The sequence below is a fragment of the Apteryx mantelli genome, chromosome 1 (genome assembly GCF_036417845.1).
Source record: "Apteryx mantelli isolate bAptMan1 chromosome 1, bAptMan1.hap1, whole genome shotgun sequence".
Lineage (NCBI taxonomy): Eukaryota > Metazoa > Chordata > Aves > Apterygiformes > Apterygidae > Apteryx > Apteryx mantelli.
Genome location: NC_089978.1, coordinates 175,447,900 through 175,716,290, shown reverse-complemented (window position 1 = coordinate 175,716,290; position 268,391 = coordinate 175,447,900). Strand labels below are relative to the sequence as shown.

General features: G+C 36.2%; 3 protein-coding genes across 3 annotated transcripts; 2 read left to right on the top strand and 1 right to left on the bottom strand.

Annotated features, from left to right (window-relative positions):
• Positions 1-74,488: 74,488 nt before the first annotated feature.
• TSPAN19 (tetraspanin 19) lies at positions 74,489-83,383 on the bottom strand. Its single transcript, XM_067297191.1, has 8 exons — positions 83,312-83,383; positions 83,158-83,223; positions 82,612-82,627; positions 82,018-82,139; positions 80,592-80,666; positions 78,630-78,740; positions 76,004-76,147; positions 74,489-74,674 (listed from the first exon to the last, which is right to left on the bottom strand). The coding sequence occupies exons 1-8, from the start codon at positions 83,375-83,377 to the stop codon at positions 74,489-74,491; spliced, it is 786 nt and encodes a 261-aa protein (XP_067153292.1). The 5' UTR covers positions 83,378-83,383.
• Positions 83,384-87,506: 4,123 nt separating this feature from the next.
• Positions 87,507-213,053, top strand: LRRIQ1 (leucine rich repeats and IQ motif containing 1). Its single transcript, XM_067289916.1, has 27 exons — positions 87,507-87,629; positions 88,239-88,401; positions 89,671-89,782; positions 91,717-91,811; positions 93,033-93,147; positions 93,900-94,129; positions 95,863-95,937; positions 96,123-97,340; positions 98,214-98,366; positions 100,813-100,963; positions 106,039-106,232; positions 106,984-107,111; positions 113,362-113,435; positions 113,758-113,851; positions 121,535-121,711; positions 131,477-131,950; positions 134,146-134,284; positions 136,889-137,008; positions 157,730-157,819; positions 158,624-158,745; positions 159,357-159,452; positions 159,821-159,906; positions 167,877-167,978; positions 191,935-192,067; positions 193,519-193,579; positions 198,996-199,116; positions 212,914-213,053. The coding sequence occupies exons 2-27, from the start codon at positions 88,261-88,263 to the stop codon at positions 213,051-213,053; spliced, it is 4,641 nt and encodes a 1,546-aa protein (XP_067146017.1). The 5' UTR covers positions 87,507-87,629; positions 88,239-88,260.
• A 13,757-nt stretch (positions 213,054-226,810) lies between these two features.
• On the top strand, positions 226,811-246,401 carry ALX1 (ALX homeobox 1). The gene is made up of 4 exons (XM_013947385.1): positions 226,811-227,042; positions 229,295-229,599; positions 233,307-233,435; positions 245,942-246,401. Exons 1-4 carry the CDS (start codon positions 226,811-226,813, stop codon positions 246,260-246,262), a joined length of 987 nt encoding a protein of 328 aa, XP_013802839.1. The 3' UTR covers positions 246,263-246,401.
• The last annotated feature ends 21,990 nt before the right edge of the window (positions 246,402-268,391 follow it).

Sequence of the window (268,391 nt, the reverse complement as noted above, 5' to 3'; positions counted from 1 at the left end):
CACAGGCAGTGTTGTACACCGGTTCTGGATGAGACCCAAACAGTAGCTACAGACTTTCTATCTGTACTCCAGGTATTTTTAACTCTTGTGATCACATTTTCAAAATTACTACTATACTTGATTTTTTTTCTCTTCTTTCCAGCTGATAAGCATCCAAGATGGAGCAAAAAAATTCTTACTAGTTCTTACTAATTCTTACTTCTTACTAATGCATGACTTTTGCATTTTGAATTTTTAAATTTTGTTCTGTTATATTATTTTGTCCTTAAGATTGCCCCTTTCCTTTTGGGTGACATTTGAATCTGTTACTCTTACTTCAAAGCAACTAAATTTGTGCTAACAGCAATCTTCATGAGCAGCAAAGGACATTAATGAAACTGTCAAATAATGTAAAAGTACCTAGACTGATCCTTGAAGAAATTCCTTCGTAACTTGTAATGACAAAAGTTGTCTTTTCATTACAACTTCTCTTTCATCTTTCTTATAGCTATTTTTTACCTCACAAGTCATACAAATTTCCTGTTTCAGAATCAGCAGTGATTTTCTGTTTTATATCAAATGCTTAATACATTTCAGACAAAATTTACTATAGTAAAAAGAAAAAAATCTAGTTTCTCCAAGATAAATATGAAGCTGATATACATGAATTATCCTTATTAAATGCATATTGAATTTCTCTGATTTTTATTTCCCTAATTTAACTATTTTTTCTTTCAAATGTGGTTGAAAAATCTGTATACGATTTAAGTCAAATTAATAGGCTCACTATTTGTCCTTACCTAAATAAATGTATTTCCAGTCATATCTACACTCCTTTATTTGATACATTTATTTTTTAAAATTAATCAATAAATTAATAAAAACTAAAACATGTTTAATTTCATGCAGAGTACTTTCAGTATTCTTGGATGGAAATAATGTGGCTTTTTTCTCCCTGAACTGCCTCCAGCTATGTAGAAATTTAAGTTTTAATTTTGAGTTTTGCTCCATTTTAATCATTCTCATCAGCCAAGCTGCCTTTGCCACTGAGAGTTATACCATCAATTTTGTTGAAGACTTAAGCAAAATCTCATAGTTTTTGCATATTTTACTGAAATAAATTCTATGCTTCTTCATTGTGTAAGTCCACAAGTTTATCTAATAAGTTTCCCTAATTTCTTTGGTTCCTCTAAAATAGAAAACATTAGTCACAGACTTTCTTAACCATTCTGCTTATTCAGCTGAACTAGCTAACTAGTGATCACCTAATGTGATATTCCGTAACTCTTTCTTTAGCTGTTTTTTTCTTCCTGTAATGACTTCACTGCTTCCTAAAACAAGTTAATATAGCATCACCTATTTTTGCTTCACTAATTAGTTGTAAAAGAAATCTATCATATGTCTTGCTCAGGAATAATTGCTATGTTGTTTCTTCTCCAGATTTTCTGTAGCTTCTATCTGTATGACCCAGGCTTCAGTAGTATTTATCTTGCCAGTAACATTTTTTGTTGTTGTTGTTGTTCTTATCAATGTCTTATCCTGAGGGCTTAGAGTGGAACCATGACACTATCACAAAACCAAAAGCCCCTCCAAAGTCCCTTACTCATGCTGAATTCTTATTTAATTAAAGCTTTCAGCTGCAGGTTCCAGAGTACTACACATCATTTTTAACTTTGTCTTTGTTCCATACTCCTTACACCAGTAGTTTTAATTCTTTCATTTTACTGTCAGAGGCTTTTGCATTAATGAAAAGATATATTATTTATTTTCTCTGAGTTCATCCAATTTCCCAGCTGAATTAGGCAGTTTTCCTCTAACTGCCTCATATTCCTGATTTCTGCTCTTGTCTCTGTTCTGCTGTCATCACTGCTCATCTTTGCTTTTTTCCTAGAATACTATTCTTTATTTTCTTTACTCCTTACCACTCCATTTATCTAATTTTCTCTTCTTCTTTATTAACAGTAAGTAGAGAGATTATGTGATCAAAGGCCAGCTTTGATCTTGAATACCTGGGCTTACTTGCATGCTTAGGTAAAATAGACTCCATCTGTTGAGAAGAGTCCTTTTCCTGTAGATGCCTCCCAACAGCTGCACATCTCCCTTAAATCTTCTGTTGAGCCTTATTCTCTAGATCTGGATTTCCAAAAACCACTACTTGTGGGCTCCACTTCTGCAGGATTTATAACCCCAAATGCTAATCTAAATAATCTAAGTGAGGCTTGCTGTCTCTCTCTCAAAACTGCTCAAACCCTATTCGTGGTCAGACTCCTGCTATGGGAGCTGCTAGACTAGCAGAGCTCTTGTGTTCATTGACTTTCCACTTCAGTGAACATTACCCCCATCTGCTAGTTATTCATGTTTTTCAGTGGAAATTGAGGGGTCATTTAGCCAGACATGAAGAACAGTCAGTGATTTTTCTCTGCTTGAATCCTTTTCAGCCTACAGTCAATATCTTAAATCTTTATTATGTCAGAGTCTGCTTGATGGGCATGCCCCTTTATTCATTTTAACTTGGAGTTTCTAACCACAAAGACCTGATTCTTTTGATGTTATAGAGAATATCAGACTCTTTCCCATCTGTTCTATCCCCATCTAGATTGTTCTGTCTTGTAGTCTTTCTTGTGTTTCCTAATATATCATCCTGTTTTTGCTTCACATCTGTTTTCTGATTGTCTCTCCTCTTTCTTAATTTTTACTACTGAGACAAGCTTCCTTTTCTTTGCCATCTTCTCTTTCTTTGGTAGAAATGGGGATACATTACTGCTGTGGATCTGAAAAGCTACTTAGCAGTTTCCAGCAAATTCCCAGTTCTTCTAAGGCACTATTAAAAATTAAAAAATGTATGTTCGAACCCTTTTGTACTACCATTGACTTTATCACTTTTCTGTGAAGCCTATGAACAAGTATTTTAGTCTTTTTCTCTTTCAGTTTATCTGTGTTTCAAATAAGGTTAATAGCAATGGCCATTGTAAAACCACAACTCATAAAATACTACTTTGCATTTATAGTAATTAATCAAAAATTTTTGGATAATTAAAATCAAAACCAGTATATTTATCCGAAGGTTGGATTTTGATCTTTTTATATTTATTTCATTATTTTCATTGGCCTTCAAGAACAATATTGGAAATGAAGTTTGTTTTCAGGCAACTCTTCTCTAAATTCCTAGAAAGCTTGAAATAAGTTAGATACACACATATAGGTTCTGTATGTTGTATTTTATCTATTTAACTATTTTGTTATCAAGGAGTTATTCTCTAAATATTATTAAGTCATAATGCTGATTAATTTAGAAGTATTTACTCATGAAGCAAACCATAACACTACTTGATTACTCCTTTTTCCATTTAGAAAGGTTTTTGCTAAAGTGACACACAAGCTAAGGCTTATAGCACATAGTTTTAAAAGCCTATTTTATGCTTGTGTTTATTTATTTATTTATTTATTTATTTATTCTGAGAGACAGTACTTTATTCCTTTAACAGAAAGGTTAGCATCATGTTATCTCAAGTGAAAATATATAATCAGTAACACACTAGAAAGTGTTTTTTCCTAGTAAATAGATGCATTCATTTCAACTACTGACATGTGAGTAGAAGTTATAACACTGGAAAGTATGTTGCATTTATTTTTAAAATCTGCTGCTTTTAGGAATTTGCATTCCGTTTTGTGAGTTACAATAAATCACATCCAATAGTTAATCTTTTAAAATTAAATCTCTTCCTTAATATTTATTAGCATTTTTTAATTTTTAAAACAAATTCTATTTTGCAATGATGCCTTTAAGATCTAGTTTGGACTAACAACATTAAAAATAACGCTAGCCCACACTTGAAAATTGGATGCTTTTTTCAGTCTTTTAATACAGAAATTGTCTCAGGCACGGGTGTGTCACAATTACTTTAAAGGTAGGATTTATCTGCCATAGTGTCAACCATCCTAACATTATTGTAACTTGCATACCTCTTGTGGGATGGGATAAATTGCCTTGTCGATACCTGTTTTGTCCATCAGCTGAAAAGGAGACAGAAGTCTAGCTTAGTCCAGACACTTAACTTCTAGGTAGCTGAAAAAATTCCATTTCCACCCAGGCACCTTAAGGTATGGCTTCCAGATACCAAGTCCTTAAATTAGTCTCACTATCATGGAAGCATTTTGACATCACCTTGGGATTCAAGCTAAGTAGCTGTATGCTCTGACTAAATCCATTTTATAAGAATATATATATGAGAGCAAGCGTTAAAAAAATGATGAGGTTAGAATGATATCTTTTACTACAAGACTATGTACAAATGCTGATTTAAAAATATCAACAAATAGGCCATGGAAAAATTGGCTGGTAATTCTTTTGGATTCCATATATAGTTAGTCTGAATATTATATAAAGGCTTCAATTATTCAAGTTAGTCATAAACCTTGCTCAAAATATTTTTTTTCTGAATATATGTTTATAAATGTGAGAAAACAGTAACTAGTATTTACTTGAAAATACAATAAAAACTTTTCTATAATGTATACAGAAATGCAGTATTTACACCAAAAATTCTTGCAGGATTTTTTTTACAGAGCACTCTAATTTGGTTTCCCTTTACTTCTAGACAAATGATATCTCAAGAATTCTATGTTATTTCAATGAAACTCTTTCATAAAGTTATACCCAGGCTTTGAGGAATCATTCTAACGAGGCAGTTTAACAATAAAGCTTTAAAGTAATAGATACTCAGCTATACGGAGCTTGTGACTCAAAAGCAAACCTTAAAGGCAATTTGCACGGGTGTTGGTGTAGTTCGTAGATGTTGGTATGCAAGACGAGGGTTTGCGGTTCTGGGTTTGTTGGTTTTTTTCTTAGAGCTGGTGATTCACCTTGGACTCTACTGTATACCTGAGGGCACTGTGGAGGGTTACACGGTCAAACTGAAATCACTGGGGAATAGACTATGAGTTGAATCCTCTGTGTATAGTATTGCCTCTCTTACAAGGTTCTGGGCTACAAAAGTAGAGATCGATCATATGCTTATCGTGCATATGCATATGCGTGAAGTGAACGGGAAAATTTCCACGGTAAGTAACAGTTAAGAGCCTCCCCACCCTTGGCAATGGGTCTACGTGAACAAAAGCTCTAATTTGCTGCAGGTATAAACTAGCAGGAGATACTCCCCAGCGTAAAAGAAGCAGGCAGGAATGCGCACCGCAGGAACGGGCGCCTCGGGGCAGACCCTCGTGGTGCCCAGGAGTGCTGCCGCTTTACGCGTCACACTGGCTGGGGGCTAAAAGTGCCCCCAGTCACTAAGAAAATCAGTACACAGAACCAACCACATTTCAGACTTCAGGATCTAGCACCTCAGTTAGAGGCTGGGAAAGTTTGGCGAGCTTGATATGTTTGTTTAGGTAAAGTATATGAATTAACAAACAGAAAGCCTTGTACACAAATACACATTTTGTTCACAGAAAAATAGTATGTCTGAAGTAAAGAATCTATTGTATATACTCACAAAGAGATAATTAATGCTGGAATCAAATGAAAGCACCAGTTAGAAAGCCGTTCACGTAGCTGATTTTCCTTGTCTCTTATCTTTAAAATACAGTGGTCTTATATGGACATGACAAATGGGGACCGTAAAACCCTGCAAAACAAACCTTATCTACTTTGTAGTGCTGATACCATTGTTTAATTAATGAAAAGGATGGATTTTGTTATTAAAAAATGAAAACATATTGTTGATTTCCTAAAGGATCTCAGTGAGAAAGTATGCAAACTGTATCATCATTCTTGTACCTGTGAAAGCAAACAAATTGCACGCAACCAAACATTTTTCCTTAATTATGGAAACTGTTTATTCACATTGGCAGAGGGGTACGGATATTCAACCTTATCAAATAGAATTGATAACTGCTACTAAATTAATCTGAGTATTTTTCCAGCTGTTTTACAGAGATTTATGCATTTCCAAAAGCTTTTGATGAATTTGTGAAAAGCTGGCAAAAAATGAATAGAGAACAGAGCTCCTTGCTATAAAAATTATGCTCGTTAATGTGCTTCTATTTTTTTTTTTTTTTTTTTGCTACTGACTTCATGCTGGCAGCATATTTTTGTGTCATTTTGGCAGCCAGCGGAAGAATATACATATGAATGACAAGTATAGCACTCGCTGGAACATCAGTACAAATGATGGCTTACAGGGCTCAGTTCAGCATTTAGCAGAAGAGCGAAGAGCGGGCTGTGCTGAAAGAGGTGGTTTAGTTCGGAAAGTCTAGTTCTTCAAATACAGTGCATACATGTTTTCACACTGTTGTACAAATAGAAGGTCTTATGCTTCAGTTTTTTATTAAGTCAATAGAAATTATGTGGCTTTGGGGGTATTTTCACAAATTGAGTGAATCATCCAGTCATTTGAATTTCTCTAATCATTTTCCTTATCTCCAGCTACTTAGATAATGATAATGCTACATTAAGTCACACAATTACAGAAATTTAATACAAAAAAGAGACAACTGGTAAAAACAAAAATTTCAAGACAAAACTTTAAAAATCTTAGATTATTTGAGTATCTCTCATTATTTTAGCCTAATTACTTTCTGTATCTGTTGGCAGAAAATATTATGTCCTTAAAGAAGAATTCAACGTTTTATTTAAAAGTGTAAATGATCTGTCTCATAAATTCACTAGGACAGCTTCTTAGTTCATGCAGTTTGAATTTTACTAGAATTACAATATGGCATTTGAGGGTCTGGCCTTCTCAGTTAAAAACTAAAATGGGGGAAGAGGAAGGGAAGGTGGTTGCAGACTTGGTTTGTTTGTTTATTTAGAAAGTTAATGATAAAAAAACAGATGTTGTTATTTTCTACAGTGGTTTAGCAAATTTGATGTTTGATTTCTTCTTTAGAATTTTATCTTTTATATAAAGATATCTTCTTTTATATCTTTTTATATATATATATAATTCTACCTTTTATATGAAGATGTACACTGTAATCTTTTCTAATCCACCATCTTTGGTGTGAGAAACAGGATTATAAATCACAGAATTCCTGCAAACAGAATCTGTTAACTGCTTAGAAAAATTGTATAAATGAATATAGATGCACCACCATGAAATCCAAACTCAAAAAGTTTGTTTTCTAGGAAGAAAAAATAGATAGTTCTTCTTGCAACATACCAGCCAAAGGATGATACTTGTTATGAGCAGAAGTCCTAATGTGAAAAATGTAACTGTATTTTTTACACAAATTAGTAGGTAAAGGGAAAAAAAAATGGAAACTTAATAAATCTGAATTCATAATATGGGACCTGGTAAAAAAAAAAATTCTGAGAGCACATATAAAAGAAGGGTTATCATTCTGCAAATGCATTTAGAAATGTAATATCTTTGAAAATGATGAGCTATCTGTGATGAAATTAAGTCATTGAATAAATAGGGATTGTTGTGAAATGCTTCTGTATAAAATAAAATAAAATACCTATGACTCAAAAAATTCAAAGCTCACTGAAAACAAATGGGTTAGCAATCTAGCATGTAGAGTTTTAATTTAGCAAATGAACTTTGTTTGTTTTATGATGGCTGAAAGAGTATTACTGTACATTTGTGATACTTAAATGGATAGTGTTTATATTATTCATCATCTTACCACTTGTTTCTTATTCTTAATTGCAAGTCTGGCATTGATCAGATCAGTCATCCTCCTAATGATGGACTAACAAGAAAACAGTTAAACTTTTAAAAAGTTAACTATTGGTGGCTGTCAGGTATTCTTATCAGGTAACTTTTTTTTTTTTTTTTAACTGGAGCTAATGTATATCTTATCCATATAAAAATACTTGCATAAACATATATGGAGAGGTAGATGCGTATCTGTCTGTCAGGTCCACTGACATTCACAAGTCTCAGGACTACTGGTGTGTGAAGAATAAGCCTGGGTGTTTTAACAGAAACATGCTGTCACTAGGCACAATATGGGTTTGCTGTAGGAATCACCTGGTGAAATGCTGTGGTCAGGAGATCAGGCGGAGTTAATAGTGTGGTCAAAGGCAAGAGCAAGGCAGATGGTGGCGTCCACTCTGGAGGGCTGAATCTTCCTCTAGAAGATCCTCTTCCTGCCCATGACTACAGGGAGCCTGGAAAGACCATGCTGCCTAAAAAAGGCTGCAGAATGAGGTAGTGCCTCACTCATTTTGGACAGTAGAGATGTTATATGTTTTCCGTGTCAGTGTGAGTGTATTCTTGTGTGACTTAAAAGCAGGTCACAGTAGAGTGACAGTAAAACAGCATGAGAAAAATCTATTTAATTGATATATTTGCCTGCTTTTATTTGCCTGGCTTGACTGAGCAGTTAATGTCAGTTTCTAGGGCATATATTAGAAAACATTATGTCTGTTGTACATAATCAGAAACAATGATATCATGCCAGCTTCCCAGTTGTGAGTCATAAATGGTATGTCCTCTGGCTACACGAAACTCAAGTTTAAAATGTTGTCATAACTTGCAAGTATGCAGACTGATTTACTTCCTGCATCTTGTTAGACTGAGTATAATAATAAAATAATAAGTGATGAAGTTTAACTGGAGTTAATATTATTTCTTTTCCTGTGGAGTAGAAGAAAGTCTTCCTGAAAGCTGTTAGGGTTGAAGATCTGTGCCAAATGAATCTGAAATAAAACTGTCTGAAACAAGCAATGAAGTTGTACATTCCTCTGGCATATTTTGGTATATAGATTATAATCATTTCCCTTGGGATATAATCCTAGTCTCCTAACAATAGATATTTGCTCCTGGCTATAATTTTCAAAAGCATAAAACTTACTTCAAAGCATGTTTTTTATCAGTTTGAAATGAAGCAGTGCCTCTGAATCATGGAGATACTTTAAAATTGCTCTCCTTTCACTCCAGTAAAAGTACACTTAAATTCTTCAATATATGAGAACAAATTCATTTTTTATTTGAATCATTTATACATATGAGAAAATATGTCCATTTTTGATACTACACATTTCCTTGCTTTATTATTTAAGAAACAAACTTTTGGCTGATATATCATTTTCAAATGATAGCATAGAGAGTATTCCCACTCTTATCCCATAGGGGGGAAATAAGCTTTTTGTGATGTTTCAGACAAAACAGTGATGACACTAAAATGAAAATATTACTTAACCACATGTTTAAATGACTAAATTGTCCAATAACCTAAAAGCAGATGCATTCATTATTTAAAAATGGGACATTAAAAGGGGACCACAGAAATTTCTGAACTTGCTTTTAGTTTAAAGATTAATTTCAATAAAATATTCAGTATTTGGGGTGTGGGGAGTAGGACACATACGTCATCTAAAATATACTATTTTGTCCTAATACATAATTCAGTCAGCTTTTTCATTTTCTATTATTTGTAAGTTGACCATTGAGTTATGAAGGAGAAATACCTACTACCGCTAGTGTCTCTGGTGAAAATAGGCCATGAAGAACTGTCTTGGGGTTATAACTCTGTGGGATGGAGCAAAGCAATCCACAACAGGTTGGGTGGACCTTGGAATCAGAGACACTGGGCAAGGCAGGTTGTCTCACTGATGATTCTACATTTATTCCCCAACATACCAGATACTATCCAGAGCCCAGCCTTCTCTTTTTTGAGTGACAGTTTTGGAGGGTAGACAAGCACCATGAAATTGAATACGTTGTCCTTTAGACCTGAGATAACCAGAAGTGAGGTCCAGAACTTCATTTCAGATGCCATTTTCAAGGTCATGGGCAAGGGATATGGCTGGATACACCCTTTCTGCAGTAACACAATAACAAGTAAAAGGTCCCTTTCCTGGTACCAAGGAAGATAGTCATCTTCCTCGCCAAAGTCTGCTCACCAATGGCTCATAGCAATCATTAGGTGGGCAAATTAACAAGTGGTCTGGTCATAGTCTAGATATGTAAGAACATCCTCCAAATCCTTCATTTCCATAAAGTTCACATCTCTGGCACCCCAAAGTGGTTACCAGACTGACAACTATTCAGGATCTTCCTTTCTCTGGCCTTCTATTTCAAAAGTAGTCTACTAGATATGACTATATTCCCATTCAAAAGCTAAAGAGGTAATATAGTAATCAAGAAACAAAAATTATTATTCAGTGAAAATGAGCTGTGTTTCCATTTAACAAGTTTTTGAATTCTTTAACTACTGTAAATCATAATGCAATATGTGTGTCAGTTTTATAATATATTTAGTTATTGAGTCTAAAAGTCTCTTATCCCTCACTCTGCTTTTCAAATTGCAAATCATTTAGGGGAAGGACACATGTTTGCTTATGCAATGTGGAGCACAAAGGGCCTTCTATACTTCTGCTCCCAATTCATCTAAACATCACACAGTGACTTCTAAAATGAAACCTAGCTTTAGATTTGTTCTTACATTGTAAAATATGGGAGATAAATGTGAATGCTTGGAACTTTTTTCATTTTAAAAGTTTGCAAAATTTTAATTTCTGTTAATAGAGAAAAAAACAAAAGTTTGAAACCTTGAAAGTTACTGTGAAAAAGAATTTCCATCCTGTGCAGTCAAAAAAGTAGTTCATTCTTGGCTTAGATGATTTCAAACATACAGCTCTACTTCCTAATGACAAGAATGCCTGCAGATGAAAGATATATACTAAAAAATTGATTTGAAAATTCTAGCTACTCAGAATTTTCCACAAAATAATGTTTCTTTAAATAATGTCAATCCACAAGCACAAAAATTAAATCTATCAATTTCAAAGTGCATTTTTAGGATCTGGGGAGCTTACATTTCATTCGCAATTCCAAATTGTTTTATATCAGACCTAATTTAGCAAGAAACAGAATAAAAAAGCAATTATATGAATCAGAAATTGTTTCTTGGCCAAAATCTGGTCAAAATTTAAAAGCCTTTTTTTTTTTTTTGGCTCAAAAAACCTACTGGTATACAGACACATGCAGAGGCAGAGAAAATCTAGTATCTCATGGCTATGCATGCAGATAACAACACTGCTGATGTAGAGGTGATTGAAACCATTACCAGACAATCACTGCAGTAATGGAGGTGGCAGAATACAAGACATTTTCAGATATTAATAGGCATGGAGAGAAAGAGTATCTGCTAAAGAAAGAAGAGAGGAAGAAGCATCAGTAAAACATAAAAGGAGTAATGTGGGCTGAACACTTTTTTCCTGAACTTTTTTTTTTTGCTAAAATATGTATTTCATTAAAACTATAATTTAGTGAAATACTTCATATTAAGTCCAGAAATTTTAGCCTTTTGTGAAAAAGAGTGCATCAAAATGAATATTTCTTTTAGCTTTGGATTTATTATTCATTTTCTTCTGCTTTAGCTTCTTGTTAGGAATATTACATTATGTTCAAAGTTCAGGGCAACATCACATGTTGCCTTGTATGCTCTAGCCTGGCTGAAAGAGGTGTTTGTCTTCAGTTTTGTTTTGGTTTTTTTTTCCCCTTACAACTGATTCAGTTTAGCCATTTACTTCTCCTTGCCATAACTGAAAGTTTGTTTATGTTTGGTTGACACTGTGCATACTCTAGCAAGAGTAAACTGGTTTCTGATAGAGCTCAGTTAGTACTGACAGAAAACCACATGAAGGTCTTTTCCTGTTATCTCACCTTCCTCTCTTTCATTCTCTTTTCTCCATTTACTACACAATTGGTTTTTCAAATCATATCCTGATGTTCAGCTTCTTCTCCAGTTTGTTCTGTGTAATTTAATAGAAAGTCAAATCAAAATGGTCACTTACAGCATTTTCTGCTGACTGCAGAACATTAAAAATGTGTGTTTAGAAACAATGTCCAAATATTATTAGACTTGAATTTGCAGGCTGAAGGGGGCTAAAGAGAGGGAGGGATCTGAGCGCTGGGAAAAAAAAGTCATGTCATCTTGAAGTTTTGACGTTGTTTAATAGCATAGAATTTCTGCTTTTCAACTTGCTCTTCTGAGAATCAATATCTGAATATCGAGATATTAAATGCTAGATATACAATTGCTACATACATGCAGGTATAGGGTACTACGAAGTTTGACATTAGCAAGATGAGATTTGGAATCAAAAAATACGTTCATTAGACCTTCAAACATGTCAAGCATTGCAGAACAATGAAAAACAAATTATGACTGTGCTGTCTTTGCTGTTGTTATTATTGCTGGTAACTGTATTTCATTAACTTTATACGTCTTCACTGGAAGGAGGCTATATCATGTAAAAATACAGATAAATACAGATGCATTAGAGAACTTATAACCTAAACCCTTACCTTCTGCATATGCTAGGCTGTTATTCTTGGATCACACAAGAAGCTTCCTCCTAACCTTACACACATTTGCATATTGCACTGTGATTCATGGTGCACATAGGTCTGTATGAATATCAGCATGCCCACAGTTGCCCACTGCATGATACCTGCGGGTAATCGTACCAATAATGAGTGGAGTTTAGATCTGGAAAATATGAGCTCTTGTTGTGACTCACCTACCTTAAGCAATCAATGTGCTGTTGTGATACTTATAATCTGTTCTGTGTTTACACACATATTCATACACACACACATGCACACACTCACCCCTTTTCTTATTCTGAGAGATTTCCCTACCAGGATACAGCTAACTGATAGTAAGTAAAAAAACAAACATCAATATACAGCCTAGTGTGTGCCACTTCTAATCCATTTATAACATGCCAGTACTCACTCAGAGTAGTTTTACTTAATAGTGAAGGGAAACAATTGGAGAGAAACCTCAGAGAATAATTAAGAAACAACATGGGCTTTTTGTTTAATTTTGCTTCACATATTTTCTTACAAGTCTCCATTGAACTTTAATTAAATTTTGCCCTGAGCTCCTGAACCTGGAACACAGGATTTTTTTTTTTCTTGTAATACAATCTTTACTTTGCGGATAAAAAAATAAATAAATAAAGTTATAATCAGCAGATCATAGACTGAAAGGATTATGAGTTTTCTACTGGCTGAAAAATCTCTGAATTTAGTATCCATTTATGAGTTTAATGCACATGTGAAATATCAAATTAATAGGACCTTATTCCATTTACATTCAGTGTTAGAAGAGTCTTAAGCGAGAAAATGTAACATGTTAAATTTAAGAGCCCTTCAAACTAGCAGGATGTTGCAAAGTAATTTAGGACTAGGCCCAGAATACTAGACCAGCTCTAAAAGTTGAAATTAATATAGGCCATAGATGTTTGGGGTTTTAACATATACCTATATTTTACAAGATTACATTTAAGACTAACAAAATTCCACATAATATAAAATAACCTTTTGTAGTGCAGAAGTATATCATCTTCAAATTCATTGATATGTCACTGGCATGAGCACTATCACTTCCAATCTCTGCTTTCAATGTAAGATTAAAAAAAATAGACTATTGCTCATTGTACATTTCTGTGTAAGAGATGCAATGGAAACAGGTGAGGCAGACACCATCAAATGTAGAAGCAGTTATGCCTCTGAAACACTTAAGAGCAGGCAAAATATTATAAGGGCCACACTTTCTTGTATATTAAACAGGCAAAATGTTCTAATTTATGCTATATATATGCCTGTCAAGCATTTTAAAGAAAATGTACATAATAATGAAATATATCATTAAGCATGTACACAGGGGTTTTGTTTTATGAGAATCAGAACCAAAGGACTCCTTGTCCAAAGCATAATCTATTTTATATTCCTCTTTGAAAAGGTAAATAAGGGAATATTTCACTGGATATGATCAGAAACTCAAACTGATTTTATTCTTTCTGTATTCCAGGTATCAAAGTTAATAATTCTGTACTACTGATGACTTTTTCATTTAATTCCTAAGACACTTAATGTCACAGTAGCCTCCTATTACAAAAACAAAAATATACATGAGCAGATATTGAGCATGCCAAAAAACACAAAGCCAAACTATACCGAACAGTTGCTTGAAAGGGTGCAAAAATGTGTAAGTCAATGCTAATTTCAGAGAATAATCTGACACATTCAGAAGAATCTATTTTTATTTCTGTAACTGGAACTTATACTGTATACTCTAATAACTATAGTAAGAAAGGCAGAGGTAAATATTTTCACTAATTTGAGATCAAAGTTCATTTTTAGAACCATGCTCTGAAAGGTAGAATTCATAAGACCAAGAAATGAACACAACCTGAAACATCTGATTGTTGTGTGCTTGTATTTTTAGACTATATTACCACTTCAGTATCATTTTCTTTTCATGTTGGAATTCCTATGCCTATGACGGTAATTTTGTCAGAAATAATGACACTAACTTAGCTTCACGACCTTATGGTCTGTTGCTCATGACCTTAGTTTTATGCCCTACCATGCATGTTTCTCTTTCAGTGCAGCAAGTTCCTGCAGCTTCCTCTTTAACAGGAAAATATTGTCACACTATCTTAAAATAACTTATAATTTAGACCAAGAGCTTGTGCGGCAACAAAAGTGATTGGAAAAAAACGGCAAGTTCATAGGAACTGAGAAATCCCTTGGTAAAGCAGTGTTTTATCTGATCAACCAGATAGAGATTTCAGAATCTTGCTGACAGATTAAAGAGGCCTATTTTAATATGCATATATGACTACAGGCTATTTTTTGAACTGCTGTAATTATTTTATAGTTGAATTCAGCTGAATATTCAGCTATCACTATTTAATATTTTTCTCCATGAAGTTCAGTAATTGTGCTAGTGCTATCTCTGTTTAACAGTTAAAGTTGTCATCCTTTTCATTTACTCCTCCCATCTTTTTCAGTTTCCTTATGACTGTCAAAACTTGCTCCAGCCTGAGTGTTAGCCTAGAATAAGCCATGTTTTGAATAAGTGAAAAGCATTGTTTTCATCAGCACAAGGCAATGAGATTTTTATTTACTTTTCCCTGTTTGTATTTGTTACTTGAATATTTTCATTTTTAATGCAAGTTTAGAATCCATACTGTGAAGACTTTGCTTGAAGATATTCGCCTTTTAATTAAAATCTGCAGACACATTAGACTGAGGGAAAAATAATCCACTAACTTCCTCTTCATCGGTATGAATAAAACGCCCGTTAGCACATCTCTTTTTACAAGGTAATTTCTGATCCAGATATCAAAAGCCAACAACATCTCTAGCCACATTACGCTAATGTGCAAGTGCCAAGCAGACATTCTGAGGTAATAAATCAGCACTTTTTCACACACAGTTCTCCATCAGAGCACGTACCTCTTGACTTTCCTCTTTACTAATTCATGAAACACAACCATTCTCTGCCATGTGCTGTTTCACTCGGTGGGGAGGCAGCATGCAGCTGGGAAGCCACCAACATGCCTCTGAACAGGCTGGTGCCCTTCGTCAGGATGGAACAGGTCAGGTACATCAGGTCAGTGGATCACAGGAACCCCCAAACCTGTTCTGCTGGAGCAGGAGAAGGTTGCACGTGAGGAGGGAGTAAATTTCTTTGAGTCTTACATAAATTACAAGGCATCAGAGGCCTGGAGTCTGGGCCAGAAAATCTTGTCTCCCACAGGAGGAGCCGAGTCCTTCATTAGGGCCTGACTGAAGCTCAGCTGTAGCTACAGGGAACTTTACTATCTGGAGATCTGGGAACTCCTGGTGGGAAACAGATCTATAAAAGTTGTCACCAGTGTTTATCCCCAGGAGGTCTTTTCTCAGATTGAATGCAGCATAATGTTGAGATTTTGTTGCAGTGCTGCTGTTAGGATTCCATGAAGTTTGCAATCTTTTCATTGACTCATGCTTACAAAGATTTCCCATGACTCACTTGCTATAGCAGCCATTTGTAGAGGATATGAGGTAAAAGAAACCATAAATAATGTAATTTTGATTGCAAGTCATCTTACAGAAAATGCTGTGAGATTATTTTGAATAGAAATAATAGAGTTTTGACAAAATACATGAAGTAAGTAGCAACATAGTCATAAATTTAAAAATTGCCTGATACACAATCTATTCCTTTTGCTTTGTAACTGAAAATGCTAGTAGAAAATATGAGTAGCTAAGAACTTCATTTCGCTACCGTTCAATGGCTACATTTTCAACATAAGTAATCTGTTACAGATGCCTAATTTTTAAAAGTCCTGGAAAAACTGCCAGTTTGTCTGTTATTGCAAATCAGTTTTCCAGCACTGGGTGTTAATTAGCAATGGAAAAGAAAAGATGATGATGACTGGGAAGCAAAACTATAGAGCATTCATATATATATACCTACTAAAGAGCAGGGTATAAAACCTTAGACTTGGATAAAATGATACCGTCTTTTAAATAATTCACAGTATATTAAGAGGAAGTGTGATTCCCTGTAAGAAGGCACTAGGTTTGAAGAGATCTGGTTCTATTCTTGTCTCAGACACTGTCATACTGAATGGGCTTTAGCAAAATACTCCATTTTTTTCTGACTCCCTTCCCATCATTTGCAAGTCCTGCTTATTTAAAATGAAAGATCTCATAAGAAAAAGTCTCTTATTATTATATTCACTATATTCCAAACCAAATTTATAATAGCTACAGTAATGCAGACAGTAAGCAAGGCTATATTTAAATAAGTTAATCATGTGATTAAAGACTGGGATATAACATGCGAACAGAGGAGATGAGCTATGATGGTCTGAGAAACAAACTGGTATGTTTTGAGGCTTATGCTGCAAATAGAACCATATACTTATCAAATATAATAATATATTATGTAAATATATAAAATGTAACTGAATACACAAATAAAATTAAATTAAAATAACATCTACAAATATAATATATTTGGTGTGAATCTGTTTGATATCTTCATTTGAAATATTTCTTGATATACTTGAGTAATGAGTATTCACACATGTACTTCTCCATATCTATCCACATTTAAAACCATATCTATCCACATCTAAAATCATATCTATCCACACCATTGGGGGGATGGAATTAACACTGTCTCGAAGGAGGTGGATAATTCTCTGACACTGAATGATTTCAGAGCCATGTGTTGCTAACCAGGTTTTAGGGGTGGGAGTAGAGGAGGATAGAATAAAAAGAGATGTGCTAGAGATATAGCGACCCTGGAAGCTTCTGTGTTAATCCTCTTTTCATGTTTCCCATTGAGCAGACCTGCCAGAGCTGCAGGATGAGGGTTATTTCACTGATATACAGCTACAAAGGTTTTCTAGGTTCCACAGGCAGAAGAGGTCTTGGCTTCTCATTAAGATGCAAAGGATAAGCAAAAAGAAATATTTTTTACTGCACTTCATATGCCAGAATGTCATCTCCCAACCCTCCAAAATTGCTATTAGATTCTAGTTCGCAGCATTCCAGTATGAATTCACTGGCTCTGTAACCTTCAATTCTTAATTCAGGGTTTCCTGATTTATTGAATGACTCTCCATTTTTAAAAGTAATTTGCAAATACTATTCGCTGGGAACAGTATCACACATACAGCCTGTCAAAGCACTTCAGCCCACTTAAGTTTTCTCCTTTTCGCATGCAGGAAAACCATGCCTGGCACCTTTATCAGATAACTATTTCAAGTACATCCTGAAATACCGAGAACACCTCAGCATCTCACCTCTTATATCTGATAAGGAAAAGGCACAGAGTGAGATTTGTATTGCTAAAGCTGTGTTGTAAGAAAAGAGGATAGAATGCCTATATTTATCTCTTGTGTATAATCTATTTTACCCATCCTTACCACTTAGCTCAGTGTGTCTTTCCAGCTCCTCCCTTTCTGTCTGGCTCTGTTTTCACCTGAAGAGCTGCTGGGTCAAAACCCACTGAATCTCGCAGATTCCAGAACAGTATATATCCATATCAGCGTCTGAGGAAAGCCCGGCTCTGTTTCTGCTTCTTAGTGCATAGCCGTCGTTCCAAAGCGCAAACGACATAATCCTTGCGTTGGCTCAGTAACCCTGCCATCCTTACATTAAAGTGCTTTCCAGCTCACAACTTCCTCTCCAATATGTTGTAAATGTAATGCGTGTGTGTGAGAATGGAAATTCTGAGAAGCATGGTGATGAAAGTACTGCAGTAAAGCAGTATCCTGTTCAACAAAACAGCACAAGAGCATAAACTGTCGGACGTTTTATAAAATGGCAGCAGATTTTTATCTGGACTACACGGGCAAAAGTTTTTTAGTTTTTTTTTCCCCCAGCCATATAAAATTTATATTAATCATCTGAATGTGACATCAAACAATATACAGTAATAAGACTTTCTGCATGGAGATGAAGCAAAGGCGCTACCTTTTAAAATGTGCATTCAAGAAAAGAGAGCATAGGTTATTTTACTAACAGTCTCATACAAATTCTTGCCCTTTTAAAATATCTTTATTATTACTAATTGCTAATTGCTCTAAGTGAGAGGAAAACAATGGTTTCTCTGTTCACTTTTAGGCCTTTCTACACTGCCAAACTGCACATGAGCGAGCTTGTATTTTTTCAGCTAAGCAAGTACGAGGGATTCCACAGTCTTGATAATGTTAAAGATGCAAGAGAGACTGCAGATTTTTCCAGTTCTATGTGTTTTTGAAGGTTCTGGCTTCCCCTGTAAGAAATTTGTCCTGAAACATTTTACTTATTTTTATTTATAAATTTCACATAATACTAGCAACAGATTTGTATTCTTTTATGTATGGTCCAGCAGGCTGATATAACTTGATCTAGCAGTGCTTAGATTTCTCCACAAATACCTGAAAAACTTTTAAAATCAAAACAAATTTTGATTTGGCTAAAGAGAGAATGGAAATTCCATTCTGGAACTATAGATGTAACTTTAAAATAGAGAAAATTCAAAGTAATTAGGGAAGAAAACAAAAAAGTAGAAGGTACAACTCTTCTTGAACTTTGATTTCAGCCAACTCAGTGACTTTCTGAGGGACACAGCCTCTGCTCTGGTCCTTAGGAAGTCCCTTCTGACCACTCTGAAGTCTGTCTGCTCCCTGCTCCTCACTGCAGTCTCTTTAGACTCTATGTGAGACTAAGCCACTCTCTGCTGTCTTTTCCCCTCAGCGGCTTCTATAGGAAAGATGCAACCTCACTAGACATCGGCCATCTGATTTCATCTTGTAAAGTACAACCAAGTCCTCTCAAACCCAAGAATGAATGGCAAATGCTGTCCCTCACAGCAGGTCAGGAGTTCCCCTTCACTTTTTGGGGAGGCAGATGACAACAATCTGTGTCTGCATTCCAGCCTGCCAGATGGTGAGCCAGATCCACCGCTCTGTGGCTTCCAGGTCAGTGCAGGCTTGCACCTGACTTGCTCAAAGTCATGCAATGCTCTTTCAGGTCGGTTTCCAAAAGATCATGGAGATATACTCAAAAATAAACACTGGGCATGTTAGCAGACATCAAAAAAATGAACACAGGGCACTTGCAGAGCTCAGTCAAGTTTTACCTGGAGGTATGTAAATATATTAAGACAACCTGTAGTCACTACTGCTAAATTATTATCTATATTTACCATTCTTTTTTTGTTGTTGTTACCTCTTAAGAACAAGCCTGGGTTTCATTGTGCTAGACTCTGCATGAATGTAATTGATGAGAAAGTCTGTGTCCCTAAAAGTGTATAGTCTGAAGGATGAGACATAAATACTAGATGAAACAGTCAACTGGATGAACTTGGGGGAAAACACACTCAAAAAAAGAAATCTACAGTTTAATACGTTCTGCATCACAGTCAACTTTCCATCTGTTTCTGACTGATAGCAGCCTGAAAGGTACCACTTTCTCTGTTACTGCTTTATTTAGTGAAATGTTACGTTAAAAAAAATGTTGTCTTTCTGTGGGCATTAGTGGAATGAGTACAAAGGAATACAACTCTTTAGAGATTTTTGCCTTCAAACTATTTCCAAAGTAAGATAAATACAGTAAGGATCAAAGTGATTACCCACTGTCTTATATTGTCAATAAAACTGGTAGTTCTAATATAAGGCAAGTTAAGGAAACCAAGTACATTCCAGTCCTTTAACCTTTCTGTGTTTAATCCCACTAAAGCCAAGAAATGTGCAGTGTGAGTATGGACTGGATTGAGCCATAAGTATTGTATATTAAAGTTTCATTTCAGGAAATGAATGTAAATAAAACAAATCAAAGCAGAGAAAAGAGAGAGGTTTCTTCATTTAATTTTTCAGAGGCAGGAAAAAGTCTCCTATTAAAAAGATACTATCCAGCAAAAGTAAAACTAAGCAATTTTGTTTAAAATAGCTAAATGCCTATATATTCAGAATCCTTTTATCAATCTTTTAACATAGACCTGTAATAATTTCATTGGTGGAAGCCAACCATTTATTTCCATTGTAATTATGGCTCATTTTTACTGTGCTCTGTTGAAGAATTTAGTCAAAATCTTCAAGAGATAGCAAATTAATAGAAAAATTAAAGGCATAATTTCTGTGTTTATTTACACTAGAAAAACAAGTTGCATTTTAATGTATTTACTTATAAATTGTTATTAACACATGTTAAAGCACCCTTTAATATCTAATATGTAGAAGAAGCATTGCTGTTTTAAAATACTTTTTCCTTGTCATACTTCACTTTATTTCTATATATAGACAAACCTCATTTTTCTATGTCTAATATTTTTCGTGATTCATAAAAACCTTCCATCTAGCATCATCTTATCACATTTTAAGGGAGGGTAAATTTTGCTAGTCTAGATAATTTTCTACCTCAGATAAGTCTTAAAATTTAGGACTCTCTCTCCATATATATTGCAGAGGGCTTTACTTGTGTCTTGTTTAGCTTCATAGGCAATATTAAAGGCTCAGCTTCATTTATTAAACTAATTCCTCACTGATTTTTGCTTAAGCTGTGGAGCTTATTGGTTTATTTGTTCTACCAAAAATTCTCTGCCAGCTGTTTGATATGGCCAGCTGACTTTTTAAAACCATAATTAGGGAGCAAGCACTACATCCACGTGGGCTGTGGATGTGAGAACTTCTGGCAGAGAGAGAGCAATGCACCCCTGAGGTCACTGCTGTTTGAAAAGTGAGCATCTGTCCGTGGCCTAGTTGCACTGCGTTCCCTCCTGCTGTGACTAAACTACCTCCCTGCCCTCAGCCAGATCACGGAAAGGTAGTCTGAGCTCCGCTGGGCTACGTTGCATTCCATAACACCGCTTTCAATCCCAAAGCATTTTAATTCGGATTAAAACCCTGTCTTCTTGTCATCTACTTGGCAACGATTTGAAGTTGCAGGAACACAAAAATAAAATTCCAAACAAAAAAAACTAGCCAAAATTTTCAGTATGACTAGGATAAATGAAAAATTTCAAAATTCAGAATCTGGTGCGAGTGAACTACGAGGGATAGTAAATATGTTGATCGGTATCTATTATTGTTGAAATAACAGTTGCTGTAATGTATGATTTGATCAAATAACTTTTATTTTACAGAGTGTATTGAACTATATTTAGGTACACTAATTTATCTACATCTCAAAGGACTAGGTTGCTTTTGTTATCCTTTCATAGGTAACAGGAAATATGTACTCTCTTCTAGTAATTAATTTCAAAGCTAACATAAGTCTTCTGGCTGCATTTTGAAGTGTCTCCAGTTTTTCTTTTTTTTTTGTTTCTGATATCATCAATAGTTTGTATTTGTTAGTCAGGCCCTCTTCTACTGTAAATTTAGCAGCTTCCGGAAATAGAATTTTTCATCTGCAGTTTGTGTTTTAACACATTCCAAACATGATTTCCCAGGCAGCATGAAAGACAGTGTCATTCTCATCACTAGAAAAGAGAAAATTTCCAGCTATTCTCAAAATGATTTTCAAAGAATGGAAGTAGGCTGGCTATTAATAGTTTGACTGGCCTTTCTTTCTTTCTTTTTTTTTTTCCCCCCCCTGGAAGTCCCAAGGCTGATTAAGACTCATATTGTTGACACAAAGTCATTTTGAAAAATTGCTTTGAAGTGTTGTATTTCCTTAGTATTCTTTAACCTAAACTGTTTGCATACCAGATAATGTACTGAATAGTATGAGCTATAGTGACAGGCAAGATAAGAAAGAATGATGCTTTTGCCTTTATCTAGGTTTTTTTTTTCTGTTGAATACAGGCCTTCTGACATAGAGAAGACACAAAGATTTGTTATAGTATAGTTCATAAATGATCACAATCTTTGGAACTTTTTTTTTTTTAATATTTTGTTCCTCTTAGCAGAAAAACTGGAAACGAGTCATAAGCTAAGTAATTATCAGAAAATCTGACACCTCTATTATGACAATATAACAATATACCTCATAAATATATTCTTTTAATATTTTTACTATTCTTGGTATTTTAAACTAGTACATCTTTCCTTTCTGAGTTGTACTCAAATGTCACATCCGTTCTCAGACTCATACTTTATAGAAATTTGTAGACCAAAACTTAGTACCTCGTTAAAGTACAGCTGAAACAATATATGCCTGCTAGTATTTTATGAGAAAAGACATAATAATAGATACAAAAGGAATGGAAGGAAAGGAAAATAGGAACTATAAAGTAAGCTAAAATACTGAGAAAAAAGCCAATGATACAAGAATAAACTTGCCTATAATTTCTTCTCATTCTTGGCTTGGATTTTTATGGCAAAGACAGAAACTCAATTTTATATATTGTTCAAAATATAATTTTCATTTATTCATCTCAGATAACTGTCTCAACAGAAAATAACTGATCATATACCATTTCACACATCAAATAATTAATTTCCAATTCAATATTGACCTTAAAGATTTGAGCAGTTCACTAACCTTAACAGATCTTAAGTACAGATTCACATTTAAGCATACAATTAAATACTGTTGTCTGTTTTGTTTCAAATAAGCTCCTATTATTTCCTTAATTTTTTATTAGATTTCATTTTGTTACTAAATATGTTTTTATTTCACTGGTAAAATATGGATGTAGCCGTATATTAGTTTCAAATATATACATTTTAGTGAGGAACAAGCAAAACTATATTTTAATGGGCAATTTGTTGAAAAAATGGTCAACATTTGCATTTATACTTCTGCTATATGTCTTTATGGAACTCTAGTATTCTAGTTCAGATCTCATTCATGTTTATAAAATGCATCACACATTAAAGATAATAAGAGGAGAAGAGAACGTTATACAGTTTATCCAAACTCTAAATAGAGAGAAGTCTGAAGGGATGTTTTAAATACTTTACATTTTCTTCCAAGGCAAAGGAATGTAGAATTTTATTTGATACTAAATTGTTTTATAAAACCTTAATGGACCCTTTATTCCTGCTAGTAATCATAATCCTTTTTAAATGATATGGCACCACTGCATACAACAAATAACATCCCCTTCACTGCAATGTATACTAAAGCCAATAACAACAGTGCCTTACTGTGAAGCAAAGTTAATAGCTGTAACTGGCAGCAATATTTCAGCCTCTTGCCAGCTTATAGCCAATAAATTATTAATTCTTATGTCTGTCATAGAGTATTGCAACTGCTGAGCTACCACACTTACCAGACATTAACAACTACTAAATATTTCATCAAAAATGATATAGCAAATTGGTGCTATTATGTACTGGGGGTTTTTTTGTTTTTTTTTTTTAGTCATCACATGTCAATACTGCTTTTGGCTAATAACATACTTGCTTCTACTTGAGAAGCCAAGAAGTTCCATAGCAGCAGGGCATGTGCAACCACAGCACAGTACCCATGAGCCATGAGCCATGGTCATGGATGCACTGCAGGGATGAACGAGGCAGAGCCTTGGACCTTTTGAGTGGTGATCACAGTGATCACAAATCACAGTTTAACATGTTAAGGAAAACCCTTGATATGACAGGCTGTAAGCTGCGGCGGTTCTGGCTGAATCTGGGAGAGTTTTTGGGGGAAGAACATGCTCCTTTCGCCCTTCACCAGATACCCATTTTTGGCTACTACCGAAGGCAGGGTACTGAGATAGATGGATTTTGGATCCATATGGCTGTTCTTAAGTTTCTGTTACCTACTCTTCCAAATATGGCTATCGACCACAGCCCAAAATACTTTCAAAAGAGGAGCAGGACAGTGTTTCATCCAGGTAATTACACATACTGAAAGTCCAAGGTTATTAGCAGCACCAAACACAACTAAATTACTTTCAGGTTCTCTGGGAGTCCCTCAGATATTCTAGGCTGCTTTGCACCCTGTCTTCTTACATTGCACAAAACTGTCTTTTTTGTGGAATACTTTTCTATTCATTGTTTGTGTGCTTTTACTCTGCTTCTTTCTCTTTTTTTTTTTTTAATTTTTTTTTAGAAGTGTCTTTGCATTTGAGATTTTGGGATTGTCCTTTTCCAGGATTGAGTTCATACGCAAATTGAAAAATAAATCTATTCTCACTAAGTACTGCACACATAGGGTTAACATTAAGATTGATTTTTATGAGCTGAAAAATGTAAGAGAGAAGCATTTCAATGACGTGAAGATTTTGATGTTTTAAATAGATTCCTTCTAATTATTTTTCCCATTCTGAGTGACATGGGTCCCATACCTCCCTGATCTTTTTCTGTTTCTTTGCAGTTTGATATTCAGTCCCTGCTAACTCAGTTCTGCTTCTCTACATGCTGTCGTTTCTGCATACTAACTTAGATGATGCCAGTGGTTTTCATACAGTGATTGACTGAATTTGTTACTGAATGAAGACATCATCTTATTGTGTTATCTTTCATTTTACTCAAGCCTGCAACCTGCCCATTACAAAGAAAGGCTGCTGTGTTCAGTGAACTACCCAGATATTGCACACAGCTGTCTCTGAAAATATATTCAAGTACAACTGAATCTCTGAAGACCCTTTAACCTCCTACTTGATAATGATATATCTTTCAAATTAAGGTAGCTCTTCTTCTTTTTTTTGGAATCATTCTTGTGACAGCCTAAATTTCCCAAAGTGACCAGGCTTTTGCAAACCTAGTATTTTTGGTACCTTATTTTAAAGGATTCTGTTTATTAAAAAGTGCTGAGCAATTATCCTGTGAAAATCAGGTCCCTTTGAAAATTTAAATCCATCTGTATTATTTTCTTTTAATAGCTTAGCATCTTGAGAAGCCATGAGAAAAATAAGCATTCTTTGGCAAACACTGTGCAAAGTAACCATCCTTTTGGCAAAGATAAGCTTAGGCATGCATAATTTATGTGTTTCCTATCTGTTATATATGCCTTTTTCCACATTGAGGGTCACGATAATTACAGAGATCACTGTGTGCAGATAGCTGCATATCTTTTAAAACCTACCCTTTACCTTTTAAAAGCTATATTTGCTTATAGAATAGTTTGTAAAAAACAGTCTGACCCTATAGAGCTTCTTATTGAGGTACTTGATATTTGATTATTGTAAAAGCACTAATTCTGGCACAGATATCTTTCTTTTCTAGTTCATTTCTCTGATTAATCATTAAGTATTCAGAAGAGGATATATCCCTTGACAACCCACATATGATGCCAAGTGCATGTGACTTTGCTCTTATCCTGAAATAACTAGAAGGAAAGCTGTCCATGTCTATAGATTTGTATCAGTTGATAATGATATTCCTTTCCTGCACAGAAAAGCCTACATTTCAGCCATACTGAATGGCTAGTATAAGGATGATTTCATTTTGGAATACATCGCTCACTTCATAATGAAAATTGAAGCTAAGGTATTTCAACAAGCTTTTTTCTTCTTCATTGAATCAAAAGTGGTTCCTACCTGTTGAAAAAATAGTCAGCAATGCATAAATTCGATCTGGATTTACCATATCTATATTGACATTGTGCCATTTCCTAAAGAAATGTTCTAGGCATTTTATTTCTCTTTTCTGTCAGTTCATGATCGGTCAGTCTGTTAGAAAGGAAGTCCCTTCTGTGTAAAATCCAGGCTCATCCCATAGATATTAAATAAGTTGTTTCACAGTGTTGCCATTTTCTCAGGGATTTCCTGATTGTTATAGTTCATGTTATGAAAATATTAATCTGGGCTTTAAAGTTGCTGTATTACTTAGGAGACATCATCTGTAATTATTACATAGAAAAGGATTTGGGGCCCAGATCATCAGAATGCTCCAACTGCTTATTACTACAGAAGATGATGTGAAGAAGGTGGCATGTGCTACTGAAGATGGCCTTTGATCTTCCTTTCATTTTGTTCTTATAGTCATTAGGTGAAGTTAAAGCATATAAAATATTTTAGGTATGAACTACATTGATATAATACAGAATATTTTTTCAAGGGAATAAAAAGTAAGAAAAAATATTTAAATATTATTTTTGCTCAATAGCTGTGATGCCTGCATACACATGTAATCAATTGGATAATCCAGCATATCTTTTCTTTGTATATTTTTCAAGAATGTATATTATATTTTATATTTCAACAATTTAAATTAAATCTGTCAATATATATGCCATCAGAAGAGACAGTACCAGTAAAGTGTAACATGTCTAGATAAAAGATTTTTTATCCCAGATTTATAGATAAAGGACAAAGGCTTACAGAAAAGTTAAGTCTTATTCAGAATCCCATATAAATTTTCTAGCTTTCAGTGGTACAGAGAAAAACTTGAAAATATGACCTCTGTGTGTTGGAGAGACCAAAAAAAAGAAATTCAAATACTAAATTTTTAAATTCATTGCACTTTTTTGACTGGGTATTGGTTCATGATTTTCAAACATTTGTTGTTTTATCTTTTTTATAATTAAAATAATTCTGTGTATGGAAATGTAAACAACTGCTTGTGCATAACTTTGTAAAAATATGGAGGCAAATTATATATATACACAATGTGTATTATATTTGCATTTCTTTTTAACATATATAGCTAAACATTAACATAAGTACTATGCTGTATTTAATTTGAAATATGTGTTTTGTTTCTTAGCAACCAAATTTCAAGAAATGACTTGTTTCCACCACCTTCCTGACATACAGAACTGACCCCAACAGACCTTTTGGGAGCCTGCTCCTCCTGAGCAAAACTAACCTGTTCCTTTTATGCATCCCTCTGCTGAAATAATTTGTGAACTCGGAATAGAGCTTTCACTCTTGAAAAATGATAACGATGGAGCTTGGTGATGACTAGGATACCAAAAAAAAAACCCACTAGTGGGGTTCATCACAGCTGAATTTAGTTGGCTACAGCATAGACACTGACAGCCGATTAGTTCCTTTGGAATCAAATGAGAGAAACAGTCAATTTAGAGCAGAAGTTCCCTGCACTCCAGGGAGGTGAATGGTCCCCGTGATGTACTAGTTTCCCTCCATTGATTATGAGGGAAGTAGGGAGGACTAGAGCGGAGGTACCGTGTACATCTAGTGAGATGATTCCCACCCTTAGTGCCTATTTATTTAGCTATTACAATAGAGCTATTACAATAGACTATTGTAATAGTCTATTAGAACTATTACAGTAGACTATTTTTCAGCCCCTGCTTAATGAGAGCATAATAATGGCATTCTGCATGGGTCACTTAAACATCCACCAACACAGCTGATGCACTTTAGCTTGTGTCTTTAAGGCTTCTTGTTTCCTCAAAGAAACTGGAAGTCAATTTGTCCCCAGCATATCATGGGCTGACCTTAGAATTGCTCTCTGCTACAGTGTTTTTAACACCCCACGAGGATCAGTATACTAATTGGAGACATTTTCAGATATCTGCCCTGGGCAACCTTTAACTTGCTGTACAAGGCAGCTTTAGGGAACCTTCTATTAATGAAACAGAATTAAGAAATTTTAGGACTTGCACAATCTTTTTTGTATGAATGCCATGCCAAAAAGTGGCCAAGAAAGAGGTTAACCAAAGCCTCTATAAACATAAAATACAAAAGTACTTAAATCATTTATACTGAAAATATTGGGGAAAAAACAGCTGAAGATCTGAAATAGGTATCTTCAGGGAAAAAAAATGTAATTTTTCTTAAAAAATATGATGTACTAAAAATGTTCTTTTTCAAGAAATGAATTGAATTTAATGATCAATGTACATAGGCTAAACTGAAACATGATTAGGGTATTTTTCTGATCATTTTAACTGTTTCCTTTGGACTTCTAACTTCTATTTTGTCTGTTAGAAAAAGAATTTGTCTATTCCTTACCCTATTCTCCTATTCACAGGGTTTACTCATCTGTAGGTTCATACAAATGTTTGCTTGTGGACTGTGTATCACGCACAGTTCTTCTCCTGAGACAGAGGTGCATGTGTATCAAGACATCATTTGTTTCTAAGTTAAAAGTGTGCCTTAGCCTGAACAGGACACAAGAAATCATAATCCCAAACAGTTTTACTCATAAGATTAAAATTACCTTACACTCCTATTTGTATGCTAAGTATTGCCAATATTCATATGTAGGTGCCATTTTAAATTTCAGCTTGCATAAAATAAAAGTGTATATGAGTATTTTGAATTAGAACAAAATAAACATTGTCATCAGTCATCCATGAAATGCTTATTCCTTTGCTATGCCTCTATGACTCATGCTGAATTATGTATTAGCCTGCAGTAAGTCCTGCTGCAGCCTCTTTGGCTATCATAGAGAGAAGCAATTCGAAGACCCATAAAATATTTTGAAATACCTGCAGTCCTGGATCTCCTGAATTTCATACCAAAATGGGTCTGGTTTACAAGGTGTGCAGTAAAATGTCCTGGCAAGGGACAGATCAGTATGTAGAGTTACTTAGCTTTTCTAATAGTCCTTCTAGTGTTTCCAAGAGTTCATTCAGACAGGTATGTGAGTAGGTACATATATTTTTAAAACCTGGCAAGCTGTTCTGGTTTCCTTCTGCATTTTTAAGGATCACCTGAGTTTTTCCTCTACACCACAATTTAGAATTAATTGAGATGATTTCAATTTGATTTGCATTGAAGAACGAAGAAAATTTAATTCATTTTTCGGGAGATCTTTTGAACAAATATTCATGAGACCTCATCCAGATATTTGTTGCAGAAGTTGTCAGAACCACGAGGAAACTTTTCTTGTTCTAACAAGAAATCTTGATTTGTAATATGCACTTGACACATACTTGAGCCTATTCAGTAGACCTGCCATTACAGAGCACACCACTACAAAGCTACTAGCATTTTGTTTAGTTTTATTTTACATTTGGAAAAGATTTGCTTAGGGTTGTTGGCTTAGTGTTTTGATTTTTGTTTTAATTTTCCATTACTGGTCTGTAATACTTTTCAATATTGCTGTGGGCAGTATTTACATCATGAAGCAATTCTGAGAGCAACCTATTTTCATACCTACAAGTCATTTGCAAATTCAGGCACAGCTGGATACATTGTACAGCACACTGATATCTATTTTGCTTCAAGATAAATATCTGTTCTATTTCACTTGCCTTTTTTTTTTTCTCATCACCATTTTTCAAGGGTTTGCTGTTCTTACTCTTTTGTCTGGTGTAAGACTGTGAACCAAAATAGCAGGAATTGTTTTTTCCTACCCTACTCAGGTATGGAAACTTAAAGGTCCAAGCCAGGGAATGCTACTCTAGGGAAACAAAAGAAATGGCATGGAGCAGTGCTCTGGAAAGCTTGCTTTCTAGACTAGCGGAGAACAGCAATGCACAGCAGGGCATGCTAGAGGCAAGTTGTAACAGGCAGTGGAGTGATTTCAAAACCCGATTTAACTTAACCGGTCTGAATTCTTCACCATAATCCTGAGCTTGTTGAATTGTTTCTTTACTGACTCCACAGCAAGAACAGTTGTTCAGTGCCAGGGTATGTCACTGTGGCTGCATTTTCTCTGACTTTGTTACATTTTCCTTTTAGGAAATAATGTGTATGAAGTGGTATTCAGAAGTCACTCACTTAAAGTAGCAACTGTATGGTAAGTGACATCTCCATGTCATTTACACAGATCTGTGGACTAAAGTGTGTATTAAAGGTAGAAAAGATAATTGGGATTAATTACAATACATTACTGGTGCATGAAGCTACACGTTCAGGAAAATTTGCCTGCCAAAATAATTAAATACTTCTACTGTTGTGCATTTCTAATTGAATATAATTTTCAGCATCTTAACTCGTCTACAGCTCTTGACAAGTTGCAGCTGTACTTGTACGTATAATGTAGAAAAATATATGCTTTAAAACTAGCTCAGTGTTATGGTAGAAATTTCATTCCATTGTTTGATTCCTTGAGGTCAAGATGGCGAGCAGGTGTGCTTTTTTCGTTCATGACTTCTCTGAGTAACTAAAAAAAAAAAAAAATTATACATAAGACTCTCTCATCACACTTCCTCTTAAAAAAAATAAATCCACCCAAACTGCAAAACAAATAATACATTAGATAACCTAATCATCTCATTGCACACTTGTAAGTAATCCTCATTTTGTTTAGAGCCCTAAAAAGAATACCCAGCTTCCAAGGAAAGAGAAGTTCTCTATCACACTAACAATCCATTAACAAGTGTCCATTTTATTAGGCTCATTCTTTTTTCTTCCATTCAGAAACATCATGATACAGATGGCGTGTACTGTCTCAGGCTGTGTTTTTGACAGAAGCTTTGGCAGGAAAGTAAATGTTAGCTGTTATAACTTTTGGATTGTGGGATTTGATTGTTTGTTTGTTTGTTGCTACAGTTGCAAAAATCCAGTAGCAGTCAAGATTTAAGCAATCTTTCAATGGCCCAGCTTATTCTTTTGGGGAACTGTTATAACAATAGCAGTAAAAGTACAAGCCCAAATTGTACTAAGATGATTCACTGCAATGTGTACGAAGATCTTTGCTGCAATAGTTCAGCTCTTATGTCATCACAGTTTTCTAATGCATTGCACAGGTACAGAATGATAAATTTAAGAACAGGCACAGAGTACTCTCCCATTTAGGTTGTGTCAGTTAAGTGCTATTTTCCTCAAAGTTTTGGTGACTAGCCTCAAAGGGATGTGGGGATCTAGTGCACTGAACTACTTGTATTTATATACGCTAGATGGAGAAATATAAACCCTGTGAAGATTCATTGGAGGCAGGAGTCTTGCTAAACTGGACACTTCCTTGTTTCACTGAAGAAACCACTCTCTGTGGTAGGACCCTTTAGCTGCTTGAGATCTTGTTTGCTTTGTCCTATACTGAGGAAGGACTATAACTATGATTACTTTGTAGCTCAGTAGTCAGAAGTTAGACCACTTGCTTGCAAAGTGAGAGACCTGGCTTATAGGCCTCACTCAACCTAAAAATGAGTCAAACCACATCTTCCACCTGACAGATAATTCTTTGAAACAGTAACCCATAAGGTGTCTTCAGTACGGATACTCCCAGACACTTATCCTGAACTTGATCCACTGGGCAGCCAGGGATTCAAGGGTGATATGACCAGACTGAGTGACAACACGAGCAAGTTTCTCAGTACTGAATTCCAGCCCTAATTCCCAGACCTTTCAGTCATCATCTGCATAATAAAAAGAAATGACAACATATCTTCAATATACCTCTAATTATTCTCCCTTTTAATTCAAACTTGTTCAATCACTACTGAATGGCTAGCTAGCTAACTGGGGAAGTAACAACCCAGCACGTACTGAAAATCTCCTGAGAAGCAGAACGAATATCCAGCCCACACTGAGCTCTGCTCTAGTGTGGTTGCACTGCCAGCAGCACCTCAGCTGGCTAGTTTCAACTCTGGACAAGCTGCAGTTAGAGAAGTCCTCTCTGCTGTTTTAATCAAGGTCACATCTATATACCTCATTTGATCTTCAGTCACATAAGACCTGGCTTGTCTAGCACTCCTGCATCTTCACGCTTTGGGGAGTAAAAAAAAGGACCAAGTATTTATCTGTGTTGCCCATTTAAGAGCTAAGCAAATTTGGGTACCCTCAACAGTCGGATTTGTTTATTGGCTAGCGCTCATTCTCCCAGATCTGGTCTGATGCAAGGAGGTGTAAAGTGTCTTACAGAGTCTCTACATTGGAAGTAGAAATAATGGAACTTTTGTTTCAGAGGTGGCTTCCACAAAATTGGTGGTTTATTATCTCATCTGTCTATAGTCCTGATTGAGTGAGTCCACTTAATATAATTTAGAAGATTCCTATTTTTAAGGATAAATAGTGTAACTGGTTGAAACGAACTGATTGTCAAAAGTATGTGCATCTTTAAATAATTTGCAGAACTGAGCGTGTATTTACAGCATATGCTGTAAATTATGCTACAAAATATGTTTACAATAAATCTCTCTTTTTTATGGGACATTTCAAAGGCATCTATTACATCTTTTGATCATTTGGGGTCATAAGATGAACATAAAATGTTTCTTCTCAGTATTTTGAGTGGTATTTCTGTCATACTGTTCTTTCATATTTTTTCTTCCATTTTCCCTAGCAAGACAATTAAATAATCGTTCTCATACAGTTTGTGCACAGAAAGACATCGGTCTTGAGCAGAGTTTTTAAAATGTTCTCCTAAGGTCATCTTAATAATTCTTCATTTGCAGTGTGGATATTCACATGATGTTCAACATTCTTCTGAGAGACCACAATTTGAACTCTTTCATTTGTTCCTGTGAGCCCTTTTGAAGTATTTATCTTTTACAATCATACAGAAAGGTTGAACATATGAGATATTTTAGTAATCTCAGGAGAATGAATAACATAAAAATTATACTCTGCAGAACACATTTGGAAGATATAAAACTACAGTTTTTCAGTTAGTATCTTACTGTTTAATCCTCAGGAACGAGACTATTTGTATTTAAGATAAATGTAGAACTATGAACATTTTTAGTGTTTATGTTATTTGTAGGCGCAGCATAGCCACTTCCAGCATCACAAAGCACAAATAATGCAGCCATTAAACTGTCCACATCTAATTTTCTGATAGGTTTTGGTTTTTATACTTCTGCTAATCTTCATAGCTGAAAGTTATTCTTCTGTCTAAAGCCCACTGATGCAGTCATCATCCAGTGACACTGCCCAAGGAAGGCCACCCAACAGCAAAGCACAACTGCTCAGCCTAGTACAAGTTTTTAGGGTTGTATCCTGACAAAGTCATGACAGCCTCCATACTATGCAAGGGAGATAGCCTGTTTCTGTCACTGGTGATCAACTGCCATGTGAAAAAAACATTATAGAGGCATAACGTAAATAGTATAATAGTACCCACAATATGTAACTAGTCTTTTTTGTAACCAAAGGCCTCATCTTCTAAGAAATTTTAAACTGCCTCTTTTAAGAAGTGATTTTCAGTTAGTGAAAATTAAATCCATTTGTATTATAAGATTTACTCTTAATACTTAGGTAATATAAACTATTTCTGTCAGGTCTCCTTGTACAGCCTGAGCAGCTCAGACATAACCACAAAAAAATCCCTTTTGGAGACTAATTTATAATCTGGTCTGGTGTGTGCATATGCATCTGTCAAAGGATATTTGTCACCTAATTACCAGTTTTTAACTACAGATTAAGGTTTTCACTTCAGTCTTGAAAGTTCCAGATATGTTTATTTGTCAACATTATTTTACTAGAAAATTCCTAAATTTTGAAGCCAAAACCAGGGCAGATTTACAGCTTTTAAAAGGAAAGTGATCAAAAATCAAGTGATTACTACATCATAACTTTGGCAACACTAACAGATTCTCTAACTAAACAACCCCATAGAAATTTATGAAGCTTGAGTTGTCCCAAGGCTGCTCAGCAGTGTGGGCAAAACAGAACTTCATTGCCTTAAAAACGAGAGACACAGGCTTGACCAGGGGGAGGCTGCTCACATCATGGGAAGAAGAGGTAAAAGGAAAAGTGCCGGAGCAGGACTAGCCCTCGGGCAGCGTGGGAGATACTGCCATGGAAGCACTGGGAGCCAGGAGGGAATGGCCACTGGGAGACCCCTGCTCAGCTCCAGCAAGTGCCCTCAGCAGCATCACATCCCAGCTTCTCTTGTGATGGCAGTAGATGTGGGTTTCCAAGACATGTAGCATAAGCAACATGGTCAACAGTGCCACAGTGGTTTTCTTGCCCTTTGCAGTCTACTGTCTTAAGCAGCTGCTTATTATTATTATTTTATACATGAAGCCAGCCCTTCCTCATTTCTAAGATGTATTAAAACAGCTACCATAGCCACTTCTACCACAGCATTAACTGTCACAAAGTATCTCTGCTGAAGATGTGAGCTGATTACATAATCAGAATAGCTTTGCACAAAGGTTTAGGAGAGACAGTATTACACTTTCTGTCAGACAACTTCATGCAATGTGTGACAGTCTTTTTTCAGGACACAAAAGTTCTGTTCTACAAATAATAATAAATGTACTATGAAAAAGTAACAATTGAAGCACCTGTTAGCTCCACAAAAGCTTGCAGTCTCATGCCTAGGTATTTTTTCAAAATTGTCTTATTTTCCTAACAACTCCTAAAACTTCATACAACAGAAAAGTCATTGGGAATCAGTCTAAACTCTTATTTTCAAACACTCCTGTTAAAAAGAAGTGCATCCATTGTCAACTTCCATTTCTGACTTTTCCATTTGCAGCTCTCACTCCATTCCACACACTTGAGATTTAATTCCCATAAAATCTCCAGGCCTGACTGAACTCATATTCTGCTTGTGAAGGAAGTGAGCAAGACAACTATAGTCCCTTGCAGTATCCTCTTAGGTTCATAAAGGGGAGTATAACTTAGAGAAGAAGCTGGGCAACAACACAAACTTCTGCAGTAAATTTCCATATACTCTGTACTGTCACCTGGTCTAATCAGGAGCTGGGTGGATGAATGATCTTATTGCACTGCAGATGCACTTTGGTGTATCTGGAGAATCTTGTACAGGTCCAGCCAGGCATATGAACTCATCTCTGTCAAAGTACTACCTCGTCTGATATCAGAGTCAGTGCTGTGTGAATCAGAAACAAAACATGTTGGGGAAGAGAGAAAGAAACAAGGAGAGAAATAGGCAGCTCCGGCTATCCTGGAATTAGGTCAGAGGAGATCAGTCAGCAGCTACACTCATTTGACCAACGACATTTTTAAATTGAATCTCCATCAGCTAAAAGTTTGGAAACTATTGGTTTGGAGTCTAGTATCCCAGCTGTTGAACCTGATCATAGTATGTGGCTCTGTATGAAAAGTAGCAAGCCTGGAGCCAAAAGAGACAATTGTTTTCATGCAGCCAATAAACAAAATGAATATAAATGATCTCTGGATGGTCACTGGCACATGCCTGCTGGACTACATCTAATCTTGCATTCTGTGTCTTTCTAGAGCAATGAGCAGAGTATGATGAACAGAGAGACCCAGTAAAGTTAAAGTTGTTTTTGTGCCAGTTATAGTAAATGTTGGTCATGTGAAAAAGTCAAATCCCAAAGGCTATATGGGAAAACTAGTTAGGAAATCTACATTCTGAAGCATTCCCAGGGAATTATTAGATTATCTTTTGGTCCTGTCCCACTCCCACTGAACTCAAATGACAAAATTCCCACTGGCTTCATGGGAAACAGAACCAGAGTCTACTTTATGAGATGAGTGAGTGTGTTGTGTTGGAATTTCATGATTTTTTTTCAAATTTAACTTGAAATAATACTATTTCTGTCAGATTTTAAGGTTATTTAAACACTGCAAAAGTTAATAGCAAGGGACTATTGAAAAGATTTGGATATGAAGGCTAAGATAATTTAATGACCATATATCTATGCTCATAGGCTCAGGAGAAAACAAATGCATCAATGTTGTAATTATAAAAGTACACAGAGGACATACTAGATGCATCTTGTGCGTACAGCAAGGGTACAATAAAAGTTTGCTCTTTCTTCCCTCAGCAACATAATGAATTGATATCTGAAACAAAGAATGAATTCAGAGAACTTTCTACTAATAATGAAAGATCATTTGGACTTTTTACAGTATGAAGAGACCAGAGCGTCAGTGATTTTTTCTTCTTTTTCCCCCCCAGAATATGGTGAAAAAATCACCTTCATATGCACGGGCTTTCTATGAAACAAATATTTTACAAAATACCTGCCTTTTCCTAGCCTCAGCCAAACTGACCAATCATTTCGTTTATTTTTTCTGTTGCCTTTGAATACAGAGGATTTACACAAGAAATGAGAATACCAATGCTGAAGTTTATTTTATCTTACACTCCCCTACCAAAAACTGTATCTGAATAATTAGATTCAAAAATAAATAGGTGGTCTGGTTTTCAGAGCTTATTTTGAATTTGGGGAAACTCAAACATTTTTAAAAACAAACTGAGGCACTCAAAAATCTGTTTATGTCAGCTGAGCAAGGGTTAAGATTTTCTAATTTAGAGGAAAGGAATAAGAGTAGATTCCAAGAAATTCTCCTCGGTACATGTATTTGTCTTCTCATTTTGAAGGGTTTTTTATCCTTCAAGAGAGAGGAATGCAGCGGGTAATGGGTAAATGTGTATTCCTTATCCCTCTTTCTTTTATGGATTTGTGCTGGAGGGGCAGGGAGGGAGAGGAAGCTCTTTTTCTCCCTTTCTCTTGAAGCAAACAGTTCTTTTGTGTCTCTAAAGGACTGTATGTCTTCTAATGCAAATTACACTGGATTACATAAAAATATTTCAGCTGACTAACACCTATAGCTTGCTGCTCATTTATGCTGAAAGCAACAGCTCAAGAAAAGACCTGTTCTATCGCAAAACTCAACTATCAAATGAATGCACTTGAGTCAACAGGAAGTTTTTTTGTTTCGGCTATCTGAACTTGAAGCATACAGGCAAAATCTGATGGAATCTCATGCATTCACAAGGGACTTAAATTGTACTCTAAAATTTAAACCTATAGTGTTCAAATAGGTTAGAATTTAAGAAAAAATATGTTCTTCCATCCACTAGCTATAGGATTTTCTTAAGAATATCTTTGTCCTTTCTGTTAAAACATTCATAGGCAAGTCTCATTTCTCTTCTATAAGCAGAAATAGCAAAAGTAATAACGAATAATAATCTGATCAGGGTCTGCCAGCAGACTTGGACTGCATGAGCTTTTCATACAGAGATTAGGAGTTTTGACTCTTTCCTTTGATCTAGGGTCTTGCCCTTGGCAGTTGAAACATTGCCAAATGGACCCTGACACTTCATGTCCACTCTGTGCTCAGTGAGTGAGCTAGAAGCTCAGGCTTCTGTGAAACCACAGCATAATTAAAACTGTCTCTAGCAACAACTCTAAGAGATTTTCTTATGCTGTGAGGTGGGATGAAACATTTGTGGCTTGTGGTTCATCTATATAATGACCGCAGGTTGAAACCTGAAACCTCAAGACTTTACCTTCTCTTATTCATACAGAATCCCAGATTCACTATAAAGTGAAACAAAACAAAGAAGATATGAATCAATATGAAAACAGCCACAACAAATAAAAGAAATATATAAAAAATTAGGGAAAAATCTTGCCCTCGATAGAGTCAAAGACAAAACCTCCAGTGATTTCAGAATTGAGCTCCCCTTAATTAAAAATAATATTAGTGAAAAAGCATTTTGTAAGTCTGAACCTTTTTAAATTGTCTTTTTATTTTATTGGTGATGTTCGAGATGATTTTTCTTAGAATGAAAAAGCTGAACATGCTTCTCCATTTTCATTTTTACCAAAGAACACAGTTTTGTGGGCCTTTATTCAGTTTTTTTTTCTTGCACAAAATTTTCTACAGACTTACAAGAACAGGAAGTTGGTTGGGAAGTAACAAAAAATTTTTATAGAGCTGATAGGGCAGAGTGTTAGTTTTAATTTAGCACAGGTAATGTTTCATCTGTGTTCAGTTTCCCTATTTTCTTGAACCTTGTTTTACCAAAAAAAGTATTCATACTCCTGTAAGGTGGTATGTATGTTTATAGCTTCAACTTTGAACATAAAAACTCTTAGAGCTACAATGAACTCGCATTACTTTGGAATAGAGCAAAGTGTCCAGCACAGATCTCAAAATTAGGATTTTATGTAATCTGAGTAGAAAAATCTTAACTGTTTTTTCCCATGGACTGCCATTAAGGAGATACCACGTTCATGTGAAAATCTTCATCTCTTCCACATGATTGTCATCTCCAGACTACATTACCATACTCCGTTATTTCTCTGGCTCCAGGCTGGAGCAGGGCAGAGTTACAGCAGGGTGGAATGGGACACCAATAAGTCACTATGCCTTCCTTGTGGCTCTGATTCATCCATCAATTCATTATCACTTCCCATTCCCCATTCAAGAGCTTGTATTCCTTAGCTTCATAACAAATACAATAATATATCAAGACTGCGGCTCCAGAAATTACACTTTCAGTTCTGCAGAACATTAAGATTTCAGAATGGAATGAGACTTACTGATTTTTTTTGACGGGAGGGAGGCGGGACATGGGTAAAGAGTAAGAGAGTACTTTCTTCTCTCCCCATATAATAATCAATACTTTTTATAACACTTGCCTCGGCTGTGGAGGGCATGGGTTAAAATCCTGTTTTTCTTCATTCAGACTATGCAGTTTGTCTCTCAGTTTCTCAGTTGCATTGAGAAGGAGACGGGGTCTTAGGATGTAAGAAATACAGGTTCGTGTCCTTGCTTCAAATCATAAAATAGAGATTTAAACATGGGACTCCTCTTTCTTAGTTAAACACCTTTACTAGAAGGCTATGAGTTGTAGATTATGAGCATTTCATCAGTATTTTACAGTCAGGTCTAGACAGGACCCAGCTACATCAATGGCTACATCTTCCTCTATGATCCGTGAAGGCAAGAGGGAAATAGGGTCAACTACAATAAACACAGAACGAAGTACTTGTCACTTGGACAAATAGTTCTTATACTTCTGCTCATAAGATGTGGGAGTTTCCGCAGCACATTCAAATAATTAAATTCCCTAATAAGTCTTTTCTACAGTGCTTAAAAAATATATATCTTAAAGCTGCTAACTGCATATTCCAGCTTTTTAGAATCTCGGGGTAAAATCCAGGTACCTTCAGGAAGACCAGCTCATATTTGCTGTGCTAATTGGATATATCTTATGCACCATAGTGATAGGATCTACAGAAAACCCGTCAAGGAACAGATAAGTTCCCTTAGCAGATATCCTGGCTATTTGATTCTATGGAGAACATTCAACAGTGTCAGAGAATAAGTCTCAGTTCCTATAGTATTTTGGGTATTTCACCATAAATCTTACTTTCACATAAATTTTACAGCTCATTTCCCCACAATTGGTATTGGCAATGTGTGTAAAATGGTCTAGAACGAGAAGTAAATATCCTACTGAAATAAATACAATTTAGAACCTGCCATTTCTCCTTTCTCACCTAAAGCCTAAGTAATTTCTTTAACTGGGATTATAAAAGTTGCATTCCAAGTGCTTTTGTAAATATTAACCTAGGTTCTTCATCAACTGAGTATCTTGATAAGGAAATGTAAAAAGTTCTATAAAATCAAACATCAAAGAACTGCCAAAAAAAAAATGGACTTCTAAGAACACAAAGTTCATTGTGGGTGTTTAATTACGGACAGGGATTTACTTTCTACTTTGTGTTCTCTTTTATTGTAAATTTGCTGAGTGAATGTGAATCTAATAGAGAGAAATCACTTTCATGCGCCCTGGCATGTTGCAGGAATGATTAAAAAGACACAGACTTAACCCACAGAGTTCCTGTGTTTTGGAGAGAACAATGATTTTCATCAGCTGTTTCTTTTCAAATTTAGAGTTATGGCTTAATTGAGAGTCTCTGAAACTATTTAATATTTTCCCACATTTGTCCTGAAGTGAAAAAAAGACCATGCCTCTCTACATTTTTCCCTCTGGAAAAATATACATATCTTGTAGAGTTCAACTGTATACAGAAAGAATAGGACAGGTACATTTTTAAAATGTGTGAAATAAGATGACAGTAACATTTCAGTGTGAATAACAAGTCCTCTCTGATTTTCCTGCCATGGGCATACCATGTACAGTATGTCATGTACCTGTCTTGTATAGATTCAACTTCATACTGACATTTCAACCTGGGCATTTGTGAGAGAGGTTAATAATCTGGGATATAAGGGGCTATTTTGTGATAATTACTAGATTTGATGAATTGTGCTGAGCAGTTTAGCTGATTTAATAAGCATGATCTCTTGAAAAGTATGATTTCCCATTCAGAAGATGTTTACATTTCTCAGAATAAAATTTAAAAAAAAAAAGTCAAAAGCATGGAAAGATTTCTGGTTCCTGCATTCCTCTAAGGGTTTCCGGCATTCTGGAATATAGGTTTAGTCTCCTAATCAAGACACCACAACCTGGGTACCAGCAGCTCCTATGGTCACAAGTTCTGGCATAGACCCACAAGTCCTTTTTGTCCTAGGGAAGGAGAGCCAGACCTCCTGGGACCCCCATACCAGAAGTCACCTGACAGGAACTCTTTGAGATTTCCATCTTGCACTGAATTTGCTGAAAGTTTGTGAACCTGAAGATATTTTGAACAAAACATTTCAAGTGAACTGTCATTAACAGATGAAACAATAAGAATATATTTAATGGTATATCTGGTTGCTGCTTTTTACTTATGTGCATATGGCTTGGTATAGAAAGTAAGCACATAAATCGGAAAAACAGATTTTTTTTCAATGATATTCACCATAACTGCCGTGGTAGAAATAGAGGTTCGTTTTAGAACTGGGTCTTGCACTTCTGCCAATGCACAGCATGCTTGACTTGCAATAGCCTTGCTATTCCAGTCCTAAGCCTCCCCTGAGCAAACTCTGACAGTCATGCAAACTATGGCAATGTGGATATGTAGCCAGTTAACAGTAAAATAACACCAACAAATTTGTTTCCACTTGTGACCTGAAGCAATTCTCCAGAAAACATAGCTCAGAGAAGTAACACAGTACTCCCCAACTTATAACACCATTGCCTAATAACTGGTCTTTAGCTGCCTGTGATTCTGATGCGATTACTCCACAAACATAATTTCCTGATAAAACGAAATCTGAAATACCTTCAAAGCATGAATGATCAGGGTCAAAATAGGACAATATATTTTGTTTAGCTAGTTGTCCCTTTCTTATAGTAGAAAGTCAGACATGTGCTTTGATGCAGTTTTTAGGTAAGTCTATTATAGAAATAAGGAAGAAATAATTTTATTTCTGACTAGCGCTAGTACAATTCTTGGCAGATTGCGTGACCTGAACATCAGCTTAGGCAATGCAAGGAGCGTCCATCTAAAACCGTTGCACGTTGCAGCATGCCATGTGATGTACACGGACCAGCTCTCGGCCTCTGCACCGTTGCCCCTAGCAACAGAAAAGCATGTGATGGCTCTTATGTGTTATAGCCACCCAGAAACAGTGAGTGCACGGATTTAAATGAGATGGATGGAAATATTGATTTGGACAGTTGGAGTTTCCCAGTACATTGCAGTGATAATGCAGAATGATAATTCTGGTGGAAAAAAAGGACAGGTTTCAAAACCCCCCTGTGGGCAATACTGCCAATGGAATTAATTTTCTAAGATATGTTTCTAAGAATTGTATTTATAAAAAAATGAAGCAGGCACACTCCTATTAGCATTAAAAAGACTGCTTTTTTCATTTATGTCTGCTATGTCATAATATAGGAAAAAGGAGCAGCTAAAACAGTAACAGAGGCATTATCATACATTCAGTATAAAAATAAAGAATGAAGTAGAAAGTATAAAGATTTGACAGAAAAGGTAAGATTCATTCATTTTTCATAGTTCTTTTTATTTCTCTCTGGGAATTGAAATAATGATAAAAAAAGAACAAAGTCTGAGAAATAGTTCTCATAGGCGTCAAGTCTACATGTCCAGATATTAAATCTGAATGAGCCCACCATGTACAGGACATATTTCTGCAGTCATTCTGACAGAATGGCATGTTCTCACCATATCCCACAAACTCAAAACCAATGATTCTATCTTTCATTAATCCTAATTCCAGCAGATATCTAGAAGCATTTATGTCTATATCAAGTTAAAAATCTCCAAGTCAATATTGCTTTGTCAGAAAAGCAACACATTTTAGTTTGATGAGATATCATTTGTGAAAACACAATATAACGACTCAGAGTATTCTATTTCAATTTTTTTTCTCATCTTTGATTTTTTATTTCATTTTTAAATAATATTTTGGATAATATATAACCTTCAGTGTTGGTTCAAAACACTTTTTGGATGTTTGAATAACTCCAAAACAGAAATAATTTTGAAATTTCTTTTTGTGGAAGTTGTGAAATGTTGTGCTGTTGTTTTATTCTATTTTTTAAAGTGTATATCTGTTGGAGATACCTACACCCTAATATATATGGATACAGCTGATATATGTTAGATAATAACTTATAAGTTGTGTTCAAACAACAACAGCCATGAAAATCACTCAAAAGATGATCTGATGGATAAGGCATTAGAAATAAAATTCTCAAAAGCATTCAGATAACATGCCAACTTTTTTCTATTTGTCTGAGCCATATTTTTAATATGAATGACTTAATTGCTATACTTCAATTATTTTATCTTAAAATGGAAGTACTTTCCTACAGAAGTACTTTTCTCTCAAAATTCCTTTTTCAAGAACAGAATTACATACTAAGCATATAAACCCAAGCCAGCTGGTTACACATATGTCATCTGACCATCAGATTGCACGTATATTCAACAGCCTGATTTGATTCATAAGATCTTTCAATTAGATTTAATCAAGGACCTAAGAGGGATGTAGGCAGATCTGAGATGACTACATCAAAAAATCCCCTCTTATTCCCACTCAACTGATGTCTAAACCTGAAGGCTGTTAAGATCTGCTGGTTCCTCCCTGTTTGATTTTGAAGTTCTCTAAACTCCTAACATTTTGTTTCAGTGCGTGCCCAGGGCTTCCCCAGCCCCAGCAGCTCGATACTTATCTCCTGTCTAAGCCTGAGGAAGCTCCAGAAACCAGGCACTCCTCTGCCAGGCTCCTTCAGGCTCTGACAGGACCTCGCAAAAATGTTGCTGTGGCTGCTTGCTTTCCAACAGTGGCTGGCGGAGGAGGTAGTAGCCACAGAGATTCAAGCATTCAGCCAGGAAACAGGAGATCTGGATCGAGTCCTCTCCTTCACCTGAGGGATTCAAACCCACATTAACTACCTCCCAGGAGAATCATGTAACAACAAAACTGTAGGTTATTTGAGGGAACAGAAATAAAGCAGGAATGTGAAGGGGCGCTTTTTGCTTATACTGGCAGCATTTCACTGCTGTGAGGAAAAAAAAGAGGAGGCTCTTTGGGGAAGTCAGATGAGTTTTCTATTCTTAGTTGGGCATCCATCTGAGAACAGAGAGTCCTGCTCATCTGTTTGATTTAAAGCCCAGGAAATCCTCCAGCCGTGTTCATGTCCTGGCCACCAGTTTATGGCACCCAGACCTCGTTTACTTGCCTCATGAATTTCAATGCTGGCACAGCAGATGAACAAGGAAATGGGATATAACCACGCATAATATTCATTGTTCATTGAATGTGTGGCCTTGGTGCCATATAATGAGGAGAGGCTACCATCTAATGAGGAGAGTTTTACAGCTTTGAATCTTCTTACTGAGGAGAATTTTGAATCCAAGTGGGGAACAGTTTCTAGCTGAAGTATAAGAGACAAGTCACTACTACACCTCTTTCTCTTTTCTCCTCCCTCCCTTTTTTTTTTCAGAATAATAAGCCCCATTCAACCTTTTAAAAGAATGGTTAGAAGTGCCTGACATAGATTGTATATACTCACCTGGAGCTTTTGAAAGCAAAAGTGCCTTCCTGCAACCGTTGGTCAGGCTGTTCATTTGCACACGAGCATTTCAAAAGTACTGTCCTCAGTGTGCTGTGCAAACTGGTCCTTTGCCCAGTGTGCTGTCTTTTCTGGAATCCATTCTGAAATGCCTAATTTTCCTCTTTTTTTTTTGTAGGAAGCCTAAGTGCCTTAATCAGAACTCGGTTTCCACCAAGAAAAACTGCCTAAAAATTAAATTATTTTATTAAATCTAATTCCTCATTAAATGTAGAGATTCAAGAAATGGAAAGAACCTGGCTTAATACTCAAAGTGTGCAAAACAAGTAATTAGAAACAAAATAAAACAAAACATAGTTTTCTATCTAAGCTAAATATTTGCGATATGAAAAGCCTTATATTACATATTCTGAATTAGATAACTTTCTCATTAGACTTGCCTTCTTGGCGCTGTCATTACTGAAAAACATTTGTAGCAGAAATTTGGATGCTGCACATCCAGCTAGTTATGCTCAAAAGGCTGGCTGCACTGCAAGTGAGATGCAAATTTGAAATGGAATGATTATAGCCTTTTTGCTCCACATCCACCCAATCACCGTAATATTATGCAGTTTAATTCTGTGAATGTTTGAATCTCTTATATCAAGATTATTCTCTTGATTGTTTGAAGATCAGAGATTTCAGAGCAGCAAAGAGAGAATCTGAAGGAGTGTTTTGATTTACATATAGCATCGCCATTTTTGGTGAACTTTTCTCTGCTTCATGGTATCTTATAATTGTGAAAGTCATCAAAGGGGAAAAATAGCATATGATTGTAATAAGTCTAAGAGTTATAAAAGTTCTACGTAGTCCAGCACTGGGAGGCTGAATTAATTTCAGTGTATAATATTGTAATGGACTGATGTATATATGTATACATGTATATATGTATATGTGTATACACACACACACACACACACACATATACGTATGTAGGTATATGTATAGACACATAAGTATATATTCCATACAGAGAAATACAACAAAAGGATGGTGACAAATACACTTGCATTTTGTAGCTCCTTCACATATACAAATTTCTGTTCTAAGGCATTTTCTCTTTTTTCTTCATGTACTTCTTTTGCATCTTTTTCCTTTCTTATTTTTGTGCCTTTATATCCTTGAATGGTCTGAGCAGTTATTAGTGTTACACATAGACAACACTTTAGTCAGTCCCCAAAGTTATTTTTAATCTTAACTTCTGGCTTTCTGTATATTAGTTCCATTGCCCACCTTTGGATAGTTGTTTTTACTGAAAAATTATTACAATAAAATTTAAAATGAATTAACAATAATCAAAGGCATTTGAAGTGTCTATTGCTAGGCAGAATGGTATTGTTAAATTGTCTATTGTTGAGCTTGTTTTATTGGAAAATCTACAACTGAAATAATTTACAAGGAAAGAACCTGAATATTCCCTGACATGCATTCTGAATATATTTCTCATAGCTTAGGAATTTTAAATTGTGGGGAATTCTGGCCAAACAATATGACGTAATTTGTATTTATGTAGGCGAAGTGCAGGCTCATAAATTTGAAGACTATAATCATAATAGTTGTTATTTAGGAGCAATGCATGCCAAATGTATGGAGGAACTTAAAAACTGCAGCTACAGTACAGTATGGGTTAATAAATAAAAATAATAAAAAACCCACTACTTCCAAAATTCTGATTTCAATTCAGTATTTCTGCATCTTATCTAGATGTAGATCAGGATTAGGATCAAAATCTTGGTTTTGTTCCCAGTTCTACAAATTATTTGCAAATGGAAATAATGTTAGAAACAGTCAAAATGAAAAAATGGATTTTTCTATAAAAATGTTATGTTAAAGTTTCAGTGACCTCAGAATTCTACAAGGGGTTTCTTTAAGGTGCAGAAGAGTTCACAGACTGAGAAGAGTCAGTTAAGATGTCTTTAAATCAACTTTGTATTTTCCTGATCTTGGGCTGACCCAACAACATACTTGACAGGCAGTGCTGTGCAGATCAGCAATGGGTGAAACCTCTATACAGCCATATGCTCCAGCCTTGTCTCATACTCGTCCTCTATTCTCTCCTAATACATTATCTGTAACAGAACAAGTGAGTCCTCATGAGAAAGCCTTATGAACATCTCTTATGGTGCCAGCTGACAAGCAACATGGCATTGATGAAGTCCTTTCACCACCAAGAGGGCTATCAACTGCATAGGATGGTACAAAAACTGAAATTAGGGTAAGAAACCTAACTTTATTGTTTAAGGAAGGTTTTTTTTTTTTTTCTTTTTTGGTATGAGTATGTGTTCTCTTTATGACCAACCACCTATTGTGATATCATTAGTCCATCACTCCTAAGTAGTAAAGGTACTTCCCACATTTAGTCTGCATTAACTTTCTGATTTTGATATTGTATGCATGTTGCTCATCAGTGGAAGAAAAAAGGCAAAACAAAGAGGGCAAAGAGTGCCCTCTCATATTTGTATATTGTGGTTGTATTCTTTGGTGCCTAAGTAGGACTGAGAGCACACTTTGGGGAGAAATTCTTCTGTGCAGGCTGCTTATTTTCATAAAATTTGAATTTCTATGAATGTAACAGCTTTGAGGCTTCTGTCTCTCTTTCATATTTGATATCTACCAATGGATTAAAAAGTTAAAAAAGGGGAATGTGGATACATACACATGCGCACACACAAAGTATGACTGTATGGAACTCATTTCTTGACGATATCAAAATACAGTTCTCATTGTCTGGTGTGATGATAGAAGAAAAACACTTTTCTTTCAAATTTCATTGCTAAAATATATTCTATCATAAAACAGATAACTTTTTAAAATGGATTTTATCCCCAAATGTTGCCAGAAGTCAAATTCAAGTCATCAGAAAGGTGTTATGTCTGATTAGAAATGTGCACTACATAAGAACCTGATTTATTTAACTTTATGGATGACCTGAAGAGTTCACCTAGCGAGAATCGCTTCTCACCATGCGAGAGCTGCAAATTGTATTTGAAATGAATATTTCTGATTAAAATTGGCATTTCTGAGTCTCCTGCTGACTAACCCCAGTTTGCTTAAGAGTAACCTCATTTCAGTTAAGAGTGTCTTCAGCACAGTCGCTGTCAGTTCTGTACTCCGCTCCACTCTACTATTGCACGACAAATCCCAAACACTTATCCCAAACAGCTCTCTCTATGGAGATACCTTGACTATTTTCCCTGTCATTTTTGCAACTATTATGCTGAAACAGTAGGCAGTGCAGTAGCTGAAAATTTCCACTTTCATCTCAGTTGGTGTCTCTTATGTTTCTTCTGATCACCTGCAGTTCTACTACTGCCTTGTGATCACTGGCCATCTGGACTTCCCAGTGCCAGCCCTACTGTTTTATATTATGACATCATTCTGATACAGACTCTATATTGTCCTAGGTGAGTTTTAAGAAACAACAGCAGCCAAGCAAAGAGCTGGGTGGCATACTTCTCATTCTGTGGAAGTAAACACATTTCTACTCTAAATCGGGATGAATACTCAAAACATAAAAACAATAAAAAAGCCTAATGTTGAATCATGGAAGTATTTAATTTCAGTTTTGACTTTTTTAGAGTTTGTACTGCATTCACCTTCAGTTTTTAAATGATAATTTTTTTGTCTAGGAAAATTCACATTTTTCCTTTTGAAAAATTTTAAATGTTCCTTTGCAAAGTGCTTTGTATGCATTCAGAAAATAAAACATTTCTTCCTTTAAGTGAAGTAATCACTCCTTCAAAGTGAAGAACGTAGAAGAAATTCAGCAGAAATATGGTTCTGAAGTTTCCTTGTTCCACTCTTATTTTTTCAACTCTGTAATGTGTTTTGTTTCACCCTGAGCATTGTAGCTGACCTTATGCTACTTCATCTTCATAGTATCCTCTCAGAAAAGCTTCTAGCAATATCATTTTCTGACCTGACACAGAGCCAGAATTTTCATTGTGATTCTAAGGCAATATTGGTCTTTAATCAATATATTTGGGATTGTCTGGAAAAAAGGAGAAATAATATTGCTAAAAGCTTGCTAAGTGATTTAACAATGGATAACATTATTTGTTCTCCAAATGAACAGAACTTGGCTACAAAATGATACTTCAATAAGAGAAAAACATACTAGCTACACAGCAGCTGCTTCTACTACTTGAGTAGAGAGGTACAATTAAGTGGCATCATGAAACTTCTCATTTCTATGACTATTTTCCAAAAACCCTGTAGTAATAAGTTTCAACTAACTCTAGTAGCTCAGATGATGATTGATTTGCTTAAACAATACAACTATGCCAAGCCCAGGTGGAGTGAATTAGAAGTTTATTATGGTAGCTTCCTCTCAAGAATGACCTCAGAACATTTGGATTGAGAACACTGAGAACAATAAATAGTAAGTAAATAGAATAAATGATGCCTTCCATCCTTTTGTGTTTTGCAGCCAGAGAACAGTGCAAAGCTGCATCTCAATTTATGAATAAACTTTGTGCATCAAGCTTGACACAAGAACTGACTCTAAAGCTCATTTCTATTTACCACCTTACCTTTAGATTAAGCATATCCTCATCTACTTATCAAAAACTATATTTATTTATTATAATATTTTGCAATATCTTACAAAAATACCAGAAGCCATGCATAGATTTTGTAAAAATTTGCTCCCATTTTGTTTTCTTCTCTCTCCAGAGCCTAGCCTTGTTGTTCTTGAAAGTACACTGGTAATGCAACGTGCCACTAACTACTTTAACCAAGTCAAGGTCTTATTATATTTCAGACAAATAATCTTTCAGAATCTCTGGATCAGATCCAAACTATGCAAACCAGTTCCTGCAATACCTAAAATTTCTGTTCCTGTCCCAAGCATCATAGTCCAAACCATCAAAGCACCTACATCTTTACTAGGTGTCCTATTTTCTTGGGCCAGTGCTCTAATTGCTCTGTTGTTATGCAAAGGTTATGCAAAGGTGTTCATCTCCCCTGAGAGCCATGTTTTTGAATGAATTAGCATAATCGATTAGATGAATAATTTCCCCACTAACCGCAACTAAATTTTCAGGCTTCTCCACAGAAGAAAGCAGTATATTAGCAGCTCTTTGCTTGAATAGCAACAGAGATTCTTAGCTAGGAGATAGACACCCACACCTGCACTGTAGGATATTTTTGTTAGTTGTGTAGTTGACTCAAATTAGATGCCTAGGGAACTAGGAGGTCAGCTTAATGATTTTAAGAGCTTAGTGAGATGAATTTTTCTGGAGAAGAGGTGATGTGGACTACTGCAGTCTGGGACTTGGGTGACTGAAGTGTGGGATCTGGCCCTGTTTCCCACACAGCACAACAGCCCCAAAGGCTGCAGTTCTCTCCCAAACCAACTAGTCCAAGTGCCCTCCACGGCTGTGACAAGGATGCACACATTACTCCCAGGCAGGCTCTGAGAAAAGGCTAGCATTCATTATGTCTTTAATAAAGCAGTATATCACAGAATCACAGAATCGCTGAGGTTGGAAGGGACCTCTGGAGATCATCTAGTCCAACCCCCCTGCTCAAGCAGGGTCACCTAGAGCACATTGCACAGGATTGCATCCAGGCAGGTTTTGAATATCTCCAGAGAAGGAGAATCCACAACCTCTCTGGGCAACCTGTTCCAGTGCTCTGTCACCCTCACAGTGAAAAAGTTTTTCCTCATGTTCAGATGGAATTGTCTGTGTTTCAGTTTGTGCCCGTTGCCTCGCATCCTGTCACTGGGCACCACTGAAAAGAGTCTGGTCCCATCCTCTCGACACCCTCCCTTCAGATACTTGTACACATTGATAAGATCTCCTCTCAGCCTTCTCTTCTCCAAGCTAAACAGGCCCAGCTCTCTCAGTCTTTCCTCATAAGAGAGATGCTCCAGTCCCCTAATCATCTTTGTAGCCCTCTGCTGGACTCTCTCCAGTAGTGCCATGTCTCTCTTGTAGTGGGGAGCCCAGAACCAGACACAGTACTCCAGATGTGGCCTCACCAAGGCTGAGTAGAGGGGGAGAATCACCTCTCTCGACCTGCTGGCAACACTCTTCCTGATGCAACCCAGGATACCATTGGCCTTCTTGGCCACAAGGGCACATTGCTGCCTCATGCTTAACTTGGTGTCCACCAGCACTCCCAGGTCCTTCTCCGCAGGGCTGCTTTCCAGCAGGTCAACCCCCAACCTGTACCGGTTCCGGGGGTTATTCCTCCCTAGGCGCAGGACCCTGCACTTGCCTTTGTTGAACTTCATGAGGTTCCTCTCCGCCCACCTCTCCAGCCTGTCCAGGTCTCTCTGAATGGCAGCACAGCCTTCTGGTGTATTGGCCACTCCTCCCAGTTTTGTATCGTCAGCCAACTTGCTGAGGGTGCACTCTGTGCCTTCATCCAGGTCATTGATGAAGAAGTTGAACAAGACTGGACCCAGTACTGACCCCTGGGGTACACCGCTAGCTACAGGCCTCCAACTAGACTCTGTGGCACTGATCACAACTCTGAGCTCTGCCATTCAGCCAGTTCTCAATCCACCTCACTGTCCACTCATCCAGCCCACACTTCCTGAGCTTGTCTATGAGGATGTTATGGGAGACAGTGTCAAAAGCCTTGCTGAAGTCTAGGTAGACAACATCCACTGCTCTCCCCTCATCTACCCAGCCAGTCATTCCATCATAGAAGGCTATCAGATTGGTTAAGCATGATTTCCCCTTGGTGAAGCCGTGCTGACTACTCCTGATCACCTTCTTGTCCTCCACATGCTTGGAGATAGCCTCCAGGATGAGCTGCTCCATCACCTTTTCAGGGATGCAGGTGAGGCTGACTGGCCTGTAGTTCCCTGGGTCCTCCTTCTTGCCCTTTTTGAAGACTGGCGTGACATTGGCTTTCTTCCAGTCCTCAGGCACCTCTCCTGTTCTCCATGACCTTTCAAAGATGATGGAGAGGGGCTTAGCAATGACATCCGCCAGCTCCCTCAGCACTCGTGGGTGCATCTCATCAGGGCCCATGGATTTGTGGGTGTCAAGTTTGCTTAAATGATCTCTAACCCACTCCTCCTCCACCAAGGGAAAGTCTTCCTTTCTCCAGACTTTCTCTCTTGCCTCCAGGGTCTGGGGTTCCTGAGGGCTGGCCTGAGCAGTAAAGACTGAAGCAAAGAAGGCATTCAGTAACTCTGCCTTCTCTGCATCCTTCGTCACCAGGGCACCCACCCCATTCAGCAAAGGGCCCACGTTTTCCCTAGTCTTCCTCTTGCTGCTGATGTATTTGAAGAAGCCCTTCTTGCTGTCCTTGACATCCCTAGCCAGATTTAATTCCAAACGGGCCTTAGCCTTCCTCGTCACATCCCTGCATACTCTGACAATGTTCCTATATTCCTCCCAAGTGGCCTGTCCCCCTTTCCACTTTCTGTATACTTCCTTCTTCTGGTTGAGTTTTGCCAGGAGCTCCTTGCTCATCCATGCAGGTCTCCTACCTCCTTTGCTTGACTTCCTACTCATAGGGATGCACCGCTCTTGAGCCTGGAGGAAGTGATGTTTGAATATTAACCAGCTCTTTTGGACCCCCCTTCCTTCTAGGGCCCTAAGCCATGGGATTCCTCCAAGTAGGTCCCTGAAGAGGCCAAAGTTTGCTCTCCTGAACTCCAGGGTTGCGATCCTACTTGGTGCCCTGCTGCCTCCTTACAGGATCCTGAACTCCACGATCTCATGGTCACTGCAGCCAAGGCAGCCCCCGACCTTCACATCTTCCACCAGTCCTTCTTTGTTTGTTAGTACGAGGTCCAGCAGCACACCTCTCCGTGTTGGCTCCTCCACCACCTGTGTCAAGAAGTTGTCACCAATGCTCTGCAGGAACCTCCAGGACTGTTTGTGCCTAGCTGTGTTGTCTCTCCAGCAGATATCGGGGTGGTTGAAGTCCCCCATGAGAACCAGGGCCTGGGATCGTGAGGCTACTTCCAGCTGTCTGTAGAAGGCCTCATCGACTTCCTCTTCCTGATCAGGTGGCCTGTAGTAAACACCCACAACAGTGTCACCCATGCTAGCCTGCCCTTTGATCCTTACCCATAAGCTCTCAACTCGCTCTTCATCCACCCCTAGGCACAGCTCAATACATTCCAGTTGCTCTCTCACATCAAGAGCAACTCCACCACCTCGCTTGCCTGGCCTGTCTTTCCTAAAAAGCATGTAGCCATCCATGACAGCACTCCAGTCATGTGAGCTATCCCACCATGTCTCTGTAATGGCAATGAGATCATGGCCCTGCGACCGCACACAGATCTCTAGTTCTTCCTGTTTGTTCCCCATGCTGCGTGCATTGGTGTACAGGCATTTCAGGGAGGTGATCGAGCATGCAGGTTTCCCAGGAGGGATACCAGAGGATCCTCCATAGGCACATCCCATGCGCACTTCCCTGGCTGCATGCACCTGCTGGAGGCATCCTGACTTGAGCTGTCTTTTGCCAGCTATCCTGTCACTATAACTCTCCCCTTCCCCCATCTTTCCTAGTTTAAAGCCCTCCTTACCAGGTTGGCCAACCTGTTGACAAAGACCTGCGGTGCCCTGCCTCATGAGGTGGATCCCATCTCTCACCATCAGTTGTCGATCTTCAAACAGGGTCCCATGGTCATAGAAACCAAAACCCTGTTGCCAACACCAGCGGCACAGCCAGTCGTTAACTTGGAAAGTCCATCTCCTCCTCCTCTCATCCATCCCCCTCACTGGCAGGATTGAGGGGAAGATGACCTGGGCTCCCAGACCCTTGACCACCATCCCCAGAGCTCTGAAATCCTGCTTGATGGCCTCCAGTTTGCCCTTGGTGTCATTGGCGCCCACATGGAAGCGCAGCAGTGGGTAATAGTCCGAAGAATGGACGAGCCTAGGCAGTCTTTCCATGACATCTCTCACACGAGCCCCTGGCAGGCCACAAACCTCTCTAGACATGAGGTCAGGTCGACAGATAGATGCCTCCGTCCCCTGTAGCAGGGAGTCCCCCACAACAATCACCCACCGCTTCATCCGGGCGTTCCGGCAGGGCACAGGGTCTGTTGTCCCAGGTACTTCCCTGGCAGCCATGCCCATCTCCTCCTCATCCTGGAGGGCACTAAACCTGTTCTTCAGCTTCAGGTCTTCAGGAGGAGTAGGAGCCTTTCTCCTCCCACAAGCAGTGACCAGTTTCCAGCCTTCTTCTACGGTGTTATGAGGTACCGTTTCACACGGCACAGAGCCCTCCGGCAACTCCACTGCTGCAGGGGATTGGGACTCCCAAAGCCGCACAGTCTCCGAGAATACCCTGTCTACCTCTTGCTCCGCTTCCCGGATGCTGCGCAGCCTACTGACTTTCTCCCATAACTCCCTTACCTGACGACACAGCTTGTCAACAGCAGCACACCTCCTGCAGGAGAGCTGACTGCCAGCCCAGGCCTCCCGGAGAGGCCCCAAGCACTCCCTGCAGCCTGAGACCTGTAGAGCCGCATCTACTGTCAGAGGGTCAGTCTGGGTCCAAGCCTCTGACACAGCAACTCCAACAGCCACTGGGGAACGTGCTCTGCAGCGTGTCACAACCATACTTGAGGAAGCGTACACCACAGGGAACAGAAACGAAGGTTCTTTCACACAAACTGCTGCCTCTGTTCACTGCACTCTGGGAGCTGTGCTCTAGGCCTGGCTCTTATATAGGCCTCTCCCTAGCACTGACTCACAGGGTGCTTGACCTGCCCTAATCAAGGGCCACTGGGATCAAAGGCCCCAACTCCCTCTGGTCAGGGGCAACCAAGAGAGCTCGTTAGCAGCAGCCACTCCTAGCTAGAGCTTTTCCCACGAGCTTTTTCCCAGGAGAAGTCAAGGCCTCCTGCAGTTGTCCTTGCCTAGCTTCCCCTTTCCTGTTCACAGCAATCACCTGCTAGTTCCTCGGGGGTCCTCAGAAAGCCCACAACTTCCAACAAGATCCTCAGGTTCTAGTCAAAGCTCAAACACTGCTGCGCAAACTGCTGCGTCTATTCGCTGCCTCTGTTAGCTGCGCTCACACTAAAGAATTCAGCAAGCACAGGAGAATCTGATAGACATAGAGGAGCTGGCAAAAGCTCATAGGGAAGATACAATTATATGAGCAAAACTAGGCTTTTATTGTTCAGTTGTTTGGTTCATCGGGCCAATTTTAAAATATCAGTTCATTACAGAGAGGCACAGCATAGTACTCATTTGAACCAGTCTACTACATTTAGCAATACTGATTTCAAAGAATGCTAACTGTGCTATGAAAATGGGAGAAAAAGAAGGTAGTTCTAACTATTACTAAAAATTAGATTTAAGTTGTGTATGAAGTTTCTGTTGTTCTTGAGAAATGGAGTCTCAAAATTTCTTTGATAAATAAAAATGCTACATAAAATGTCTTTTATTCTCACCTGTATCTTTTAGAGAACAGTAAAGAGACAAAAAGGAAAAACATAGTCTGCACCAACTGAGATACAACTATAGAAACATATTGCAAGGCTAAGAAGTAAAAATGAATTGCAAAATTATTCTTATTGCCTGAAATCTCGTCACCCTTAAGAAACAGAATTCCATTGTAATTTCATTATCAACCAGCTTATGTTGTAGCAAGATAATCAAATTTTAGAAAAATTCAGAAACATTTCAGCAACTGTCTGACTGTTCTTAATTCAAACACCGCCTTTGGCACAGCTCTTCAACAATCACAGCTGGGTTCTGTCTAGCTTTATGAAAAACCGGCAGCTATTTATTTTTATATCAGTTCTTTCAGACCAATACCCATTTGGCACTTACATGTCAGAGGTCAATTCAATATGAAAGAAATATGTGTTTATTACAGTACTTGGGTTTTGTGTTAGTCAAAATATCACCCTACATCAGCAAGAAGATCAAAGGTTAACTTTGTTATCTTGACACCTTAGTTCAGAAGACAGAAATATCTGAAAATAATTTTTCAGAGGTTAAGCTACTCCATGCTGTCCCATGCAGGGAGAGTTCAATACTGGAAGATTTAAAATATACACATCTGTTGGGAGGGCCAAGAGTTTTTTTGTTTCAGAAAGTCTGAGTCTTTTTTGCTTCAGAGAGCAGGAGTGGATGACTCACCATAGGTGTGAATTCCCTCACCAAGGTGATCTCCCCCAAAAAGGTAAAGCTGGTTATTAATGTTCAGTCTCCAGGGCATGAGGGAAATGTAGAACATAAAACATTGTCAGAGTGAAGTGCACAGCAGCCAGACTCTGCTAGTTAATTGTCATCCATAGCTGTGTTACCCTGTGATTATATCTATCTACACTGTGGCAGGGACAGGGCAGGGAATCATTTTGTAGATGACTGGCAAGCTGAGTTCCTGTGGAAGAGTTATTTAATGATACATGGGCTGTTTTTATATTATTGGCTTGCTTTACACATTCCTTTCTTTTATTTAAGTCTCTATACAATGAAATATTAAACTATGACTGTGCTTCTATTGATACAAAGAGCAGAAAAGACTGAGAAAGAAGGATTTCTCTGACCGTTTGTGCAAGGATTTGAATCATAAGTCTCCAAAAGGGATAATGTTTTTCTTTATGAAATGAATCTCATATGAAATGTCATGCTTTATTTAGGCAGATAAAAATATGCAAGCAGTTCTCAGAGTAGATGGCTGGGTTATTACCAGGGGTTTCTTTAAGGGTTGGACAGTGGGAGTGAATCCATCCTGTTTCCATCCACTTGCTTTATTTGGATTTAATATAGAAGTTGGTTCTTAGGAGTTTTTTCCAATAAATATTAAATACAATTATGTATATTTATAAAGGTCAAACATACTAGAACATTTCCTGATCACCCTTTACTTTATAGAAAAATATTGACTCTGGATTTATATGTTCAAGTTTATTCTGTATTTGAAATGTCTTTGATTGTATTAATGTTATCCATGAAACAAAACCATGACTAAGACATAAGATATACAAATAACACTTTCCCCTGTAAAACTCTGAAGACCTCAGATTTCCTGAAAAATTGCTCAAACAAGAAATGTCTGGTTGTTTTACTTTTTCATACAGAGTTATGCATTCAATTAAATGGATCTTTAATAATATGTCATAATTGTTGTATCCTTTAATAATACTGCAAATTGCCTGAGGCATCTCTGCATAATGTTGCTTATCCTCTCTCAAGCTCTTCAAAATATCTTGACTGGATTTATTTTTTTCCTACTCTAACCGTTGAATCACAGAATAATTTAAGTTGGAAGGGATCACAGGAGGTTGATCGTGCCTCCCAAAGCAAGGGTACCACTGATGTTAGAGCAGGTTGTTCAGGATCTTGTCCAGCTGACTTTCGAAAATCTCCAGGGCCTGAGATTTCCCACTCTCTTGGCAAGTATTTGACCAAACTGGCTTTGTTTCACCATAAATGGCTTTGATTTTCTAACCTTTTTTGGTCAATCACTTTAAATATGTATCTCCGGTCAGTAAACATGATTAAGGCTCGGATTCAACCTAGTTCTGCAGTGTCTAACTTTAAAGACATAAGCAGTTATTCTGAATTGTCGGACTTCAAAGACAAAAGTAGTTTCATTGGCATTTCAGGGCCAAAATGCTATGCTAGTCTGTGTAACTGAAAAATCCAAGCCTGCATAGATTTGATAAAGGGTGAAAAGAAAAAGAGTGTAGGAAATTCAAGTCTAGCTTCTCTTAGTTCAGTTGTATTTTCAGGAATACCTTTTTTTTTTGAGGGGAAAAAAGTAACTCATGAAAAAAAAAAAGTGAGGGTACATTATATTTACCAGCTTAATTTTTTCCAAAACAAGCAAGAGCCATAAGTGGTTTGTTTTGGTTATTTAAAACATATTGTCAAAATACAAGTATAGCAGGGAAAAGGTTGGGATGTAGATTATAGAGAGATTTCTGCAACAATTTTCCAAACACAATAGTGAAAGCAAAGTATGTATTTAGTTTTAAAGTGGACTGGAAGATCTGTGGCTTCCTTCAATAGTAGACATGATGACACAGAACATATCTTATTAATATTCGGTTGCTCTTAGAAACATACTATGGCTGATTCATGAATAACAGAATAGAGAAAACATTGTTCATCCAGGAAATAAAGACAAACTTTAAGTAAATATATACATATAAACATATACATGTGTATGTGCATGTGTGTGTATTTATTGCCTCGAAGAAATATAGGTCAGGATCCTTACAGAAAATGTATTCCAATTGTTACTCTCTTAATCTTATTATTGACCAGGAATATATTTCCATGACATAACACACTGTAAAAATCTCCATACCAATTTAGAAAAGACCTTCTAAAAATATTATAAAACCTTTTAAAATTCATTATTGATTTTCTTTTGTTTTCTGTTTCCAAGGACCAGAACGGTTGTTGAAATATGTCTTCATTTAAGATATTCTTAAATTGATAAACTTCCAGGAAACCTAAATATTGGGAGAAGATTATTGTGCCAACAGAATGAATGACTACAGGAAATCAAATGGTGCAATCAGGGTAACTGACTAGTGCCTACACTGCTCTTGTGTTTTTTTATGATGCCTTTGTAGCTAAGTTGTATAAGGTTGCAGCTTCATCTGTTATGCATATGAAGAGTCTTAGATGAATGATCTGTTCATGTGAATCAGGAGACAAAGATTTAGCAAATTTTGTGAAGATCCTTGTAAAGATTGGGCTGACTGTCACTGTGTAAATATAAATCACTGCGCTAGATTAATGAACCAAAGAAATGGGTAATTTAGAAACTAGAAGGTCTGATCCTGAAGTATAGCAAGATATTTCTGCAAGACACCTATGCACCCTCAAATCTCGCTGAGCACAGTAATGATTAAGGATACTCAGTATCCTTAAGAATCCAGTTCAAAAATCACATTATATATTTGCAATCCGTAGACATCCAAACTTAAACCAGGCTCGAATAAAGTGTCATTTATATTAGTGATGCCATAATTAACTAGTCAAGCAAGCTCATCCTACCAGTAATTGGTACAAAGTAAATCAGCTGGTGTTGATGAACTCAGACATTTTCGAGGGTCATATTAGTTAAAAATTCAGATAATGTGTTGTAAATTATAATCCTGTCAGAGGAATAAGAACAACTCTTGGGAAAAAAAGACAGAGGGCTGGCAAAGAAACTGCTTTGTAGAAAGTGACTATTACATTTTGTGCAGGTTGAGGCTTTGAGAAGTCTTAATTGGTTCATAATCTGAACTACAGAAGCTCACAGTATAAATGCAAAATATGCAAAATTTTAAATGACCTTTTCACTGAATGTATAAAAGGCTGAAGTCCTAACACAGTGCCCAGGATTAACAAAATTATAATTCACTACTGATGGCTAAAACTGAAACACTAAAAATGAAATGCTTATTTCTTTAGAAAAATCACTGCAGATACAAATAACACAAGGCAGTCACAGTGTATGAAAACAAACATGGTGACACCTATCTCAGTTCATTTATTGATTTGTGTATTTACTGAAGACAATCAGTTAATCATATGTGAGAAACTACTGTTATACCTTCTTTTCCTTCCCTGTTACTTCACTCCATTGCTCCCACAGTTCTCCGAAGGCGCTTCTTATCTCTCAGTAAAGAGATGAAAGGGATTTCACTGGAAGAACAAGCCATGGGACAAAAGATAACGGCCCATGAAGTGCTCTCAAGAAAATACATGAAGAACAGTGCCCATGATCCATGCAGGGAATATTTCTTGAGACAGCATGAGACAAATTCAGGCCGAAGGGAGCCTCCATCCACAACAGTGGAGTAAGCGAGCTGCAGTTAGTTGGGAAGGGGTGCAAATGTCAAAAGATCTTTGGAGAAGAGGGAAAGATAAAGCAGTCTGAGAAATATGTGAAGGCACTCACCCAGTCCAAAGCAGTCCTAGAGGACAGACATAGCAAAAAAGATGGTGGTCCCACTGCCACCTACGTATTAGGAAGCTTACATCTGCTGAACCTAAAGGTAAGGAAGCTAAAGGTTTAGGAATTCAATCTTTCTTCTTCAATAAGATATTGTGTTTTTGTGATACAGTTCTTTTGTGATTTGTGTTACTGTGACACAGAATGGAGGTGCCTATTAACTCAGATATTTCTTCTCTTAATTTTAATCTATTTTGTAAGACAATAAAGTCACTATATTTTTCCAGTCATTATTACAGCCATTATTACATGAAATTAAGAAGATAATTGCAATATAGTTGTAATATTTTTTTCAGATCAGTCTTTTGAGCTTCTCCAAAACTTGAAGAGCTTTTAGATCCATGCTTCTAAATTCATAATATAAATTAGGTCAGTCTCTAATTTTGATGAAAGTTGCAAGTATAAACCTCTCCTAAGACAGAATTTGCTTCAAGACAAGGATTAATTTGAGATAACCTTCAGTTTAAGATAAATATTTCCTATTTTCTTCCTCACTCTTAACTAAACAAAAAGAAATGAAAACTTTTTTCCTTTTTCTTTTTTTAATTTTTTGAGTTTCAAGTCAGTCACATAATATTTTGGGACCTTACTCATGATTCTCACATTCTTGGAGCCAGTAAAATTAACCTCCCTTGCCACGCACCCACTTCCTGCCCAGCTGCATCTGCAGAACAAGGGAGAAGCAGGTATACTGCTGCTGTTACCTCTAGGACCCAGCAATATACAGGGCAAACATGCAGTTTAGCTTGTTTTCCTGTCCCAAGTGGACACAAATTTCTTAAGATGTAAACTACCCCTAAAACCTGAGCACAGACAGGTAAAAGAGTTTAGTAGGAGATTCTACTTCAAACTATTGAATATTACAACCTTCTGCTCTTTTATAGGAACAGCTCCTGCCTCAGAAAATATGCCTGTCACATTCTCACTATACTTTGTTAGTGAATAATAGCTCTCACCCAGACACACTCTACGGTTAAAAAAAAAATGGGACAAAGCTAAAATTTGTTCTTATAATTCAGAAATAATACATGAGGCTGAAATATAGAAGTCCAATAAATGTCAGGAGGGACTGAAAGGTTAAATCCTTACATTTGTCTCTGAAAAACATATAGGACCTCTTGAAAAGCACAACTTGAAAAGATCTGAATACCTCTGGCTTAGCATTATTTGCCAGAAAACAAAACTGCATACATACAAATGACAGATGACCAATAAGTAGTTTATAGGTGTTATTTTATTGCTTATTCCATTGATAGCCTCTGTACCCCAGGACAGATAACTTCCTCATTATTTTTTTTTTTAAGTCTTTCCCTGGGAATAGAAGTCATTATAAGCCTATAGCTTTAGATCAGCCTCACTGGTAATTTACAGAGTGGCAATAGCACCAGTTCCATAAAGAGAACAATTGTCTTGTGACCATTCAACAAGGAAGAAAAGAAATCCAAGCAATTACCTTAATGGCATGATTTAATTAAAATGGCACATTTCTGAATATGTAAAAACTGAAAAACTTCTAATGCTAGCTGTTTTTTGACCTGAATAACCTCACACACACTAAATTTTTTTTTAAGTAAAAAAAAAAAATATATATATATATAAAAAAGAAGTTCTCAGACATAAATGCATACTTCATTCTCACACATGCAGGGAAGGATGATGTGATTAAGGCAAAGTACTGGGAATTAAAAGATCCGTGGTTAAAACTGATATAAGCTGAAGTCAAGGAAAGTTTTACTACTGGCTTCTATGACTTAAGTTTTCACTCCAGAATGTATATGCTCTGCCAGAGCTTCCTGTGTTATTATTATGGGCAAATTACATATTGTCTTACTCAGAAAATATTTAAATATTTGCCTAACTTTAAACACATAAGTATTCTACTTGGGCTTTCTGAATCTCAGTTTTCCTTGTCTCTGTGACAATGTTAATAAGATTTTTTTGTCAAACACATGGGGATGACTTGAAGCAAAAGTAGATCTGCAATCTCTATATGGAAAGCAACTCTGAAGCACTAATTATTACTGCAGTGTGTATAAGGAATTCATTTTGGTGTCTTACAATAGCGGTCACAATAGTGTCATAGTAGAGACACCATGTCTGAGGCCACTTATTATTATGTGCATTTTTATCAGGCTTGTCTGACATGACTGAAGAATGAGTCAGCCTTGATCCAAACATGGGTTCAAGTTCCTCAGCCCAGTGCAGGGATACACTTCAGAGTCCCTCACAGTTGAATTCCCCGAAACACACTGAAAAGTGAGATGCCCAAAATCAGAAAGCTTGGTGGCTGTGTTATCACCCTATTTTACACTACCAGAAAGCACTGTCTTCCTCTTGGGAGACAGAGCACCGGAATCCTTTCCAAAAGATAGTTACCTATGTCCTTCTTCCAAAGGTGGAATAGAGATTGTTTGTTCCTCCTAAAAAGCCAGCTGTAGATGCTGATAATTCAGTGGTTAGAGCACTCACACTCACTTGCCTGAGGGTTGTATTATAACTTACCATTCCTACAGCTGTGTCTAAGGCCCTACCCACCACTCATTAAGTTTTCCAAGAGACAGTGCAAGAGGGAAGTCTTCACTTCGGCCTTTGAAACAGCAATCTTCTGAAAGAAAATAATGCCAGATTCAGTGGACCCACAGAGAGGTGACAAGTGCAAGCTTGACTGCCTCATCCAGTGACTGGGACACTCTTTCAGGAGTGGGGAAGTCTAGTCTGATCTCTACCCTCATGGCTTGCTTATATATTTCACATTAAACAGTCTTTGAAGGAGGTTCTAGCACCAGACTTGTCCCCTCAGATGCATGGCTGAGCTAGAGAGACTTGTCCATTCTTGCTTTTAGTCTGTCTTTCCAGTTAATCTTTGATTATTTTCCATGATATAAAGCAACTTTAATGAATAATGGAGATTGTTCTTCCTTTTTGTCTTCACAGGTGGCCTGATATTAGGGCACTGCTCTGAAGTTGAGAGGTGTAGATTTGTTCCCATCACAGTGGTAGCAGGATTTGAGTGTGGAAGATCTGTGCTTGAGCCAGTTCAAAATGGCTGTTAAAATCACAGCTCATTCTCAAACTGGCTGTCAAACCTACTTACTTACTTCCTCCTACTGCTGCATCTTATTCCAGAAGTGCTCACCACCTCTGTGTACTCAGTTCCATAGGAAACTTCTGCTGCTCTTCTCCTTTCTCTCATAATGATGAAATACTGTACAGCAAAATTAGCTGTTCAAGGTGTTGAAACTTCTTCAGCTGAAAATGAGATTATCCTTTTTATCCTTTCTTTCCCTTGTTTGAACTCTGTCATTCTTGGCTTGTATGTCCCTACCTCTTGAGTTTGATCTGGGACTATTCCTTCTCTTCCTCTTTTGGCCCCTACCCTGTCATGATAAGAGCAGTGGCAAAGTGGAGGAAGGAGAAAGTTTCATATTTGGCACAAAAAAATAAATCCATGACCCCACTATTTTTCCCTGTTCCATTATGCAGAGGTCTGCTTCCTGGTCCAGTCTCTACACTATCCAGTTTGCAAGCACCCATGGGTCTTCCACGTGCTGAGTGAACGTGCAGCTGCAAATGTGCTGCCAGAACCCCATAAGCTCTGAGGACACTAACTGGATTGAACTCCTCAAGGGACAAGAAATAGCTTGTGACTTCTGATCTTAGTTACAAGCAAGAATCTGAGCTCTGGTTGTGGAGATGAATGCACCTCACAACCTAGAGTTAAAAAAAAAAAAAATGAAAGTGAGAAAGATCCAAGGATTTTTCAGACCCATGGCTTGGGTTTTCCAAAGTGTTTATACCTGTTTCTTTTTTATGATCTCAGCTTCAGTTAAATGTAGATTATTTTATTTGTTTAAAATTTGGCTTATCATATTATTTGTCAACCTGAGGGCACTCAGCTGATCCTGTAAGTCTGGTTATTGTTTGATCTGCTCAGTAACAAGATTTTTCCTGTACTTACAAGTGTTTTGATTGTAAAATATTAAATGATATGTTGAACCATTGTGAAACTATGTGTCTCATGACACATCCGTCAGCGGGCATATAATAGTAAGTTTTTTTTAACTGCTTTGGTTTTTGTGTTTTTTTTTTAACAAAAAAATGTTTTTTTCCTACTTCTTTTTAGCTGAAACTATTTGAATGATAAATAAGCCTCATCAAGCTACCACAAGTATAGAAATGAACAACTGCATTGATAATAGGATAGAAAATGCACTTAGAAGATGTCCACTGTCATTCATTTGTTGAAGAACATGAATAAAATCTGTTACAAAAGCTTTAATCTCCTACTTTGACATTCCAGGAGTCAACCTGATATTTGTTTTGAACTCCAAAATCTATTGGAAATAAATTTGTGTAGGAATTTATGAAAGTCATGTAAGAAGGACAAGCTGATGATAGACATTTTCACAGTTTTCTTTTTAGTTTTACTCCTCATCTCAAAGGATTTTTTAGGTATTTCCTCTGTGAGACAGCATAATCTCTGCATTCTGACTTGTTTCAACTACTTTTTAAAAATGTAGCCTTGCTTAAATCAAACCCACAACTCTTAATTAGGGGCTGTGATTCCCCTCTCAGCTATTTATGACCTTGCTTTTCACTTTTTAGATAAGCAAAATTTTTTGGCTTTAAATCCTAGAAGACTGGAAAGTTCGTTGTTGACCCCTTATGGTGAATAAAGAGAAAGCCCCAGAGCTGCACAAGAACTTCAGCTGGACAGAAAGAGCTTAGGTGAGCAAGCTCTCTACAAACATCTGTTGATGAAAAAAAGGGAGCTAAAGAAATGAAACAGCTAAATGAGAGCTTGGCTTTGTTGTTACTTTTGTTTTTTAAACACCATTAATTTCTGTGTTAAAGTGAACAAACTGTTATCATCCCTGTTTGCTTGTGAATGAGCAAGACAGAATGTCAAATGTGTCTAATAGCAGGAAGGTACCTAACTGTAATAGCAGCTTATAGTGGTGTGATCTGAGGACTCATGGAAAGCAGAAAGAAAAACAAACAAACAAATAAACAAACACTTCTCTTTTAGTAGTCTTTCATTCTGGTAAATTGTTATTCTGCGTTCCTGTTGTCCAAAAGCAGTAGCTTAAGCGGGCATACTCCTGTGAGCTTTTCTTAACCAGCTCTGATTGCTCCATCTAGGTCACGTAGTAATGTCTTTTTCCTCTCCCTCCCCATGCTATAAGATCTTTAGAGGTAACATATCACCTGACATTTAACATCAGCTAAACCTGGACAACAGCTGATAGGTGAGAAAGGACTGTACTGGGCACCTTGCCAGCCATCTCCCCCCACCCCTCTCATTAGAGAAGGGCTGGGCCCAGGACTGCTGCGGAAGGTTTCAGAGCATAGTATGGTCCTTGCATGCTATGGATTTCCAGTGTCTGTTATAAACACACATTTTTTTCATAACTTCTTGGGCTCACTGGAGAAAACATAGCTTGTTATTCCAGTTTTCAGGGATTGTGGGGACTTGATGGTTTTCAGCGGCTATCCAGAGTTAACTGAAATTAACTGGTTTTATAGCTAAGCAATTCCTGGGAGAAGAATCACATTTACTATCAACAGATATTTCCATCAGTTATTTAAAAATGTCAGGATCCAAGGGCCTCCCTGCATCATGGGCTGAATATATCCTATAGTGTAGTTCAACAAAATATAGCAGATCCCCAAGCTTGTCTTCATGCACAGCACAACTATATGGCAAGTTCATTTCAAAGTAATTCCTAGAGAATCTTAAAATTATTAATGATGATTTTAATGGCAAGAAATCCAAAAGCACTATGACAAGACAGCCATGCGAAAAAGAATCATGCAGGAAGTCTATACCTCTACATTACTTAAAGTGGAGAAAGACTGTTTCCCATTTAGAAAAATGACTTGTATCTAGTGAGCAAATATTTCTTTAGATGCTTCTCTGTTAACTCAGTGAAGCCTGGGCTGAATTAGGCCTCATCTGTTACAGTGGAGTTGACCTTCTCATCTGAGAGTTTGAGTTTCTTTCTATAACTGCTGATGCAAGAAAATTGTTGGGAGCTGCTATTATTCAGCTGCCCTTAAGGCTAGTTGGTAATTATTGAAGACAATTACAAGATATGTTAAATTATTATGTGATGTTATTTGAACAGGTTGAAACTCATTAGAAACCACATAAAAACTTTTTTTATTATTGCCACGAAACAGTCCAGTACCTCATTTCTGTGTCATAGGCAAATTTCTCTGATGTTACAAACACACCCTCCTAGGCACAGTACTGCTGTACAACCACGATCAAGCAAATTAAATATAGATTCAAAATCATTAGATTTAGGTTCTAATTCCTTTTATTGCTGTTAGGGTATAGTTTGGGGAACAACTTCTTGGCAGTAGTGACGACCAAAACCTCTTTTGCTTCTGCGCCCTTCCTCCAAGCCTGCTTGTCCTCGCTGCCACGTGGCTCACTGTGCTGTGCCAGCTGCACAGACTCTTGTATGATGTGTACCTGTGGCCTGAGTGTCTGTGTGTGATCTTACAGAAATCATTTACGCTCTCTGAAAAACAGTTCAGAGGTCTGCAGAGTCCAGGGAAACTTTTGTTATTATGTCTATTTACAATTTATCTGCAAGATTGGTCTTAGCAGCTGACTATTGAGTGCTTAGCTGAGCTGACCTTCCACAACAACTCAATAAGCCATGCTGTTGCTGATGACTTTTCTCACATTTTAAAGTTTTATTTCATACGGATTTCACAGCTCTTTTCTTCCATTTTGCAGGAAGTAAAATTTTTGCGATTAAATACATATATTTATTCTGTGAAACAGCACGGTTAAGTGCACTTAAATGTCAGAAGACCAAAAGGAAATTATTATGTGTAAAAATTAAAAATTGATGTCTCCTTTTCTAAAATACTGGAATTAAAAAAAAAAAAAAAGCAATCATGCCATGAACTACTTTAAAGAACTTGAAACCACAGAGCTAGGAAATAGAATAGTAACACACCTTTGATTTGGGAAGTATTTGGCTGGCTGGATGTGCCAACTTTGAGCTAGGTTTTGCCTTTGATGGCACTCTCAAATGAATAAGGAAGGGAAGGAGTATGTGAGTAAGCTTACAGCCCTCCATAAGCTATGCAAGCCTTGAACCTGAGAATATAGCAATTAGCAGGTTCTAATTGTAAAATTTCAATGGGATTACAGCTCCTATGTGTCTTAGTTATACCTTGACTGCTTGCTTTGGCTCCACCTTGGATCAGACGAGCAGGAAGGAATAACGAATGGCTGCTGATTCCTACATGTTAACTGGCAGAGCTGAGCTGCAGTATTCAGTTTTCTTCAAGAAACAGAGGAATGATGGGGGGGGGACAGAAGAGTGCTGGTGTGAGGGTTTTTTTTGAGATCATTCTCTGGCGTGGTATTTCTCTGGCTGCGGAGAAGAATTCTGTTTAAGGATTAAGAAAAAAGCCCAGAAAACTTGAAAGATGGTGTCAAAGCCTTTCTGATTTGAACCAAATCTGACTGTATGAATGGACTCATCCTAATATGGTTAACCAATATCTAAAAGAGAATATTTCCCAGTTTGTCAGTGTTTACACTTCCAGAAGGAGTTCTCATTACTCAGGAGTTGTAAAAATTTGTAAACCTAATTAGCTGTGATGATCTTAAAAATCTGTATTTTGGACAACTTATCTGGCCTTTGAGGTGAGCTTAGCAGAGAATAATCATAATTTCTATGAAGCATAAAATCAGAATCTGACAAACTATGAACAGGCAGGGATTCAGATGTAGCCTTGAAATTCCCTCTCACTTGCCCTTATTGGATGTCAGACTTCGTAACAAGACTAAGAGATTATACATCATTTGATATATTGTATGGCAACTCTTTTATGAATTACAGACTATAAAAATTGTTGAGTCAGGCTTTCATCCTCATCATTGTTTCAGGGTTAAATTCAGTAAAAAAACAATTTGGTTTCCACCCAGCACAGGTAAGTTAGTTTAACATTCAAATGATCTAGTGAACCAGAATCCCTTATCCATATGTGTATATGGTTATCAATAATCTCTGTTCTTTAAAGGCACTTTTACATAACAAAATAAAAATACTAGAGATTCAAACCTGGTAATATAAATTAATCTAAAATTTACTCCACTGTATTATATGACTAGGTATTTTACAAGACTTTTGTTTTCTATATTTTCATAAATTCCTTGCTTTTCTCTGCCAGATACAAATAAAAGTGTTTGCAGGCATTTCATCTAACAATGCAGTACTAAAAATGCAGTTGGTAAAAATACCTTGGTAATATAAACAGAGATGCTATCCAAACTTGTGTCTTTTTAGACTGGATTTAATACTGATGGCATAATCTTTGTGCAAATCTGTGGATGAAGCTGTCTGGCCCATGTCTGGATTTAACTGGCTTCAACAAAAGATTTGAACACCTTTCTCACTGATAGAGAGCAAAAGCACTGATTGTTGCTAATAGGAGCAGACATAGCCTGCTGACGACTGGATTTTAAGCAGCTTCACTTGAATTTTATAAATAAGGTTTACTGTGGTCCTAGCATGTGAATTTTTACTTTAGCCCTTGGAGAACCAGATTCAAACATCATTAGTAAGAGTGGCATTATTACTTGTTGCAGTAGTGCCTAGTGACTCCCAACAAAAACACTAAACAAATATACAGAGTTAAAAAAGACGTCCTATAGCCAAAGGGCATAGCATTTAAAACAGAGAAGTCAGATGAATAAAAAAGGAAGTATTCTTATTCCATTTTATGAGGGGAAGGGATGATCAGAGATGAAAAAATTTGTCTACAATGACACAGTATGTTAGTGACAGAGAAGAAAAACAAATCAAGAATTTCTGAGTCTCTGTCTATCATCCCAAGTACAACCTTCCAAAACTGATTTCGACACTTTATTTCTCAATCAAGATCCAGCTAATGGTGGTCTCGAATAACTTTTTTTTGTCTTAAACCTCTCCTTTTTTCTATTTACATTTCTGGCAATCCTCACAATAGCTCATCCTATCTATATATACATAACCCATTCAGTATATTACACAATATATTGTGTAGAAAACACATTCTAAAGCTGTTCACATCCCATTTTGACACATGAACAAATATTCATCTATTGATATGAAGACAGCAAAGGAAACATATACCTTCATTTCATTATACATCCTTCTCCAAAAAGCTGGGGAAAGCGTCAGGGTTTGTAACCTGTGGTTCAGGCTCTATTCTCACTTGCACTGGTACTCATCTTGAGGAACACTACTAGAACTGGGGGAGTTATACCCACAAGAAATTGGTATGAAGGAAAGAAGAACGAGGTCTTTTTCTCTTCCTGAAAAATTTCTCTTTGGCTTTTATAGCTATATCATATATATATACATATATGTGTGTGTGTGTGTATATATATATACACACACACACACACACGGCACAGTGAAGTGCAATATAAAGAAGCCAATTACAGCACTATTTAAAAGATATATACTCATGATACTCTTAAAATAGGTTTAACTTTGAGGTGGAGGAAATTAGAAAAGATCATGAATGCATATAGAGAAATATTTCAGTGGCTTTTCTCCATTTGTGTTTGTAGAGCCTTGCCAACATTCTAAAGATGTTTACTTTTAGATTTTTCTTTTGTATTTATTGTTTTTTTTCAAAACATAATAAGCCTGTGTAGGAAAAATTTCACTAGCTGCAAGGATCACTAAGAAATTTGTGATCTTTAGCAGCATGATGACACAGCACTTTGGAAAGGGCTGATCACTGACTCTGCTATTTGCTTTGAAAATATTGCACCATCTCTGTTACTTTTAGTTTTCTCTAAAACATAACTACTTTCTTACATGTAGATCACACCCTTAGTGAGTGTGAATTCCTACAGATGATTGAACTTACTGGAGTTACACTGAGGACTTGAATAGTATCAGTGCATACAAACTATCCAAAAAGTAATGAGAAAGAACAATTTCCTTTTTAGTAAAGGAAAATATTATAATTAGTATTTTGAGCTATTTACACAGTCATACCCCAGTGTAACAAGTGTGGGAGATCAAGTCATGCAGGGCTATAGGGCACCAGATTTAGTAACTGTGCTAACAGTCTAACTCTTCAGCTGTGTTTCTTAAGAAAATGAGTCCTGAGCGCATAGCCATGCTGTGAAGATGCACACGGGTACAAGCATGTATGCAGGCATATGTAGACCCATCTTCGTTTGAGTGTCTGTCCATCATTCCTTCCCCATATCTTCTGCATCTGTTGGCCATTCTCAACCAAATTTGACAGATGAATAGAGGATTGAAAGCTTTCAGATTCCTACTGTAGCAATTAAAACAGATATCTGAGAAGAGGAGAGAGACCCTTAGAGGAAGGGCTGCTACAGGAACACATCCTTCATTGGAAATGTAAGATACCATGCAGAAAACAAATGGTCAGAATGCCTAAGCATGAGAAAAGCTTCAACTGGGGCTGACACGGAAGAAGCAAAACTCAGGCAAGATTGAGTCTAGTGACATTTAAATTACACTTTTTTCTGTCACACTCTATGGTGAAAATTGGGATGTTATCAAAAGAATTTTTATTCCAATCATTCCCATATCCATGTTAAAATTAGCTGGTGAAGCAACATAGTTTCACAGAAACATTTAAAGTATGTCTACCTCTGATCTACATATGCATATGTAGCATAGTTCAAAACTAGATAGAAAACCTGAGATACCTGTCATTTTGCTAATGATTAATAAGTGGAGTTACTTTTATATATGAGCATAATGAATGTGATATGAGAATCAGTACTAGCCCAGGGATACTGCAGGTGAAGGTAGTGTGTGTATCAGCCATGTCCATCCAATAATTCAGTGCAGAATCCTGGTTCAGATTCAAGAGGCGGTGGGAATTGCTTCATTTATATTCTGCAACAGTATTTTGTTTCCAAAAACCACAGCCATTATATGAAATGGCACTTTGCCAAACAGTGCAGCAGACTTTCAAGAACCACAATCCATTTCAGTGTAGCGCTTCAAAAATACGGATGTTACAATCCATAGTCAAACTAGAATGATGCTTTTCAAGATCATACACTCATAGTCAATTCATGTTGCTTGCAAGCAATACAGTATGTAAAAATGATGTGCTGTATTAGGATTTAATACTTTAGGTATTTGCAATCTATATTGAAATAGGACAGATAACCATATAGTAAACCTTTTGCTTTCCCTGCACTTGGGAAATGTGGAACTACAGGAAGAGGTCTAGGTAGGACTAGGTATCAAGAAACAGAAAAAACATCTACATTTATTTCATACAGTAGAGAAGATACGGGCTGCATTAGCCAGTCACTTGGGGCATCATTATATTCTTCATCCTATATTCAACAAAAAGGGGAGAGGTGGGAATTGACTCATGTTCCTTGCACTTCCCATACGCATCATAAATGTCTAATACTAGAAGTTTGCTCCTTGGAAGCTGTCATACTGTTTGCCTCCCCAGAGAGGCCCTTATGTTACCCGTACTCTTTATGCTCTCTGGGCACAATCCAGAATTGAATTTGGGTGGAATTATACATTCTGCATGACAATCGCAATACAGTGTTTACAGACAAAGGGACATGCATTACCATTGATCTATCTTGCAGCTTCCATTTTCATTCATTGCATTTGAACTTAGAGTTCATAGACAACAGAGACCTGCTAAGTGTTGCAATAATGAGTTGGATTATGCCTGCAAAACTTTCACATGCTTTTGGGACCCCTAACAGTAAAATAAATTTAAAACAACTGGAGCTAGACCAAATCCCAACAGTTGCAGTATTGCCAACTCCAACTGAGCCAAGTGCCCACAAGATATGGGATTTTATCAGTCTTTACAAGCTTTTTTAAAAAATACAGTCTATAACTATTCTCTTTCCCACCTTTTCCAAACCTATATGTCTCATTTTTTAAGCTTTTTTTTTCAGCCATGAAAGCTACAAATGAACTTTAATGAAGCTAGTACTTTAAGAAATAAATTAAATATCAGGACACTTTTGACAAAATCTTAAGAATCAGCAACACTCTAAGACTGTTCAAAGTCTTAATTAAAATAAAGCCGCAGTATAAAATGTGTTTACATAAAAAATAACACTTACTGTAAAATACCTTTACAGTTATTTTCCATTAGTTCAAGATTTTGAAAGTGTCAATTCATGTGAAAACTAGTTTTTATTTACAGATAAAAGTATTTCCAAAAATCATTTAATGATACCCCACTTCCAATAATTTACAGTAGAATTATCTATGTGTTTCTTTTAAAGATTTTGGAATGCTATATTCAGCCAATCTGGAACAGAACATTGATCCTTTTTCTTTGAAAGCTCTTCAGATAAGACAATACTAAATAAGTATGATTTACTATAAAAACAGTTTGGGCTGGGGAAAATTAAAATATAAACATCTATCATTTCCAAGGGAAAAAACATGATGGGAATCTAGCTGGTAAGCTTTGTTTCAAAAAAAATTAAATATACAGATCCTTCTAATCACCTTATTGCCATAAGGGATAAATTCCGTAAGATCTGTGATCAAAGCATTACACAGGACTGTCTGCATGTGTATTTAGCATAATTGAGGCTTAAGAATGTTCTTTAAAGAAAGGTCACCTTTCATTTTGAAATATCATTAGATCACTGGGATCATATGTTAATGTCATTACATCCGTTCAAGCAAATAGAAAACTATTTGTTGTACTCTTTTTGGAATGCTAAATAATTTTTGTAAGAATGGATAACAGTAACTTGGTTAGTGATTACTCACAGAGCTATCAACTCCAAATCACTCTAAAAAAAGCTGTTCATACCTTTTTCATTTACATTTCTGCGCTAGATGTTCCTTTTTTGCTTGTTGATGGATGATAGCATCATGAATACCAGTATTCTTCTATTAAAAGTGGTTTCCATTTTTCATTACAAAGAACTTTTCATTCTGGACAAATTATCTGTTTGTTCTGGCCTGTTCTTTTGAGCTTGGATCTTCAAATTCTTGGAGGTCATACCTGAAATTATCCCTTCTGTTCTAGCCCAAACTGAATATTTAAAATATGTGGACCTGTTCCCCATGACCTTTGTACTGGAGTAAGTTTGTTGATATCCAAAGCGCTATATTAGGCTCCCATTCAGAATTTAGAAAAGACATACACAAAAGAACTGACATTGATTTAAATTAGCTTTGGATAAGTACTGAACACAAATTACAAATGTCCGGTGGGAACCACAGATTCTATTCCCTCAGGAGCTGAGCAGTACATTGAAATAAGTAGAAACAAAATGACTATAATTTCTATTTCTTTCAGAATATAAACTAAATAACCAGTTGGCATTCATACCACTATTTTACTATGACTCCCTAGCCATGTAGGCACATAGTTCATTTATGTCTCTCTACCTTGCCCAAAAATTTTCTGGGAGCTCAACTTCAGCCACCGCATAATTTCAAAATGCCTGCTTCGTTGGAACCTGGCATCTAACTTGTGCCTGTACCTCCAACAAAATTCAAGTTTAAACTGAACACTGCAGGATTCATTCAAAGAGTCACCTGAGCTCTCCCTAAGTCCCCAGGAGAATTCCGAAAAGTTCCATGGTCAACACTATGACTAACTTTATCTGATGTAATACTGATAGTGATTCCTGCCCATTATTTTCATATAATGTGCTAATAGTTGGGCATCCATTAAGGAGGTAGGAAACCCAGGTTTTCAGTTTCACTGTCCTCAAAAGGTTGAACCCACAAATCTCATGACCTCATCCTAGTCCTCAGACCATGAGGTGTTGTGAGTGAGAGCATGCAACTGAAGCTGAACTGTTGCACGTCCAGGTGCGTAAAATGATGGGACAGATACAGAGAAAGCAAGAGGGAGCCTGATTTTTAGTAGAAGTGTTAGGACGTTACAGTCCAGAATGGGCAGAATTGAAATTCCAGCTCCTGAAATTTATATATATTTTACAGTGGACTAGTATTGCGGAAAAAAAAAAAAAAAGCCCTAAAAAGATCACTCTTTTTTTTTTTTTTGGCAGGATTTCTTTTCATACCAGTGAGGGCTCTGAACTGATTCCTCACAAAGCTGTATGAGTGCCATTGCCAGCAACCAGCAAGGGATGGAAGCAAGGCATAGAACCGGACCAGCTCTTTAGCAATAATGTGCTTTGGGGCCAGATAAAAGAGACTGTGTAACCATGACCTGTTTCCTTTCTCCAGTGATTAGTACAATTTATGCAGTTACAGTTCCCCCCTCCACTCCCACACCAATAATCCCCTTAGGGACAGCTCCTGATTTTGATGATGTAGCTTCTAAATTAGCTCCTGTACATGCTAACTGAACTGACTTTGCTCACTACCTTACTGAGTTTTAACACAATGAAAGCTGCAGTGAATTGTTTCTTGCAACAGAATCCTTCGAAGTGTGCTTCCCTGAACATCCTTTTCAATGAAAATGCAGTGTCCAAGGTCCACATGGCTCTCACTTCCTGACTTATTCAATATGTTTTAAAGTGTTGATTATGTGTAAGGTATGTCCATTATGGCATTCTGTGAATTTTTTGTTTATTTTTCTATGCCCTGTATAATCCTTTAGTTCCCTGTGTCCTCTAGTGTCTGTCTATCAACATTGCGCAAATTAACAGATTAAATGAAAACTTGTTTCTGTTTTCTGATCTCAAAGCACAAAAAGTTTTCTATAATTATTTAATTTATCCTATAGATTTTCTTCTGTATTTGTTCTTATTCCTTTTTTACTAAATATTACATTAATAATGTTAGTTTTATTATTTTTCTTGTTAAGCACTGACAACATCTGTGGCGGTATTGACAGCTACTTTATATATAATCTTCATACACACACACATACATCTATTATCTATTTATCTGTGCTTGCTGGGGATTTTAGCAGAAAATATATACATTTTATTGTGAATGTCAATGACATGACTTGGTAGAAATTGTGCAATATTTTATTACATAGTGAGGCAAATTCTTCTCTCACTCGTGCATGCCAAGCTGTCACCAAGGACAATAGGAGCAGCTTCTACTAATCCTGAACTCATATTTGGGCACAGACCACAGTACTTTGTTACAGAATTTGGACTTTAGCCTACTGTGGAAAGATAATGTACATTCACACATTGATGATTTTTTCTAAAGGTCCATTTGAACCTACATTGTTGTACGGTTCTATGATTGCATGTTTAAGTTTCCATGTTTGAGTATAGAATGCATGGAAAGAAGTAAGTGAAAAATGGTTGTCATAACCTGCTCTGAGCTATTCAATCTATTAGGCCTACTTCCACTGAAAAAGTAGCTTCTGCTACTTCACCAGATTGTTGGGATTTTTATGTGCAATGTTTTTCACAGTGAAGCTGAGTTATCTTTACATTTTAAAATGATATATATGAACTGAAATTCAGATTCTTGACCTTAATATTCTGAAGTAATCTTTAAATTCTAAACTTCATACATATGGAAAAGGCAAAACAGGTCATACTCTTAGTTCTCTGAGTAAAAATGAAATAATCTCATTTTCAACCCTACGATTTTAGTTATCCAAAGTTCCTCCTGCCTGCTTGATAGTATTCAGCTTTTGGGGTGTCTTTAGAGTGGAGAATCAGTTCCTGTTGCCATTATTCACCAGCTTTTGTTTTGAAAGCTTTATTCCTTTTCTCCCAATAAAAATTTCTCATAGGTAGGTGAGATTTTTTTCATGATTCTATATTGTTTGATTTAGCACATTTAGGGACTAAATTTTCTACAAACACAGGACAAACACCAGTCTTTTGCTCCAGAGACTTCACATTCTTTTTAACTGCTTCACACTCTTATACTGCAGTTTGCTTTCATGAGTCCAGTCAAACATTTTATTTAATAAACCTTCGACACCAACATCCCTGATGGTGCTTGAATATATGAGAGTTTGTTGGTAAACAGTGCTAGACCTTACTTCCAATTAAAATTGATGGAAGCTTTATAAAATTTCAGAGAGCATGCCAAAGCCAAACAGCACTGAATTGACCTTTATCCCCAACAGAATGTCAATGTTTGTTTTTTTCTTCAAAATTACTCTTACCTGTAAAATTAGCAGGCCAACATTAATTGCAGTTAAGATCAAAGCAGTGTTTTCAAACCATGTATCTAAATATTCTTCACATCCCTAAGCAAGTACAGATGAACAGATTTCAAGAAAAATCATTTTGACTTTAGAATTCAGATTGCATATTTATAACAAGAACATGCTGTTAAAAATATATAGAATAAAACTTTGTGTGATGTGTTCTGATATTTACTTGCCAGAAAGCAAACACAACAGTAACGTATACTGCAGAGAGTTAGCTGTAACACTTTAAAAATTATCTAAACTATGCAGATTGTTCTTAAGTAAATCTGATATTTTTGAAGTGAAACGTACCAGAGCTTGTGTCTTAATCAAGATGCAATTTGTTTTTGTAGGAGCATAGCTGAGAGATTACTTTACAAATAAATGCTTGAAAGAATATTTTTCAAGTTTTCCATGATTCTCATGCATTATGCATCCTGAAATGGATGTGCATTTTTTCCAGATTATAGTCTATGGTTATTATATTGCTTATGTTAAGAATTTATAAATCATTACATATCTTAAAATACCTATAAATAATAATATATTATAAATAAATGCTTTCTGTCCTTTCAAGTGATCTTTTAATAATAGCAAGAGTTTGTAGCAACAGCAACCAATTCCAAACTGATATGCAAAGAAAGAAAATGCCAGAGACAACATCCCTTCTATTACTTACTGTCTTGTCTTGTCAAAAGAGAACCCTTTACATTTTTTCCCATTGGCCAGTCCTATTATTCCAGTATTGGAGGGTTTTTACAAGAGAATGATGTTTATCTCTTTTTCTCTTGTTTTCTAATATCAAAAGGTGATAATATCTGATAATGCAGTGCAAACTGGTCCCCCTATACTAAGACTAGTAAATCCTGACATGAACTGTTCTCTGACAACACATCTTTTATTTTAATGCCTTGCTCATTCCTCTTACCCAGTGAAGTATGTGAAGATGATCTGGAAAAAGATAATACACATGAAAACATCATTCACATCCTATAAATAATGACTAGTAATTACAACTGGAAAAGATACTGTATACTTCTTATATACTGTTCCTTTCCTTTATCATCACTGTATTTCCACAGAATTGATTTTTGAATGCCAGGATGCTTACTACCTTGTAAACCATTAGTAAATGTCCCTGTGTTACTGATTCTGTGATATTTCCAACTCCTGTTATCTTGAAGTATCCTTTATTTAGAACTTTCTATGTGACTGACACCTAAGGAGTAAAGACCAAGTTTTCAGGGTGGCCAAAGACAAAACAATGAACATTATGTAGATTTTAGAATCTGTAAGGAAGTCTTGGTGGAAAATATGGTTTTTTTTTTTCCAAAGTCCATTTAGTGACAAAAGTTGCATTCTTTAAGACAAGTTTTTATTCCTTACCATATGGTATGTTGAATTCCTTGGGACGTCACAAAACCATTTCTTCAGACTAGATTTTGTGCATGAACATGGAACTTCAGTACTATTTCCTTTATTTTTATTCTTATCCCACTGCGTGATGTTGTATCTTCCGCAGCATTCCATCTAGAATAGAACTCCTGTAACTTGTAACATCAAAACCTATAAAGACTGACACTCAGAGGAATTTTCACCCCACCCAGTGTTAGCCATTTAATTTAATTGATTAAATTAGCCAGACAGTTCCCTTCTATATTCAATGGTGAGAGGTTTCTGCAAGGGATGAATTCATCCTTGTGTATGTATAATTTGCAATGATATGCACTGGATAGTACGGGTTTAAGAAGGGTATGAACTTAAAATATACTTTCAAAAGGAACTTTCTTTTAGACCCTGAAATGATTCTAAAACACACATAAATAGAAAAAGTCACTTTAAACTCAGATTAAAGCAAAATGTTTTAACTATCAACCTTAGCCTTCACAAACACTGCAATTTACAAAGTTAACAAATAATTTTGGTTTAAAAATTTTGTTAGCAGTAAGTTAAATTCAAGACCTACTCACTGTGAAGTTCACTAAAAAGCAGAAAGAAAACTACACATTATCAGAAAAAATTATGATGAATGAGTCTTTTTCTGTAATTGGACATGGCTTTTATAAAACACATTTTAATAAATAAAAATAAAAACAGACAACTTGATTTGGTCTGATTTAGGAACCTAAATACAGACCTGATTTTGAAAAGCATTTAGTTATTCCTTTGTCACTTCTAAGGTTATATTAGCAAAAGTTCTCAGCTCTTAACAAGAGGAGATCTTTAGAAAGACTTGCTATTCCAAACTACGTTTTAAGTAGGAAGAGATTTCTTGTGAAAATGTAGCTCAAAGACCTTAAGGACAAAGCAAATACTTAGCCCAGTTCAAATGGATTGTAAACTAGTCCTTCCCAAGAATCTATTTCAATACCAGTAATACCAAACCAAGCCATCAAACAGCTTGGAGGATGGAATTCTTATTGTGCAGGAAATTTCAGCAGTTCTTCATTACGATTCAGAATGAAACTTTAGAAATGTTTGATTTTTTATGAGACAAAAAGTCTGACATATTTTGGCTTAGAGACTGCTAAACAAAAACACCTCATTTTGGTATTCTGAAGTGCCAATCCAAAATATATTGCTTCTAAATTTTGAAAAATTAGATAATTTAGCCCAAAACTGTCATTTTTCTGCAAAAAATATTCAGTTTCAACAACCCTATAACTTCAGTTAAAAAAAAAATCACCAGTTTTAACCAGTACATTATATTTTACCAAAAATATATGAAAAATCTAGTTCTTATCTAATACCAGTCATGATCTTAGGCTTTTTATTTTTCTCATGACAGATGCTGATGATGGTGTAGAGAGATGGAAGCATGTAACACAAGACTTGGGGATGCCAGAATTTCATTTAAGAGTGTGATTACAGTTTGTCTTGGCAGGTTTTATATCATTTTATCTAGCTTAGATACCAACAACAAAATACCCACAGCACTCTGAGATCTGCTACAATTTAAACATGCCCACCCAGAATTCTGGGTACTGACAAGGACAGGCAGCTTTGCTGAACTCTGCTGCCATAGCAGTTCAATGAAACTGAGTTCAAGTATGCTAGCATATCCTCTAGTCGCACTATTGACATAATGAGGTCACCATTAATCACTAGAAAAATCAAACACATAATAAAAGAAGACTTGATTTTCGAAGAACAAATTTTAAATATACATTACAAATGCATTTATAATCTTATGTCTAGACATAAATGTTTTGTGAGTTATCTGGAATCACAAGTTGTCTGCAACATTTATCAAGAACTACATAACTCGCCTTCCACAAGAAGTCATATTAAGGGAAGCACAACTGGTCTATAGAAACATATTAAATCGTGTTAAACTGTAAAGCTGTAGCATTTGCAATGAAAAACTGATGATCCAGAGTAAATTTGAAGGGTGGGTATTGGCCACTGGTCAAAAAAATTGCTAACAACTTTCAAAATAATTGATCCCATATAAATCCTATTAAGGATTTCTGAAAAATAAATTACATGCTGCCATGCCACAGAAGTGATTATGAAGAACAGTTAAATGTGTATGCTAAAGTATTGATCTGCAAGCTCATTTGAGACTATAAGCATTATTTCTGAGAAAGGCTTACTACAATACCTATGTAAATGCTCTCACAGTAGGAGCTATGCTTTGACTTCATGCCAGCTTTACTTGTCCGTGGTCCAGGTTCAGTCTTCAGACCTAAGCAGACCTAGTATTTTATGGTATCTAGCACTTTCCCAAATATTAGGAAACTCATCCTTTTTTTCAGCTGCAGTTAACTTCAGCGACTAGAACTGTATCTGTTCCTACACACATTGACAAGAAGTTATTCAAACAGCTAATCTCATCCACAGCACTGTAAGAGCAAGCAATCTGCCCACCCACACCAAATATTAGCAGCACATCCTAAAGAATTAGTCCTTTACTTTAATAAATAAATCCTTTAGTAAGTTCTCACTGGTATGCACATTTTCTGGTTAATGAAATATTTTTGTGGTGATACTTTCTCATTTTTTTCCTTACATTGTGCTGCACTGCATTCAGAATGTTCCACATGGGTTCCTTCTCAGCCAGACTCTTATTCCCATATTCAGAAATAACTTCATCAATTCTGCTGTTCCATTGATTATGGACCTGTTCATAAATATTTATAACTTTTAGTATATGCATATTGATAAGAGTGTGGATGGACAGTGAAATAATCCGTGATGTTTTATTGACACTCAGCTTTCTTCAAGGGTCACTTGCAAGCAGCACCATGCTAATCAATTTGCGAAGTGTGATCTAAGACATGTCATAGCCATTGGACTAATGGGAAAATAGAAAGCAAAAGGGGAAGATAAACGAAGTGACCCAGAGTGCATATATAGCACAAGACACAGGGTGATTAACACAGGTGGAGACAGAAGAGCCAGGCAGCACAGTTTAAATATGCCTGATATGTCCTGAAACAGTAAATCCTACCTCTCAGAGTTATTGTTAATAAGCACAACACCGTATAATAATAAGCATGAAAACAACAAAATGGATTCTGCACCTAACATGATGCAAACTTCTGTGAACATCTTACAGTTTGTCCAGGATATGCAGGATATGTACTGCTTTGGACTAGGGGAGTCAGTGGTTCATGCTGGCCCTAGCTCAGGGATCTTTGCATAGATCTTTAATATATAACTTCAGTTGTAACTAAAGCAGACAAGCTGATCAGAGTGTTATTGAAGAGAGCATAACAGGGAATACATGCAGATGAGGATTATTTCACTATCAAAAGGTTTCATTACAAAACCAGAAAACATGAAGCTTCTCTAACTCATCCCAGTAGCCATAGTCATCCTAAAACCAAAATTCAAAAGCTTGCACTGTGAATGATAACACGTTACCATCATTTATTATACTCCAGCAGCACTTAATTAAGGTTGAAATCAAGTGAAATTACAGTTGTTATAAAATATATTTAACTGCAATCTTTCAACTAATTTTCTTAGTACAAATAGTTGATTCCAGAATGCATCATTCCTGAGAGTTTAAATCTTTCAATATGTTAAATCACCATATAAAACAAGGACTCCATCATCATTAATTAACATTTAATCAAGAAATTTTGATGATACAGATTTGCTGAGATGCAGTAAAACTAATCTATTTGTGTTGTACTCTGCCTGAATAGGAGCAGGGTTTGGAGAACCTTATGAACCTTATGAGACCAGTATCACAGACTCAAACCACAAATTTAGGAAATACGGAAAAGGGAAGAAGTAGGACTGGTATGGATTCAGCACAGATGACCTCTCATACAGTACTGTGAAGAGTGCTCAAGCAATTGGGGCTGCTATTTGTAGAAAAATTAGTGACTACATAAAGATTCAAAGCAGTACAGCTATTTGTGGCAATAGCTATGTACAGTACACTGGTATTTATTTTGTGTCCAGTTGTTAAAAACAAAGGCATGTAATAGAGTTCTTCTTGGATCTAAAACATAGACTCAAATGATAAAATTAATTCATTAGTATACTTTGCATGCCATGATACCAATGACTCCTACTATCATTTGCACTGTGGACTACAGCTATCATCCAGTAGGTATAAGCAGAAATAGGTTAGCAGCAGCTAACGGTATCCCCTATGTCTGCTGATGTCCAGGAAAGAGAAACTTGCTGGGTCATCCCTCAGAAAAGAATAGCTGCCCCCAACACTGGTGATTCCAGGTGCCTGAAGAGGAAAAGGGTGTTTTGTGGCAAATCAGCAGAAAAGAAATTGGAAATGTATTTCCCTGCACTCCCCTTTATGACTATTCAATCATGTTGAATTCCTCAAATTAAGTTTTCCATGTCCTCTGCTATGCCATAAGCAGCATATTCTGACTTGGTAGACATTCAAACAAATGGTGATACAGCATACAATGAGGACTGACTATTGGAATTTTTTTAACACATTGCAAGAAAGTATTTTGAAATTAACAACAGACCCATATAACAAATTACATACTTCTTCTTTCTTCACAAATGTCATCACTGATATTGCAAATTGGGTGCCAAACAGCAGGACTTGAAAACTCATATACTGAAAAAATGTATACAAATTATGTATAAACATAATATTGAACAAGAAGCAATATAATAAAAAATTCCAGAAACTCTAGAAATATTATCCTTCGTGACTATTATTTAGAGTCAATGCAGCAAAAGTAAGAAATATTTTCTCCTAGAAGCTCTCAGAAAGCTCAATACATCATTGTCACTGTATTTGTGACCAAGAATCAGGCATCAAATGAAAACTTGCTGTTTCAGGATTTAAGGACAAAGTCATAAAGTGAAAAACAAAAGCTATACCCCACTCAAAAAAAACCCCTTTTATTTTACTATTTCCTCTTTGAATTGTCAAGGTGCTTAAAAGCCTCATGCATAGTCAAAGACTCCTTGGAGATAGAAGATTTACAAACAGAACAAAAAGTTCACAATTTTGCTCATTTCCACTGAGACCAGATTTTCACCCATAGGGAAACTAGCTTTCAGACAACGCCACGGAAGCTGGAAATTAGACACTTACTTCTCTTTCATCATCTAATAAAAAATAAGATAAACATTAAATGACTAGGGTAGTAGCAGGAAGGAAGAAGGAACAGGAGTCCTGATAATAACACCTAAACTCCTCTCACTGCTGTACTTATTGATATTTGTAGTGTAACGAATTGATAGAATAGTTCTCTGTTTCAGTGTTCTTATAGTCTAAAAGAGATTATTCAAAAAAGGTGGCAATAAATAAAAGATGAGGAAATAAAAATGTAATCAAAGTGATCATATGAACATATAATGCAGTATAATTACAGATATAGCATATAATATAGCAATTATAATATATAATTGCATATATAATTACTGTATAATTTTAAAGAAAGCAAAGCGTTCTTCCCTTAAAAAGAAAGTATCGTATAAAAATATGGAGCACCCAAGTAGGTGTAGAGAGGTAAGAGCTGTCCCTATTTTGCTTAAATCTTGCTATTTAATCATACCCTCTCTTTCCACATTATAGCCATATTGTAGCTACTTGTGCTTTCAAACTGAGATACTTTGGGGCAGGTTTTCCTTTACTTCTTCAGCATATACTAACTCCACATACTTTCAGTTCAAAAATAAATTTTTACAACCCCTAAATTAATAAACACAGTGGTTAAAAATTTGTTTCACCAAACTGCAATAATTTTGTCATTGCAAACATTCATGCCATGAAATGGAAGGCTCTTCAATTTTTTCAGATTTCACTGGAAACAAGATTTTATTAAAATATCTTTCTGTCAGCAGATTTCTTAAGCACTGTATGTGAAAATCACAGCATCAGGCAGGATCACAGAGGCTTCATAGACACAAAACTCCCTGTCATTTCATTAGAAAGCTGGAATCTGATTTACACTTACTGTAACTAGTAGACATTTGATTTCCTTAACACTTCCAAGGAATCCTATGGCTGATGTAAAAGTTATAATAGATCCAGTTCCAAGTAACATACAAGAAATAAATGCTACTAGCCGATTGTCACCTGAAAAAAACTGTAATATAATGCATTCATACTGTCATTTTGTTTTATTTGAGACTTCCACTTACAAAAATTATACCATAAAAATAATTAAATCTTTGTAATGCCATTATTGAATAGATGGAAATAGTAGATTGGCAACAGGACATTATTATTACTTAAGCTATCTACAGTCACAGAAAGAAAAAGATATGTTTTCATAAATTCAGATGTGAGCAAAAACATATTTAATTGAACAACATGGATGACTCATAATGAAGTCAGAGAACAATTAAAATTTTACAGATTTTCTTTGTTCACCAAAAATTAGTAGCACATGTACAGCTCCTTCATGGACACAGATATAATTTTCATTAAATCCAGACTCGGATTCAACACTATCCTCCCTCCTTGTGACTGGCCAGTTTCCCCCTTCCACTTTAACCATTGTTGCATGGAAAGTACCTGGGGTTTTTACCACTTCCATCGCAAACACCTTGTCCCAGAATTACCTTACTGGCTGGGAGAACTGGCGCTCCTTGGCACAACTGCAGACAATTCTTTAAGAGTATGGCTGTTGTTATAATGACCCGAAACTTATTTCTCTGTGAAACAATTTCATAGACACCCAGGGAAAAGGGTGTATCTAAATGAAGAGGCAGAAGCTCTGTCTGTTGTTCATTCCACCCAAATATCTGCTTTAATGATCTATAATCATGCTGTAGGGCAAACGTATTCTGATAAATTATATAAAGAAAACAATAGAACTGTTTTACTTTTCAGTGGTTCATCTGTAAGCCATACACCAAGTGAATCATAAATATATAAATTATAGATATAATGATATGTGCTATATTTTTCCCTATTTTGATAATCATACTGTATAATGATGGAAAATATACACCATAAAAAAAATAACCTATGCATTTCAATCCAATACTGCCACCTTGTGAAACAAAATTCTATAGCTGTTTTGGTTTTGTTGGTGTATGCTGCAGTTATTCAAAACAAAATAAAAATTCTGCTTATACTCACATAACACACTGAATAAATTGTTTCTGTCACATAAAAGCCACAGGCCAAATTGCAAAAGCACAAGACCCAGAGCCTGGAAATAACAAGGATTATTGTTTCAATTCAAACAATTCAAAAATAATTCATAAGAAGTTGCTAAACAAAAAAATCAGGATTTTTACCAAGAAAATTCCATTGAAGATGTTTAAAAAGTATTTCTGTACTAATATTTTATCTCTTATATTCATTCTTCTGTTTTTCGCTTTTGAATCACAACTGAAAATAGAATCATATATTCAGTCAATATGAAACAGATAACTAAGCAATTACCACAGGATTTATTTACTTCAGATAAGAGGTAAATTTTTATATATTTAAACAGTCACCTGACAGACTGAGCAAAAAATGGTGGCATCACCAGAAGCATCAACATGGTGTCAAGTTCTGATCGTCTCTAATGTTGCATTGTGCACATGTATTATTTTTAGCTTTTTTTCTTAACTAGTAAAGACATTTAGGGGGAGGTTGTAAGAAGATCTATATTCAAGAGATGGCAAGCATTATACAGCCTGATGTACACTTGTCCCAAAATTCTTAACTACACTTAGTTTACTAATTTCTAATGATATCAGCTGAAATGGAGAGGAGAGAGATACATAGTAAAGATGTATCATGGCTTGTCACATGGCTTGATTTAAATTTTGTTGAAAGTAGCAGATACAGGCAAATGATTTCAATGAGATCTAGCATACAGTTCTAGCAAAGCAATGAGAACAGTCTAAAGGTATATCAACTGTAGTTTCCAAAGCTCAGGAGTACACTTTAGAAGTGAACCTCCCAGTCATCCCTACTTACCTTTTTTTTTAACTGCTTTTGTTGAATGTAACAGGATGTGTAAAACCTGAATTCCTTTCAAATGCAATTAAACCAAAAGATGTGCTTCATCTGTGATCAACAGCAAATGGGTGTTCAGTCAATGGAAGAAGTCTACAGCTAGTCCAAAGTAAAAACCTCTGAAATACAAAGAAAGTGTACATTAGAATCTCATTTCCAAATGCAACACTATTGATTATACTAGTGTGCTGCAACACTTGCAAACATAGACAGAACCTTTGTGAATTCATGCAGGCATTTTATGATTTGAGCATATTTTAGCATATTTCAGCAGGACAGATTTCCTGGCACTTTAAACTCTCTGATACAGAACTTTTTAAAAATTATTTTTATTATTGGATTCCATAGTATATTATAGACCTATGGAGATTCTTGATCTGAGAGTGAAACTCATACATTTGCCCCCCACCTCATGTTGCCTTTCACCTAGTCTTACGTCTTCTGTAAATATACTCCAGCATTCGTCTGCCTTGCTTTGTGATACAAACTGAGAGAAGTCAAAGAGCTGTGTTAGAAAATGATTTCTGCAACTACAGCCTACTGCAATTGCCCTATGCTTATCAACTTATCACTTATCACACACACACACAAATGTGCATGCACATGTGCACATAACCAGTATATGCATGCTCCTCAGAAAATATTTTCTAATATAAAGACATTTCAGCATGTAATGTTTGACAGAAAATTGTGTGGAATTGTATAAAGTTCTTGTCTTTTGTCAGAATTACCACAGATTGATTGCAAGAAGTTATGTCTTCTGTTATTCGTAAAAAAGAAGAAAGGGACAAAGATGAATCTTCTACAGTTAAAATATATCTCAGGTTAACAACTTACTTTACATAAGAAGTATATTATTAGACACACGCCAAATTTTTTGATTAGTAGAAAAGATTCAGCAAACACAAGCTTTTGCTTTCTTTTTCAAGATTCTCATTCTCTGGATTATAAAACTTTATCTGCTGAATCACAGACTGAAGAAAATTATAAGCGTCTCAAAACAGCTCCATAATGGATTTCGGTCTATGATGCACCATGTAAATTTTGAACCATATTAGATGATGGGTTTTGCACTTTCCCTGGGGAAGATCCAATACTTTTAAAATTAATTAAAACTCTTCAGAAACTTCAAATCCAGAATATATTAAAAAATTGACTTGATGGCTCATCCCAAGAAGAACCCCAAATGGTTAAGTACTTCACTTGAAAACTTGCATATGAAATAGTTATGTTCTTGGTGCAGTAATTATGCAGTTGCAATGATTTATTTTGAGGCATTTTAATAATAATTCAGTTTCTCTTAAATTATTTCTCTGAAAAATATAAATATGATCTTCATAAAAACATGTACATATAACATTAAATTAGTACTGCATAAGAAAATCCTTACCTGCTCTGAATATTTCCATCTTATCTTAACGAGCACAATCCTATAATGGTATGTTTCTTCCTTAAGTACATCTTAACCGCATATTTACTACACAAAAGTTTTCTTCTGTTGGTCATGTCTTACTTCCTGGTTACATGTCTACAGAAACATCTTTTTTCTTGGCTCAGTAAGTTGTCTGATAAATGCATTATACAGTATCTGTGGTTTTCAGTCACCACAATGATAGTGCAACTCACATTAGAAAACAAATATCAAGTGTACATTCATCTGTGTTTGAAATGTTTTTTTTTCTTAAAATGATCACACTTAGAAGTTTACTAGTTGCATGATTCTATAAATTATTAGACATCACAGGGTGGATTTCAGGTGGACAAGCTTTCACAGTTTTAAGATTTTAATGACTTACTGATACATAATACAGGTGAAAAAATGTTAACTAGTTGTCTTTGAATCCAGTATCTTGAGTTTGACTGATATAAATCTTTCAGAAAGGTACTCAGTTTATTTTAAAGACACTGTGAGATGGAAAAAAAATCCTACAATCCCTGACAGTTTGAGTAGCTGATGCCCCCAATGTTCACAAAAGTGCCCATCTTCTATTTAAAATGTGTCCATCTAACTTCTAGCTTTTATTTTTCTGTTACATGTGTCTTTACAGCTTTGCATTCCTAATCTGTTTTTTAAGATGTATTCTCCCTGTCCCAATTTATTTTTGCTAGACTAAGTTAAAATGGACTATTTAATTCTCTGGCCAAACAGTTTCTCGAGCTCTCAAATAATTTGCATGTGGTTTTTTTCGATCACCTTTTTTTACTATGAGAACATATTAAAACACTGAACTGTAAACTGTATCCAGTACTGACATTTCCAAAATAAAAAGACCAAATCACATAGCTACTCACTCTTCCCCTCATCTTACATGCAGGAATCACATTAAACCTTTTTTTCTGCAGTGTTTGCAGTAGAGTATGTTGTTGAGTTGCTGGTCTGCTATGGACTCTAAAAGCCTTTTCTGATTAATTAGTTCTAAAACAGAGTTTTCCAATTCCCTTGCATTTGGTAGTCCAAATTTCCCAGGTTAACAACAAATAACCCATATTTCCAGCCGACAATGGGATCCCAATGTGTCAAAACAGAAGAGATATCCGACTGGTTTTCAGCTTTATGCCTCTGGAATTTCTTTGTAAAAAGGAGGCATAAGCAAGGTATTTTAATCTACCTCTATTATACTTTTTGTCTTTGGTCTCCTTTTATTCTATTTTGCCTGTTAATTGCTGACTCCAGAGAAGCCAAATTATTACTGGGATAAGTGCTGTTGAGGACATGTAGGAACAGCAGTCTCACATTAATTAACCTTACTCCAAAGGAGCAGAAAGGAAACCAGGCGGTCACACATGTAACTAGTCACAAAAACTCTAAATATTTCTAACGCTGCAGGCTGGCAGGCCCTATGATTTTACTTCACATTTCAAAATATTGATGTGGTTACTTTGACATCCCTTCTGCTGCAAAATTCCCTCCTGAACGTTGACGACTGCAGAAGAATCACAGCATTAACGTATTTTCAAACCTGAGTTTCCTTGAGGCCCTTAAAAAAAACAAAAACACACGCTAAACCTGTTCCCAGCGGAGCCCAAACCGCCAGCTGCTCACTAGTTTGGCTCCTGCCGCCCGCCTTCCGCGCCGCTTGTTTCCCGTTGCCGTGGTTACCCGCCCGGTGTAGCACGGCCGCGGGATAGCGCTCGCTGTCTCCGCGAAGTGTCTAACGCGGGGCGGTTAGAGGCTGCGGGGTTTCAAGACGGAGAGGGGCGGGTGGTCTCCGGAGGCGGCTCGGAAGGCGGCGGCTCTGGTAGCGGCTTGGCTGAACGGGAAGTAGCTCCTGAGAGCAGGTCGCGGAACCCTGAGGGGCACTGGTACGCAGAGGGGGGCGGACTACAGCTCCCAGCATGCTGAGGGGCGGCGGCCTGCGAGCCCGCCAGCTTGGGGAGCGGCGAAGGGGGGGCGGTGTCCCGCGGTGCATTCTGGGAGTTGTAGTTCCGCGAGCGAGGAGCCGTTTCCCTTCGTCTTCGGCGGGAGCCGGGGAGGGACGGGGAGCTGCTCGGTGTCTCTAGAGGAGCGGGTCTGGGCTGCCTCCCCCGGGCCTCAGCTGAGGCTGGTGGTGGGGCGAGAAGAAAGGGGGGACAGCGGCGAGGGACCCCTTCCCCGCCCGCCTGCAGGTTAGGCCTGTTCTCACCTCCTTCTTGCGTTAGTGAAGCTTTTCTAGCCCGAAATTTTCCAGAAACTGGAGCTTTGCCTTAAAGCAGTGACATAGTTTTGCTTTGTGTGTTTTAAATGAGGGTTCATCAAGAGCTTTCTGGTTTCTGAGTCTTTATTATGTAACTATTATTATGAATTTATTGTTGAAAGATAAATACACATATACACACACACATATAAATATACATACATATATATATATATATATATTCAGTTCTCAGCAGCTATTATGCTCAGAAAAATTATGTGTGAGGCATAGGGTTTAGCACTGGTACCATCCACAAGGAATAAAGAGCAGGCAGAAGTTTTTAATATTACAGTTTGGTTACACTTGTAAAATTCAGAAGAGTAAACAATACTGTAGGGATTTTCTTACCACAAACTAATCTTTTTCTTATATTTTTCTTGTACATTTCTGTTACAGAGTGAAGTGTTGTTCAGAACAAACTTGTTTTCAGAACAAACTTCTGTCTGCTGTTGAATAAACTTACGTCTGAATAAACTTACACTAAATGAATGCCCTTTTTTTTGGTGTATGCAGTGCTGAAAGTTAATGTTTTTTTATGTAGCACTGAAAGCAAATAAGAAACTATGGAAAACAGAATGTCAGAAGATGTTGAAAGAATTGAAAAAGAAATAGAAATTGAATTGAGCAGAATCAGTGTTTCTTCCTTTGAAGCAGATGATCCTGACACAGATGTACCAGAAGAAGCTTTGAGTGACAGTGAGACAGTAAGTATTCAGTGGGCTAAACTTCCTTTACCTGCTCTTGAAAGCAGTATAGGCATTGGAAAACCTATCTGATGAATGAACTTTATCCTGATATATCTAAGAAGAGGATTCATTCTGAGAAATAGTCTAATTAGTGTTACTTCATGAAAACATAACCTCCAGTGGTGACAACACAATAAAATGGACGAGCATCAGCATTCTGCTCAAGTGAGAAAATCAGACTCTGGTAGACCATGGTTTATTTTAGAATTCTTTGAAACTGGAAGATTTTTTAAGTTAATGAGCTAGATTAAAATTTGGATAAAAAAGCCAATGCATCCTTGGTTTAAATATTGCAAAAGACTGTTTTATAATATGTTTGAAGACATCCTGATATTGATTTATTTTATATGAATTGGTGCTTAAAGTTCTCTCTCTTTTTTTTTTCCCCTCGATTTCTTATTTTGAGGAAAGATTTTTCTCTGAAGTCCACTCAGTTATTTGGGTCTTTTTCTGTTATTGTGATCTTTCAGACTTGTAGCCTATGGACTGCTCTGTAGGGTATCTGAACAGTTGATATTGCTTGTATGTGACCATGAACCATATATTTAACATAAAATCACGGTAGGCCAGGACATCACTGGTAATTATTTATGTACTTAGATGCTGAATGCCAGTAACGTTTACAGCAATTTACAGATCCTAGAGAAAGTCCATTTTCCCAAATCCCTGAAGTCAGAAAAAGACGATCTTTTGAATAGAGAGTATTTGTGTAGTAGAGTAAGTTGAAGTATCTGATTTACATCAATATTTTAAACACTTGTAATAATTTAAAAATACTTTGTTTTCTGGAACAGCTGTAGCATCTTTATGACAAAGACTCTGTGCACCGTATGTCTATATCTTTCTTGGTTAAATTTTATCTTAACCCTTTTCTTAATTTCTTGGTCCAAGCAAATTACGAAGGAAAAATATTAAATGAAACATGTTTCTGAAGACAGCAGAAGATAGCAGATATTAGAATATATTCTACTTAGAATTTAATTAGAATGTAACTAATAATTAGAATTATTAATTGTTCAGTGGGTGATGAGACAATAGTAAAAACAAAATGAGAAGTGTGTAGGAATTGGAAAAAATCTTAGTAGCAATAGCTACTAAAATTTACATTCTTAAGTACTGTGTAGGTGAAACTCAAATGGGTCTTTATTCTTGCGTGTTAAGTATTTACCTCTGGTTGTGGCTGTAAGATTAAAATGTAGAATTTATGTCAAATGATGTGTTTTCTAGATTTCAGATGACTTGCCAGAATCAGTTTTGTCCTATTTAAACTTTATAAAGAACACAAATCAAGATGCTGAAAAGCTTATACTGCAAGACTTAGAAGATGAAGAAACTACAAGTAAGCAGGGATCACACTTAAAATATATATGCACCTCATATTACCACTAGAACTAGCAACTGTCAGAAAAAACAATGTAAACTTTTGAGTACAGCAAGCCAGGAAAGCTATTGCATCCGTTTAAACTCATTTCCCGGTATTGTAACATCTTTGATCTTTGTTTTTTTTCAGCTTGCTCTAATTAAATGTAACTACATATCTTCTGGAGAGAGATGATCTTTTATAAACATTTTATGCAACACTTTTTATTCTGTAAAATAATTCATTTATGAAGGATTTGCTAATATAATGATTTTAAATGTGTGGGTAATAATTTATAACTGATTTAAAGGCATTGGCTTTTATTGTTTCAAAAATCCATTTTTGCTTTGGAGGAATCCATAAATAAGACAATCATTACTACAGCCTCTTGTTATCTTGAATTACCATTATAGCATTCTTAAAGCCTGCATTCTTTTTTGCATCATTGCTCAAATGTAAGTGATTGCACCTTTCTGTATTAACAGCATAGTTTCAGTAGGGTTAAGTGTAAGGCATTTCACTCATTCAGCCTACTCACAACTGGTGAAATGAAGTTTTTCTAATTGTACTAGTCACAATAAGCTGCCATCCTAGCTCTAAAAAAATTATTCAGAAAATACCTGTTCTTAAGTCAAAGAGTACAGTTTTAGCATGCGTACCTATATCTAAGCGTCCTCTTCTCTACATAGATCCAATACTGAAAGCAGTGAGGTATGACTATATGGACCATAACACTAAATCTTTGAATAGGTATTATTTGTATTTTTTTGACACGGAAGTTCATGTGTACTGTATTGAAGCATGTAAGCTGCTTCTGTAAGTATAAGTTACTCCCTACTGTAATGCAGTTTAACTGCAGGTAAACATAGACATAGGTGTTTTTATTACTACTGTATATTAAGAGCTAATGCATAGTACTCTTTCTCTTTTGAAGACTAGCAAGCCCAATTCTTAAAACACAGTTTTGTTAGTCATGAGGAGTGCTAAATACCAGACTAGTCAGGTGATCATGTCCTTGAAAGTAATGTGCACACACACACATATGGAAAAGAAAACATGCTTATAATCTCTAGCAATAAAATCATGGAATACAGTCTGCTAGGATTAGCTTTTGAGCATGAATTGAATTTTTCTAAAAATTCATATGATGCTAAACCATAGATTGAGATAAGTTACAGGAAATGGGAATGGTTGACCTAGACCAGACTCAAATGGGAGCTGAAGTTAAGAGTTCATACAGTAGGGCCCTATAGGGTATGTTTAGAAGAGTATGTTTACCTGTAGAGATATCCAAGCTAATGTTAAATGAACTTGCCTTGTTACTGGGAGCAATCTAGCTGTACCAGCTGTGTGACTGAAGCCAAGCCCAGAGTTTAAATGTTAGAGATATCTGGCATTATCTACTCTGTTTTAGTAACTCTTATCATCACACTCATGCAGTATAAGGGTCTTTGTGAACAAAAGTTCAGTATTTTATATACATTTTGATATTTTTAGGAAAGGGTTTTTTAAATCTTTTTTGTAACACTTATTTTCGTTTATTATTTTTATAATAAAACTGTCAAGTTTTTGACATACAATAGTTTGGTGTAAGAAATTTTACAAATTCAGATGTTTAGGCAGAAAATTCTTTCATAGATACAATTTGATATCACTGGATTCTTATGGTATCACTGTGTGTTCAAGTTATACATATATTTGCTATTTTTAATTTAGAAGAATGACTCCCATATATAGAGTACATAGAGAATAGAGATTTTTCCTTTTTTTAAGGTTTTTTTTTTAAGAAAAAAATACTTTATTTCTCTGTAGTCTGAAGAGAGATAGTAACTAAGCAGTGTAGAGCAGAATTCTAGTACTGAAAAGATATTTTCTGTCTGTGTCCTAAACTGTATATTTTCTTTCTTCTTCAGGTAATGTTTATGAAGTAGTTTCTAGCCATGCTTCAGATTACTTGGCAGAGTTGGCTTTGGAATATAATGAAGATCCAGAAGAATTTAAAAAAAGGGTATTCTGTATTTAAACAATACATATAGTGAACCAAATTCTTTAAAGTAATCTAGATAATGCTTACTCGGCATCCTGAAGAGCCCTGTAGATGTGTTTTGTCCCTTTCAGACTATTCACAGAGTATTAAGATGAGTTTGCATACACCTTTCTTCAGAATTGCGACATCAATTGTAATACACTGTGTCTGCAAGTTTTAAAATTTGGAATAAATGTCCATATCATTAGTTGGAAAGTTGAACACAAAAATCAACAAAATTAAACAATATTAAACAATCCATTATTGTTATTTATTGGTAGAATATTATCTCAATAATATTATAATCCTTTTAAACTTCTTTAATCTTACTCCTTTTGTTATGATGATTAGCCTGTTAATCAGGCTCCTAAAATATTCCATTATTTTATAGAAAATATTAATTTAATAATGTCTGTAACTTTCAAAGAATCAAGATTTGTGGACCTTGCTTTTATATTTTGAGAGGTTTTGAGTGAATACCTTCCTGAAGTTCTTAGAGAAACACACACCTGTGCTTAATTTAATTATTTTTAATTTGTCATCTTGTTTTTACTAGTTAGCACTTTTGCAAACACAAATTTTTATTCTCAAGAGACCATTGTTTAGGACAGCACAATTATTTTCTGTGACCTTAGCTGTGGAACAAATAGTATATCTGGAGTATGTGATAAACAGATGGTGAATGAGCAGAAGAAATAGATTAATTCTTGCCAATAAAAACTATGAAAGGAATATAGCAAACCTTGGTGCTCATAGTGTTATTTTCAATTTCCTAAAAACTCTCTAACTATTTCTTTTTATATGTTCTTAACAGTATTAATGTATATATGAAGTGTTTACTTTAAGCCAAAGCAAAACAAGCTCCAAACACAAAATATTCATTTTTCAGGTCAAAATACTGCCAAATACTTAAAGACAGCCCCCCCAAAATCACAAAAAACCTAATCCGCCCAAACTTTCCTTCCCCCCCTTTTTTTTTGAAAATAATCCATTATTTCTAATTCTAGAAAATAATATTTTGACTGACACATGTTTGCATTATACAATGTCTAGGGGTAAAAGTCAGCACTCAGGGTCATTATTATGCTTGTCATATGATGAAAAGATTATCCTTGTCCTGGAGAGTTTTTATAACGTTCTGCTTTTAAATTTTGATTTTTCCAACACTTCATGTTTCTTAATGACAATATTAAACTATATTAGGTATTGTCTGAAATAGAAAATGAAGACTTGCAGATTGCTACAACTTCTAATTGTAGTACTCAGTCCACAAGTGATGATGCTATTAAAGTGGTCACTGATGAACATTTTGTTGCAGGTAAGCGAATTCATTATTTCTTCGGTTGTGTTGCTCTTTAGCATCATGTTAACAAATCTTTCTATATGTATTTCTTTCTTTTCTCTTTTCATTAGTAGCTTAATACTCTTTGTAAAGAATTACAGAGTGATAGTATCCAATAGATCCAGATTCTTCTTGAGCTGGACATAGGTGAGCAGATGCTTATGCTTTTATCTAAATTCAGGATTAGGAAATTATCCTCTTATTTGTCTTCAAGGTCTCGATATAAATTTGTTCCAAAAAACATTTTCCAAAAATGATTTAAGTAATTATAAATACAAATGGAAACCAAACTGGAGGCATCAAGAATGTGCTTTGCTACAACTACCTTTATTTTTTTTATAGTCATATTGGGTGGGATTGTTCCCTTTTACTATGGTCTTTACGTGTTTTGGGTTGGTGTAGATCAGTTATAAAACCCCTGTTGATAGCTATGGAAGACCTTTCTCCTGAAGCCAAAGTGCAATCCTGAAATATGCATTGGTAGAACAATCATGACTGTGGCAGGAAACACAGGTTGCAATAGTAAGTGTACTTTATGATTAAAAAAGGCAGGGCTGTCTCTGGTATGAAAGTCTTGTTACAGTCCTGTCTTCTTGGAGGATCTATATTGCTGACCGTACCAGCACAGAATCCTTTTGGTTGCATTTCTTGTCCATACTTTAAGATGGCTTCTGATGCTTACTGTGAATTTAAGTAAAATGTTTACTTGGTTGATTACAATTTCTTAGCTGATGTTGACATGAACATAAGCTTTACCTACCATGAAGTAGAAGAAAAATGTAGGCAAGAATTTGAGCAATGGGAGAAAAGACAAAAAGAACTTGAAGATGAGAAAAGGAAAAAGTGGAAGGCTGAGAGGGAAGCACAGGAAAAACAGAATGAAGAGGAACAAACAAGAAGGCTGCAGCGTCTGGAGGAATTTGAGGCTGAAAGAATAAAGTTAGAGCTTCTTCATAAGGTAATTAATGATACTGAAACCAAAATGTTCCCTTTTAGACTATTTGAATTCAAGATCTAATATGCAAAAGAGCACTTCCCAGACTCTATGGCCATCCTAAACTTCATCACTCATGACACCAAAATGAAGTGTAAGTCATACTTAAATATGACTTGTGTTGTTTTGGGTTTTGTTCTTTTTTGCTTTGATCAACAGTGAATTGATGTACTATGCTAAATGTTAAATTGCTCCTTAGGCTTTTCCCTTATTATATTGTTACATGTTTATGATATGACTCCTGCCAGAGTCCCTGAGATAAGAGTTAGTGTCCTAAGATACTCACAAAAGTAAAATGGTCACTATGCCTTACTAAATACTGATCTTTATTGTGGAACAAGTGTCATCAGCCTCTTGTTGTACAGTAACCTAATGATTATGGTGCTTGACCAAGAAGTGAGAAAACAGGATCCTTGGTCCTCCTCAACCTGATGAGGTTTGAACCTGTGGTTCATGGGAATGTGCTCTTATCACCTGATCATAGAACAGAATAGAATGGAACACTCTTTCTCCTTCTGTCATACTTTGGGTTATTATGGAATAAAAGAATGCAAGATTCCTTGAGATCAAAGAGGAAAGTGAAAAAATTGTCTTACAGTTGTGTTCTGATACCAATCCTTCAAATGCACCTCTTGGAACAGATTAGAATCCAGGCCTTCCTTTTCAACAGACCACAAAATAGGGCTTCCTCTTCTCCTTGATGTCATAAATCGTTTTTGGTTGTAGAATGGCTTTCTTTCTCTGGACAAAGTGGAGCATGTCCCCATTCAGACAATTTGGTAGTACTGGGCCTGGTGCACTCTTTCTGGAAGTGAGAGATGGAGGCACCTTCCTCCATTAGAGAAGGACCTAGACTTCTAGTCTCCTATTTCTGAACAGCATGCTTCTGAATATGCAGGAAAAGCAATGTTTAGACACCTGGAAGACTTTATGCTCCAAATTAGAAGTGCTGGTTTGTATATATTGGTTCCTTCATGTCACTATATATTTAATTTGTTTGATATTGATTTTATCTTGGTTCCACCAGGAGTTAGATGGTTCTGGATTATCCTCCATTTTTTAGATAGTTACTATCTCCTAATTTTCAGCCACATGTAATTTCAGATCATTGGGGTTTTCTTTCTGATTGAGCATGTGTAGGAAAAAAATTGCTATGTATTTGCAAATAGTGAGAAAATAGGCTTGAACTTCCATTTTCAATTTGGAAACAGTTTTGGTGAAAATTTTTCCTTTAGCTTTACTCAGCAAAAATCCTGTCTGAAAGACTGAAGACCATCAGCATTACTATACCACTGCAATTAAAGGAGGTCAGTTCATGCTACTCTCAGAACTTTTCTTTCAGGTTTAAGAGATTACTCTGTTATGTTGCCATAATCCCCGTATATTTTGAATGTTGTCTTCATAAGCATAGTCTTCATTTTCAGTGATAGTGTAGAGTTAGGAGAAGGTGGGAGTTGTTTGGACCATATGCTGAGGTCTCTGAAGGTATACCTTTTTCAGTATATGACCAAATCTGTATTTTTGATCTGGATGTCCAGTCATTTATTTTGTTCCCCACAGCTGAGTTTCTCATTTTGATTCAGGCATTCACAACAGTGGATCACTGAAAAGTCAAGAAGATGGGGACTTCAGAGAGAGGGTGTTTTGTGACATTCAGGGTTTTGTACAATATTCATTTAAGTTAATTTGTTGTGCAGAAACAACAAAGTATGATGGAAGATGAGTTACAGAAAGAAAAGAAAGCTTGGAGAGACAAAATGATGCAACATGAGGTAAGGCTGTACAAGGAATTTTTGTCAAAAGAACGTGAGAATATATGAATGTTATATATTTAAGAATAAATGTTATTCTGTAACAGTTAATACACCAAATTCTGCTTCTTAAGAATAAATATATATCAACACCTGTCTTGCTTTCAGAATGGCTGAACTCTATCCCAATTGTTGTTTTGATTTAGGAATTGATCATGAAACTACAGTTGCAAGTGGAAGAGGAGGAAAAGGCCTTTGAAGAGCAGAAAGCAAAACAAAGACAACGCTTGGCAGAACAAAGGAATGCAGCAGCTGTGAAAATCCAAGCTAGATTTAGATCATTTTTAGTCCATAAAAAATATGCTCCCATCTTAAAAGAATGGAAAGATAAAATTAAAAGGAAAAAGGAAATACAAGAAGAAATAGAGAGGGAAATGAAAGAAAAGGAGGAAAAAATGAAGAGGCGTATGGAAGAAAGGAAGCAAAAAGAAGAAGAGAAAAAGAGACAAGAAGAACTAGAAAGACAGAAATATTTGGAACAGGTGAGGAGGCATGAGGAGTATGAGAAAAAGAAAGTAAGCCTGAGACTTGAAAGAGAAAAACAGTTGCAGACAAAAAGAGAAGAACAGAGAAAATTAAGAGAAAAAGCAGCAGGAGCTATGATGAATGAAGATGGAGAAAAGGATGAAGAAAACATAACAGAGGAAAAATTGGGAGAAAATATAAAAGCAATAAGAGAACAGAAAAAGGAACCGAGTAAACAACTAGTGGAACAAGAAGAAAATCAAACTGAAAAAATGGATGAAACAAGTAATTGGATGATTCCAATAAAAAGAAAGTCCACACTGCCAATACCAAATATATTAAATTCTGAGAAGAAGGAACACTCTTCTCAAATAAATAACGAGAATATAGATAGAAATTCAGTAATGTGTGCAGAAAAAAGTTACTCAGAAACTGGAGATCTTAATAAAGCTATAATTACATGTGCTTCAAAGAACAAATCTGTTGATTTTAGAGCTAGTGATGTGGTAGAAAATAAGGTAAATAATACAAACAGTAGTCCACTGAATGCCCAGCCAAATGCCAATAATAGAGAAATCAAAGATCAGTTTTCTCAGTCTGAAACAGTGAAGACAACTGTGTTTCTAAGGGAAGATTCTAATGAGAAAGTTGGTGAAAACTGGGACAGAATTCAGGATGTAGCTAAGTATTCCAATAGACTAGAAATTCTTCCTGATGATACTGAAAAGAAGAGATTAAATTGGATGAGGACATGTAAGCCTTGGTCTAAAATATATGGAGAAAATCAAAGAAAGAAAGTAACTAAAAAAAAACAGCCAAGGAAAAGTTCAGTTAACAAGGTGCCTTCATTAAGTATAGAAAAGATCATTCATAGTGGCCCTTGGAGCACTCTGCAGCAGGTAACTATACACAAGATGTAGAGTAAAGTAGGAAGTATAGAATTCTGTAGAATTCTATACTTTCTGAATATCAGCAGAATGCCATTGTGAAAAATGGAAGAGGAAGGAATTATATTTGGGAAGGTTACAGCAACAACTCTCTCTGAGATCCTCTGTACAGATGTAGGATACAGACCCTCTGAATTCTTGTGAGCATTGTGGAGCAGACTGGCATGGTAGCAGTCTTCAGATGATTGACAATATCAATGACTCTGTAAAAGGCAGGAGTTTCTAGCTCCTATTTTCTGCTAAGTTAGCAAGGTTTTGCCTTTGTATGTGGGGCTGCATACAGAAGCAAGACATTGCTGATCATTATAGATGGTGTTTTGCCATAAGAAACACCTCTTGGCTCCCAGCACTTACTGAGTATCACCATATGCTTGCTCTTCTCTTGCTATCCACACTGAGGTTACATGCTATGTGGGATAACACTTTAGTCTGAACTATTTTGGTCTATTCTTGTACATTCAGTCATTATTTATGGGACTGTAATGGGACAAAATCCACAGTACTAATTTCTTTACTTTAGTGGCAATCTTCCATTTGTTCAAATTCAGTGTTATTGGTAGAGTATCCCTTATATTTATTTTAAGATGGATGTCAAAATCAAACTTTTTTATGGTATCATTTCCTAATTAACAGATCAAACCCATCATCGCCATCCTTTTTGTGTGAAAGAATTAACATATTAGTTGTTTACATTTTATAAAGGCTTAGTAAAATATAGTTTTGGTCTTAAAAAAAAACTTTAGAAAATAAACATAGCTCATAAAATTGTGTGATGAATGGCAGATATAGCAACAGTTAATCTTATTTATTATTAAATGTATGTAGGTCACAATACTGACACTCGAAGATTTACCAGAATGTAGCCTCTCCACATTATCTGAATGTGCAAATCTTCAAGTACTGACTCTCAGACGCTGTGGACTAGTTGCACTGGAAGGACTAAGTAACTGCAAAGACCTAAAGTATATCAATGTGGAGGTACCAAGCACATTTGATTCCTATATTATAACTTGGGAAGGACTGCCACTTTTGCTGTTCAGGCAGTTATGCAATTGGGTCCAAGTGGATACATAACTTTTAGTGCCTCAAGAGCATAGGAATATGAACAAAATACTCCCCTGTCAACAAAACTGTATCAGCAGATATTTTATTGTGTGTAGTGGTACTAAAGCAACGTCGGACAAATGAATCAAGCTATACTAATAAAAGTGCACGATATTATTAGTCAAGGATCAAACCCCATTTATTCAGTTAACCAATATAGCTGAATAAATAATAAATGTAGTTTAGAGCTGGTCTAAATTCATGTACGTATAGACCAAGATTTCTAAAAATGAGTGACTAAATTAAAATTAATTTATATTTAGGTATTTTAATAAGCAGTTTGTCTTTTTTTTTTTTAAGTTTGAGCACTCTTACTCTATGTCTTTGAGTTTAACTCTGAATTAGAGGTATAAATAGCAGGATGCACCTTGCACTTAGTTTTGCAAGTAGTTCAGGTGTAGAAATCTTTAGACTGATTCCATTTATAGTCAGAGGAGAAAAACAGACATTTTAGATCATGAATCATCTCCTTCTAACTTGGATGTTGCAGTGGGATGAAATGTCTAGTTTTCAGATGCACCTATTTCTTTCAATAGGTTGTGAAGAAAATCTAGATGCTTCAGTTGTAGATGTCTGCATTTTAGCCATGTATAGTTAAATGGGTCCCAAGGTGACTATTGTTACCTACTGTAATACTTGTGGCATTTGAAAGGGAAGTAGCTTAGAATTATAGAACTTCAGAGCTTTCAGAGCTAGGATCATACACACAGTTTTTGGTCTCCTGTGGTTAGATCATGAATAGCCCTATTGTAACAACATTAGTATGACAAAGTGATAAATCTTCCTTACCTCAGTCACTCTGATTTATGACCAGGCAGATGCTTTTGGCCATAGTAGATGCTCAGCTTAAGCAGGAGTGGGTAGGAGAAAGGTAGTCCTTTCCAACAAACACCTCAACGTTCATTAAAATTGCTCATGTATTTGCTCAAGGAACAGTATAATGACTGATACTAGAGGCATGATCTCTAGATACCTGATACTGTCCTATGTCTTACATGGCAATTTACGTTTCTCTTAATGACAAAAGAAAACATTTTCTTATGTGATGCATCTCACTTATGGAAGTTGACAACTCTTTTTCCCTTTTTGATTTGAGTTGTTTTGACAATACCCATTCACAAGAAAGTTAATATGCCCTTATTATTTATAGAAGTCTTGAATGTTTCTGTTTGCCCAGTAAATGCTGTTCTTTCCAAAGTGTATTTTTATTTTGTTCTAGCAAAGGCTCCTAGAAAATACACTTTTAATTATACTTTATTAATACTTTAATAATCATATATATTAATAATACTTTAAGAATAACATTTTATACTTTGATCATTCCAGCTAATGTGTCGGTTGTCTTCCATTCAACCTAAATGAAGGAACAGTCTTTTTTGTAACAGCTGAAACAATCCAAGATTATTTCATGGGTTTTTCTTGCATAGTTAAAGCAGCTGCCCCTTTGCTTCCCTTGGACATTCACTCGTACTTGATACTGCCCCTTTTAACTAACTTTTAAGCCATATCAATTCCCTGCTCTGACTTACTGGTACAATTGAAGGGTGTCCAAAGGCAGGAATCAGTGTTATGGCTTCCAAAGGACACCTCTGTGTATCTATGCCTGCAGTTGGAGCTAGCACCTAAACCAGGTCAGCTTGTTAATTCTGGAATAGGAATTAGTCCCTTGGGCATAATTGATTTGTTATAAAGGCAGGGAGTTGTTTTTTTCCTTTGAGCATCTGCAGGTGAACATCAGAAGTAAATAAAAGCAGGAGCTAGTAAAAGAGAAATCAAAGGAGGCACTGTTAAAGTGGCTTGAGGGAGATGTTTAAAAAAAGCAAGAGTTTTGGGGGGAAGAACATTAGCTAAAAAGCATGTTAATGCTTGTGATCAAAGAATACCTCTAAAGACAGTTATTCATTTATTTTCATTTTTTAGTAAATAGGATTCTGTCAAAGTCATACCTGTCTTCATTAGCATCTAGCAGATATGATGGCTTCTATGCAGTTTTTTGTTCAGTCTCCCAGACTTTGTGAAGGTAGGAAAGTGGGAAGGACCATCCAATCTTTGACTTATACTATTTCTTTAAACTTCTGGGCATTGGTGGAGACAGAATGCAACGTGAAATGTCTCTTGGCTCTGTCCTAGTAGGACACAAAAGCAGTTTTTACCACTCATCAATTTATTTTCCTAGTGGAAAAAAATTGCAATGCCCTTCCTATTAGCTAGAAGTTTAGGTTAAAAATGAACAATAGTGATAATATCTACCATATTCTTACACTTCCTCTGCTCTTTCACTTAAAATGCCATTTAATATTCTTGTTCTTCTTTGTCACAGGAAAACAACATTCAGATCATAGACTGTGAGAATCTAGAAAATCTCTGTATTCTAATTCTGAATAAGAACCATCTTTCATCAGTTTGTGGCTTAGGTGGGTGCAGAAATCTCCGAAATCTTGAACTTTCCTACAACAGAATCACTCGAATCGGTAAGAAAATTATGAAAAAATTATTCCAATTTGTGTAAAAGCATATTTGTGCTGTTTACATTCAGGATTATACTTACCTTGGATTCAGGGCCAGCCAACTGCTAAACCCAAAGGAAAATGAGGAAACAGAATAGATCTGCATTTTAGAGCATAGTCAGCTTAACATTTATTTGCTGTATGGTTATAATGCCATGTATTCTATCTGCCATGTCATATGACTGTTGTCAGGCAAATATAGTCCTTTCTAGAAGAGCCCCTAATATCATCTGCACCAACTCAGTTGGAATATGAGTTCAGCCTGTCTACAAAAGCAAATCATACGGAGCCTAGCCTTGCAACTGCAGGGAGTTGCAGCATGTTCCTATGACTGACACAGTAAGTAGGTATATACAAATCATATTATTTGTATGAGTGGGTGGACCATGCTAACACTGTGTCACAACTGTTCTTTCTACTAAAACGCTACCCATTACGGTTCCAAACTATTGTTCCGTTCTTCTCTACCACTGTGGCTCTTCGTTGCTACTGATTGCTCCAAAGCAAGAATGAGTCTAAGGTACAGTAGTGCAGCTCATTTAGGTGTTGGCATGCCTGCTGTGCCTATTTTATTTATGGAGGCAGCATGTTTTATCTTGTTAGGTCCAACAGCGGGCAGGCAACAAGCATATCTTTTAGCATGCAGTCAACCAGTTAGAATTCACATGGCCCCAGATCACTCAACAGAGGCATCGCTACATGAAAACTTTGTGCCAGAAGATATGTTTTCTGCTGGCCAGCCAGGAATTTCTCATATACAGAACAGGTATTCTCCTGTCTGCCTGTACTGCCTTTCAGACTGTAAAGTGCCTAAGGGGCAGATACCATGTCTCAGCAGCTGGCAAGCCAACGATATTGACTCGTGGGCCTTGTGTTATGTAGATTTGGTGTAGCTGTAATCAGGATCTAGAGCCTTTTCTCACTGACAGAAGGGCAGGAAAGTACAGTGCAGTGAAAATAACTGAGGATATTGCTGTGCTTAAGTGGAGCAAGTAGTTTTTTGGTTTTGGAATCATGTAGGGAGGTAAGACCATTAGGTGTCTCTGAAAAGAAACATTAGCAGTTGAGAAAAGGTAAATTGCCAGATCATTGCTTAAAAGGCAGTTCTTAAGGCTGAAAGGAATAGATTTTCTCCAAGAAGGCAGCACAGCAGATGGGACAGAACTAGATTTAACAGCCTTGCTATGGCTGTAGGGAGTGAGGTTTTGGTAGCTGGCATACTGTGGGATTTGTCAAGGCAACCAAAATACAGGTGTTTCAAAGGAGATTAACCTTCAGATGCTTTCCCATTGAAATCAAATCACGTGTCCTTATGGGCAAGATAGAAAAATTCCATATGATGAAGTAATTCATTTTATGTAAATTGAAAAGTTGTCTGGGAAACCTAAAGAGGTGAATTTCTAGTTGTGTTCTTGGCCTGTGTTCAGTCTGGAGATATTCCTTAGAAAGATTTCAGAGTTGGGACAGTGGAAGAAAGATGATTTTGATTCTTGTCTTGATTTAGGCTTTTAATTTTCCTTAGAATATGTATAGTGGAGAACTACCTGGACAAGGGGAAAATAAAACCATTTTGAAGTTGATGAATGAAACACATTCACATATGAGATTTATTTAAAGAAATCGTGTCCGTTGTCAAAAACACGAGACTGAACCAACATGAAGATTGATAATGCAATTCCATGATAAATAACAAGGGCATAGTGACGAGGAAATAGGAAAACTCAAGAAATTATGTTGATATGTACAAACCCTCATGTTTGATATGTACAAACCCTCATGCAGATTTGATATTTTGAATATCTTTTGCTAATAAGTGAAAATAATCCAAATCTGAAATGTTGGTGTTTGTGAACATAATTTATATTACTTGAGAATAGTCTTGTGAATAAAAGTGCTGGAACACCAACATTTATTGTAAAAACACATTAGTATCCTAAAGGGAACTGATGAAATAAAGTGATTGTAAGAAGCTTGTCCTTGTGGCCAGTAATGCTGTATGAGATTTTTTTTCAGATATACTTCATATGATAAAAATGGCTGCAAGGTTCCTGAAAGTAATCCATAGTATGGCTTAATTCATAGTATGACTTAATTCAGCCTTTTCATTTATTTATTTTCCTATTTAGTATTTTATTATTATTATTTTACTATCTTACTTAGTATTTATTTATTTATTTATTTATTTATTTTCTTATTTATTTTTATTTATTTTTTATGTTTTGGAAGTTGCAGTACTGTGCAATGTTCTGTGTTGGTTACACTAACTTCATTCAGCTTTAATAATGAATGTTTTTTTTCCCTAAGAAGTAAGGCTTATTTATAATATTTTTATTTTAATAACTTATTGTAGGAAACTTCAAGTGTACTATGATTTTTTCACTAAAATATAACATCAGTTGGGGAAAAATGAGAGTTGCCAGAAACCCATAAAATAAAGGTAGAAGTGTGAAAATTATGTTGCAGTTATGCATCTCCACTTAATAATGCATGGTCACAAACTATGTAATAGCATTTTTACTATATTGAAATTCAGTGTAGGTATGTATTTGGAAGATGGATGCTACGCTTAAATATCTTCTTACATCTTACACAAACAAAAAGCAGCATTTTGACTTAATTCATAGGAAAAGAAATATTGCATAAGTATGCCGGGGTAGGTTGTAAAATTTCTTTATGTTGTCCCAGTATAGGAATGCTCTTCAGTGCTGCTTTGGACCTACTGTTTTTAAGAAGGCACATCAAGTTCTTTTTTAATCAGATTCTTTTCGGTGTGGTGGGGGTTTTTTTGTTTGTTTTTGTTTTTAATCGTCATGTGCAGTGTTAGGTTTCACTCCTCTCTTATCATTTGTCTCTGTTGCAAATTGGAAAGAAGTTTCTTCATAGCTTCATTGACCGCTAAGGTAGAATCACTCACTAAGAGTCCAACTGCATTCTTTGCAAATGGCTAAGACCTGCTTATGTCGAGGTTCTCCACAAATCTTGCAGAAACCATGTACTCTTTCAACAAAATGCATTTTCCCATATACTGGCATAGCTGTTGTTTGCTGCATCATATGTAAAACAATATCTTCTGGAAGTGTGCAGAATTCATGCTTATTTTTAATTTTTCATATATGTAGAAGAAGTATTAAAATACTACCACTTTTATTATGTTTTTCTACATCTCATATATTTCTCTTGGATTGCATTTAATAGTTCCAAAATAGATTGAGATTCCCATTCTAGGCAGCCTTGGCGTGTCTGTTGCTAATGACATGCAGTCTAATTAAACAAGGCAGATCAGGAGAAGGAGATGCAAAAAAGTGCTTTGTGCAGCAGGCAGAATGAGAAATTCCTAGATCCTGTATTAACTCCTCGCTCTGCTTATCGTGTGTGTAGTCTCTCCTTTCCTCCCACTCCATGATAACTCAGTGCTTTTGATGTTGTCAATATTACTATGCTGATAAGTTAAAAATGGAAACTTAAAAATGGAAGCAGCTCTTGTGAAGAAGTCTTGGAAGCTGTTAATATGAATCCTGTCCAAAATGAAATTGTTTTGAGACCGCTAGATGGTGCTAGTTCTCTTTTTATTTTTCTCCAAGCACCAAAAACCCCACGGAACAGGAACTTGCAGGAAGGATAGTATGTCGTGGGCACGTTTGAAATTCTTTCACAGTAATTAAAGACTTGCCTGTATGTTTCCTAAAGCTTAGTTTGGAAGTTACTGTATGGAACATTTGTTTTAGATCTAGGATGGTATCTCTTTAATATCGAATACGCTTTCAGGTGAATGTGTTATTTCCAGTAGGCGTTTTCCTTTTCTAAATTCAAAGCCCTATTTTTTGTTTGTTTTTAAATATAATTCTAACTTCGACATTTAATTGTTTTTACTTCAGTTTTCTTCTTATCTTTTGTCTTTTCTTCCTCCTCTATCTTGTAAATAATCTGTGGCGCTCATAATCCAGCTTGTTCTCAGAAGATAATCACAAAGATAGATTCACCTTTGTAAAGCTTGCCCGAGTTGCTTATGCAAACCTGGGAAGCTTTGAGTGAGGTAAAGATGAGAGAGGGTGTTACATCAAACATTCGATCTTGTAAAAACTACTGGAAAGAAAAGTAAATTGAGGAACTCCCTTTTTAGATCCCTTTTGTTGAGTGTCCCCTGTCAAAGGAGCTTTACTGCTGTATATGCGAGAAAAAAGTGCTTGGACCCATAGCACCTAGATACATCAGTGCTCTAGAAAGGTAGACATTACAGATTGTCTGGCATCTATAAGACTAGAAAGACAGTCTGATTTTGCTGTTGTAAGAAGATGATTTGGGAAAAATTCTGTGGAAGGAATGGACACTGAGATGAAATTTTCCTTCGTGTCTTTTTGTGGGGAAGATACCACACATTCTTGCTTTCTACACTAGCTGGCACGAGTAGGCTTGTTATGAGTATAATGGCTGTATAAGTATAGCTTTATACTTAAAGACACGAGACTTCTTTATAAATTTCTTCATAAAAATTATTTTATGACAGTTCCTTAAAGAGGACACACTCACATTAATAGTGCTGGCCTAGGTATATCACATTAACACGGTTTGTTCTCACCTTGCTGATAACTTTATAAAGACCTTTAAAAATGAAATAATGAAAATTGACCTTTAAACAGAGTTGCTGTTTCTATTCTTAGGACTGATTTTTAAGAGGGCTGTTAGCATTTCACAAAGCCCATGGGTCTGAATAACAGTTATAAACTGTGCTAGCATAGTAAGTATAGCTTTTCACTTTCTCTTGCAATAAAAGTGCTTGAGTTATTATTACTTAGTTAATAGGACCAGAAATCTGTGAACTGTACACATTGTAAAGCTATATATATTTGTGCTTTTAAGTATAGGAAAGAATACTGTTTGAAAGGGTCAAAATACAGTAATAATTTTAAAAACTTTTACAGGACTAATATTAATTGTTACTATATACAACATGAGTATATCACGACTTCAGAGTTTTTTTGATACTGGGAAACCAACAGTTTTTGATTTCAATGTGGCTTAATTCAGCTTTTTTTTTCCAGGTGGTCTGGAGTCACTGAAAAATCTTCAGCAGTTAATCGTGGATCATAATCAGTTAATCAGTACAAAAGGTCTTTGTGAAGCACCTACTCTCATGCACCTAGACTGTTCTTTTAATCATCTCACGCAAGTTGAAGGCATTGAGAATAGTGGCCTACTTCAAATTCTGAAGTTGCAAGGCAATAACCTCCAGGAGGTAAAAAGCTTTGAATAAAATGTGATGTTTATTGTACATACTTCTTTGTTACTAGTAATATTGTTCAGAAAGTTGATCATGTGCTGTTTTGCTTTTTTTTTTCCTTTTAGAGAGTTTTTTTTTTTTTAAAGACACAAATGGCTAGCAGTATGGTTAAGTATTTTCTTGCTTCTTAGTGCTTTAAAAATTGTCCCCACAGTAATTATAGTTCCCTCCTTGGTTTATAGCAGGTAGTCTTCAGATTGCATTATGCAATGCTGATTCTCTGTTTAAAATGTACCAAAATATTTTTATCACTACAGAAAAGTAATAGCTTTGGTTAATTTCATGAATGCTGATTTTCCAAAATTGGAGTTTGTGCTGCAGCGTTCAAAATAAGCAACTTGTTTGCTAACTGTACGCTTAATTATCTTTACTGACAATGACTCTCATGAATTTGGGAGAGGAAAACCATTAAGCAGCATATAACTGCAGAAACAAAATAGTAAGATTATGGCTCTCTAGCCCTTTTTAAAAAATTATACTGGATGTTCAGTCTACATAGAAGACACTGAGAAATATTTACAAGCAGGTATGTAGAAATTGTATGTAACAATTGATACATGTATAATAAGCAAATGATACATACATCCAAAGTGTGTTTTTGCTTGCATTACTTTAGTAATGATTGATGAAAAGCATCTGGCAAGCATTCCATTGTTGTTTCTCTAATTTAATATTAATTTTAAATAACCTTCTCTTTTCAATTTAGCTTCCAAGACTGGAAAATCATGTTTTGCTAAGAGAACTCTATTTGGATGACAATAGCATCTCTTCTATGAGAACATTTTCTTTGTATTGGTTGCCTTTGTTGCAGATTCTTTCGTTCTCTCAAAATAGGTAAACAAAAACATTCTTCCATTTAACAAAATTGATACAGTATTTACTAATGTAACACTTATTTAAAGATTGTAATTCTGAATGTGCTGAAAATAGCACTATCTTTTCCAGTTCTTTGAAAAAATGTATTTGACAAGTAATGACATTGGCCACCTTTAGCTAAGAAAATTTGAAACAGCAGTAACTATGAAAAGTAAATTTTTCTATTAGATGTGATATGAAAATGATTTTTGAGCACTGTGGTATTATTAAAACCATGGTGGCTTGTTTTTTTCCTTACTTTAGCAACTGTTTCGAGAGTATCGCTGTTGAACTTCATATTTCACAGCCAGCTTATTCAAAACAGACTTTGAAGGCTATGTTAAGTGCAAATGCTGGAGTAAAAGAGTACAAGTTAGAATGTTCATTAGGTTGTTTTTATTTCATATACATGATGTCTTAATGCCCCCAAAAAACAAGTTTTAGTACTGCTTATTTGCCTTTTCTTCATTGTTATGGTTCAATTTGAAATGTATAAAATAAAAAGGATGAATCAAGACAAAAAGCATAAAACTAGACCATGAATTAAAGTATTATGTAATTAACTTTCTGTTCCATTTTATGAACGAATCTGTATGCTTATGGAATTAGAATGACCAGATATTCAGAGTCAAAACCTAGATTCTCCCCACTCTTTTTTCTTAACTTAAAATTGTTCCTTATTGTTTTAATTTAATAGAATTTTCTAAGTTTTAGTAGTAAAATGGATTTTGATAGTAGATTGATATGAATTGATTATTTTTTTCCGTATTGTCACTTTCACTCTGAAAACGATTTATCTCATTTAAACACTTAGAATATCTACCTCTGAACTAATTGCTTACAGCTCCTGCTATAGGCAGTCAAGAGAAGGAGATACTTTTAGAGTGTGATTCATCTGCAATTTTTAGATATCTGCTGTGAGATTAATTACATCCTACAAGTGTCTGTTCATCTTCATAGACTCTTAACAGAGTCTACATGACCAGCTCGCATGTAGGTATCTACATTTGGACAGATGAATCTCATCCTATGTGACAAAGTCAATTAGCTGTGAGTCTGGGAGGAAAAAGATCACCAAGACTGAATCCAGTTATCATAAAGGATGTTCTTATTTATGGAAAATTTATTCCTGTTTGAGTATATAATCTTTATATAACTTTTCAGATTGTTTTCAGGTCATTTCTAATGAAGTAGCACACATGTAAACTCTTTGATGTAAATATAACAGAACTTAGTCTTCAGGTTGTCGGGGGAGGGGGTTTTAGTTCTTCTGGAGTTTGGAGAAAGTGCTTCCTGCCTGTGACTAATGAGAGCATTACTTGTTGAGTGTTAGATTCTGAATCACCCATATTGATTTAACTTGGAATCTTAGATAAAAATATAAGGCTGTATGCATGAATTTCACAAATTGTTTGGATACTGTTGGGTTTTTTTGCCCATTCATGTTTTTTCCTTCTTTTTTCATCTTCCCATAGAACACACACTAGTGTGGCTCTATCTTCTTTGCAGTTTCCTTCTCTTTCTCCTGTTTGTTTTTGCTAACATTGAGGTGTAGCTGCACTGTGTGCAATAAGATGTTTTCAAAACTGCTTGAAGGCCTGACTTGCTTGCCCTGGAGACAACGAAATTAGGAGCATGGCATCAGGAATAGCTGGAGTGGAGCCTCTGGATCTAGGTTGTGCTTGACTGATGATGTAGATGTGCCCTATGTCACTTACCCATCTCCTGATCTTACAATTTTTATTCTCTGTTGCACTGCTTCTGCTTTTTCAGTAGCCAAGCTGAGATGCAGTGTTTGGTCAGTTGAATTTCTCTTGCTAGACTGGGAGAGAACACGTATTTATGCATCAGCAAATGAGATGTGCTGATAATAAACCAAAAAAAAACCAAACCACAATTCCCTTTCTTTCCTTTGTGTTTATACCTTATCTTGAATCTGTGGGGCAAGCAGGACAAGATAGCAATAAATGCAGATTAAAAGCCTCAAAATTCCTGGCATTTCAGTAGCCTGCTCTGTTACACTCACTTTATGTACACTTATAAGCAGCTCCATATGTGTCTGCTAGAGCATAAGTGACTCGATGTTCTATATAGAAACAATGAATGTAATGGAGTAAGCTGTTGAAAGAAAAGCTGTTTCTTTACTTTTATCCTACAGCTAGTGCAATTTTGTGATTTTTTGGGGGAGGATTTTTTTTTTTTGAGTGTGCACTGAGTGCCATTTCCTTTTTACTGATTGCAGGAAGCCCGTATAATGGTAATGCTGTGAATCTGTGTTCTTTCTAAAAGTAAAGTACTGTGGGGAAAAAAAAATTCTTATGTTAATTTACAGGTTTTTTATTTCTGAGATGCTTTGTCTGTATCATAAACCAGAAATTGCTAAATAAAAAACTCCAAAATAAAAAATAATTCTGTTTTAAATCTACAATGTAACAACAAGGAGTTACAATAGAGCTAAATAACACATACTGATGAACTCCTTCAAATATACCAAGGGCAGCTATTTCACCACTACTGCTTTTATCAAAAGAGCATTTTACTGTGGCTTTTGCATACGAAGCATATACTCAGTTCTTGCAGTAGCTACAGTCAATGATGTTGACTTTATCACTGTGGAAATGGGGCTGTGAAGATCCGTGCTCTCTTTTATAGCAGCTGGAGAGCACAAGCATTAAGTTAGTTTATAAAAGGAATGCTTTTGGTTTTTATTTGGATAAACACTTTTTTGTAGGAGAAATAAAACCTTGCCACTAGGACAAAAATTAATATGTATTTAATATGTATTAAAAGGTCTTGTGGTATTTATATTTACTTGTAATCCATCTTAATTATTTAGCTTCTTTGCTAATTGCTTTTTCATATAAAAGTTTTACAATGAGACATTAAATCAAGCTACTATTCGGATAGCCAATACATTTTTATGAGCAATTTCAAAATAGACAAATTTATCTCTCTTAAAATTTCTGTTTTAATATGGCAAGGCTCATTTTTTGTTATCTGTAAGGTGTCGTAAGGGTGGTCGATAATTTAATTTAAAAAATTCAAGTCAGCTGCAAAAGTTCCATTTTGTGGGGGTTGTTGAGAGGTGAGGTTTGGACAGTATCATAATCTTGTGAACGTGTTGCTCATGTGCATGTTTTGCAACTAGATTTATACTATTCTTAAATGGCTTGTAATAGAAATGTTAAAAGATCAGCTCACCACTTTCTTAATACATATTGTTCGTGCTATTTAAATTACAGAACATTTGTGTTTTTAAACAATATCTCAGATGTGAGAGTTGAGCTCACTGTCACTGCAAGCCATTGTATTTTTGATTGTACTTTTCCAGAGTCATCTTGATAAATCTAAATGGCACTGGATATTGAATTTAATCAGTCGTGAAAAAGTTATATTTGTATATATATATATATATTTTTTTTTTTTCTTTAGCAGACTGGATTTTTTTCATTTTCAGTAATTCTTTGCTGCTGATGTGTTTATCTCTGAGTCTGACACCATGGACAATACTGTTGAAGTATTGCCTGCCAGAGTATTCGAGAAACAAGTGGCTGACTGAAAGAGTTCCTATATTATGTTTGATTGCTTCTTGTAAATATGGTGAATATTGTAAACAAAAATGTTGTTCTTATTTTTAAAGAATGCAAAAGAAATATGGGCACTACTTAAAGATCTCAGTCAATATAAAATTCATTCTTAATTATCTTGCCCTCTTTCCTGCTAACTTCTCATTAACATCAATGATAATTTTTTTCTGGGAAAAAGCAGACACACAGCAAAATTTGGACTATCCTGAACAGTAATTGGTATCCATGTTCTGAAATGTAATCTTTATTTTCTCTGGTGCATACTTGCAACTCTTCTAGTCTCTTTCTGGCTTGAAATTGCTCTGGTTATCTATGTCCTGTCCTACTACAACCTTAAATGGGAGCAGAAAGAGGAAGCTGTAGCTTACTTTTTTGTGAATATCTTTTACTTTTGTGTCTTCTTTGTAATTTATATCTCTCATATGCCCAGGGCTAATGTGACAAGGTCAAGTAGTATTAAGTTTTCAGTAATGTCCTTTGTCTTTCTGGTTTGAATTTTCTAAGGAAAAAAATTAACAAAGAATGTCAGTAAAAGGAAAGCTATAGAATGACGGGGAAAAGGTTTAACTCTCATAATGCCAACGGCAGGCAGGGGTAGTCCAGTAATCAAAAAGGATTTCTAAACCACCACAGCATAAAATGGCAAAGATCCACATACCTAACACAGTATAAATAAAAGCTATTTCATTGTCTTTTGTAGAAAAAAAGATACTGCAAAAATTATGTTTCAGTCCCTTGTACCAAGTACAATTTTCCGGGGAATATGTGAATCTATAAATCTATTCACGGATTTTCAGTTTGTGTGGCCATAGTGTTTGCCAGTGATATCTATCTTGACCGCTGTTATGAATATTAAATATATTTATATACTATTGACTGGTCATGAGAAACTTCTCTAAAATATTCATATTTGTATTACCATGTCTATTTATGAGGCTTAATGCTTTTTAGACTTAATGCTTCATGTTTATTTGATTCCCTGGAAAACTGTCCAGGAGGTAATAGTACTAAATAGGGCTAAAATCGGGACTATTTTAAAGTATAGTTTGTTGAAAAAAAAGCATAGTGACACATATTTATTTGATTTTTATATCTGTTTCTCCAAATCTACAATTAAAATGTTATATTTTCCTATAGAAATTCTTCTTTGTCAATTGAATGTGGAAATTAAATGAAATTTTTTGTCCTGCTTGTGTGCACATTTTCAACAAGAATAGAGAATTTACATTCAAAACTTGGTTCAGATTTTGTGAACCAGAATTAAATCCAGCTCTCTGTCTTTCAGTTGAAATGCCTCTGTTGGAGGACAGGACATAGTCACACATTTCAGCGGCAAACAAGCATTTTTGGCTCTGGCCAGTTTTAAGTTTGTTGAGTGAGTAGATTTTATTTTTTCACATGGTCACATTTCTGACCATAAGAATTCTGTTTTATAGCTTTCAAAGCCAGTTACTTATTACCCACAAAGAATATTGCTTACCATTAAAATTAACCATTACAAAGTGACCACACACATTGCCATCATTCTCCTCTTATGCTTCTTAGGCCTTGTTGCTACAGAAAGGAAAAAAGTTACCTGAAAGTGTGTTTTTAAACAGATTTAGTTGATTTAATATGTGTTTGTACATAAGCATTCTAGACTTAGTTGAAGACTGGCTTTTTACGTCTTGATTTTTTTTGCGCTCCCTTTTTCATATTTAAGGTAAAAGAAAATAAACTTTTCAATCTGAAAGGTAATATTTGGAAACATCATTGCAGCTGACTGAATGGTTTTAACATATTCTTAGGTACACCAATGCAAGTTTGTAAGCAAACCTTTTAACAACACTGGATACTATTAATTTTAATAGTAGTGATAATACACGTTTTATGGTCCAAGATGGCCTTTGCCCACATGAATATCAGCTCAGTTTCCTTATATGTACTCTCCAATGCTACAAATATGAATTTTGTCATAGTGTTCCCACTGCTTTGCTGCTTTATGGTGCAAGAAAAGCTCTGATGTGCAAGAAGAGCAGTTCCATAGCTGGCAGTTATCTGACACTGTGTTACAGAGGTAAAGACAGAGGAAGCATTAAAAAGGCATTACAGGACAGTGCAGCCTTGATCTCTTAAGAAATTCAATTGTGACTACAACTGTGTTTGTTTTAGAATCTAGGAAGCAATGTGGTAAGTGGAGAAGAGAAAAAGACAAAATTTATGAGTAATTTGAAGTGGAGGAAAGAGGAAAAAGATAGTTAAAAATAATAATAAATAATAAATAATAAATCAGGGTTTTTTGTTAGATGCATGCTAGTTATGATGTCTAAAGGAAAGCTAATTGAATCATCTGTAAATTTTACAAGACTGCAGATCCTCAGAACTAAATGTAGGAAAAATAGAATAAAATGTTTACCAAAGAAAACAAAACATTAGTGAATAAGTATCAAAAATTAAGCTGAGTTATTGCTACTTAGAAGACAAAGAAATGCTTTCAAGTTAAAGGAGGAATTTCTGTAATTAATTTTAGTACCTTCGGTAGCTAAATGAATATTTACTCATATAAATGAGTAAATTCCCATAACTGCAAATGATTCTGCTGCCTGCCTCTTTGTCAACTGCTTTTGTTTTAAATGAAAAAGATTGCTCTGTTTTGTTCGTAGTTTGACTGAGCTTGCACCTTTAAATTCATGTGTATCTCTGGAAAAACTGGATATCAGAAATAACCGCTTGTCAGGTGAGTTGTGTAAAAACAAACAGAAAAAAAACATAAAACAAAAGCAAACCTCATCCAAACAATAACTTTTTAAATAAATTAAAAACTTGGTTGAGTCTGAGTGTGGAAATAATATTTATAATATATATTAATATATAAAAGATATAAATATTTTTCAAACATAGATGCTATTAATAATAACTGTACAGTATAGCAGAATTGTTTGTAGTACTTCATGGTTTTGGTACATTTTATTTTCATAGGAATTTTAGGCACATATAGTATAAATGATATGATTCTGTGCTCAACTTGATACTTAATTTTCTTTTCTAATACAATACAGACCTTAAAAGTGTCATTATATGGTTAAATGGCTGCCATAAACTAAGTGAGTTGTCACTCAGTGGAAATCCGCTTCTCCAAGAAAGGACATGGAGGTAAGAAAATTTTGATTTCCTAAATAGAAAAATGAAAATTAGCCAAAAACTAGATCTATGCAAGTATTTCTTAAGTTAGTTAAATAGTAATAGGAGGATATTAGTAAAATACGTTTTTAGTCCAAATAATACCTCAAATTTGTGTCACCAAATAAGAGTCCAGAATCATTCTTCACCTACTTTTATGCACTAAAAAGATGATGTGTCATTTTTCTAGATTTGTGGCAATATTTGCAATGCACAGTGTAGATAGTTATGTAGGTGCACCAGCATTTTTGCATTAATGTAAATACAGTTTTGATAAAAAGGTTTAATAATTTTTCATGTGACATAATGCTAAAAGAATTTTATTATTTTAGAGTTTTAATTTGAGCCAAAGGGCTGGACTTTTGTGAATGAGAGAAACCTGTGCATTGTAAATACTGATCTTTTCTTCTATATCTCTCCCTTAACACAAAGGCATATATAAATATGTGGTTTTGAGAGGAATTAGAGAGCCAGTGTGGTTTGCCATGTTGGAAAAATATACATTATTTTAAATATGAATTATCTTACATTAATTTCAAATGGGAGGCTGATCTTCAGTTTACTTCTCTGTGATTAGTGAGTGACCTGAGATTTTTCTTGAGTTGTGGCAAATAATGTCCTCTGCAGGCCTAATAATGGTAAGCCTACACAAAGTATTCCAGGTAGCAAAGGAGTTAAGACTACTTCTTCATTTGCAACCTGTTATTCTCTTAAACCTGTCTGCCATCATCTACCTGCTTGCCTTATCGTGAGTTCAGATAGATTCTAGGACAAGAAAATTTCTGCTCTGTGTTTAATGTTGTGTATTGTTTAAAGGACTCCCTTTGCCTTTTCCTGATCCCTCTCCTCCCTTCTCAGCAAACACATACTTACAGAGTTTTAACACATGATTAAGACTATCCAATTGTGTACACTGGAGTCAAACTAACAGTGCTATGAGAGAGCAAAGGAGACAAAAATGGTGGCTTTCTGCAGCAAAAGTCATCCAAAGTGAAAGGGAAAACAACTTTTTGATACTTAGCAAAAAGACATGTATTGATCAGAAACCCATAGCTTCATGAGGAGGTCCACTGTGGCCCTCGAAATTCTTTGTGACATAGACAAAAGGGAAAAAAATATATTCCACTGTGTAATCAGTTGTTGGCCATAATCTGGAACCGGCAGAGAAATGAGAAAGGCTGACCTGTCTGGTCAGAACAGAAGATAAGAGAAGTTGACCACAGATTCCACTATTCACTAGAGAAGGTCTGACTGTTAGCATCAGTTCCAAGGCTTCCCCACACCACTAGGCATCAAATATTGGTCACAGTCAAGGTTTTGATCTGATAATACTATTTAGTACATGATAGAGAGCAAAGAGAAGAAATCCAAAGGGTAAACTCAGATCTGATTTAAGTGTGCTGTCTGGGAGAAACTGGAGAAGTATCACAACATAACCCAGATTGCTGTCAGAACTACATTTGTTTGACATTAATTTGAAGTAATATATAAATACATTAATTTGACGTGTAAATTTACCTTTCTTTGGGAATTTCTGTAAACCTCTAGACAAAGTATGCACCTACAGCATCTAAAACTACCTAAAAATCCATTCTTTTTGTAAGCTGTAGATGAACTTTCCATCATCTACATTTATGGTGGTAATGTATATAAAGGATCTTTTGTTTCTTTGCTTTGTGCAGAGTCAACTTTACTCAAATGTATGTGTGCAAGGACCCGAGTGAAAATTGAGCTGTGTCAGGTCTAATGGTTTCAAAACCCCTTCACCACAATTCTTTCCTCTTTCCCCAATTCCAGTTCCAGAGCTTAAATGCAAAAAATTCTATCCCCAGTCATTTAAATTAAAAATGGAAAAAACAAAAACCCAAGAGTCTCTGTGGAAACACAATGCAAAAGCACTATGAGAAACTTTTATCTGAATCTTCCAGTCCTTTTACGTTCAAAGATTTGTAGTTAAGGAAAATAGGAAGTTAGGTTTAAAACAAAACAAAACAAAAACCCTGTTTCTGCAGTTTCTATTTTTACAAACATCAGGACTATAGGTTAATATTAGTTTATGGAGATATTCTTTCATTTCTTCCCATTCTTTAATCTACCAGAAAAAGCTGGAAAAAAAATCTGTGAAGGGACCAGTGAATAAACAGCTGATTCTTTACTCTGATGAGTAAGGCGCCTATGCCTTGAGCTTCTTGGTCTTTGTCTTGCCAAGCAAATATTACCTTGCAAATTTTGCAGTAGAGTTTGGCACTTCTAAATAAATGAAAAAAGAACAGTGTAGGTGTACACAAAAGAATTGTGATGTACATGCAAACACTACCACAAATTGGAAGAGAATTATTCAAGAGAACAAATAAATTTAAATATGTGATCTTTATTTTCTAAGAACTCCTGTTTATCATTTTGTTTAGACAGAAATCTTGATGTTTGGCTTAGTATTTGTGGCCCAAATAAAAGGTTGTTTGCCAAAACTGCATGCTGTGTTTTCTCCCAAGTTTATTATCTTTTGTGTTAAAGGTTTTCTTGACCTCTGAATACAATACTTCAAAGACTTTTTTTTTTTCTTAATTTGTTGGGTTTAGAAAGATTAATTAGGACATTTTAGTTCAGTATTTTCTGTTCCATTCGCAGAATAGGAGTATGTATTGAGCTGATTTGGTACAGACATTTGTCACTCAGAGATTTTGCAGCATACGTATTGCTTCATCTCTGTTCTCCTTCTGAAACAGTGTACAAATTTAAATTGGCAGGTTTACTGTGTTACATGTGTTTGAATTACTGAAATCCTTGCCAGAGCCCAATAGAACACTTTTTTGATAATTCGGGTAAGTGATAGCTGCAGAAAAGCTTTTCAAAAATCAGTTTTCATTTGTATAAACCCATTTTCTGAATAATTGATTATAAGACAAAATTTTAAATGCAAAAATATATGAAATACCTTCATATAATTATTCATATCTCTGGGATGTCAATGTTTCTAGGGGCTCTAACGTATATTTTGAAAAGGAAAATTTAAAGTTTGCCCTAAGAGGGCTTATGTACATTCTCCACTATATCAAAACTTTATTATTTAATTACTGTTTACCTTACTTTCAGTATTTATAAAATGAGGGTAGTATTTCTTCTATGAAAATGCTGTCAGCATTACTTCATTCAAAGGTAAATACAGTATAAGATTCTGTAATTCCTAATTAAGGAAAACAAACGTGCTGTTTAATTGTAAGCTTGTACGTAAGTTAGTGAGTTTTCTATGCTGTTTAAATGCTATCTTAAGTGAGTACTTTTCTTTAGGCAAATGTAGAAATTATGAAGATATATGCCTTATTTGTGACTGTGTTTATTTTGTGAACTCTTTGTCCATTGATTTTTCCACAATATCTTCTTTTTCAGCATGAATTCTGGTGTTCCACTTTATCATCTGAGTTTACCACCTTTGGTTTATCTTTGGTGACTTTAGCCTTCTCATTGAAGTTTTGTCTGATGCAACCTTTGTTACCTTATTTTACATTTCATTACAGTATCTGCATAGAGATATGACCATCCACTCATCCTTTTCTCCTTTATTTTAGTCTACTCTGGTTTTGCTCTTTCCGATTAATCAGAATAATATGACTGTTCTGACACTGCTTGCTTGTCCTTCTCAGAACCACTAGCTCCTGACTGTCCATCCCATAGCTTCTTTGAGTGTTTTTCTTTTTGCTTTGTTGTCTTTTTATTTTCTTGTTTATTCCCTTCCATCACTTCATCCACCTTCCGCTTAAGAGACTTGCTGCTGTGGCAACTTGAAAAGGAGTAGTGTATTCTTGTCTATAGTGAATGTATAGAGGAATCCTTAGCTTAGCATCTTTAAAGGGAAAATTTTTAGAAGAAGAAAAAGCAGGAATTAATGGTTGGTTCTGTTCTAGTAGCTGAAGCTTAAGTTGTTGTTGTTGTTGTTGTTGTTGTTGTTGTTGTTCTGAGAGATCCATATCTTCACACCAGAAGTTAATTGTTCTTAAGGTTACGAGAGATGGGGGCCTAAAAATAGTGCTATTCTTTCCCCTCCAGTGACATACAATACATATCTCAAACTTGGAGAACTGGTCCTTGAGACCATTACATGTGCATATATAAAATCTGGAAAAACTAGAAAGGAAGCTTCCTATGTATAATGAGGCACAGTCATCACAATCTCTGAAATGAGTAGTTGTGATAGAATTGAATAAAAGGGCACATTGATAGGCTGTTTGTATGGTTTTCCATATTTTAGTAGAAGTCTCCTGGTTTCTTGAGAATCCGGTTGTCTGAAACCCTGTACCTAGGCCAATACCTTGTAGACTTAAAGCTGTCTGGGAGGACTAATCATCAGAAGTACAGTAACAGTCTTGATTTAATATAGAGTATTCTTTCATTTCCCTGATGATTAACACTTCTTGTCCACGGATTTCAAGGGCAGAATGACAAATTGAAAATTCAGTTTTAGATTTGTAGGTGATTATTCAGAATACACATGTTGAAGTGGTAGGCTGTCTCTCATAGTGAACTCTTACTGTGATTCCATTAAGCTTTTAATCACTAAGAATTTAAATCATTATGTATTCTTTCAGCTAAGCAAATCAAGTATTTACTCGGGAAAGTGTTAACATAATAAATTATCTCTGAGGATACGAAGTAAGATACAACAATTGGTCTTTCATTTCAGATGCAATTAAAATAGGTGATTGAGATTTTGATTAATAAAGTGTTTGTTTGTTTGTTTTAAGTTTACCAGGTAGAAATATTCTTCATTCCTTTTCTTTCAAAAGTGCTATCACAAAATGGAGAGGTATACAGTTTATACAATTATTTTTTTACCCCTATTTGATCAGAATTTTTTATTTCCTTTTCTTAATTTACCAGCCTCTGAACAATTTGTCTTCAATCCACAGAAATATGCTCCTGGTAGTGGTTTGTATATGTGGTCTTCCAGGGCTACTGTCCAAGTGTTTAATAATATAACATCACTGTACAGAGTGCATATAATGATTGCTTTTACAAACATTTACTTAGATAGTCATTTCTATAACAATTTTTTTTTTAATTGAAGTTGTTCCTTATTAAATTTCAAGTCAGATAAAGATCAGGATTTACACTGTTACAAAAGCATGTATAGCATTATGTACACATTCTGTATTTTGGATTGCCTGGGTATAAAAACAGCAGAATTGGGGGCATTTGCATTCTAGAAGATGCAATGTATTAAGAGGAGAAAAAAAAAAACACTTACAAATATATCTTACATTAAAGATCTTTGTATAAACTTGTGGTTAGTATTTCAGTGGAGAAACATATTTGATTTTTTCAGTCAGAAATGTTCAAGTTTTTTAAAAGATAACTTTATAAATATATTCTTTTTTTTCTTTATGTGAATGGACTCCCACGGTTATTGAATGTAACTTTGTGAATAAAATTCAATGACTGTGACAAGATATTAAGTTTGCATTTGCATTGCTTTAATTTCCACTGTTTTACAGAACTAACTGTTATTTCACTTGTAACCTGGAGGGGTAAACCTTTCTGAATTCCAATTTAAGTATACGAACTGACACCTTAGATTTCCCTTAGATTGTTTGACCCAGTAGAGCTTTTATGATTAAACAAGAGATTCATTTATCTAGAGGATTTAAAGTATGCGATACTATAGAATATGGATTTGCTGAATACAGCATTGACTGTAACTTCAGGCAATGTGTTCTGGTGAACTTTACATAACCCCTTGATACCAACAAAGGAATTAGTTGTAAAATTTCCCGATCGGTCTTGTACTTTCATGTCCAGCCAGCGATAACACCAACAAAAGTGAAGTAGTAAGAAATTGCTTTTTAAAAATTAAACCCTGGGATCAGTCTGAGCACTCCTAGGGGAATGTGTTTCAATGCCACAATGATTTATAGAGCCTCTTAAATGACAGAATATTCACCAGGAAGTTTTCACTAAATGAAATATTGACTCAGCCCTTCACCAGGAGAAACCCAGCTGGAAAAACTGGTGTTGAGATCCCATAGCTCTAAGACACAATACTTCCAGTATCAATCAACATGATATGCCTTTTTTTTTTAATGTATCACTATTCAATATTAGCTTTGGTAATTCCTCTGTGTGTTCGGAGGCTGTCATCTAAAAGCATCATTTTATTCCAAATGTGTTTCAGACATTGTTATCCTGCAGTAATGGGCAATGAAGAAGGAAAGTTCTGTATCTGCATGAACTAACATTCTGTTCTAATAAGCCACATTTTGGAATATTCTAATTCAGTCATAGAAACTTTCTCTAATTTGAAACCTAATGTTACAGTCTGAACTAAGTAAGCCTCTTTTACTTTTGCAGGGAATAGTCAGGGGGTTCTAAAATTTTGAAAACCACATTATCTTTTTTTAATAGCGAGGGAACAATAAGCATTCTTCCATGTGTGTTATTTAAAACTAATTTAATGAAAACATTGAGTTTTGACATACTGATTTTAATACTTTTGCAGTCTTACAACTTTAAAGAAATTTGGACTGACATATGAAATATGTGAAACAAAGTTGCAGTACTAGACTATATTTCCCAATACTCTAAAAGAGAGCCTTGATAATAGTATTTCTTAAACTGGTCAATATGTTTCTCATACATATTTATTTTTTATATTGGTGGCCCTGATTGTGCTTTTCATAATATGGAAATGTTATCTCTACTACCATCCCTTTCACAGACCCGACCTTAATATTTCAAAAGTGGACTTCATGCTATTCAGTGAATTGTTAATTCTGTAGTCCAGTCAGGTAACTATTCAATACACCTAATGTGTAAATGTGAAAATATATTTAATGGATACTTAGAAGAATTAAAATGAAATGCTTCGATAGCTACCTTTTCTTTTTTTTTTTAACAAAGTGAACTGAATGCAATACAGTTAATATAAATCAACAAAAGCTCTGTATGTATGAACTGAGATCAGTTCTTTTAAGGCACAGGACGCTCGTGAATACCGTTAATGGTCATGAACGCACGAAACTAATAGCTACCGTGCAAACAGTTTTTGTGCTATTTTCCCCTCACATAGCACTTCTGTAATTGCCAATAGATTTTTTTCTGTCAGTCATGCTAAATTTATTACTGTTTTATGAGATTTATGCAAATGACGAAGAGGATAAGACTGACAATGCTGTCTTTGCGTTCTATGCAGTTTTTAAATCTAGGCCTCTAAACTCATCAACAAAATCAGTGCTGTATCTTAATCCTGTGGCTTAGTTTGCTGTGTTGCCTACTGATCAAATGCATTGCAGGTGTCTTTGCACAGGCATGTCAGATTTTCCTGTTGTTGTTTAAGCAGGTGAAACGCTAGCCCCAGTGAACTGAGAATGTTTTCCTTGACTTCACTGGGTGACCCAAGTGTCTCAGTAGTGGTCCATATATCAACAAAGTATTAAGAAAAGCTGCTAAGAAAGTGATCTTTCATATCAGTTTTGAGGTTTATTAAGAAAAAACCTTTAGTTAATATATTAATATATTAAAGTAAGTAAGAACAAACATATGAAAATTTATAGAGAACTATCATAACATTCTGTATCTTTATACAATAGTATCAATAAAATGGGAGTTCTAGCATAGGATTTTTTCATAAAGCTAATTATGACTTTTTCTTTTTTCTTTTCTAAGGTCTTCCCTGTTTAAGGTCCTTAATAGTTTACAGTTTCTTAATGGTGAAAACTTAAATTATCATACTTTAGTCACAACTGAAAGAATGAAAGGATCAGAATCAAGAACTTTTCTGGAACTTTGTCAATCTCAAATTGAAGAAAATGTTCTACTTAAAAAAAAGGCTGGAAAATTGGGGTATGTATGGATGTAAATACAAATTGCTTTCAGAAACATGTTTTGATGTATCCTTAGTGTAGTTCACTATGCTTTTCCTATGAATTTTACTTGGATTTTTGCCTACAAGCATGTATTACATTAGGAAAGAAATTATAAATCATTAAGTTCAGTGCAAGGAACATTGCACCTGTTTTCTCAATATTAACAACAAAAAAGCCAAGGCCCACAGATACTTTGATTTCTTAGCAAGTCCATGATATCTTTGCAGTCCTTTTTAATATCCAACTTCTCTGTTGATGTTTGGAAAGATAGTTTGATTGAGCCTGCCAGTACTGAACATTCTCCCACAGCAGGTGAAGCATCTAACGTTTGACTATGCTTTAGTCTGAACAGCTGCTTATTTACTTTGTTAGTTCAGGAAAAGTACCCACTTTTTTTTCAGAATCTAGCCATTTTGTATTTACACATAAGTATATGCATCTATGGTGTCTTATTAAAATCTAATGGGATATTACATCCCATGTATCGTCATTGTCATTGTCAGGTAAGGGAGTTACAGGAGGAAGTCAGTGGGCTGCGCAGCATCCGAGAAGTGGAGCAAGAGATAGACAGGGTATTCTCGGAGACTGTGCAGCTTCGGGAGTCCCAACCCCCCACAGCAGTGGAGTTGCCGGAGGGCTCTGTGCCGTGTGAAAAGGTACATCATAACATTGTAGAAGAAGGCTGGAAACTGGTCACTGCTCATGGAAGGAGAAAGGCTCCTACTCCTCCCGAAGACTTGCAGCTGAAGAACAGGTTTAGTGCCCTCCAGGATGAGGAGGAGATGGGCATGGCTGCCAGGGAAGTACCTGGGACAACACACCCTGTGCCCTGCCAGAACACCCGGAAGAAGCAGTGGGTGATTGTTGTGGGGGACTCCCTGCTACAGGGGACGGAGGCACCTATCTGCCGACCTGACCTCATGTCTAGAGAGGTTTGTGGCCTGCTGGGGGCTCGTGTGAGAGATGTCATGGAAAGATTGCCAAGACTTGTCCACGCTTCGGACTATTACCCACTGCTGCTCTTCCATGTGGGCGCCAATGACACCAAGGGCAAACTGGAGACCATCAAGCAGGATTTCAGAGCTCTGGGGATGGTGGTCAAGGGTCTGGGAGCCCAGGTCATCTTCTCCTCAATCCTGCCAGTGAGGGGGATGGATGAGAGGAGGAGGAGATGGACTTTCCAAGTTAACGACTGGCTGCGCCGCTGGTGTTGGCAACAGGGTTTTGGTTTCTATGACCATGGGACCCTGTTTGAAGATCGACAACTGCTGGGGAGAGATGGGATCCACCTCATGAGGCAGGACACGCAGGTCTTTGTCAACAGGTTGGCCAACCTGGTAAGGAGGGCTTTAAACTAGGAAAGACGGGAGAAGGGGAGAGTTATAGTGACAGGATAGCTGGCAAAAGACAGCTCAAGTCAGGATGCCTCCAGCAGGTGCATGCAGCCAGGGAAGTGCGCATGGGATGTGGCTATGGAGGATCCTCTTTTACCCCTCCTGGGAAACCTGCATGCTCAATCACCTCTCTGAAATGCCTGTACACCAATGCACGCAGCATGGGGAACAAACAGGAAGAACTAGAGATCTGTGTGCGGTCGCAGGGCCATGATCTCATTGCCATTACAGAGACATGGTGGGATAGCTCACATGACTGGAGTGCTGTCATGGATGGCTACATGCTTTTTAGGAAAGACAGGCCAGGCAAGCGAGGTGGTGGAGTTGCTCTTGATGTGAGAGAGCAACTGGAATGTATTGAGCTGTGCCTAGGGGTGGATGAAGAGCGAGTTGAGAGCTTATGGGTAAGGATTAAAGGGCAGGCTAGCATGGGTGACACTGTTGTGGGTGTTTACTACAGGCCACCTGATCAGGAAGAGGAAGTCGATGAGGCCTTCTACAGACAGCTGGAAGTAGCCTCACGATCCCAGGCCCTGGTTCTCATGGGGGACTTCAACCACCCCGATATCTGCTGGAGAGACAACACAGCTAGGCACAAACAGTCCTGGAGGTTCCTGCAGAGCATTGGTGACAACTTCTTGACACAGGTGGTGGAGGAGCCAACACGGAGAGGTGTGCTGCTGGACCTCGTACTAACAAACAAAGAAGGACTGGTGGAAGATGTGAAGGTCGGGGGCTGCCTTGGCTGCAGTGACCATGAGATCGTGGAGTTCAGGATCCTGTAAGGAGGCAGCAGGGCACCAAGTAGGATCGCAACCCTGGAGTTCAGGAGAGCAAACTTTGGCCTCTTCAGGGACCTACTTGGAGGAATCCCATGGCTTAGGGCCCTAGAAGGAAGGGGGGTCCAAAAGAGCTGGTTAATATTCAAACATCACTTCCTCCAGGCTCAAGAGCGGTGCATCCCTATGAGTAGGAAGTCAAGCAAAGGAGGTAGGAGACCTGCATGGATGAGCAAGGAGCTCCTGGCAAAACTCAACCAGAAGAAGGAAGTATACAGAAAGTGGAAAGGGGGACAGGCCACTTGGGAGGAATATAGGAACATTGTCAGAGTATGCAGGGATGTGACGAGGAAGGCTAAGGCCCGTTTGGAATTAAATCTGGCTAGGGATGTCAAGGACAGCAAGAAGGGCTTCTTCAAATACATCAGCAGCAAGAGGAAGACTAGGGAAAACGTGGGCCCTTTGCTGAATGGGGTGGGTGCCCTGGTGACGAAGGATGCAGAGAAGGCAGAGTTACTGAATGCCTTCTTTGCTTCAGTCTTTACTGCTCAGGCCAGCCCTCAGGAACCCCAGACCCTGGAGGCAAGTGAGAAGGTCTGGAGAAAGGAAGACTTTCCCTTGGTGGAGGAGGAGTGGGTTAGAGATCATTTAAGCAAACTTGACACCCACAAATCCATGGGCCCTGATGGGATGCACCCACGAGTGCTGAGGGAGCTGGCGGATGTCATTGCTAAGCCCCTCTCCATCATCTTTGAAAGGTCATGGAGAACAGGAGAGGTGCCTGAGGACTGGAAGAAAGCCAATGTCACGCCAGTCTTCAAAAAGGGCAAGAAGGAGGACCCAGGGAACTACAGGCCAGTCAGCCTCACCTGCATCCCTGAAAAGGTGATGGAGCAGCTCATCCTGGAGGCTATCTCCAAGCATGTGGAGGACAAGAAGGTGATCAGGAGTAGTCAGCACGGCTTCACCAAGGGGAAATCATGCCTAACCAATCTGATAGCCTTCTATGATGGAATGACTGGCTGGGTAGATGAGGGGAGAGCAGTGGATGTTGTCTACCTAGACTTCAGCAAGGCTTTTGACACTGTCTCCCATAACATCCTCATAGACAAGCTCAGGAAGTGTGGGCTGGATGAGTGGACAGTGAGGTGGATTGAGAACTGGCTGAATGGCAGAGCTCAGAGAGTTGTGATCAGCGGTGCAGGCTCTAGTTGGAGGCCTGTAGCTAGCGGTGTACCCCAGGGGTCAGTACTGGGTCCAGTCTTGTTCAACTTCTTCATCAATGACCTGGATGAAGGCACAGAGTGCACCCTCAGCAAGTTGGCTGACGATACCAAACTGGGAGGAGTGGCTGATGCACCAGAGGGCTGTGCTGCCATTCAGAGAGACCTGGACAGGCTGGAGAGGTGGGCGGAGAGGAACCTCATGAAGTTCAACAAAGGCAAGTGCAGAGTCCTGCACCTGGGGAGGAATAACCCCCTGCACCAGTACAGGTTGGGGGTTGACCTGCTAGAAAGCAGCTCTGCGGAGAAGGACCTGGGAGTGCTGGTGGACACCAAGTTAAGCATGAGGCAGCAATGTGCCCTTGTGGCCAAGAAGGCCAATGGTATCCTGGGGTGCATCAGGAAGAGTGTTGCCAGCAGGTCGAGAGAGGTGATTCTCCCCCTCTACTCAGCCCTGGTGAGGCCACATCTGGAGTACTGTGTCCAGTTCTGGGCTCCCCACTACAAGAGAGACATGGCACTACTGGAGAGAGTCCAGCAGAGGGCTACAAAGATGATTAGGGGATTGGAGCATCTCTCTTATGAGGAAAGACTGAGAGAGCTGGGCCTGTTTAGCCTGGAGAAGAGAAGACTGAGAGGAGATCTTATCAATGCGTACAAGTGTCTGAAGGGAGGGTGTCGAGAGGATGGGACCAGACTCTTTTCAGTGGTGCCCAGTGACAGGACGCGAGGCAATGGGCACAAACTGAAACACAGACAATTCCATCTGAACATGAGGAAAAACTTTTTCACTGTGAGGGTGACAGAGCACTGGAACAGGTTGCCCAGAGAGGTTGTGGAGTCTCCTTCTCTGGAGATATTCAAAACACGCCTGGATGCAATCCTGTGCAATGTGCTCTAGGTGACGCTGCTTGAGCAGGGGGGTTGGACTAGATGATCTTCAGAGGTCCCTTCCAACCTCAGTGATTCTGTGATTCTGTGATTCTGTGATGTATGAGGATAGACCAATGGGGTATTATTGGATGTTATGTCTTACTGTGTTAGTTAGTAACTACATTACTAAGTTGCATTAAATTCTTCATAGTTCACAAAACTGAGATTTCTTTGAAAAGAGATTAATATTAAGATTTAGATTAGAATTAGTTTGAAAGAAATTATATGGTGTAGTTTCTCTGACAGACGTAATGCCTAGGTGGCTCCTGGAACTCCTGTGTTTCTCCACTGAGCCCTTGAGAAGAGTCTTCTGCAGTTCTGTAATTCTTGGCTTCTAGTTTGCAGATGGGAAGCTGGTGCTTTCTAATGTTTACCGTTTGAAGTAGTGTTCTTTCTTTTATTTTTGTGTTTTATAGAAAAGAAGGAAGAAAGGAGAAGAAAAAAAAAGGATAAAAAATACTCCTTCTATGGTAGAGATCATTTTGTAATGTCCAAGGTTTAGGACCTGTTTTGTTGGTATAAAAATGCTAATCTGATTAGGATATGATTTGTGATAGAGCTGTAATAAATTCTCATTTTCACATACATTTCTGTAAGAAAGTTGGTGCAGAGGCAAGATGCTGTTCACAAAATTTAATGGTTTATTTAACCATGGTCCAGATGCATGGACAACTAGATGGGTAAAAAACTTATTGGATGGCCAGGCTCAGAGTAATGCAACTAATTAATGCGACTAATTTTTCATATGAAATTTTTTATAAGATTTTGAAAATTTATCCACAGCAACTTTTAAATTGGTAACTTTGACATGGTTGAAGCATCATATATGAAATGTAGTTTTAAAATGCATTTCTTATGGGTTAAAGCCCTCTCTGTTTCATTTTGGCTAAAACTACATTCTATGGATGATTTAAAAACCATTGAAAACTGCAGTTCATAAAAGAAACCCTAAACAACATGTACATATATAAACCTTAACAGCACAGCTATTATACATACATACTGCAATACTTTGTCCAAATTGACTGAATTAATGTGACGTTGCTTAAGAACAGGCCAAAAATAGAGCAAACTTCTGTCTGCTTCACATCTTGCTAAGTTATGAGCCCCTGTAGGTAAGACCTCAAATATGTAAGCTGCCAAAAGTAATCACTGCTTGGTTCCCTAATCCATGTTTCATACACCACTGCTGCCCAATTAAGTTGTCTGTGCTGTTTCTGCCTGTGAAGTCACTGTTCTTAGCATGCTTAAGAATTACATTTATTTTTAATTAAATTTCTCCATTCTAATAAATGCTTCTTGTCACATAATCTTCAGATATCTTGTAGTGAGTAATCATACACAAAACTGATAGAACACTTTGGTTGCAGTAATATGCTTTCAGTAATCAGATATGCAGATATCTGGCTAGTGGAAGTTGAACTTCCTAAGTACTAAATGTATAATATAGTGAAAATGACAGGAATCTCATAAATGGGATTGCAGTAGAAAAAGTGTAAACTAACCAAAATGACAGGATTCTCATAAAAGGGACTGCAGTAGAAAAAGGGTAAAGTAACCTCTTCCATGTATTTGTAAAGGACTTTTGTAACCTGTACTTGAACATCAGTAATGATGTTTGTATAAGTGTCCCCTAAGACACTTTTTACCACACAATTACAACAAAAGCTCACTTAAAATACAAGTACACTGTTTGAATATTTCATATATTGGAATTTCCACATTCCTCTTACAAACAGAATTGAGTGATATTTAGAACAAAATGAGCTAACTTTTTAACTAATTGACTTACAAGAATCACAATAGGGCAGCAATATGAGAAACATGATATTAAGCTAGCACAGAAAGAGTTAGCGGTAGAATCTTATTTATGGTTTACCTGTAGTGGCAGGAGAGAACTTGTTGGGCTGTTTTTTCAAAGGAAACTTGGAATCTCATATCATTTCTTTTTCTTTAAGTGGTCATTCTGTACAAGTGAATTGCTTGTGAATGCAGTTCCAGTATTGGTGAAAAGATGGTTGAATATTTTCTTCTAGGGCAAAGACTGAAAAAGAAAAGGCTATCTCTCCATTCTGCTACTTTATTCTTGGCTTGTTCAGGAAAGGTTTATTTACCAGCATTTACCAATATGTTTTTTAAAACAACTTTGTAACATTATAGACAAAGTTTTTGTTCAGTATTAGCATCAGTAGATATTGACGCAGAAATGAAATGAAAAATTTTCACATTGAATACATGCATAGAGACAAGATATTATTTCTTATTTGAGCTTTTCTGGCAAAGTTTGTATCCTGTTGGGGGAGAGGAGGGACATAATCTGTTTTCTGCTCCTGCATGAACTCCTTTTCTTGTTAGTTTGGCAAATTATGACTTCCAAGAAAATGGAAAAAAGTGCGGTTTTGTTTTACTTGAGAAATAGGCTAATTTTTCATGCCCTTTTCCCCTTTATTATATGTTCCAAAATAGGTTATGGACACATCTGTCTAAACTACCAAAACACTGCAATGAATCATCTTTGAAATGCTTTAAGAAGGTGCACATGTCACTTATTCATATGATTTTTACGGTCTCATTCTGACAAAATGATGCTCTTTGAATATGCCCGCACTCATTGCATGTGTGGGAGAGGAAGTTCTATACAAAATGTGTCAGCTCTGTGGACAAACTTCCAATGCTACCTTGAAGTTTAAGTAGCAACATTTTGGCTGATTTAAACACCATTGAAAGGCTTTAGCTTGTTCTTTTCAATACCTGTGAAGTCAGCCTATGCCTAGGTCAGCCTATGCATGGGTCCTCACACTTCCTATCTGCCAGTGGGTGTTTGCCCCTCCTATTCCCAAACACAGCATGTGCAACTGAGCAGCACTTAGCCTAGGTTTAGCAAGAAAGTATTGATGGATACTTTTGGTGGATGGATGTTAGGGCTGGAGTCCTAACAGTCATTACTGATGAATTCCTGGTTTGAACCTCCAAATAGCTTATAATATGAATTCTAATGCTTTCATCTTTCCTCCAAACCCCTGGGAAACCCTAGCATAAGTCAAGAGGTATCTTTTTAGTAAGTGAGCTACAGGTAGGAATCTGTTTGTAGCATTTTTTTCTGAAAGTGGGATCTTGGTCCATAGGTTCTAGCAGGGCTGCTATTCTAGCATAGTTGTACCTTGCTACAAAAGTCCCATCTCTTCCCCTTCTGACTTATTATCCTTTTCCCCAATTGCAAAAGCAGAGTATTAGGGAATATCATATCCTTTCCATCTGTGCTAAAATTTGCATAGAGAATAAAAATACTCCTTGTTAAAATCAAAATGAGGCTGTGGATAGCTATTAAGTATAAGGGAATGTGTTGGCCAAAGCTGGAAACCATAAAACTTTGGCTGTAGCAGGACTGCCGTATGTGACTACCTTACACTGCATAGCAAGCAGCCAGGCAGGATGGACACTGGTGCTTCCATCAGGAGCATCCCATTTCTTGTTTTGTCTAGATGCCAACTTGTAAAGTGTCAGTTCTATCCTAACCAAGAAGCAATTCCAGAAGAGGGAGTGTGACCAGACTCCTTCACCTATAATACCAAAAAAGCTCTGAAAGGCAGACAACCAATATATAACTTCTGAAAAGGAAATCTTGTCGTAACAAAAGCTTTAATAAACTAAGAAAAAAAAAAAAAGGTGGGAAGGAATTTGGTTTAATTAATTGATTGTTTTGTTGTTGTTGTTGTTTTTTCCTGTCCTTCTCACCATTGTATATTTTGTAGAACTTTGGAAATGATCTTGCACCAATTATGGCACCTTATGTTCGAATTTACCTTCTTAAATACTTTAATAGAATTTCTTGTTGAAGAAATGACTTTATTCTCACTGTGTAGTAGGAAACAGCTAGCTTTTATGTCAATGCCTCAAGCAAATATATGTGTTGGTTTAAATAAATCTTTTTAGGAATTGCTGCCATATTTGTGGAATTCATAGGAAAAAGAAAGAGAAATATTGTTTAATGAGCAGTCAAATGTACAGCTTTCAAAAAATATGTAGTGAGATGTATAATTAGGCTGTGTGGATTTGGCTCGCATTTTATCCATTCATATTTGTATAACAGCATTGAAGTTACACTAGTAGAAGAAGAGCCAGTGTCTTTTTTTCTTCTGGTAAGAGCTGATTCTGTGTATTCTTTAAAAATTTTTAATTGAACTTCACTAAAGAAAATTGTTGTACAGGTAAGGAGTTTTTTTCACAATAAAACATTATAAAAGCTTTGTCTTTCAAGAATGATAAACACAAGGGAAATTCTGTCATTTAAACAATAGATTTAGAATGTGATTTTTCCAGACCCTCAAGAGAATCCATCTTGTTCCTGCTTTATCTCTTGCATCACTGACTTAGAATTGGCTTTATGCTTCTCTGAAAATAGCTCCAGGTGGCAGATCTCTGAATCTATCTATCCTATCAAAGGAAAATGTTTTCCTACTTCTAAAAGTATCTGCTACCTAATAACATGGATAAACACTATCTAAATGCAGACACCCTTCCGTATCTGTAACAATTAGTTCATGTTTACTCTTACATCTCCTTGTCATTTAGATGGTGTAACACTAAGAACTAATGAGAGCCAGATTTCATAGGTTAACATTGCTGTCTCTTTTTAACAATCAGAAGGGAAATCAGGTGCTCTATATGCCTCTCTTACTCCATCTTATCCCTCTACCAGGCTAATACAACTTAGTAGATTTAAAATCACGAGTCAAAAGTGAAAAAATACCAACAGGAACTCCACTAGTAATTAACCAGGAAAAAAAAAAAAGAAATTGCAGAAAATTGTTTTCCATAGAAAATCAGTGTAGCACTTTCCCTTACATTATTAAAAATATTTACTTTTAAAAGTTTCTGTTCTCCTAAATTCTCTCTAGGCATTGTGGTTTTTTGGTTAGAAGCTAAGCTTGGGTTTTGTTGTTGTAGTTCTGATCTAAATTTAAAAATTACTATTATTTTTATATTAACTTGCCTAGTTCCTAAATTAAACTGGGTTCTTAAGGCTATTACCTGATTTAAAAGAAAGTTACCTCAAATCCTTTAAAATCTGCGGCTCATATGCCTCTAACCACACAAAAAATTAACAGTGAAATGCATGCCCAAGTGCATATTCCAGACAGACTGAAAAAAAAAATAGAGTAAAATAAAGAATCTAATATATATTAGTATATTTGAGATACTACAAAAATAGGAAAAAGTGATTACGATTTACAAACACTATAAATTGGTTTTCAGTCAGAGTAATTACTGTTCACTGTGTTGAGGATATGGGAATGTGTAAGGCTACTTGAGAATATAGGGTAAAATAGGAAATAATAGAGGGGATATTTTGTTTTTAAAAAACATTTTTACAATCTAAAATACATGTAATCACATTATTATCTTTCTTCAGGATTGTGTCTTCCATTGATGATGCACAGAGACAATGCTGGTATTTTAATCAGCTGCTGAAACTTAGTATCCAACATCGATGTGCACATGAGTACGGCGAACTAAACATTACTGACAGAGATGGACCAGAAGCACTGCAAAATCATTTAAAACAAACATCCACTGACTGCCTGCAGGAAAATAACCTCTTTATCATGGGTGCAACAGAAAATAAACAGGTCTTGTTGGATCCTTCTGAAAGATGGATTACTACTGACCATATTCAGGCCACATTCATTAACTCCTCTGTACCTGAGCACCGAAAGGAAAATAAAGAAGATCACAGACTAAAGCAGGAGAGCACTGAATCCTGTATTAATTATGATGGGGAGAGCAAAGACAACAATAACATGTCAGCCCAACTCACATTGCAACAGTCAGTTATAGCAAGTAATATGGGAAGAAATCTCCAGCATTTTGAGAATGATACAGAAAAGTAAGATACAGACATTGGATTGCTTTCAAATAGATTATACAGATAAGCAATGAATGTAAGGATTTCTTGTTTAAAACATAGAGACACAGAACAGATATCAAGAAAATAATAGTTGTAACTTTATTAGACAATAAAGTTAAAGTATTACTTTAAGGTGATACACAATAGCTTTCCATATTAACAACAATTCTGTTGTTTAATAAATTAGAATATACATGTATAAGGACTTAAAAAAAGAAAAACCTCTATAAGAGAATTTTAAAGCTTACCCTTGGTCTCCAAACTTCTCCTTTCTTTTTTGCAATACATTCATAACACCAATTCATGAACACTCAAGTAATGTACAATATTAGGAGTGAAACTATTTGGGATTTTTGGAGAGTTTAAATCACAGACTAGTGTAAGGTTTTTTGCAGTAATATCAGAGATTCAAGATTCATCTGTGCTGAGTTTACAAGTCAGCGTAGTTTAGAAGGTAGGAGGGAGAAGTTGCTCAAATCTACCATCCTACTCCCCTGACCTTAGGCCGGTCTCCTGCTGCTGTGATGACTGAAGAGCTAACAGTCTGCCCTGCCCTTGGCACTCCCCCAACATGCCTCAACCCGCTTCGTACAAGTGCAGGCAGGGGTGAAGGGCCAGTTCAACTTGTTCTGCGCCCCCATATATTCTCCTGCATGAGACAGACTGGTTTATTTCCTCTTTGGAATATATTTGCCGCTGGTTCGTATGGTTCTGGAGTTATAGTCTGGGAGAAGAGAAGCTGAAATTTTTGTCCTAAAGATAGAAAAGTTCAGTTATGACTGTCTTGTAAGAATTTGGTTTCAAGTTTCATAAATATGCGCATATCTTGAATACCCTATGAGGATCAAGCATGGAAGGCTCCTTTCTTCATTTTCGTCAGAATTGTGGTAAATGGGCAGTAGTTCTTGGTCTGTACTTTAGACACTAATAATTTGTTATAGAATGTATTATTCAGGAAGACCACAGAATTCATCATTGCCTCTCAGGAAGCTGGGAGTCAGTATAGTAGTGTCTTATGGAAATTGAATGTTTCAGAAAAAGAGATTCTTTTCTAAATAGTTCATTTTGAGTTTTTAGTTAATATTTTAAGTACATTCTGGAGCCTCTTGCTGGACAGCTATCCTCTTCGATGCAAAATATAAATGTTTATTAGAGCTTTTTTTTTGCTTTTTTTTTTTAAGTCAGCTACTGTTTTTATGGATGCAAAGCTTCTAAATAAACTTAAGTTTGGGAGTTGATAAGTTTAATAAACATATTTTTAGAGAAAATATATATTTTTTAAATCATATTTTGAGCACTGCTTTTCTCTGGCCTATCCTCTGAAGTGTGCTGTAATTTGTACTGGAGCATCTTGTTGGCTGAAAAATGCACCATTATTTTAATAGCTGCACTGCACAAGGGAAGAAAATACTGTAAAGATTGAGGGAACTTTAGATGTCTTTTCATAACCCATTGACATAGTGAAATGAGAGTTTTATGGAGAAAAGGATTCCAAGGTAAGTAAAGCCATAAAACAGAACTGCCATTAAACTTTTTTCCATCAGAAAAAATTAATTAATTCCCTAAATATTTAGAAAGAATAATCACTGAACAAATCTAAATATTCTGTAATCAATGCTCTTTAAAGAATAACCAGCTTAAAATATGTACACATTTACTGATGGTCTGTAGTATTAAATTGAAGGATAAAAGTAGGCAAAAGATGAAGTGCACTTTCTCAAATGTTCCTATCCCATGCTTTGGGGATATTCAAACTATGAAGTTTTCAGCATTTAACTCAGCGCTCTCTTATATTTTTTGTGTAAGCAGTGGAGATAGATGGCCTCCTCCAATAAGTGATTCAGTAACTGTTACACTTCTGCTCTCAGTCTTTCCCTTGAAGAGGCTCTTCCTCTCCAGTGAATATAGGGGGAACAAAGCCCAGGGGAGATTTACTCTCTTCGGTCATTGGTTTCCCAAAGTTACACAGTGTGAATATCTTACTGTGTTTATGAACACACATGTGTCACACCTGGGTTGTAATTTCTTTACAATTTAATGGCAGAGCATTCATTACATTTCTCATATGGACAGAGCTATTCTTTGGGGGGTTATGATTCTAGTCTGTCAGCTAAAATAATCCAGTTTTACTGGCAAGATTATGTTATTCATAAAGGTCCTTATTTCTCTACTAGGCTACATATGGCAGCATCATTGATCCAGTCCATTTGGAGGCAGTACCATACCAGGAAGAAGACTGGCTGCACCAAAACAGAGAATGATCAGTTTACAGATGCTTCAAGGCAGAAGCATGAGGCTGCCACACTAATCCAGGTTGGTTTACAGTATTCTCTTTGCTTATTTTTCAGATTTAATAAGAAACAATCTTATTAGTTATGTGAATTTGTAAGTGATCTCTCTGTTTTTTATGATTTTATTAATAATTTTATAATTAAAATTTTATTGCATTTATTTAATCAGTGTAAGTCTGATGTTTCTGAAAGAGAGCCTTTTGCTCAGAAAGTTTTGTAGAAGCATAAAAATATGTTTTTATATCAAACATTTCCCTGAATTAGTTTTGCTTGATTTAATTCTAATGTTATGTCTAAGATGCATTGTGCTCGTGTTCTTTCTGGGGAATGTCTACGCTATTAAACTGACTGACACAGAGTAAGTGGTACATTGTAGCTCATATCTATACAGCTAACCACTCTTCCCATCTCCCCATCCTACCTTTCCATTTCTCTCTTTTTCTGCCCATGTCCCCAAAATAGGATAGCTTCATTCATAGGAACCGGCCCTGGCCCAGGCTGTCCCATGCTAGATACTGGGATAACAGTTAAACAGAATGGATTACTGCATGTCAGAACTCATGTCCATGCCTTGGCTCTATTTCATTTGCTAGTCAGATATAGTATCTACAAGCAAAACTGCAAAAGATCTTGGGGTTTTCTACATTTTGAAGCAAATGGGCTATTTTGTGATTTGAGATATTAAGTTAACTTAAAAATATTCCATATTGTAAGTCTTTGATAAAAATGTGAGTAGTACCAGAGTGATTTAGGAGCCTAAGCTTCACTTTCAGACCAAAAATCTATGTAACTTGGTAGTCTCTATTCAACAAATGACCAGTAGTAAAATGCTTAGTAAATGTACATACTAAGAAATGGAAGAGTGTAGAATTTTTTCTCCAATGTACTTTTCCAGCTTGCAGCAGTCAATGATTTAGGAACTGGAGCAGAAATTTGTTTCTGGAGTATAGTGTGTAGCTAGTATAATCACTGTTGTTCTCCATACATTTATTTAATCCATTTTTGAACCTATTTATTCTTTTGGCCTCTACCACATATGAAAGTGATGAGTTCCACAAATTTATACGTAAAAATGCTTCCTTTGTTTGTTTCAGACCTTCTGATAATTTCCAAAGTTAGTGTGAAAATAATCTTTCATTATTTATCTTCTATGTGTATTATGGTTTTATAGGTCTCTCTTATATCTACCCTTAGATATCTCAGTTTCCTAATAAAAGAATTCAGTCATTTAGTCTCTTTTCACATGTCGCTCCATGCATCTCATTATCTTTTTTTGTCCCTCTCTGAACCTTTACCTCATTCTATTACCTCCTTTTTTAAAGAAGTGGTAATAACCGAATTCCAGAGATATGTTTATTATGAATTTATATAGTGAGACAGTGTTTTCATCTCAGTTCCTTTCCTAAAAATTACTAACATACGGTTTGTCTTTTTGATCACAGTTGAGCACTGACCTGGTGTTTTCAGAGATCTGTGATAATAGCTGATTTAGAGTTTATCCTTCTGCATATACCATTAAGATTCTTTTTCTCCTTTGCATTTGTAAATGATTAATTGTATTTGTTAAATGAAATATTTGTCATTTGCTTACTCAGTAATATTAAGGTATTTTATTTAGATGATTATGAAGATCTGTACGTAAAGAACAAAAATGTAAACAATAATAAAGCAAATCTAATACCTATCATTATTTTTAGGATGGGATATGTGTGTGTAAAAACAGCAATATTTTCAATAATTTAAAAAGTTAGACAATCATTTCCGCAAATCAAATACACTAAGTGTTAAGCTGGGCTATAAGGTTTACCTTTCCTATCTTAGTGGCTTCACTGCAAAGCCACTAGCTGTGGACCACTGTACATCTTCTAGGAAAGTGGAATTTTTTTGCATGATATTTTAAATGCTTAGGGCATCTTGGACTCTAATTACGTCAAACAGTGATTTGGGGGATGTGTTGCTGTCCTGAATTTAGTTTTCGTAGTTCCATCTATGTCATTCTGGTCTCTGAAGTGCTATGCTGGATCTGATCCTATGGCCTGGCATGTATGTTTTTCCAACACCTTTCTTCTTTTTCTAGCACTTACTTCTTTGTTCTTTTACTATATGCTCCTTTTTCTTACATAAATTATTCCTACTGGTGATATATTTTTAAACAAAAATCTGAGACAGTCAAGAAAGAGTAACTGACCTAGGTCAATTGCATGAGATGTCTCCAAGAATTGCTACTTGTAAACCGTAAGACATTTAGTGCAAGTGTATTTTTATTCTCAGTAATTTGAAAGTTAACACTCAGCTTTTTCTTATGTAGTCTTTCCTTTCAGTTTATAATAGTCCCTGAAGGAATTGTCAAATAATTAATTAGTTGACCCAGGTTTGTAGTTGAGGGAGTTGCAGGATTCCTTTCTGCTTACTTGTGGAGAGCCTCTTGAGTACTCTAAGCTTTAGACATATGCTGGCATTTAATTTGTCTTGTAGTTTTAAATGTCACATAAAGTTCAAAAAACAGATCATTGAGCTATTAAACCAAGGCCCAAGATGTTTTATCTTCCTAATGGGATAACATAGAGAATCTGGATTTGGGTTTGATCTATGGCTTTGTATAACATGCTTTAAATTTTTTGTTTAGGCATTCTGGAAGGGCTTTCTTTTGCGAAAGAAACTGGCCAGTGCTCTTGCAGCTGTTAAAAGTGATGAAGTGGAGGATGACTATGAAGAAATAATGGTAGATGATTGCACATTTCATGAAGTAAGCACAATCATTAGCATAAAAATTTCATGTAAAAAAAAAAAGTTATTCCTTTAAAGCAATCATGTAGGTGTTGAAATAAAAGAAATTGAAAGGAGTACCAGGGTTAGAATTACATGTTGGATGTCCAGAGATAAAGAAGCATTTGGTATATATAATTCATTTAAATGTATTTGTCATGGATTAATTGCTTCCTGCTCTTTGAGAAGCTCTGGTAGTTACTGTGCTATTAATGTCACACCCACCGTAGAACCACATATATTTCTACAGTTGGAGGACAAACAAATGGGAATAAGGAAACAGCTCTTTTCATTCTAAAATATTTAGTTTTTTAGTATTTTAATAATACTGATTGTGCTATCTAATTTGTAAAACATAATAAAGTAGTTTCCAAATATTACAAAATCCAGAACTTTTTTGTTCTGACCCTTGCAGACCATTATCAGGAAATTTCTTAAGTATTGCTTAGTGAACCCTTAAGTATCATAAAGTAATATGCATTTAAAAGATCAGGAGATATGTTAGTGGTGGAGCAACATTAAACAAGAAAATGTGAGCTTGTATTTTGTTCATTTACATGATAAAATGAGAACAATAATGAAAATATAGCTGAGATTTAGTGTTGTGGAATCCCAGTAAAAGCAAAACTGCCCAAACAGATGTGAAGCACGCTTATTAGCTCTTCTTTGGTCTTATAGATAAGGTGCTAAAAAGTTCATAAGTCTAAATACAGTGATAAATAATGAAAAAGAGTATAGTTAAATCATGAAAGATACAAACTTAGAATGTCTGTGATCCAAAAAATCCAGAAATGATTGCTAGTAATTTTTACAAGTTATGTAGAGTTAACAGAATCTTTTAAGTTTTAAAGGATTGAAATTGGGCCAGAAATTTCCACTTTAAGAAATAAAAACAGGCTCCTGATTGATAATTAAGTAAAAAATAAAAATATCTACTGGATCAATCTCCTGATTGTCATTCGGTAAGCAAGCAAAAGAATCTTTAAAGTAGCCTTGTTCCTTATTCCCTCAAAAGAGACAGCCTGTCTAGTTCTAGACTCAGTATGCATAGTAAGTCAGCTGTTGATGACTCACCTATGTATTTATCTGGAGTATTGCTTTCTCTAATTGTTCGCATTCATTACCTTCTTTTTTATGATTTCACGTAGAGTAAAGAAAACAGTTAGCAATGTGGCCATTTGAGCCCTAAGTAGTTATGATAGAGGTTTTTATTATTATTATTATTTTATTTTTTTTATTATTTAATGAATGTTTGTCTATAAATAGTGATGTGCTTATTCAGCTGCTGCATCCTTTCAAGAGCCATTTGTCAACATTCCATTGCAATTTTGCAAAGGAGATTGATGTGTTATCCTTACTACTGGCAAGATGAGATCCTGTGTAGCCAGAGATCACATATTTATATGTCTCATAGAAAGTTATGAAGACCAAATATGTTGTTAGTTGGAGCAAGGCAGTTTGTATGCCAATGAACTGGAATAATATTTGATTCTTTCTTCTCTCTTTGAGCAGCTCTTTTGAGATAGATTTTCAGAATTACCATCTGATTGTAACAGCATGCAAAATGTTTGAGGCAAGAGTTCCAAGAATCGTTTGGTAGACAGGAAATGTTGTGCGTGTATAAACACAGAGATCTGGCTTAAATTTTAGATTTTTTTTAAATTTAAAAATATGTACAATAAAGAGCAGTGTCATTAGTTGATCTTCTCTGATCCCTGGCTTCTTTCTAAAATAATAAAAAGCAGAAAGTCAAAGGATTTATTTTTTCACATAGGAAAGAAGTGTCTGTTCATATGTATTAAAGAAGGAAAATACCTTGTTTTGAATTAATCAGCAATGGGCCAGAGTCTCCTATACTGTAATTCAACTGAACCGTGCTTGTTTCACTCTGTCCTGCCCCAATAATCCTACATTTTTTTAATTGCTTAACAGAAAACTACCTGGGCAGTTTTGTTCCATCTGTCTCTCAGCAAGACAATTGCATTTGGACAGGTGGTCCTGAGACCAGGGAGAAGAGGAAGATGGAGGAGGCAAAACACTAGGTCATTTCAGAGAGGCTTGCACTGTAGCACCCTCTGGTGTTACCACAAATCTTTTTCTTTTTGTCAAACTAATTTTCAGGGAAGAAGTAAAACATGTTTTGTTGGAGTGATTCTCAGAGAAAGTTCTTTGGTTCAGATCATGATAGGAGAACCATGAACTGACACTGTAATTGGAACAGAGGGCTCAAAGGCTGAACTGGGGACTGATGTCAAATAAGCTACTCAAGCCCTTAGCTTCCCATAAAGAAAAATGTAAGAATATTTATTTTCTACATAGCAGTGTATGTGATAAGTTTACAATATATAGGCTCAGAGGGATATATTTCATTCAGTGATTGAGCATTTCAGGAGTAAAGATCTTTGACTGTAACTGGAATTCGGAGATTTCTCAGACTGTGATGTTTGTCATAATTTTTTTGTTTGTTTGTTTCAAGCATATATCTTGTCTTCACTGAAGAGTGTGATTGTGAGAAATATACTATAACAGGCCTACTGGAACTGGAGTGTGCAGTAGTGACTGGTGATACAGTCATATCATGTTTTTAAATGCATGCAATACTAAAAAAACACTTACTGCAAAGTAGTATTAATACTCTGTTACAGTTTCCATGATTCTTGCCTTATGCTCTGCTCAGCCTAGCCCAGAGTAGCCACCCTCTGCACTAGGTTGCCTGGTTCTGTGTGTCTTTACCTGTTTCATTCCCTGGATCTGGACAATACCGAATTGCGCAGACTTTCTACTTCAGCAGAGACAAGCAGGAAAAGCTTGGAGGAGTCTATGCTTCCTCTCCCCTCCTTTCTGGCCTCAGTGTTTTACAGAAAAGTGCTGAAGCAGAGCCAAATAGTGACACATGATATCAGTGGCTGTCTTCTGGGCCTCAAACAAGTGTGTAGGGAGGAGTACATATTCCTGGTCTAAGAGGTCCCATATGCTAAGGTGTGAAGGAAGAGAAAAGATCTGGACGCCATTTTGAGCTGCAGATTTCACTGCTGATAGGATGAGTGAAGTGAGAGCGAATGGCAGAAAAAACCTTTCCTTATCTCAAGCCAATACAAACCTACAAAATCTTGTCCAAAAGTTTAGAATAGTACACTATTTTGTAATGCCACCATTATTTTTATACCAGTATTATGCAAGATTCAGTCATTATGATTTCAATCAGTATTATCTAACATTTCACAAAATCACTAGTGTCCCAGTGTCTATTAAAACTGTTTACAAATATCACAGTGCAATAAGTCAATAATACATTACATTAGGAACTAGGCTTCATTGAATAACTGTTCAATATCTTCATTATAACCTCAGTAAAGCCAGTGCTTTGTGGAAAGTGAGGCTGTGAAATGCCATGGGGAAAACTGTAGTCTTTTCCAAAGATTTTCTGTTTACTCCTTTTGTGAATGTTGAGCAGTGATATATTATTCATACAAATCTCTGGCACCATATCATGTGAAAAATGGATTGTCTATGATTAAGCTGGAGGAAATGTTTTTAGCTAGCTTGCAATAGTGCGAATAGTAATCATTTAACCTGAACTGTTTACTGATATCTCCTTGTGTTCACATCAGCTCCCATGCATTGCCAAGGCATTCAGAGGCAACTGATGGCAGTAGTGTTTTGTCTGTTGTATCATAAAATGTCTAGCAGGCTATCCCAGATGAGATGAAATATCTGGCCAACAGATGTCTCAGAAAGTATGAGCCTGGTATTCATATTTCTTTTATGTCTTTCATGTGGACTTTGGAGAATTCCAGCCTCTATGCCCCAGAAGGCTGATCTTAAGACACCCTTTTATCACACACACAGAATCACACAGAATCGCTGAGGTTGGAAGGGACCTCTGAAGATCATCTAGTCCAACCCCCCTGCTCAAGCAGCGTCACCTAGAGCACATTGCACAGGATTGCATCCAGGCGTGTTTTGAATATCTCCAGAGAAGGAGACTCCACAACCTCTCTGGGCAACCTGTTCCAGTGCTCTGTCACCCTCACAGTGAAAAAGTTTTTCCTCATGTTCAGATGGAATTGTCTGTGTTTCAGTTTGTGCCCGTTGCCTCGCATCCTGTCACTGGGCACCACTGAAAAGAGTCTGGTCCCATCCTCTCGACACCCTCCCTTCAGACACTTGTACGCATTGATAAGATCTCCTCTCAGTCTTCTCTTCTCCAAGCTAAACAGGCCCAGCTCTCTCAGTCTTTCCTCATAAGAGAGATGCTCCAATCCCCTAATCATCTTTGTAGCCCTCTGCTGGACTCTCTCCAGTAGTGCCATGTCTCTCTTGTAGTGGGGAGCCCAGAACTGGACACAGTACTCCAGATGTGGCCTCACCAGGGCTGAGTAGAGGGGGAGAATCACCTCTCTCGACCTGCTGGCAACACTCTTCCTGATGCACCCCAGGATACCATTGGCCTTCTTGGCCACAAGGGCACATTGCTGCCTCATGCTTAACTTGGTGTCCACCAGCACTCCCAGGTCCTTCTCCGCAGAGCTGCTTTCTAGCAGGTCAACCCCCAACCTGTACTGGTGCAGGGGGTTATTCCTCCCCAGGTGCAGGACTCTGCACTTGCCTTTGTTGAACTTCATGAGGTTCCTCTCCGCCCACCTCTCCAGCCTGTCCAGGTCTCTCTGAATGGCAGCACAGCCCTCTGGTGCATCAGCCACTCCTCCCAGTTTGGTATCGTCAGCCAACTTGCTGAGGGTGCACTCTGTGCCTTCATCCAGGTCATTGATGAAGAAGTTGAACAAGACTGGACCCAGTACTGACCCCTGGGGTACACCGCTAGCTACAGGCCTCCAACTAGAGCCTGCACCGCTGATCACAACTCTCTGAGCTCTGCCATTCAGCCAGTTCTCAATCCACCTCACTGTCCACTCATCCAGCCCACACTTCCTGAGCTTGTCTATGAGGATGTTATGGGAGACAGTGTCAAAAGCCTTGCTGAAGTCTAGGTAGACAACATCCACTGCTCTCCCCTCATCTACCCAGCCAGTCATTCCATCATAGAAGGCTATCAGATTGGTTAGGCATGATTTCCCCTTGGTGAAGCCGTGCTGACTACTCCTGATCACCTTCTTGTCCTCCACATGCTTGGAGATGGCCTCCAGGATGAGCTGCTCCATCACCTTTTCAGGGATGCAGGTGAGGCTGACTGGCCTGTAGTTCCCTGGGTCCTCCTTCTTGCCCTTTTTGAAGACTGGCGTGACATTGGCTTTCTTCCAGTCCTCAGGCACCTCTCCTGTTCTCCATGACCTTTCAAAGATGATGGAGAGGGGCTTAGCAATGACATCCGCCAGCTCCCTCAGCACTCGTGGGTGCATCCCATCAGGGCCCATGGATTTGTGGGTGTCAAGTTTGCTTAAATGATCTCTAACCCACTCCTCCTCCACCAAGGGAAAGTCTTCCTTTCTCCAGACCTTCTCACTTGCCTCCAGGGTCTGGGGTTCCTGAGGGCTGGCCTGAGCAGTAAAGACTGAAGCAAAGAAGGCATTCAGTAACTCTGCCTTCTCTGCATCCTTCGTCACCAGGGCACCCACCCCATTCAGCAAAGGGCCCACGTTTTCCCTAGTCTTCCTCTTGCTGCTGATGTATTTGAAGAAGCCCTTCTTGCTGTCCTTGACATCCCTAGCCAGATTTAATTCCAAACGGGCCTTAGCCTTCCTCGTCACATCCCTGCATACTCTGACAATGTTCCTATATTCCTCCCAAGTGGCCTGTCCCCCTTTCCACTTTCTGTATACTTCCTTCTTCTGGTTGAGTTTTGCCAGGAGCTCCTTGCTCATCCATGCAGGTCTCCTACCTCCTTTGCTTGACTTCTTACTTCTTATCTTACTTCTTATCAGCAGTCCATCCATGTAGCAAATGATCTACAAGGCAGAGCTCACTTTACCTCTGGTGGACAAAAGCTGATAACACATTTGCTTGACACGGCACTTACTTTCTGTGCCATGTAACTATTAGCATTTGCATTTTCTTAATGAGAATAAGACATTCATCAAATGCAAAATGGCTGAATGCACCAATGTCACTAAGCTGTACCTGTTCAGTAGGATCTTTTTTTTAAGACAATTTTCTACTCAGAATAATAGACATAGAAATAGAATAAATTACTGTGTTCCAACACTGAGTTGGCTTATGGGCATAGGTCTTATTCTCATCAGGATACATACCAATACTGATGTTTACATGACAGAGAAAATAAGTGCTGTCTTTTTCAAAATCAAGCTTTTTGCATTTAATTTAAATCAGTTTAGAAAGTTCACAATAGTTTGCACAGATACAGCTTTCAAGACTTTTACGAAGTAGAAGATCACACATCAGGCCTCCTAACTTTTGACTTGTTATTTTCTAAAATAAAATTCATAGTGTTTGACATCTTGAGTCTGTGTCTACCAAGTGAAAAAATGATTATAGAGAAAGTAGAAGATACTCAGGAAAATGGTACCTGGTAAAACCCAAAGTAGGCATCCTGCTTGCTGTAAATTTTAACAACTTCTTTCTGTGCTTACATGAAGCACATTAGTGTACCTGTGATGTCTAACAGACACTCATCTAGCAGACATCACTATATAGACTTTGGGTATAAATCCATTACAGGGTTTGTCAACTCACTCAGATCATTAGTGGGTCATATTCTGGGAGTTATTTCTTCATAACCAAATTGACCAGTGTTTTGAGACTGCTTGCAGCTTTTTGAGAGGAAATATCTCAAAAAAAACCCCAAAACACTTTTTTTTTGCATTTCAGAGTTAGCTTTTATGAGAATATAAACTAGAACAGAATATGCTTTAAAACAGAGAAAGATCAAAGTGAGACAAAGCAAAAATAAGGAGTTTGTAAACTTTGCCCTTGCAATATGACCCTTTAGTTAACAATTTAGTGACTTCCGAATTTCAGCAAATTTGCTGGGTCCATAAGGGAAGTCCTTCAGTCATTTTTATCAGCCAGAAGCTGGCTTTTTCTCTAGTCTCTGCTCTTCTCGACATTCTCTGCTGTGCTCTAGTTCCCACTTGCTGAGGTCTCTCACTCTCTCCGATGGACTTATCTTGGCCCCTTGAAACCTGTTTGTAAAGAAGGCAAAATCTTCTCTCCAGAGAGCTCAAACTTGTATCAATGTGCAGCAGTAGGGACTAAACAAACTATGGCCTTTTTGCTATCTGGTCATGCCCTGTAAAAAATGTAACTATGTAAACTGCAACCAAACTAAAAAGAAATCCATCACAGCTTCCTTCATCAAAGGGGATAAATCAGTTGCTCTGAGACAAAGAGCTGTTCTTCTTCCAAGACTGATTCTGTAGAATTTTTTCATTCCAGTCTCTTTGACACCTTTTGAAATTCCTGACATTTTGAGTTATTCACACTAGGCCATTCCTAGGTTTTGCTTGCCTTCCCATAGCAGCTGTGTAGCAGTCATTTGAGTTCTGTGAGTATATAGATGCCTTTGCATGCAGACTCATATCACAGTTTCTTGTCTTAGGCAATCTGACTGCTTAGAGATCTTTTCAAGAACATGGTTCCCAGTCAGCTGGGTTTGAGATGAGCTGAAGTAGATTTATATAACTTTTCAGGAAAAGGTAACAAATCAGTCTCTGAAGTATGTTGAGATGTCTCCATATATTTATGGTTCAAAACTTTTGCCCGGCTCTGATTTGTCCTAGGAGTCTATTCTCTTGCTCTTTTTTTTTTTTGATAGAAGCTAGCTCATATTTAGTAACCCTTGAAAATTAAACAGCACATCAAGCAACATTTTTTTTTTTAATCTCTCTCATCTTTAGCATTCTTATCACGTGTTCACATTGGATACGTGCAATGTGTTTTGGTTCTTTTCAGATAATCTTTTCAGATAATCTTTTCAGATGTAGTTTCTCTCAGCCTGTGAACTTTTAATTGCGGGCTTGTGACAGTGATTGGTGTTTTCTTTCTAACGTCAAGAAATAAGTATAGCCTATGGATTAGAAGATCTCCATAACATTTCTTGTATCTTGTCACTTTTGGGCATGTCCAACTGTTGTAATTGCTTATAAATGTCAGATTAGGATCAAGCCTGTCTGTGTTTTTATGCTGCAAAGAATATGATCCTTTTTTTTTTTATTAAACTTGCTTATGAAGTTACAGTGTTGTGGCAAAACAAAAAAGTGTATGATGAAAATTTTCTCAGATCCATCCTCCTCTTTGAAACAGGAGAATAAAAACTCTATCCTAAGTAACATATTGAGAGATCAGCTTTATAATTGGGTATGTACCAACAGTCTCATGATATGATTTTGCTTTTTCAGCTGACAGGTTAGTGAATGGCACATTATTTTAAGTCTGTGGCCTCATTTGATAAATAAAGCAATGAGGTTTTTTTCTAGCTTTCTCAGCGATGATGCTTATCTAAATTGCTGAAATCTTGTTTTCTAGTCATCTAGTAGATCGATATCCCAGCCTTGGAAGTAGGTTGTTGTGGAGTCAGTGGGTGATAAAACAGAAACCCAAATGTTGGCAGTTATGGTCATTGCTCACACCTCAGTTCCTTCACAGCTTGTGTAGGATGTGCTCTGATTGTTTTCTGGCCTTCCACCATAATCTCAGTTCTGTAATGCCAGCTGAAGTGTTTTTAATGTTTAAATAGAAACTATTTGCACAGCTTTTCTCTATCTTTTGGTCAAGTAGCCAGATTCAAATACTTTACAGAGGAAAGCCAACTAAAGATACCATTTGGAATCTGTATTTACCAAATGATATAGTATTATTCTAACTTACCTTAAGCCATATCAAAGTATTGTAATGTCATTAATTAAGTATGCTTCTCAGCCTTATTTATCTAAAGACAAAGTCAAGCATCTAAATTGAATAAACAGACCAAGCACAGGAACAATGTATAAAAGTGAAAGAAATCTTTATTCCTGTGCAGTTTTATTCTGATTACTCTAGTCTCATAGGAAAGTAATTCTAATAGCTAAATGCATCATTGTAAGTGGAAGTAATAATAGACCTATCAGTTCTTTTCAGCATGTGGAGTCTTGTGAAAGCTGAACTAGCAGTTCCAAATTTATTGAATATAGCTTCCTTAAGTTCTTTTTTTTTTTTTTTTTGTCAAGCTAAAACTGACATTTTAGTGCAGGTATAGTTTGTTTTTTAAGAATCTGTTTAAAAGTCTGTTATTTAGCATATGCACCTACATTGATTTCCATTGAAAAAGGTCTTAGTAATGTCTATTTGTAAATTTCAGGAACTCTCCTTACCTGACTTGTCCAGTGATTGCTTTCTGGATGATTGACATGAATGTTTTGATATTTCCCCTTCATTTTCTGTCATTTTCTTCTTAGTGTTTCAGTATATCAAAGAAAAGAAAAGCTGTGTTGTGGAGTTGCTACTTTTTCAGTTCTGTCTGTTGCCATGTTTTTAGCTTTTATAAAACTGAAATACAAAGATACTAAGTCATTATTCTCCTTCAACCAGTAGTCTACCCTCAATTCTCGGAATTCTCATGTAATCTTCATCTGGCTTCATTGTAATCTGCACTCTTAAGTAAGTTTATCATGTCACATATATCTTTATATATGAGATGAAGCAATATGGGGCCTAGGTAATCTATAACAGGACATAACTTTAAGAGCATGTGCAACAGTGCTTCTAAAGAGTCAAGAATGTTGGGTCACACTCTTATTAAAGTGATTAGATTTCTTTGTGTCAAGGATGTGCTAAATATATCACTATCAACTTCAGTGATCTTTGAGAAGAGGACATTGATGTAGGCAATATTGTAATTGACTTAAATATCAATACTTGTGGAGGAATCAAAGAGGAAAGTGAGGTGTCAGCCTCCTCTCTCCTCCATACATGGATCCATACATATCTTATCGCCTGTAGCTTGAAGTCCTTTTAGTTTAGAACATAGAGGATATTATCCAGCCGCAGCATGACTTAACCCACTTGGACATATGCAAGTCTCAGGGAACAGATGGGTTGCATCCAAGGGTGTTGAAGGAGTTGGCCATGTCATTCTGAGGTCACCATCTATCACTTTGAAAGGTGATGACAATCAGGGAAAGTTCCTGGAAACTGGAAAAAGGCAGACATCACACCCATCTTCAAGAAGGGCAATAACAAAGATCCAGGGAACTACAGGCCAGTCAGTGTCACCTCAGTCCCAGGGAAGATTGTGGAGCAAATTCTCTTAGAAGCCATTTCTAAATACATGAAAGCCAAGAAAGTGAATGAGCAGCTAGCATGGGTTTACCAAGGGCAAATCAAGCCTGATCAACTTCATTGCTTTCTATGACAAGGTGACTGTGCTGTGAACAAGGGCAGGGCAGTGGATGTTGTATACCTTGATTTTAGCAAGACCTGTGACACAAGTCTCCCACAGTTTTCTTATCAAGAATTGGTGAGATATGGGCTGAAAAAGTAGACAATAAGGTGGATGAAAAATTGGCTGGACTGCCAGGCTCAAAGAGTTGTGATCAGTGGTGCATAATCTAGCCAGTGGATAGTAATTAATGGGGTCCCTCAGGGATCAGTACTAGGACCAAAACAGTTAATGTCATTATTAAAAACCTGGATGATGGGACAGAGTGCACTCTTAGCAAGTTTGCAGATGACACCAAACTGGGGACAGTAGTCAATATGTTGAAGGGCAAGGATTCTCTTCAGAGCAACTTGGACAGGCTGGAGAATGAACCTCATGCTGCAAGAGCAAGTGCAAAGTCCAGTGTCTGGGATGGAGTAACCCCATTCAACACTGCAGACTGAGGGCTGACTGTCTAGGAAGCAGCTCCACAGAAAAAGGATCTGGGATCATAGTGGACAACAAATTGAACATGAGTCAGCAGTGTGGGCTCCCCAGTGCAAGAACTAGACTTACTGGAGCAAGTCCAGTGGAAGGCCACTAAGATGGTCAGGGGGACTGGAGAAGATTTGGTAGGAGAGGAGGGTGAGAGAGGTTGGCCTGTTCAGCTTGGAGAAGAAAAAGCTCCGAGGAGACCTTGTTGCTGTCTACAACTACTTGATAGGACAGAGGAGGTGAAGGTAGTCTTTTCTTGGAGGTGCACAGTCACAGGACAAGAAGCAATGGGCACAAGTTTGAAAATGGGAAATTCCAACTGGATATTAGGAAAAAAAAATTACCATGAGAGTGGTTAAATACAGGAACAGACTGCCCAGAGGGACTGTGGAATCTCTGTCCTTGGAGGTGTTTAAGACTTGACTGGATAAGGCCCTGAGCAACCTGATCTAAGTAGACCTGTTTTGAGCAGGGGAATGCATTAATGACCTCTGGAGGTGCCTCCCAACCTAAATTATGATTCTGTGATTCTAAATGTGGGGAGGAATTGCTTTTACAATTAATTCATTGTTTTAAAAGGACATTAATAATTAGCACGGTCATGATTCAAAGGAGAGATCAGTTCTTTCAAAATAGAATCGAGAAAGAAAAATCTCTTTCTCCTTCAGAACTAAGCATTTCACATATGCCTAAAGGTTTTTTTTAATCTATTTTTTTTAATCTAGTTTTTATCTAGTTTGTCATTGAATAGAGCAGGCTAAGGAATCCTAAATGCTACTGTTAAAACCACCTTCTGGTTCTCCCCTCATTATTTTGTTTGTAGGGAAAATAATTCAAAATTTTATTTTGATGTGCAAATAGCAATAGTTATTGATCATTGCACAAATCTGAGTTTCCAACAGGAAAACGCTGTGAAGAACTGGTTCCTGAAGCTCTTACATTTCCCAGAGAGTAGCAGATTGTGCAGTGCCAGTCACAAAAGATTTAAGGAACCAAGACTTCAGATAAGAACCAACAAATTTCAACTTAGAGATTCATTTGTATATTACTTCAAAGAGAAGAGCTATGTCTAGAGAAAGAGAAGGTGGACAGCATAAGTTAAGTTGACAGATAATTAAGACAATCTTTAGAATTAAGCATTTTTAGTGTAATTAGGGATTTTTATCAGTTTCAAAAATATATGCATAAAATTTAGTCCTTATCTGCTCTTCAACTATCAAATACTTTCTCATTTTATCTTCATTTCTGAAATAGGGATTTGTAATTAAAAAAAAAAAAGTCATCCCAAAATTAACTCAAATTTCTCAATTCACATGAACTTTGAAGCATATTAAAGGTTGGGTGACTGTAAACTTGTGACTAGCTTATGTTTTATTATTGTATTTTTAGTACTCCTTCTTAAAACCTGAAAGAATATATTGAGTTATCTTTCTTTGAAAATGCATATTCTTTGAATATACAATATTTAAGGGGTGGGAGGGTTGCTTGGTTTAGGTTTTTTTAATTCATTACCTTTTGTGGGTTTTGTTTGTTTATTTGTTTGTTTTTACAAAGGTAGAAAGACTTGGGAAAAGGGCTGTAGGGACATACCAGCTGAAGTCCATAGGTGAAGTTGAAGTTTGTGTAGTGTGGCAGAATCAGAAAGGGGAAGACCTGAAGATTTTTGACATTTTCATGGGGGAAGACTGTGTTTGGGATCTTAGAGCCATCAGCCTTCAGGGGAGTCCTGAAGGTGCCAGAGGGTGCCTGAGGTTTGCTGAGGGTGGGTGGGGGTAGAAACATTAAAAGATTTTTGAAGCATCCAAGCTTTTCTGATGTTTACTTTAACCATGCCTAAACTCTAAAACTGAGGTTAGCCCTTTACTCATCTGTACTTTATATTCCGGTATTCTAGACAAGATGTAGAAGTTACCTCCTGACCCTTTGGGTGTCCTTTAAATGCTATTGGGCTTAAGGAAAAAAACATATATTTAGAAAAGTAATATGTAGGTCATGAATAGCTTTGGTAGACTACAATAAGATTCAGACATGTGGAAAGTTAAGTATGTGAATACACTCTAACTTTTGTGAAAGAAAACCTTTAGAATTGCTGAGATTTTCTTTATTCTATTCATTTACTTTGTATATTCCCAAATCCACTATTTTATAGTTTTAATCATATATATATTTAGAGAAATCACACATACGTGTGTATACATATGTCTTATGTGCGTATATACACATACATGTACATATATATTTTATATGTGTGTGTGTGTGTATATACATTTGAGTAAAAAGGTAATTGAGCTTATTAAACCTTTTGGAAAATTGACATTTGGAGAATACATTCCCCAGTAAAATTCTGCTGAATATTTTTCGTAAGAGAATATCATGATTTTTCAGTAATTGCCCGTTTATAAGAAGGCTACATTGACAACTATGCAAATATGCTTGTCCTCTAGCTTTAACTTTCCTACAAGAATGTACTCTAATAATTAACCAACTTTCTTATGTCTTTAAAATCTCTTGGGGTCAATTTATTACTGTGATGTTTCTTTGGAATCCAGATGATACTCTTTACTTTTTTTTGGCTTGAAACGTTGTTTGGTTTTAACAGTCAAAAGAGTGCAGCCATGCCCAGCCTTCCTTCCTAATTCTGTGATCCTGTATAATGACAGGGTTGAAAAAGAACCATTGCCAAAGGTTAAAATAACCTTTATTAGGATGCTACCCTATTTATCTCCACAACATAAAATATATGTGAAAGACAAATCTAGGGAAAAATATTTTTCTTAGAGGTTGCAATTCAGAGATCCATTCTCTATACAATGTTTATCAACTATACTGCCCAACTGAAAAAAGTGTGTATGTTTTTTTAAAAAGATCAGTCAGATCAACTCATTTGCGTTAGTTTTAAGAGGCCAGAACTCTGGCTGGAATTGGGTCATACTGGAAATGGAAAAATAATGTAACAAAGAGATGATTCAGTCAGGGATGTTCATATTTGATACTACCTCAGCTTTGGAATTTTTCTAGAAAATCTGGCTCTGAATTGATATTCAGCTTACTACTTTTGAACTAAACTGTGCACATAAACTCAAGTTTCTCAAGAAAACTAGCCCATGGAGTAGTATGATTCCTAAAACAACTGGGATGAAAGAAACCATTAAATGCTCGAAAATATTCAGATCTCTAATTTCAAAGGCAATCTTCAATCACAATCTATCAACAATATATAAATGAACAGAGGAAAGTGATTTGGTCTTTCCGTATCAGCTACAAGATCTAAAATTCCATGATTTCCTAACAAGTTTTTCAAAATTTACTTATGATTCTGGAGAAGAAATTTCTAGCAAAGCATACTTCCTTGACAGAAAAAAAAGTTTAGTTTAAAAAGTAATGGAACATGTTTTCCTGGAATAGCATGGCATTTGAACGAAACACACCGCAGAATGAAAGATGTTTGCCAGAAATGGAGGGAGAAAGTTACAGCTTTCTACTAGACGAAAAAAATTACAGCATGGTTTTCTCTGATAGGCCCTTTTCTACTGTGACTATCTACAGGCTTAGCCTTCAGCATATGATCCCTTCTTCTTGATCACCCCAGCTCCTCCTCGCCCTCCACCCCAAAAAAGCAATCACCTTACCTACAGGATGTCTAACACTAGGAAAAGTAGTTCTGCCTCATGTGGCATATATTGCATAAAAAGAAATTGTGCCAGCCTATTGGAAATAGTGATTCTAAGAATGCTGTTGAATATTGTACCTTGGATCAAAGTACTGTTTTTAGTTTGTCTTTTTGTTTTGATTCTTTTTTTTGTTTTGTTTTCTTGGCATGGACTAGACTCTTTGAACTGCACTGTTCATATATACATTTCTACAAAGTAGAAAGCAAAGACATCACCACCCTGAAGAATTTTGTTTAAACTTGTATTCTGTAGTGAAAACTAGTGGAGAGATTCATCCTGAGTGTTTTGCTGTATTTATTTATGTATTTTTATTAAAAAGAATGTAGAGGAGACAGAAGCTTTGTAAAATCTGGTTAGAAAAGGGCCATTCTGTAGTGATGATGTAAAAGACTGAGAATGGCACAAATGGCCTCACAGAGGGGAACAGAAGTCCAAAGAAATAGGTTAAGCAAAACCAGACAAGAGGACTGGAGAGTGAATCTTTTTTAAAAGCAAAGAATTCTACTCATTATTTCTGTGAAACTGTAATGTAGAAATAGTTTTAAGATTAAAGCTATGCGCTTTTTTTTCCCCTTCCATTCTTCATATTCTCTTGTCATTCCCAGAGGCCGGCCGTGACTCTGAGTTCAGAAGGCATTTCGGACATTCATTTTCTTTTACTTGTTTATATTCTGTTGAGCAATTTTCCCATTTTATCTTAAAACAACATGTAAATAAAAGTGCCATGTGAATAGCAATAGAACAGATATTCTGGCTAAATGTTTGCTGTCCTGTAAACAACAAATGAGTTAAGGAGGGAATGAAAGAAGAAAAGGAAAAGGTATAAAGAGTTAGTCCTCCCTAATTTTAAAAATAGAGTTCTGCAAATTTATCAACTTTTAAAAATTAATTTTCCTATTAACTCAATATTTAATTTAATATAATAAACGGGATTCTCTATAGATATTTTCAGTATCTAGCATATTCTAGTCTTCACAGAAATTTAACTCAGGATTCAGTTGTTGTATTTTAAAAACAGGAAGCGTTTCAAATTATATATTTTTAATAACCAGAACAGAGGCCACTTAGACTGAGAAGCAGAAATATGAGATGGAATTGTGGGACACCTTTTAATTTGGCTACTAGAGCACAAACGAAGCCAGGAATCACCAAAACTGCAAGCATTGCTTCCAGTCTGAGCTGAAGGTGCGGGCTCGTGTAGCTCCAGGGTGTGGTCACTTAAGTCTTCTGTGGCACAGAGGACTTGTAACATATGTTCATCCGTGGACAGCGACTTCCTCCTCTCAGAATATGTTCACCTTGCAATTCTGAGGTCCACCATGTTTTCAGTGCTGGAGCAGCTCCAGCTCCCGCAACACCGAACGCAGCGATTGTAGTGAGGCCTTTCCGAGTTCACCTGTGCCGCTTCAGAGATTATGCACTCTGAGACATGTATGTGATTTGCTTTCTGTCTGGACTGCCGTAGAGATGATCTTGCAAAATACGCTTACTGGATGGTTATATTTATCATAAGAAGCTAGATTACTATTTTAAGTTGAGGGTTCTTTGCCTAGATGTTTGTGGAAACTCCTTAAACCACTGATTTCCGGAGTCTGAAAGAATATAGCAAGGGAAGGATTGCCCTCTATGTGTCCAGCTTCTTTCACTCTTTTCATAAGCATCTGCTGCTGAACTCTTTTTGGAAACAGGGTACTGATGTGGACAGACGTTTGGTCTGACCCGGTACAGAGTTGTTACGTTTCAAATGCTGGCCTTTGGTATGCTGTATTGTTAACACTGCCTTCTTGCATCCCCTACTTTCCTTGTAACCACAGCATAATTTTGGGCGTTGTTTTGTTTTTTATTATACTCTTGTGATCCTCCTTGAGCTAAGATAAGACAAAAGGCCGATATGTCATGACATTATTCACAGTTCTAAAAGTTACTTAGAGAAATGCTTTAAAGCTGAGTGCAAATTTTCATAAGCTATGAAAACTTGTTGTTTTTTGTTCTTGATTTAGACATGACTCAGAGCAGCCCAATTTGCATATATAATCATTATAAAAGGATATATGACTCCAAAGTGTAATCCAGTTCATCAAAAATATGGATAGATTAGACTGTATGAATAACTTTTGCACTAAAACTCTGGTTTTCAGTAGTGCTTTCAGGCCCCATTAAAGTTAATAGACCGTTCTCCTTGACTTTGGTAACTGTAGGATTATATTCTTTTTCCTGGACCACAGAAGTTTAATGTGTTTCATGTTAAATAGTCATTACATTTTGTGAAGGAAGGGCTAGAATAAATATTTGAAGTAGGAAGGAGTGGCAAAATGTAAAAGGTTATGTACAGTATGCCATGAAAAAAAAATACCTAATCCTTCAGAGTTCATTCATGAGCTACAAAGTTAAACAGGAGAAGAAAAATTGTAGGATGAGACTCACAGAAGGTAAAGAATATATGGTGTATCATGAAAAGAAGTTCTTGATCCTTATGGATAAATAGAAATAGCTAAATAATATTATAAATGTTTTTATTATAAAATTTAGGAAAATAAATATATTCATAGTTTCTTTTTGTTATAAGAATGATATTGGAGATAATTTTATTGTGTTTAATGGGCAATTTGGTGGTCTGTATTCTTACTGGTCTTGGAAATTGTTTTGTGTGTCCTGAGCAGGAGCTAAATAAAAACTGACATAACATTCAGAAAAGCAAAACAAAATAAAAATACCCTTGGAAAATTGGCCAATTATTAAAAACATTTTTAAATAGTATGTTAAAGTGAATTCATTTCTTTAAAGTTTTAAGAAAAAATTATATAGTCATATGGATGTTTTGTGTGCTTGTAAAAACTGAGACTTTTTAAAATCATCAATATAGTTTCTTTGTTTTCAAACAAACTGGAGATAAAGTATGGACATTCAGAAGAGTAGAAGACTTACCTCTGGATGAACTAACATGAACTAACATGTTAATTCAACTGAATGTGATTTACACATATGTGTAAAGTTATTTTATATACCTAAGTATTTGTGAAATCAATTCCTTAATTTGACTTTAGAAATAAACATATATTCAGTATGCTTGCTTCCTGTCCTGTGGAATAAAAGGAGTCGATAACTGTTTACATAGACCATACAATCAAGCATTATCATTTTATTTGCTTTGTAATTCATCTCAGATTGTATTTGTTTCTGTTGGTGGATAATCTCAGTAGAAATAGACCTAATTTTTAGCCTTAGTTATTGGCAAAACCTGTTTCTTTGTAAACTTTGCATTAGTTGTATTTCAGGACTGTGTTTCTGGGAAAGATATGGACAAAAGTTTCTTGAACTTAGTACTGTCAAAATCTCTAGGGATAAACAGTGGAAGAGCACACATTTGGAAATCAATTATGTGTTTATTTTTCTTGGCTAAAGTAAATGACAGTGTGGTATATTTTTATAATATGCTATACATTTCTAGGCGTGCCAAATGTGCTTTATATCAGCAGATATAATCTTAATGATAAATCGGTTGTGGGTTTTTTTGTTTGTTTTGCTTGGTTTTTTTTTTTTTTTTTTTTTTTTTAGATCTTGCATGCATATAGCTTTGATTCATCATTTTCTATTTTCACTGATTTTTCTTTTCACCACTCAAACCACTGCAAGAGATTTCCTAGGCTATGTAAGAAATAAGAACACTATGGAGATTATCAGATAAATAAATGGCAAGTACTGGGCTAAGAAAATAGTTGTGAGAAAACTTTCAACCTGAATATTTAAAGCAAAGAACCTCAGCTGAGATACAGGATTCAGCCTGTATAGTGCTTCACTGATTCTTGTTCCTCAAAATTGGCTACAAATTTGGAATATTAGCTTTCATGTTTCATGATTATGCTGATTTCTGTAGCAAACTGATTCATCATAGAGGTAAAAACTCAAACAGCTAGGAAGCAAGCTTGGCCTGAAATCTGACAATCAAGCCTGAATCCTATTCACTATTAATGTAAGACATGTAAATACTCACATAATTCATGGACACATCGTTGTACCACACAAACAAAGTTGCCTGAAATAAAAACTAAATTAAACTGTAAATGAATTAAATGAATTAAATTGTAAAGAAAGGGGGGGATCTACCTCATGCCCAGCTGTACTGATTCTTTTACAAACAGGGAAGGAAAAAAATAATAAAGACGTTTGCCATTTTATATAAATGCTCATACTCAGAAACTAGATGAAAAAAAATCAAAAAACTGTAAATATGATTTGCATAGTGAAACTGAAGTGCAAATTCAAGGAGGGTAAGGAGAACTAATGTCTAATTTCACTGATGGTTTTTGCTCAAACTTTCTCCTTTTTTTGTAGTTACGCACTTTAAGCATTCTGCCCATAGAGCCCAGGCAACTGCAAAACTTGAATATGTGACAGTTTTGCCTCTGTTGAGATATGAACTTGTCAGTTTTTCCATATCTGAATTGTGCCTATCTCACATTTTTAACTGATAGCCTTGAGGGTTTGAGTTATTATAATCTACATCTGGAATAGTAGTTTGGGGGGGGTTGTTTGGTTGTTTTTTTAACTGCAGCAAAGTATATTTATAAAAGTTGTTTGAATAAATTACTTAATGATAGTCAGTGTGAGAATGAATTACTGAGAGAGGCTAGTAGGTGGTAGGTAACTATAACAGTTAAATAACATGATAGATTTTATTTGTTGCATGCCTCTACAGTTTATTTGCATAGATGTTTTCTTAACATATGTAACCATCTGAAAGGGAAGAGGAGATAAAAAGGATGACTTTGTATATTTTAATCTTGAGATGAAATAACAAAAGGGGAAAGATCAGTAAAGAAACATCAGCTAATAATGAGGAGGGCATAGAATTTATCTGGACTTAAATAAAGGAATGAAAACCAAAACATACCATAATCCAAGAACAAGGGATTTCAGAAACAAGGAATCAAGATGTAAGAAGGCATCCTTTTTAAGACTTGGAAATAAACTCAAACTGTATTGAAAAATTATCCAATAAAGCTAGGTCAGAATGAAAGAAGAATACTGATTCATATTTACCTTATAAAAAGAAGAGTGGTTTTAGAGTCACAAAATTATGTGACCAGTACCTGAAGTACCTTTTCAAAATAACTGAAATACAATCCTTTTGTTTGTCACAATTTCAAAGGGCCTGGAAGGCCTTTCTTGTTCATCAGTCTAAGGTTGTGCAAAGTCCTATTTATGCAAACTACACAATAAAGGACTACTGTAATCCTATCTTGAGGTATCCAAAGCTAGGGTAACTATCTCGAATTCTCCGAGTTAGAAATTAATGCAATCTGAAATATTCTATGAATGGGGGAAAGGTGGTCTGGTTTTATATATTAGTCATTTTCAAAAGAACGAATCCCAGCTCTTTACTGCTGAAGTAAGAACAGCCTGAATGACTGAAGCCTGCGTAAGTGAAGCCAAATTCTTTGGAAGTATTTACTTACTGTGTGGGAGTCATGTATTTCTCTCACTTATCTGAATATATTGAAAGAACATATGGTGGAAAAGCTCAAGAAAGTATAAGAAAAATAATTTATATACAGGTTGAGTTTGAAATATAATCCAAATTTTGTATTTAGGAAAACTTAATTCTGCCTTAAAGTGCCAGAGACACCATTTAGCACTTAAGTCTGCCATCCCTTTTCATTCCAAGTTATTTTAGTTTGCAGGTAGTTCCATTATGTAAAAAATAAATCTGATTAATTAGAGGAATAAGTGCATTTAGTTTTTTTTAAACCCTGATCTCAGTGAAGACCATTCATCAGTTAAGTTCAGCTTAACAAAAGCAAGTTTGACAGAATCAGGCAACTAAATCTGGATTGAAAATACTAACTTCTCAAAAAACAGCAAACAGGGCTGTTCATGTTCCTGTAGCCTTACAGAACGTTAGGTCTGTATTCTTCCAGAGTCTGGTGGTCTTTTTTAATGACTTGGGTTTACTGACAATGTTGGAATAAAATTACAAGAATTTAAGAAATGGGTGATGCATCTTATTTTAAAATGTGTTGATCTGAATAGTTTTAAATAAAACAGTAGAACACAGCATCTCCAAAGGTGTTTTGAATGTGGTTGCTCTGCAGGTGACACTTCTGATATATGACTTGAAAACATTTGATACAGTATGTAAGACAGTTTAAAAGAGACTTTGTAAAAGTTATCAAAACTAAACTGATTTTATCAGTGCACTATTTGACTTTACTCATTCATACAGGCTGCTTTAGAGAAGGAATGGCTAACTCTAGATACCACCCGTTTCCCTTCAAAAACACTCCTGCTCTCAAACCAGCTGCACTGGCCAAAGGTAACATGTTATAGAAACTTCTTACTCTTCAGTCTTCGCTCATTCCTTAAGGATATGCTGTTCTAGGGTGATTAATACTACAATCTATTGACTTGAAAAACACAATTACTTTTAGAAGTCTTGGACTTCCTCCTCATCCCCAGATGCAGTTTTTCTTTTAGATTTTCTTTCATTTGCTTAAATTTTTCTTTATTTTGGATTTCTTTCAACACTTTACGTCACAGTAGCAAAAAGAAAAAAGATGATGTACTTCATCTGTACAGTTGGCAATGGATTAAAAATTGCTAGTTGACACACTGCTTTAAAAATACTATGATCCGCATTGTATGACAACAGCTGAATATTTTCAGAACAACTAAAGGTCATTGAACTGTAATGTCTGCTAGTTATTTGGTAAACTTTGAAGTTTTTGCTTTTTGTTTTGGTAGTTTTTTTTCTCCTTGCTACAAGCGTACTATTACTAACTTTTTATTTCCTACAATTAAAAAAAAGGAGGTTTGTAAGTATATAATTCATTGGGACTTTGTAAGTATAAATCAGACCACCTTTTTGCCGTTTAGTTAAAGATAAGGTCTGTAATGGGCATATCCCTATTAAGAATCCTTTCTGTTATAAGAATAGACTCTGCAAGCCCTCTCAGGTTTACCTGCACATTTTAAACTCCTGGACATATGTATAGTCTCAAGGATGCTCAAAAAGCTAGTCATGTGCATAATTTCAGGGTTTTGAGTAGCTATTTGCAGGGTTTGTGGCAAACTTGGAGGAATCATCAATCATATTTTTTTTCTTTCTCTTATTTAGAAGTATTCTAGGTCTTCAAATTCCAGTGAACATTCAATTAGTTTGCCATTGGCACCACATGAAGCTTGGCAGTGTGATGACAGACCACATTCATGCTCACCAGAAAGTATTCACTTTCATAGCAGGTAAGTCAAATATATATATTTCATTAAGTTTAGTTCATTTGGATATGACAAAAAACAAAAGTAGGAGGAACTGAGCTGTTTTGTGATGTTTTTGTAACTGTTGGTTGTTATGCTATTACTGGAGTTCAAACGTATTCACTTGTTGTTACAACTAAATGTACTTAATTCAATGAATTATTTTTTTCAGTAACTACCAGAATTATATTATATAAGAAAATATACATATATATTTATGTATGTGTGTATGAATCTATACATCATAAAACTTATATTTTTGCACATATATCATAACATGTAGATGTTGAAATAGAGATTTCTAAGACTAGATAAGGATTAAAAGGGATTTCTTACACAGCTGCATTCCTTTCAAGAGAACGGACTGAAATATGCTTCAAGTAATTGAAATGTAAACATTTCAAATTGATGGCAGACTTTTATTACTCTCCAAGATAAAGCCTTCCTGGAGTATTAAAATAGACTTTTTTTGTATTATTTCCAAGCTTCAAAAGGCACAAACAACTCGGAAAGTAACAAAGGTTGCAAAGCAGTCACCCCAGGTCCTTCCTTATTTACCTACCTTTCAGTACCTCTCTTATATACTTTGTTTTCAGGTCAGAGAAGGGAACAATGTCACAGCTCTCTGACTTGAAAGAAAAAAAGAAATTTTCATTCAGGTCAGAAAAAGAAGAGAAAATTTCAGAAGAGTGGTATGTTAAGCTTATCTATTTTTATTGTATAGTGACTTACAGGAATAGGTTCAATATTGTTGTCTCTTATATCTTGCTTTATTAAAATTTCCCTTTACTTAAAAAACCTTTGAAGTATTTTTTTTTCTACCAAGGTAAAAATTATTGTAATTGCTTTTACAAGTGCCTGAGACACCAGCTCAATAAGTTGCAATATTGTAACTTTAAGATACACGTTGCAGGTATCGGTGTAATTCAGAACGTTTAATACCTTACGTAAGAAATTCTATACATGTGTATTCTTTTTGAAAAGTGCATAAATACAGCAATATGCAGTTGATGTAACATAATGTAGGTCAAATGTGTAATAAATTATTCTCTTTCCCTAGGGGTTTTAAAGACATTTCTACTGCACAGCTAATGCTGAAGAGGGCCCATAAAATGAAACCCAAAAAATTTAGTAATAAAAATTTAGGTAAGTCAACAGATAAAAATGGTTGTATCACATGTAATAGTTCTATTCCTATATCTTAAAATAGAGTGTCTCCTTTTATGAAGTTTGCTTGTATAACATTAAACATTAATATGAATAAAGGAGGAATATGATTCAGTAAAAACAACTCACAGGTTAAATCACCATAAGAAGATTGATTTGTTTCAGTGATAATATATTCAGATTTTAGAAAACATTCTGGTGGATATTAAAAGGAATATTCGACAGATATAGTAAAGGGAAATGTTGTTTCTTTTTGTTCGTGTATCTCCTCTTGTAGATGTGTAATTTATATTTCTGCATTTTGTGCTTCTTATATTTTTTTGCTGAGGGAATCTCAGGTTAGAATGATTGACTTACTCAGGTTGTTTTTGTTTCCCCTTCCTACGATTAAAAGTTTTCCCTTAAAAAAAATTGCATTGTGTAACTCCTATCTCTACATCAAACTTGATTAACTGTGCAAGAACTCTTTCTGAAAATGTCATGTGATACATATGAAATGAATCATGCTTTTTGTATTTAATATTCATTGAGAAAATAAATTATGCCTAAGTAACTTCTCTGTAACTGTCTTCTGGTTTTTCTCAGACACTTCTTATGTCAATGAACCTTTCCCAGAATCCTCAGCTGTTGATACAGTATGCTGATGCAAATGTCAATGTAATAGGTTAATAAACATGTTAGTATAATGGTGTTCATATAAGAAGTGTTTAAGCATGTTAGATCCTGGCTGAATTGGATCTAAATGTAAATTAATAATCATGCTAAGTGGTCTTTAGAAAATGTACCGGTATTTATGTTTAATTTTTTAAGTGTTGATTTATTTATGATTTTATTAGAAGCTACAGTTAATTTACCTCTTTTGTATAACTTTGTAAACCTCTTCTGTATTAAAAAGCACTGAAAATATTCAAAGATATTTTGCTCTTGAAAAGGGAAAAGGATTCAGCCTACAGAGAAAGTTAAGTGGGTTTTTTGGTATATTTTTTCCACTTAAATATCGTGCCTAAGACTAATTATGAAAAAAAAGATCTCTAGTTTAAAAAAAAAGACACACAATTAACAAGCCATGCTTTCTTTTTACAAAAAAAAAGGAAGAATGAACAGAAGGTTAAAGTGATTGTATTTAAACCTTGATAGCTTCCCACCATGCTCTACCACACTGCCTAAAAAATAACTGTAAATATCTGATGTGCAGCTGGATTTTTGCCATGTGTTCCACTTGGTGGCCTATGTATCATTTTTAATGAATAGACCCTATTGGGTTATATCATCTTTTCTCCATATGCTGTCTGGTCTATGTTAGTAGTAATTAATCCAGTCATAAATGTTTGATTGATTGAGCGTATCAGATTTGCTATCCTATTTTTGTTCTAGTTCTAATGGATTTTTTGGATGTATTTACATTCAGTTTGTTCAGATTATTCGACAGGGTATGTGTGTGTCGGGCTTTTTTAATGTATCATTTGGAAAATTCTCAAAGTATCTTACTGTTGTAGAAAAAATTAACAAAACTTTTGCACACTGTTTTTATAGGTTCAAATTTTCTCTTTCTGACACTACCCAGTAAGGGAATTTTTTGTCTTTCTAAAGAAAAAAGCCCTGTATGTATAATTTTCCTGTACAGAGTTCTCTGACAGCCATTAAAATCACTTTCTGGTTTTCAGAACCAAGAAATATGACTGAAAATGTTGCACACTCAAGCCATTTTCCATACAAAGATTATCAAGGCAACTATTCTTTCTTATACAGCACATTGGCAAAGCCAGTCCTTGTTTGGTCAGTAAGGACCAAACAGAACATTATCAATTAAAATATGTATTTTTATCTTGAACTGATGCTAAAGCTCATCTGTTATATGGTGCACTAAAAATGATCCTGAAGGAATATTCCACATATGAGAAGAACCTCCACATAATTATAATTGTGTTTTACACGAACTACCTCCTTTCAAGTGGGGAGAGCAAGTCAGGGTCTTGCTGAGGGTCTGGTGGAACAGAGGGACTTTACAGTGCTTAAATTAGAGTAGATATACCATATCCTGGGGCTAGCCAGTCCCAGATCAGGAAACTGTAACCAGATCCAGGAGGCCTTGGATCTCTGTGTGGTACAGCTCATGTTAGAATACTTTCAGCAATTCCACTCTTACTGGAGAGACAGAGACAGGGACGGATTTGGTTCCCAATCTTAGGCCATAGCTATTAGTTTAACCTTTTACTGAAGCAGGAATTCAGTAAAAGAGTCTTTTTTTTTTTTTTTTTTAATATTGAGAGGCAGAAAATTCATCTGAATATGTAGATATCAACATCATCCTTTTCTCTTTACGTTTCCCTAGAAACTAGCATTATATCAACTCTGTCTCCTCTGAGATGAGCTTCGTCCATCCAGTACTTATTGAAACTTCATATTAAATCTTCTAGGTTTTCTTTCTATTGCTATTATTTGTGTTTTCTCTCTTTAATTTCCAGTTCTTCAGTGTTATAATTGCAGCTGTTTCCTTCATAGCTCCCTGATTGAAAATTGTTAAAGGTATGCTAACTACACTAAAATAATTTTAAGTTAGTGTAGTTGTAGGTTGCATACGGTCTGTCAGAATGTGCTGTCTGCTTCCAAGTGTCAACAAATTTCTTTGCCTAGGGCCTGAAATTCACAAGTACAAAGTGTAAAATCAGCCTCCGCTCAGAGAGTTTTACAGTTCCTCTTTAATATGTCTGGATGTTTGCTGAATTGGAACTTGGATTGGACAGTCATGAACAACTTGGATTCCTAACATCCTCAGGTGTGGGAATTTATTCCTTTTCATTTCCCATCTGAATCATTCATCTTTCCTTAGTGCAACAGTGATGGATACAATGGGTTAACTACAGAAGACTACATCTGAGCTTAGTCATCTGCTTTCCTTTATGGAAAGAAATATGCATCTTAAATGCTATTAATTTTCTCCTAAAATAGAATTCAAAAACAGGCTACTTGAATCTCACTGTAAAATCATTTATATTTGTTCTCCATCGCCTGTATACAGAACCTAGAGTGACTGGCTGAAGTACAGTCTAAACTGTAGAAATGTAAAAGTAACTGAGAAGTATCTTACCTCATATGTCTGGCCATGTACCTTTTCAATAGTGAAAAAAATGTGGAAAATACTAGCAAGTGCGCTGAATCCTGTGGTTTGTGTTACAAGGAAGAGCTTAAAGTAGCCTAATCTTAAAATGGGGAGTGATTCAGGCAAGGCTTATATTGCAGTAAGCCAGTCCCACCAGCTAATAGCCTTAAGGCCTGTTATGCACTAATCCATTACGGTTATGTATGCTTGTTTATGTAGTTAAATAAAGTTGTGGCCTGTGTTTTAACCATACCAAATGTATGCTGTGTCTACTTCAACTATTTTTACTGTACAGTAAGATAATATGAAAAGTGTGGGCAAGAGACCAGGAATTTTGCAGCCAAGTAAAACTGGCATAATGTCAAAAATATTCCTGTTTATTATGGATGCATAAAATTCTATACAAATTCTAATTAAAAATCTAAACACAGCAGATATTAACACACCTCACTGTGCTTAAGACTTAAGGGTCTGTGACTCATAACATTGCTAGCTTCCTAAAGATATCACAAGAGTACAGAATTTCTTGCTTAACTTTGAATTTCATTGGTTCTTTGGATTTGATATTAGCCTCTGAAAGTTAATTTCTTTTACTTTTAAGATGGCTGGAGGCCTTGTCTTGTTTTCAGCTTGCCTCTTCTACCCTGTTTTATTACTTCTTGCTTAACCATTCCCTCTCCAAAGGAAAAGGTTTTTGTCAGTGACTGACAACATGAGATGATAATTCTTGCTGCCGCACAGGTTAAAAAACAAAACAAAACAAAACCACAAAAAGTGACTGGTGTGAGACTTGACTCCTAGAATCAGAGCACAATGATGAAGATATTTCATAGAGATCATCAAAAATTTTTGTTTCTAGTTTAGAAGTTAAGACAGCAATGCAATACTAGTACAAAAAAAAAAAAACTCTAACCACTCCAAAACACATGATCTGACTGTACAGCGTAAATTTGTTGAATTAACAACAGTCAGAATGAAAATCTGGAGGACATTGTTACTCATTATTACCCATTAATTAAATGACAATCGATATTTTCGTAGCAGTGGAGAGAATGATGCTTTTGTAGATGTTGTGTTTTTCAGTATCATCTAGGAGCTCCAACCATGGATGAGAATCCCATTGTGCTAATTGCTGTCTGATTTGGAACAAAGTGTGGTCTTTCTTCCCGATAATTTACAAACTGAATAATCTTATACATATTCATCTGTTAATTGTGCTGCTTTGATTTATCAACTCTTCAAAGTTGGCACAGATGCATCTTTTTCCAATTACAGTTATTGCACAACAATGAATGACAAACTTCTAATTTTTTCAGTTTCACATATTATCAAGAAGTTGTTTAACAAATGTGGTGCCAGATCAAACAGTAACTACTCCTTCCATATTGTTTCTATAACATTTGGACAATGTTTGTCCAACTTATCTTCTATGTTTGGTATCTGCCAAGCAATGTGCATTAAATTACCTCCCTGGTTTCTAGATTGCCAGCACAGATCATCATCTAATAAACCACATTTAAATGAGTGTGCCAGAATCCAGGAAGATATTTGTATGATTTTGAACTATTGGACTCTTTCACAGTTCTCTGTGTGAAATTTAAAACATTTGATTGTTTGTCATCAAAGCATACATGCGGTTCATTTCCCCATCTCTGTCAGAGACTGAAAAGCACTAGTGTTATAAAGTAATCTGTGTAATATTGCCTACATTTGGGACTAGATAAAAACTCATTTTTAATAACAAAAGAGCTGTATGCAATGGTGGAGGTGATCCAGGTAGGTACAAATTCAAGTAGTCTGGCACTGCGTTAAATCCCTGTAGATTATTTAAGTTATTTTGCAAAGACTCAAAAGTAAATCATCTGATAGAAATCTCTTAGAAGAACAATTTCCATCATTCCCCTCTCTTCCCAGTTCATGGACCTTCTTTAATACCAATATCCTTGTGCATAAATAAATGTTTGAAAAATATTGGTGGTACTAATAATTTCTTGTGATTTCACACAAATATTCTCAATATAGTTTAACTTTGGACTGTTCAGAGTTTTCATAAAATTGAGTATGAGGCTGTATTAAGGAAAGATGGCATTTTTAAAGCATTTTGGAACAATTTTTCTAGACCACCTTAGGAAAACAGTATGCTATTGCAGGAATAGTCTTAAGAAAATCAGAAATACAGCTTGGAAATCACATTTTGTCTTTTGAGATTTTAATCAATTTTTACACATTGTCTTTGATCTTCTTTTGAAGAAAGATACTGTCTTTGATGTTATCGTAACTAGTTGTTTAACTTAGGAGTCTTTTATCAACGCTGGTTAGTGTTGGAAAATTTTACAGAAAATTTTTATTTTCTGCCTTTCTGTGTATGTTGCTCATATGGCTATGTATTTAATCTTACTAAAATAGAAAATATAATCAAAAGTTATACTTCAGTTAAAATGTTTGTAATAACTTCTGTCATTTAAAATTGCAGAGAAAAGAACTTTTGATATAAAAGTATTTTTATTTCAAGATATTTTATCACAAATCATCAGGTTACTGCCCCAAATATTTACTACCCTGACAAACACTAGGTTACTAAAAATGTATTTTGAGTAGGGAGGCATGCCAAAATAGATTTACTTTGTCCATCTACCCAAAGTGAATGCTAAAAAAACTATAAGCCCAGTAATCTGATTTATGAAAAAGGTAATTCAGTTATCTGAATCATTCTAATAATCTGCCTTAAAACTAATGAATCTAATCAATCTTTGCTGTGCTTTCTGAGTCATTCCACTGAACTTATATCTGAGGTAGTTAGTAAAAGTGGGGTGAAATGACTTTAATCTCTTATAACCTCTGGGTGAATCTGGAAGCTGTAATCATTATACAAGATGAAGCAGCGTCTCTTGGAGAACTGTAGATAACAGAAAGTGTAAGATATTGATGAACCTGCCTTGGGAAGAAGGAATGGGCTAACTGACTTCCATCTGTATTTTCCACGATTCTTTGATTAATCATGTTTGCTGCTTTCTGAGAGGTTAGCACCGTCAAGAGCAGCCTGTCAACCTAAAGTTACTGCAGTGTGGACTGACCAAGAATACTGTAAACTTTTTGGAGTGTTTGTCAATGAATATCTCCACTCCAGACCCCATTAGAGATCTTACCTGGGCTTGTAAGGTAAAGATACATTTTGGCTGCGTCTTCATTATTTGTGTCAGAAGAGCATTCTCCGAGAAAAGTTGGAACTTTTAGGATCCCTTCATCTTTACTGCTTTTTAACTGAAGTGTCTAGAGCAAACATATGGGTCTGTTCAAAACTAACTTTCTAAGTTACTGTTAAACTTGATAAGAAACTGCCCACTGACTTCATAGAGCATTCTGATCCTTTATTTCAATAGATAAGGTAACAAACAAACAAAGCTATTTATTTTGCTGCAGGATTATTGATGCTCTTACAAACTCCCTCAATAAGCACCAGTGATCTGCTACAAGGTCATCCAGTTAACAGGCTCAGAATGAAGAACCAGACATAATTATTACTGTACACTTATTCAGTCTGAACGCTCTTTCAGTCTTCCCATCTCCTTTATTTTCCTGTTCTATCTGTTCTGGCAGTGTTTCACATACTCATTTTTGCTACACTTGCACTCTTTGTAAAAATTTAGATCCTTTCTTTACCATGTTTACTTTCTTGCTAAGTTCTGTTGCTGTTTTCACTCTTTATTGTTAATAATTTCTACTTCTTTTGACAGTTTGTAATCACCTTCGTAGACAACCCTCTTCTGCTTCCTTGTCTCTCAGATTTTCCTGAGTCTGTATTCGTCTGCTTGTGCAATTGTCTTCATCTTTTAACCACATGAATCCTATTTCTTTGTTTTTTCCCTTTAGTTTTCTGTCACTCGTGTCACCATGTTCAGTGTCAAACCTACAAAATCTATATACTTTTGCTTCCCATTGTATGTCTGCTTTTGTCTCTACATTCTTCCAAATCCTCTTTTTATTTTCTTTTTTTCATGACTGACTGATTTATTCTGCACTGTGCATAAAATTTTTGCCTTCTTTCTAACACTGTTTCCTTTAAATTCATACTTTCCTCTGACTTCAAACAAACATTTTTTCCTTCCCATAATAAATAATCCACAAGACTCTCTTTTTCTGCCTTATCTGAAGTTTTGCAGCAGTTTAGCTTTTGTTAATTTTTTTTTTTTTGCCAGTCTAGGAAAACATATTATCTGGATTTATATACAGTTGTGTGTTCATCTTTGATTCTTTACAAAGTTTTCAAAATAACAGTTATGAAACTAATTAAGATTTTGTACTTTGGCATGCAAATGACTGTAGATTTCTGGAGTCAACTTCAATTAGGACAGGATGTGCTAAAGTGTTAGCTTATTATCTTCAAGTTTAGCTTCAGAAAATAAGCTGCTTCTTGTTAACATAAATAATACCTAATACTTAATAATACCATTTATAAGGCATAAATAGCTTCATTTAGACTACTGAATACTTTTGAATCAAAGCTTTTAGAAACAGTGGTCTGCATATATTCAGTTAATTATGATAAAATTTCAAGCTTTAAAAGCAGATTTTTTAAAATATTTTGTGCAAATTCATGCTGTAGAATTTATTTTTTCTTTAGATGTGCTAGCAAAAAGATGACTGGTATTAAAATCCTGAAAAATAGTGAATTTGCTTCTCGGCTGCACTGTATTTATTTTGCTTTATTTTGGAAAGGATAACTTTTTGTGAATATATAATCTACTTTTAAAGATTTTTCATTTATTAAATGGCTAAAAGGTGAAAAACTGCTTGAAGGAATGAATGAGACAGGTCTGACCTTTGATTTTAACTTGTTCTTGTCGTCTAGACCCAGCTGTGCGCCTGGCGTTGTTCAAAAACAATGAAAATAAACATCTCCCTGTGAAACCACCAAGGAAGACACAGCCTGTAAATATTGGTTACTTTGAAGGTATGAACATGAATTTCACTATATCTTTATGCATGTATACATATATATCTCGTAATATCTTTTCAGCTAGCGTACTTGAAATATAAAGCAAAATGCAGAAATGGAAGAAGGCAGGAGTTTAAGGTTCTTAGCTGTTTCAGCGTATCTCAAATTACAGCAGTGAAGCGTTTCAGTTTCAATTCATTCGGGGGGAGGGCGGGGAGTGCCTTTACAGATTAATTCATAGTGAACTGGTACCTATTTAATTAACATACTTTTAAGAACACCAGAGCAAATCACAGAGATATAAAATAGAAAGCACTAGAATTAATTTTTATGAATGAAATGCCATTTCAAATTTTCCGTCTCATAGTCATCTTTTCTCAAGCTACCTATTGATTCCTGAAGATCATTAAGGTTTTTTAAAGAAGAAGCCACTTTCATAAGCATTCCCTAAAAGTTTACCTTTTGACAGAAGACGAAGAAAGAAATTTCACCATGTAAATATAAGATAGACTTTCCAAAGGCCTTTAAATATTGATCTATTTCTTTTACTGCTGGAATTAATGGTAAAACTCTCCTTGAAATTAGTAAAATTAGAATAAGGCCAAGTCTTATTTAAAAAAAAAAAAAAAAAGGAACTTCATTTTAAGAAGCTGAGCATCTGCAGAGGCATTGTTTTTAGAATGTTTTGGGTCTGTTTGCATCTCTAAACTGTGATCAGATAATTGTCACCTTTGTCATTTTACCTTTCTCAAAGAAGTCAAAAGCCATATGGTATCTCATTTAGTCCCAATCTCATTTAGTAAAAGAAAATAATAATACTATATTAACCTTCAGTGAACGGGAATAAAAGTTAGAACCTGTCCGAGACAAGTCTGCAAGAGATCCAAGTATAACTGAACTGCAGTTGTCAATTAACCTGGCTATATGCAAGTCCAAATTTGCCTTACATTCACGAGCCAATGCTCAAATTGGTTTGAAAGAATTCTAGGGGTGTTATGAAGGAGAAAAATAAGGTTGCACTGTGGTTTGCTTTGGATCCAAGCATGAATTTACCTATAATAGAGACAGACTACATATACAGTGCCTGATTTAGCATTTCCTGTGTATCATAACAGTTCCTCTGGCATATGCAGAAGAAACAAGGTGGGTAGACTGCCTGCAAAACACTGCGGGTGCCTGAAGCCTGCAAGTGGTAGTGCGAATGTTCAGATCTGTGTCAAAGAGACAAGCTTGATCCCAGGATCAGCACCCTAAAATCAATGTAGGTTTAGCCTAGCTTTCCTGTCACTGGTTTATTTATTCCTGCCTGGGAATATTTCCCTTCATTTTAGGAAGCCATTGTATCTATTCTGAATGTCACTGAATTGCTTTTTGGACATATGGAGAGAAGGAACAGTAGCATATTAGATATCAAAAGGCAAGCACTGAAATTAGTGGTACTCTTGAACTTTATCTTTCATTTCAAGGATAGTTATGCTCCTTTGGCCAGCTAATAAACTGAGATTTTGTTCAGCAGGCTTTTACTGGGTGCTTCTGGGTGCTTCTGGCCCTCCTGAGCCTTCAGGAAGACAAGCAGTACCATTCTGATTGACCAGAATATAAAATTATCCTTCCGCTTAAGTCACTGGCACTTCAGATGGGATGGCTAGAAAATGCTAGATTATGAATTAGAATGCTGAGCTTTTACTTATGTAAGTGAGATACGATCAGAATTCAGAGCTCTTAATTTAGAATTTGGATGCCACTTCATATGTTATCTACTACAAACCAAAGCACCTGCACGATGATTTCACAAAATTGTGTTGTCAGTCACTTCTTCCCTCACTTACAGAAAAGTTTGTCTCCCGTTTACCCTCTCACCTTTTGACTATTTCTTCCTCTTTTGCGTGGAATAGCTTGCTTTGGGTCTGCTCTGTGATGGGAGTTCTTTTTGTAACAGGAAGTTGAAATGTTTTCACTCTGTATCCATAAATCTTGTGGACACCATATTCCAAATCAAGAGAACACAGACCAGCCCTTTATTTGGTGGAGATAAACTTCCTCATTTCAAGGTCTTCCCTTCATAGACTGGTAGTCAGTGTTCTGGTAGAGATTTTGAACTCCAGTCCGTCTCCTTCATAAACCACTAAATAATCTCCAAAAAAGAAAAAAAAAACATGCATTCTAAATATTCCTGCTTTATTTCTTTAAAGTGAAAATGGGGGGAGAAACCATAACATCAATAGCAAGTACACATGTGTTATCTGTTAAATAACAGAATCACTACTTTTGAAAGGGGATGCCCTCGGAAGTGAAACAATTAGAACAGTTTTAGCTTTTCAAACTGGAACACATCATGGTAGTGAATATGTAGGAGGTAATCCAGTTAAAATGTATGATGAATGTCTTGAGTCTTCATTGTTTCTTTAGTTTATGTTTAAAGCAGTAAAAATGGCCTAATGGAAAAAAACACGGAATAAAAAGTAAGAGGTATAAAATAATTAGAAGGAAATAGAGGGTGAAAGGGAATGAGCTTAATATCTGACTCTTGTATGTAAAGTATCCATATGCCTTAATTAAACAGTAGCTATCATATTTATATTTACTTTATCCTGAGTAATGAGTTGGTTAAAGTATCAGTTGTAAATATAACTATTGTTTTATATGTACCAGTAGTGGTTTCTTATGTTTATTGTTTTAAAGATTATTGAATGGTAAACCTTTTTTGGACAATTTAGAATATAGCAAGTGAAAACCAGGAATTTTTTCTGAAAATGAGTTCACTGAACATAAAGGAAAAACCTTGCACTTAAATAATGTTATCTTCTCCTGAGATAATTAAAACAAATCATTGCTGAGTTAAGGATTATGTTCTGCCATAATTTGCCTTCTTGTACAAGCTACTGCATCAGGCTGACAGTGTTATATGATGTACCATGTAGAAAGCAACACAGTGAGGACATAGTTGATCTAATACTCATCTTTCTTGGCTTTAAGTGTAGACGATTACTGTTTAAACAGTTTTGGGTTTTTTTTTTAATTCTTCTTGTTTTCATACTCTGTGAAAACTATAACTTTCCCTTCTCCAAGTCTTAGTTATTACAAATTATTAAACCTAAGTTACAGTGATGCTTCATGGAAGATTTTAAACAGGCAATCTGTTTGCTGACAGTATGCTGATTATGTATTTTATTCTTATATTTTTCTTTAAAAACTATATGTACAGGAGCTCTAGTTTTAAATCTCTTACTTATTTCTCATTTGAAATCTGTTTTCTGAGAAAATAGTAGCTATACATGAAAAAAATTAGTCTGAATCTACAAGTTTATTTGAAGTTTTGTAAAATGGGGTTGAGGACCTAATTTTAAGAAGACCACTCTGTTACAACAGTTGCAAAGAACTGATATGTAAAATAAATGTAGACATCCAACTTTCAAAACTTGTGCATAGCTTTGATCCCATGGGACAACTCACATAGCTCTTAATTTGACATATGTATCATAACATAATGATTTGGTGGACAGATATAAATGAAAATACATCTTTCAAAGTTTGAGTAATGTCATAAATTTTTATTAACTTTTAGGAGAGTCATCATACTTTATTCACTGACTTTATAATGATTCCCTTTTGGAGAACCATTATTTCACATTTGTATCACAATAGCACACAGAAGTTAGAGACAAACCCCTCTGTATTACAGGCTTCATAAACAATATGGGGGAACATCGTCTTGCCTACAGGCAAGAACTTACCATTTAAAAATACAAGCAATATGTAAAGGCATGGGGAAAGGGAATGAAATTATATGTGTTCTGTGTGTACATGTGTGTATATACATCTGTATGAGTATGTATACATACAATACCTGAGTGTATAAACACACATATACATACACTGTAAGTGTAAATAGGTATATGGATCAATATGTATGTTAAGCATAGGTTTTATCTGCTTTTTTTTCATATATTTAAAAAGGAAAGTAAATTATGAACATTTACTCTTTGGTGTCATTTGCAATATCAACATATAGCTGTATTTTGTTATCTTAATGCTTTCTGTCAAGATACTGTTTCACTTTCTTTGAAATTATTTTAATGCATGTAGTCATTGTATAATACAGATTAGTGAAAAATATTATTTAAATAAATAATATTTTCAGATCATAGTTGCATATCATTACATTAACTTAAGTAGACTATAAAGTGTGCCACAGAATACGCAAAAGTAAATGTGCATTTACTGTGCTTTATATGAGCTTTCCTGCTTTTCTTAAGAAACTATGGCCTGATCAAAAACCTGAAGGTGAATGAAAGCCTAACTTGATGTGCTTTCACATCTGATGATTTGTTGGACATTTCCTGGATTGCGTGTTATATGCTGCTTCTTTCAGTATGATTGGGTTATGCTTTCAGCAAGGTTGTTGAGTGTCAGTTAGCACTAATTAGCTGAGAAACAAAATATGTCAGCTAACTATTCTGATGAATATTTGGGGAGATTTTAGTATATTTTATGGGTGGTGACAGTTTAAAGGTATCAACATTTTGGGAAAGTTTAAAGGAATGCAAATAATTTTCATTGTGTTCTATTATGGGGTGAAGTATATTTTTAGACATCTTTATGACTGCTTCTCATCTAGTTGTGTGGAGGCTATTTTAGACATTGATCTAGCATAAAATAATCTAGAAAAATCTAGAATATTTTAGACAAAGTACATCAGTTGTGTGTTAGTTTCAGTAATTCCATTTACACAGAAGTTCCTACCTACTCTGTCAACCAAGAGTGAGACTGTTTTGTCCTGATACAGCAACACAAAGCTAAAGGAGCTCCCAGGCCTAGCACATTGTTCTGCTACAAGCATTGAAAACACTATAGATCATATGAGGTCCTCTGTAATCCATCTGCCTCAACAATTTTGGTGGGTCATCCAAGTAATTTCTGTTCAGGAAGCTGGATTCCAATCCACAGAGCAAGTTGGAAAAGCGCAGTAGAAATTAATTGGGAGTCTAGTTAAAGCCATGCAAGTTCTGTATTATTTGGATATGATTCACTTGCAGTTTCTCAGAATTTCAGACACTATATTCTAATGAATTTTGTAGATTAAGTGATCTATTACCACTATAATACATTTATTTTTAGTCATATTTGTGTCTATCCATGGCACGTGTATACTATATAGTTCAAAGAAGTGAAAACAATATAACTTGACTTTACCCAGGAGTGTGCACAGTAACCACTTCCAGGAAGTTCAGCTATATTAGTTGCATTGGATTATATTGTTAAGATGCGTTTACTGTAGTCTGGGAATGTGTAGTTTCTAATTGGCAATACTGTATTTCCTGACATCCTATGCTCATTGACTAACCTGTAAAAAGTTGAAAATGTAATGAGTATAATGTTAAGACAGATTTCACCAATACAAATTTGGTAATAAATAGATTATGCTATTTCAGGTGGCTTTTAATTATGGAAATATTTATTCATTTCTCTTCAAATTGTCAGTAAAAATAACATTTATATTTCATATTGGAACTAGAATAAGAGGTAAAATGATCTTGTGATTACATCACAAGATTGGAAAACAAATATCAAGAATCCATTTAAATTTAATAGAATGATTTTTGGTAAACAGGAATGATCTGTGTCTATTCTCCAGCTTTCCAATAGTTCACAATTTTGAAGCTCCTGGTATTCTCAAATGAAAAATGTTGCAAGGATTTTTTACATTTTCTTATAACTAGTGCTAATTTAAAATGAAAGCTGGACTTTGGAAACTGGTAATTTAGGATTGTCTTTGAGTTAATTATGTAAACTCATTAAAATATTTTTACATAATGACAAACATAATTTCTTAGGTTTTCTGTATTACTCAATATGAGCACATTGATGAAAAAGTATATGTAGTAATTAAATAGCATTTATGTTGATTCAAATCACTGGTGGTTTTAAATACCTCTGCTTGAGAGTTGAGAGAAAGCACTGAGAATGAAACATTATGATTAACCTTTTTATATGCTGTAAAATTGATAATACTTTTTTATTTGTTATTTAAGGGCAGTTAAAAATACATTGAGCTGTAGCTAAGAGTTGTGTGTTAGCTGTTTTCATCTTTAATAAATTAGCTATTTTCAATGAAAAATTATAAATGGCACCAGCTCCCAGGATGCACACATTGTTTGTAAACATCCATTTCTAAATTAAGTCATCTTTTATTTAGCTGTGGTCTGAAAAGCATTAATAACCACATTCTAAATTTGGCATTCCTGCAATTCTACTAAAGTATTGCAATGTTTACAGTAAATGTAATTATTAAATATCTCCCAGGCTTTAAATTTGTATGCCAGATTATGGCAGAAGCAGTTTCCAAACCATATTGCACTGGTGAAAATGACAGAATAATACATTTCCAGAGAATGTAAGATCTGTCCTGAAATGTGATGAAAATGCATTACAGAAACCTGCAGTGTGGAGGAGAATCTGTCTCTTAAAATCAGAATTCTATGGCTTTGTTTCTTATTATCTAGTGTGAGCTCACACAACAGAGCTCTCGCATTGAAATATTTTCTCATTTTAAGGAATTAATGGCTCTCCACCAGCCCTTTAACATGTAAAATGAGTAGGTTACTTGTGTCCAGTACATCCAAAAAGAGCCAGGATAAAATAAACATAAGGAGTTGGATATCTTGGAAAAAATCTGTCATGGGTTTGGGTTAATCATCTCCAGAAGAAATTCAACTTGATGCCTGAAATGTAAGACTTCTTGGAGAAAGCAGTAAAGCCTGAGGCAGTGTTGATCTGAAGGAGTGCTCTCCATGGGTCAGAGCTGCTCTGCTGGCAGAGTGCAAACCCAGTTCACAACAGCGGTACGCTGAAAAGTTGTAAAAGACTGCAGGGGCCTTACAGTGCACGCACTCGAGCTTCAGTTACATAGTTTTAGTGGCCCAGTTTCTTATTATAAAATAAAACTAAAAAATAAAATCTGTGCCTAATTTTCTAGTCCCCTGTCCATCAATGATAATGTAGGATTTTTTCAATGTTCGTGGAATGAAGCAATCCTGAAACTGTAGTATAAGTTTAAAAATAAATACGTAAAACATCATTTATGTGCATTCATGTGGTGCACATCAGTGTCTGAATATTTATAAATGATCTAGACATATGACATCTTTATTAATATTCTGGCTTTTCATGTTCAATTTTTTTTTGTTTTTAACAACATTTCTATTTGTCTGAAGTTCCTGAACTGGAGGTACTTACCATAGATATATTCCAACTTCATATTATAAAGTCTTACTGTGGTTCTAGTCTTCAAGGGTCCTGTATTCTACTGTTAAAGGATTCTGATTTTGACTGCATATTTCACCTGCTTGTGTGTTATCTGTTTATCTGTCTCTGTGGTTTTATAAACGGTCGTAATTTGCAATGACATCACGTGGACTTTATTAGTGTATCGGACTTAAATGTGGTCTCTGATATAATATGACAATGAATTTTGTGTCAAATTGTTCCAACAAACTTTTAAAACTTGGATTTTATACAACATGTAAGCTATTACCTGTGCTTTCCACATCATAATAGTTTATCTTTTAACTAAAATGAACTCCACACTAGGAAAAAAAAAAAAAAACTTACTGCTATTTTAGCTAAAGACTGCCCAGTGATGATTACAGTAGGAATGAGATTTCACATAAAACTTCATCAGTGGTTGAGGACAAGTTTATGCTGTTGTTGAATAACATAACACAGCAGTTCACAAAGGTTGATTTGCATCTTCTGAGATTTTCCTTCTCTTTTTTCCTACTTTCCTTGGCACTTTAGGTCCAAGAACCAGGCAAGGTATCATCTGTATTTCAGCCAATGTGTGCATAAATAAGTTGACTCCACATTCAGATCCACAGCATTTTATACTACATCAGGCAATCATTTTGGATGAATAGACCCCTGACTACCGAAGCATTTCAAATCCTTTTTCATTTGACCATTCAGTGACCTGATAACTATTTCCTGTCCCTAAGTAAGGTTGTGACCCAGGTCTTAGAGTGCAAAAGACAGATAATTTTAGCAACAAGTTAAATCCAAATGGATCTCATTGGAGGGGGTGAGGGAGAATTGGTTTGGCTAAATTCCTCTAAAATAAAGTGTTACAACACTTGGATTTAGTAAGTCTAGTTAAAAGTAATTGTTAAATATGTTGTCATCTGTTTGGATGCCTTGGACCTGTAGGCAGTATTGGGGTGGTTTGTTTATTTTTTTTGCTTTTACTAAACAATATCCAAATACAACAGTACTCTTTTTATACTTCATAAAACAATTATTCATGAAGAGGTCATTAAAATTGCATTTTCAGATATATTCAAAGCATTTTCCAAAGTGAATATTTCCAGCATTAAACTCATATTGGTATGCGCATGGTATTTTAACATAGGCCACAGAAAGTTAAGTTTATAGGCTGTGTCCAGAGGAGGATCATGAATGTTGCATTGCATAAATATTCATCTTGCAAAAGTACTTCCATTTTGTATGGAGCTATGAACAAGGAATATGATAAATTCTTAGAAACATGTATAGGTGCAACTCTTGTTACAGTAGGACAACATGATACTACGGTTTAAGAAGTTTCATATAGCTATGCATTTTAGTAGCAATGCCTCTGCCTATTTTATCTTCTGAAGTACTGTTAAAGGTGGATTAAAGGAAGGCTTTAACCCCAGAGCATTTCATTGATTTGAAAGTGTAATCAATTAAAGTTTCTTATAACAAAATTCTTGTTTTTCTATTCTGTAAAGGGAACTATGGTGTTATGAAGAATTACGAGGTCAGAGAGCTATAGCATTCCAAAAAGGTTGTTTTCATGTGACAATGTTTTTAATACTGAACACGCATTTAAGTCTTTTTCTATAACTAAGAAAGTTGTGGATCAGCTGTATAACATGATTTATTTTGGTAATGTGCAACATTTTTCAAGCAAAACATTAAGAAAAGACTCCAGAATTGGAGTCTACTCCTATATTTCGATAATCTAGTTATCGAAAATTCTGTGTTGTTTGATACAAACTCTTGTGGCAAAGTTGTATACCTTTTACAAGTTTCATGTGATCTATAAAAATAGACGGCAAGCATGGTAGATTTGGAAGATTTTACAAGGGATTGTAGGAGTTCTTACAAGCGACCCACATATAATAAAAAAGTACAATCATGTAGTAATATCTTTGCAAGTTCTATGACAAGCTGTGTATTTCTATAATGTGCATCTTCCAGCTTCATAACTTTACAGTTCAACTTTTACCATGCACAATACACAAACATTTTAGCAGTTTTGTCAAATCTGTAGTTTTGTGCAGCTTTGATGTATACAATGCATTTATTTTTTCTGGCTTATGTGTTAAAAAAAAAAGATTTATAACAGAACACTGAATTGATATTTTCAAATTGTCACAGAAAAAATGTACCATGCATTTAACTCTGGACTAAGGTGGAAATACTGTATTTTCTAGTTATTTATAGATATATGTATGTATAGAATGTGTATATATATTAAATATATTTTTCTCAGATTCCTAAGATTGCATACAGAGATAATATTTTTCAAAAAATTTTATTTACATGACAATGCAGAATAATTTTTCCTTTGCAGATTTATTGTTGGGTTAAATAATCCAATATTTGATTATAATTTCATAAATTACTACATTTTTAGAATTATGTAGATAAACCAATTCAGATAAAGAAATCCAAATAGTCAGACAAAAGAAGAATTTACTTTATTTTCACAATCATCATTAAACAAGCAGAATATGAACAACTAAGTTTTTTGAATGGTTTCCAAATGCAGATTGAGTATCAAGCTTACTAAGAAATTGACTGTGGAAAGTCATTTCTCTAAAGCACTTGCATGCTTATTGTTTTCTAATATGAAGCAAGTTTGGTATTTTTCAGTTTATGAAGAGAACAAGGATATCTTTTGTCAAAGACAGAACTTGCAGTCTATCTTCACTTTTGCAGCATCTCCTAAAATTCAGCACTAATCCAAAATAAAAATTTCTGTGTGTAGTGATGGTAGTAATACTGCTTATTATTTTATTACCAAAAGATAACATACCGTCCAACATATAAGGGTATCTTTTGTCAAAGATAGAATTCAATTAAAAAATGTATTTTAAACACTAATACATATTTCAAAGTAGAATTTACTGAGAATTTGCTTTAGTAGCTGATGTTGTACATTTGTAATTAAGAAATTAGTAATGACTGTAAAGAAAAAAAAAAAAGAAGCTAAGGCAGAAAGTTCTGATTTAACCTACTGATGACCTGGCTTTGTTTGTTCAGATGACAGTTCTAAAAGTGTGCGGAGAATATTCCCTTTTAATACAGTTATTTGCCACGAGCCCTGACCTCACTGCCTGTCAGGGAGCAGGTCTGAATTGGCCCTTTCTCTGATATCGTGACATTGCTTCTGTTGCCTCGATTGTGACCTCTGATTGCATGATACCCCTGAGAGTTCTCTTTAATAAGCGTGACTCCTGACTCTTAGCCAGGTCTGCTTGCTTAGGTTTTGTCAGACTCTGCTTGTAGTCTGGTCTACATATGCTAAAACATTGCATAGGCTGTCATCATACCATGTGAGTGCTGTGCACTGTATTCGAAAATCTCTTTCCAACATCTTTCCTTTTATTTATTGAAAATGGAAATATTTATGAAAACCTATTTGGAATAAATTTTAAAAATTTATTCTTCCAAAATTATGGCTGCTAGGGATTTTTATTTTTATACCTCTATACAAACAGTTACTATTTCACTGTATTACTAAGCATGCGTATTATCCATGCATCATGCTAATTGCTACTTTGAGATTTATTTTATTTCCCCTATGAGAGTATTTTATGCTTCTATGACTTCCCATCAAGAATATGTTTGTTCATCACAGAAATGGTAGGGGAGAGTCCCCTTACTTCATTATATGATTAATACACTTGCACAAGGAGACAATATTGATGAGCATCCAGAGCACTATGAGATGTAGTTATTCAGGGTCTAGTCAGGTGAAAGCTGAAGAATCTGATTGGAATCCAGGAGAGGGTAAGTAGAACTAAGGATTTTTAAATATCACTGAAAATTACATTTCTTGTTTTAGTAACTATTTTGCTACATCATTGCATTCTTTTCTCCTGTTTTCCTCCTCTTCTAACCAGAATGCTGAAGGAGAGTCTGTTCAGAGACCAGGCAGCCTTGGGGATGATGATGCTGCTCAGACATTCTCCAATTTTAGTATCCCTTGATGCATTCACTGAACCAGAATATGGAGAAGTTCAAAGATTTGAAAGTGGTGCAAGTTAAAGACAAGTTTGTGTATTTACTTATGTATATCTTCTGTACTCTCACTGCAGATACATATACCTTTTCCTAGTCTCTGTATACCTCTAACAAACTGCTTTTAATCAACGTATTTAGCTTGTCAGATAAGAAGAGGAGAAAAATCTTACTGCAACAAAATAATGTTATGTGCTCACTTTTGTAGTTAAATTAAAAGAGTCTCTGTAAATATTATTAATTAATGCTTCTCCATTTCTTGAACTGTTTTAAAGAAGACTGTTGACCTTTTCACTTGGATTATTTTGTGTAAAAAAATGGTATATTTTGTATGAAAAAGAAACTCTATTAGAATCTTTGTTATAAAACAAGTTATCTGGTATAAGCCAAAAAGCAGACATTTTCTTGTTACTTTTAAAGTTGACAGTGGAATGCTATTAGTTCTTCTTCATGACAGTGACAGTTACAGTGAAAGTAAAATCTTATTTGGTTTGGTCAGTAAAATACTATTTTTGCTATCTTTTAGAAGAATTCCCATGTAAGGTGATACAATTTTAATAGTCTAATTTAGTGGCTAAGGTTGTAAAGCTTCTAGTACAATTGTCTGTTCCCTTCTTCTGGAATAAATAGTATATGGTTAGCTATTGAGGTACCTTAATCTCAAATGGGAGTTTACTTACCTAATTGGACTTCATGTGCTTTCACTCCTTTTTGGATCAGCCCTTAGTGCTCTGTGAGTTCATGTGCCAGTGGCAGGAACTTACATAATTGGCTGCACGTAAGCAGAGTTAGGAATGGACAACTATTGTCGTTGTCCATTGTTGTTCAAAGCAACACATAAAACAAATTATGCTTTTAAGTTTATTAGTTATGGCTGTCCTGAAAGCTATTACAAATATAAACAGAACGAACATGAGGCAAAATCACCTATTCAAAATTATCATGGTATTTAACTCATTCCCTCCTTTTCAAACAAGTTGTATCTGTATTGTCTATATAGATAGAGATAGATAGAGATAGATTATATAGATGTAGGTATAGATGACAGAGATATAGATATGTCAGTGAACTAGGGAGCTTTGTAGGGACTGTAGCTTAAAAGTTTAGTAAGAATGAAACTAAGAATTTAAGCACAATTACTGTAAGAATAATATGATAATCTTCACCTAGCCTTAGGAAAGATGAAATTGTGTTCAATAATGGAATTGGGTTTTTTATTTTGTTCATTTTCTTGTTCGAAAAAATAATTTAAGTAAAGTTCAAAACAAAATGGTTCTACTAAAGAACAGAAGTCAAAGCCAATTTTTTCCTTTTTCAGCTCTGATTTCTTCATTCAGTGAGGAAAATCATTCAAACCTTCTCTGCATAAAGAGAAATATTGTGCCATTGTAACTATAATTGGTTCAAAATCAATATAATTAATTCAGTTCAATTTCCATGGCACTGAATACTCTTGAATATGTGTTGGCTTAACAAAAAAATTTTACTCTACTTAAATTATTACATTTTTCATGTGATTACAAGCTGAAAAATTCTATTGCAAATAATAAAGACCTTTATAAAATTACTAAGCCCTTTGAGCCACATGAATTAAATATTAATGTAAGGCAACTTTTAGGCAAATCAGTGTTTTGTTTTGTATTGTTTTACCTATCCTCCCTTACAAATGGAATTCCCTTTTCTGAATTGATCCATAAGATATTTGAATTTCATATATATATTTTTTTCTTCCATGATGTATCAGCCCACTAAGTATAACTTAATAAGAACAATGAGTGCTTTTATATCTATACTTACTTATAGTCACTTGTAAGTTCATAGTATTTATGGTTATTTTAAAACTGGAAATACATATATAAGAATTGTACACACTTGGGGATTACCACACTTTAGATGTAGAGTCTTTAGAAAAAGAACCATGTCTATATCTGTGTTAAAGCATGAGATTTTTTTTCCATTTAATTCAATGAGCATTAAATCAAGCCTTGTTTATACAACATTTGGCATAATGACAAGCCTGATCTTCAGTGTTACTTCTGGGTTTTGCTATAAAGTAAATTAAACAGCAGCTTCACACTTAGTCTATGTAGATTTTATGTGTATATTTGACAGTGCAGAGTGGTTTTACTGTTATGCGTTGCTGTACTGACACAGCCATGAATTGTTGTCACAGTACCTTTATCAAATACCAGTAGGTATTTCAGGTCAACATAAGTAAGCCAGAAATAAGTAGTTTCACCTACACAGCATAAAACACTTCAAATTTGAAAATAGTATATGTACATATATTGGTTAGTGTAGATACCCAATTCATAGGTATTTATAATGCAACTACATATTGACATTAATAAAATTATTTCATTCCCTGTCAGTGTCAGTGTTATTCTACATTGATAGGTATCAATCAAATGTGCCACTCCCAGTGGATGAATATAAGTTCTTAAAACCAAATTCATATATTCTTTAGGTAATATAATTTTTTTATATGTATATATATATATATATACACACATACACACATACACACATACACACACTATCAAGAGAAAATGTTTATTTTCAAACATATCTAATACTTTTTGAAGTATACTTTTTAAAAATGTGCATTCCCAAACTGTGATACAAAATTACATATTTTTAATTATTCATTCATAAAAATTATGAGATAAATGTATGCTGTGTAAGTCAGCCTGGCTAACTTCATGCTGTTCCTGAGTAACGTTGGCTTTTTTAAATACTTGGCATAGGTGTCTTGTTGTCACTTAGTAGTCTCAAATTGTTATTGTGAACAAGTCTTTTCTTGACTTTGGATTTTTATACCCCTCTCCTACCTTTAGGTCCTTTGTTTCTAAAACAAAACCTACCTTTATGAATGTCACTCTGAATAAAATATACTTTATTTTTTTGGCTTCTTGATAGGGGACAAGATAGTAGTCCAACCTCTTGTGCTCCTACAAAATATTTTTTTGCGTTTGGCTTTTGAGAATTCCTTTGGAAGATCTGATATTTTAAATCACAGAGTTGATTTGTTAATTTTATAGAAAAATATTCTTGTGGGAACTCCATACATAGAGTGCTCTTCTTTTCTTATAAATATTTGGGAATGCTGTTTCATCACTGGCAACTAAGCACTTCTGTTCAAGCTCTTGATTACTGTTGTCAGTTAATCTCAAGAACTGAGAATTTATAGAGTAAAATCTATCAAAAGGAAGAAAATTTTATTGATATTATACATCTCTTAATTTTCTTCTGGGGAATGTAAACTCTTTCCCCCTGTTTAGTAGAGGGTATCTATCAGCAGAGGGCTCATTAACTCCAAGAGAATATGAAAAAAAGTAGAGAAAAGGTCTATATTAGGCAGATTTGGGGGAAGAGGCAGGGATTATGTGAAAAAATAGGCAGAAAGAATAAACAACATAGGTTCTATTTGCATGCTCTTTATTCCTTGCATTTACTAACAGACAAGTAAGCATAGAAACTCTAGGCATACCATTTCAAAATAATTTTTTACTGCTTCTTAATTTCTTTGGTTCTTTTAGGGCCCTTATTATCCAAAGATCTCAGGGGAACAGACTTAGGTATCCTCCTAATTTACTGCTCAGCAGCCCTGTTGATTAAATTTTGCTTAGGTTGAGTGGCTGAAGCAACTAGGATATAGATTACAGAGCACCTTGTTCATAGAAAACTGCAGACAAGAATAATGGCAAGGGTTTTAATTTCTATCTTTTTAAGTTTTGGGCACCTGAGGAAGTGAAGTATGATTAGCTGGAAGGGGGCAAGATGTTCGTTCTTTCTTTCTGTATACTTTTCCATCCTCTGTCTTCCATCCTCTATATACTCTTCCATCCCCTGGTTTTACACTGATTCCTGAGGAACTTGCAGTCTATCTTCACTTTTGCAGCATCTCCTAAAATTCAGCACTAATCCAAAATAAAAATTTCTGGGTGTAGTGATGGTAGTAATACTGCTTATTATTTTATTACCAGAAGATAACATACTGTCCGACATACAAATCCAACATACTGGAGCTGAGGAGTTTAATGTTTGGAGTGTCTTTAATGCATCTGTACCTTTAGTTCACGCAGAAAATACCAAGAACAGTTGATATATTTCAACTCTCGTAGGCTCAGTGAATGGAGTCAGTGATTATGCAGTGCTTAATACAAAACTTAAAAAATACAAAATCACAAACATGCTTGCCAAAGCTTAATGTTTGCATTTCTTCTTCTCATCCTCCTTATGTGCTTTCTTGTTTGTCAAATTTGAACTGAGGGGGAAATAGTACTTCAAATCTAAAAATGGTGGCTGCAGACAGGTTTGTGGTACTTAAAACACAGCATATATATAGCAATTTGTTTTAAATTTTAATTCTCTGCTTTTCACTAATGATTTGGAAAACCAAAAAGTAAAATAAGAGGAAGAGTGACCCAATTGTTTGGATACTAACCTTAGATTTGGTGGACTGACATTCAGTTCTGACCTTTGGGAAATTCAGTTCTGAGATGTTATAAATACATTAAATACATTATAATGGTAAATTCCAATAATTGTAATTATTACAATGATAAATGATAATGATTATAATGATAAATACTTCAAAGATTGAGGAGTTCTGAGTTAACATGTTAATGGAAACTCTTTTAAGTTCCTAACATAGAAAGTAAAATATCTTTAAACATACTCTAGATTTGGCTTTCTAGTGTCATAAAATAGTTTCATTCTGTTATGTTTTTGTCTTTTTTTGAATGTTATGATCATAAAATGGATGTCTTGCATAAATAACCTGGTGCAAATGTTTAGGATCAAAACATACATCAATTCAAATTGTGGACTGTATTAGGAATTAGTATCTTTTGCTTTGGAGCCACAAATGACATTGCCATGCTACCTGTCTCTCTTTTCCTCCCTCTCCCTTTTTTATTTTTTTCCTTTAAAATAATTTCAGCATGAATTTTAAGAACATGTTTTATTCGAATGCTGGCACAGTCATTTCAAAGATTTGATATTCCTCCAGGTTACAAGAGCTGAAAGAGTGCTTTCTTTATAAACCTTACTTTGGAAATAGCAGCACTGATGTGTGTGGGAGGTGAATTATTACATACTTGGAAAGTTTCAGAGAAATTAGAATCTTAGCATTTCAGAATGTTTGTGCAGTTTATTTTCCCCGTACCTCCCACTGTGAAATGTGTTTGATCAACCACTGAGTTCGGGTGAATGACAGGAACTTAAGCTGGCATTGTCCCTTAGAAAACTTGATGCGTTTTGTCTCTTTGTCCAAATATTAGCATTAGACAATGGAACATTAGTTTGTAGAACACTGAGTAAATGACTGAGAAGTCATTTTGCTCTTCCCTACCAAGGAGTTAAAATTTATTCTTGCACATAGAAGTATTAGCCTCCTAATTATTCTTTCTTTTTCTTCAACCCCGGTTGCATCATTTTGAAGGACAATATTGATCAGAAATTTACAGACATGAATTCAACACCACAATTTTGATTGCTGACTAACCAAAGTAGTGGTCAGGTCATGTTTTCTTTGTTCTGTTTTCCATAAAATTCACATTGCCTTTGTCATTCAACGAGGTTAAAATAAATAATCATAACTGTATGTTTAATTCCAGTGTTAATGGCAGCTTAGTACTTTGAAGAAATAACCTAGTTTTATGAATATTAACATGACACTTATGTGCATTAACAGTAGTCTACATAACTCTAAATATAATGTTTTTAATGGTACAAAATCAACCAGTTTAATCAAACAGCAGAATTTTATTTTGTTTTGTAGCTTATTTTTTAGACAAGGAAATCTCATTTATTAGAGGGTGGAGACCTTTGTTAAACCAGTGCACTACTCTTCCTTTTTTTTTTCCTCATCTCTATGACTTATTTTTAATTGACCTTTAATAGCAACCTATTCTTATAATACTATTATTAGTCCTCCACTGTTCAATCCCTGTGTCTTTCTCCCAAAGAAATCTTCAGATTCTGTGCCAAGATTCACTGTCTGAATATATGCAGATCAGAACACTTATAAATTAGCAAAAAATGAAATAAACAGCTGCATGTGTGGTGGCTTCCTGTAGACATCTCAGGTGAAATATGTTTTTAGGTTTATAGATCAAGTCAGAAAAGTGTTGTATGTCTTAAGAAATGGCATGATATTAAACTGATATTATTATGAAGAGAGGTATAGAAGATAAATGAGAAATTTTGTTTAGCATAAATGTGGAGTAAAGTAAGTGGTAACAGCACAGAAAGTTGCAAAAGTTGGATAAAGTGGAAGGAACAGTGTTTAATGCGGCCTTGAAGTCAGTGCCAGGAAAATGAAGCTTATAAAGAAATTCAAAGGGAAATGTGCCATGTTCAGAAGAATAGAAGACCTAAGCAACTGTGCGTTTGCAATATACCTGTGTGGTCAGACAGTTGCAATGGAAGAGATTAAACAATCAAGAAATATTGGGAGAAAAACTTCATTGACAGTAGTGCAATATGAATAGAGAGAGATAACATTAAATGAGATATCTTAAAACTATACCATTGAAGATTAAGTAAGATCTGGGTTTGCCTTAAGGTGAGAAAAGGAACAAATTGGAAATAACCCTTAAACTATTGATAAATACTAATTACTACTGATAAATGGTAATGGTGCTGTATTCTGCAGAGGCTAGAACAAGCAGGGAAGTAGAAAAGAATGTGTGGGAAGGCCCAAGTATGAAATTCTGTTTTCCTTGAATTCAGAAATTGAAGTTTGTACAATTTCAGTGGTTTAGGAATCTCAGTGTAAGGAATCAAGTTATGCATAACCTAATGAAAAGAGGCTGAAGAGATAACACAGAAGGGACAAGCTGAAATGTGGTAAATACTGCAGTGGGATAGATTAAGTAGATTCTACATTACTGGAATAGATCACTCAGAAATAGAGCATAATGTAAAAGATGACGAAGATAGAAGTGAAAATGGGGAGAGAAAGGACAAACAAAAAAGCCAGACTGTGGTCTTAAGGCATTTAGACTTTTTGAGTGTGATGGATAGCTGGTTTCCAGGAAGGAAGAGTGAGAGTGAGGACAAGGTCAAGAACAGTTGCATCGTGAAAAGGAGATATTAGAACATGTAGTATGAATGTATTAAAGACGACGACAAGGCTGGCAGGTTTTGCAGGTCATCACCTGATGCTGTATTCTTTTGAGTAAATTCTAACTGATCTTTTATTCATCTGTGCACTGACTCAGACACTGCTCTAAATATTTCTCTTTATTTCATTAATTCTGGTCCCAGAGATGCAAAATGATTATGTCAAAACTCACTCAAACTGATTAACTCATTAATTAACTAAAATTAACTGATCTGTATAGTATACTTATCTCATAACAAGGGGGGATATTTTTGGTTTTTTTTTAAGTAGCTATTTGAAATATATGTGTTTGAGCTATTTGAAAAATCCAAATAACCTGAGTTGTACATAGAGAAGCATCACATCTGGAGATGTGATAATATTAAGTGAAGAAAACTCTGCATTGGTAATTGCTACACTATACTACCAGCTGACTGGAAGTCCTATATATATTCCTAACATATTCATTGAATACCAGTGAGCATGCTAAGAACCACTCTAGATACCATTCTTTTGCCGAAAAACAGTATTTTGGGCATGCAGTGATTGCTATATAATGCTTAGGTGTGTTTAGTAACATCTGACAAAGTAGACTTCTGACAAATGCATTATCCTTTTTGCTGAAGAAGAGAAAAAAATTGCTCTAATTTCTCTTACATTCTACTATTCTGCTTTTTTAATATTATTATCTTCTGGTCTATTTCCAAATTCTCCAGTTTCTTGCCTGGGTATCAATATGTTGTTACTCATGCTGTTCTTGCTTTCTGCTCTGCTTGTAGTAGATTGTAACAGAAATAATGTCATTTTGTTTGTTGGATTATAGGTTTTGAATTTTGATTCTTTTTATTAATGTCTATTAAAACAACTTTATAGATGACACAGGAGAAATTATAAAAATCCTCATGGGGTATATATAATATATATATTCATTCAGAGTATGCTTTTACAGGGTTTGTACACACACAGACACACACATATAGAATACATATTACTGGCCAGTAATATATACCAGAATACTGGCAGATAAGAAAAATTTCAATGAATTAATAGCTTCGACATGAATTTTATATCCAAGCTCAGCTGCTTAATTCTTATATTAAGAGCACCACTTCCAGAATACATATTGAGAAAATTAACTCTGGTCACAGATTTTTTATATTAAGGAAGGAAAACTTAGACTGCTGAAGAAATTCCAAGCCCTTCTTTCGCATTGTAGGTCTTAGTTTTCTTAGTCTCTGACTTTATTTGTGTTGTATTTTGTATGAAGCAAGTTTTGAAGTGAATTAAATCGTGCTCTAAACTCCAAATTTAACTGTAAAAGGTTGAATACAGTATAAACTTCTTCACACCGTTCTCTGTTTCAAGAAATATATGTCAAGTTAGAACTTTTATTTTCCTATCTACAAGTAGATTTGAACAAAAATCACTGTGTTTGATTGGGTTCCTCAGCAGCTCCGTACATAAATTGGCAGAGTTCAGTAGCTAACTGGGATTCAGAACAATCAGAACTGATGTTTCCTGGGCATAGACTCTGCAAAAATGAAATTCAGAATCTGAAACATTGCTCTGAATGTAGGCAGTTGTGTAACCATCTTCCTTCTTTTGTATAATACCTTGTAGTTAAGAACACTTGCCTTGGCAGAGGAAAACATGGGTTTGGTGGGATTTGAATCTCCAGCTTCCACAATCCAGTCTATTTATTTTCTTTGGGTGTGTTTCAGTCCCCTTTTTAAAGCTGACCTCTACAGTCAAGGGCACAAGATGCATCGGTCTTGAAGAAAAACCTCTGAGAAAACGATTGACTCAATCTAGAAGTTAGGGCACTTCACCAGAAGTAATCTACATATTCTTATCCCTTCTCCTTTAACTAACTTTAACTAACAGAAATAACATTAAAAATTTAAACTGAAGATGACATGCTGCCTCAGCATATGCCCAGCAAACAGAGAGTCTGACAGATTGTGAATAATATTTTTACGTATCCTTAAAGTCCCTTAGCCGTGAAATAAACAGGTAAGCAGCTCAGCAAAGGCAGGTTCTTATGAGTCTGCACATTGGACCAAGAAAAAACTATGTTATTTTCCTGAAATATTAAATTCCAAGCACATTTCAGGTACCTAAGAAAACTAGAGTGGGTCTTCTGAATAAGTTCTCTCTACTCAGATGCCAAAATTCTCTAGGGAAATGGCAGTAAGTGCCTCAAAAAACTTTGCTGAATCTGCTTAAGTGTGCAGGTTGTGTGTGGATGATTAATTGGCAACACCTAAAAATCATTACTATATTAATGCCAAATGTAAGTGTATTCTAATCTTAAAACATTAAAGTGTGCATGTCATGTAAAAAAAGCTGAAAAGATTGAAAGCTTAGAAGTGATAATCTAATGAGTGTATGATACTTTAAATACTTCTGAGATTAATTTGGTTTTCTATGGGATTGTGCCTTCTTTGATGTATTCCTTTTTACTTTGATATTCCAGGAGTTGTCTGGGTTTAACAATTAAAGATTATAGGTCTGATCCATTTCAAAGATGCAGAATGCTTACAGCTCTTAAGAACTTCTGTGGAATTTGTGAGTGTTAGTACTTCTACAAAATCAGGTCCAGGTTTTAAAAAACCCGGAGCCCTAATTTAGGAAAGCTATCAAGCAAATACATGTTAATGATACTGGTATACTATATCCTAAAACACATGATGTTCATAAGTGGAATAAGAAAGGAAAAATGTTGTGTTTTAAACATATTATTAATTAATTTTAATATAGTATTTTTTCATAAAAATTAAAAAGAGAGATATTACTATTAAAATGTGAGACTATTGATATGTCCCAAGTAAGAAAATAGAATACAATTTTCTGCAGTATTATTAAACAAATCAGTGAACAATGTCTGAATATTTGAGAAAAAAAGCCACTATCAACAGTGATATGGAACAAGAATACTGTTTAATAGCATATATGATTTTAAGAAAAAAAAATCATTTGTTTCGTGCACTTATATATTTACCTTGATCTCTTCCGTGTTTTCAATGGTACTCAAAAGTGTTCTGAATAAAACTGGTAGTGTTCCAAAGCAAAAGTCAGAAATTCAAAATACAGCTGAAGTGCATTATTAACAATAATTTTGGAAACATAACTTGCCAAGTTAAAAGTAACTTCTTTTTGTTGCAAGTTTTAACATAGCTTATTGTATATGCAACCTCTTTTGACCAAACCCACATACTAAGATGTAAAGTTTTGATATTGGTTTTAAATCCCTACATAGATTTCTTTTTTAATGGAGGAAAAGGGTACAAACGTATTAGTTAAAACATAATTGTTACTGATCGTTTCAATAGGGAGAAACAATTCTCCTGAGAATGATGGGTAAGAAAGATGGCACCAACTTTTCTGTAAATTTTTGTTCTCTCCACTGGAGAACATAGGCTAGAAAGCAGAAGGTCCTGTCTCCAGACTCTCTTATGAAGTCATGCCGAATATTTCTTACTCCTGTTATATAGATCAGTGTCTTCTTCATGTGAAGAGTTATGAGAGTACCAGAGTAGCTGCAAATGTGGAACCTTTCACTTTTCAAGATTTAAAGGTCAGAAAGCTGTGTCCTGAACCAGGAACAGATGAAAAGAATATTATAAACTTAAAAGAGAAGAACAAAAGGCTCCCACTTTAATCAAGCAAAAGGTGGCAAACTCTGTAATTAGTGCTGTTTATATTTTAGTACTTGGTAATGATCCAGTAGTTGAACACTTGTTCTTTTTAATCAGGCCTCACAACCTCATTGGGGAAGACATGGTGCCTCTCCATCCAAGCTTTTAATCTTCTATCTTCTGAAAAGTGTATACAATAGTGGGGAGGTACAGGAGAGTTCTTCACGTCAACTGAGGACAGATTCCTCTGCCTAATTTCTAGGCTGTCAGTTGCTAGCAAGAGACTAACATATAACTCTATATTCTGGACCTAATTTTAGTAGGTTAATTATGTGTTAGGCAACTAATCAGGTTCAGCCTAAGGAATAGATTTGAATTGAATGGAGATTCTCTATACCCACATAAATGAGGAGCACAACCAAAAACATTTAAAATTATGAGAAAAGGAGCTGTGATACCTTAACAGTATTCCCTTAGAGTTAAAGGATGGAAACAACAAGCTCACTGCAAGGCCTGGTAAAATTGAAGTGAGGGGCTGGACAACAAAAACTACATTTCACAGCTCATGCCAAGGAAATGATAATCTTTGCAGAAGGAAAAGCATAAAAAATAATACAGGTAATTTTAAAAACCTTTGACAAAGGTGGGTTTGTGAATAGCCTGTGACTGCAGCTTATATTGACAAAAACATTAATGAGGATTAAGCCTTAAACTAAGGAGTGTGAGGAAACCATTCACCTCAAAGGCAGTACTAACTCCCCCGATACAGTTATTGATTGTTTAATCATTAGCAGCCGACAAACAGACTCAGTACAAAGTAGAATGACTTATATGCTTCTCTGGTTCAATTGCAGAATAATTTGTACAGGACAGGTAAACGCTTGCAGTTTACTAAGCAGCTTCTACTAGTGGCTGAATTCAAGTAAAACGTTTCAGGGAGAGAAAGGAAAATGCATGAGGACCAAAGGAATAAACAGTAAGAGGGAAGATAAATAAGTAACCTGAAATGCGATTAAAAGGAAAAGCAAAATTACAGAAGCTTTTTTTATGTCTCATAAAAGCCAAGTCGAAGGTGCCAAAAAGACATCAACTGTAAAATGAATGTATGAGAGTAGAAAACAAAAACAGTTACTCTACCCCCATTACTGTCCCCATGTCACAGTGACAATTCCTCTGCAGACTCTTCCAGTTTTCTGCCATGCTCTTTCTCATGCTTCAAAACATGTCTGGTGTTCACCAGAATGGTCCCCAAAACCAAAGGATCTCCCAGATCGCACAGCTTTTTGTCATAATGTCAGTATTCTGTTCTCTATCTTTGGGTCTCTTTCATAGTCAAAAAATATGTACTAATTAGTGAAATATAATTTAATGTATGCAATTGCTTTGAAATCCAGTGTCACAAGCTGCCATTAAAGTGTCTTTATAAATTCTGTTACTAAAAGACAGATCAGAAGAATAGGAGTGTCATGTGTCCACTCTTAAATATAACGATGATTTTTTTACATCTTGGACTGGTAAGTGGAATTATGAATATAAATCAATGTGTATTTTTTAGGCATAGAGATAGCACAGTTTAATAGCATATATATAGCAATGTTCATAGGTGCTATAACAAGCAATTTATGTTTAATATATATTTCAGTATGAAAAATTAACAACATAATAAGAAACTTCTTTTTCAAAAAAATACTTTATTCAGAAGACAAATATTTAATTCTAAAAAAGAAAATAAATTATATAATTCAAAATTAATTTAAAAGTATTTTTAAATATATCAGAAAAATAAAATAATTCACATTATTTGAACTTTCTTGCATGAGATAATTGCCTTTTACTTTTATATGATGCAATATGCTCAAAGTTTATCCAGAGAATCTTTCACAAAGTTTTCTTTTAAAATAATAATGAAAGACAAGAATATCTTTTTCCTCTCCAGGTAAGAGAGAAGAATTTTCTGAGCTGGATACTGCTTTAGATGAGAAATTACTATGGAGAAAAGACCTTACATACCAATGGCTTCATACACAGGTTTGGGATTATGAAGCAGCCAGTTCCAGAAATATAAAGTGGTGAGGTCATCTCCTTTAAATTAGATTTTTTTATTGTAAATGTATCTTGTAAAATGAAACCCAGGTTAATTGTCTTAAAACAAACATGACTTTGTAGCTAGCAGCCAATACACCAAATTTCCAGGTCCCAAGCAGAATACCCTTTAGAATTGGTTTAATCATTGTTATAGATACTTCTTCTACAGTGATAATGAACTGCTGTTCAGTGCAGCATTTATGAATATCTGCATAACTTTACACTAGCAAGGCAATGGTTTCTTTATTCTAAAGAGCATAGAAAAAAGTGCCTATTGTTCATATATTGTATAGCTGCCTTGGCGTGTAATATGGTTTTATGTAATTAGATAAACTGTAACATTATCTATCTTGTTAGATTTGATTAAGGAATTAAAAAAAAAAAAAGAAAGCCAATGTTGTTATTGAACAGGTAAAATCTCAGTGCAATTAAATAAAAGGTTAATTTTATTCTCTAAGCTAATATGAAGACATAGTCAGTAAATGTTGGTTATAAATGCAATGTAAGCCATTAATATCTTATTGAAGTCAGTAGTAGTCACAATGCTAAGCACCTGTAATAAAACTGAACAATGTGTCAATAGGCAGTGAATTTAGTGTTAGTGTTTTAGATGTATTTTTATGAAAGTAAAGTTAATTTTTAATGAAATAGACTGCCTATTGTTATGTTTTATATGGAAAAAATATTCCACATTTCAAAATTGTATCAATAACTGGAGGAAATATATTGCAACACATATTCCTTAGAAAATCTTCATGTGTCTGTCATTTTCCATAATAGTGAAACATTCCAAGTGGTATTTTTTTAAGGTGATTGTCATGGCTTTTAATTTGAATGCAAATACTGCAAGAGAACATTTAATGTTTGAAAGTTTGAAAACATGGCACCTTGTAAGAGAATCTTTAAAAAAATTTTACCAAGCTTCTGCAGATATGTGTAATGAACTAAAATTTGTATTGACATTTGTTAAGATTAAGATACCATCTATGCATGTAGCAAAACCCCCATTATCAGAACAGCTGATACACTTATCTAACTGGAAATGGTTTTATTCCTACATAAGATAATGTGACAACTTATTTGGTAATATCTGATAACTATGAGCCTGACTTATAGTCCCAGTAAGTTAATGGAAGCTCTTTCATCCCTTTTCCGTGAGTCAGGACCTATGGCTACAATTTATGATGGTACATACAAATATGCATGTATTTTTATGTTTATTGGCATCTACATTTGAAAATAGTGTTTTATTATTGGAATAAACAATATTAACTGTTCTAATACTTTAAATATATCTTAACTGTGGGCTTATTTTAAATAGTCCTAATTAGCGGCCTTTGAGCAGGAACATTTCCAGCAAAAGATTCTGTGCAAGTATTTTAGTGAACCCAGTACAGTGGGGTTTATTGAAATTTCCATTCTATATTTTTCACAGCAATCGTTTTTTGCCTGAGTTAGATCCTGCAATATGCAACGGTAGACGTGTACAGCTTGTGGTAAGAACTTGTTTTTGTGTAGAATTTTGCAGAATTCAGCTAAGCCTTGATCATGTTTTCAAATGTGTACTTAGTATAAAAACAAACAGAAGCTTTTTTTGGTTGAATATAATTCTTTAATGTTGTCTCTTTTTGGCAATCAAATCAACCATTGATGGAGATCAGAGGAAAATGTATGGACAGAAGAACCCATGTTTATATGTAAGGCATTGATTTCAAATCTGGTACTGGTTTTTGTTTTTAAGACATCAAACATTACTGGGTGTTTTCTAAAGCTTCCACTGAACCTTTAAAAAAGCCTTTAAAAAAGGTACTTCAGCAGCAATTACATTATTGACTGAAAACATGTATTTATGTCAATCAGACAAGTTTAAACGTTCTTAAACTCTGTAAGAGTTCATTCATTTTTATATGCCTAGTGTGATTTATTAAAAACAGTTAGACTTGCATGTTAATAAAACAGTCTTTAGAATTAGACTTATTCCTACATCTTAAAATGCCTTCTACTCTTTTCACATTTCATTCTTTTCTTTGCAGAGTTAAAAAAAAAATCCGAACTAGGTAATTCTACAGTTTGGTGGGAGGGGGAATACAAGCCATTTAACAATCTGAAGATTTGCAAGATGAAAAGACTGTGTCAGAAATATCCAAAAGTTCCTTTGATAGTGATCAGTGTAATGATGCCTGTAAGCCCACTTATTTCATATATGACTTGACATCTTATAGCCAAATTAGCAATGTTCTTGTTGATATAATTATGTGTGGACAAAAAAAAAATGTGCAAAAACTTACAAACTATACTTAATTTAACTTTATAAACAATTTTAATTATGATAGATCTGTGTTTTCATTTGAATGTGTACAGTGGGTACTTAATACTATTGCAATTGTCTATATATTTATATATTCCATGTGTCTATCTCTATTTGAAGAAAAATTTAAAATGCGCCCAAACTGAATTTTGTAGCAGTTGTATAGATACAATGTTTTCAGCTTTTGATTTCAGTAGGCAGTAAGCGTAACACGTTTCAGCAAATGTGTGTGTGTACGTGTATACTCTGTGTATTTATAAAGTATGACAACATGTTTTTGTTGCTGTATTTGTTTATACTGCTCATTATTGAAAAAAAACCTATAATTGCTAAAATAATAAAAATCATTCTACATAGTGATGAGAATATGAAGTTATTGCATTGAATTACAGGGGTTCGCTTAAGCTAAATTTGTTTAAAGTAGAGAAAATCATGGCTTTCCCTCCCCCACCCCCACCCCCGAAGAAAAGAGACATATTTTAAAATGCTTCAGACTTCAAGTCTGGACGAAGAACAAGGACAAAGTCTTAGATTTTTATACAATATATAATATGTTGCATAAAAGAGTTTTGCACAGTTAGATAATACCCCTCTTGATAAAATTATATACCTAGTTCTGTACTTTGAGCAATCTGGGTGCTTTCTAAATTCTGTATTCCTTAGCTTCACCACCTATGCAATAGGTATAAAAACAGGTGATCTTTTGGTAAAACACTTCTAAAATTCACTGCTGAAAAAACGCTGTTAAGAGTTAGGGGTTACTGTTCTTATTTTCTTGAAGTCAGGTTTTGTCTAAGATTTTTCTTTGGAGTCTGCTGTGTGACCAGTTCTTAGGTTCCTTTTAAAGTTCAGTATCTGCAGTCATGAACTAGGCTACTGTCCGGGTTTTGATGCAGCGGCCTGAGTAGTTATTTATTAGGTAGAGTCTGAAACAGTAATTGTTCTAATTTTAGCAAATCATAATTAATAATATTATCTAAAAATACACATTATGTAATTATCAGTAAGCATATGTGCATAGGTAGATGGAAACTGATATACAGTACGAAGTTTTGTCCACAAAATACTGCTGCAATCCCACAACAGTATTATGTGGTGTGCCCACATAACTGGCAATGTTACAGGATTGTCACAGCTTGTGCCACATAATTACATAGCTGTTCCACATGAATCTAATACAGAGAAAAATTCAGTAGAAGGTCAGAAAACAGAAGAAGGAAAAAAGTGTCTCTCTAATGTGGACAACAATATTGTATAGGCAATGAAATAATGATGTGGTTTGTACACATAGATGGCTGGAGAATTGTGTTTTAAAAATTTATATTTGCTTTCTTAAATTTTGACTGTTGAAATGTGAACATACTCCTAATGCTTTTGCAAAGTAACTCAGCTAAAAGCTATAAAATCATGCCAAAAAATTAAGTTAACGTTTAGCAACAATCAATATCAAAAAGCAGGAAAATCTCTGGCAACCGGAAAGGGGAAAATATACATTAAAAAAAAAATTAAAACAGGAAAACATTTCTGGGCAGTTCTAGCAAAAATACTTTATTCATGTATCATATACTCATTTGTAGAGTTTCCTGGTGCATAACAAAATCTCTGGTTTGTGCTGGTTGTGTATTTATTCCCTATCTTCATTTGAAGATCAGTTTCCAAAAACCTGTATTCTGATAGTGCTACATTAATATAGTTTTCTAATTTATATTTGTGCACATTCCAAGAATTGAAGACTTTCTTTTTAACTGGTATGTGATGGTATTTCAATGGTTGCATATTAACAGTACAGTCTCAGCCCTTCTGGTTGGGGAATGAACCCTATTTAGGAACGTGCAGTAAGTCTAAGACCTTATTTTGTTAATCTTGATAATTTTGCTTAATGCTACTATGTAAGTGCTTAGGAAAGCATGCTGACTTGCAGTTTAACCTGAGCATTTTAAATTAAATATAATTTTGCTGAATGACAAGTAGAATAAACTTCCCCATTCATCTTTGTGAAATATTTGCTTTAAGATATCTGAGTAGTTAACCACTTCATTATTGATCCGCATCTCCAAATCATTAAGCTATAGTGTGAATTTGAAAACACTTTTTACCTTCAGAAGGTTACAAAATAATTCAACATAGGAATAGACAAATATTCAGATTCAGAGTTGCATTTGAAGCAAACATTCCTCCTGACTGACATTAATTTCCAATTAATCAGAAAAAAAGTTTGTAATAATAAAGCTAAGGGCAAAATATCCAAAGAGCTAAATATAATGATCTCTACAGATAAAAGTCCAAGACTGCACTCTGTAAAGAAGTATACTAACATCTTTAACTGCTTCCAATGTTTTTGGCTCTAATCTCAAAGGGAAAGTTTTAATTTGCTTCAGCAGACTTTCAATCAGAATCTTTTTAAACCTGAAATTAAATTTGCTCCAGTAATTAATACAGCTTTAAACATTACTTTGACTATAGTCGGGTGAAAGCATTTATCTTTATTTGAATGAATATAACAGATATTTTTAAGTCAGAAAACTGAACAGCCCTACTGAGATCTAGCATATGATACACTATAATTTTGTCTGCAAGATGATGAAGCTTCAGAATCTATGGTGGTAGGGACTGGATAATAATTCCACAGAAAAGATAGTTGTGTAAAATACTATGGCCTTTTGGGTCTTTGGAAATTGGGACATTAGAAAATGTTTTGCTCTGTTGAGAAAAGATTAGATGGAAATATGAATGATTTTATCAATTCCATTGTTTTGAATTTCTCTGAGCATCACAATGATTGCATTATTTCTGCTACAGAAAGACTAGAGAAGCTTTATATTTAAAGATTTTGAGCAGGCTTAAATGGACTGTAAATAAGAAGGTCAAAAATAGGTAGAACTGGTGGGAGAAAATTGTCACTCCTTTCAAATTTTCTAAATACTGCCTTGGAAGAGAAAATAGATTATTAAAATTAACAGCAATAATACAGCCTGCAATCTGTGCAAAACAAAACTTAAAAATCATGGTCATTAAACATATAAAAGGCAAGCATCAGGAAACAAGGAATAAACTTTCTGTGCTGACACAAACAGTAGACAATCACTATGGAGGAGCATAACCAAAACCGCTGCATCTTTGGAGTTGGTGATTTGAAAATGACACAAACTTTTTAATGAATTTTACATTAAACAGTCACTGGAAAAAAGACAAAGAAATGAAACAGGTCTCCATTTCATTTAAGTCCGCTAAGTTAAATTGGACTACAAAGAAATCTTCCTGCTTGTCTGCAGTGGTGCATTGCTTCTCCTGGTACCGTGAGCCACTACGAACAGGAAGTCTGGAGATTGTCTCCTCCAGAATAGCCTACAACTTTCTAGTAATGGCATTTTCCTGAGAAAAGGGAGCAGCAGGCTTCAACCCCCTGAGGAAGCAGTTGAGACCCAGGCTTTCAATTCCTGATCAAGCAGTCTAGCTACTAGGATATTAAATAAAATCTTGGTGACATTACCACCAGCATTGCTCGTTCTTTTTTTTTTTTTTCCTTCTTCTTCTTTTCTTTCTTTTTCTTTTTGTAAAAAATGAACTTAGTTAGACACCTAGGTTATGAAAGGAATTTGGGGCTTTTCATCCCAAGCAGAGGGAGGACTTGATCTGCATCCTGGACTCCATTTCTGAAGTTCCAGGGACTAGAAAATTTAAATATATCCCTATGTTCACTACTTCTAGCTGACTAGCTCTACACTGGGGTTTTTGTAGATCGCTCTTCTGCAAAGCCTTATTTTTCCCCATGATTGTGACTGGCCCTCAGTATCTAATCAGCAATATTGTTAGATAGCTGCTTCTGGTGTTGAATACCTTTTCATTTCAAGGTAAGGGAGCTCTTGTTGAGCAAATATGAAGTAATTTCTACAAAAATAACAATCTGCCATTTACAGTGTGTGGTATCTTCGAGGCCAGTATTTCTAACCTTTACCCTACAGTTTCACAAAAGGACACATTGCTAAAATGAAAGATGTTCTTCACTTCTGTTTTGCCATATTTAGGTTCAGGTAACATGCCTAATGCCAAAATGTACCACCACTGCATGTTAGATTATAATTAATATAATACTCTTACCTAAAGTATAATTTAAATGCTTTCTGATGGATATGGTTAAGTAGTGAACAACAAAAAGATTAAATTACTTACTGGATCCTTGATTGATTGAACTGATACGTGTCCTGGATAAAACATAAATATTGCAGAAAATAATCAAATATGACATCTCTGGCATTCAACTATAGCTTAAATTATAGACCGGTCAGTAAATGATCTTAAGCTGTTTAAGGTTTCATCAGCTGTCTGCAAGATTGATTTTCTTCAAAATTACTGTACTAAAATGTTTTCTTTTGTTGTTGCACTGACTCAGATCACAAACCACAATTTTAAAATCGGCTCTTATTTACAAAAATGCTTTGACATAGTGCATTTGTTCAGCCTAAGCAACAATAAAGGATTGTGGTATCATTTTGAAGAAGGTTGTTTGACAGACCCTGTTTGTTTATTTGGAGTAATGTGAGCTGCATTCAGAAAATGTTATATTTTGTTTCATGATTGTGTACATTTTCTCCCACTGCTCCCAGGCAAGCCCTGTAAGCAGAGAAGACACGGATTTAGACCTTGTTTCCATGACCAGTGGAAGTGCTTTGACTCAGAACAGAGAAAAAAATAATCAGCCACACAGACATTCAGCAAGACCATCAAGTAAGTTGTGGGGTTTTTCAATATCAGTTTTAAAGATCACTAAAATGCTTTGGTGGAACTGAGTGTACTTGGAATCCCTAATAACACGTGCTACTTCTCTTTCTGTTTCTTGCTTACATAAAATCTTTCCATACTTTTTCTACAGTCTGTTTAGAAACTGCGTCGTTAATATCTTTAGAATTTTCTCTTGTAATTTTAACCCACAGGAGGTCCCCTGTGATGTATATTAAATCTTCTGATGGTTGATTTTTTACAAGATTATTATTTTTCCTCTCTCTTAATTATAAAACAGACTATTTTACTCCAAAAGCTTTTTTTATGTTCTCCCTCCACATTTTACCAAAATAGGTTTGTAAAATACATCTTCTTTTAACTGAATACCAGAACACACATCCTAATCAAGCCACAGATTTCAATCATGTTGATTACCAAGTATGATGTAGTACATTCTTATTATTGAACTTACTTACTATAGCTCAGTGACAGAGAATCCTTTTTAAGCCGTACGTTGTTACCACTCTTTAATATCATATGTAAATTAACAAAAGAATCTGTATATGAAAAAAATGAGAAGGTAATATTTGAAGCTCATAAAAAGGTAGCATTTTAAGTGACGTTTTATTTTGTGTAATGTTACTGAGGAAAATGTTAATGTATTTGTAGTATTACATACTATATTTTGTATGTTATTTTTATACAAAATGAATTTTTCAAATAAATACAACTTCAGAACCCAAAAATGTACATTATAGAAAATATATGCAGTATTAAATAACAGGCAAAATTATTGAAATTCCTAAAACTGAATAAGCAGTGAATTTTCTTGAAATGCTTTATGTCAAAATAGAAAACAGGTTATTTCACAAATAGTATATAATTACTGGATCTGCTTATTTTGATTAGAATTATATATATACTGACTTTTCAGTTTAAATTAAAATTGAATTAAAATTTAAGTGTATATAAAATACATAAGAATACTTATCTCTATTTTTATGACATATTTCTAAAAGACATTTTGAATAAAGATTTATTTGCATGATTTTAGTCCACCACAGTAAAAGTGAATACAGTGTTGTCGGAACTTATTCGCTTGATTTATGTTCCTAAAATTAAACTAGATAAAAGCTAAGGTCCTAGTATAAGGTAGGTGCATCCACGGAAAGAGAATATGATTCTTTCTGTCTGACTACATCTTAGAAAGGAATGAATTGCATCCTGAATGTTCCTGTTTCTCTCTATTGGCTACTGATGAAGCCCCACTATTTAAATTAAATGAAGTTTCTAATTATTAAGTTCGTGAATTTAGGTGAAACAAGTCTGAGCTACTAATGTCAATGGCAAAATTTTCATTGTATTCATATATTCAGAATAGAATGTATGCATAAATCTTGAATAATTAAGTTAAATAGTATATGCTATATTAATATCAACATATAATTGCTGTCTATATTGTAACCTACGCTATGCTGCCATTGAGAAAAATAAACAAGAATACACTCTTTCTCTGAACATAGCCCTGTAAGACTTGCCCTAATTAGGAGCTTGGGTATGGTGAAGAAAACAAGTGCCATTGTATTATACCTTTATAAAGAAGAGAATAGAAAAGGACCAGGAAAGAACAGTCAACTAGCAGAGTCATATGTGTGAGAGACAGAGAGACAGTTTACTGTGTCTGGTAATATGTGTGTGTTATAGCAAAATACTTATCTGCTATAGCACATTTATGCATTCATTCTCTTTTCTGTGGTACAGGAACTCAGGAAAATAAAGGCTCAGAGTAATATCTTCTGTCTTCCTATATGTGTTTCTATGTGTGCATCTACAAAAAATTCTTCGTCATGGATTTTAGAAGATTAAACAGTGGTGATACATTAAATCGTAATGCATATTATATATAAAACTAGACCTCACCATTTATATGCAGTATATAGACATGTTTATCTGATTAGGTCAGTTTGCCAAATACTATTATTTTTCAATAATATACAGTAAATTAACTCTGTGGTATCCTTACTTTGAAAACATCAGACATTTGCATTTATATTTTGACATTAAAATTGTATTCATTATGAAATATTTCCTGTTGTATAATCTCTCTTGTTTTTGCATTCTGAAATATTTAATGAAGAATCCTAGAAACATTTTAATGATTCAGTAGATGTATTTTGAATTAGCACTGAATTTGTATTACAGAATGGCTTAGAAAAGAAACTCTGACCTTGGAGGTACCCCCATTTGAATTAGTTGTTAAATCAAGTCCTTTACCCTTTTTTTCAGGAGAATTCAAACTCAATGATGTGGCAAGCTTTAATTAATAACACTTTACTAAGTTTGATTTGCAGCATCCATAACCCTAACTGATGCTCAGAATTCTTTTGAATTAGTGGTGGGAAGTATTAAATATTTTGAACATTCTTTCACAGAGATGTTAGTATATATCAGAGATGTTAGTTAGGGACATCGTATATGCTTCTTTTATGAAATTGGTAATTCACCTCCAAGCTGAAAAGAGTAATCTAAAAGTGCAGAATAAATTATTTGTTAGGTATACTTACTCAAAAAAAAAAGGTATATCTGATATTAAAAGAAAATACATTTTATATACTGCAGGGAAGTGGCTGTACATGAATGACTATGTTCTCATAAAGACAGACAAACAATGCTTCAAAGTTATTGGAGGTTTTTTTAGAAAGTCTAATCAAGGTTTTTCAGAAATATTTTGGGGAACCTTCCAACTTTGAAGTACTTTTTATAGACTATATTCTCCAGGAATAGTTTCTTAGCATTTCTAAAATTAGACCTTGTTAAAGAATTTTAAGATTTTTGTCACTCAAAATTACTAGTTATTTCTGAAAAACCTGGTTGGAATGGATTAATAAAAAGATATAATCCTACCTAAGGAACTACCTTAATTCTGTTCTTTGACCTAAAGATGTATTAAAGAATAAAGGAAATGCTGTGGGCACAGTGTGTCTCAGTTTAAATAAAGCATTTGTGTATCTCAATTTAGGTAAGGTGTTTAATGTGGTTCCATGCTATATATTCTGAAGCAAAATTGACTGATGTGGATTAAATTGACCCAGTATTAGGGAAAAAAGGAGAAAGAAAAAAAAAACACAAAAACACAGCCTAAAGGATGAGAGAGCAACAATTGTTCAGTGAGACTAACTAGTTTTCTGTCTAATTTAGTACCTTGACTCTAATGGTGGCATTCTCAAACATGCTGGATTATCTTACTTCCAGAAATCATGGTTATTTCTTTCTATACCCTGGTAACTCATTTTTGTTTTCTATTTCTTCAGGGCTTTTTTTTTTTCCATTTTTTGTCCATTCTAGTCTGACCACTGCTAGATCTTGATCTCTCTGGTACCTTGTACCAATAAGTTGCGAACGGAAATGTGTGACCTTTTGGTGATTATTTTCTAACTTTCAATTTCACATTAGCTTACCTTGTTTCTGTACAAAAGGGCAGGAAAAAAAGGATCTTTTCCCCTGCATATACCTTCTCTATAACATACATGCCTGGGCTGTGATGGTTAGTGGTTTATAGTCAGCATTATGCAAAGTTCAAGTATCGGTCCTACACTCATCAGTGTTTTTCTCAGCTCCATGAACATTGGAGTGAATTGATAATAATAAAATCTGTTTGCGAACACTTTCATGAGCAGTGGTTGTGTAGTCAGTGCTAAGTTACAAGGTGGACATAGAAATATTTTGAAAGAATTAGAACTTAATTTGTTATAACTAGATAGGAACAGATGAGGTTTTTATACTAATATCTAGTTAGTGACCATGTTAGGACAATCATCAGTCCCCTTTCAACTCCTAATTATCTTAATTATCCTAATCTGGTTCTCTCCAACTTGTGTTACATTTCGTCTATATCTTCTACATTGCCTTCCTATCACCACCATTTTCACAAAGCAGAAGATTTTTTTGTTTTTCTACTAATTTTAAACTATTTTCATTCTACTTCTTGTCTTTTGACCTGCACTCTTTCAGACTAAGGTTGTTCCAGAAGTACCATAATTTGAAAGTAGAATGTAATGGGAGCTTTGTCTTTAACTGTAATTTAAAATACTTCCTGGAATTCTTTGTTCTTCTTCTCCCTGAATCCTAGTCTTTCAGTGTGTCTCTGATTTCAGTAAAATATTACTTTTCAGGAAGAAACAAAAAAACAACCCTTGGGCCTGAATCCTGTCATTCTTTAATCATCCCTATTTCTAAAACCAGCCCTTAAATTCTATCTTCATTACAAAACATTTATCCATTTGTTTCTCAGATAAATTCCAGCTCTACAGTTCTGTTACTCATGTGGAATTAAATTAATGAAGTTTAATAAGGCCTTTCTTACAGTGGAAAGACTTAGAACTCAATGGAAAAAAAGTAACTTTTCTTTTACTGTCCTTTTTACTCTTTTATCTGAACTGATATTCTTTTGCCAATTGCCATATTGCAATTTGCTGCTATAAACATCAGTTTTCCTATCTGCAGAAATGATGGTCATGATAGTCCCTTATATAATGTTTATGTATCTGCTGATGAAAGGATGATGGCATCATTATATTTAACTGTTAGGATAGGGAAAGGATCTCTTCCTCATTTGTGAACTGGATAAATTATTTGGAACCTGCCATGTCAACACAGAAGTAATGTGTCAAATAGATATACACAGGTACAACCCTGCAAACCTCAAATTAGTTAAAGTGTGTTGACAAAATCAAGTGATTTGTCATACAGGGGAATGATTAATTCAGCAAAAAAAAAAAAAAATAGTGACTCTGTAATTCTAATTCTCATTCTTTGAAAATCTCTTAAATTCAGTAGTTGATTTTTTTCTTAACTAGGAGGAAGTTGCTTTAAGTAACAATAGAACTGCAATACTACCTGAAGAAATATTATTCAAAAATCAACAGTTTATAATGACAAAATTAGAGAAAATGAGCTATATTCCATGACTTTCTTTCAGTGTAGATTTATATCCTGAGTTTGCAATGGAAGTAAGTCAACATAGGTGTCACTAATTATGGGTATGGAGAATTATTAATCTCAATATTATCTGTTTGATAAGAAGGCTTCTCTCAAAAATTGATGCAAATTAGGTTCAAATTTATGACCGTGAAGGTAAAAGTGAAGTTCTAAAGTGAAATCCTGGCTTAATCAAAGCCAACAGCCAAGATTTCAGTATGATACATGCATCTAATATGGGAAACAATGCATTGTTTACTGTTTTTTTCTCTGGTCTCATATATGACATCCTAGTATTTCCCTGTTGCTGTATACCATCTTCATAACTTATAGCTATTCTTTTGAAATTTAAGGAATCAATCTTTTAGCCTTGACTCATCAGAGCAATCCCATTGATTTCCCTGCTCAAGTGGTTTAAAAATTGGGTTTGTGGTGAGTGTGTTTAAGAAGAAAATCTTGACCAAGAAAGTACTTGTGTATAATTTTACATAATGAGAATTTTCATGCATGCGAAGTTTCACATATATCACAGGATCAGAATGTTTACCTGCTTGTTAATCATAGTTAAAGATACTATTGTCTCAATCATTTGAAATGAATATGGAGATGCATATGTATTTTTATAGTAGTTAACTGTCTAAGAGAACTTTCCTAATCCTTTTGAACAAACTATAGATTACATACTTTAAAAAATTACTTAAATGCAGATTTTAAAAGGCATTTAGAACTTGCTTCCATTAAATTTGGTAGGATGTAATTCTAATGTAATTTCATCATACATGTTTTGAATTGTGAAAATAATTCAAAAAGTATGTAGAACAGATACTGTGTATTAGATATATACAATATCTCTACATAGAGAAAGAAATAGAATTATACACCACAGATATTTTAAAGAGACTATTACTGAGAATGCAAAATCAATTCAAAGCTATAAAATTGTAAAAAGTATTTCAGTGGGGCTTACTCTTTCCCTTTCCTCTACGGACATGTATTGTGATTGTTTTCAAGTATATATTCTCATTCTCCATTTCCAATTGTTTCCTGACTTTTAATGCAAAAACCACATTGTATTCTCTAAGTTATTATAAAGTATTTCAGCATTATTTATTTGCAAACTATTCATTCATTTATTTATTCATTATTCATTACACATTATTCTTACTCTGGCCTGAGGATACAATCTCTCCATGAGCTTTTTTATTACATTCATTCATGTAGTAATTGAGGATTTCACAAATATGGAAAGAATGCCTTTCTACAACATTTCTGTAAACTGAGAAGGTATTTTTATCAGAAGGCAAAAGTAGAGATTGACTAATTTGGGTTACTGAATTTGAATTATGTTATGACATGTTTTTCTTAAAGTGGATAGCATTATAACCACTGTTATGAAAGTACAGCTGCCATTGACTCTGCTATGACTGATAGGTATTTCTGCAAAGCTGAGACCCTAATTAGATACTAAAAAAAGGAGAAATGCACAGTTAGTTCTTAAGAAAAGATTTAAGTGATTTTTCAAATATCATTCACAAAATGGAGGCAGAAAGAGAATTCAGGGCAGTATTAAATTGCCTAACCAGGCATCCTCCACTTCTTGCAATCTTCTGCCTCATCTAGTTCACACTTTCAAAAACAACAAATGAAAAGGGGGGGAGGGGGAAGGGGGCGGGTTTTGCAAACAATTTCCTTCACTACACAAGCTCAATTCATTCTTATAATAAAAGAGCTAGAGGGGAAAAAAAAATGTGGTCATGTAATTAAGACTACCAAATGCAGACTTCAATGAAAGCGTAACTAAGAATTCATAGTGAGCTTCAGCTCAGGCTTTTCCTAAATTCTACATGCGTAATTTTACAGCCTGATTTTCTTTTAGTAGAGGATGTGTCTGAATGCTGTAGCTTTTTTCGAAAAAGCAAGTAAAAAAAAAAAAAGAAAAAATCAATTCTGAGACATTGATGCCCTCCCTGTAACTTAGTTACCCACTTGGAACCTTGGAAGCATTAGACCCACCACAAGGATCTCTGTCATATGAGATAAGAGTAAATAATACCATATTAGGTGTCATTTCCTGGGGGATGTTTGTCAAGTAGCTTCAGAAATATTTCTCAAATCAGAGTAGAGGAAGACTCAGTAATGTTGGTCTACTACAGAGTTGTGGTACTGGAGGGAAAAGGTTTGTCTACAGATTTTTCCCCAAGATAATACTTTTTTTTTTTTCTTTTAATTTGTCTCTGGTTCATTGCTGACTTTTCCTCACTCCTGGCATTCCCTAATTCTTTCTCATAACATAATCAATTCTTGTTTCTGCTTCTTCGACTTCTTATTCCAGCCTAAGCTGCCTCTCCCATTCACTCTTAGATTTCCTTTCCAAAGTCCCCATTCAGTCCTATTTCTGTTTCCACAGGTCCCTATCTGATTACTTTTTTCCTCTCTCTCTCTCTCTGTTCCCTATTGTACCCAACTATTCCTTGCCAGTATTTCAGTTTCATTATCTCCTGGTTTAAATCTCCTCCAAGTTTATTTAATGTGTTTTCATGTACTATTTAGGCAGATCTTTTGTCCAGACTCTTCATCTACTTATTCTCTTTTCCCTTTCTTATCATCACCTATATTTCCACTTCTTTTAATCATATAAATTCTGAGAGTCTGGACCGGTCTAGTGCCACTTAATCCCTATTCTTTATTCTGTCTCAGTTCTCTTTTGCCAGTTCATAACTCCCTTATTCTCTATGCTTTCTCTCTGCTTTCAATGTCAGTCTAGTTGTCAAGTTATTCTAGTCTCTTGTGCCTGCTATATCACATTACTGTTTCAATCTGCTTGCCAAATTAGCCCTTGTTCATCTCACCTTAACTCCAAGTCAGTCTCATTTCTCTCTCAGGTTTTAATTGCTACTCTCTGCCTCTTCTCTCAGTCTCCTTCCTATAGGAGCTTTGTTTCTTATCCTCTCCATGGTTCCTGCTTACTGGTAGCTTACTGGCCCCATCTGACACAGAGAGCAGATAACAAGCAGGCTCCTAAGTTCCCTGACCAAGCATGACCTTCAACATTATTTTTAGGAACAGTCATGTTTAGCCTCTTGTAGTGTCACAGGAAAGCGTATTCCGTGTTGATTGATATTTTAGGGAATATAGCAAAAAAAAATCAATGAAGTCTCTTCCAATCATGTAGAAACTTCAATTTGTTGTATACTTCATCAAATTTGGACAGATCCTAAAAGCAAAGACTCCGCTACTTGACAGATTTTCAGTCTCTTCTGCAAAGGGCAACATAAATATTTCACATATTTTTTTCTTGGAAGTGACCGACCTTTCAGAAATCTTCAGCCAAAGGCAGGTACTCAGCACGTAAAAATTCAGCCTAAATGGTCAAAATTTATGAAATGGATAAGCAGCTGGAAAAAAAAATAAGTATTGTACTTTAATAACCAGTGGTGCTAAAAGTCCTGCTTATAGTTAGGACAATATTATATTTTACAGAAACATTTTTGAATGTTATCTTCCTTATAGTATTTTATTTAAGCTTGTAGAAATTCCATCAATAAAGATTTATAACTTAAGTCACTGTTCTTGAAAATGCTTACGTATGTGAATTCATTTACGTGCCTGAGTGACATGTTAGAGTTCAAATTATTCATGTATGTAATTGTCAACATGATCAGGTTAGAATAACTTCAATGTTTCATAAATAAAAATATTTAGATTAATTGTTTCTATACCATTTCAAGTTTAGATTCCAGTTCTGCAAACTTGAAGTCAAGGACGTTTGTAATCAAAATTAATCATTTGCTTACAAAAAATATTCTAATTGGGACGATGTCTTATCTCCAAATCCTCATATGGAAAGGGGATATATCCTTACAGATTTTGTGAGATTTCTTATAAGAGTCTCCTGAGGCAAATATAAGTGTGAAATAATAATAAAAAAACCATAAAGTTGCGAAACAATAAACATATTTTTCTTCTTGTTTTTAATGTAAACAGTGCAACTAAAAACCCAAATATTTATGATTCTGACTCCAATATGGCCATAAATAACAATACTAAAAAACAACTCTTCTTAGATTGTAGCATTTACCTTTTCGACAGACCTGCTGAACCTAGCTTCTTTCCAGAGCTTAAATTGATGTAAACGCTTTGCTGCTAAGGATTCGTTCTGGTCACTTTCATTAAAATGTTGAATTTTTTTCTCCATGCCTCCTTAAGCTGTATTTGCTGCTAAGTAATACAATATGGTAAGGACTTTGAAATAAATTTTCTATCCAGACCCTCAACGTTAGGTGGATCGATGAATACCCTATGACGTATATTATACATCATAAAATTTCCATCATAACCTGTTTAACAAAGCTTTTCTTCTTGGATACCAAGAATTTCATTCAAAGCATTTTACATATTGCATTACTTATCAAAACAGAGGATATGTAAACCTTGACATTTGTAAAAAGACCCAGGCTTTAACCAAAAAAGACCAGAACAAATCAATAGCAGAAAACAGATTAAACAACAGAAAAGTGACTGCTTGAAAATAAGAGCATGTTCACCAAACCCAAGACAAGCTTTCAGCACATGCTCAAAAGAAATGGTTATTTGGTATCTACAAGCATCTGAATATATTTCCAAATATACTGGAGTTTCACATAGTCAAATGTTACAATTCAATTAAAGTATAGTAAATTACTATTACAGTTTCAATCTTCCAAAGCCTGGTTTGGGATAGCAGAAATTAATTTGCTTTTCTTGGCTAAGATTTTTTTCCCACATGAGTAGGTATTAGAATAACTGTATATCATGTTAAATTATACTTAATACACTTGCCAGATTCTATTTAATCATTGTATCAATAATGATAAAAAATTATTATTATTATTATGGTTGTCAAAAATATCAGTACCATGTAGAGTAAAACCAATGTAATGCTTCTAATTTATACTTACATGCAGGCTTGAGACAGTGTGAGTTTGCTGTTGCCTTTGGGTAAGGCCAATTACAAATATACTCATGGAACATAACAAAAAATGAAAGTATAATAATAGCGCTTACAATTATTCATAAATCACAAATAAATCACATATGCAAATGTGTGTATACGTATATATACATTTGTATGCATATAAATGCACAGTTAAAGGGTCTCCTCTGTGAGATTTTAAATATTTTAATAATACCTGAAAATCTGGACTTGCAGCACTTCAGGTATATGTTTCATAGAACATTTAAGAAATGCAAAGTGTTTTCATTTGCTAGCAGTTACTGTTTTTTTCGTGTACCCTGGTTTTATTTTCTGTACATTGAAGGAACTTTTTATGATTTTCTACCCTTTTCTTAAAAGAAAAAAGATATCATAAAATGGTAAAATTGTACAACTTCCCCTGAGCAGGTATAAACATATGTACCTCTAAGGAGAAGAAGTATATAAGTATAAGTATATAAGTAAATATAAGTAAGCAGAACAGATGTAATAAGGTTTCATTTACCTGTTCATTTTCATATGAAATATTAAAACCATTAAATGAAAACAAGTGATGCTGTATGCTTAAGGAACATTTCTAGGTTTAATCATTTAATTCAAAATGGTATTGCCATCCCTTACCAGTTTCTCTTGTCTTCTCTTGTCCCCTTAAACTAGACAAAATTCTAACCATTTGCCTTGGACCTGTCTTTATTGGAATATTTCTCAAGGGAAAAATTTGCCTGGATTGATGTTTTAATAATGTAAAATTAGACCTGTTGTCAATACAGCCATTGGCAACAACATACCTAGGCTTCTGTGCCAGTCTGACTCAGATCTGTGTTTGAGAATTCGTCTTTAGGGAAGGTTGAATCTCCATATCAATTCTGTCTTTCATCACTCCAGTAGAACTGGTAACTGCAACAGCAGTCCTGGTAATAATACCTATCTCTTAGTACTATTTAGTAGACATCAAAGTACTTTATCAGAAAAGCCAGCAACATTGTGTCCATTTCAGAGATGGGAAGATGGGACACAAAGGAAGTGATTTGCAGCCTTTGCACTTTATAACAAACCTGACTTTCATTCTAAATTAGTTGACTGTTGCCTACAAGTTTTATTTTATTTGGCTGAAAGTGCTGAAGGACTGTGTGAAGAAAGAATACAGAGTAGTCTATGCTTTGATTAAGTTTGTCCAGATTGCTATTGTATGGTAAAGTTTAAAGTACACCCTAGGAAGTCTATCCAGCACTTCAGGCTGGATGAAGAAAAAGAGAGCCATAACTGTCAGACTTTTGGAACATCCTCTCTGATTTGCTAAACCTGAATTCAAGGGAGCAGAGAGTCCACCCTTTTAGATTATCTGGGAACTTGCAAAAATATCTTTGGGCTGAGGAAGTTATCCTGCCCTATTTTTGAGACCACAGGGTCTACAAAATCTGAGCAATGGTTCTCACAGGCATATAGAACACTGTTTTGTCAGACAGTTTTTATGCACTCAGAGTTAATAAGTTACTACATTTTGTTTACAAAATATTTGACTACTCTCTAAACAATACATAAATCAATTACAATTAAAAAAATAAAAATAATAAATCTGTGAACTCTTGACCGTGAAGTTTAGACAAGCACAGTTCATGCTGTAACAGACATGGCTGTCATTCTTCCAAAATACAAAGATGTATCAGTAATTTATAAAGACTTTTCACAACTGTCTTGTAACAAATTACATCGTCCTTTTTTTTTAAGAAATAGTAATATACATTTCATGGTAATGGAAGTACAATATATCCCATCCAAAGAATTACATATGGTTATAAGTGAAAAACAAGCAACCCTACATTTACAGATTTCTGAAGTCCATCATTAAAATAAAATTTAGCAATACAGAGAATTTCAAGAACAAGTGAAGTTATTAGTCCAGAAGGAATCCAGCTTAGGCAATTAGGAGGTAGTTGGCTTCACATTTTGCTAAACTGACTCTATCCCCTTTAAGCTAACTTTCAAATTTGTAATTATTTTTGTTCTGACATTTGTATTTATTCTATTTTAAATGAATGTAATATAAATATTTATTTCATCAAAATACAGAAATAAATAACTGGTGTGCCTAATTTACCTTTATCACTAGTATAATCTTGAAGATGAATGCCTAGGAGAGTCAGTCCCATGCATACACTAGCCCCAAACTTCTTTTCCAGTTTAAACATATAATAGCTACTTCCTGTTTTTTAACAAAGAACATATTCCATGTTCTTAATTCTTTTTGCTGTTTAATAACACTTGCAATTTTAGAGAAGTCTCTTTAAATTAGAAAAGAAGGCAATCTTCTTAACAGTATTACCATATTATGATTTACTAGATTTATTTCTTTACTTTCACTAAATTAGCTACTGAATTCACTACTCTGAGGATCTCAGCCTTCAATGAATACGTTATGGTTCCCAGTCAAAATAATTAATGGAAAGTTGACTGTTTAAATAAATTAAGTAAAAGCAAGAAAACTGAGTCAGCTATAAAGACAGGACACACTAGCATTTTAAACCTTTATCAGGTAGACCTGGAGTTAACTATTTGAAGAAAAAATAATTGATGTCTATAGAGCCATAAAGAAAAAACAGGAATTACATTGAAAATACTTGAAAGCTCTTAATAGCAAAAGGAGAAGACTAGTTAGTATGGTACAATTGCCATAATTAGTAACTTTAGAAAGAGCTGTAGGTTGGGAAAAGCTCCTGATATTTAGATCTATTAGACTACGGAAAAGCATCAATGAGAAATTAGGAAAGGTCTTACTCCTTGAAATTTATAGCTATGTTGTATGTATGAGTAGATAGACCTATATTCAGTCATATTATTTAAGCTTTCGATTTCAATTTTTAGGGAATACTTATTGTGAAAAATTGAATTAGCTATTAAAAAGTACCAAAATTTAAAAATATCAAAAATGTTTATCAAAAATACATAATTTGTAATGTCTTCCTGTGATAGATGGCAAAAGACACTTGTCAAATATGTTTCATCAACTTAGATACCATGCTAATATATATGTGTGTGTGTACATATATATATATATATATAAAATATACATCTTTGTAGCTATCAAATTGCTGTACTGTGAACACCACACCATGTCATTCTCTTGCTGAGTTTAAGTTGTCTTCCACAGATGCTTACATTATTATACATGCCTAAGAAAGATATTTCTATCTGTAAAATTTTGGTTTGTGTAAAATAAATACCATAATTTTGGTCAGCACTACTTGTTAATCTGTCCATTAAAATACTAGTCTTAAATATGTTGTAGAAACTATTGGCTAAATTACTCAAGTGTTTGTATATATGACAATGAATGTGATTATTTCATGTATTTCTATGTGCTCTTAAACTTGCTTTGGCACTGTTCAGCTCCCATCAAAGTTTAAAATACTTACCTCTAAGGAGAAGAAGGCTTTGCTGGGCTTTTATAAAAGAAATATCTGTTTTATTGGACTAATATATTAAAGCAATAACTAGTTAAAGAGATAAACTTTCTGAAGTTGTTCTCTGTGCACTTGAAAGACTTCATTGCATTACTAATTTCTCTGTCAAAAGCACTGCGTATCTCTATATGTGTTGAAAATATTTTCAAAAGGGACAGATAGCGACACTTTTAAAAATATGGCAATATTGTGTAGTAATTTTGCTGTTTATTTTCATAAATACTTTATTTTAAAAAATACTACCTTGTATTACTTTAAAAAAGAGTGAGAAAAAAACATAATTATAAAATGCATATGCTGTCATATTAGACATAAGAATAGCTTACTATTATATTAAAAAATAATGCAATGAAATGATTTTTTTTTGATTTCACATGTTTGTTTATTGTTTAGAAAAGAATATATCTGCTCCAGAAAGATCACATTTGGGTCCATCTCGTAAAGAACGGATATCATTTCGAGACCATCCAGTGCAGCTCAGCGGAGGATGGGGAACAGGCAAAAAAAGGCAAAAGCTTAAAAATATTAGTTGAATGTTGGAGAATATTTAGCTGGTTGAATTAATTGAATTTTTGGTTTTCAAAGCATATGGAGAGCTGTTTCTTTTTAAGTCTATGAATATCAGTTATTTTTGGATTCTAGTTTGTTACCAATATATATAATTTCAGTTAACTACATTTGACTTATTTTATTATACATGGGTTACAGTGGGCTTTTTTTTTTTTTTTTGGTGCATATATTTTATACCTGTCAGTAAGTTATCATAGTTAGCGTTTTCAATTGCTTGTGTGTTCATGTGGCATGGAATGCAGAGTCAATCAACTGTACATGAATTGTTAAAATGGAAAACATGGAACAAGTTTAGGCTTGCTTATAAGAATTCGTTGGGATGTGCAAATGTAATAATGGTTCATGCTTACAGGATGTATGTCATATATCAAAATGCTAAATCCTCATTGACTCGCAAATAAATGTATACTTGCAAACTGGCTCTAACAGCCAGCAATGTCATTCTTGGAGAAGTCTATTTAGAATATTTTATTTAAGTAGCAAAAATTCACAGCACACTAGAAACATAAATGATGGGGATGCAGCTATCTTTTCCTAATAATACAAAAAGTTGTCTTGAGTTTTCATCCTAAATTATGGAAATAATTTGATAAAGCAACCTATTAAAGTTGTATACTTTCAAAGATATCTAACATATTTTTCTAGAGAAATAAAAAAATTAATTTACCATGCTCTTATTTTGTGCTGAAGTAGTTTGACATTACATCTAAAAGACACTGATAACCCAACTCAGTTTGTTCATGTAGCCAAATTCCTTCAGACTCATGCGTAAAAGTTTTGTGGTACAAGGAGTTAGAGAAAGAAACAGAAGAAATACTATTTTTACTGTTTATACAACTTCGAGGTAGAAACCTTGAAGTGGGTACCTTACTCATTACTTTCAGTGAATGCTTTATCCATCCACATACAAGACAGAAAAGGCCCCTTGATTTCAAAGACTAACATTAAAATAATGTTTTCCAGTTAGAGGGTAGAAGTTGCTAACTGGATCTAGAGAAATCTGTCTTTGGTATTTCCTCATCTGTTTTTGTCCAGTATTGCAAAGCCTTAGCCCCCTACAAACTGGGAGAGAGATGGGGAAGCTAATGGGGCTTGAAACTTCAGTCAGTAAAGAACATAAATTCTTATGTTGTGGCTGTTTTTAAAATGTACTTAAATTCCATATGACATTATTTTGTGAGGTGCTTTTTATGTTAACATGCACATATGACTGTGGACTGAAAGCAGTTATCTCCATTTTTTTGAACACTTGCATTTATTTTAACCTTCAAAGATGGCTGTTTCCATGGAAAACTTCCAGTATTGGAGTTGATAACTTTAAATTGAATACTTTGTTATTTAAAATTAATGAAAACGGGGGGGGGGGGGGGGAGTTTGCTTGTTTGAGTCAACGTGCTGGGTTTATTATCATTTTAAATTTGAAAGGTCAGTGCTGCTTACTTCAGAAAAGATTTCATTACTGTTCTGAGGGGTGATGATCAATGCAAGTTGTTGGGCCTGGCTTTGGGAACCCTACTTGTCGTCAGCAGGGTATAAAATATCATTAGATGGTTATATTATGTAATTTGTTTCCCAATGCATGTAGTAAGTGTTAATCTGATATCCCAATCTGTTATATGATGCCTTTTAAATGTCACTGCACAAAGACTGGTGTTCCTGTGGTTTCAATTGTATCATCAAGGATATCAGTTCTGAAGGAAAAACCTTAGTTAAAATGCTTGCCATTATGTATGGCAGTGTAGTCAGAAAATAGACGCACCACTGTTATGTGTGTTAACTAGAGATCACAATACAAAATCAAGCAGTTTACAGCTTAACACTTCTTGCAGAAGTAAGTCTAGTAGACTCTGTAAGTCTAGGGTGCACATATAATATACTGCACATCCCCACAGCTGTGAATAAGGGATATTTGTATTTCAGAATTTGTAAGATATTATTATAATATAATAATAATATCTTAATAATATAGTATCATATAGTTACTAATATATAACAATATATTGTGTAGTATGTAATAATCATATCTAGTAAGGAAATATTTCAGAATTTGTCAGATATTGTAGTTGTTATATAATAAAGGTTCACTATATAAAACTGATCTCCTTCGCCCTTCAGATGTTCCTGAAAGAGAATGACCTCCAAGCCTAAATAAAATGTTTTCACAACATATTTTTAAGGGGTTTGATTTTGTAAAGAGAAAATAGTAACTTCTTAACATACAATCTACTAAATTAAAAATTGGAGTGACAGTATTTTGTGACATGCCTTTTCAGTTTCATAGTAACATGCCTTTTCAGTTTTCAGTATTCCTAAATTGATATTGTCATGCATATGTTAAATAGCATACTCAACAGAAGTTAAGTTATGTAGCATGTCAAAATATGTTGCTGTTTTCATTACATAACATTGCAGTGTATACAGCATATGATGTCTTATTATTATATACAACACACTTTTTAAGAATTGCAGTGTTGAAAGTACGGTGTGTCTGGTCAAATATAGACAAAAGTGCAAGGTGCAAAATTCTCTTTAAGCTAGTACTAAAAGCTGCTCTCTAAAGCTGGTAGTAAAAAGACTTTTATTGCTTTCAAGGACAAGCTGAAGCAACCCTAAATCTGAGCAAATGCTTGCTGTTCATAGTCACACCTTAAACTCTGTAAGAGTAGTGGTAAAACGAATGTCTCACACGGTGGCATTTATGACATGACTTTTTTGAGCCCTGTCCTGCACAACAGAAAGCTGTTTTCTGTGGGTTTTTTTTCCTCCTTTCTCGGGTTTTGTTTGTTCGGGGGGGGGGGTTGTTTTTGTTTTTTGTTTGTTTGTTTGTTTGTTTTTGTTTTTTTGGTTATTTGTTTCTCACCCGGATAGAACAATTCCCGTTTAATAAGTTTCTTAGAAAAAATTATTTTGATGTCAGAGCTGCTGTAAGTAGACTGCTGGGAATTGGGTGGAAGTCACAGGATGGCCCATCAAAACCTGAACCACCAGTACCCGAAACTCTATTTTCCTAGATGCGCTGCTGTCTTTGTGGTGCTCCAGATCTCCTGACGGCTCACTAGCAGGATTTCCTCAGCGCTTTGTTCTTTTCTTTGTAGATCCCTTTACATAAAGGAGAAGGAACTTCATGTGAACAAGCGCTTAAAAATCTTCTTTGCCGTGTATGAAGTTCGAGTCTCGGAAATGTAGAAAAGCATTCATTCAAAATTAAGAGTGAAACAGCTGAGATGCATTTATGCATTTATCCCTTAATGGGTGTCATTCACCAAATCGAATTGAAAAGCTGCGTGTGAGCTCTCCTCGGAGCGAAACACTGACGTGTCATTTCTTTTCAGACTTACGTCTGCACCTTGCTTCTCACTGCCACTATATTTATTCTTAAAGCGTTCAGTTGCTTGAGCAGCAGTATTAGGCGCATCATTACCTGCTGCAACAGAAAAAAATGTGTACCCTGAATCCCTCACAGAAAAAGGTGTTAATGGTGCTCAGATAACCCTCATTAGAATGACAAAACGTGACAAACGCTGATATGTTTCTCACTGAAAAACAGACAGATTTTCCTCCTAATATGTTTAGACACTTTTTAAACAGTAGCCCTGCTGAATCAAAAGATTATTGTCCAAAGAGGTTTCGTGTTTCAAGAGATCTCCAAATAGCGAAGACCTAGTGTATCTATTGGACAGACGTTGGTTTGGTGCAAAGAGGAAAGAAATCTAATGTTGTTTTCAGGTTGACTTGGTGTAACGTTTCGACCTCGAAGAATATGATTATTAACCATTAATTATAATGATTTACTAACTTTTGCGGTCATTAAGAGGGCTGCGCTGCATGTAAAACTTACATTTTTCATAAACATTGCATAAGTAGAGTCCAAATCTGGCCTCAGGCACATGGGTGCAAAACTGCCACTTGGTCTCCCACTACAACAATTCCTCCCTATGTGAGGAATGTGCTGGATTAATATCTATTTGATTTCAGTGTCACGTCATCACGGTCATGGAAATGTGTATTTATGGAAGTACATTCTTTCTTTGACACACACTGAAGTTACTCACTTTACCATTAATGGAAGCCAGGCTAATATTCTGGTACACTGCAATACCTTAACATGTTTTATTCTGTAATGAGAAAAACCCTTATGAAAAGTAGTTATTACTGGATGGCCCCAGAAAGGCAGGAAAGGAACTCAACTGCATTATAAATGACTGAGTTGCTAGATTTCACATCTGAGATCCAAGCTGTTTGTACTTAGCTGTGCTAGCTGAAAAAGACTTGCAATAGCAAACTTTGTAGTTTGATTTGTTTCTTTTTTTACAGTGAAAGAGAAAGTAAGTGAATAACAAATTAACTAATTTCATTTTTTTATAGGAACTTTGAAAAACATTAGCCCAGCCTAGGAGCTCTGGCTGGTAGTCTGTAGGAAGAAGACAAACCAAGGGTCACTGCTGATTTCTTCCATGCACAAGATCTTAAAGAGAAAATGGAAATCTTGGCCCACAATGAACTACTGCAGCACTCCCAAGAGCCTTTGTGATATGCATGAGATGGGTTCTGGACATAGCTCTGGTTAAGGTAGAAATGAGAAAACCCTCTCTTTCACACAGAGGCAGAAAAATATGCTTAGTGCAGGGAAAGAGACATAGGTGTGGCCTGCAAGTAACTGTAGATCACTCACGCAGCAGATAGGTCTTGTGGAGGACTACTTCCCTGGTTCTCAAGGTAGATGGTGGACAGGAAAGAGCTGACCACATCTCCTCAGCCCCATCCTCCAGGCACTTTTGGGATGCTGAGCCATGTTGAAGGTGAGTTAGTTCTAAAAAACTCATCAGAGAGATGTTTGTGAAGGGATGTTGTGTGTCCATGATGGCCACTGGACAGGCACTGTTAATTCAAAGGGATTTTGATAGAAATAGTGTGTAATTGCCCCAGACTGGCTGTCCTTATAAGGAAAGGAAATGGAAATGAATGACATTTTGAACTACATTGTTATTTATAGAGCAGATGGACAAATGGATTTTCCTATATGAGCATAGGATGGACTTCCTCCATTATTCTGGTGACATAGATCCTTTGTACTGACAAAACAGATTTTATTAAATGGTTGATGGAAATTTGTAATTAGCAACTTTTTTTTGGGGGGGGGGGAACCTCTGGGTTGATTGATTGTCATTTATATAGCTACTCAATTTTTGCATCCAAACGTTAAAGAATCCTCTATACCCAGATAGTTGTGAACTGATCTCTGGCTGAAATCCAATAGTCATCTCTTTAATAATAAGGGGCAGCCAAGAGCATTTAATATTGTTAACAACCGGTGCCTATTTGACAAGGGTCAGAAGTGATTAAAAATGTTTGTTAATAGCTGAGGGTGGGATTTTCTTAGGGAATTCATTTATTAAATTACTTTTAGAGAGAGAAACCAGAGATTAGCATTCTTTTTCTTTTCTTTTCTTTTCTTTTCTTTTCTTTTCTTTTCTTTTCTTTTCTTTTCTTCTTTCTTCTTTTTTTTTTTTTTTCCGAGAGACATTAAGCCTCAACGCCAATAAGCACCACAAATTAGCTGAGCCGCAGCCAAATTGCCCGACCTTCTTATCCAGTAGTATCTGTACAAAACAGCTTTTTAGGAAAGATCGCTATTGCTATTTAATTAAATTTCTAAAAAAGAATAAGCAGAAATGCCTCTTTCGTGTCAATTTTCTATTCTTGTGAGCCACACTTTTAAAAGGAGAATGTAAGAAAAATAGAGGCTTTATTTTCCTGTGGATATGCTATCATTAGATACGAGCTGTCCTTTCAAAAGTACGTGCTTTCTGCCACCATCACCACATGTAGCAGATTCAAGAGGTTATTCATTGCAAGAATACATTATAAGAATGCATAAGTTCGACTCTGGTTTGCCTAATATGTTATTTGTCATTCGCGTGATTTAATTCAGTTCTCCAGCAATTTTCCTTTAAGCAATGACCTTAATGTGGGGAAAAAAGAAGGCGTGCCACGGAAAACAAGCAGTACTAGGCAAGCAACAGGAGAGAAGAAGGCAATACAGAGACCACGCAGTCTCAACTAAGTGGTAATTTCTGATGACTTTTTTCTTCGCTCGCAGTTTATTCTTAGTTTGCAGCTTGTACAAAAAACAGCGTGGTTAAACTGAATGCACTTCGTGGTGCTAAATTCAGTGTTAGTCCACTGAAGCAGCAGCGCTGTTCATCAGTCCTGGGAAGAGCACAGAAAAATTTGGGTTATTTTTTTGTGAAAAACATCGTTAGATAAATTCGTTTTCCTCTTTACGAGCAACGGCTTCACTCTTCATTACGGGCTCAGTCCCATTGATTTCGCAGTGATTTTTACCTGAATAAAAACCCGTAACAACGAGCTACATTTTACGCATCTTCTTTATGTCGTCATGCCATTTTTATTCATTTTTAATTTCAGATAATGTCTGAGGAAGTTGTTGAGCCCCAGCAATGTACAGGTTGGCCCTGTGCCGGTTTAAGCCCAGATCCTTGATCAGGGCGGCGCTGAAATGATTTATCCCTCGTCTGAAGTCTCATATTCCAGGCGGCTCGGAGGGATGCGCTCTGTCTGGTTTGCTGTGGTCCAGGGGGATCTGCCTTCTCTTCGCAGATAGCTTCTTGCTCTGCAAGCAGAAGGCGAGGTAAGGCATCTCGCTTACCCGACCTCCACTTTTCCCTGGTTACTTGATAACATCGTCTTGCCCTGGCACAAATGCAGGAACAAATAGCAAACTTTCAAGCCGGTCAAGGAAACGCTCCCCCCGCCCCTCGCCCCCAGATCGCTCTCTGGTACCCTCTAGAAACAAAAACCACACAAACGTGCTAGGGAAAAGGTCTTTCGCGGTGACAGATCCCAGGTACAGAGGTTGTCAGGAAAAGTGAAATACTCCTTAGCAATTTGTAATACAGTGGGTTAATTTTGATTGCCCGGGGTAGAAACAGAAAGAAGACTGTCTCTAACCATAGACTGGGGGCTGGCTTTATTTGCCAATATCAATATTTGTGTGGAAAGCTTAAAATATGTTGTTTTTCCAAGAGCTGAAGTTTTAAAAAGGGAGGAGGGGGGAGGCCCGTGGATGAAATATTAGCAGCATATCGGTTAACCACTAAGTCCTTTTTTGTATTCATCTTGCCGTTTCTGGTAAGAAGGGCAGAGTCTTCAGCCTGTTAGTAGGGGATAGATGCTCCTTAATGCACGTTTCGAAAGATATAGGCAGCTCTGAGCAAAGGACAAAATAAGGGTGAGACTGTACAGAGCCGAGTGCTGAAAGACCGGAATAAAATTGCTCTGTGGCTTTCAGTATCGCTGAATTACAGATTATTTAATCGGATCTAGCACATATTGCATAGAAAAAAGCAACAAGTCTTTCAAACGAGCTAGTCTTGAAAACCAGCAGTCCCTGTCAAAGTAGTTCAATGCATCCGTTTGTTAGTGCCTCCAACTTGAACAGGGATCTATTTCTTAGACCCTGCCCCTTCTGCCTCACACCCTCCTTTAGCTTCGTGCTTAGAAACCAGAATGTCGAGCCATATTTCATGCCTTAAAAGAATCAATTTATCTGAGATGACAAGGGACCCCCCCACACACTCTCCAGACCCCTCGATACGTTCAGAGCCTCCGGGTCGCTCCGGTAATGTAGCCCGTGTATATCCGAAATTGTTCTAATATTAATCAAACTGGCAGCAGAGAAGACGGTGTAACTTGCAAAGGAGGGCTTTTCTTTTCGTTTGCTTTTTTTGCAAAGGTGCGTTAATTCTCGATGCTCTACAGGCAGGGCTGAGTTGGTTCACTACGGTAGAGCAAGAAGGGATTGTTGGTTAAAAAAATATATCAACTTAATTTCTTTGGAAGGCTGCTAAAGTTAAAACTCTCCATAAGCTTATTTGGGAAAAACACACATAAGAAAGCAATTCGGAGGGGAGAGCAGCTACCATAAAGTACTAGCGTGTTTCTTTTTCATGTTTGATTTTTTTTTTTCTGTTAGGCGTCTGTTTCTTTGATATGAAGCATGGTGCTTGTGTTCTGCTTTGCGTGCATCTCTATAATTTATTAGACAGAATAAAAAGGCGGAGGGAGGGAGGATTTGGATTTCAAAGAGAACACTCAGCTCCTGAAGTGACAAACCCATCTCGGCTAGTTCGGCCACCAGGTTTGTCCCCATGTAAAGGTGCCCGGGACAGACGCTTCTTCCAGGAGCCGCGCCGTCTCCGACTGAAGGCAGAGGAGGACGTGGGTGTCTTTTCTGTATTCCAAGGTGGAAAACCGGATCCGACTCCTTTTATGAAGTGCGAAGCAAAAATCGGATGCGGGAAGCATCTTTAGGAGCAGATCTCTTCCTCCCGATAGTGCCAAACTGTATGGGGCTTTGAGTCCCATGGCCCAACTTTCAAATCCTTTCTAAACTTGATAAAGGACTATAATAGCATCCAGATAAAGCATAGATTAAATTCTTGTAGGATTTGTTTTTCTAGCACATATGTAAGTAGGATTCCTTATAATTTGAACTAGATCAAGATAAGAGATTAATCTGCTTTCGTAGAGCATCTCTGCTGAGATTTCCTATAGGGCTGAGATTAAATCCACACACTAAATATTATCTCATTCCATTTTGTGCTGAAAGAAACGTTAGACGGTTTAAGAAGAGTCATTACCTGTTGCAAGAAGAAAATCATCAAAGCTCGCCCAGCTCTGAAAACAATCCTGCTTTCCTAAGGCGAGGAGAGGGATAGGGGAACCCACTCCCCAACTTCTTGTCTTCCCCCTCAGAAGGTCTTTGAGGCACATGAAATCTTCATTTTATCTGTGCAGGTGTCGTGCAAGAAGCCTCCCAAACAGCTGAGGTGTTGTCCAAGCGCCAAACTGCAGGAACCGCGAAATGCTTGCTGTCATTATGTTTTGGCTGGATTGCGGACAAAACCTGGGAGCGTCTGAACCAGCTTTCCTCGAGTCTTGGCTGGAAAAGGCTCCAGGCTCGGGCCCAGCGTAGTGGGAAACGACACCACCACTTTCGGTATAGGTGCTTAAAAAGGGTGAACGAGACTACTGAGTCTCTTCCTCTGTCGGTGCAGTATTAGCATTGAATTACCGAATAGAAGAGTAGTCGCTTTGGTGCTACATTTTCAGTGATAATACAGATCACAGTTTTTAATAAAGTCACTCCAAACAGTGTCAATTAAACATTTCCCTTCCAAGAGGAAAATCTGAAGGCTGCCCACCTACATGAGAACCGAATTTTGTTTGTTTGTTTTTCTTAGGCGGACAAAAAACGCACTTTATAAAGAAAGCTCATTAAATGGGACTTGAATCTGGCCCTTTATGTAGCCTAGCTGCGGAGATCCGAAGCATAATCAGTACGTTTAGGCGTTGGGGAATGAGGCTTACCATATATATTAGAAAGAAAAAGCCCCTCTCCCCCCCAACCAACAACCCCCCAAACAACAAATTGTTTTAGGCTGCATTGAAACTTTTCACACATTTCGTACTTGCAGTAATAATGCTTCACATGATTCTTTTCTCAAACAGGATGTTCGGAAAATTGTAACTCAGTCAAGCTATATTTTAAAACCATAGCTTGCAATTTCCCGCATTCCATTGGAAGGGAGATTTACAGTGAATCGCTGAGTGTCTTTTTACACCTTCTCTCGCCTCCGCAGATCAGGTCGATATTTACTGGCACCGGGAGAAAGTTTCCGAGTGGTAGAAGCTGGTGCGCTCATTTCTCGGTGGGTTTCACTTTAACCTCACTCCCGAATTGGTCTAATGTAATAAAAATCTCCGCGTTTAAACATGAAATGAGTGAGTAGGTGAAGCCTTGGCAAAGAAAACAGAAGGTCTGTGGAAATACTGAACCATTTGGACACCTGTCTTTTGACATAGCCTTCAGTTCTCTTCGTATTTCATAGACCTTCCTTCCTGCCGTAGCTGTTGGCATACTCAAGGAAGGGTATCGCTCTCCTTCTTCCCCCTATTGCCAGTCCTCAACTGCCCTTTTCAGAACAGCCCTGCTAAAACACCCCGCTCTCATTTCCATAATTACGCCTTCCCTCTTTCCTGGATGACGGGAGCGCGTGTATGCTGAGGGAAGAGAATGATAGCAAACACCCCAGAATTCGTTTAGTCCTGTTCCAGGTAGCGAAGATTTTTTTTCCATTCAGTCGCTAACTACATTTCACGTTGTAACTTTTTCTGGAGGGGAAGAGAAGTCTAAAATAGATTCCGAGATAAAAACACCTTTTCTGTGTCCTAACTTCCATGATTAAAAAACAGTAGTAGAAATGGGGAGGAGGGACAGCGGGATGGGGATTCTTGGGCACTTACAGGGGAGATCCTCGTCCGTATTGACGCTCTCTCACTTTATTTAGACAAACGTAAGAATTTGAGGGACATTGTTAAGGGGACCCCTCAAGCGCGCAGTGGCACTGTTTGGGCTGGAAACCGGTCTCCAGAACTGCGGCGACAGCGTTTGCTGGGGAACCAGCAGCCACCACCTTTCCCACGGCGGTTTGCCGGGTCCTTGCCGGGGCTCTCCCATTCCTTTTCCAAGCCAGTTCGTTTTTCAGCAGCGAGCCGCTTGTAATTTACCCGGGATCCTCACTTCGACGTTTGGTCTGTAACTTCTGATCTCAGGAAGGGGAGGAATGCGAGGGAGGAGGGGGAGGCGAGCCCTCCAGCAGAGGAGCCCTGCGGGTGCCGCAGCGGGGAAGCCGCGCTCCGGGGTTATCTCAGGGGACAGGGCTCCCCCGAGGAGCTCCCCGCCGCTGCCGGGGCGAGCTCCTTCACACCACCTCTGGCCGCGAAACGTCTCCCCATCACACATAACACCCTTTCACAGAAGGGTTGGGAGATACTCCATCTCTCGAAACACAGCGGCACATCTGCACGCAGCCCTCAATAACCGGGCTGCCGGCGGAGGGAATGAGTCCCCGAAGAAAGATACTTTTCAAAGCTGTCTCACCTCAGCCCAGGATTTTTTTCCTTGCTTTGCCGCCTTCTCCCCCGGGATCTGTCCAACCCTTTTTAAATGGTTTTAGCCCGCTGAAGTCAGCTTTCTGTTTACAAGCCTTTAAGGAGAACGAATGCCATACGTGGCGCCAATTCTCCCCTAGGTTACATCTCTCCTTCCCTTTGAAGTCAGCTGGGCTGAACGGAGGTAGATGAGAGCAGAATTTGGCCCCCGAAGCTAAGAGTAATGTGAAATCCACTCCGGTTATTTTATTTTATTTTATTTTATTTTTCCCGGGAGACGAGGGTGTATTTAAAGATCCGGGTTACTATCCGCCTCGCTCCCCATCTTTAATCCGCAGCCCGATGATGCTGTGAACGCCTGTACAGAACGAAGTGCTAATCTCGCAGCTGATATCACAATTTTACAAAAAAATCGGGCTAGAAACAGGTGGAGTCGCTTCCGGGGACCTCGGCTGAAGATGCTGGGAGGGCGGTTTGCCTTTTTTTGTCAGCCGACGGCGGGGAGGGAGTAGCGAGGACAAGGCAGGCTGCCCCGAGCCCAGCTCTCAGGCGCGGCCTGCAGCTGCGCTGGAACCGCTCGGAGCCGCGGCGCGGCCGTCCGCGGGGCGTCCGGGCGCCCCGGGGCCGCAGGCACCCGCCGCCGCGGCAAAATCCCGCTGCTGGCCGCGAGCTGCTTTTACGGGCGTATGAGATGCTCCTTGTCCCCGGCTCCCCTGGAGTTTACTAGCTGCCTTTAAAGAGGGACATTTATTGGGATAAAAGGAGATTGCAGACTGCAACAACGCTGCATGTGTCTTTCATTTAAAAGACACCGAGAGCGTTTTCTTTTTTTTCCCTCTCTCTCTCAAGACATTCAGTGCTTTTAAGGCATCGTTATAAACAAGCTGCCGAAACGCCGGCACACGGAGATGCGGGCGGCTGCGTTGGGGGGAAGGAGAAGGTCACTCCAAAAGATGCAAGGGGGGAAACGCGCCACTTCTTCACGAAAACCCGGAGAAGCGACGGTCTGTGCGGAGCGCTCCCGCGGGGGCGGCCGCAGGCGCGGAGCAGCGGGCAGCCCTCCGCGGCAGCGCCCAGGGCCGCCGCCGCCCGCCGGTGCGGCGCGCAGGTAGCGCGGCCCCCAGGAGGGCGCGGAGTGGAGCGTTATAGCCGGGTCTGCAGGCGCCCGGGGACGGGCAGGGTCTGTGCAGCGAGGAGGAACCGCGGAGGCCAGCACCGCTCGCTTAGCTGCCCCTTTCTCCTGCGAAATACCGGCCAGAGACCCGCTGGGGAAGGAGGGGAGCTGCTCACCGGGACGGGGCACACGCCGGACCCAGACCGGCCTGCTCTTCACCTCTGGCTGGGCTCTCAGGAGAAGTCTCAGCGGTCCCGGCTGGCCGTTCCCCCACCCATGCTGCAACTGCTCATTAAAGCTTCCCTTCTACCTCCTCTTTCTCTCCCCGAAATGGGGGAATGCCCCACTAAACTAGTTTTAAAAATAGTCTTAATAAGACAGACAAGCTCGGGCCCACAACACCGAAATACTCATCTGAAGCGGCTGCAAGCTTGTCTTTACTTTGATGATCATGTCAGCTATCTTCCTTCTATAGGAAGCAAGGAGCAACTCTTTTCTTTGGGCCTTTTCTTAATATTCTCCTAATGTCTTCTCTCTCTCGTCTGCGTTTTAAATCCTGTCTATGTGCAAAAGCATTAAGGAGTTCAGCGCTTCAAAGTTCGCACACTTTGGGTGAAAACCATTTGCTTTTTCAATATCCATAGGAATACATGCATACATGCCTCATTTCTTCTTCGTGTTATTACCTCAGACTGTGTTCTGATATTTCCATTTAGAAAGTGTACTTTTTTTTGCAACTGAGTAGAGGTTGAGGTTCTAGGAGATTTAAGATAACAGACTTTAGCTGTTTTACACATGCACACACATAGGCAGACTGGAGGTCTATTTGCTAGCAGCCAAATTCTCTCCTGGGCCAATTTCTGATGTAACAGGTTTTTTAATTTTGTTTTTAAGTCCCTCAATTTTCCATTCCCACAACACGAACAACACCCGATAATATTTATTTCTCTCTTTAACTTTGGGACAGAAACTCCTGAGCTTTTAATAAAGAAGGAGCACCGGTTCTCAGGTTTATAGCTTCGGAGAACAGGACTGCAGCTACCGAGTTATCAGCCAGACTGGTTAAAGAAGACCCTTTTCTTGAGGGAGTTTGCCCCTGAAATTACCTTGCTCTAAACCTCTTGGGGAGCTGGGGGGTGAGGGGAGGGGATGGGGGGGTCGCTGGCCTTCCAGAATGCCTGGAGAAATGTGAGTCTGTTGCAGAGGGGAAACGTCCTTTTCATGTGTCCTCCCTCCTTTTCTCCTCTTATCCTCCCCGCTGGCTTGTGTGTCTGTCTGTCTGGAATGGATCTGTCTGTCTAAAATGGGCCTGGAACTCCCTCCTGTGTTGGGATTAGGTCTTGGGGGACCTGGGGTGGAGTTACACTGCTTGCCTATTTTCATATTCATTAGAAATGGGAGGTTGCACCAGGAGCCCTGCTGAGCTTCAAGATATAAAAGCAACTTCGGGTTCGCCTTTCAAGACAAGACAAATCAAAGGCTCAGAGGCAAAGCAGCTCCCTGAGCGCTGAAGGTCTTTCCCTTCCTCTCTCCCTCCCTCCTTCCCTTCCATCTGCTCACCCACTCTCCCTCCCTCCCCTGCTCACAGTCCTGCCTCTGTCTAGGGAAGAGGCTCTCAAGCAGCCTTAGATGATTATGGATTTTCTGAGCGAGAAGTTTGCCCTGAAGAGCCAGCCGAGCAAGAACAGTGACTTTTACATGGGAGCAGGAGGCACTTTGGAGCACGTTATGGAAACTTTGGACAATGAGTCCTTTTACAGCAAAACGTCAGGCAGCAAATGCGTGCAGGCCTTCAACCCTCTGCAACGGGCTGAGCATCATGTGAGGCTGGAGAGGACCTCACCCTGCCAGGACAATAACGGTGAGTCGCCATCCTAGGCTTTTCCGCGCTCTTGCACTTCGCCCTCGCTGGTGGCGTCCCGGGGAGGCCGGGGATCGTCCTGCCTGGGGAGACAGTCGGGAGCCCCGCAGCCTCCGGGCGCTGGGCTGCGAGGTGCTGTCAGGTTAAAAAAAAAAAAAAAAAAAAAGCCGATAATAGAAAAATAAGGGGAAAAGGCAATCGCCCACTTTGAAGCGCTTTTCTTTTCCCTTTTGGAGCTGTCCCGCCGGGTGCTGCCCTTTCTGCCCGCCCCAGGAAAGCTGCAGCCCCCGGCTGGCTCCGCGTATCGGCGAGCGCTGAGGGCGCAGCGCCGAGCACCGCCGCGGCCCGGGGGCGCCGGTAGCGCGGAGAGCGGCGGCGGCGGCGCGAAGGGCTCCGCAGCGGCGGAGGAGCCCCGCGGCGCCGGCAGGACACGGCCGCCTGCCCCGGCCTCCGCGCCGCGGTGCCCTTCGCACCGCCCCGCCGGCCCCCGGTGCGCGGCCGCCGCCCCTGCCGTAGCGGCGGCCGCCGATTTCTTTTTATTATAATTATTAATTTTTTTCTACCCTCAAAATTTTTCAGAAAAATGCAGCCGCGGGTTGCAGCGAGCCGCGCACGCAACCCTTGTCAGTCTGTTAGGTACCGTTAAAAGATGAAAAGAGAAGGTCGCTTGGTCGTATTTTCATGCATTAAAGTAACGTTCTGCAACGATAGCGCTTTCCTGCTGTGTTACTAAATAACACATAACACGCATACCGCATGATTCCTAATGCAGATTAAAAAACAATTCAGGTAATTCAAATCGCTTTGTTAAGTATTATCCTTTTTTTTTCTTCTTTTTTTCTCTTTTTTTCCTAGCTGCTTGGCAAACGAGAACGCGGAACATCCTATTTTATAAACAGCTTATAATTTTGCCCGTTATTTCAACAGGATAATAATTCAATGCTTATGAAACTTAATGTAAAATATCTTGTCTAGCAGAGGGTCGGAAAATACCGTTTAAATCAGCTGCAATAATGAGACTAACGATATCTTACATTTATCACCAAGGTCTTGAAGTATTTTTTGAGAACATCCTTTTTGTATGAAACAGTTAATAAGAAATAATGACAGACTTCTGCAAACGCATCTTAGAAAAACTACAGAAAATTGATTTATAGCTTGAAGTTTTTCTTAATTAGCTCGTTTAATGTGTGTCTTGGGGGCTTTGGGGCATTTCCTATCTATATATGGATGGTAAGTATTTAAAATTGTGTTTAGCTAAAATCACCTCCGACTGAGAGAAAAGAAATTGAGAATGCGAAAAAATCCCAAACCAAGCTTCTTATCGTATGTTTCATGTCAACTATGCAGTTTTTTTTATTACAATAGCGTTTTAAACTTTTTTTTGCCTGTCTCTGAGAGCAAACAAAAAAAGAAATCATTTCGAATCTTGTAACATATTGCATATTTTTTTAAGTGATGTGATATATGTAAAAATAGAAAAATGTAAAATGTTTTCATTTCTTGTTAAGAAGCTACAGAGGAATATTTCTTATCTCTGCCACTCAGATTTTACCTAAAGACAAACAGTTCCTGCAATCCTGATACAAAGTATATGAAACAATCTCTTTCAACTAGTTAACATTTTGCAGAAACTCTCTGTATTTTGTAACCATAACAAACTTAATTGGAAACAATTCCACTTTACAAATCCAAGAGGAGGTATGTGGATTCTATTGAGTTTGTAAAGTGAGGTTAATTTTCAGTTTCATTTGCTTCTTGATTTGTCAGTTTACACCTATTTAGTTCATTTTATAGTTGTTTTCATAGAAATTGAGTGGATTTCATTTATCTGTTTCCGAGTTTAAGGAACATTTGTCAATAGCTTTATGCCACTTATTTTATATGAAAATCTGTTTTGGGCTAAGATTCCTTATCTGGGCAACTCCAGTTGGAGTTGATTTCATAGATGATTATCCATTTTAGTTGCATAATAAAAGTATTCTTATGTGCCTCCTTACACACACACACACACACACACTCTCTCTCTCTCTCTATATATATATATATATGATACTTTTGATCACAATTCTCAGTTAAAATTCTATGTGACGTAATGCTTTTATCTTATTTTACCAATTTCTTTTCCATGTTCTCATATAGAAATAAGTAATTACATAGAACCTGGTTCCTTGTGAAACTGTTTTATGTGAACCTTTGAGTCGGAACCCCCCATTTAACCAGTTATTTCCCTCCCCCCGCCCCATGTACAGTGAACTATGGAATTACTAAAGTGGAAGGACAGCCTCTTCACACAGAGATGAACAGGCCCATGGACAATTGCAGCAATCTCAGGATGTCTCCAGTGAAAGGGATGCAGGAGAAGGGCGACCTGGATGAACTCGGTGATAAGTGTGACAGCAATGTCTCCAGCAGTAAGAAGAGGAGGCACAGAACAACTTTCACCAGTTTGCAGCTGGAGGAACTGGAGAAAGTTTTCCAGAAAACTCATTACCCCGATGTCTATGTAAGAGAACAGCTAGCTCTGAGAACAGAGCTCACTGAGGCCAGAGTCCAGGTAGGAACCAAACCTCAGCGTTTCCATGACAAGTTATGCAGTGTAGGGATTGATCAATGGCTCTCTCGGGGATTGTATGAAAGCCTGTAAAGCTATAGTAATTAGCCTGTTTTGCTTTATTTCTTTATAGATATGAGCTGCTATGCTACAGTGATAAAATAACTGGTTACTTTTAAAATAACTTGCACTACTGCTCTCAAAAGTTGTTTAAAGAATGAGAAAATGACATCAATACAGAAGTGGTCTTGATCTCTGGTAGCCCTGTTTTATAGTCAGAATTCCAGCCAGTGAATACACAAAGTGTTAACGTGTAAAAATCCCATTAAAGGGAGATGTTGTAGTTCAGACTGATGACGATGCAGAACTCAACCACAGAGGATTCTGTGTGTGTTATGAAATGAAAAGTACAAACTAAAAAATAATCAAATTCCTTATTTCTATCCAAAGAGTAGACAGTGAAACTGCATATATAGACATGTGTGTGTATATATATACACACATGCATGTATGTGTGTGTGTGTGTGTGTGTGTGTGTGCATATCTGTGTATGGCGGGAACTCAATCTTTTCATCTCTGCAGAATGCAATGAGCTAAATGCTTGCAAAATTGGGAAGTACATTTGCTTGTTTTTAAACTTGCATTACCATTTCATAATGCTATTCTATTTTTTGAATGAAACGTTGTTGACCACTTAGTGCTGTGTTTGAGTATCTTAAGTATGTACAAAGTTGATTTATTCAGTGTGTGCATGTACATTAATCTCAACAATATTTATGGCTTTGAATGTGTAACGGTGAGAAAAGAAGCTAAATATAAAGGAAACATAGCTCTTTCTCCCTTAAGAGATATTCCCACAGAAATGGGTGTGAGCTGCATTTTGCGAGTTTGTCCTATTTTTAGAAATCTTCCCCATTTTGGTAATACTCATCATTTCACTTTAGGGAATAGCAGTCATATTGTTTCTTACAGACTGGGATTAATTTTTTTAATTTAGTGACTTGAATATGATAACAACTTCACAACTTGTAATTAAACACATACTCACACATGTATATAAAGAAATAGACGTCAGTGCACATGCATACAACTGAAATTAAACCAAGATCACATTCAGAAACTAACTCAGCTAATTAATTTCATAAATAAATGTTCTTTTCATGTCTATTCAACCAGCTGGCATATTCACTGTTGTCATCTGAAAATAGGTCCAAATTCTTCCATCAGCTACATCGATAAAATATCAGTGACGTCAATGTAATTTAGTTCAGTGACTTTTAACTCTTCAGGCTCTGTGGAATCCTTTTTTTTCAGAACTTGCGAGATCTTTTGAAATATGACTTCTACTCATTAGGATTTACTCTGACTTAAAAAAAAAAAAAAGCTAGTGTAATGTTAAACCACTGTTCTTTCACTTACATAATTCTGGAATCACGAGAAATATTCCCTTAATAAATTAATAGCCATAACAGAGTGGTTAAAATCAACCAAATGACTTTTTTTATTCAGAGTTACAGAAGCTTTGTATGAAGAGAGCAAATGTGCAAACTCACATATGTCTGCACTGGACTTTCACAGAATATACCAATTTTTATTTTATTTATACACATTTTACCTTTGCTTAAAAAACAACTGATCTTTGCATTTCTGATAAGTCAAATATGAAAGGAAATGGTGATCATTTTTATCCAGAGTAGCAACAGTATTCCATCACAAGATTAAACAATTTAGGAGGCCTTATATCATTAGAGGCAAGCATCTGGCAATTCAAGGATAACAAGCAGCAGATTTTTACATTGCTTTGTGGAGGCAAATGGTTACCTTATCTCTGCCAAGAGTCAGTTTCTAGTAAAGTGATGTAAACAGAAACATTTTGGGGGACTGTCAAAAGAAAAAAAATGTGTGCTTTTTTTCTCCTTTAGTTACCATAAATTCAAGCAAATTGTTTGATTTAGTTTAGCAGAGTGATCAGCTGGATACCTTACCCACATTTCCCTTCACCGCCATTTCATCAAGATCCAATTTAATTTTTGTCCTGAATACATGCAGAGAGAGACAACCTGAATCTAATTTATCTAAGTTGTTCTCTTTCCTGCTGCATGTCAGTGTAATAATTGGCACCCATTTTAAGGAGATTGTCAAGGTCTTTTTTCAATGAAAGAGCCTCATTACTAAATTCTCTTAGCGTGTTCTTGGTGCCTCCTGTGGAGACAGGAGAAATTTTTCTTTCTTTTTGTTGAGCCTGAGGCATAATAAATAATACAAATTTACCAACAAGGTCCCTAACAGTATGTACTTAGCAGTTGTATGCATGGGCCTTGCTTTGACTGCTGAGTAACATTTTAAAAAATTGCACATACTAAATTTGTAACAAGTCCTTGGGAATTAAAATGAGCAAAATTATGCCTCTCTTAAGCAGCATCAAAGGAGAATTAAGTTCTCCAGAGATCAGGGCAAAAACTACATTATAAAACAAATAGTTTTGTTTTAAATATCTCACTATCAGGTATCACAAAATATCCCTCAAAATGTGATTCATGAGCTGTGTCTATCAAAAATAGATCTATTTGTATACCATGTCTAGCTAAATGGATGCATAAAGGAATAGGAATGTAGGAATACTAATCAATGCCTTTGTTCAAATAAAAAAAAATGGTGCTATTAGTGGTATGACTTATTTTAAAAGAGTGGGAATAAATTTGTTTATAACTGAACAATAGGGACTTTGTTGGATAATATTCCTGTTATAAGGGAACAGTTACTTTTCTTTGCAGTCCCTTTAATTCATCAGAATAATTCTTTTTAGTCAGTTTTTAGCCTGGGCTCCTCCAGATTAAACTGTCGGAAAGAGGAGAATGTTTTTGACAACCACAGGACATAGTTACATACCAGTCGCAGCAAGAACTGTACATATAACAGGCTTTGAGATAACACATGATGCTCAAAATACTGGATGAATCCAAAGGCTATTTAAGCATACTGGAAACTTTTAGTTGACCAGCATGAGATTGTTTCAGATCTACATCTAAATTGTTTCAGAATGTAGGTATAAAATACCATTTTTTAGTCTTCCACTGGCAGAAGCATATTTCCTAAAAAGAAAATATGAAAAATGTCACAATAGTTTTAAATTGTCTGCAATCTCATAATTATTTATTATTTTCCATCCTTGTTATCTGTGGCCCTTCTTTGTTGAAGCCTTGTTTGAGCACAGACTATTGTCCTGGCAGCCAGCTTTTCTTGCCTTTTTGTTACAGCACTTGATAAATATCATGCATCTCTCTAAAAAAAACAGAGCAAAGGCTGTATATCAAGTCAGTGGGCATGAGAACTTAAGGAGAAAGTTTCTTTACAGCATGACTTGCTGCTGCTTGGAGATGTTCCTCCAAAGAGTCCAACTCTCTCAAAATTAGTACTTCCTGACAGCTGGAGCTGCTTGCGGCAGCATCCTCAGCTTATTTTTGAGACTGTGGAAAGGAAATAATATATACTTTTAAAATAGCCAGAAATAACTTAAGCAGATCTGCTACTGAGAAGATTTACACTTAACAGGGACTGCAAGTTGTTTGTTTTCAGGCAGAGGACTTCTCTTTCCTAGATACACAGACCTTTTGAAAGCTACTGCCCAAAGTTTCTTGGCTTTCTGCTAAGACTCTTTAAACGGCAAGTAAGTGAGCTTATCTTCATGGTTATTTCCTCATTTACTGTAGGTTTGGTTCCAGAACAGAAGAGCAAAATGGAGGAAAAGAGAACGCTATGGTCAGATCCAGCAAGCTAAGAGCCATTTTGCCGCCACCTATGATATATCTGTTCTTCCGAGGACTGACAGCTACCCTCAGGTATGGTAAAGACCAAGTAGCACTTCGCTTCTCGCTTTATCTTCTCTTCCATTCCCAGGCATATACCTGCACAGAAGATGCATGAAGACTTTACTGTGTTTAGCTTTTCGCGCTCTTTATAAATGTGAAAAACGCTGTTGCCACAGGAGCTGCCATTGTGAACAACAGTTACAACATCTAACGTGAATAGCTAACTGTCAGAATACAAGTATTTCTTTAAAGAACAATCTTATGAGCTGTAGAGTTTTACATAAGTTATGACAGATGAACTGTACCCAAATAACTGGCGATATGGCTGTGCGGCTTATATTTTCGTGCATGTAAAATTATGTGGGGATTTGAATCACTTATAGGTCAATACACACATTTTGGATGAAGGCTAGACCCATTGAGATTGACAGGAATATTGCCATTTTGATCACAATAGGGTCAGGATTTTACTTCTGGGATATATATGTTCACAGGCACAACTGTCTTGATCACTCTGGTCATGCATGTTTTGGTAAGATGAGGCATAAACTATGTGATCTCTAGGCAACTTGCTTCTGAAGCCCCAACTCTGTTAAACATGCACATTCCTTTATGGATCTGAATAGACCACTGAATTCAGTGAGTCTTCTACTGTCATGAAGCCACTTTATGGTCAGGTACAATCAGGTCTGAATCTATATGGCTGTGAGAGAGATGCAGAGAGAAAATAAAGCTCTCTTGGATGATACTAGCTTGTTTCATTTTTTTTTCCTGTTATTCCTCCCTTATTGCATAGTAAGGTATTACCATGTAATAAGATCTTAGCCTTCTGTTTCTATCCTCAAGTCTGTTTGTTTCCCCCTTGCCTCACTCTCTGTATTTTTTTTTTCTGCCTGCCTTAGTGCATTTAATTCTTTTATTTTTGCAGGCTTTTCTTTTCATTTCTCTTGCTTCCCATTGTTTTCACCACATAAACAAAACAAAAAACAAAACAAAAGAAAAAAAAACAAAGCAAAAATCTATTATGGATCCCTGCTGTAAAGTCCTTCCACCTCTGGTGTATTGGTGCTCTTCTAGTTGATAGGCAGCAATGTCTTTGCGGACTTAGTAACATTGTCATCATTGTCATCATCATTATTGCCATATACGTCTACCTGGACTTGCTTTGCTCATACTCAGTGTTGGCTGAATGTGATTAGCTTTGGACCAGAGGCCTCAAACCTAAGTTTCTTGGTCCTGTGCCCAACTTAAAGTGATTTGCCTCTCAGGAGGTTAAATGTTTCTCAGTATGATTTCTGAACCAGAGCTGTCTTGTATTCCACCAGCTCATAACTCAGGCAGAATTATTTCAGGTCTGTTGGCACCTATCTTTCTACCTCTTAGTATTTTGTCATGCAATAGTGTATTAACCCAAATTACCTCAGAAACCATTGCATAAAACATAGTGTATAGTATTGTGTAGGAGGACACAATACTTGTCTGGGACCTAGTTAAGAAAGGTGTTTACTGCAAAAAACTTAAGCACTCCTAAGCAGATTCTCAGAGATATAGGTGCACAGTTACCCACTGATCTCACTCAAGGAGTCCAAGTATCTTTTGAAGGCCTTTCTGACTTCTCTGTAGTATCATGATAGGTGAACAGGGATGCAAGGAGTAGGACTTAGGCTTTGGGCTTTCTATCCCTGGCTCAGTTTTCTGGGCTTAATTAGCTGCCTCCAAGCTCATCTTGTATTTTTAGTAAGACTTCATCTACAATCTTTTCCAATTGTCAGAAGCTTCGTTAGTGTAAGATGATGGAATAATGCAAGTCATTGGTAGGTACTTAAAATGGTTGCAATAAAATTAATGTTTCTAAAAATGGAACATTTTTGAGTTATAGGAGAATACTGTTGACAAAATTCTAAAACCAATGAAATATCTATTCTGTATTTTCAGATTGTTAAAAAAGATGAGTGAATTAATTTCATTTGTTTTTTATGAACTTGGCAAAAAGTATTTTTCCTAGGCTGATGTCATGCCTCAGTTTCAGCCTGGTAAAACTTTTTATCGCTGATTTATAAATTCTTAAAAGCAGGAGGTTTAAATGGAAATATTGATAGCACAATCTTAAATAAAGCATCTCTGAAATGTATAGGAGTATAAAATGTGTACTCATTCACAAGCAAGTAAACATGCAGTACTCACCCACAACCACAGACCTACAAACTGCAGATAAACAGACAGGCACACACACATAAATAGCCTCTGGTAACCTACATGAGAAACTTGTACTGATTTAACTCCATAATTAGGGTCACGTGTGAGCACTCTTACTTAGTTTTAAGAGTGGTTTATCTAATTTATTCTATAATAGAACTTCATGAACAGGAACAAGGAGCTAAACTAAGCTCTGAACCCACTGTACATTGGCTATTTTGGATGAGTTCTTGTGTGCATAGTTTGGCCACATGATAAAAGGAAGGTATCTTATTCCTCAGTGAAGAAGGAGAAGGCTACTTTACAATATCCTGGAGTATGAATATGTATACAGGCAATTATCACAGAAGATTCGATGTAAGTTGACATTCTTGTTAACCTCACGGCAATGTCTTTCATATTCTTAAATCCTCACCCTCAGTAAAACTATATGTGTACCATATATATAACATTCATGGGGAGAATGCTTGAGACAATGAAAATCCATATTAAAAACACAGTGATGACTAACATCACTACACGTAAGCTTTTAAACTAGATTTCCATTTAGTGGCTCAGTCATAGAAAGTAAACATACAATACCTGATTCGCCTATAAATTCATGAAACTATCCTACAGATAAGGCACAAGGAGATATTTATAACTGTGGTCTGAATGCTTGGTCTTAGTACTATATAGAGTGACTTCCCAGAACAATTCCATTATTTCACTACTCTGAGAAGTCTCACATGTGGAAAAGTTAATGCAACGAAGAAAGCCAAACGTCCATTTAGGGTTTTCTGTATGTGCAAGAACTTTTACTGTGACACTGGCATCCCTCAAGATTAGACAGACTTTGCCATACTTTCAAGAAATTAGGTTTTCTTGGGGATTGCAGAACACAGATCATTAGAGCTGGATTATGAAGCCTTTGCTAACATGGAGGAAAATAGACTTTCTGTTGCTGGTGAAAAATATAGGATGATGTTCAACAAGGATAAAATCAGGCTGGAATATTCACTGCTGTGTGGCAGAAGGAGCAAGAAAAAAATGTATTTCTGTTATGCACTGTATGAATTTTCAGTCTGAAGATTTCTGCTTTGAGCCCCACCATGGATTTATTCCCAAAACAGACATCCCACTTGCATTCCAGCAGAAAAATCAGACTCTTTTACAACCAACAGAGGGTGTGGATACCCCTGCTTAATCTCTTCACCAACCCTCTTCATAAAGTACAAATTAAGAACATGATGCCTTTATGCATTATGTGACTTTATAAATCTGAAAGATATTCCTGCGAGGAAACAATCTTTTCAACTTATTTCACATGGAAGGCTGACTCTGAATTTTCTATTATCCAGCCTAACTTTGCTATTAAATTACACGTTTTAATCTTCAAAATAGTAACAAACAATTTCATTTTTTATAGCCCATAATAGATTGCTTTGCTTAATTCAATCTAACGTAAATTATTTTTACAGTATGTTGACTGTAGGTGCTGGTTGCTGTGCAAAACATAGCTCTCCCGCTAATTATACTGACAACACCTGGATTGCAGGGGAGGGCAGTCAGTATAATATTTTGGGACAATCATCTGCTGTTTACATGATTTTTATAGGCTTCCTGAACCTACTGTTGGCAAAATATACCAGTAGAAAAATAAAATAAAATTAAATCAAATTGACAACAGGCAAAACTAGCCCCAGTTGAAAATTTCCAAACACTGGATGTTTTTTACATTAAAAATACCACAAAGTTAGCAAGTTTTCATTCAGATGAAATATTTAACTTTTGACAACATTATGCTGAAAAGTGGACTTTTCTGGGTAAATTTTATATATACACTTTTTAAAATTAATTTCATCGAGACGTTTCAGTCTTCTTAGTTTCAGTACTCAGGCTTCAAATTTTTTCTTACTGATGCAAGACATTATGCTCTGTCATTTTCAAGTGCAGCCAGCAGCAGTTCACTGGATAAAACTCTTATCCCAAGCACTTTGCACCTCATTAGCCAGCAATATTCTGCTGATGGTGCAAAAGTTAAGAGGCAGCATCCTAACAGGGGGAAAACGAGTGCAGATTCACTCCATGGGAACGCTGACTTCAATTCACCGAGGTAAATGCTGAGGCCTGTTTCAGTCACCTAAACACAGCGTCTAGCGCTAGTTAAGATCTCTTGGGATATCTGAGACGCTGTTACGGTGCTGGGACATGGGACGTGCAAGAAGCACCCACCCTTCAGGGTGTCCAGATTAGGTCCCTGTGTGTAGGAAACTTAATCAAATAGACTTTTATGCTAGAGAGAGGCTCCCTTTAAAGTCAGTGAAAATCTTGTTAATGGAGTTTTTTCTTCCTAAAGTAGATATAAAAAAGGTAAAATGACCTCCAAAAGTGTCTGTTACTCTCCATAGTCTAGCTCATCTGCAGACATCTATAGTTACCATAGGTGGATTTATATGTAGGAAAGGAAGAATAAAAAGGTTGCTTAGCCTTGCTGTTCTCTTACCTTATTGGTGTCCACACGATTACTTCTGCTGTGAAACCGAAGTCATGTCCTCTGCCTTGTGAGAAGGCTAATGTTGCAAAGAGTACTTGACTTTATCAGACTTAATGTTTAAGTCTCAAGATATAGGAAGGGACCAAAAAACCTGAGACAAACTTTTATTTTTTTCACCTCCTTCTTATTTACACACAAAAGAGGGAAATTTGATTGGTAGCTTACATTATTAATGGCTCACGTAAAACTGCAGCTTTCCCTGTATAAGATAAATTTATTTATAGATGTTATCTTCATAAATGTAAGCACACCAGCACATAAATAAACACTTGCATTGAATTGTATCTTTTAAAAGCAGAAATAAGGAGCAACAGTTTTCCCTCAATGAGTCTCTTTCCACAACTCCATTTGCTTCTTTTTGTCTTGCCTGTTCGTTGAATCTATTTCACTTGCCGTCATTGTTCTTGTAAGTTCTTCTCAAATGGTTTTTACTCTCATACTGTCCTACTCTCCCTTCTACTACCACATACACAATTTGCAGTTCTGTATTTTTTTGTTGTTGTTGTTGTTTGGTTCTCATATTTACTTGAAAATGCAGGCAAGAGTTAGACAGGACTGAATTTAATTTTTTCATGGAAAATCCAGCCTATTGTAGGTGGGAATACCAAGAGGAGATACAAGAATTTTAAAGGTATGGGAAACTAGAATGATGCAAGAAGGGGGTGTGGAAAGAAGGGAGAAATGTTGAAATCCCTCAAAAATAGAAGTGGGAAGAGGCTGAAGTACATTTCATCTGCCAGACTGATAAATCAAATTAAATATGTTGAACAGCATCGCATCACATGATTTGTTTTGGCAACCAAAGAGTGTAGAAGTGATATCAGTATACATGTGTTTTGTACTAAGCCCTTGGATCATCATTACAGTTCTGCTCTAGCCTTAGTACATATGGGTAATTCTCATTAGCAATAATCAAAGTTACATGCTCCAATTAAATCTTTCATATGGCATATATTAGACACCACATGTTATATGAGTTAAAAATTCTTTTAACTGTAATAGACATAAATGACAGTTAATCACAATAGTTCACTAAGGTTATGGGCACACTGATTAAGTAGGAGTAGATGTGGTAGACATATCTGAGCTAGCTTCAAAGAAATTTTATCATATACTCATGCTGTCTAGCTGTGACAGCATGGAAGTCAGGCTGGGCCACAACCTGGATAGTGGGTCGCTTGCCACGTATGTGCTGACTGTTGCACTGCTGTGACTGATCTTCCAACAAGAGTAACACTTCTAATCTGTTTGGGTAGTGCCTGTTCTACACAAAGTAGATTGTGCACTACGCTTTTATTTTTTCTTGGTTCTAAATCATCGCTGTATGTGGTCGTCCTCGGAGTTTCAGCATTTTGCTTGTTACACTATTTTTGTGAGAACATGCATTCCTTGAACTCCGTGAGTGGCTTTAACTGGGGCTTAATTACAAGGCTAATGAATTATTCTAAGATAGGAATTTCTTTTTTAATAGCATTTTCCAAGGTATGAAATAAGCCTCTGGCTACCAAGGGTCAATTTCCATTTTACAGGCATATCTGAGAATGGTGTGCTGCAGCCCTCTCATAGGTACCTGAATCTAATGTGCCTAACAGTGTAGAAGATCTTTGCATGTTCACCAGGCCCAGTGCCGGGCTTGTTGTTTCAACAGTATAGTAATGATCACAAATTAAGAAAAATTCTGTCTCCATGTAAGGGAAGAAGTACAATGAGAGTGGTAAAGCCTCAGAACAAGTTGCTCATAGAAGCTGTGGACTCTCCATACCTGGAGACATTCAGACCTTGACTGGACATGGCTTGAATAACCTGATCTAAATTCAAAGTTAGCTGTGAGAAGTGATTTGGATTCGTGACCCCCAAGGTCCTCTTCAACCTCATTTGTTTTATGAATCTATGATTCTGCATACTCAGTACGCAATGGCAAACCTCTGCTCATTTTTCGTCTGTTCCTGAAAGGCCCCCAGAAAAAAGACTGTGACAAGGGCAGGCCAGATGACTTGTCCTGATGGACCAGGAATGGCCGTCAGATTATGAATTGTAAACTAGCAGTTTAGAGTAGTTTAACAGCTGTTGTATTTAAGTTGACTAAACTATCTTCTGTGCAAGCCCAGGATGTTTCTATTTTCTGGCAGTGCAAGGATGTTTCTTCATGGGGGACAAAGAAGAGTGACAAAAAACTAACAATTTGGTCTTTTTGATGTCTCCCTTGCAATGCCCAGCATCATTTTGTGAACAGAGCCAAGGTTTAGTATCTAATTACTTACTATTTATTAGCTCATATCTAGAGATCATAACAGGGGTTAGCATTTTTTTTCATGAGAAGGATTAAACCACACATCCACTCAAACAGAAAATGTGTGTGCTTATGTGTGTTTGCTGCAAAGACACTTCAGTCTGAGTAGACAGGTGACTAAAATAGCATGAGAGAGAGAAAAAAAAAGATGAGACGTTTGGCAATACAAGAACTAAACATGGGTAAGTGGTAACTAAACTCTCAGAAAAATTGGAGATTTGAGTTTATGTAATTTGTCCAAGTGTCGTACAAGAAGACTGAAACTTCAGGATCTTGAAATTTTGAAGTGAAAAGCAATGAAACCAAATGGGCTGACCTATTACCTCAGCTAATTTTCCTCTGCAGTGTCAAGCAAAAGGTCATATTCTTAGGATGTAACATCATAATCATGTTAACAACCATAACTCTCCAGTTATGTTCTTGTCACAGCTATGAAATCCCACTTTTTTTTTTTCCTATTGGGAAGGGTGTGTGTGTGTGTGTGTGTGCGTGTGCGTGTGTGTATGAAACATACGGTAGGTAAATATATTGAAGGGCTCTAGTAATTTCATGGCAACCACAAGAGCAAAGCTCAAGTTGTTTGTGATGTTAACAGAAACCAGAGATGTGCTGGATGTATAGCTTCATTCACAGTCTCTGAATTGCCTTTTATATAGTTCATGGATCACACAAGAGTTTAAGAGGAAAAATATTTTCTTTAAATTCATGTACATAATGTCCCTTTTCCTTCCAACTTACCAGAAGAAGGCCTGATAATTTTGACTTATTGTAAAACTTTACTGAATTTATTTTTAATACAGGAATATGTTTTGCACCTAAATTTCACTATGAGACATTTGTGTTGTAACTCCTTGCTAAAAACTGAAAATATATCAAGAATGAAGAGATTCAGCCAACTAAAATGAAGGCAGGGTGATTTTTCTTGTATAGCATCTAAAGAACAGAAACAGGATAATAATCACACTTTTGAAAAGCATAACAGTCTCATGAAAGAAGATGCAAAACTTTTCTAGCATCTTGTAGCATTTCTGAACAGTTTGCTAATTTGGATTCCTTCCTCTGATGAGGGAACATTGGGCACCACTTTGAAAGCTTTAAAAATCGATAGTTTGTTCACATATTTCTTTGACAAAACACAGGCATATTTTAGGATTTGTGACTGAATTCTGCTCTCATTTACACCTGTGCAATCTCACTGAAGTTAAATTGAAAGAAGTTTGTCTAGGATAAAAATATCAGGAAAACCAGTGGTGCTAAATTTAGAATTTGCTACAGACCAAACTAATAGAAATCTGGAAGGAAAGACTGATTTTGTGATACCTCCAGACCGCATACGTTATTGGGCACTTTCAAACTGAGCCTCTGAACCTTTTGAAGTCTGCTCATCAAGACCGTATTAAAGACATAAGCTGTGTGTGTTCCCATTTAAACAGATTTTGAGGAAAATTCTTCTAGCAATTATATCTGTGCAGACTGGGCAACTGCAGTATTTGGCATAGGGTGTCTTAAAAAGCAATTTGAGTAGGTCGGATAAATGAGACTCTGTCTCATATAAATTAGCTCTGGGGATGGTGAGCTCCTTCAGAATTAGCTCATGTATTAGAGCTGCATAGATGCATTAGTCTCTGCCTGGGAAAATTAATTATGTCGTGAAGGTTCTGAGACTAACCATGCGGCCCAGAAATACCACCAAAAAGAATGGGATTTCGTGTGTGTGCGTGTGTGTGTTTGAAATTGCTACCACCTTTACAATTAATTAAAATTAGAAATTCAGTACTATGAAAGCTTGTTAAGTTTGCATTTCTTGTATCATTCCCCTTTTAAGGGTTTTAAGTCCACATTTTATGTTTTAAAAAGACACTACATTTGTTCTGCAGTGTGAAAAACAGATACCACAGAGTGTTTATAAGAAAGTATTTCTTAGTAGCTATTGTAGGCATAACAGGACATACTCTCACCTTGAGTAATCTGGCAGGCACCTCAGGTAAGCTTAAGTCAGTTTTCACCAGCTGATGGCCTGGCCCACAACTTCTGTGTTTAATGGCATTTGGATTGTTGCTGGTACAGGCAAGGGTTTTGCAAAGAGCAGCATTGCATGGTTATTTGGCCATTTTTTGGCAGCTGGGGTGGCTCATACAGCACCCCATCCTCCCCATTTCTGACTCCCATCCCCACACTCTTCCCTCAGCTATGCTGGTGCTGTTTATGGTACTGTACAGTGAAAGCAGTCACTGAGCTTTATTCGGGTATAAAATAACGGTATCCTTTTTGCTGTATTATTTTTTTAACTGTATCAGTTCCCTGTTCCAATTCAGCAAACAGCAGTATCAGCACAGCTGAAGTGGAACAGGATGGGAATAGGAATGGGCAATTTGTTTTATGGGAAGAAAGGGAAAGAAAACCCAAACAGTTTGCTTAATCTGTCACTGCTGCTGCAAGAAATGTATACGTAACCATGAAATACAGTAAAGTACAAATAAAGGATTCTAGTGCTCCTGAACAAAACAGACAAAAGTTTTCACGTGGATGATTGCGTTTCTGATTTTCCCACTTCATGGCTGAAACAGAATGTGTGTAGTTTAGGCTTTTAAGTTAAGTGAAAATATCCTCTCAATTTTTTAGTTTTTTTAGCTGCAATTTTCTTAACCACTCTCCTCTGTACCTTAATTGCATCCTATGTGGTTCTAAATTTCCGTAAGTTTGAGGAAGCAGCAAGCCTTATGAGTAGTACTGTGTGACTCTCCAGCTGCCATATATGCTTTTCCCCTACTTTCCAAACCTTTCAGGGTCCCTTGTCCCCTTTTTGTCATAGTCTGTATGTCTTTATATAAAGATATGAGAAACCTTCCAGGCAATAGGATAGTCAGAGATCCCTGAACCTTGAGCCATAAGAGAAGTATTGCTCTGTGAATCTTCAGAGAATCCTAAATGGTGTTGTTGCACGCAACAAATTTCTGTAGCTAAGGCAATAGTTCAAATAGATCCAGATATGGCATGTCCTTTAATCTCCAGATCAGTCAACTGTTCTCTGAGGACAAAGAACAAGTTTGATTACAAGTCAAAATAGGTCAGTTAGGGAGTAATAAAGTAGCTGGGGATCATGACAAGCTGTGGAGGGTCTCTCATAAGCCTGATGTCTGAGAATATTCTCAAACTAAAAACTGCTGAAGGGAGGAGGTAAGGATGGGGACTGAAAAAGGTCTGAAACTCTCACTAGAGTCTCTTTCCTCCTGTAGATCTCAGGAGGCCCACAAGAAGGAGGAAATATCCTTGATCTCCTCCCCCAGCCACATTATTCACTCCATTACCTCTCAGCAGACCACCTAGGATATGCAGGAGCAGATGCCTGAGGTGTGCCCGACTAGCCGTGCGTATGCATGTGTGTGGAGAGGCAAGCTACATTCTTGTGAGTGGGCATCTAAGTGTGCGTATGCCTGTCTCTGTGAAGAGCGAGACTAGGAAGAGCAAGAGTTTGGGGAGATGTGTTGCTGCTCTGACTGTTCCCCAGCCTTTTGCAGGAAACCAAGCTGGAACATTGACCCAAACTGGTTCTTTTCTAACGCTGGAATTGCCAAGGAGCCCAGATTAGTTTGTCAGCTCCTAATGACCCATGGTCATGTAACTGTTCAAAATATTAACTTTAAAAATAAGAATCTAATTATCTCATCCTTTATATCTACACTAGATCTCAGCTAGATGAGTTCAGTGAACCATAATTTCTCTCTTCTGTTTGTTGCTGGTTTGGGGGTATGTGTTCTTGCAAAGGGACAATGGGAAAAAAATAACAACTCAGCATTAGAAACATTTTTTCACTGTGTGTGTGCGTGTGTATGTGTGTGTGCATGTGACTGTCATAATTCATTACTTCCATTGACCTCAAATTTGGCAGAAAAAAAAATCACTCAGCCACAGAGATAACCTACATATCTTGAAACCAAAATTCCTTTGTCTGTGGATTTGGAACGGGAAGGCAAAATTAGGTTTGAAGTGGGAACTCACTTTACAATGCTAACCAAAGAGTAATTGCAGTCACTCCAATGTATAGCAGAGGAGAAACAAAGACATGTGGGCTCAATCCCAGTGCATCAGAGCAATGATATACTGAACAGACAACAGATTCTTAGGAGGAAGGCAAGTTTAGCAAAGTAAAAGAAACAGAAAAGGACATAGTTCTTGGCTAAGTTCTCCACTGTGAATGAGGGCTACACGTCTTGTATCATCACATTCTCTTCTCTGCTACAGTTTCTAGATTTTTTTTAATCAACATTCAGGAAAGAGATGTAAGTAAAGGTAGAAAAGAAATATAAAGCTATATAGAAGAATGGCAGGTGTAAGAGAGAAATAACGAAGAAAGAGGCCAGAGTATATCCATATGGCTGTGATAGAGGGATATAAAGAGTGGAGAGTTTAAAACAGAGAAGGACTGAACGTGAAGTTTGGTTACAGCAAAGGGAGCAGAAGATGAATGAAAGAATGTACAGTCAGGGATAATGACAGGAGCTGACTTGTGCTAGGCCTTGAAAATCCTTCTGTCTGTTGATCAAATAATAAATATGAGAGAAATATCTATCCATAAACAGCATGTATATATATAGATGATAGGAGAAGCCCTGAGACTTAAAATTAAGCTTTAAGTGACTGCCAAGTATAGAAGGCATTACACATCAAAGCTTGCATACGTGGTTATTCCAGATCTTCAGCAGACATTGCTGGTAACCACAAAGTTTGTCTCCTAGGCTGTCATGCAACGTTTTCCAGGGCTGCACAGTACAGCCAGTTAAGGCTGAGAGCTGAGAAAGAAATGCCCTCAAGTATAATTTTGTATAACAACATAATGAAAAGGATTTTTATCTTAAAACCATCTGTGAAACAATGTTAGGAAGAATTCTTAAAAACACTATCAATCATGCTTGTATTTTATAGATCTATTTGTTTTTAAATAACTATATAAGGCTATTCAAGATTTTTTTTTTTTAATATTTGCTGGGCTTGGTAGCTTGATAAATCTTAATTTGTTCGGTTCACTCTTTTACACTGTTTTTTTTTTCCATTATATTGAGACAAACTTCTGACTAGGACAAGATTCATAATGACAGCAGCTATGGTACTGTATAATCTTTAGACACCTTTTCTTTGAGGTCCATTGTAGGCTTCCACTGGAAGCCTTCGACTGGATGGACTGATGGGCATGATGAAGTTCACTGTTAAATACCCAGGGCAAAGTCACAGAGTAAATGGAAGACAGAACAGAGAATATGATTTAGCAGCCGTAGCTCCCAGCCATATGATCTAGGATTTTGACTCATGTAATCCTGTAGCTCCCTGGCATGTGATCCAGTATTTTGGCTCATGTAGTATCTTCATGGTATTTTCTAATATGATTGCAGAGAACTAGTTAAGTACTTGTTATAGAGCAGAACTAATTATGGATATGCTAAGTGAAGCAAAGCAAATAATGCAGAAAACAAGAGATGAAATATCTAAATTTAATCTTATTCATTTTATATGTTCCAGATTCAGAACAATCTGTGGGCAGGGAATGCGGCTAGCGGCTCTGTGGTTACTTCCTGTATGCTACCACGAGATACTTCCTCCTGTATGACACCTTATTCCCATTCACCGCGGACAGATTCCAGCTACACAGGCTTTTCAAACCACCAGAATCAGTTCAGCCATGTGCCCCTCAACAATTTTTTCACTGACTCTTTACTTTCCGGGGCAACCAATGGACATGCTTTTGAAACCAAGCCGGAATTTGAAAGGAGGTCCTCCAGCATTGCAGTTCTACGGATGAAGGCCAAAGAGCATGCTGCCAATATTTCCTGGGCCATGTAATATAGCAATAACCTTTCTTCATTTCTTCTTTTTTTTTTTTAATAGCAAATTGAAAACATTTTTATTTCCCATATTTAAAGGACACAACAATAAGCTGCTGTGTGTGGAATGCTAGAAATCACGGTATACACAAAGTCTGCTTAAATAAATGCAATATAATATTTAACAATAAAACTTAAGAATAAACCAAATAGATTTACCATGCGTCAAGCTCAACAAGCCCTCTTTGTTTTGGTTTTTATATAAAAACATGTTTTGTTGTACCAGTTGATGACATATGATTATAGAACCTGCAAAAAAGAATAAAACTATTAAGCAAATATGTCTACTCTATTGGTTTTTAAAAATCCTGCATGCGAAATTAATGCTTTACAAGCGAATACTTGAAAAAGAGGAACTCTGTGGAGGAAAATAAATTTGTTATACTAAAACCATGAAGTAAATCTCCAAGTGCACTGTGCAGAGAGGAAAATATATGAACATTCATGCGGTAGATGGAACTTGTAGCCCTAACTCAGCACCGTGCTGCTGCTCTGAGCCAGCTCTTCTGTTTTGCTACATCTGTGTTGAGCTTGCTGGACTTGTATCAATCCATGGCAAATGTAATGGGCAAGGGAGATAGTCCTTTATTTTATGGACCTGAGTGTATTCCTACTCAAGTTAAAGAGATTTTTGCCAAAAATGTCACTGGAAGCAGGATTATGGCGTTTAATAGGGCTTTCAAAGCTCAGATTATTTAAATCAACCAGGGTTTAAATGAAATCTTTAAGGTAGCAAATAGAGTATTTTGAAGCTTAGGTGATTAGCAGAGAGCATGGAAAAGTACTGGAACACTTTCAGCAGAATCCAGATTTAGAAAAAGTCCCCACAACAACAGCAAAGTCTTACTTCTAATCCAGAGTCACTCTTACTAATTGTCTTTTGTTATGCTGTGGTCAAATTGAAAAGAGAAAAAAAAAGACCTCATCCAACAAAGCTTGCCAGTTTCAATCTGTAACTGATCCCGAGATGTTATAAGAGCACATTTCACTCAGTTTTAGTTACAGTTTGTTGATACTTTTGCTTATTTGTTTTTTCTTTTTTTTTTTCAGAGTGTAAAACAGCTTTGCTCCCTTTAAAGTCCATAGGAAAAATCCTTTTGACTGAAGTGGCAGCAGGATTTGGCTCTCATCTCCCAGCCTATCACAAAGGAATTAAAATGTCAGCAGACTTTCTGACATTTCTGGTGGAAAAAAAAAAGTAGAGGGGAAGAAAAATACTTTACATCTGGAGAATTGCTATCTGCTTTGATTTACTTCTCCTCCCTTTCCCCTGTCACATTCCAAGCTCCTTCAGATGAGTGAAATGTCAGCCTCTTTGAAAGCAACAGTCAGTCTCCCAGGTTCATAAAGGCAAAGTAAATTAATTGAAATAAAGAAGGACTTGCATGGCTGTGATTGGAACAGGATACAACTCTCTGGGCACCCCCTGCTCCTTCTTGCTTTTCTCTCTGGCCGTTACTCAGAAGTGGAGAGTGGGTGAGGGGAGGAGGGAAGATCGGGGAAGCACATTTCATCACAGCAGCACTGAACTACCAGTACTCATAAAAGCAAACTCACAGGAACCCCCAGACTGCCTCTGCTCCTCCTCCTTATGAGGCTAAGCTCAAAAACATAAACATGAGAGAAAGCCTTTCTGTAATCTTTCAGTGCAATAAATAAATTTAATTTGGAAACCTTTAGGATCAGTTGGAAATGAGAATTTTATAGCAAATTTTTACCAAGCTGATTGAAAGGAAGGTTGTCCTGTTTGTCAGTAGTAAGAAACTCATTGTTTAATACATAAGTATACTTCAATTTGTGGTTTCTTAATTTTCTTCTCCTTCTGGAAACGAACTTCAACTTTGGCCTGGGGATCTGGGAAAAAACATTCAGGCTAGAATTTATCTTTTCCTTTTTTATGGTCTGCTTAGACAACAGTAAAATGAGCCTTATGATTTAAAGCAAAAAGCAATTTGTTAGCACAGGTAAATATACAGGGTTTATATAGACACTTCTGCCACAAGCAGAAGGATAAAAGCAGTGGAAATACAGGTTTTCTTTTTTAACAGGTCAAACTGTTTCCAATTCTAAAATGTGTTTTTCATTTTTTTTTTCAGTTTCCACATAATCATGTTTTAAGGTATAGCATTTGGGACATGTCAAGCTGATTTCCAGATAATTTTTATTAGAGCATCATTAGTGGATAAAGCTGCAAAAGCTTAACTGGCAAACTTTGAGCCATTTTTATTGTTGCCTCTCCTTCAGTTTACTGATGAAATTTAATAGCAGAAGTTGTAATTATTTTCTCATGAAATCCAGAAAAAAGTTCATTTTTACAAGGCATTTTATGTCAAGAGTAAAATTAAACAATTCCAAGGAATTTATTGCAGTGACAGAATGCTTGGGGAAAATAAACAACCATTTTCAAAACATTGCAACATATCTAGATGCTTGAAGCCCCCCAAATCAAAGGAGAAAATAAAAGACTTGTCGTCTTCCTGCTGATTTTTATTAAGTGGAAAGGATACAATTCTAATTAATTTTTCCTCTCCATTTTTAGCCACGGAGATTATTTGCTACATCTTGCTAGCATAACTTTATGCATTAGACAAACAGGTATTCAACCCTTCATTAAACCTGAGGTGTCATAAGTTGCAGACCCTGCATTAAGCTTGTCATGCTCTTGCATCGGCTTCGTCTCAAAGAATGAATGATAGTCTGTTGGTTGCAGCGTTTCATTTAGCTAATGAAAAAGTATCTTCGTGTTAGATGTCAAGTACTACAACAGGATCACATTCTGCCACTTTTATTTAGCAGTGCTTTACTCCATGAGTGGATGCATTGATGTGAGTGGGACTACTCACATAGGCCAAATTGTGAATCACTTGTAAGCGGTTATTCACAATGGCCCTATTCATGCAAAGAGCTGCTCACCACAACATGAGTAATCGGTTCATAATCAGGCCCAGCTTAAGGTACTATTCAGCTCTGGTAGGGATGGCAGAATCTGGCCCACACTGGCTAAAGGCCAGACTCAGATTTTTTAACCAAAATGAGTAGCGCCTTATTCCACAAATAGTGTAAATAAAGTCGACAGGGCTATTTGTAGGGTTATCTTTTTATAAGAAAACTCTAGAAAAGAAGCATTTCAGTATATGAAAATAATTTAAGTAAGTTTCTATTCAAGTTAAATGATTTTCTGTCCCGCTGGACTACACTCCCACATTTGACGGGACTTGTGTTCTCATGCTTTGATTTTGTCCGCTTAATGATTTCTTAGCATGAGCAACTAATCTTTCCGCTTCTTCTTCAACATGTGGCAAATGCACTAAAAACAAAAGGAGGTGATTTACATAGCCTTCCTGCCAAGTACTATAACTAATGCTTGAGATATGTGATCATCATGCAATGTTGAGAAGTAAATTTATAGAACTTCTGGGCAAAGAGTCCCTATCCTGTTAAAAGAGAAAGTGAAATATTGTTATAATTATTGCTGTGAAGAATTTGTGATGACATATTGCTGTGCTGTTTTTTCTTCTATGATTGATTCATCTGCAATTTGAAAAACTTAAGCCTGTGTTTGAAACCAAATCTTTGAATACATGTAAATTCTTCTATGAAAATTAATGTCCTCTCCCAGGTTTGTGCAGATTCACATGACTGATAGACAACACTGCATTTAGTGGCTAAAGACCCAGCCTCCTTACCATAAAAATAGTCAGAAAAGTTTGACACAAGTGATTTCTACTACAGTTTAATCATCAGCATTACGTACAGAAACATATCAAGGAAGGTATTTTTTGTTACCGAGAATGAGCTGAAATTAACTGTATTTTTCACTTTGCTTTTTTAATGTCATAGTACTTTATCCTGTCAAGTTTTGAAAAATTACATTTCAATATGTTAAAAATATTTTGTCTTCATTGCAAACTTTATGATAAGGCCCTGAGGTATCTTATTTAACAAATACAACAAATACAGTGTATTTAGTACTGGTACATTTTCACATGGTAGAAATAAATGCTTTTGCTCTTAAAGAATAAAATAATTCAGTGTTTTCAGAATGAGATAAATGAATCAAAATTTCCTTGATAAACTTCTAAATAATTACCTGTTATTTGAAACAGTGTTAAAACTCATTTTAGAGCACTTAGAGTGCTAAAACTCAAAATATTTCCAGGGGAAGCTCTTTCTGCAACAAGGCACTGATTTTTTTTCCCATCTCTTTCATACCCAGGTAACAAGGGGCTTGCTCCTCTATCTCCAGAATACACCTTTCTTTCCTCTCTACAGTGATATTGCAGGTTTGGCTGGCATCAGAAGGATAACTAGACATTGTGAGTTACACAGCTCACAGTCCAAGGGCTACTTCTTTTTTCCCACTTATTTTATACCGCTTTTGACCAACCCAAAGAAGCTAAAGCATATGTCTAGTTCAACCAGGTTTACAGCTGCTTTGCATTGCCAATGCAAAACAAAACAGCTGCAGTACACTGCTAAATTATCATTTGAAATATTGGTGGTATAAGCAAACTTATGAGGGAAATATCGAGGATGTAAAATCATGATAGTTAAAAGGACCTATTTTAGATTTAAATTGTGTAAAATAAGGAGCAGCTTGGGCAAGCAGTGAATGGGAGGTGTGTGGGAGGGAGGGAGCGTGCAGTGAGGACAGAGTATGAGGGCTGGGAAAGGTGGGAGAGGCTCTGGCAGGGAGAGTCAGGGTGCAGTGCTGGGGTAAGGAGGAAATGCAAAGCCAGGGGTCTCTTGCTTCCCAACCTTGACTAAATTCCCTTGCCTAAATTTTACCAGGACCTGTGAACATAAGAATTCTTTTACTGCCAGCTCTCCTATCTCTGCTTGCAAGAAGATTATGGGATTAAAGAATTCAAAAAAGAAAACTTGAAGGGGCAAGACCAGTATGGAGTTGGTTGTCATTGACAATAAAAACATATTGGGAAATTAAAGAGTAATTTTGGGGAGAGGCATCCGATCTTTAAATTCTGTAATCCTGCACTTCAGGCTTTTTTTCTGCATTTTTAAGGCAGCTTGAAGGCAGAGCTCTAAAGCAAAGAGATAGTAAAACCAGTGAGACTACCAGACTCCTGAAGTTCATCCTGTCTCCCTTTCACCCCAAACTCATTAAACCTGAAACAGCTGTGACATGCAAGTGAAGGATCATATCTATTGTCACAGCTGTCTTACATAAGATGTATTTGAGATATAGACCTGTTTCAGGGGGAGGGGTTGTTCTATTTAAATAATAATAGAAAGATTACACCATTCCTGACCAAATCAATTTCTTCAAATGCAGTCCATGTGTGAGGTGTTACTGATTGTTGAATGCATGGGGGAAAAGAAGTACAATGTTTTCTTCAAAAAACATTACCTTCTAAAAGAATAAGGGCTGTTTCAGAGTGCTCACTGTAAACAGGTTGAAACTTCAGCTTAGCTCATGCTGCCTGCCTTCACAACAATGATTATTACCATAGGGTCAATTACTAGACAATAAAGCCGTCAGTGTATAGGCAATAACACTGATCAAAGTCAGCGAGGCTGTTGGCATAAAAATGATTACTTGTAAGACTACAGGTTATAGAGTGAGGACAAAATTCATACTTTCTGGCTGGGTTACGCAGTGGAACTTGATGGCTCACAAGATGACGGTGGTATAAGAGCACTTTTCTAACATATTCTAACAGCTGGCCACCCTGAAGCCCCTTTCATCTCTCAGAAACGGGGGCAACAATGATCTTTGCATCCTCTAATTATTAAAAATTACTGAAATAGGCTTGATTCTGCCTGCCTTGTACCCCTGTGCTTTCAGTGAGAATATCCATATGCGCATACCAGCCCCAATTTAGACCCACTCTCATTACAGCTGGGCCAACTCTTCTGTTATACTCCAGTAGTTTCAAAGGGCCAGACTCCTGTCCCCCAAACTGCTCAGTGAATGAGCAATTTATTGATATGGAGGGGCACTATTAAGTGGGTAAAAACATTTTTGTTAAAAACAGAGGAAAATCCAATCTGATTAACAAACTGCCTGTATATGGTCCTAGTTAACATTTTCATGATGGCTTTGCCCTTCTGATTCCTGAGAAAGAGAAAAGTACACTTAAAATGAAAGTTAAGCATTATCTCCCAAGAGAGATAGAAGTATCTGGATGTGTGATGTGTATAAAGGTGTGGACACTTGGGTGTATTTACTCAGATGATTTTGTTTTAATCATTAAAAATGGAAACAGCTGAAATCTTTAGCTGTGGAAAATGACAATACAACACAGACTGTTTTTCTTTCAAAGTGGTATTAAGGGAACAACTCAGATTCTAGAGTGCTAAGAATAATTTTTTAAATTAGTCTTTAAAACATTTTAATAATATAATGAAATACATATTCATACATGGAAAAATATGTCTCATGTCACTTGAACACATAGGATACACTGAATGATTTTGGGAGCCTTTTAGAAAGAGGCCTGGAATGGAGATCTGAGTTAGTGAGTATTATTTAGCAAATGCTTAAGTAATATATACAATGAGAAAAGAGGAAAATGCCTCATTGGCAGAGAGTTTATTGAATATTTAGAGCCAGAAAACTCAGTGTTGACGAGGAGAGATGAAATTTCCTTAACTCTACTGAAAAATCTCCATAAGATCAAATCCTATTCCTAATTGAAGTTAACGGGAATCTTGCCAGTGACTTGACTTGGGACTAGAATCTGATCCCTAATAAATACATAATAGATTTACTCTGCTAAATCAAATTGCCCTGGAACAACATTACTTAGTTTATATGAATGGTTTCTTGTTAGGTAGCCCATTCTGCTATTTTTAAAACACTGCGCTTTATTAAATCGTTTTACATCTAACTGATTACAGTAGTTTCCATATTTGTTTCTCTCTCTTTTTTGTTTTTTTTTTTTTTTGCTAAGATCAGAGATACAAGGATGAACTGAGCAATGCTTTTTATTTTTAGGTAGACCTGTTCTAAGGAGGAGCATTAGTTTTTGTTTGAAAACAGTTCTACACATATGCTAAACTGCTAGTCCAGAGGCAGAGCATTAACCCTTATATAAACTAATTGGGCTGATTCTCTTCTGGAATTTAGGCAAATAATGTAACTGAGATAAACAGAGAGTCACTTATATGTCCACATTTATCTACACTTCCTATTTATACTGCTAAATGCTTAAAACAACACTGGCTCATAAATTTGCCTTTTCGGTCTCATTCTTTTGGCAGTGTTTCCTACATGCTGCACTTTTAAGAGAGCAGTTTGGTCTCCTCTCAAATAAATAAGAGCCATGGAAGGAAAAAACTGCAGCTACAAAGTAGTTCTAACCCATTAAATGCAGATGGCCCACAGGGGGTTTAATCATAAGAGAGAGAACACACATCATGCTGAAATATAGAGCTGTTTTCTATCACTTGTTACCATTTGAATGTCTGTCCCAGGAAAGTGAATTCAATATATCTTCCTGGCCATCAGTTGCCCTCTGAATACTCCTTCTCTCTCTGATGTAGCTAGATTTCCCTTTAGAATATACAGAGATGAATGAGCTCTTACCACACGTAGAAGTGAAAGAAAACATTTCTTTCTGCACCAGAACAGATGAGATTCATCATTAAGAGAATGGATTTGACCTTGTCAAGTGGACCAAAGCAATTTATAAACAAACTCCTACAGGGGAGGCTACTTTTGGCCAAGTACTATATTAGCAGTGTTTTACTTATGCCCGCTGCTACCTTACAATAACTTCACAAACAGGCTGACTTCCTGAAATATAGGGTGCTGAGAGATATCACAGATGTACCTAGAAACACTGGGATAGCATAGGGTTACTTCCCTCCCTAGAGGCTGTGTAGAAATATTTCCACCCGCCTGGCTATCTCTTTCTTGCCAAAAGTTGCCGATCAGTTATTCACTGCCCAAATTAAAACTTCACTTGATGTTTAGCATATGTATCAAAGACCATATTTATCCTTCAACTTGCCTTTATTATATAGTCATTTGTGTAAGGAACACCCTGTGCTATTTTGGAAGACTGTCTCCAATACATAATTGAAAGGCATCTAATTATTAGAATGCTAACAGGACAACAAAAGTAATTAAGTGTGTGACTATTTTGTTTCCAGTATTGGAAGAGTATATGAAGAGTCAATAGCTTGCTACAAAGCTGTTTAGGGCAGCCCATACTCCCATTTCTACTGATAGCTTTTCTCCCTTTAATAGCATTTTTAAATTGTAAGTTGGAATTTTAACTCTCCTCAACCAACCTTACGCCAGATATGCTATTTTAGTGGGAGCGACATTTCAACGGGTACAAATGCACAGCGGCCAATATCCTATTGTCCTGTACAATAATCATGAGAAAGGCAGAAAAATAAAGATGTGCAATGGCTCAAAGACAGCTCTGCTGTGTAGGAACAGAAGGCTATTTGCCAACCCAAGGGGGTGGCTATGTAATAAAGTGGAGGAAAGACTTACCGGACATTTAAGCTACGTATCAGGGGTAAGAAGGCTGCTGCTATGACCTTAAGGATATAACCTCCCCAACACCCATCAACCCTAGTCATGCCAGCAGAGCCAAATAGTGTTATAATCCCCTCTCTGTCTCCAAAAAGTGAATAATAGACTATTTATACAAGGGAACAGAGTAAAATATTCACTATTTTCTTAGATACAATTTTCTTATGTCATTTACCTTCTGCACTAAACAAAGGAGCTTAAGTCGCTACTCACCTCAAAGTCTACAGTTACAAATCTGTGATTAGTAATGTTTTATTGTAATGTTTGTTGCATTTGATGCCATAGTTAGGATAAATGACTTATTGTATTAGAAGGAGCTCTTTCTCTTAACAGAGAGAAATCTAAATGTAGTCTTTAGTAGATGTGGGCTCCTTGAAGCCTCTAAGTATCCTAAAGCTTTTAGAAAGTACGGAGACTCCATCATTTATGAGTCTTATGTGAATAGCCAAGAGCTGGATACATATTTCAGCTTGAGAGAAATCTGTGCTGTTCAAACCCTGACTGCTTCATCATAGATGCTCTTTAATGTTCAAAAACAAGACAACAGCCTCAACTATGTTTCATTGCCAGGAGATAAGAATACTGACCCTTGGAGGTCAGAACAATGAAAAGAATTTTCCAAGTCCTTAGAAGGCATTATATTGCATATATTCATAGCTGCTTAGCAGATTTATGCTTTATTCATCAGTGGGTCAAGTTCTTCTGATATTAGGCTGAGAAAAGAGAAAAAGGACACTTGCCTCCTTTTTATTGCTATTATTTATGCAGCTCTCTCCCTCAATGTGTACTAGGTGTCTCTCAGTCAAATATGGAGATGAGGGACCAAGTTTTGATGTTACTGTCCCTAGTTTTATAGTCGCATCTCTGCTCTGATTTCCAGAAGTGCAAGGAAGATCAGACCTTAGGCCCTGGACCCAGGATGCTTGCAACAAAAATATACAAGATACAAAAAAAGGAAAAGATCCTAACAAAGAACAAGTGATTGAGTATTACTGTGTAACACATTTATCTTGACTAACATTTTCTATAAATATTCATCTGTTTACACTCTTTAAGAGGAAGATCAGGGTTCACAGGGAATTTTTATTACCCTGGGAAGAAATTTATCATTTTCAGAAGAAAATATGGCTTATTATTTGCCTTACATGAAATAAAAACAAACCTCTCCCTCTCTCACCACTTTTACATCATGCAGAAAGCATCCAATAGGGGTGATACTTAGGGTAAGGTATTCTGTTAGGTCTCAAAATTTCACTAAAAACACGAATTCATCCTGAATTAGTATTTGTACAAATTTGTAGAGGTGATATTTTGATGTGTTGAATTTGGTCCTGTGGATTAATGAGATAATCACTTTTCTGTTGTTCTTCAGGAATATTGATTCTGTTGGAAACTGTAGCCTTAAACAAAAAGTGGTATTTTCCATTTATGCTGTGTGTCAGTGCTCTACTGAGGGACCTTGGGAAGTTGTCAAACGGAAGAATTCTATAAACTTCAATAGCTTGCTACAGAAGACATTTTATTTATTTTAACTTCACCACCTCTTTGGCATCCAAAACACATGTATAAAGTGTTGCTGCTATTTTCCTGTTTGAGCTTAGAATAAACACACACACACACACACACACACACACATTTTCTGTTAACTTTTCATTGCACGGCAATCCAAAGTTAATTTTTTTGTAACTCTTCAAGGCTTTGAAAATCTACTCTGCTTTTCTTTTGTTAATATCCAAGTTGGCTGTCACCCATTGTTTCTGCTTCACCGGTGTTTGTAAAGTTGTTGTGTGGCAACTTATATGGCTCCTTTCACAGAGCTCTTTCCTGATGTTAGGGCCCTCCCATGCAATGATTGGACTGACTATATAAGTTCTCCTAAATGCTGTCTTCCATGTTCTTGTAGGATGTTGTGGATTTATATAAAAATGGTCTAGCCATTTATTTTCCTGGGCGTTCAGCTTGTGACACCTCAGAGCAGAAGCTCTCCTTAATTATATGCAGAATGCTTGGCCCAAATGCATACATTAAATAATTTTTGTAGGTCACTAAACAAATGACTTCCTCTCAGTTTCCTCACTTTTAGTTGTCGTTCCCAACGAAACTCCCTAATTCTCTTCCCAGTGGATATCTTCTATCTATTCAGCTACCTGATTATCACGCATTAGCCCTTTTAATCATTTTACAGACTATTTTCTTCCTCAGCTGCATCCTTTTCTTCATTAGTCCGGCATATTTTTCTGTCTGCAGCCTTAATATATCTTTCCATGTACTGGCCACCACATTTTTCCACATAAGTCCGTGCTGTCTTGTTCTTGCTGTTGCATGCGTGATTCATACTCAAAAAGCTTCCTCCATTCAATGTTTACTACAGAAATAAACTACTATTAGCAGCTTAGCTTTTACTAGCACCATGCAGCCGAGAGCTCCCTCTGGCTGTAAATACCCTGGTGATGGGAGAATCATGGTAGAAGTGACTTAACCTGAAGTTATATATTTTTCTGGGTGAATTCTGGAGGACAGAGAAGCAATGGGCGTCTCCATGGATCTGACTAGTTCTTTATCAGCTGCCCTTCTGCAGAGTCCAGGAACAGCGAAGAAACAGGACTTGATTCTTTCATTAATTCAGAAGTAAGTCATGAGGGGATCCTTTACACTCAACCTTTAGACCAACACATGAAAGGAGTTCACATATTGGATATGGAGAGGAGATTAATGGAAAGGGAAGAACATACATGAACTACAGGATGTCAGGGGAGTTATATTTTGTTTAGTATGTTATTCAAATTGGTTTTGCATATGTCACAGAACACAACATATTTCCTGTTAGTTTTACAGCAATGATGGGTCATTTTCCTTTTTTTGTATTTTTAGTAGTGATCCAAGCTACATTTATCTTGCCTTATCCTAAAGATACTTTAAGCTACATTGTCCTCCCACTTTTCTAAAAAGGGGCAGGTAAGGCTTTTCAAGGTAGAATTAAAAACTATCATCTTCTCTATTTTTATTCTTTTATTTATTTTTGTTTCTCCTTCCCTTAGATTTCTCTTAATGAGTTTTACTTTGCCCTGATGTTATGAAGTGAGAGGTGGCTTTCCAGTTCCTGGCATAAGACTGAGGCAGAGGAGGCTTTCTTTAAGGCAAAAAGCATCATTAGAAGATATGACACTGCTATCACTCAGCTCAAGGCCATCAAAGAGAATTTCACTACAGGAAATATTCCAAGATAGGACTCCACTCTCTGCTCCCATGAATACTTAATGAAAGAACTGGCAAATGTTTCTGGAACAGGGTGGGAACTTTTTCAGACGCGAATCTACTTATTAGATGACAGAAGTCATGCTCACTCATACTTTCTCTCTTTTTTCCTGGTATAACGAATACTTAAACTCCCCATGCAAAATGGAATGGCTTCAACAGAAGGAAATAAAAGGACACATCTCCCCAGAATACCTGATGTCTTGTTACTAGGATAGTGTTGAGGTGAAAAATGGCGATTCTGTTTTTTCAGGCAGAAGAAGCTGAGCCTGGTCTCAGTCTCATATTTGGGGAGGATTCTACAGCTGAGGCTGGAGAAAGCAGAGCGTGGTGATAATCCCACCTTTGTGGGGTTTTGACATGCTCTGAAAATTCCACCAAATCTACTGTTTGCAAGGAGGTTTGCAAATCCTGAAAGGCTTGGTTGTGAGCTATGCTTTGTACTGCTGAGACCTATGGAGATGAAGGCCTTTTAGGACATGCCCAGAACTGAATTCTTGGCACCTGGAGTATTTTAAGTTGAAGACAGAGGTGCCCCTTGAGTTAGGCTTTATCTTTGCTGGGTTTTGAGGTTGTAACCTTCAGATTCAGGCATTAGCTAGGTGCCTAAATCTTCCACAGTTCCTGTATGAATCTGTCCTAAATCCTTGACTCTGTTCCCAAATTCTTCCTGCCTTTGTCTCTGATAAGTGATGTCTCTCTTAAGGTTCATGACTTGCAAAGCAGAAATGACCCTGTGAGTCTCAAAAAAGTCTATGTTTTCCCTATGTGCATTACATAGTTTCTAATATATATTACCATATTTATAAAACAGTGTTATGATGATTAAAGATATCCAAGCTGAATTTTTATGTTCCAATATTCAAAGACAGCATAACATAATATGCTGTCAATATACTCCAAATATTCAGGTAAATATTTTTACTGTCATAAATTGGTTATATTTGAATTCTTTTACATATATTTTAAATAGTATGTCAAATTATCTGCAATAAGTTTTGTAGAAATTGAAACTGTGTGCATTTTTCAAGATAGGTAATATTTACAGTAAAGTGTTCCTCAGTCAAAACCATCTGAACCTGCAACATTTACAAGTCTTAAAACGGGATTTATATCCCATTTCAGAAACTGATCTTCACTTATCTTTTTCCTAAAAATCTGATTTACATTTTGTAGAAATAAAAGAGGCTACAGATAAAAGGATATATGCAGTCACAAGTGCTTTGTGGAAGTAGTGACTTATAGGTAGTTGCTCTTACTTAGATTAAACACTTAGTGAATTTTATTAACAGAGTGAAAGTTTTGAAGGCCATAGCACTGATTCTGATATTCTATATTACACAAGTTATTGGATTTTACCCTGTTCCCTTGTTGACAACCAGATCAGTTCTGAGCCCCAACAAACTGGGTCTGGCTAAGACATGTTGTCTAGAATCAATTTGGTTGCCAACTTATGATGCTTTGAAAGAGAAAGAGGTTTTATAAGTCTGAGTCAGAGTCTGGAGAAAGAATCTTGCTTACTTTGAATTTAATGTCACGTCTTGGAAAGACTGTCTCTCACTTTTACTTTTGTACCTTTGTTTGAAGTATACTGGAGATCATTGTTTGAGTATTTACATCGCAGAGCGTTCACACCATGAGAAATTAATCTGCTACAAAAATTCACAGGGAAGAGGGAGAAAAGAATACCACAGGACCAGATCTTTGATAAGTAGACTGTACTAGCTTAAACATCTCTGTAGCCATAAGGGAAAGTATAATATTATCCCAGGGATAGTTGCAAAATTAATCAAGTAAATATTATAAGGAGCATTTCATACACTATGAAAACATAGCAGTCATATCCTAGAGCAAGTATGAAGAATTATCCCTTTCATGGTTCCTATTTTCTACTCTATATATCCATCCGAGCATCTTCTGGATAGCCTAATTGCACGTAGGCGAGACTTTCCTGATACTTCTTGATACAAGGCCAAAGGGTAAAAGTGATTTGTTTTACGCTTTTCATGGCTGGTCCATGAAGATGCACCGATCTACTACTGCTAACCCATTTACAAGAAATAAGCAAGCTAGGGAAGGAGCAATATACTACAGTAATAAAAGATTATTTCTGTCAGGAAACTTCCATATCTATCAAAAGTGATGGTCTCCTGACACCACCTAAAGGAAGCTGCTAACCTTTATTTTCCAGCTCATTGACTGTAGAGTAAGCTTAGGAAATCTGGCCTTGCCTACCTGAAGTTACCCTTTGTGAATACTCTGTGAAAGTGACTTCTTTATGAAAGCCTCCCCACAGAGGATTACCAGACAGAAGATACACATACCTCTCTGGCTTTAAGGTGATTTGGGATGCAAGGATAGCTTCTGGTATAAATTAAAGCCTTCCTAGTTTGTAGTGGCTTACTGCAGCCCATTCCAAAATGATTATGATGAGCAGGGAAGCCCAGAATATAAAGCGAATTCTTTGCTGTCTCTGTGCCTGCCCTCAGTCATTGCTCAGGTTCCTGGTTACGAGTCTCCATCGGGAGTCAGAACTGGTCTGGTTCTGCTCACCCCTTGCTGAATCTGGCTCCTCTGGTTCTTTCTGTCATGCCCTGCTATTTGACAGAGACACACATAAAGATTGAGGTGAAGAACCAGGAAGGAAATGAGGAGACTAATATTTAAGAAAGTGACCTGCAGACATCTGAACATATATAACATATCTCACAAAAGTTATGGGAGATAGGTGGCTAGAGCCCCTAATGGTCTTCTGTTCTCCTATGGTGAGAAAATTCCCTTCCCCTATCCCTTAAGGGAAGGGAGACCAGCTCCGGGGAGGTCATCTGTGATGTTCATTATCTCTGAAATGCAACTATTTTATAAATCAGGTTCAAACAATGTGGAGTACACAAATGTATGCAAACCTCTGAGGGCAAGTATGTGGAAAGGTTCCTCCCTCTTCCTACTTCCTTCTCCCTCCCCACAAGCAAGGCTTGCAGATGTTTTCTTCTGCTCTTTATTCTTTTGTTCCTGTTTGGCTGTGACCCTTACTCCCAACTGATTCTTTTTTGTCAAACTTTGTTTTTTTCTGAGCCTTTGATCCTGTGCTTTGACTCTTGAAATAATGAACATGACACTGTTACTTTGCTAGATTCATTTTATGATTCTTTGCCTCTCAGAGCTCCCATGAAAAATAGTACACACTTTTTCCTTTTGTTTGTGTCCTATAGAAAAAGAGAGATTCTCACAAAAACTGCCACCTGGGCTGAAGGACAGGTGAAATGTAAACTTGCATATGTAGACTAAATACTTAGGAATATATATAAGTGTGTGTGTGTGTGCGCAAAGATATACTCACACATACACATGATTATATGTGTGTGTGTATATATATACATACATACATATATATATATAAAAATATGTATGATTATCCAGTCTGGTTTTGTCTACATTTCTTAGGTTTCCTGGGTGTCAAATATTGAAAAAGATGCTAAGAGCAGTAATAGAACCAAGTTTAGAAGACACACAGCGGACTCAAGGCTAGGGCTCCAGCTGTCAGGATCAGCCACAGTTCCTTGTTCTCAGAAAGAAATGTTGCCCTACGCTAGAACTAAATACACTCCTAGGCCTTCCAAAGCTTTATTTCTAGTTTCTGTGGCCAGATATCTCAGTTTAATTGAGAAAAGCAGGAGAAAAAGGATATGCCTCAGCTCCAAGGAAAATAAGTGTGCATGGATGGAAAAAGTTCTAGTTGTAGTTGAAAATAGCCCACAACATATGCTGTGAGGATATCATAAGCCACGAATACAGACCAGTGATTGGCAAATTAGTAGTTTTCCACCATGAATTTGAAATGCTGAAAACTTTATATTGATGTCTCACAGTTGGCAGAAATATCTCTGTCAAAGCACTTTATTGTTTGATTCAGATGCATATATAGAGTAGCATACACATGTATCTATAAATATAGAAAGTTCAGCTTGAGAGAAACTAAAAAGCATGATTCTCCATACACCTAGAGCTCCTTTCAACTGCTCTGGTGATTTACTAGAATCTTAAAGCTGGTGGATCTCCTTTGAAGTAAGGTGACTGTAATCAACACAAAGCTGATCAAGGAGGCCCTCTTTCCTTTGCAACAACAGTGGAGGAAGTTATTTAAGGTTACTATTGTCAGCTCACACAGATCTTTAGGCTGTTTTAATTTATGTCATAGGCAGGCAGGCCCCAAGCTGTGCTCAGATGATCAGAAGCAGCAGTAATAATTTGGAAACAATATTTTTTCTTAAGTCTATGTGCTAAGTACAATGCAGTTGGAATAGAGGGAATCAAATTCAACTTTTGTAAAAATACGATTGGGTAAGATGAGCAAACTATGTAAAAAAGAGATAAGATAGAAGATAAGGGGCTTGGGTGGTCAACCATTGGCCATAGGTTTCTTATCCTACTTTTTTTCTTTTTAAATAAAAACTTTTTTTTTAAGCAAAAATCTAGTTCATAGCTATTGTGCTGGGCCAGAAGAAATAAGAGAAGGTCTGGATAGGAAAAAAAAAAATCAGTAAAAAAAGGCAAGTAGAAAGGATAAAAAAGTTCAGTAAAGAAAGGCAAGTAGAAAAGAGAGAAGGGAACAAGATTATTCTGCTTCTTTCCATGTTTTTCTAATATTTTCTCTTAAAAACAACCTGAAACAACACCAAAGGAAAAAAAAGAAAAAAAAACCCCTCCCCATAGGATCAAATCCACATGAAGAAAAAGCCTTTTGGCGCAGTGGATTTGATCCAGAAAACTGCTGATAATCAAAGGAAAGTTTCAGAGGAAAATTTCAGAGTTCACATGGGTTACATATAGCTGAGCCACAGATAATACCACTTCTCTAACTCTGACCTGTTACCATGGCAAGACATATGCCCAGCTAGAAGTACTGGGAAAGGCATCTAGTGCCTCATTTTCTAGTGATTATCTTTCTGTAATTTCATATTTGTGTTTTCTAGATATATGCAGCAGAAAATAGAGTAGTGCTTGTTACAGAGCTGCTGGCAGAAAACATTGATTTATTGACAATATAAATAAAAACCTCCGATTGCTGGTAAATTGGCTGAAAGCTGGCACTCTTGAGTAGGCTAAAAGGAAGGTTTTTATTGGAAAAGAAGTTCAAGAGGCATGTATACTTAAAACATAAAGTTGAATAATTTCCATGCTATAGGACAAACATATACATTTCTGTTACATTTTAAATCCTAGAGTGGCCAAGGTTTGGATCTATTTCTGAACTTCCCCAAAGTTTAGAAATATCCTGAATATTTCTTTATGTAGAAACAGACATAAATCAAGGGGATGCAAAACTGATTAAAACTTCATATTTGTAAGTAAACTTCACTAATGTAAGCGTGTTTTGATCTGGGATTACCTTCCTCTAAAGAAGAAATTCTCCAAAGTACTTATATCTGCTAGTGCCAGATAGTTAATAGCCCATGGACTTATTCCTCTACTGAATCTCTAAAAATAAGAAAAAAAAGAGTCTTGAATACAAGAACATGAAATATTACATGCTTGAAGTTTTCAGTGCTTCTTAATGGAGATATCATTTAAAGATACATACAGAAACAGTGAAGGTTAAATACGACACAGATGAAGTCGAAGTCCCCCTAATCCTAACATATTTCTCTTCTGTGCCATCTCTACTATCCTAATATGCTTACATGGCTTCCCATAGGCCATATACAAAAAGTTTTACATTTCTCCTCTATGTAGGATGATTTGCTCTCAAGCCCTGAATCTTCTTTTGGTGTTACTGGTTGCAGATTTATAGTCCAATCAGCTTTGTAGTAGCCTCTCCTTTGATGGGCTTTCCTTGGGCATTATGAAATATATGCTCCCTCTTTCTTTTTTTGGCTGGATATTTTTTCATACCCCGCCAACTTTTCCTTAAGCTCTACAGAACATGGATTGTATTTCACTGCTTAATTTAGATTATGTGCAAGCCACTCACTGTGCCCAGATGAGATTCCATTTAAACAGTCTTCACAGGATGACCACACATTTATTACTCAGCAGTGAAACAATTAATAATCATGATTAGAAATGTTAGAGTTCAGAGGTAACAACTCACTGTGAGGAACCACTGTAGTCCTGCCTTTCTCTTAGCTCTCTTCTCTATTGTCAAGTTTGATGAGATTGTAAATCCAGCTTTAGAGCTCTTGGTATTGGATTGAAAGCACCATGTTCACACAATTCAAAATACTGCCCTGATGTAAATTTAGTTTATTTAAATTTCATCCAAAGGTTTTGATAAGCTAACTTTGTCCTGGCAGATTTTATGCTGGATCAGTTACTGGTAGTATGCCACTCAAAGTTTTCCCTGTAGCAGATATTGTCTGTCCTTCTGCATCTACAATAAATCTATTTTAAAAGCAGAAATCTGGTATAAATTCTGCACCATGTATTCTGGTAACATGAGAGAAATGTAGTCATATATCAGTGGCTGATTTAGATTGATTTGCTATTGCTTGGTCACTTGGTTAGTACATAGACTTGGTGTTAATGCTAATGGGAATCTTGTCATGTTTAAAAATTCAGGCAGACGTACCAACTAAAAGTTTGCAACTGATTCCTACTTTGATGCTATCCACATCAAACTGGATTTTTTTTTTTTTTTTTTGAAGCTCCAGATAGATTCTGGAGCATGAAAGAACAGAAAAAAATCTTCTTCTCCAAAACTTGTCAAAGCAGCCCACTCTATCACTTCTTGGCCTTTGAAATTCTTCGTAAAACTGTTATCACTGCAACACCCTGCAGACACAAATGCTGCTGAATAAAACAAGGCCTGGGAGTGCCCTCTGGTCCAGCAGCCAAACTGCTACAGACTAGCTACATCCACACTGAAGAGCACTTGGGCCAGGGCCACCTTTGGTCGCAGGAGATGTTCCTAAGGAAGCTATCATTATTTGTTTACGTATTTTTTCAGTTCAGGGTGACCAAAGCAGTGCGAAGCCTGGTCTGTGCCCATCAGAATGGTGTTTCCACCACATGAAACAGGAATACAGAGCACATCCTGAGCTGAAATACAAGGGCAGTGGGTAGTTTGGGGGTGCAAAGCCTTGCTAGGGAAGTGTGGATCATTTTTAGGTTTGAGAAAACCTCATTTTGTTCAGTTTTGTCCGTACTCCTCACAGCGAATGGTGCCTGGAGTGTACTGCTCCTTAAGTTATGTGCAGGTGTTATGTCAGAGCGCCCTACCTGGCATGGGCCAGGACTGTGCTATGGACAGTGCTGACAGATAAATAGTGTGGGTCTTCAGTGCTCAAGCTGGTTTTGTTTAGAAAACCGGGGTCCATTTTATTTAGAAGAACAAGCAGAGCTGTTGGCCACTGCCCCATTACAATTTCCGAGATAGTCAGCAGAACAGTCTTGAAATGAGGCTGGAAGCTGAACCACACATTCTTCCCTATTAGATCAGGGTAGGTATCTGACTGTTGGTCTGTTTTATCCATTTTTTTCTAAACTTGGATTTAATTTTGTGAAATGAAAAACCAATGTGTTTGAGGGAAACAACAAATGCCCGGAGCAACAACTTGGGTGCCATTACGAATTGACATCAAATGCTCTTTTTTTTCCTTCTCTTTGTTCCTCACTAGGTAATTCATCTAGTAAAACTTTTGCATAACTGTCAGGCTCTTTTCCCAAACCTTCCCAAGCTCTAGTGAAATCCTGAAGATATCATATGTAGTGTTGGATCCAAAGATATTTTAAACTTCTTTCTGCAATGGCAATCAATTTTCTTCAACGTTTTCCTCATCGCTGTGCTTGGCAGACACCTCAGGAGAACTGAGATACTGGCCAAGGTCAAAGGGACTTAAACTTTTACCTCAGTGCTAGGCAGATCTACTCAGAGTTGTGAGTTTATTGTTTTGTTGCTAGGATGTTTTGTTTAAGGACACAGACATCTGTTAAGGTTAATTTGTGATAAGTGGTTAACACCAGTACTGTAAAGCACACCAGCTCTGTCTGTCTGTCTGTATGAAGGCTCTTCCTCTTAAAACAGTATCCCATATTTATTGTGAAGTAAGATCAAAAGAGGGTAATTGATACATCGTAAAACCACACTATTTTTTTTACTGTAACTTATTTAGGTACATATATCATAAATGCTACTTTTTCATTGTTTATAATTATTCTTATTTACATAGAAACTTTTCTTCAGACACTTCCCATGTGCCAACAGCCATATTTATTGGTCCCCTGGAATTAAGCTGTAACCCTTTAGAAGTCCAGACTTCTTAGCTTGAGCTATACCGCACCCAAGATTTTTGGTAGCGAGGAGAAAATCTTTTATCACTTGTTCATCGCTAATTTACACTTAACCTCTCTGAGTGCTGAAAAACAATTTTTACATTCCTTTATTTAAATTGTGATTCATGATTTTCATTTATGGAGAGAGCACCTGAGACCCAGTATGTAAGTTTTAGACTGTAAGATGGATTGAATATCTAACTTCTAAATGGAGTGCTTATGAGATCATCATGTTTGTGAGTGGAGGTGAAACAGAGTGCATCCACTCCTCATCTAAAGTGGAAATCCATGCCCAGAATAACTCCTTGGAGCTTGTACTTCCTTATCTTGTGTCCAATGCACCCACCAAGCTTCCCCTCTAGTTACTAGTTAATGAACTATTTTTGTCCTGATACTAGTTGTATATTAATATGTTTACCACTGATTTTTCTTTTTTCTTATGCCGTCATTGGAAAACATTGCAAATTAATGTTGAAAAACAATATTTTCAGTTCTCTATTTTTCAAGCTGATCAAACCGGTTAGCTACTGTTTTTGTACTCTCAGTACCAAGGTAAACTTAGCTTAGAAAGGGAGATGTGAAAACATAAGTGAAATTCTACTTTTTCTGGGTGTGAGGCAGACAGGATTATATGTAGTGTTCATTTTGGGCTCTGCATGATTAATTTTCACATCCAGTAACTTCAATAGACAGGATTTCACCCCATGCTGCTCCCACTGGTAATAGGAATTCAGCTATACATGCACATTTAAAGTTTCACAGAGATGAAGGGATGTTATCGTGGATTTCAGATGTAAACTAAATTTGTAGCTCCTGATCAATATAAGGCAGGAGGTGATCCAAAGGAAAGCAGTCACAAACATCACTCTGGATAGACCTGCCTGGCCCCGTGAAGCAGCAGAAGGAGGCAGCTCTGACCTGAGTTGGTCAAACTTTGCCCAAGGGAGCAAAGCCATGTCTGAAACTGATATTATGTTTTTATTATGAAATACATGAATCTAGCATTTAATCAGAGACATAATCTTACACATGAAAGAGAAACATTATGTGGTGTCTGAAACTGTTTCATTAGGAACAGTTAGGAAAGACAAGTTGGATCCAAGGAAAATTTCTCATACCAAGGATGACACCTGATACAGAGCCACCATAAGAGCTGCGATAAGTAACAAGTGGTATTATTTCAGCACATGAGTCTCAAGTTTCACTATAGCATATGTAAACATCAGTATTTCTGCTCTTTGACACATTCTGGAACATTGGAGAAACCACTGCATCCACTTCAGGAACATTTTGTCGATGACACACGTCGTCTCTGACTCTGATGATGCTCCAGGTTCAGCTAAGCCACTTCATGAAAGGCAAAAATGTCTGTGCCACTCTCAGTCTGCATTTTGAATTCTTACTGTATCTGAGCAGAGAGTGATGGATGATCTGTGTGCAAAAAATGGCATAAACACCTCTTAAAAAACCACAGCTGCACTTACATCAGAGTTCTAAAAGGCAAACCAAGAGGGGAAAAAATCACTAAAAACTGAAGAAAGAAGAAAAATGGGATCATTTATATTTACAGAGGAAACAAATTTAAAGCACATACAGAATGGTAAAGTAAAACACAAGTTAGACCTCCCTCTCTGTTTAGAACATTGCTAAGAAAAGTTTGCAATATTTCTGAAGACTGTTAATGTTTATTTTCATTGTGACATTACACTTGTTGTGAATATATTTCTTATTTGCATTTACATGGAATGATAAAGTTTTACTTGAGATCAGGACTGTCTTCTGCTAGGTCCCTCATGGCACAGGAGAGTTCTTGTTCTAAAGTTTTTGTACTCCAAGATCTCAATTTTGCAACTGATAACGCACAAGCAAACCAATGCAACTATCTGTGATAACATAGGAATCTCCAATATAATGTTTGTTCTGACACCCATAAAATTTCATTGCTTCAAGCACATTTGTAACTGCAGCTATCACTAATTCATGCTGGATCTCTCTTTCTAGCTGCATGAGCTAGAAATAAGTTTTTAAGAGAAGACAAATAGCAATCGGA

What these genes read in the sequence shown, in the direction of transcription:
- LRRIQ1 (XM_067289916.1), top strand. Translation starts at nt 88,261, where the DNA reads ATGGAAAACAGAATGTCAGAAGATGTTGAAAGAATTGAAAAAGAAATA. An exon ending in CTTTGAGTGACAGTGAGACA is followed by an intron (nt 88,402 to 89,670) that starts GTAAGTATTCAG and finishes TGTGTTTTCTAG; the next exon opens with ATTTCAGATGACTTGCCAGA. An exon ending in AAATATTGGTTACTTTGAAG is followed by an intron (nt 167,979 to 191,934) that starts GTATGAACATGA and finishes TTTCCTCTCCAG; the next exon opens with GTAAGAGAGAAGAATTTTCT.
- TSPAN19 (XM_067297191.1), bottom strand. Translation starts at nt 83,377, where the DNA reads ATGAATATAAGAGATAAAATATTAGTACAGAAATACTTTTTAAACATC. An exon ending in TCTTCAATGGAATTTTCTTG is followed by an intron (nt 83,224 to 83,311) that starts GTAAAAATCCTG and finishes TGTTATTTCCAG; the next exon opens with GCTCTGGGTCTTGTGCTTTT. An exon ending in TCAAATGTCTACTAGTTACA is followed by an intron (nt 80,667 to 82,017) that starts GTAAGTGTAAAT and finishes ACATTTTTTCAG; the next exon opens with TATATGAGTTTTCAAGTCCT.
- ALX1 (XM_013947385.1), top strand. Translation starts at nt 226,811, where the DNA reads ATGATTATGGATTTTCTGAGCGAGAAGTTTGCCCTGAAGAGCCAGCCG. An exon ending in ACCCTGCCAGGACAATAACG is followed by an intron (nt 227,043 to 229,294) that starts GTGAGTCGCCAT and finishes CCCCATGTACAG; the next exon opens with TGAACTATGGAATTACTAAA. An exon ending in GGACTGACAGCTACCCTCAG is followed by an intron (nt 233,436 to 245,941) that starts GTATGGTAAAGA and finishes TATATGTTCCAG; the next exon opens with ATTCAGAACAATCTGTGGGC.